Source organism: Oncorhynchus keta, chromosome 34 (genome assembly GCF_023373465.1).
Source record: "Oncorhynchus keta strain PuntledgeMale-10-30-2019 chromosome 34, Oket_V2, whole genome shotgun sequence".
Classification (NCBI taxonomy): Eukaryota; Metazoa; Chordata; class Actinopteri; order Salmoniformes; family Salmonidae; genus Oncorhynchus; species Oncorhynchus keta.
The window spans coordinates 36,717,263-37,005,620 of NC_068454.1; the positions used below are offsets into that span (position 1 = coordinate 36,717,263).

General features: G+C 42.5%; 15 protein-coding genes and 2 long non-coding RNA genes across 43 annotated transcripts in view; 10 read left to right on the top strand and 7 right to left on the bottom strand.

Moving 5' to 3' along the window:
• Positions 1–5,952, top strand: part of LOC118367029 (dedicator of cytokinesis protein 9-like) — a 120,656-nt gene extending 114,704 nt beyond the window's left edge. For all 9 annotated transcript variants that reach the window (XM_035749987.2, XM_035749985.2, XM_052493773.1 and 6 more), the window contains exons 46-53: positions 345–467; positions 597–710; positions 2,249–2,395; positions 2,514–2,724; positions 3,541–3,731; positions 3,907–4,007; positions 4,130–4,268; positions 4,661–5,952. In XM_035749987.2, coding sequence (XP_035605880.1) covers positions 345–467; positions 597–710; positions 2,249–2,395; positions 2,514–2,724; positions 3,541–3,731; positions 3,907–4,007; positions 4,130–4,268; positions 4,661–4,786 — 1,152 coding nt within the window. In that variant the 3' untranslated portion in view covers positions 4,787–5,952. The remainder of the gene's footprint in view (positions 1–344; positions 468–596; positions 711–2,248; positions 2,396–2,513; positions 2,725–3,540; positions 3,732–3,906; positions 4,008–4,129; positions 4,269–4,660) is intronic.
• A 188-nt stretch (positions 5,953–6,140) lies between these two features.
• Positions 6,141–31,675, top strand: slc15a1a (solute carrier family 15 member 1a). Of its 2 annotated transcripts, XM_035749988.2 has the most exons (23): positions 6,141–6,274; positions 6,479–6,510; positions 8,280–8,361; positions 8,536–8,677; positions 8,775–8,894; positions 9,049–9,148; positions 10,777–10,867; positions 11,006–11,089; positions 11,400–11,482; positions 11,627–11,713; positions 11,821–11,910; positions 12,016–12,060; positions 12,153–12,185; positions 12,271–12,359; positions 12,476–12,557; positions 14,288–14,407; positions 14,832–14,978; positions 15,074–15,120; positions 15,263–15,358; positions 15,469–15,580; positions 15,679–15,816; positions 15,994–16,101; positions 16,330–17,038. In XM_035749988.2, the coding sequence occupies exons 3-23, from the start codon at positions 8,355–8,357 to the stop codon at positions 16,549–16,551; spliced, it is 2,043 nt and encodes a 680-aa protein (XP_035605881.1). In that variant the 5' UTR covers positions 6,141–6,274; positions 6,479–6,510; positions 8,280–8,354; the 3' UTR covers positions 16,552–17,038. The 2 variants fall into 2 exon arrangements, with proteins under 2 accessions (XP_035605881.1, XP_052349735.1); XM_052493775.1 differs by lacking the exons at positions 6,141–6,274; positions 6,479–6,510; positions 16,330–17,038 and adding an exon at positions 31,514–31,675 and having other exon boundaries at positions 8,340–8,361.
• Positions 31,676–34,405: 2,730 nt separating this feature from the next.
• Positions 34,406–51,659, top strand: LOC118367032 (serine/threonine-protein kinase 24-like). The gene is made up of 11 exons (XM_035749989.2): positions 34,406–34,927; positions 42,199–42,429; positions 44,843–44,899; positions 45,311–45,419; positions 45,535–45,692; positions 46,344–46,529; positions 46,680–46,825; positions 47,033–47,165; positions 47,507–47,575; positions 48,739–48,878; positions 49,048–51,659. The coding sequence occupies exons 1-11, from the start codon at positions 34,886–34,888 to the stop codon at positions 49,079–49,081; spliced, it is 1,305 nt and encodes a 434-aa protein (XP_035605882.1). The 5' UTR covers positions 34,406–34,885; the 3' UTR covers positions 49,082–51,659.
• A 507-nt stretch (positions 51,660–52,166) lies between these two features.
• LOC118367033 (INO80 complex subunit D) lies at positions 52,167–65,563 on the bottom strand. The gene is given in 11 exon segments (XM_035749995.2): positions 52,167–55,371; positions 55,374–56,065; positions 56,387–56,544; positions 60,941–61,167; positions 61,273–61,406; positions 61,610–61,713; positions 62,004–62,228; positions 62,321–62,426; positions 62,862–63,673; positions 63,789–64,035; positions 65,479–65,563. Coding segments are annotated over 10 exon segments (2,982 nt in total). The 5' UTR covers positions 64,007–64,035; positions 65,479–65,563; the 3' UTR covers positions 52,167–55,065.
• Positions 65,564–66,608: 1,045 nt separating this feature from the next.
• Positions 66,609–72,728, bottom strand: LOC118367034 (NADH-ubiquinone oxidoreductase 75 kDa subunit, mitochondrial-like). Its single transcript, XM_035749996.2, has 19 exons — positions 72,535–72,728; positions 71,908–71,984; positions 71,435–71,529; positions 71,201–71,308; positions 71,014–71,090; positions 70,827–70,908; positions 70,534–70,664; positions 70,231–70,416; positions 69,981–70,115; positions 69,776–69,890; positions 69,269–69,414; positions 69,042–69,170; positions 68,722–68,851; positions 68,464–68,624; positions 68,202–68,356; positions 67,893–68,068; positions 67,671–67,805; positions 67,368–67,440; positions 66,609–67,288 (listed from the first exon to the last, which is right to left on the bottom strand). Exons 1-19 carry the CDS (start codon positions 72,546–72,548, stop codon positions 67,197–67,199), a joined length of 2,217 nt encoding a protein of 738 aa, XP_035605889.1. The 5' UTR covers positions 72,549–72,728; the 3' UTR covers positions 66,609–67,196.
• A 1,360-nt stretch (positions 72,729–74,088) lies between these two features.
• cmklr2 (chemerin chemokine-like receptor 2) lies at positions 74,089–79,444 on the bottom strand. Its single transcript, XM_035749997.2, has 3 exons — positions 79,219–79,444; positions 78,497–78,617; positions 74,089–78,256 (listed from the first exon to the last, which is right to left on the bottom strand). Exon 3 carries the CDS (start codon positions 78,220–78,222, stop codon positions 77,140–77,142), a length of 1,083 nt encoding a protein of 360 aa, XP_035605890.1. The 5' UTR covers positions 78,223–78,256; positions 78,497–78,617; positions 79,219–79,444; the 3' UTR covers positions 74,089–77,139.
• Positions 79,445–82,628: 3,184 nt separating this feature from the next.
• Positions 82,629–121,217, top strand: LOC118367036 (disintegrin and metalloproteinase domain-containing protein 23-like). 7 transcript variants are annotated; one of them, XM_035750000.2, is made up of 26 exons: positions 82,629–82,912; positions 83,774–84,000; positions 84,765–84,841; positions 90,256–90,319; positions 92,455–92,537; positions 92,682–92,745; positions 96,426–96,498; positions 98,165–98,232; positions 98,536–98,601; positions 98,989–99,057; positions 99,860–100,026; positions 100,298–100,382; positions 100,468–100,555; positions 101,894–101,945; positions 103,138–103,237; positions 103,360–103,431; positions 103,520–103,606; positions 112,459–112,539; positions 112,631–112,681; positions 112,815–112,878; positions 113,058–113,163; positions 113,323–113,442; positions 113,825–113,993; positions 114,172–114,388; positions 115,193–115,283; positions 119,313–121,217. In XM_035750000.2, exons 1-26 carry the CDS (start codon positions 82,837–82,839, stop codon positions 119,356–119,358), a joined length of 2,463 nt encoding a protein of 820 aa, XP_035605893.2. In that variant the 5' UTR covers positions 82,629–82,836; the 3' UTR covers positions 119,359–121,217. The 7 variants fall into 7 exon arrangements, 6 of the variants coding, with proteins under 6 accessions (XP_035605893.2, XP_035605892.2, XP_035605896.2 ...); XM_035749999.2 differs by lacking the exon at positions 115,193–115,283 and adding an exon at positions 116,284–116,374 and having other exon boundaries at positions 82,632–82,912; XM_035750002.2 differs by having other exon boundaries at positions 82,638–82,912; positions 114,277–114,388.
• A 2,140-nt stretch (positions 121,218–123,357) lies between these two features.
• On the top strand, positions 123,358–124,916 carry LOC118366668 (protein FAM237A-like). Its single transcript, XM_035749261.2, has 3 exons — positions 123,358–123,407; positions 123,937–124,321; positions 124,686–124,916. Exons 2-3 carry the CDS (start codon positions 123,937–123,939, stop codon positions 124,832–124,834), a joined length of 534 nt encoding a protein of 177 aa, XP_035605154.2. The 5' UTR covers positions 123,358–123,407; the 3' UTR covers positions 124,835–124,916.
• A 152-nt stretch (positions 124,917–125,068) lies between these two features.
• Positions 125,069–132,961, top strand: casp10 (caspase 10, apoptosis-related cysteine peptidase). 2 transcript variants are annotated; one of them, XM_035750006.1, is made up of 13 exons: positions 125,069–125,237; positions 126,600–126,883; positions 127,130–127,235; positions 127,372–127,516; positions 127,609–127,682; positions 127,836–127,881; positions 129,373–129,431; positions 129,597–129,630; positions 129,744–129,839; positions 129,986–130,074; positions 131,309–131,429; positions 131,538–132,051; positions 132,195–132,961. In XM_035750006.1, exons 2-13 carry the CDS (start codon positions 126,603–126,605, stop codon positions 132,364–132,366), a joined length of 1,737 nt encoding a protein of 578 aa, XP_035605899.1. In that variant the 5' UTR covers positions 125,069–125,237; positions 126,600–126,602; the 3' UTR covers positions 132,367–132,961. The 2 variants fall into 2 exon arrangements, with proteins under 2 accessions (XP_035605899.1, XP_035605900.1); XM_035750007.1 differs by lacking the exon at positions 129,744–129,839.
• LOC118367040 (flagellum-associated coiled-coil domain-containing protein 1-like) lies at positions 132,927–141,642 on the bottom strand. Of its 3 annotated transcripts, none has more exons than XM_035750011.2 (9): positions 141,267–141,642; positions 134,339–134,428; positions 134,191–134,252; positions 133,970–134,067; positions 133,812–133,864; positions 133,573–133,669; positions 133,373–133,476; positions 133,175–133,264; positions 132,927–133,074 (listed from the first exon to the last, which is right to left on the bottom strand). In XM_035750011.2, the coding sequence occupies exons 2-9, from the start codon at positions 134,411–134,413 to the stop codon at positions 132,985–132,987; spliced, it is 669 nt and encodes a 222-aa protein (XP_035605904.1). In that variant the 5' UTR covers positions 134,414–134,428; positions 141,267–141,642; the 3' UTR covers positions 132,927–132,984. The 3 variants fall into 3 exon arrangements, with proteins under 3 accessions (XP_035605904.1, XP_035605903.1, XP_035605902.1); XM_035750010.2 differs by having other exon boundaries at positions 134,339–134,432; positions 141,172–141,642; XM_035750009.2 differs by having other exon boundaries at positions 134,339–134,432; positions 141,267–141,641.
• Positions 141,643–143,595: 1,953 nt separating this feature from the next.
• prkra (protein kinase, interferon-inducible double stranded RNA dependent activator) lies at positions 143,596–148,605 on the top strand. The gene is made up of 8 exons (XM_035750021.2): positions 143,596–143,803; positions 144,096–144,271; positions 144,430–144,511; positions 144,629–144,704; positions 146,066–146,183; positions 146,344–146,438; positions 146,537–146,699; positions 146,818–148,605. Exons 1-8 carry the CDS (start codon positions 143,745–143,747, stop codon positions 146,973–146,975), a joined length of 927 nt encoding a protein of 308 aa, XP_035605914.1. The 5' UTR covers positions 143,596–143,744; the 3' UTR covers positions 146,976–148,605.
• A 386-nt stretch (positions 148,606–148,991) lies between these two features.
• Positions 148,992–208,677, bottom strand: osbpl6 (oxysterol binding protein-like 6). 8 transcript variants are annotated; one of them, XM_035750017.2, is made up of 23 exons: positions 208,422–208,677; positions 179,175–179,477; positions 169,910–170,032; positions 169,684–169,737; positions 169,079–169,192; positions 167,305–167,502; positions 166,450–166,588; positions 165,320–165,423; positions 164,094–164,186; positions 161,993–162,173; positions 160,234–160,376; positions 159,126–159,233; positions 158,468–158,599; positions 157,323–157,410; positions 156,650–156,903; positions 155,710–155,847; positions 154,438–154,501; positions 154,262–154,340; positions 153,485–153,629; positions 153,112–153,256; positions 152,768–152,894; positions 152,280–152,402; positions 148,992–152,052 (listed from the first exon to the last, which is right to left on the bottom strand). In XM_035750017.2, the coding sequence occupies exons 2-23, from the start codon at positions 179,328–179,330 to the stop codon at positions 151,944–151,946; spliced, it is 2,817 nt and encodes a 938-aa protein (XP_035605910.2). In that variant the 5' UTR covers positions 179,331–179,477; positions 208,422–208,677; the 3' UTR covers positions 148,992–151,943. The 8 variants fall into 8 exon arrangements, with proteins under 8 accessions (XP_035605910.2, XP_035605909.2, XP_035605907.2 ...); XM_035750016.2 differs by having other exon boundaries at positions 166,450–166,591; XM_035750014.2 differs by having other exon boundaries at positions 167,254–167,502.
• On the top strand, positions 175,622–176,239 carry LOC127915106 (uncharacterized). The gene is made up of 3 exons (XR_008090209.1): positions 175,622–175,686; positions 175,730–175,987; positions 176,099–176,239. It is a non-coding gene; the product is annotated as an uncharacterized LOC127915106 (long non-coding RNA).
• On the bottom strand, positions 176,387–176,912 carry LOC127915107 (uncharacterized). Its single transcript, XR_008090210.1, has 4 exons — positions 176,894–176,912; positions 176,808–176,850; positions 176,550–176,721; positions 176,387–176,463 (listed from the first exon to the last, which is right to left on the bottom strand). It is a non-coding gene; the product is annotated as an uncharacterized LOC127915107 (long non-coding RNA).
• Positions 208,678–219,465: 10,788 nt separating the features above from the next.
• On the top strand, positions 219,466–222,236 carry LOC118367043 (cytochrome c). Its single transcript, XM_035750022.2, has 3 exons — positions 219,466–219,658; positions 221,281–221,454; positions 221,550–222,236. Exons 2-3 carry the CDS (start codon positions 221,286–221,288, stop codon positions 221,693–221,695), a joined length of 315 nt encoding a protein of 104 aa, XP_035605915.1. The 5' UTR covers positions 219,466–219,658; positions 221,281–221,285; the 3' UTR covers positions 221,696–222,236.
• Positions 222,237–224,921: 2,685 nt separating this feature from the next.
• On the top strand, positions 224,922–282,560 carry pde11a (phosphodiesterase 11a). Its single transcript, XM_035750023.2, has 20 exons — positions 224,922–226,073; positions 226,873–227,031; positions 236,685–236,774; positions 237,476–237,616; positions 237,833–237,897; positions 239,784–239,916; positions 245,186–245,261; positions 247,560–247,627; positions 247,776–247,868; positions 258,088–258,138; positions 259,913–260,059; positions 260,924–261,031; positions 261,527–261,636; positions 264,348–264,438; positions 266,032–266,132; positions 266,442–266,519; positions 266,615–266,678; positions 266,810–266,884; positions 275,697–275,780; positions 280,066–282,560. Exons 1-20 carry the CDS (start codon positions 225,273–225,275, stop codon positions 280,288–280,290), a joined length of 2,760 nt encoding a protein of 919 aa, XP_035605916.1. The 5' UTR covers positions 224,922–225,272; the 3' UTR covers positions 280,291–282,560.
• Positions 282,561–283,869: 1,309 nt separating this feature from the next.
• Positions 283,870–288,358, bottom strand: part of agps (alkylglycerone phosphate synthase) — a 52,186-nt gene continuing 47,697 nt past the window's right edge. For both annotated transcript variants that reach the window (XM_052493782.1, XM_052493781.1), the window contains one exon: positions 283,870–286,069. In XM_052493782.1, coding sequence (XP_052349742.1) covers positions 285,976–286,069 — 94 coding nt within the window. In that variant the 3' untranslated portion in view covers positions 283,870–285,975. The remainder of the gene's footprint in view (positions 286,070–288,358) is intronic.

Here is a 288,358-nt window from a genome sequence, read left to right on the forward strand (position 1 = left end):
TGTTCTCTAATAAGGCACAGTGTAGCTTATCAGTGTGGCATATGATAGCCGTCCAATAGCCATTTAGAGTTGATGCGGAACAAATGTGCATTTAAATCCCATTTTCGTATCCTGTTCACCACATCCTCGTTATACAGGATGTCATTGGAGTTATACAACCGTTTAGGTTGTTGCATCAAGGACAATAGGCTTCTAGTACTTTCTCTTTGCACTAACCTTCATAAAGCTTTCTAAATGTTCATAAAGCTTAGAAATGAAGCCCTCGTGTTGTCTGTAGCCAGATCACCTTTTGTGTGGACACCATATGAAAAGTGTTGTTTTCTCTCATCCTTTCTCCAAAACAGGATGTACTGATGGAGCTGTTGGAGGAGTGTGCTGATGGCCTGTGGAAGGCCGAGCGCTATGAGCTCATCTCAGACGTCTACAAGCTCATCATCCCCATCTATGAGAAGCGTAGGGACTTTGAGGTACAGCAGCAGACCTGCACCCTCTGTTGCTTCCACTCTCAAGGTCACGGGGCTCAACAGTGAAGGATAAAGGCCCAGACATTGATTCAAATATGCTGGTTCTTATCGGTGTGTTTCTCAATTCCACAGAAACTGGCTCACCTGTACGACACGCTCCATCGTGCCTACAGCAAAGTGACAGAGGTCATGCACACGGGCAAGAGGTTGCTGGGCACATATTTCAGAGTGGCTTTCTTTGGTCAGGTGAGCTAGCGATTGAAATCTGACCGTGGGCTGTTGTATCACAGAACAATGCAATGGAGATCACACAAATTGTTTCACTTTACTATTGCTTTGCTCTTCCAATTACAGTATGCAGGTATTTAGATTTTGAACGACTTATATTTTCAATGTATTGCTTAAGATTAATTCAAATTCAAGGTGCAAATGGCTAAATAAATGAATAAGTGCCCTTTATCCCCCCCAAAAAATAATCTTGATTTGAGCATGGGAGCTGCTGGAAGCGTTTTGATTGATAAAAGCATGACCACGTCACGTGGCCTTTTATTATCTATTCTAATACTTTTTTCCCCCCTGCTTCTTATCCTCTTTAAAGGCAGCGGTAAGTTCTGCAGTAGGATCTGCTCCTGAACAGCCCAAATCTGTGTGTGGTGTGCTGTTGCTGTAATCCATGCCATTTCTTTCAGACAAAGTGTGCTGCTTAAAGCTCTTAGCAGTTACATTAACTCACTAACCTTCCGCCAACTTCTTTTGTGTTTGGTTGTTGCAACAGCATTGCATGTTGCTGATTCAATGGAGTAATAGACTGTCTTCTTAGCTTCCATTTTCCAATGTTATTTTCTAAGTCTTCTTACACCTGGTTCTTCCTCATCTTTCACTGTGTTAACTCTTGTGTTTTGCAGTTGTTGCTTTTGACAGTTTGCTTTGTTGGCGTGGATAACCTTCATAGAACCATGTTCCTCGGTGTTACTTCTGTATGTGGTGTTATAGTGTGAACACTTACATGCTATAGTTGTAGTCTGGGTAGTGTTGGAATAACTATGATTTTTTTTTTTTTTTTTCTGTTGCTCTACCTACAACTCCGTAGCAGTACCAGTTTACTGACTCTGAGGCTGAGGTAAATGAATGAGAAAGTGAATAACGTGGTTGGCACTCTGCATTAGAGCTTAAGGCTTGTGATGTGCCCCTGTTAGTGCAGTCAGTGGTATTAACCGCCGCCTAGCTTATCCATCTCGACCCTCTACTACTCTCTGGCTTAGTGTTGCCCTGACAACAAGCATATTATTCAAGGTTCAATGGGAAGATTCCATGTTTTGTCTCTGTATCCATTCATCCAGGTGATAGCTACTTCCCCATTCAGCTACAGTGCTGAGGGAGTTTTGTATTATTTGTTTTTTGGGTATAAATACTGTGCACCCTTTGGAGTGAAATCCAAACCCCTGCGTCCGTCCTTTTATTTGTCCAGTAGCACTGATCCTAGATTAGTTTTGTTGTTTGTTTCTGTGCTCTGACTGCGACACAGATCCAGGGATATGTATTTTGGGAATATTTCTTGCTCTTAGGGTCGGGATATGAAATTGTTGCCTTCACTCATCCCATTTCCACAGACAATTAGTCGACACGGCGTAGTGCCTTGCTCATTTGTCTTTTATACTCTTGTTTTTAAGTCTTCATACTGCTTTTGACGTCGTTGTTACATGAACACCTTGACATTTGGGTTTTCGTTGGTTTCCTTTTCTCTAGTACTGTAACCATAGTGTGTGTTTTTGGCTTCCTCCTAGGGATTCTTTGAGGATGAAGATGGTAAAGAGTACATCTACAAAGAACCCAAATTCACCCCACTGTCAGAGATATCTCAGCGGCTACTCAAGCTCTACTCTGACAAGTTTGGCCCAGAGAATGTTAAGATCATTCAGGACTCTGGGAGGGTAAGTGTCAAATCTTTACTCTTGGTATTTGACCCTGGAGTTGTGATTGGTCATTCCTCTTATTGGTCATTTATGTTATGTGTTCTGATTGGTCTTTTGTGTTATGTGTCCTATCCAGATCAACCCTAAAGATCTCGACTCGAAGTATGCCTACATCCAGGTGACCCATGTCACCCCGTTCCTGGAAGAGAAGGAGCTGGTGGACAGGAAGACCGACTTTGAGAAGAGCCACAACATCCGGCGCTTTGTCTTCGAGATGCCCTTCACCGTGTCGGGGAAGAAGCAGGGTGGGGTGGAGGAGCAGTGCAAACGCAGGACCATCCTGACCAGTAGGTGTTCCACTTCATCTAGACCGTTAAGGCTAATGAAGGGACACTGAGATCGACATCTTATTCCAAATGTATGTTCGTGGACGTGCAGATTTGTAAAAGATTTTCCTATTGCTTACACAGTGAGACAAACCTATAGAGGACTCTCACGGAAAGTAATGCGACGCAAATATCAGACGCATTCCTTATCGCTCAAACGTGATCCGTGCATAACTGCTGAGAACACTCCCTGCGTGTAGCTGGGAAAGGGGAGGTTATCCAGGTAATCTACAGATATGTGTAGTCCATGGGATCATGCTGCTGAGCAGACAACCGTAATAAAACACATTGGTCAACACAGTTCCAGTCACAGAGGAGTATTGATGTTAAATATGTCGTAGTATCTTTAGTATTTACTTTGACAAGTACCTTATACCCATAGAAACCTTTGCTAGCATCCGGCATGTACCTGTGTCTCTACCTGGTATAATATTGCTGTATGAAGTGTCCTGTGCAATAATGGAAATATCTGATTAGGTTCTGAGTATGTCAGCTCTTTGTTAATAATATTTCTTCATCTTAATTGGTTGTGTTTTTATTGTTGTACAGTGTAAAACACTCCAATGTACAAACTTCATCTTGTATCTTCATTATCTGATAAGGCTGCCTTGCCTCAAAGGTCTTTAGTGAGTGAATGGGCAAGTCTCACGCCATCAAACCGCTTAGGACACATATCTGTCTGAACCCCTAATAAACGTATGTGTAGGTGAGGATGTTTTACGCACCTAATAGGTTGAGCAACCATGTTCACATCCATTTTCTCTCTTTCTCTCATAGCAACACACTGTTTCCCCTATGTGAAGAAGCGTATTGCGGTGATGTACCAGCATCACACAGACCTGAACCCTATAGAGGTGGCTATAGACGAGATGAGCAAGAAGGTGGCCGAGCTGAGACAGCTGGTTTCCACCAGTGATGTGGACATGATTCGCCTGCAGCTCAAACTACAGGGCAGCATCAGTGTCCAGGTGCAGGCCTATGCCCTCATAAACCACAATTCCTGTCCTCACTAACCACATCCCCTGTCCTCACAGAGCACAGAAACACAACTTCCTCATTTTTTACCCAGTCACCTCTTCTATATGACAAAGACATCCCTCAACTTTCCAATCTGAAATAAATGTTCTTCTTCTCTCCTTTTAGGTAAATGCTGGTCCCCTCGCATATGCCAGAGCTTTCCTGGATGATGCCAGCACCAAGAAGTATCCTGACAACAAGGTCAAACAACTTAAAGAAGTCTTTAGGTGAGTTCTTAGAGAATACACATTCCCATGCCGCACAACATATCTATCCACTAAGTAGTTACAGAAGACCATGAATTACATACACTATGTATTTTGTATGACACTGGCCTGTTGTGGAGCAGGCAGTTTGTGGAGGCGTGTGGCCATGGTCTGGGCATCAACGAGCGGCTAATCAAAGAGGACCAGCAGGAGTACCATGACGAGATGAAGGCCAACTACAGAGACCTGGCCAGAGAGCTGTCCGCCATCATGCACGAGCCAGTAAGGAGGATCTACCTGCTAGCATAACAAACATTGGGACACAATATTGTTTGTGCATCAGTCATTGTTAATGATTTGTACATTTTGGAAGAATCTGTTGCATTTGTTCTGATTGCGATGCTGGTGAAACAGTTTAGTTTGCGGATTGTTATGAACGTAACTGTTATTATAAGGCATTAGAATTTCATAGTCTAATATCTGATCTTTGATATCCCCCTTTTCCCTCTGTTTTTCTTTTGTGCTGACATGAGCAGATTGGATGGTAAAACATATTTGGCATGGACTTCATTATGTGTGATTGATTTAATTCTAATGAAATTGTCTGAAATAGACCATTTATCATTTAGCATCACCTTGAACTCTCTCCCTCGCTCCCTTTTCCTGCCTTCCAGATCAGTCCAGTGGAGGATGGCATGAAGAGCGTTCTTCCAGACTCGCTGCACATCTTCAATGCCATCAGCGGTACCCCCAGCGGTGCCACCATCGCGGGCATGCCCAACTCCTCCTCTGTGGTGTGAGATCCACTGGGATTGGCTCACTCCTGACCTCAACGCTCCGCATGCACGCGCCAACCAGTGTGCCAGTGCTGCCATGAGCTCCCATTCCTGCTTCACTGCTCTCCTACTAATGTTCTTTTAACCTTCACTCACCCCTCCTTTGGCTTGTCCCGTGGGCCAGGACAAAGGACCATGTCGTTTTCTGTTTTCACTATCGTATACAGTACAGCCACTCTGTGGAGTATGGGACCAGGGACATTGATCCATGAGGAACGACTGAACTAAAGGAGTTCCACATGAACAGAGGGAGGTGGGGGGGATGGTAGGGTTGTCTATCTGTGGAGCAGACATACAGAATGAGGGGGGGGACTGGTGTATCCTCCACCCTGCGTGTGAGTCTGACTGGGGTTCCTGTCTGTGTGTAGTGCTGGGGTTCCATGATATATATTGTATATGACATCACTGGTAGTGTTTCCTGTGGAGACGTTCCTGTAGGGATCCTTAAAGCAACACAAATGTGCATGTGATGTCACTAGCTCCCCATCAGCCTCCTGTCGTCTCATTTTCATCTTTTTGCTTTGATCATTTGTCTTCTGCTCTGAACTCTTCAGGTGATATTGTATGTACATTATTCCACTTTGGTAAATCTCATATTGATGTCTTGGCAAACTATATTTGCTGCATACATTGGCATTCATCTCTCTGTACATGAGGACTCGTTATGTTTTTACAAAGCTGCAACTTAATGGAAAAAGAGCCTCCTATGAAAACATTAGTGTTCAACCTTAATCACTGAAATGTCTTAGAATGGGATTTTTTTATTATTATTTTTTTTTTTACAGCCATTGCATATAAGTATATTCCAAGCTGTTAATTCTTGTATATAAAAAAGGAGTGCAATATTTGTCTTTTGCAAGGTGTCTTGCTGTGTTGGGTTCAATACACTGTAAAGATGTTTGTCCTTCTTGCCAAAGCAATGAGGTGTGGATCCAGAGACGAGGCCTACTGTGGTAGTTTATATGAAGCTTTGACCATTTTAGTGTTCATTCAAATGTTAATGAAATCATTTTTATATTTGGGAAGCATTGGGTTTTTTATTTTTATTTAACAGAAAGTCACTGTTCTGCTGTATACAGAAATGTTCCCTAATGCTTTTCTTTTAAATAAAATGCCCTTATTTCTCTGCACTTCTACTTGATTTCCTTATGAACCTTTCTCACAACAACATCAATGGAAGTAGTCTAGTAGTTTATTGACTGTAACGTTGTTTTGTATGATACAGTATTATCTAATTATTAGCTAATTCGAAGTATTGACTCACTCTCACCTTCCTGCCTCTGGTGTTCTCGCACAAGATAAAACCATAAAACAGCACTCTGGGATACCATTCCAGGGTCGTGCCTCCTAGTCTTAGAGGCAGGAATCACTGTGTTAGCCTGGAAGGGATCACCCAAGGATACTAAACATTACAGGACGAAGAGCAGTCTCTATACACTGCCATCATGACAGGTCAGGCAACAAAATGCTATTAAAATTGCATCTGTTAAATGCTATTATGGATCTATGCTATTCAGATATCTGGCATTTTCTGATAGGCTTATGTTATTGGTGAAACAAAATGCATCTATTTAATTGTTACATCAGTACCCTGCTTAGATATCTCTAATATTTGATATATTTAACCTAATGGTTTTATTTCTCACACACAAAAAGATGAAGAGGATGTTAAGAAGAGCAGGTCAAAGGTAAGACTTCTAGTGCACTGTACATTGTCTGGATTCATTTATTTTACAAGTGATGCTCTGAAACATAACTTAATCTCTGAAGCATTTATTTAACTAGCACCAATTGATAGAACACTATGCAACGCAATTCAAGCTTGCGTGTTCAGCTACACTACATGACCGAAAGTATTTGGACACCTGCTTGTCGAACATCTCATTCCAAAATCATGAGCATTAATATGGAGTTGGTGCCCTTGCTGTTGGGAAGGCTTTCGACTAGATGTTGGAATTTTGCTGCGGGGACTTGCTTTCCATTCAGCCACGAGCATTAGTGAGGTCCGGCACTGGTGTTGGGCGATTAGGCGATTTTCGCAGTCGACGTTCCAATTCATTCCAAAGGTGGGGTTGAGGGCAGGGCTCTGTGCAGGCCAGTCAAGTTCTTCCACACCGATTGACAAATTATTTCTGGATAGTCTTTACTTTGAGCATGGTGGCATTGTTATGCTGAAACAGGAAAGGGCCTAACCCAAACTGTTGAAAGCACAGAATCGTCTAGAATGGAAATGCCAACTGACATTTACTCATGAGGTGCTGATCTGTTGCAGCCTCTGCAACCACCGTGATTATTGTTATTATTATTTGACCCTGATGGTCATCTATGAACTTTTGAACATCTTGGCCATGTACTGTTATAATCTCAACCCAACACAGCCAGAAGAGGACTGGCCACCCCTCAGAGCCTGGTTCCTCTCTAGGTTTCTGCATTGCTTGCTGTTCGGGGTTTTAAGTTGGGTTTCTGTATAGCACTTTGTGACATCGGCTGATGGATAAAGGGCTTTATAAATACATGTGATTGATTGATAGCATTAAGATTTCCCTTCACAGGATCTAAGGGGCCAAGCCCGAACCATGGAAAAACAGCCGCAGACCATTATTCCTCCTCCACCAAACTTTACAGTTGGCACTATGCATTCAGGCAGGTAGTTTTCTCCTGGAATCCGCCAAACCAAGATTTGTCTGTCGGACTGCAAGTTGGTGAAGCATGATTCATCATTCCAGTGAATACGTTAACACTGCTACAGTGTCCAATGGCAGCCAGCTTTACACCACTTCAGCCGACGTTTGGCGTTGCACATGGGGATCTTAGGCTTGTGTGCTGCTGCTCGGCCATGGAAACCCTTTTCGTGAAGCTCCCAACGAACAGTTCTTGTGCTGATGTTAATTCCAGAAACAGTTTGGAACTCGTTAGTGAGTGTTATGACCGACTATTTAAACGCTACGTGCTTCAGCACTCGGTGGTTCCGTTCTGTGAGCTTGTGTGTCCTACCACTTCGCAGCTGAGCCATTGTTGCTCCAAAACGTTTCCACTTCACCATAACAGGATTTACAGTTGACTGGGGGCAGCTCAAGCAGGGCAGAAATTTGACAAACTGACTTGTTGGAAAGGTGGCATCCTATGCCGGTGCCACGTTGAAAGTCACTGAGCTCTTCAGTAAGGCCATTCTACTGCCAATGTGTGTCTATTGAGATTGCATGGCTGTGTGCTCGATTTTATACACCTATCAGCAATGGGTGTGGCTGAAATAGCTGAATCCACTAATTTGAAGGGGTGTCCATATACTTTTGTATGTATAGTGTATTTCATTCAATATCATAGCTGTAAGGAATCCTTATTTTTTTAACTGCACTCTGCAATTTTAAAGTAAATAGGCTTTTATTCAGATATAGTATAGATGAAGTTCTAAAGATACCAGAGTAATATGGCCCTTATTTTGTGTCTGTATGAACAGGAGGTATGTGGCTATCCCCTAAGCATATTCTTCATTGTTGTAAATTAGTTCTGCGAGAGATTCTCCTACTATGGCATGCGAGGTAAGAATATGACACAGTACCTACTACATGGGAGTAATCAACAGTTCTAACCCAGTGAGCAAAACTAGTTGAAAATATCTCATTTCAACGAGTTTTGCCCACTGGGAATAACTACAGTGTCTTTGTGTAGTGCCCATCCTGAGGAGCTTCCCCTTCTCTCTCTCCTGTCCACAGCTGTGCTGGTGCTGTACTTCAGGTACTTCCTTCGGTTTGATGATGACCTGGCCACCTCCATCTACCACACCTTCGTGGCTCTGTGCTACCTGACTCCCATCCTAGGAGCCATTGTAGCAGACTCCTGGTTGGGCAAGTTTAAGTGAGTGACTGTTCGGAGTCCTAGAACTAGGGTGTATTACAGAACAGGAATTCGTTCTTGCACTGGTAGCTAACACCTCGATTTCCCCTTCCTGTAGGACTATCATCTACTTGTCCATTGTCTATGCAATTGGCCAGGTTGTGATGGCAGTCAGCGCCATTCATGACATCACGGACACAGACAGAGATGGCACGCCAGACAACTTGACCTTGCATATGTGAGTCGTCCTCATTAAAGTCAAGTTCATAGATTCGCTTCCGAAAAACACAAGTCACATACGAAGGCTTGCCGGAGTATGTCCTGACTCCACGGACTTTGTGAGGTGCTACTGAATCCATGGCCTAACAATATTGCTCTGCCTCCACTCTCAGTGTGCTGTCCATGGTGGGCCTGCTCCTCATTGCGCTGGGTACAGGTGGTATCAAACCATGTGTAGCTGCTTTTGGAGGAGACCAGTTTCAGGACCACCAGGTTAGCAGAATAACTCAGTGTTTGGAGAATAACACCACCACTGTGTCTGTCTGTATCTTTGTCAGTAGGCAGAGATTTCCTCACTACAGCTGCCAAGTCATTTTAATACCCACGAACCCTGATGTTAACTTTGAAATGAAGAACATGTAGGAGAGCCTTTGCTCCTTTGATAAGTGTAATGTACATATATCTCCTATGAGTGGCACATAATATACAGTACCAGTCAAAAGCTTGGACACCCACTGATTCATTTTGACTAGTTTCTACATTGCAGAATAATAGTGAAGACATCAACACTATGAAATAACACATATGGAATCATGTGGTAACAAAATAACTGTGAAACAAATCAAAATATATTTTATATTCTTCAAAGTAGCCACCCTTTGTCTTGATGACAGCTTTGCATACTTGGCATTCTCTCAACCAGCTTCATGAGGTAGTCACCTGGAATGCATTTCAATTAATAAGTGTGCCTTGTTAAACGTTCATTCGTGGAATTTCTTTCCTTCGGTATTGTTGGGACAGGGTAGGTGTGGTATACAGAAGATAGCCCTATTTGGTAAAAGACCAAGTCCATATTATGGCAAGAACAGCTCAAATAAGCAAAGAGAAACGACAGTCCATCATTACTTCAAGACATGAAGGCAGTCAATCTGGAACATTTCAAGAACTTTGAAAGTTTCTTTAATTAAATGCAGTCGCAAACACCATCAAGCGCTATGATGAAACTGGCTCTCATGAGGACCACAACAGGAAAGGAAGACCCAGAGTTACATCTGCTGCAGAGGTTAAGTTCATTAGTTATCAGTCTCAGAAATCGGCAGTTAACTGCACCTCATTTTGCAGCCCAAATAAATACTTCACGGAGTTCAGGTAACAGACACATCTCAACATCAACTGTTCAGAGGAGACTGCGTGAATCAGCCCTTCATGGTCTTTGTAAGACACAGAGTAGGTGAACGGGTGATCTCCGCATGTGTGGTTCCAACCATGAAGCTTGGAGGAAGAGGTGTGATGGTGTGGGTGTGCTTTGCTGATTTATTTAGAATTCAAGGCACACTTAACCAGCATGGCTACCGCAGTATTCTGCTGCGGTACACCATCCCATCTGGTTTGCTCATTTGTTTTTCAACAGGACAATGAACAAAAACACACCTCCAGGCTGTGTAAGGGCTGTTTGACCAAGAAGGAGAGTGAAGGAGTGCTGCATCAGATGACCTCCACAATAACCCAATTGAGATGGTTTGGAATGAGTTGGACCGCAGAGTGAAGGAAAAGCAGCCAACAAGTGCTCTGCATATGTGGGAACTCCTTCAAGATTGTTGTAAAAGCATTCCAGGTGAAGCTGGTTGAGAGAATGCCAACTGTGTGCAAAGGTATCATCAAGGCAAAGGGTGGCTACTTTGAATAATGTCCAAAAACAAATCAAAATATATTTTATGTAACACTTTTTTGGTTACTACATGATTCCAGATGTGTTATTTCATAGTTTTGATGTCTTCACTATTATTCTACAATGTAAAAATAAACAAAAACCCTTGAATGAGTACGTGTGTCCAAACTTTTGACTGGTACAGTACAAACTTTACACACGATACAAATCTAGGTCCTTTTTATTTTTGCAGGCAAAACAGAGGAGCACTTTCTTCTCGGTTTTCTACCTGTGTATCAATGGTGGGAGTCTCCTGTCTACTATCATTACACCAATCCTCAGAGGTAGGGGAAATGTATAATAACTCCCGCAATGTCGTCTGAAGATATTACCACAAATCTGCATAAATAACTATTTAATACACAACACAACTGCAGCTAGTGTATGGATGAGTGATGTCTGTGCTGTGTCCCTGTGTTTAGGCCAGGAGTGTGGCATCCACAGCCAGCAGAAGTGTTACCCTCTGGCCTTCGGTGTCCCTGCTGCGCTCATGGTGGTCGCCCTTGGTTAGTGTCTCTACCATCTTCTTTATTCTACCTACAGATGTAGGATCTTATTTTGACCTATATTGTCAAAGCAAATTAAATCCAAGTTCAATACTGTTAATATAACCATGTGTTAGTGTGGGTTTTCAGTGAATTGATGTAAATCACGAAGCTCGTCTGCATTTCCTGCGGTGAAGGAAATTTCTCAGCAACAAAAGAGTGATCAAATTAAGATCCTACCTTGTCCCATGGTTTTGCTGTAATATTTATTCCGATAAAGAGTATAAAAAATGTAGTTTTGACGGTGCTGTTTTGCTGTTTGTCCCTACAGTCGTGTTCATAATTGGAAGTGGTATGTACCATAAGACTGAACCGCAGGGAAACATAATGCTGGATGTGTGTAAATGTATTGGGGTAAGTCGAAACATTATCTAGTACCAGCATTCAGCATAATTGCATCAACTTTCACAACAATGTGTAAAATGACTGGTGGAATCTTCCCTGCAGCCACTCTGGTGTTTCTGAAAGGATAATTTCTGTGTCTGCTCATCTTTACAGTTTGCAATAAAGAACCGCTTCAGGCACAGGAGTAGCTCCTACCCGAAGAGAACGCACTGGATGGACTGGGCCGAAGAGAAACACGAGGTAGGTTATCTACACTGCAAACTATACAGTACTATCTAAATGGCATGTTCGGTCTCAAATACATGAACAACACCTCAAATCGTCTTTCTCTCTTTTTGTGCTTGTAGAAACTCCTCATTGCTCAGATAAAGATGGTGCTGAAGGTCCTATTTCTGTACATTCCCCTTCCAATGTTTTGGACCCTATTTGACCAAAAGGTATCCGAGATACGTTGGTAGATAATCTAGTTTGTCCTGCAATATGTGATGTACCTTGTAATATCCATATGGTATAATCAAGTAAAACGTTCTGCTCCCTCACAGGGCTCTAGGTGGACTCTTCAGGCCACCACCATGGATGGAAACTTTGTACGTTTTCAAAAACATCCCACTGTAAAAAGTCAACCAAAGCTACAATTTGCAAGTTGTTCATGTCCGTAATGACCTTGCTCTCTTTCCAGGGATCCCTCATTCTGCAGCCTGATCAAATGCAGGTAAGTTAGAGGTACTTTATGGTTCCTGGTTGTTTTCGTCCATGGCTAAATGCACTTCTTACCATAGAAACCATCTTTTTGACAGACTGTCAACCCTATCTTGATCCTGACTCTGGTACCGATCATGGACAGTGTGGTGTACCCACTGATAAAGAAATGTGGCCTGAACTTCACGTAAGTTCTACTTAAAGACAAATGATAAAAACAAATGCCTGTACAGTATCTACAAAACAGTGAAGAGGCAGGTGTAAGCATGCTGAGGAATCTGACCATGAACCTTTCCTCAACAGTCCTTTGAGGAGAATGACAGTGGGGATGTTTTTGGCAGCCATGGCCTTTGTTGCCGCAGCTTTGGTACAGATCCAGATTGATGTAAGTGTGTACAATACATACATTGTGTGGCAGTTTGTTTCTGGTTTAGGAAAGTATTATTTGATGCTATAATGGCCTTGTATGGCTAGGAATAGAGGTAGCATTGTTGAAAGCAGAAACAGTCTAGAACCCGGGCTACAGGAAATCTGTATTATGACAAAGTCCAAATTGAGAGTATCCCATTTTGACCCTCTTCATGGCAATACTTTCACTGTCTATAGAATTGGAACGCATAACAAAGAGATTATATTATTTGCTAAATCCTTACTTGTACCCAGAGCCATATACTAACATATATCTATCTACAGTTGAGGTAGGAAGTTTACATACACTTACAGTTGAAGTCGGGCGTTTACATACACATATTTTGGAGTCATTAAAACTCGTTTTTCAACCACTCTACAAATTTCTTGTTAACAAACTATAGTTTTGGCAAGTCGGTTAGGACATCTACTTTGTGCATGACACAAGTCATTTTTCCAACAACTGTTTACAGACAGATTATTTCACTTATAATTCACTGTATCACAATTCCAGTGGGTCAGAAGTTTACGTACACTAAGTTGACTGTGCCTTTAAACAGCTTGGAAAATTCCAGAAAATGTCATGGCTTTAGAAGCTTCTGATATGCTAATTGACATCATTTAAGTCAATTTGAGGTGTACCTGTGGATGTATTTCAAGGCCTACCTTCAAACTCAGTGCCTCTTTCATCCTTGGGAGCAATTTCCAAATGCCTGAAGGTACCATGTTCATCTGTACAAACAATAGTATGCAAGTATAAACACCATGTGACCACGCAGCCGTCATATCGCTCAGGAAGGAGACACATTCTGTCTTCAAGAGATGAATGTACTTTGGTGCAAAAAGTGCAAATCAATCCCATGGGGATAAAGATCATACTTTTTGGAGAAATGTACTCTGGTCTGATGAAACAAAAATAGAACTGTTTGGCCATAATTACCATCGTTATGTTTGGCGGAAAAAGGGGGAGGCTTGCAAGCCGAAGAACAACATCCCAACTGTGAAGTACGAGGGTGGCAGCATCATATTGTGGGGGTGCTTTGCTGCAGGAGGGACTGGTGCACTTCACAAAATAGATGGCATCATGAGGATGGAAATGATGTGGATATATTGAAGCAACATCTCAAGACATCAGTCAGGAAGTGAAAGCTTGGTTGCAAATGGGTCTTCCAAATGGACAATGACCCCAAACATACTTCCAAAGTTCTGGCAAAATGGTTTAAGGACAATAAAGTCAAGGTACTGGAGTGGCCATCACAAAACCCTGACCTCAATCCAATAGAAAAGTTGTGGGCAGAACTGAAAAAGCGTGTGCGTGCAAAGAGGCCTACAAACCTGACTCAGTTACACCACCTCTGTCAGGAGGAACGGGCCAAAATTCACCCAACTGATTGTGGGAAGTTTGTGGAAGGCTACCTAAAACGTTTGACCCAAGTTAAACAATTTAAAGGCAATGCTACCAAATACTGACCCACTGGGAATGTGATGAAAGCTGAAATAAATAATTATCTCTACTATTATTCTTACATTTCACATTTTTAAAATAAAGTGGTGATCCTAACTGAGCGAAGACAGGGAATTTTTACTGGGATGAAATGTCAGGATTTGTGAAAAAAACTGAGTTTAAATGTATTTGGCCAAGGTGTATGTAAACGTCCGACTTCAACTGTATATATAAATATATGACTCTGCTTGTATCTATTTCAGAAAACCTTGCCAACCTTCCCATCATCCTCCCAGAGCCAATTAAAATTACTCAACATGGGCAGTATCCCCCTGACAGTTACCTTACCCAATAACGATCCATTCGTCATTGAAGCAGCTACGGTAAACCATCTTGAGGAGGTTCTCTTAGGCATTCATATCACAAAACCTGACTGTATTGGCAGAAATCTTACACAGATGTTGATGTCTACTAGAATAATATCTTTGACATGTTTTATTTAACCTTTATTTGATCAGGGGGTCATACTGAGAGAAAGGTCTCTTTTACAGATGAGCCCTGAATTACATAAATTACAGAACATACACACATCAAAATGCAAACAGAAAGAACAACACAAAGCCATTCATCAGTAATACGGTCCTCAAGTGATGGTTTAAGTAGAATGGTGAAGTTATGATCAGCCAAAACATTACATTAAGACATGTATCATTTGTAGTAACTTTTCTAATTGAACCAAGTGCTTCACTGTAACTGTCAAGTGTTTATACCTTGTTGTAGAACTGACTCCACTCATATGTTTTACAGGCTAGTGCAAATTACCTTACATTTGAGGAAGAAAGCATCCAAGTTTCATTTCAGAGTCCTGCAATATCTAGGACTATTTCCTTAGCAAAGAACAAACGGCAAACACTTCTAATTCCCTCAAACCTCAGTGCCCCAATGTGGGAGTTGGTAAGTACATACCTACTATTGCACCTTTGTAAAAGTACAGTATTAACATCATGAGCATTAAGTCAATATACATTTTCTCTGATCCTCTGTTGCAGACTGATGATGTGATGGTAAAGCCAGAGCAAGGGGCCAATGCAATCAGGTCAATTTGGATGCATTTCCCAATATTGTTTGCAGAGATGACCGAAATGAACATACATTTCCAGATAATCTATAGCCATTCATGGTTAACTTGGATGTGTTTTTTTATGCTCTTTCTCAACTCTGTGTGTGTTAATTTCCAGATTTGTTAATGGTATGGCTGGAGTGGTGAATGTGTCAACCTTTGGAAGCATTGACTACTCCTCTGCTTCCAACTACTCTCTCATATCAAATGGAAAGTAAGGAATGAATTATTGATTATACTTGCAAATATGCAGTATAATAAAGAGGATGACATAAAGAATATGCAACACAGATTTCCAAAGCATCTCTTCTTACTCCTTTCCAGAGCCACCTTCACCATAACCAATGGTGCGAACACATGTGAATACTCCAGAGAATTTGGATTCGGGAGTTCTTACACTCTGCTTATCCCCAGTCATTTTGTATGGGGCCCGACTGTAAGTTTCACTCCTTCTACGTGTCACTTAATAATACAGTGATATATCCCATAATCAGCTTCAGTAAATTACAGTTTTTATTTTCCCTTTTTATATAGTGCTCGGAATCCATTTCTGGGGTTGAGGATATCCAGCCCAACTCCTTCCATATGGGCTGGCAGATCCCACAGTACTTCCTCATTACCTGTGGAGAGGTGGTGTTCTCTGTTACTGGCCTGGAGTTCTCTTATTCACAGGTGAAGCACCCTTATTAGTCGACATTTAGTCATATGTTAGACCTGAACTTGAATAATTCTGATCTGCCCAACAACAGGGGAAGGTATAAAGTATTCTCTTGAATTTTCAGTTATAAAATAATGGGTGGCTGTACAATTCACAGCATAATTTACCAAGCGATATATCTTTCTTCAAAGGCACCGAGCAACATGAAGGCAGTGCTACAAGCAGGCTGGCTGTTCACTGTAGCTATTGGCAACTTTATTGTCCTTATTGTGGCTGAGATTGCACAGATCGAAGAACAGGTACAGTGCCACTACACTACACTCTAAAGATAAATCTCTCATTCTATGTCCTCTGAGGACACACTCATAGCTCTCTTGCGGCACGTTGTCTGCGTATTGGGAAAGCCAGCCCCGACTCTATGGGTGAAAGAGTTGAAGTCTTCAGTGCCCATGAATCATACCTCAAAGGCCAGATCTGATGATGTAAATATGTGTCGTGTCAAATCTTTGTGTTTTTTCCTCCTGCAGTGGGCAGAGTTTGTCCTCTTCGCCTCCCTCCTAGTGGCAGTATGTGTCATCTTCTCCATCATGGCCTATTTCTATACCTACATGGACCCTGCGGAGATCGAGGCCCAGTTCAGGGACAAAGATGGTACGGAAGAATCAGACAAAGAGGAGCTTCAAATGCAGAAGAAAGATTTCGTAGACCATCACAATGAAGATGATGAAGCCAAACAATCAAAAATGTAAATTTCTGTCAATTTGCATAATTGTGTGTGTGTGTGTGTGTGTGTGTGTGTGAGCGTGTGTGTGAGCGAGAGAAAGAGACTGAGTGAAAGAGAGAAGGGGCAAGAGAAAGAAAGAACATGAATACCAATTGTATTATATTATAGTTTTGATATGCACAAAATAACTGCTCCAAGTATGGTGCAGAGAGGGAAAATGACATTTTTACTACATTTAAAATACACTTAAATTCCAGACTTGTTTTAAGCTTTCGGCTGTGAGAGGAAACAACAAAACATTACAAATGGAACAATCTGTTTTTGAAAAAAAACTGTAAAACATCCCAATGTCCATCGATCAGGATTAATTTTGCATGATTATACTGTATAGGTTGCATTGTTATTAATATAGAAGTTAGTGTGTATTAATAAAAAGCAAGATTTTCTAAAGATTTAATTATATAACTGGAAAACAAATCTGTCATTGCTTAAATAAACATGAAGAAGACACATTTTTATCGTGGCTCTCATTTAGGCTCACTTATATTCATCTGTGGCTTAGGCATAATACAATTTATAGTCCATGTGATTTGCCTTAGACTATAACACATTTTTTAAAAATGTTTTAAAGAGGACTGGGTATGCACAGGCCAATCATTTATAATTAAGCTACTTTTTGGGACATAATGAGACAATATGTGTCAGATAACATACATTAGGCCAAATCATATTCTGCTTTTCTTAAATACATTTGATTCATATCATAATGTTTCTTTAGACATTACTGAAATACAGTTAAGTCGGTAGTTTACATACACTTAGATTGGAGTCATTAAAACTCGTTTTTCAACCACTCAACAAATGTCTTGTTAACAAACTATAGTTTTGGCAAGTCGGTTAGGACATCTACTTTGTGCATGACACAAGTTATTTTTTCCAACAATTGTTTACAGATTATTTCACTTATAATTCACTGTATCACAGTTCCAGTGGGTCAGAAGTTTACATACACTAAGTTGACTGTGCCTTTAAACAGCTTGGAAAATTCCAGAAAATTATGTCATGGCTTTAGATGCTTCTGATAGGCTAATTTACATAATTTGAGTCTATTGGAGGTGTACCTGTGGATGTATTTCAAGGCCTACCTTCAAACTCAGTGCCTCTTTGCTTGGCATCATGGGAAAATCAAAATAAATCAGCCAAGACCTCAGAAAAAAAACAGTGCCCCTCCACAAGTCTGGTTCATCCTTGAGAGCAATTTCCAAACGCCTGAAGGTACCATGTTCATCTGTACAAACAATAGTACGCAACTATAAACACCATGGGACCACACAGCCGTGGAAGGAGATACGTTCTTTGGTGCAAAAAGTGCAAATCAATCCCAGGAAACCAGCAAAGGACCTTGTGAAGATGCTGTATATAGCCTCATACCTGTTATGTAATTTTCTTGTGTTACTTTTTGATTGGATTTTTTTACTTTAGTTTATTTAGAAAACATTTTACTGTATTGTTGGTTAAGGGCTTGTAAGTAAGCATTTCACGGTAAGGTCTACCTAAGCCTGCCGTGACCCTTAATTAACAAACACGTTTAGCATCTCCAGGGGCCTCTTTTATCAACCGTGCAAAGGCACAAGTCTGCGTAAACCATGCGTGGGATCATTTCCATGCAAAGTGTGAGATATATCAATATAAATGTTTGCTTGTGAGTGTGAGTACATTTAAGCACAGCCACGACCATGTGTAGGCACAGTGCCAAGTGGTGGAATAAGGGAACTGCTTGTCAAGAATGGGAAGAATATGTTGAAAATGTGGGAAATTGTTAGAGTAATATATTTTTTTTGTTGATTTACTTGTATTTCCATTGTGAATTCATGTAACAGCTGTTGACAAGATACATATTTAAGTTGACATCAGTGCTTTTGTTATAATAATAATCCAGATAAAGTAGCCTACAGTCATTTGTTGAATTAGAGGCACACGTTAAAGTGAAACCATTGTAGAAATACTATAAAATACTGTGACAATGGAAATGAAATGAGAGATGCCTGATCTTGCTCTGTTGGGAGATTTGGCACACGCTGCATTTTTCAGTGTGTGTGAGCCTGAGAACAATTGGTATTTATCAACGTTATCTCCTACCAGTGTGCATAAGGTCGTAGGATTGTTTGAAATATCAGACTTTTTCTATGCCTATGAACATTCTAAATTCCATTCATAAGTAGTATTTTAGAATAGTTTCTACGCAATTATGATTGCACACAAGCAGCTTGGACCATTTACATTTAAAAACATTTTTAAAAAGTATAATAAATCAATTTAATATACATTATCACAATAAATTCAAGAAATACAGTTGAAGGCGGAAGTTTACATACACCTTAGCCAAATACATTTAAACTCCGTTTTTCAAAATTCCTGACATTTAATCCGAGTAAAAATTCGGTCAGTTAGGATCACCACTTTATTTTAAGAATGTGAAATGTCAGAATAATAGTAGAGAGAATGATTTATTTCAGCTTTTATTTCTTTCATCACATTCCCAGTGGGTCAGAAGTTTACATGCACTCAATTAGTATTTGGTAGCATTCCCTTAAAATTGTTTAACTTGGGTCAAACGTTTCAGGTAGCCTTCCACAAGCTTCCCACAATCAGTTGGGTGAATTTTGGCAGATTCCTCCTGACAGAGCTTGAGTAACTGAGTCAGGTTTGTAGGCCTCCTTGCTCACACACGCTTTTTCAGTTCTGCCCACAAATGTTCAATAGGGCTGAGGTCAGGTCTTTGTGATGGCCACTCCAAATCCTTGACTTTGTTGTCCTTAAGCCATTTTGACACAACTTTGGAAGTATGCTTGGGGTCATTGTCCATTTGGAAGACCCATTTGCGGCCAAGCTTTAACTTCCTGACTGATGTCTTGAGATGTTGCTTCAATATATCCACATCATTTTCCTACCTTGTGATGCCATCTATTTTGTGAAGTGCACCAGTCCCTCCTGCAGCAAAGCACCCCCACAATATGATGCTGCCACCCCCGTACTTCACGGTTGGGATGGTGTTCTTCGTCTTGCAAGCATCCCCCTTTTTCCTCCAAACATAACAATAGACATTATGGCCAAACAGTCGTATTTTTGTTTCATCAGACCAGAGAAATGTATGATCTTTGTCCCCATGTGCAGTTGCAAACCGTAGTCTGGCTTTTTTATGGTGGGTTTGGAGCAGTGGCTTCTTCCTTGTTGAGCGGCCTTTCAGGTTATGTCGATATAGGACTCGTTTTACTGTGGATATAGATACATTTCTACCGGTTTCCTCCAGCATCTTCACAAGGTCCTTTGCTGTTTTTCTGGGATTGATTTGCAGTTTTTGCACCAAAGAACGCATCTTCTTCCTGAGCGGAGGTTCCAAGTCAATGTGTGGGGTACAGGTTAGTCAAGGTCATTTGTAAAGTGACGATGCATAGATAATATACAGCGAGTAGCATGTAAATAGTTCGGGTGGCCATTTGATTAGTTTAGTTGTTCAGCAGTCTTATGGCATGAAGCTGTTAAGGAGCATTTTGGACCTAGACTTGGCGCTCCAGTACTGCTTGCTGTGCGGTAGCAGAGGGAACAGTCTAACAGACTTGGGTGACTGGAGTCTTTGACCATTTTTAGGCCTTCCTCTAGTATACAGGTCCTGGACGGCAGGAAGCATGTCGCCAGTGATGTACTGGGCCGTACACACTACCCTCGGTAGCGCCTTAAGGTCAGATGCCAAGCATTTGCCAGACCAGGCGGTGATGCAATCGGGACACTCTCGATGGTGTAGCTGTAGAACTTTCTGAGGGTCTGGGGACCCATGCCTAATCTTTTCAGTCTCCTAAGGGGAAAAGGTGTTGTCGTGCCCTCTTCACAACTGTCTTTGTGTGTTTGGACCATGATAGTTTGTTGGTAATGTGGAAACCAAGGAACTTGAAACTCTCGACCCGCTCCACTTCAGTTCTGTCAATGTTAATGGGGGCCTGTTCAGCCCTCCTTTTCGTATAGTCCACAATCAGCTCATTTGTCTTGCTCACATTGAGAGAGAGGTTGTTGTCCTGGCACCACACTCCCAGTTCTCTGACCTCCTCCCTATAGGCTGTCTCATCGTTGACAGTGATCAGGTCTACTACTGTTGTGTCGTCAGCCAACTTAATGATGGTGTTGGAGTTGTGCTTGGCCACGCAGTCGTGGGTGAACAGGGAGTACAGGAGGGGACTAAGCACGCACCCCTGAAGGACCCCAGGGTTGAGGATCAGTGTGGCAGATGTTGTTGCCTAACCTTACCACCTGGGGGCAGCCCGTCACGAAGTCCAGGATCCAGTTGCAGAGGGCGGTGTTTAGTCCCAATGTCCTTAGCTTCGTGATGAGCTTTGTTGGCACTATGGTGTTGAACGCTGAGCTGTAGTCAATGAAAAGCATTCTCACATAGGTGTTCCTTTAGTCCAGGTGTGAAAGGGCATCTGTTGGGGCGGTATGGGAATTTGAGTGGGTCTAGGTTTCTGGAATGATGGTGTTGATGTGACCCATGACCAGCCTTTCAAAGCACATCATTGCTACCGACGTGAGTGCTACAAGGCGGTAATCATTTAGCCAGGTTACCTTCGCTTTCTTGGCCACAGGGACTATGGTGTCTGTTTGAAACATGTAGGTATTACAGACTTTGCCAGGAAGAGGTTGAAAATGTCAGTGAGGACACTTGCCAGTTGGTCTGCACATGCTTTGAGTACACATCCTGGTAATCCATCTGGCCCCATGGCTTTGTGAATGTTGACCTGTTTAAAGGTTTTGCTCACATCGGCTACGGAGAGCGTGATCCCATAGTCGTCCAGAACAGCTGGTGCTCTCATGCATGCTTCAGTGTTGCTTGCCTCAAAGCGAGCATAATTTAATAAAAAATACAATGTATGCTTGATCCGAAAATGTGGTCGGAGGCTTTGTATGGAGGTTGTGATGCAATTGCAGAGCCTCCGGAGGCAAACTGAGCTCCGTACCTCATCGCCGTGCGCTTCTCAAATTTTGTAACAACGAGGAAGGCTCTGTCTAGCTCCGCATTGACATGATTGGTTGATGGTAGGTGAGGGCGGGAGGTCTTGTATAAACAAAAACTCACTTCCTTGACAACTTCCTTGAAGCTCAAGTATGATTGCCCTGACTTCTGCAGAGGTCATTTTACCGTAAATGCTGCATGGCCAATGCAGATGTCAGATTGACCATTCACTTTTGTATGACAATAACTGGCTGACAAAATTTCATGACTGCCACAGCCTTAGCCACGATACGTCTGGAAATCGCAGGATAGGTGAGGGGCCGAGCAGACAGGTTGCAATGTGAGAAAACTCATGTAATCTGAGCATGCAGATCACAGACTTCAGGATGACAAGATTATGCAGACAATTTGCATATTATTGCTCCCAAAATGTCAACATTTTTGTCATAGTCTAATGTATGCCTAGGAGCTCTTTCAAATCGGGGCCGAGGAAGTTCAGCGTTACTGTGATTGAAATTTAAAGACAATGATCCCGTGTTGGAGAAGACTGGATTCATTGTAAACGTGGCATATGTTGGCGCAATCATAAATTAATTTAACATTTATTATCAGGTATCAAGGTAAGACCCAGATGCAGACCGTTTTGAAGTAACAATGTTTATTACAGCGACAGGGGCAACGGTACAGGACGGCAGGCAGGCTCAGGGTCAGGTCAGGCAGAAGTCGGTAGTACAGAGGTGGGGCAAAGGTACAGGACGGCAGTCAGGGTCAGGGGCAGGCAGAGTGGTCAGGCAGGTGGGTACAGGGTCAGGACAGGCAAGGGTCAAAAACCAGGAGCACGAGAAAAGAGAGACTGGGGAAAAGCAGGAGCTGACAAAAACGTTGGTTGGCTTGACAAACAAGACGAACTGGCAACAGACAAACAGAGCACACAGAATGACCTTCTTGATCCAAATCAGTCAGGTTTCAAGACTAGTCATTCAACTGAGACTGCTCTTCTCTGTATCACGGAGGCGCTCCGCACTGCTAAAGCTAACTCTCTCTCCTCTGCTCTCATCCTTCTAGACCTATCGGCTGCCTTCGATACTGTGAACCATCAGATCCTCCTCTCCACCCTCTCCGAGTTGGGCATCTCCGGCGCGGCCCACGCTTGGATTGCGTCCTACCTGACAGGTCGCTCCTACCAGGTGGCGTGGCGAGAATCTGTCTCCTCACCACGCGCTCTCACCACTGGTGTCCCCCAGGGCTCTGTTCTAGGCCCTCTCTTATTCTCGCTATACACCAAGTCACTTGGCTCTGTCATAACCTCACATGGTCTACATGGTCACATGGTCTGGCAGACATATCAGTGTGGATGACGGATCACCACCTCAAGCTGAACCTCAGCAAGACGGAGCTCCTCTTCCTCCCGGGGAAGGACTGCCCGTTCCATGATCTCGCCATCACGGTTGACAACTCCATTGTGTCCTCCTCCCAGAGCGCTAAGAACCTTGGCGTGATCCTGGACAACACCCTGTCGTTCTCAACTAACATCAAGGCGGTGTCCCGTTCCTGTAGGTTCATGCTCTACAACATCCGCAGAGTACGACCCTGCCTCACACAGGAAGCGGCGCAGGTCCTAATCCAGGCACTTGTCATCTCCCGTCTTGATTACTGCAACTCGCTGTTGGCTGGGCTCCCTGCCTGTGCCATTAAACCCCTACAACTCATCCAGAACGCCGCAGCCCGTCTGGTGTTCAACCTTCCCAAGTTCTCACACGTCACCCCGCTCCTCCGCTCTCTCCACTGGCTTCCAGTTGAAGCTCGCATCCGCTACAAGACCATGGTGCTTGCCTACGGAGCTGTGAGGGGAACGGCACCTCAGTACCTCCAGGCTCTGATCAGGCCCTACACCCAAACAAGGGCACTGCGTTCATCCACCTCTGGCCTGCTCGCCTCCCTACCACTGAGGAAGTACAGTTCCCGCTCAGCCCAGTCAAAACTGTTCGCTGCTCTGGCCCCCAATGGTGGAACAAACTCCCTCACGACGCCAGGACAGCGGAGTCAATCACCACCTTCCGGAGACACCTGAAACCCCACCTCTTCAAGGAATACCTAGGATAGGGTAAGTAATCCTTCTCACCCCCCCTAAAAGATTTAGATGCACTATTGTAAGTGGCTGCTCCACTGGATGTCATAAGGTGTATGCACCAATTTGTAAGTCGCTCTGGATAAGAGCGTCTGCTAAATGACTTAAATGTAAATGTAAATGTATAAATACACTGGGGAAGATGGGTGACACCTGACACATGGAGGGGGGTGGAGACAGTCACAAAGGCATGTAAAACAGATTACGGTGTGACAATTTATATTGCGCAATCTATAACGTTTCAGAGATACAGATTGAATAGAGCCCTACTAAGAGATTTCACTGTCTTTCAGTTCATCAAGTGGTGGGTCTCCTTCAATTTCTTTGCAATACTTAAGCCAACCTGCTAGCTACTGTAACCTTGCATACTGACTCAAGGAAGTCAACGCACATCCACACTAACTAGCGGTGTTAACTAGTTTATTAAATTACTAGCTATCCAACTATGGGAAGACATAAGGTATTGAATCATTTGCACCAGAAAGAGGCCCGCTGATAAGGCCAATCTATTGAGCCATACACTGAGTGTACACAACATTAAATGAAGGACACCTGCTCTTTCCATAACATAGACTGACCAGGTGAATCCAATAATCCCTTATTGATGTCGCTTGTTAAATCCACTTCAATCAGTGTAGATGAAGGGGAGGAGCCCGGGTTAAATAATGATTTTTAAACCTTGAAACAATTGAGACATGGATCGTGTATGTGTGCCATTCAGGGTGAATGGGCAAGATTAAAGATTTCAGTGTCTTTGAACTGGGTGTGGTAGTAGGTGCAAGGTGCATTGGTTTGAGTGTGTCAAAAACTGCAGTGCTGCTAGGTTTTTCACGCTCAACAGTTTCCCCTGTGTATCAAGAATAGTCTACCACACAAAGGACATCCAGCCAACTTGACACAACTGTGGGAATTATTGGCGTCAACATGGGCCAGCATTTTTGTGGAATGCTTTCAACACCTTGTAGAGTCCATGTCGCGACGGACTGAGGCTGTTCTGAGGGCAAAAGGGGGAGAAACTCAAGATTAGGATGGTGTTCCTAATGTTTTCTACACAGTGTAGATGTGCAAAGAAGGCAGTGTCTGGTATGCTGATGTTTCAAACATGTAGTCTTGTAGATTGCATTATTCTTGTCAAGCGGTGCTTCACTCATATCTCTGCCTTTTTATCTAGATATCTAGACTGCAGAACAGCAGTGGCATGCATTCATGGGGGCCAAGGGAAGCCAGGCTTCCCCCAAAAGAATGTACAAGGAAAAAAAGACAAAAACATAGAAAATAGTGTATCTTTAGTCTCTCTGTGTTTCATAAATGTCTTTCAATTGGCTGACTGTATCTCACCAGATAAAGCCTCGAGCAAACGAAACAGCGCCCATTTGTCTCAGTATGTGTGTCTACCTGATGCTGTCTGATCAAAAAGAGTACGACATTGTTGCCGCCCGTAGCATTGAATGCAAGGGAAGCCAGCAAGTAATTTGGCCTCCCTTGATAAAAATAATAATAATAATAGCCAATCACCGTTGAGCTAAACTGAGTGAGGTCAGCTGTGAATTGTACTGGTGTACCCAAAAAAGTGTCAAGGGAAGGGCTTCACACCAATCACAACACATCAGAATCCAAACTTCATTGACAGAACAAAATTGAATTGTTGCATCATCTCGTTGTGTTGTTGTCCTCTGGTGGCTAGCTAGCTAGCTAAAATTGTCCCTTTCCTAAATTAGCCATGGATGGAGATTTGGACTTGTGGTTTAATTAATTCTCCATGCTGGCCAAGGATTATAATGCCGATTCTGATCAAACCATAAATTCATACATTGTGCCCCTGGCCTGAGAGAGTTGAAGTTCAACAGGAAGCTAGATGTAGTAGGCTAATGTTAATTAGAAGATCCTGCACATCGCTGCCCATGAAATAAAGTTAGGCTAGCGAGCAAAAATCAGTACATATGGACAGCCATATTTAGTTTACGTTGATTGGACTAAATCATTTGTGGTATATTTTAGTTGTCACTATTAGACTAAGCATAGGTGATTAGATGATGTTGAAGTTGAAATGGTGCTGGAATAGAGACGGTAGCGCCTGTTTTCTTTGCTACTTGCGGTAACTCTCCGTGGCTCTAAATCAGTAGTTGATTAGTAGTCAGAAATGTTGAAAACATGAACTTGCATGATCATGCTGTAGGTCATGTAACTGTTTGTTACATGCAATTTGTTTTGTGGACTTCACTGGACAGATGTTGCTCTCCTGTTTTGTGATGAAACAAAGGTGTGGTGGAATTGATTCTGCCACTGTCTCCTTATTGTCTCGGCCTTAGCCCTATATATCACGGTGTCAAGACATTTGAACTTTCAAGATATTATAAACCAAACAGCGCAATTATCACAACACAGGTTGTAATATGGATTTTTCCCCCCCCTGGCTTGGCTTCACTGGTGATTTTACTCATGCACCGCTACTGTAGGACAGATGGCCATTATCACTGCCCCCAGTGTGAAACAATCAGGAGAGATAACATGACAATTCACCTGCTGTCGTCTCAAGGGGCTTCTCTTGTTGCGTCATCTACACTGACCTCCATGCCTGCTTGGTTGTCAATGACAAACAGAAAGTGTTTTTTTGAATGATTTTAGATTAATGGCTATAAATCAACCTCTGAATGTGCTACCATGATGAAACCACTCTCTCCTGGTGCGCTACGATGTAAGGATTGCAGGCATATGCTTTGTGGCTGTGACTTAGGGTTCAGCCAGGAGTTGATGGACAGTCGGAAGAGCGAATGAAAGTGTAGGAGGGACATCCTAGCTTCAGGTGACTTCAGATTTCACATCCTACGTTACAAAGGCTCAGAAAATATACTCTGTGTCTATGGGAATCAATGCAAGCCATTTCGATCTATGGTGTCCACAGATCTAATTGTAAATGAAAATGTTGGTTGGAACTGATACCAGAACCACTCAGGTCCCCTAAACAGGGGACTTTACAACTAAGAGGTTTTAAAAATAATTTTGCCACCCACATAACCCGAAAACAGACAGACACTTCCAAAGATTGTAACAGTCACAAGCCATCTAAAAAGCATCTGTGTAGATGCTACAAATAGGATATTAGCATTTTTTTTTAACTAAAAGGATTTTCAGCACGTACAGTAGAAAACCTGGAGCAAAAGTCATTCCATCAGGTGCGAGTGAAAGGAGTGTCGACAGTATCGTTTCTTTGCAGAAAGGAGTAATCTACCCTTCAGTCAGTGTGAACATGTCCGTTCACAGACTGTGTGAAGACACGCAGTCTGAAGAATTTCTTGAAACAACAGTTTTCAAATAATCGGTTGCATGCACATTTGTGGGAGAAACTAAAAAGGCGACATACCAAAAGAGGCAAAAAGCTGCCCCAGAAAGCTCTTGTACCATTTTCTGTTTTGGTCCAATTTGGTGAATCCCCAAAACAGATCGGTCTGTCAATACATGAGCCCATAATAAAGCATTTTAGTCAGCTTGGCAGAGGAAATGTGACCTACACAAACAAAAACACTTGGCATTGCCCCTTGTGATGGAGCAGCAGAACTCTTCCAATACCCCCCACCCACCACCACCAACCAACTGAAGGCCTGTCATCAGGGTCCCAGTTCTCCCAGTGGGTTCTGATGCCAGCTGTCCAGGGCTACCTGTCATCAGCATCTGGCTCTGAGGAGTATTCCTCTGAGACGAGGCCTACCCCAAACTAAGTGCAAACCAGATGGGATGGCGTATCGCTCCATGCTGGTTAAGTGTGCTTTGAATTCGAAATAAATCACAGACCGTGTCACCAGCAAAGCACCCCCACACCATCACACCACCTACTCCATGCTTCATGGTGGAAACCACACATCCGGAGATCATCCTTTCACCTACTCTGCGTCTCACAAATGCACAGAGTAGGTTGGAACCAAAAATGTCAAATTTGGACTTGTCAGTCCAAAGGACAGTTTTCCACCAGTCTAATGTCCATTGCTCGTGTTTCTTGGCCCAAGCAAGTCTCTTCTTCTTATTGGTGTCCTTTGGTAGTGGTTTCTTTGCTGCAATTCGCCCATGATGGTTTTTGCGACTGCACTTAAAGTTCTTGAAATTTTCCGTATTGAATGACCTTAAAGTAATGATGGACTGTCGTTTCTCTTTGCTTATTTGAGCTGTTCTGGACTTGGTCTTTTACCAAATGGGGCTATCTTCTGTATACCACCACTACCTTGTCACAACACAACTGATTGGCTCAAATGCATTAAGAAGGAAAGAAATTCCACAAATTAACATTTAACAAGGCACACCTGTTAATTGAAATGCATTCCAGCTGTCTACCTCATGAAGCTGGATGAGAGAATGCCAAGATGGTGCAAAGCTGTCATGAAGGCAACGGGTGGCTACTTTGATATTTCTCAAATATAAAATACACTTTTTTTGGTTACCACATGATTTCATAAGTGTTATTTCATAGTTTTGATGTCTTCACTGTTATTCTACAATTTAGAAAATATTACAAATAAAGAAAAACCTTTAAATGAGTAGGTGTGTCCCAACTGGTCCTGTATACCTCTCATAATATTTTTCCCCAGTGTTATTAGGCTGCCTCCTCTGTCTCGCTCCATCTTTACTTCATTCCTTCCTGGCTTTCAACAGTTAAATGAAATACGTTTCGATGTCCTTATCTTCATCTTTCTAATGACATCCTTGAATAATATAGGACTAGAATTAGATGCGGAAGGGCTTCTCTTTACGAAGATTGAATGGTTATGAGTCTGAATGAATAACTGCCATAGCCTACGAGCACGCCGTCGTGCGTTCGGTCTTCTTTCAAATGATCCTGTGAGTTATATTATCTGCTGTATTTAACATTCAGCAAAAAAAGGGCATGCCTCCCTCTTTGAATAGTCTATTGGTATAAGAAATGCAAAAAAATTAATAATGTCCAGAAAGCTATTCTAGTCAAGCTTTTCCTGTATGGGACTCATAGAGCTAAGGAGCGTTTTTAAGGAGAGAGGCCAGCAGAGCACAGGTGTGTGCATATTGCACAAGAGACATCTATAAATTAGAAGCTTATTATGCATAACCCATCATTAATTAGATAAATATAAGGTGAATAGTGCATTGACTAGTGCACTACATGAAAGAGGTAGGCTAGGACATCTATATATATATATATAGGCCTATATATCAATCTAGAACAGGATGATCTATTTTGGATGCAATTTGAATCATGGAGAGAAAGAGTTGATGGAGAGAAACTGTGAGAGAGTGCTCGCGCGTGCACTGATTTAAAGCAACGATATTCAAGTGATAGGCTGTTTTAAAACTCTTTACAATAAAACAAATAAGGTTACCCCTAAAGCGAGATGGAGATGGATACATTTGAAGGGCATTCAGTCTTTATATTACTGTAGCATAGCTGCAGCAAATGCAAACCTACCTGTCACAAGAATAAAGGTTACCATAATGAGATAGATGATAGGTCTATATGCATTGTGAACTGCACTCCATACTGAGATGGGCTGTCTGTCCTCACCATGAGCATTGATGATTCATCATGCAGAGGCCGTAGAAGCCAGATTTAGACATCACATATAATTGAACAGTTCCATTTCACTCCATGCTGTTCATATGAATAATTTATCGTAATTTACCGGTTTCTAGCAGTTATCACGGAAAAGGGACTGGTTTTGGGCAGTAAATCCCAGTAAATCTCAGCAACCGGTTTCCCTCGATTCAATTCTAGTCTACATTTAGTCATCTGTTAGGCCCTGTGCTGAATTTGAATCATTCTGATCTGCCCAACAACAGGGGAAAGTACAGTTCCTTGCGAAAGTATTCGGCCCCCTTGAACTTTGCGACCTTTTGCCACATTTCAGGCTTCAAACATAAAGATATAAAACTGTGTTTTTTTTGTGAAGAATCAACAACAAGTGGGACACAATCATGAAGTGGAACGACATTTATTGGATATTTCAAACTTTTTTAACAAATCAAAAACTGAAAAATTGGGCGTGCAAAATTATTCAGCCCCTTTACTTTCAGTGCAGCAAACTCTCTCCAGAAGTTCAGTGAGGATCTCTGAATGATCCAATGTTGACCTAAATGACTAATGATGATAAATACAATCCACCTGTGTGTAATCAAGTCTCCGTATAAATGCACCTGCACTGTGATAGTCTTAGAGGTCCGTTAAAAGCGCAGAGAGCATAATGAAGAACAAGGAACACACCAGGCAGGTCCAAGATACTGTTGTGAAGAAGTTGAAAGCCGGATTTGGATACAAAAAGATTTCCCAAGCTTTAAACATCCCAAGGAGCACTGTGCAAGCGATAATATTGAAATGGAAGGAGTATCAGACCACTGCAAATCTACCAAGACCTGGCCGTCCCTCTAAACTTTCAGCTCATACAAGGAGAAGACTGATCAGAGATGCAGCCAAGAGGCCCATGATCACTCTGGATGAACTGCAGAGATCTACAGCTGAGGTGGGACACTCTGTCCATAGGACAACAATCAGTCGTATATTGCACAAATCTGGCCTTTATGGAAGAGTGGCAAGAAGAAATCCATTTCTTAAAGATATCCATAAAAAGTGTTGTTTAAAGTTTGCCACAAGCCACCTGGGAGACACACCAAACATGTGGAAGAAGGTGCTCTGGTCAGATGAAACCAAAATTGAACTTTTTGGCAACAATGCAAAATGTTATGTTTGGCGTAAAAGCAACACAGCCCAACACCCTGAACACACCATCCCCACTGTCAAACATGGTGGTGGCAGCATCATGGTTTGGGCCTGCTTTTCTTCAGCAGGGACAGGGGAGATGGTTAAAATTGATGGGAAGATGGATGGAGCCAAATACAGGACCATTCTGGAAGAAAACCTGATGGAGTCTGCAAAAGACCTGAGACTGGGACGGAGATTTGTCTTCCAACAAGACAATGATCCAAAACATAAAGCAAAATCTACAATGGAATGGTTCAAAAATAAACATATCCAGGTGTTAGAATGGCCAAGTCAAAGTCCAGACCTGAATCCAATCGAGAATCTGTGGAAAGAACTGAAAACTGCTGTTCACAAATGCTCTCCATCCAGCCTCCCTGAGCTTGAGCTGTTTTGCAAGGAGGAATTTTGCAAGGAAAAAATGTCAGTCTCTCGATGTGCAAAACTGATAGAGACATACCCCAAGCGACTTACAGCTGTAATCGCAGCAAAAGGTGGCGCTACAAAGTATTAACTTAAGGGGGCTGAATAATTTTGCACGCCCAATTTTTCAGTTTTTGATTTGTTAAAAAAGTTTGAAATATCCAATAAATGTCGTTCCACTTCATGATTGTGTCCCACTTGTTGTTGATTCTTCACAAAAAAATACAGTTTTATATCTTTATGTTTGAAGCCTGAAATGTGGCAAAAAGGTCGCAAAGTTCAAGGGGGCCGAATACTTTCGCAAGGCACTGTATAAAGTCATCTCTTGAATTTTCAGTTGTAAAATAATGGGTGGCTGTACTCCAATTCACAGCATAATTTACCAAGCGATATATCTTTCTTTAAAGGCACCGAGCAACATGAAGGCAGTGCTACAAGCAGGCTGGCTGTTCACTGTAGCTATTGGCAACTTTATTGTCCTTATTGTGGCTGAGATTGCACAGATTGAAGAACAGGTACAGTGCCACTACACTACACTCTCCTGATAACTCTCTCATAACACTCATAGCACTCCTGCAGCATGTGGTCCGTGTATAGGGCGAGCCAGCCCTCTATGGGTGAAATTTGACCTCTATGGGTGAAAGAGCTGAAGTATTCAGTGCCCATGAAGCATACCTCAAGGGCCAGATCTGTTCAAATCTTTGTGTTTTTTCCTCCTGCAGTGGGCAGAGTTTGTCCTCTTCGCCTCCCTCCTAGTGGCAGTATGTGTTATCTTCTCCATCATGGCCTATTTCTATACCTACATGGACCCTGCAGAGATCGAGGCCCAGTTCAGGGACAAAGATGGTACGGAAGAATCAGACAAATAGGAGCTTCAAATGCAGAAAAAAGATTCCGTAGCCCATCACAATGAAGATGATGAAGCCTAACAAACTAAACTCTCAATTCATCTGTCAATTTGCATAAGTGTGTGTGCGTGCGAGAGGGGATTAGAGAAAGCGGGAATTATACGAATTAGAGAAAATACACACATCAAATGCAAGCAGAAAGAAAAACATGGTCATAAAAAAACACATTAGTAATAAGTTCCTCAAACAGCTTTCTGAATTGCCAAAGGCACCAAAACATTTTGAAGATTGTTCCACAAATAAGGTGCAAGAACTAAAATTGTATTTATCTAACTCAGTAGAGACCAAAGGAATTTCCAGAGTTATCCATCCCTGACACCCTGTGTGGTAACTTGCACTGTATGTCTAAAGTTTAGTATTGATCTTAGGTACAGTAGGACTTTTTGTAAAAGGGCTTTATAAAACATAGCAATGATCAACCATCAAAGAGGTCCAACCAACTTTCTGGTAGAGAATGCAGTGAGTACAAAAATTGTTGTCTGTAATAAAGAGGTGGTGAGTACTGTGAAAAACTGCATCTAAAGGCGTTAATGAAGTGGCAGCTGCATTCATATAGATGATGTCATTATCGTCTAGGACCAATAAGAATGACAACTGAATAATCCGATTTCTACTATTAGCGAGAGGATAGAAGAAGCCCATTTTTATTCTCAGCTTCTTAAATAACTCCAATATACTTTGTACAGGACAGCTTTTCATCTATCCAGATGCCCAGATATTTGTAAGCAGGGACACAATCAATATGGACACCATCCAAAGTACACATGCTTAAATCATTGAGAACAACAGATACAGTACTTAGTTTAACCTGCATTCAATACTAATTTCAGGTCAATAAAGTTTTTCTGTAATACAATGAAGGCAGACTGTCATTCAGATAGAGCATGGTCAACCATAGGGGCAATAGCATACACAACAGTATCATCGGAATTAAATTGCAGGTTACAATTGTTTTTACAGACTTGTTCAAGTAAACAGGGATTCATTTTAAGGGTCACCACCTTTGTGAAGGGGGAGTACATGGGCAGTCTTCCAAACCTTGGGGATAGTATGAGATATAATCATCAGGTAACGAAATATGGGTTAATTATTCAGCAATCAGGGGGCAGAAAAAAGGGATCAAACATATCAGCCCCAGTGGATTTCTTTTACATCAATCTTTAACAAGGCATTTAGTACATCACAAAGTAAATTGTTGAATACCAATGCTATTATATTATAGTCTTGATATGCACAAAATAACTGCTCCGATTATGGTGCAGAGAGGGAAAAGGGCATTGGTATTATATTTAAGATATATTTAAATTCCAGACTTTTTTAAGCTTTCAACTGTGAAAGAAAATAACAAAACATTACAAATGGAACCATATGTTATTTCTTAAAAGTCTAAGCTATTGGGGGAGGGGATCCCTTTAGGTATAAAATAAATATATATATATAAAAATGAATAGTCTCCATTTTGATAGCCTCCCCTTTCGGACGCTACAGACGTTTTCGTGAGAAGACCGATTTTCGGGATGGGGTCACCTTTCACCGCAAATGTGGAAGTTCGACATCGGCAGATGGGTGGATTGAGACACATCCAATGCAAAAAAACATATCTCTAGCTTAACCTGATGGATTTTGATGAGGATTTTTTTATTATGTTACTTACATTGTACTTGAGTAAAAGTAAAGATACCTAATGGAAAATTACTCAAGTAAAAGTGAAAATTACCCAGTAAAATACTACTTGAGTAAAAGTCTAAAAGTATTTGGTTTTAAATATACTTAAGTATCAAAAGTAAAAGTATAAATAATTTCAAAGTAGTACTTTAAAGTATTTTTTACTTAAGTACTTTACACCACTGCCCACCCGTGCATCAATCAGCTCTAAGGGGTTATTAAAACAACTGTAAAACATCCCAATGTCCCAATGTATCTAGATCAGGATTCATTTTGTACACTTGTATATGTTGCATTCTTTTTACATAGAAGTTAGTGTGTATTAAAAAACACATTTTTCTTGATTTGATTAAATATCTGGAACAATTCTTTTCCTTGTCATTGCTTTAAAAAACATGGAGAGACCATTTTTGTCATGGCTGTTATTTAAACTCACTTACATTAATCTAATCTGTCTGGGGATAATTGGGCATAATAACATCCTGTCTTTGTGATTGGCCTTAGACTATAACATACATGTTGAAAGGAGGGCTGGGTATGCATAAGCCAGTAAATTATAACAGTGATATTTAGGGACATAATTAGACAATATTGACCTCCCCACCTGTTCAAGTTGATACATTTCCATTTGTCCCATGTGTTGGACCAGTGTGCTTGCTCCCAGAAAGCTCCAATGTAACTACTTCCCAAATAGGGTTACTGGCTTCTGATATTTGAAGAAAAATATGTATAAATGTATACATTTTACTGAAGGGATACAGGGCATACCTGGTTGTCAGTAGTTACCACATCCACAAAGTCAATAAATGTAATCAAACATTTGCTTTTTCGTCTTAATGTAAGGTTAGACATAAGGTTAGCAATGTGGTTAAGATTATGGTTATGTTTAAAATCAGATTTTAAGAAGATACATTTTTAAATATGCATGGTTTAGCCATAAATATGACTCTGTGGATGTGGTAACTAGTGACGACCGTCATCCCTTCGTTCTATGACGTTATAGCACAGCTGTAGTTTTTCCTGAAGTGTGATTGGTTCCCCTTATATGTGAATGACAGCAGTCAAGATGGCGGACGGCAATAGAGAAAAGTGATGAGGACAGGACAACAAATGATACAACTAGCCTAAATTTAGACATTCAATATCTTATAATTATACTCACTGTTTACCGGATATTTGCGAAAACGTTGCGAATTAATCAGACTTGTGTGGAAGGAGCGCAGAACCTAGTTTGCGCATATGTTAAAGATTTAGGTAGCTAGCCAGCTGCTAACGTTATCTGCGGAAGAAGAGGCACGTTGCAGCCAAAAAACAAGCACTGTTTTTGAGCTGATTGCGTGGTAGACTTTTGTAAATTCGGTCACCGATTATAATACCTATAACGCAAGGTAACGTTAGCTTGGCATAAACAGCGTTGCGTTCTCCGATTTGGGCTTGCTAGATAAAAAAAAAAATAGCTAATCGAGTTCGCTATCTAGCTAGCGTCAACTGAGTGAGGATTTTTTTTTTTTTACTGACGACATGGCTCACTCCCCGGTTCAGAGTGGCATTCCGGGGATGCAGGTAAGTTATTTCACCGTCCTTTCAGCTCATCAAGTGGTTGGTCTCCTTACATTTCGTTGCAATACTTTAAGCGTTTAGCATACTCCCTAGCTACTGTAACGTCGTTACTGACTCAAGGAAGTCGACTTTATTATTGATATTGTCACACCCACACTAGCTAGTTTTAACTCGTTTCTTTATTTACCAGCTAGTCCACTATGGCAAGACATAAGGTATTAATGAGGCCGCTCTATTTAGTCATATGAATGTTGAGCAGAGATGTGGCTATATTTGCCCCATGTTGCAGCATGTCTCTGCCAGTGCTGCTGTTAAGTCCTTCAGAATCCAAGAGTAGAATACTTAAATATCCCTTTAATACTAAGACATTTTACCAAACCGCCAACTCCTTTTCTTTATATCTGAACGGTATTATCAAATATCAAATTCAAAACTTTTCTGCCAAACCACCTAGTAATTATTTCAGCGAAGTTCTACCTACACGCTTTAGTATTCCCGAACTGACAAGTTAAACATCTGTCGTTCTGCCCCTGTCCCTAGGCCGTAATTGAAAATAATAATTTGTTCTTAATTAACTGACTTGCCTAGTTAAATAACGGTAAAGTAAGAAACGTAGCAGCAATGCTGAGGTGGCATACACTAAAGTCTTGGTTGCTAGGCAGCGCCTCGTTACCATACTCCTGGCAGTTCTAAACTTTGCGAGGCATGTCACTTCGCCCATCACTAAGCAGTGGTGTTAAAATACTTTAAAGTACTACTTCAGTCGTTTTTTTGTGATATCTGTACTTTACTATTTCAATTTGACAACATTTACTTCACTACATTCCTAAATAAAATGTACTTTTTACGCCATACATTTTTCCTGACAAACAAAAGTACATTTACTCACTTATCAAGAGAACATCCCTGGTCATCCCTATTGCCTCTGATCTGGCGTACTCACTAAACACAAATGCTTTGTTTGTAAATTATGTCAGTGTTGGAGTGTGCCCCTGGCTATCTGTAAATAAATAAAAAAACAAGGAAATGGCGCAATCTACTTAATATAAAGAATTTGAAATTATTTTTACTTTTGATACTTAAGGATATTTTAAACCAAATGCGTTTATACTTACGTAGTATTTTACTGGGTGACTTTTACATTAATAGAAAATGACTTGAGTATCTTTACTTTGAATCAAGTTTGACAATTGGGTACTTGTTCCACCATTGCTACTACACGTGCACTGTTTTCTTAACTTCAACTGGATGGCTCCATAAAGAATTACTGTGGGAAAAATATAACTGAATAAGGTAAAGATTGGGGAAAAACGAGGCTAATGCCATTAATATAAGGCATGTATCAAATAGTTTCTTACTGAAACTCCCAAACTCAATCAATCCTTGTAATACGTTTGAAACAATAGGCTATATACCCATATGTGGTCAGTTAGATGATCATTTCAGAACTGTTTTGATTGGGACAGCTCCATCACACTGCGTAAGACAAGCGTGGGGACTCACCTTGATAAATCAATCCATGTCAGATTGTTTTCAATTAATTTCCGTTTGGATATTGGTTAGGCTCAAATTCAAATCAAATGTCACGTCCACTACAGCCCCTTACTGTGAAATGCTTACTTACAAGCCCTTAACCAACGATGCAGTTTTAAGAAAAATATTTACTAAATAAACTAAAGTGAAAAATGAAAGAGCAACAATAAAATAACAATAAGGATGCAATATACAGGGGTGGCAGGTAGCCTAGTGAAAGAGCTTTGGGCCAGTAACTGAAAGGTTGCTTGGATCGAATCCCTGAGCTGACAAGGTAAAAATATGTTGTTCTTCCCCTGAACAAGGCAGTTAACCCACCGTTCCTGAGCCGTCATTGTAAATACGAAGTCGCGTAATTAAATAAAAAAATACAGGGGGTGCTGGTACCGAGTCAATGTGCGGGGGTACAGGTTAGTCAAGGTAATATGTAGGTAGGGGTAAAATGACTATGCATAGATAATAAACAGCGAGTAGTAGAAGCAGCAGTATAGTCCAGGTAGCCATTTGATTAGCTGTTAAGCAGTCTTATGGCTTGGTGGTAGAAGCCTTGTGGACCTAGACATGGCTCCCCGGTACCGCTTGCCGTTCGGGTGCAGAGAGAAGTCTATGGCTAGGGTGGCTGGAGTATATGGCAATTTTTTTAGGGCCTTCCTCTGACACGCCGGGTATAGAGGTCCTGGGTGGCAGGAAACTTGGCCCCAGTAGATGTACTGGGCCGTAGGCACTACCGTCTGTAGGGCCTTGCGGTCGGAGGCTGAGCAGTTGCCATACCAGGCGGTGATGAAACCAGTCAGGTTGCTCTCGATGGTGCAGCTGTAGAAATTTGAGGATCTGAGGGGGAATTGGTGATGTCGTGTCCTTCACAACTGTCTTGGAGTGTTTGGATCATGATAGTTTGTTGATGTGGACACCAAGGAACTTGAAGCTCTCAACCTGCTCCACTACAGCCCCGTCGATGAATGCGGGTGTGCGGTGCCCTCTTTTTCCTGTAGTCCACGATCATCTCCTTTGTCTTGATCACATTGAGGGAGAGGTTGTATTCCTGGCACCACACTTCCAGGTATCTGAGCTCCTCCCTATAGGCTGTCTCATCGTTGTTGGTGATCAGGCCTACCGCTGTTGTCATCGGCAAACTTAATGATGGTGTTGGACTCGTGTCTGGCCGTGCAGTAATGAGTGAACAGGGAGTACAGGAGGGGACTGAGCACTTACCCCTGAGGGGCCCCTGTGTTGAGCATCAGCGTGGCGGATGTGGTGTTACCTACCCTTACCATCAGGAAGTGCAGGACCCAGTTGCAGAGGGAGGGGTTTAGTCCCAGGGTCTTTAGCTTAGTGATGAGCTTTGTGGGCACTATGGTGTTTTTCACTAAATGTAATCCATAGAAGGGTCCTTCTAGAGGAAGGATTGTTGATTTATATTTTACATTTGTATCTTAACTTTAAAAGCAGAAATCCCACTGGAACTTTGCTAGGCCCCTAGAGAATATTATGTTCAAGAATATATTTACAAATTTGCCAAATCAAAAATGGTATTTTATCGGAATCGTCCGATATTAGTTAAAAATGCCAGCATCGGCCCGATGTCAAGTTAAATGCCGACGACGTCGGTTTTGCACAAAGCTGACGTGCATACCTATAATAACGTAGGTAGATGACGTCATGACGCCACAAAAAATACAGTGCTACACAGAACAAAAGTAGAAAAATACTAAGTGCACTTCCAACAACTGAACAAGTTCAAGTCGAGCAGTCATTTGAAAGAGTAAGAACATTTCAGCAAGACAACTCAAAGGTGAAATCCATTAACGCCAAACTCATGGAGTTCATTGCCCTTGACAAGCAACCATTCTCTGTCATGCATGATGATGGCTTTTGCCGACTGGTCGAGCACCGGTACACACTACCAAGTAGGCGCTAGTTTTCAGATGTAGCCCTACCGGAGTTACACAGTATTGTTGAAACGCACATCCGTGAGCTATGGGCGTCGCTGCTATTAGCTTCTCGACTGACATTTGGACCAGCGGCGTCTGCCCCATGAGCATGCTGAGTCTGACAGCACAATGGGTCGACGAGGATTTCCTACTGAGGAAAGCCGTATTGCCGTATTGCATGCTCAAAAATGTGTTTGTTCTTGTTCTCATACTGCCGCAGCCATTTCAATGGCATTTGAGAACATGTTTGAAACTTGGAAACATGAACACACTCCTAGCTCCGTTCGAACAACTGACTTGAGAAATAAGCTAATCGTCTGCGGCAGACGTGATACTATCTGTCATGGCATTGAAATGCCTGCTCAAAAAAACTACCGACAGACCATGGGGTTAAAACGTACAAAAGTACTCGAGGCTGTAAACAATCGATTCGGTGGCATTCTCTCTGAGCCTCTCTACTGTGTTGCCATCATGCACGATGCTGGGTACAAAGGCCGCTACTTCGATGCAGACCAGAAACAGGGTTTACGTGAACTGTTACATACGCAGCTGGACCAGATGGAAACAGACAGTGACCATGCGCACAGAGGGAGCTGAAACTTCACTGCTTGACATGTATGATGAAATCCTGGTTGAGAAGGAAATGACTGATCAAATGAACAATGAAACAGCACAGCAAGTAAGTGACATAAATGGATTTGGATTGTTTTACTGGTAATGGGGACATGTGTAAATGCCAACAACTTTTTGTAGTGTGTGTATTCTTTAACTAGGCAAGTAAGTTAAGAACAAATTCTTATTTACAATGACTGCCTACCCCCGCCAAACCCGGACCACGCTGGGCCAATTGTGCGTTGCCCTATGGGATTCCCAATCACGACCGGATGTGATACAGCCTGGATTCGAACCAGGGAATGCAATAACGCCTCTTGCACTGCGATGCACTTCCTTAGAATGCTGCGTCTGTGTTTTTATTAACTATTTAACTGGACTAGAATGCTTAAAATCTAGCAACAAAAAAAAATGTAATATCGGATATCTATATCGGGTTTTTTTGGCAAGGAAAATATCGGAATAGGCCAAAAATGTAATCGGTGCATCTCTAATATTTTCCAATCTTCATACATTAACCATTTGCTGATATTAATTTAAATACTACTCATTACAGAGCAAGTGGTAAAGCTTCATGACACCAGTTCTTGCTTTGTAGCACTTACAGATGAAATATTACGGTGTCTTAAAGGAGGCCTGGGTAGAGCCATAAAGGTCACACATGCTCCAACGTCAATGAATGATTTCTCCATTATGCTTTAATGTCAACAATACTCCAAAGGATCTTCCGTTGATTACGTTTTGTGAAATTCCCCAATATCATGGTCTTGTTCTAGTTTCGTGAGGAATCACCCGCATGATATTGAGGTGTCTGCCATTTTATGAGGCAGTGGAAAGTAAGTCTTTACTTTTTAACAACAACTGCCAGGATATGACTTATCTCGTAAAAGCTAGGTCACTTGGTCTTTCCCCATTCAGACAATGGACATAAGACTGACATTCTCATGGGGGCATCTTGGCATAGCCTTGAGTAGGGCTGTGACAGTCCATGCAATTTTGGATGACTATTATTGGTTAGGCAAATGACCATTGTCATATGTAATTTTACATTTTTGAGGCACATTTTCTCTTCGTCGATGCTCTTGACTTCATGTGCTGCTGCTGCAGGAGGGAGGACATTGTCTGGGAAACCAAACACTCGTTGGCTTGTTTCAGCAAGGACCAAAAGTTTTGTCATGTTGTAAAGGGTCCAGGTAACTGCGGAAAAGGGCTCAATTGCGCAAATGCCTGGCTGCCCAGTTGTCAGTCAGCTGTTCGTTTCACCCATGTTTTTAATTCTAACGATTGCCAGTTATTTAAGTTTCATGACTGTCTTCGTCCATAATTGTTGGTTACACAATTATACGCTAATTGTGCCAGCCCTAGCCTTGCTGCATGAATAGAGTCATGTTTCACCTCCACACTGTCCTCTCCTGAATAGTGGCAACCTGGTTCATGCTGTGTCCATCATGGGCTTGGAGAGCAGGTCCAGAGAGGGTGATATGGGGTTGGGGGCGATGAGCTTCAGCCCTCAGGGTGCGGACTGACTGCAGTGGACCACACAATCGGGTGGTGCAGCTGGTAGAGGATCAAACGCATGCTTTTAGAGGGAGGTTTCGGGCAGCTTTAGCAGTCGTGATAAACCTGCTGACTGTGGGAACAGCAAGTGTTTTTCCAGCATGTGGAATCTGTAGTAACAGTGCCCAGTGTTGTTTTTCCCCATTGTGACCACAAGTCAGACTCAACAGGATGATTTTCACCTGGATGACCACTGCTGTTTTGGGCTTTTGTTTGCCTTGCTTCGTTTTTCTTCACCCCCGCCCCTTTCAGTCTCTTGACTTAAGGCTCTCTTGGAAAGTCAAGTTAATGAGTCCTCTTCCCCTTCTTTGTGGCAGATTTACAACATTCTCTAGGGGGATGTATTGAGCAATGGCTGCACAGGCATTGTTTATCTGGTAAATTAAACTATAATTCTGGTGCAAGCAAATCAAGTCAATCTTCAGAATGTCTCTTAATGGGTATCAAAATGGTATTAGTGTTTAGGAATATGAAATCTTTATGCCTCTATTGAAATTAATTGCACATCGTCCGTCGATTTGTAAAGCGGTATTGTGACTGGGAAATGTTCCTTCACACTATTTTATGCTGCAACAAAAGTGCTTCTGCTTCAGGCAGTTAATCATTGCACTGCATGAAGTATAAAGATGTTATTGGTTCCAACTTTTGGGACTGCAAAACTGACTTCTCCAGATTAACTTGTATTATAGCATTTCATGATCGGCCTAATGAAGCATGAAGAACTGAACGCAGGCTACGCAGCCCTAATACATTTATATTCTAGTCATGTATTAGCAGAGTACGTTGTGCAAAGCCTATATAGTTATTATGTGTCCTTGCACTCACGCGCTACAGGTTCATAAATGCAACTCATAGCTTTAGCGCCTTGAATGAAATCATTATCTTGAAGAGCGAGGCACCTTTGCAACCCGCTAGTGTTGGACAGGCACGCTTTGCATTGAATAGTCAGCCTGGGTAATATTTGGTAACACTTTATTTCACCCCCCCTGTCATAAGGCCTAATGTCATAAAATGAACATAGCAGATCATAAATAGACATGACCGCACTAGGCTAATTTAAATGTACCACGGCGTGCTCCTCTGCAGTGTCAATGTTTATGTTAAGTTTTGTTTCACGTCTACAGTCTGCGTGTTGCCATTTGCTCTAAAAGGGCCTAGCTGGTTTGAAATGCACCATACACATTTTGTTGACCTTGTTAACCCAGATATGAAACTTTATTTGTATTTTTTATTTATTTTTATAAATAGGTAGGGCTGAGACCTGCCAGGGACCTCATGACAGACACATAGGTGCCGATGTGATATGGGACAAGAAAAGAGGGAGCCATGAGAAAACAAGTTTTGATGAGTCATGGAAAAAAGTCCTGAAAAAATTACATGAAATTTAAAAAATGTTGAAGGTTAAAAATAATATTGCAATATTGTCAAAAGGTTATGATATATTGGCAAATATCTATTGTTTTTCCACAGCACAATTTTTTTTTTTTTAGGCCTATGATCTAAACCCAAACAGGCTACAACCAGAAACTTAAAAACCTTTGCTAAATCTCTTGATTGCATGGTCCTTATTTACCTGGGATTGAACCATGCCTGCTCTGCTGTTTTTACTCCAACCCACTTTTGTTTCTTTCCTTCCCTCAGAACTTTAAAGCTGATCCGGAGGAGCTGTTCACCAAGCTGGAGAGAATAGGGAAAGGTTCTTTTGGAGAGGTGTTCAAAGGCATTGACAATCGGACTCAGAAAGTAGTGGCCATTAAGATAATTGACCTTGAGGAGGCAGAGGATGAAATCGAAGACATCCAACAGGAAATTACAGTCCTCAGCCAGTGTGACAGTCCCTTCGTTACCAAGTATTATGGCTCATATCTGAAGGTAACTTGACTCAACCAAATGTAATATCAGAATGCTGTGAGAAAGGATTTAGGCTAGACACAAATTGTCCTTAAAATAATTTGGTGTAGTTTTTTTAAGTATAGTTGTCAGTGGTGGGATGTGTAACAATTGCAGACAACTGTATGTGGGTCAATAAATCATTCATACGGGCAATGGGACAAGGCTCCCATGAATTGTGCCTGAGCATTAGGCCTATGGCATGGATTGGCTCTGGTGCTGACGAACAGAACACACAAGCATACATCACACTTCCCTTCACATTGGTCTATATTACCTTCAATGCATGTCATGCAAAGAAAGGAACACTATGAAAAAGCAAGAGACATTGAGCATCCTGTGTTGACTTGATTGTGAGAGATTGCATCATTTCCTGGCCTCGGTTGCTGTCAACCATAAGTTTGAAGTGAATGTGGAGTAGATCCGAGTACTAGTATACTTACATGTGATGGGGCTTAAGTGGCTCTCACAGAGCATGTTGTGTGTTAGTGGTTTACTTAAGGCCAGTGGGGAGAGTGCCAGTGGGCTGTCGGGTCCAGTTGTGCTGATGGATGGATGAAGAGGGAGGGAGGCTAGCGTTGCGTGACTAACAGTGGGGCAGGCAGCAGGTGCTACTCCAGCCCTCGGCGCGCTGGATCACACGGCTCAGACCCCAACATCTGCTCAGAGAGAGCGAGAGAGCCGCCTGACAGCCTTCCAGCTCTGCTCTGGAGAAGCCAGCCAGCTAGCAACAGCCGGGCTCATTCTGCCCATACCCTGTTCAGACAGACAATTAGCCTGTAGCCTAAAGCACTATCAGGCCTTCCAAGGGCGTCCATGCACACTGATCTTATGCCATCTCTGATAAGGTAGGCCAATCATGTAGAACAGGGGTGTCAAACATACGGTCTGTCCCGTGAGGGGATCCAATCTAGCTTGAGGGTGGTTTTGACTTGTGGAAATGATAATGGACCTACGTTTCTTTACTGTGTCCAGCTCGCTAATAATCGCCACATTTTGACAACTAGGAAGTATAACCACAAGGCCTACATTACCTGTCTATAAGGGGGAAATCACTTCCGCAGCATGCACGGCCATTTAGAAACAAAAATGGCCACTCGGGCAGAATGCCCTTCATGACATAGAAGTTATATTATAAATAAACCATATTGCAACCTGTCAACAGAGGTTTCAATTTGGTTCATTGATCTATTATTCAGATATTTCCCCCCTGACTTTCAACCTTTTGGTATAGACGTTTTCTTCTGCGGAGTTGGTCATGTAGTATTTTATATTTGTGCCGGATCATTGCTCTTCCTTATGGGCCGTATGAGTGCATAGGCTACTTCCTAATCTCTCGGGTGTTGTTAGCTGTGAGGGTTTGGGTCAGTGCATGGCTGTATATCTAGTATTGTGTAAGGATCAGCCACCAGCATCTAAAACATAAACTCTTCCACATTGCTACTAGTGAGGAGACACTTCTCAAGACCCCAGGTGACGTGCTCTGTCTGATGGAGGCTATTGAGTGTGTGTAACTCTCATGTCTGCTCTCAGCGTAGGCTTGCTCCCTCCCTAAGACGAAGGGGTTCTTCTCCCATGTGATTGGCTCAGTGCAGGGCTCAGTGCAGGGCCCATTACTTCACCTACTGTTTGATTTGGTTATGGTTTACATATGAAATGCTCTGTCTGCTCCCATACTGAGGATACTTTCTGGTTAGTTAGTATGTCAAGGTGCTGCTGATACACTCTCAAAACAGGCTACATCTCAGACTGGAGTGGTTCCTGCCAGGGAGACTGACTGATTTATGGATCATAAAGTCTGAATGGTCTTGCATTTTGACATTTTGGCCTAACCACTGGACTGGTATGTCTAGAACCTCAGTTAGTATTTATTTGACTTAAGGCTAGCCTCCCTTTTAGAAATGGTGTATAATGCTCTCTCAAGGTTATCGAGTCTGCTATAATAACGTATAGGCCTAAACTGTCCTATTGGATGCCAGGCTTTAGGTCACTACACCTAAGGAAAGCAAAGGGGCTTCAGCCGTACTTCATTTCCTCCTCCAAAGCACATTGTTAATGTGCTGCTTTATTGAACTGCACTTGGTCCAGGCGTCAGTAGGCTGTTATGGCTTCATACCTTAAATGACCTAATTGTCCATTATCTAATATGATCCCTGATGCGGCCAGACTCACTGGGGGAAGGGATGGCTGAAGTGCTTAGCTTAAGCTGCCTTTTAATATGTATGAAAATGGTTGAATTTTTATGAAAGTGGAGGGAGGAGATTAGCGCTGTCTTGATTTTGAGATTTAATTTCCCCTTCCACTCTATTCCAGTATGATGCTAAATTATAACTGTACAGGTTGATCTGTTTTAATGGAGACTCTGTGTAATTTCTAAAACCATTCTCATTTTCAGGATGCAAAATTATGGATTATTATGGAATATTTAGGAGGAGGATCAGCTCTGGATTTGGTAAGTTTCCCTAAGATTGAGGTGATGTAGGCCTACACAATCCAAAGGCTATAATTAAGCAATCCGGCACGAGGAGGTGTGGTATATTGGCCATATAACTGCTGTTCTTATGCACGACGCATCGCGGAGTGCCTGGATACAACCATTAGCAGTGGTTAATTAGCCATAAACCACAAATCCCCGATGTACCTTATTGCTGTTATAAACTGGTTACCAATGTCATTTAAAGCGGTAAAAATAAATGTTTTGTCATACCCATGGTATACGGTCTCATTCCACGGCTGACAGCCAATCAGCATTCAGGGCTGGAACCACCCAGTTTATAATCACATTTCATTCACTGTGCATGCAAGTATCTAACCAAATATTGGTTCAGGAAGACCCTTGACACAAGCCTTCTTTCTGTTTCAGTTGGAGCCGGGTGCCTTGGACGAAACCCAAATTGCCACAATTGTCAGAGAGATCCTGAAGGGGCTTGAGTACCTGCACTCTGAAAAGAAAATCCACCGAGATATTAAAGGTACTGTTAAGAACACTTAGTTTCATCCCTTTAGCAACATATTACATCTTAACATAGTATTGTCTCAGTTTAGATGTCTGGACAACTGTCTAACTTAACTGTGTTTTCCCCCCAGCCGCCAACGTGTTGCTGTCGGAGCAAGGAGACGTGAAGCTGGCAGACTTTGGAGTGGCGGGGCAGTTAACGGACACTCAGATAAAGAGGAACACGTTCGTGGGCACTCCGTTCTGGATGGCACCTGAAGTCATAAAACAGTCTGCGTACGACTCAAAGGTCCGAAATACCACAAGCTCTCTCTCAGGTTCCAGGTTAAGATGAAATGGCAGTTCATAGGTTCATCCACGTGTTATGGAATGTCAACACAGTTTTGAATACTAACTCTGTTTTCCATAATTATCCAATGAGGACGTCCCCCCCCGGTACTGAAATGTGTTGTGTAGAGACATTGCAGGTGTAGCTTCAGCTCTGTGACCTGCTTTGATCACACTGGAAGTCCGTGCACAGTGCAGCACACAGATGGAAATATCACCAGGCACATTAGGAAACGGCCACAACTCGGCACCTTGCGGATTACTAGAAACACCACACTGTCTCATCCCGGGTTGACTATAGTTCCTTAAATGGGCTATTACAGCCTTAGTTGATATAGGCCCACTAAATCGGGCCTTTCTAGTGTGTGTGTGAATGTTGTGTTAATGTGTGAATATAAAATGCCACCCTCCATCTTTTGAGTAAAAATCTGTAGTCGCATCTCAAGAAGTGTTATTTATTACTTATCATCCAGTGACTCGTGCCGTCTGGAGATCAGTTGCATCACCAAACGAGCCCTGTTGGTATTTCCTGTTACGTTTTTGAAGTGTGTAGTGGGAGGAGTGTGACGAATTTGTACTCAAAACGTTCTCCCTTTTTATTGTTGTGTCTCAGGCGGATATCTGGTCGCTAGGCATAACGGCCATAGAGCTAGCCAAAGGAGAGCCGCCCCACTCAGAGCTCCACCCTATGAAGGTCTTATTCCTCATCCCAAAGAACAACCCGCCCACGCTGGAAGGAAACTACTGCAAACCCCTCAAAGAATTCATTGAAGCCTGTTTGAACAAAGAGCCCAGCTTTGTAAGTGGTGTTTGGGGAGAAATTGAGCTCAAATTGCCATTCTGATAATGGTCTTCTTTCTAGAAAGTCGACCCTTTGTACATTATGCAAAGATGCTAATGTAGAGCACATCCAATATTTACACTTGCTTGACACTCTGCGCCTCCTCAGAGGCCAACTGCCAAAGAGCTGCTGAAACACAAGCTGATCGTCCGGCACGCCAAGAAGACATCCTACCTTTCAGAGCTGGTGGACAAGTACAAGAGGTGGAAAGCAGAGCAGTCTCGGGAGGAATCCAGCGACGATGAGTCGGACTCGTAAGTCATTCTCATTTGGTCCCTTCGTCTGTCCTCTAGTGTTGTTCATCAGATCGTGGTCACTCTTTTCTCTGCAATTCACACAGAAGGGGTGGTTTACCAGATTGTGTTTTGGAACAGTTTACTGATACGCTCTTTTTAAAGGTGCGTGCTTCAGACTGTCTCTCCATGTGAGGTTGTCTAAAGGTTGTTGCCGTGTCTTGTCAGGGAGCAGGATGGCCAGGCGTCTGGAGGGAACGACTCTGGGAACGATGACTGGATCTTCAACACCATCAGGGAGAAGGACCCCAAGAAGTTCCAGAACGGAGCCGCCCAGCCTGATGAGCTGGAGAGGAACAAGGTAAGATGACACCTGGTTGAAATAGCAATATAACAAGTCATATGAAAGAGGATTCAAGAGAAAAATGCAACTTAGTTTGGGAGTTTGATTCTCATGGTTATTCTCACCCCAAATGCTGATTTTAAGCATAGTGTATACATAACATCAAGGTTTCTTTATTTATTTTTATTTTTTTTAATATACATCATGTTCTAACTAAAGTAGTTCAGGAAGTGGTTTCTGGGCGTTTTCAATCTCATGTGGTGTCTCTGTTCAGTCTGCTGACCTTACTCTTCTGCTTTTTCTTATTTAACTCTTTCTCTTTGCCATTGTTGTAAAATGAGTGATACTTCCTTTTTCAGGTGCAAGAAAGTCCAAAGAGGTCTTTGTCACAGAGCTTGTCCACTATAATTTCCCCTTTGTTTTCTGAGGTAAGAATGTATTTATGCAAATTTAGGGTATCTTCTGACCTCTTGTGGTGATCCCATTTCTATTTTTATTATTTCACTGAAAGGTATGAGAGAATCTGTCAAGTTAAATTATTCAGTGTCAAACTGTTCTGAGATCTGTGTTGAAGCTTTTGAGGCTACAGCTGCACACCATGCACATATATAGAGCCCCACCGTGGAGGTGTCATAATAACCATAAAACCTAGTGGTCAAACAAGGAAATGGTTCCAATTGTTTTTACACCATTTTTCCCATAGGAGATTTTAGAAACACTTCAAAAACTTCAAATGTTTTGTGTAGGCGTACCCTGGCGTGACGTTTTAATAACCATGTCAATCTCTCTCGGACAAGGTGACCTTTATCAATATATTGGGCTCTATTTACTCTCAGATTTGAAAATGCTAATTACCATCGAAGTAGACTCAATGCAAAATGACAAATCCTTGCAAGCTCCTGCACGTCATCTCAACCTGAAACCTTCGCTGACAGTTATTGTCAATTTTAAACTTGCACAAGACAGTTCACAGATTTGTAAATTTTTAAAGAAATGTTGTCAATTTATTCATTACTACATTTAGCTAACATAAGATCGTTAATCCAGAGATTCCTACCTTTGCCTCGATTCTGCCGTCTTGTCCACATAATCATGCCATTTGTAGTTCTTTATGATGGCCACATTAGCAGCTAATTAGCTTTTCATTTTTGGGGTTTAAATACATGTGAATATATTGATAAAAGTCAGCTTGTCCTAGAGAGATTTACATGGTTATAAAAATGTCACGCCAGGATGAGCGTACACGTAAAACGCCATTTATTTGAAGTGTTTTGAAAATCCCGTATGGTGGAAATACAATTGGAACAATTTCCCTATTTAACCCCTAGGTTTTATGGGTATTATGACTTATACTGTGGTTCTCTATTAGGATGATCCAGTAAACCATGTGTCAAACTCATTCCACAGAGGGCCAAGTGTCTTAGGGTTTTTGCTCCTCACTCGTACTTGATTGAAGAGCACTAATTAGTAAACTCCCCTCACCTGCTTGTCTAGGTGTTAATTGAAAGAAAAAAACAAACCCGCAGACACTAGGCCCTACATGGAATGAGTTTGACAACCCTGCAGTAAACGGTCTCTCCTTCCCGTGCAGTTAAAAGAGAAGCAGGTTGAGGCGACCAATGGCAAGCCAGAGGCTGTAGATGAGTTGAGGGAGGCCATTTTCCTGGCAGAAGAGTCATATCCTGGCATCTCTGACTCCCTGGTGTCTGAACTAGTGCAGAGACTACAGAGGTAATGGCAATACCATCATTGCCACCATTATTGGATTTAGGTTATAGCTTCAAGTTTTCTGCTCATACATTTTCATTTTATTCCAGCATTCGGGTGCAGACCTGTTGTTTCTCACACCTCCATTCCAAGCTACGTCTTCCCATTTTTAATTCCCCCTTTGCTTCTGCAGGTTCTCTCTACCCGGGGCCGCCGCCTCTCAGTAAGACCTGCTGTGTCCAGCAACCATCCACCTCCCACCCATAGCAGCAGTCAGTCCATGGCCTCTGACATCAATAGCCAAGATGAAGTCTCCCAGGAAGTTCTCATCACTCATTCACCTAAAGCAAAACCTCGACCCACTTTATCTCTACTTGTCCACGCCAACATATTGTCACATTGGGGACAGTCAGTGGCTAGTTGATAAGCTGTCACCTTAACTTCCACCTGCTGTAAGACATCTTAGTCTCATTAACTCCAACATGAGTGCAGTTTATTTTAAGGGGGTCATTCACAATTCTTCTAAAAGAACCATTGATTAAAAGAAGTTGGTGTGGATTATTCCGAAATGTCTATCTGCAGCCTTGGGAGTATGTAACTTTCTTTAGTTGTGCGAGTCAGTGTGTGCGAGCGCATGTGAGCATCTCCCTTGATATCCTGTGAAATGTGCGGTGGAGATTTGAAGCATTCGTTTTGAAAACTCAGGTGTCCTGCTTTAAGTGGATGGGGTCCTCTGGGAGATGGAGAGAGCTCTGTTGGGTGGCTGTACAAACTTGTAAATAGGCACATTTTTACAGATATTGAGAAATAATGGCGTGTACGCAAAGGAATCACTGTGTACAAATGGCCAAATGCTTCTGTAGATACATTCTGTTAGAAAAGGTAAATATTTAAAAGACATAAATGGCCATAACTGAGATTGCCTTGCCTTTATTACTTGTTCTTTTGTATTTCAATCTTTGATTCCCTCTTGTTTTAATACATTTTTCGAGGACACCCATCCATTCAATGGCTGCCCCCCCTGTCCTGTTTTTATGTTGATTGGGTACCGATGTTACCTAAATGCTCTTTGACCTTTTTGAATTCACTATGTTATGGCTGTCATTGCAATGCGGTGGAGACCATAGAAACACAACCTGTCTAGCTGGATCACATCTAATCCTCTCCAGTCGACACACTGGATGCTGTGTTCCCAGCTTCATCTTCATGAGGCCACATGGATTTATGATGAGATGATGGTTGGATTGTTCCTCTGTCCATCACTTGTGTTAGATAAGCGCTTTTAGTTTAGCTCTATGGAAGGTTCCCCTGCCCTCTCCTTTTAACATAGCAGTAACTTCAACTACTTAATCCTCAACAGACAAGTCTTCCTGGGAGCTGCAGTGGTACAATCGATTCCCTCTGTACCAACCGCTTGAATTGCACTTGGAAAATAAATGCCTTTTTATTGTAGACAAAGTAGCCATAGACGGTAGCATGAGAATTCTTGTATAGGTTATGTGTCATGCTACATAAGGTCTGTCTACCTGAAGCAGCACAGCTTTGAGAACAGCAGAACCGATATGATCTCCTGTAAATTGGATTTACACACACACAGGGTTTAGTTGAAACGGATTGCAGAAGTGCGTTTAGTATATTCATACTAGTTGACGTCGCTGCTCATAGATCTAAAAAAGTAGCAGAAAGCCAGCAGCCATTAGGAAACATACTGCACTTCCCTGCTGCTACAGACTCAGTGTAGTTTGAAATGAATGTGCATGAAAAAATAGCTCCTGTGAATTGAACCGCACAGTATGCGTTGTAGCATACGACAGGACTTTGAACATGATGTCCTGGACCTTGAGTGTTAAAAGCCTTAGCATCTTTGGCGAGAGTGGAGTGCAGAGTCACAGCTTTAAAAAGATTTGAGCCAAGCCTCTTTTTTTTGGTAAATTTTGGCCTTTTTGTAATTGGTAGAAATATCAATACATGTATGCAGCAGTGCTTCAAATAAACAAATCGTGGCAAGGTGTTTAACTTTGAATCCCATTCTATCGCAGCATGGACAAATTAACGATTGACCTGCATTTAAATTAAAAAATATATAATAGTTTTAGTTGCATATTTTACATGGTGTTAAATCCTATAAAGCACACCAATTCAGAAGTATGTACAGTGGGGGCTCCTATGGGATTTCAACAGCTACTGGGAACCTTTTATATTAGTGTTCAGACCAATTTTAGCTGTCCACTTTCCCTCTGAGTTTGGGCATTTGGGTTTGGAATTATCTTGCTTTATTAGTCCAAATTTAACTTGCAATCACATCCATCTAAGTTGTAAGTAGCCTATTATAAAAATTATTTAATGTAAACCACCCCCCCCCTTCATTATCAAATCTTTCCTCTGACTTCTGTCTCCTGCTAGTAGGATTTGTAGGAATGGACTAGACCGCATGTTGTAGTTAATAAAGGAGGTACATCATGCATTTTCATTTTGGACTATACAAAATATTCCCACATTAACATATTCCAAATAGTTGCCATTTACCCCATTTATTCTATTGAACTGTTTGCCAACATTTGACTGGACCCCTGAATCTATTTCAATTTTCCCCCTTTTGTCACATGTATGTAGACACACCTTTTTTGTTGTAATTTGCACCTTGTGGAGACTGTCCAGTTTATCTGTTGCACTTTGTAAGCGTTTCTTCAGGATTCAAGAAAACAATTGGTACTTGAGGCTGTAGTTCTTTTTTCGTTGTCATTTGTTAATTGATTACTACTGTACCTTTTTGAGTATGGCAATAAAGCAGAGGTCATCAGGTCACATTTCTCAGCGCAGGTATATTCTATGGAACAAGAATATTTTTCTAACTAAAGAGCAGTATTATAGTATAGAATAAAACCATTATTGTCCTGTTATTAATGATAGTTATCACAAAGTTGACATTTCATTTTCTGTAACATTGCTGACCGTTTATAGTCCTGTTTATAATCCTTGCTTATGTCACTCAAACACCAAGGTATTGGACTCTTTATAAGCTTTCAAGTGATTAAGAAAAATAAAAATCTAATGCAAATATAAATGGATGTCTTTGTGTGGAGCAGTATTGTTTTCTTAGCAACAATAGGACACAGGTTGTTAGGGCACTATGGCACATTCCGTTCTCTTCTAATTCCGTTAGTTCCTTGGCCCGTATAACATCAAACAGGTGTGTAAATGCAGCCCGTGACAATGTGTAGGACAAAAGGCCCTGAAGTTTGATGGCTATAATCTAAGGCAGCGAGACATGTCCGAATTGTCCATATAGAAATAAAAACACTGCACAACCCCTCAGCGAATACCTCACAGCAAGTTTTATTTATACATCCAAAAAACAGATCAAATTATCACACTATATACAGATATTACATACAGTGTTTATACACATATTACATCATTTGTACACAAGAAAAATATACATAAAAATGTAAACCTTTGTATACAAAAAAATACCTTAGACAAATTAAACAAGGACCAATAAAAGGTGACTAGATTATTATTAGCTCATCCTATCTTGTTTAAAAACAGTAATACAGTACATTCAATGAGTATAGGAATTTGTCAGCCAATCTCTCAGATTTCAAGCGCCCTGTGGAGTTGGATCTATATCGTTGGTGGGGAGTCTAGCTGTGCAATGTCTCTCATCTCATGCTTTGTGAATACAGCAGTATCGCCTTGCTTGCGCAAATTCAAGACCACTTTCCAGCCCACCTAATTCCTAGGGGCTGTACATCTAGGAACAACAATGGGGTGGTCAAGCAAAAGAAACAAAGTTGAGTCTGCTCTGGTAATGTGTCTCTTTGGAACTGGGAGAAAGAACTAGGCCTTCAGTTGGAATTGGGGCCTGCTCAGGTCTTAAAAATATGTGTGTGCAGTTGACAGCTGTTAGTAATCCGTATCCTGACAAAATACAAGATGCCTACTAGTTGGATCTCTGGCCTCTCAGTCCTGTTTAGAGCAGGTCATCGATGTCCTCCAAATCCAAACTGATTACAGGTGCTGTTATGTATATCCCTAGTACTTGCAAAGAAATTTAAAAAAAGGTTCAAATGGTATGCAACGCTATGGTTGGATTTACTGCTCTCTAGAGTGATCCAGTAGTAAATGAGGGAGAAATGTTGTGGCTTTGCACTCAGCTGTCAGGTTGTCTCTCCATGCAATCCCAGTCTTTCAGCAGCAAATGCTTGCCAGAATGTAATAGCTATCAAAATGACTGTCTTACATAATTATAGACATTGTCTTATAATTGACAGTGTACAGAAACATCGATCATTCCACTTCAGATAAATGAAGAGTTCTGCTAGCCATTAAAACAAGAGAAAGGTTTCCATCAAGCACTTTGCAAATGGCAAGATTGTTTTTATTTTTTGTTTTACTTCATTTTCAATCCATTGCAACTCGTTAACTCACCAATAAAACCCACTGTAGAGATTTCTACCCTACAAATATATCTAATACTTAACACTGAGTATCTTTCAGTTAAAAAAAATATATACCGAACCTCATGGTTTACTGCTGTAATAATAATTATTAAAAGCAGATGGGACAGAGTTGTCAGGTAGAGTCCATCCTCATTCCCTAACCAAACAGTTAACAGAGACCCATGCTTCATTGACCTTAACTCACCTGATAATAACTTTGTATTACAACAGACAGTGCTATACCTCAAATGCTCATTGCACCAGTTTACATCAATGGTGTCACTACCACAGACAGCTAACAGAGGGTTAAACAAGGGGGCCATAATTTCACATCCATATACACATCCACTGTATCCATATACACTGCTAGACTAGTGAAAGACAACATTCTGGTCCTTTACTGAATGAGTTCTGATATTGAAGAGAACCATTTCCCCCCCACTGGGTTCCTGAAGTAGAGAGTTTCTCTCTTAGGAGGGACCACATGCATGCATGTCCCAATAAAAACGCCATCATTTAGCAAGACCAGAGAGCACCATGGAGAGCTGCGGACAATAAAGCCCCTAGATATGGCCATTACCCTCGCAATAACAGTGACCCTTTTTCCCTTCGCTATGTGAAACTAAGTATGACCCAAGAGAAGCTTCCTGACTTGGGCCCGGTTTCCCAAAAGCATCTTTAAGGCTAAGTTCATCGTTAGAACTATAGGATCCTAACAATTAACTTATAGCCAGCCTTAAGATGCTTTTGGCAAGATGGCTCCTGTTCAGTTACAGACAGTCTATATCTCTACTCAAACAGTTTAGCCTTGATTTAGAACAAACTGTTTATGACACAAGAGTTATACAGGCCCCAAAATATTTCTGGTCCACATTGGTATGGATTACATAATGAAGATACATAAAGTGAAGACTAATACAATACATTACACGACTGTGACTGAGTATGGCAATGTGTTTATTGCTTAAAGTAACAAGATTTACCTTCAAGTGTCTAATAGGCCACCCGTAAGGAGTTCCCCAAAGAATGGTGAGGTCAAAAGACCTTTTACATTTGAGTAAACCGATAAAATACCAAATATATACACAATATTAAAAAAAAGCTGTTTAAAAGTGGTTCGGCCAAATTCTGTGTCTGTTAAGTCGTGGGAGGAGATAAGTCTACTTCATGATATTCGACAGAGCAATTTGCTCTGTTGCTTCATAATGGGTCACACACAGATGCCTACAAAGGATCTACCCTAGAATCTCTTTCAAAGGTGAATGGAATGAGGAACAGATGAGGCGATGCAATGATCATAGCAAGGCAGGTTATAGTTGAAGACTTAAGACAGGACTAAACTGGCGATACAAAAAAAAAAACAGACCACTGATTGAGGCTTTGTCATAGAATTCTCTAGCACTGTTGCGGTCACTATGATAGGAATAATCGCTCCTAAAAAGGTACTTCCTCCAATGTTCCTCCAAGTGAGTCCATGTTTCAACTGAGGGACCTCCCTCCCTCCCTCCACACAAACGCTGCCCAACATCTCCCCCTGCTGGTGAAACCCTCGAGCGGCATTCACATCAAACCACTGGACTCTTGCATACCCTTTCAGATGGCCAAATGGCTATAACATCACCAAATCGTTACAGTTAAGGAATATCTGAGGTTGTGGAAATTCAGATAGTATAGTGCACCGTTACCACATTTCACACTTCAAGTAGATGGAAAATGCATCGACTGTGGGTGAATGAGTGTCTAGAGTCCATGGTTTGACCGGCTCGCTCTTAGTCACTGTGTGGAAAAGGAGGTGTTGCACTGTTGGCACTTGCAGTGGTGGCACCAGCTATGGAAAAGCCAGTGGGGGGCGCCGTGGAGCTGTGACTGGGCTGCACGTCCTTGGGGATGCCACTGTGGGAGGCCAGCTGGTGGCCAAAGGCAGCGCTGAACTGAGGGAGCTGCTGCTTGGACTGGGTGGAGGTCAGGAGGTCGCGTGGTGAGGGGTTGGGGGGAGCAGTCAAGCCCGTCAGGCCGCTCTGGGGGATCGCTGAGAGGGCAGCCATGGGCTGCAGGGTCACAGAGTGGGAGGTGGAGGAGGGGGAGTGGAAAGAGAGGTGGATATGAGGTGGCCCTCAGGTCTGATGAGGTTGCCAAACTGTGTGGGGTCAGTGAGGGGCAGGTGGAGGTTGTTCCAGGAGGACTGCGGGGGGCCTGGTACCCCGCTCAGAGGGACCTCCACAAGGAGAGGAGTCTCTGTCTGGAAGGAGGTGGCATGGGGGGAGGACATGTGGTCACTATAGGGGGATGGCACATGCTCACTACTGTAATGGCTGCCCTGTGGAGACGAGGTGGACACTTCAGGCTTGGCCAGGATGTTGGGCTGGTGTGTCCGGGGGAACGTTCGCTCTGATAGGGGGCTCTGTGCGACTGTGGGGGTGGTGAGGCTAGGCCCAGGGGGGGGGGCCTGGCCCTGGGGCTGCTGAGGTGACACCGAAGAGGAGAAGTGGCCTCCAGCAGAGTGCAGCAGGTTGTCCTCCAGCTCCAGGCTAGAGAAGTTCTCTGGGGGGATGCGGCCGTTGAGCAGGTCCCCAATCCCACCCGGCTGGACCCCTGGCCCAGGAAACACTGCTGCCATGACCCGATGGTCCACTCCATCTGCCTGCGCCATCTCTGCCATGGAGGTCAGGCACACCAGGGAGTCTGGGTAGGAGCCCATCAGCCCAGCCTGCAGTGCTCGCACCAGCTCTTCAGCCTCCTCCGTGGTGGGTAGCAGCTCCCCATTTTTACCTGAGGATATACACAACTTTCTTACCCACACCCTAGGAATCTACCAACAATCTCCCTTTCTCAAGAGATCAAAAAGAAATGGGAGTAAAATAGTTGAGACTCCAGTTTATTCAGCAGACAAACCGGATCAAATACAACAATTTTTGAAAAATATAAAAACAATAAAAAGGCTGACATCACACACATGCTAAAAATACTCCCATTGGGAAAGTCTTAATCTAACTGAGGTTATATTGCAGGTCAAATCTAAAAGTATAAACTAACATTCATAAATAGGACCTCGAGCAGTGAAATCCATGACAATAAGCAAACGAAGTGTACCTTCAAACAAGTCAAAGTCCTGCAGGTCATCGGGGAGCCTGGGTAACACGTCCGAGAAGTCTTCCTGGTTCAGCTCGAGGTCGTTTGGAATGTCTGCCATGTCATTGGTGATGTCATCAGGAAGCTCATCAGTGCTCAGTTCGGGCGTCGAAGGACTCCTGCCACCAAGACAGCTTCATAAAATACAATTCTCAGTGCACACTGATAGGACTGTGCAGTCGTTTGTGAGTATATATTGATACTACTTATGTACATCTTTCCCTTTCAAGACGATTCGATACGCATCTAGATATAGGCTCCCATTTAGAGCCCTACCTTTGGGGCCCTATCTTAAGAGTTAATGTCCTGTAATTCTACACATTTTGCCATGGGCCGCAGAACACTTTTAACAGTTTTAAAGAAGGTTTGTGGCAAATCTACACATTTTGCCATTGGGCAGAGAGAATATTTTCCAATTTTGTAACTAATTTCCAGAGATTTTACTCATTTTGCCATGGGGCAGTGAGAAATTAGCAATTTTACAGTTAATTTCCTGCAAGTTTGCACATTATGCCATAGGGTGGAGAGAAATGTTAGCATTTTTTACAAGATATCTGAGTGAGAGCTACTAACAAAATCATTGGGGGCCCCACGGTTGGTAATTTAACCATGATTACAAGTTTATCCCCAAAAAGTCTAAGCCTTTGAGGTGAAGAGGGGTTCTACTAAGCTAACATATGGAATTGTTTTAAGATGATCATACCATGGATCATTTAGCTAGTCGATGATGAATTTTAGGACCACTGTCGGTATCAAAAAAGTATTTAATAAAATATTGAATTTGGCCTTTACTACTATAGACATCAAAAACTAAGTGAATAACATTCATAAATGGCAAAAGTCAAAAAATAAATCACAAGGAATATGTTTTTGAAGTGTCAGTCCTATATCGAGGAGATATAAGAAAGCTCAGGAATTATTATATATAAATATACATTTTTTAACACATATTTAATCCCTTTCTGGGGGGGAGGGGGGAACAAAACAAAAACATTTAACCGGTACCAGGTTACCATCATACGAGTCCCATGAGGGTCGTAGAACAAGGCGGAGAACATAAGAGCCTCATCTTTACACACAGACATGTTAGTTTGTAGGCCAAACAGTTCGCATGCTACAGACGTTTTTGTGAAAAGACTGTTTTTCAGGATGTCTCCTGGTTGGATAAATAGCACTGTAGCTCTGCCACTTTACATCGCAGAGGACACGCTGGACTGAGATGAAGCCCATGCAAAAAACAGATCTCTACCTTTTTATGCATCACTAGTCACGTTAATAATGCCACTTTAATAATGTTCACATATCTTGCATTACTCATCTCATATGTATATACTGTATTCTATACCATCTTTGCATCTTGCCTATGCCGCTCAGTCATCACTCATCAATATATTTATATCTACAGTCGTGGCCAAAAGTTGAGTATGACACAAATATTCATTGTCACAAAGTCTGTTGCCTCAGTTTGTATGATGGCAATTTGCATATACTCCAGAATATTATGAAGAGTGATCAGATGAATTGCAATTATTTGCAAAGTCCCTCTTTGCCATGCAAATTAACCGAATCCCCCCAAAAACATTTCCACTGCATTTCAGCCCTGCCACAAAAGGACCAGCTGACATCATGTCAGTGATTCTCTCGTTAACACAGGTGTGAGTGTTGACTAGGACAAGGCTGGAGATCACTCTGTCGTGCTGATTGAGTTCAAATAACAGACTGGAAGCTTCAAAAGGAGACTTGTGTTTGTAATCATTGATCTTCCTCTGTCACCCATGGTTACCTGCAAGGAAACACGTGCCGTCATCATTGCTTTGCACAAAAAGGGCTTCGCAGTCAAGGATATCGCTGCCAGTAAGACTGCACCGAAATCAACCATTTATAGGATCATCAAGAACTTCAAGGAGAGCGGTTCAATTGTTGTGAAGAAGGCTTCAAGGCACCCAAGAAAGTCCAGCAAGCGCCAGGACCGTCTCCTAAAGTTGATTCAGCTGCGGGATCGGGGCACCACCAGTACAGAGCTTGCTCAGGAATGGCAGCAGGCAGGTGTGAGTGCATCTGCATACACAGCGAGGCAAAGACTTTTGGAGGATGGCCTGGTGTCAAGAAGGGCAGCTGAGAAGACACTTCTCTCCAGGAAAAACATTGGGACAGACTGATATTCTGCAAAAGTTACAGGGATTGGACTGCTGAGGACTGGGGTAAAGTAATTTTCTCGGATGAATCCCCTTTCCGATTGTTTGGGGCATCCGTAAAAACGTTTGTCCGGAAAAGACAAGGTGAGACCTACCATCAGTCCTGTGTCATGCCAACAGTAAAGCATCCAGTGACCATTCATGTGTGGGGTTGCTTATCAGCCAAGGGAGTGGGCTCACTCACAATTTTGCCTAAGAACACAGCCATGAATAAAGAATGGTACCAACACATCCTCCGAGAGCAACTTCTCCCAACCATCCAGGAACAGTTTGGTGACGAACAATGCCTTTTCCAGCATGATTAAGCACCTTGCCATAAGGCAAAAGTGATAACTAAGTGGCTTGGGGAACAAAACATCGATATTTTGTGTCCATGGCCAGGAAACTCCCCAGACCTTAATCCCATTGAGAACTTGTGGTCAATCCTCAAGAGGCGGGTAAGACAAACAAAAACCCACAAATTCTGACAAACTACAAGCATTGATTATGCAAGAATGGGCTGCCATCAGTCAGGATGTGGCCCAGAAGTTAATTGACAGCATGCCAGGGCAGATTGCAGAGCTCTTGAAAAAGAAGGGTCAACACTTCAAATAATGACTCGTTGCATCAACTTCATGTAATTGTCAATAAAAGCTTTTGACACTGATTAAATGCTTTGTAATTATACTTCAGTATTCCATGGTAACATCTGATAAAAAAATATCTAAAGACACTGAAGCAGCAAACTTTGTGGAAATTAACATGTGTCATTCTTAAAACTTTTGGTCAGAACTGTACATATTCTTATTCCGGCCCTTAGATTTGAGTGTATTAGGTAGTTGTGGAATTGTTAGATTACTTGTTAGACTAGCTGTGACACTAGAGTTTCTGGGTTCGAGTCCAGGCTCGGTCACAACTAGCCGCGACCGGGAGACCCATGGGGTGGCGAAAAATTGGCCCAGTGTCGTCCGGATTAGGGGAGGGTTGTTCTTTTCCCATCCCGCACTAGCGACTCCTGTGACGGGCTGGGCGCAATGCACACTGACACAGTCGCCAGGTGTACGGTGTTTCTTCCGACACATCGTCGTCCCCACACTTTGGTTCTGACATCCCCATCACCCACTAATTTACATGTCATTTTTGCAGATTAAGTGTTTGATAGTAATGTATCAATATTTATCGTTTACAAATCAAAATCAATGGTTTTGACTGTTTTTAAGTTTAGTGAGCTTCTTTTCTCCTCACGCTTTGGCCATGCAGTGCGCCTCGCAAAAGTGATTCCTCATTATGAAATTATCAACGTTACCCTATAGATCTAAAAATGACCATATACACCAGGGCTGCACAACCCTCTTCCTGGAGATCTACCGTCCTGTGGGTTTTCAGTACAACCCTGATTTAAGACACCCGATTCTACTTATTAGCTGCTCAACAAGACCTTAACTAGCTGAATCAGATATGTTAAATTGGGGTTGGACTGAAAACCTACAGGACAGTAGATCTCTAGGAAGAGCGTTGGGTAGACCTGACATACACGGATTGTTTAAAGCTGCAATATGTCACTTTTGGGCGACCCGACCAAATTCACATAGAAATGTGAGTTATCGATATGTCATTCTCATTGAATGCAAGTCTAAGAAGTTGTGGGTAGATATGTTCTATTTCTATGCTTCCTGTTCTTAAGTTTTGTTTTTGCATCTTTTACTTTCAGTTTTGTACAGCATGCTTCAAACAGCTGAAAATATAATATTTTTGGTTATTGAAAAGATATTTCACAGCGGTTTAGATGGCACAATGATCCTCTACACTTGTTTTGTCACAAACTGCAATTAGGAAAACTATTAGAATTTTAGCAACCAGGAAATGGCGGAGTGATTTATGCATATTGTACCTTTAAAGCAAAACTATTGCTGATCGAAAACCTGAACAATCAAAATAAAATATATTGTAAGCCCAGTTCAGCAGGTATAGCCAGATGAGAGCTGGTCAGCGTGCAAAGCTTGGCACAGTGAGCGAAGCTTGGCACAGTGCGCAGTTTTACTAGGCTACTGATATGCCTGTTAATAGTTACATGCTTAGTTTGACAATGAAGGAGAGGACGCGTCAGTTGTCACAAATGACTACGTAGAAGAAAGTAATATGAGCAACAACAAAAAGATTAATCGGAGATTCGTAACATTTGAATCCATTTTTTGACGATCCATGGATTGGTGTCCGTGGACCGAGGCAGTCGTACATTATCTTAAAACATTTGAATCGGGGACAGATGCGTATCGTTACATTCCTAGTTAATACTAGAGCTGAGAGAGGACGAGAGAGAGATTAAGTGAGTGGGACAGACCTGATGCTAGCCTGGGTGGGCATGGTCAGGCTGGAGGAGGAAGGCATTCCCAAGTTCCCCTGGGGCAGAGCCGGCGGGATGGGCTTTTGGGGCCGCCATGGCCCTCTCCTCCTCTTCTTTTTGTGTTTCTTGGTGAGCGCCGGCGGTTTGCTTTTCTTCCGCGGCTTCCGCTGCTGCTGTTGCTGGTGCTGCACTCTTCTGTTACCATCCCCACGCAGGAAATTGTCCTATAGGAAAAACACATGTCCACAAGTATAGTAATACAGAGCAGATACTGTGCCATAGGTATTACAATGGCAACGCTCTAATTTACTGACTGAAGGGGAACTCACCATCTTTTTGGCATGCTCCTCACAGAGCGGTGTCTGATGCGTGATGTCAAACACAGGGATGGAGCATTGTTGTCCATCTGCAAATTTGGCTGTGCAACTGGAGAAGAGCTGCTGGGAGCGATTCAACAGAACGTCTGCAGAGAAACCGTGAAGGAAACACTCCAATGGAAAAGAGAGCACACACAGTCACGTGTCAAAAACAGGACACATCATTTGAATCTGTTCGCTAAGTTGCAATAAGACAAGTTAAAAAGCCATATTCCCCAATAAATCACAGTTTAGGTATAAGAGTTCCGTGTGCCATGTAACTGATGTAAGGGGTTGGTGAAAAGGATACGCTGGAAGCAGTGTCGGGTGAAGGGTAGAGCTTGGCTAGTGCAGGCCCGGCCCTTGGTGCTTCCAGTGCAGATTCCCGCCTCTGTCTCCTGCTGCCCCAGCGCACTGAGCAGAGAGACAGACCCACGCTCAGGACACAACCACATCAACACTTCCTCAGCTATTCACAACACAACTAGCATATCAACGCTCTTCAGAACACAATTATCATTACTGGGGACAGGTGCTTCTCCGGATCACGTGACCAACTGACCAGGAAAGACTTGAGTATCTAGGGCCTGGGCACTAATTATAACTTACCTCACAAATTTTGGGACATTATCCATTGACAGATGGTATTGAAGGAGACTAACCAGGCCCTAGGGAGTTTTAAGTCCAGTGTTGAGTGTGGGTACCTTGACGAGGTCTGGGAGACCGTGCGCAGCTCCTGGATCAACTGGCCAGCACAGTCAGGGTCTTTACTGGCGGCATGCAGCAGGGCTTTGCGGAAGGCATAGCGGTATCTCTTCTGGCGCATGGTTGCCCTCTCCTGCCTGCACAAGTGCTTGTATTTATCCTGGAGGTACGAGCACAGCCGCGCCAGACGTGTTCTCCGAGAGCTACCGGCATCTTCATCAGAGCTGTGATGGGAACAAAATAAACAACAGTCATAGCCTATTCATGTCTGAATAAAATGAGAGCCTAACTATGAGCATGTGAGAAAGCAACATACACGTCCTGTGTGTGTCCTTCCTGTAGTCTCCAGGCGTTGTGATATGGTGGAACTCTCTCGGCCTCCACGTCATCATCCTCTGCACTGTCTTCAGACCAGTCCAACCCTGGAAGAAGATAGCCTGTTAGACCAGCTGGCCTCAGCAGAATAGTCAGATCATCTATATTACAGAGCCCATGTCCCCATATTTTTTTATAGTAATAAATGCCTTTTGTAAACTAACACTTAGACTTGTCTTTTCCTACTTAGCACTGACTATGCTGATACCTACTTTGAGGTAAAAAATGTACTTACTATGACTGAGAAAAGCAGTTGTTCCACCTAGATATCTTAAGATGAATGCACCAACTGCAAGTTGCTCTGGATAAGAGCATCTTCTTAATTACTCAAATTGATCCCCCCCCCACTAACTGGTCTACTGACCAATCAAATCAGATATCTTCACATCAGATCAAAAGAACAATTACATAGTGAAAAAAAAACCATTTGAATTGTGCTGCCTGTGTAAACTCTATTTAACATGGATAGGAAGAAGAGGTACCTAGATGAGGGAAAAGGTCTCCGTGCTCCTGATGTCTTTGGGCGCAGAGCTGTACCAGATGCTGTAACCTGGCCAGGCAGGCAGGGGGAGGTGAGAAGGCAGCTGGGCGCATGGCCACCATATGCCGCTGAGTGCTGTCCCAGCTACTGGATGGCAAGGGCGTGGCAGTGAACAGAGCTTTCCTGCTGAGGGGGGGACCAGAGGACTGCACCTGACTGGGAGCCGTGTTGGGGGGCAGCCCGACAGGCAGAAAGGCGGGAGTCTGAGGTGGAACTGGCTTGCATAAAAAACCCTGCTGCTGTCCTGGGAGGACAAACGAGGGCATGGTGGAGTGCTGGGGGGGCTGGAGGAGTCCTGTCTGCTGTTTACGGGGGAGGTGAGGGTGGAGGGGTGAGGAGGGGTGCACACGGGGAAGAGGAGAGGGGCTAAAGTGCTCTAAAGGTGGTTGGAAAAAGTCAGTGTCGTGATGGTGGAGCTGGAGTTTCTGGCTGAGCACCAGCCGACTGTGTAGTTTCTTCCTGACAGCGGAGCCCTTCCGAGCAGCGCACTCTTCCCCGTTTGTGTCGTCCTCATAAAAGGCAAAAGGGTCCAGGATCTCCCCGTCTGGGAGGGGTAAGAGACGGGTGCAGGGTGGAGAGGGTGGCAGCTCGTCCAGGCCGTTGGAGGCCTTTAGGGCCAGCGAGGGCACAGTTATGTTAAGAGCCACTGACTCCAGGTGAGGTCGTGAGCGCATCTCCTCCAATGTATCATGCTTCTTCTTCCGCTCCTTCTTGGGGATAAACCCAAGAACTTGGAGGTGGCTGTTACAGTATCTGTGGAACACACACACGTTTAACAAGCTGTTCACAACTATGACAGATGGGTCAATGACAAAGACCTACCGTCCTCAGTGCAGAGGACAACTTTCTATTGTATCATCACACCCACCTGCGGTCCTCAGACTTGGGGATGGGGTTGGTGCACTGTTGGCTGTTGTACTTGGCCACATATTCACATTGCTTGAAGGGGGCAGTCTTATCCTCCAGGACATGACGGATACAGAAGGCATAGCCATTGAGCCTGCGCTGCTTGCAGAGCTTTGGGCTGTATGAGCACAATGGCTTATTGTCCACCTCCGAGAAGTGGATGTGTTTGCCCTCATACATCACGTGACTCTTGTCCTTGAGAACATCAGCTGATGGGAGAGGAAGATGCCAGGGAAAACCATAAGTCTTACATCATACACAGTAATGCAGAGAATGCCCTGAATATGCAAACAAGACAAACACAAACAGACTGGGGGGTACAGAAATAAACATTTACAGCTCCCCTGACTCTATAGTTTGACTTGTTAGCAACATCACCATGCACAATTCAAGAATCTAATCAATAATATGTTCATGAGGTACGTAAAACATGCACACATGACCGAAATAATCGGAGGATCTGTGGCATATGGACTTCATGTTTGTTTAATTCGTTTTTTAACCAATGCTGTAAATTGACATTTTTGGCTTAGGGCAATCAGTTGTAGAACGTACTGTAATGCTTCCCCATACCTGTGGCCACAGTACATTCATGCGCACGAGGATGCAGTCAGACTGAAGTTGCCCGTTACATGCAAATAAATACAGGATGTGGAAACGCTGTCCTGTAATGTCACAATGTCATTTTCAGAATGTCACCAGTTATTCCATTAGCTAGTTAACGTTAGATAACCTTGAATTAAACGAGGCTCTCATAAAAATATAACTATTACCTAACTAACGTTATGATTAAAACTGAAGGAATAGCTCGCTAGCTAATACATGCACACTTCTTGAGCACATTGAATTAAATAACGTTGTGTAAACTACGTGTCTAATTATCTACTACACAGCCCGACAAAATACTAGTTAGTTATCAAAACAAATAGTTAGCTACCATATTGACTTACTTGCTACCTATCGTACGTTAGCTAGCAACTTAGGTAACGTTAGCGAACCGAGCTAGATAGCTAACGTTTGCTATCTAGCTAGCTACATTTCTTGGGCAGCGAGCTTGCTAACGTTAGTAGATAGTTAACTAGCTACATCTTGGTTCATTTGCACACCTCCGAAAAGTATTGACATTGGACAACAATTACAAATGTATATGTTAACGACATACATTAACATCATACATAACTAGCTAACTAGTTATCTTATACAATTGCCACTGTAGCCTACGGTCTAGCGATATGTTGTTCGCTAACGTTAGCACATTAGCCAACTACGCTAAAAACACAAAAGTTGCGGTAGCCAGGAAACGGAAACATCAATATACACCAGAAGATGTGTATGAAATATTATGCTCCATTTTCAGCAAACTGAAATATATTTGATAATATAAAAATATCTTCAGACTGGGATTTCACGAGAACCAAACATACGGCAAGGGGAGGCACAGGGGCCCGTTCAAAAAGGCCTTCGAAACAAAACATTGCATGCAAGTCATCTGATCATCTTCTGTTTAGAAAAATACATTTAGGTGATTAATGAAACGTTGTGAACGTGTGTATATTATATTACAGCTCATTAACCAGCTATAATTAGCATATGTTGTGTGATACAGATAACAAATCAAACGTTTCAACATTAAACAATAAGGCCTACAAGACCTAATAATCCTAGGGCCTCGAGTAGCAAAGTCGTCCTTCTAGTCCTGAGCCATAACCGGGCTCCCCAAAAATCGAAGTCGAGGCTGTGAAGAGGCTTCGCTTACCTTCAATTGGTATAGGCTATGTAGGGTATTCACTCCGGAAAGACTGTAGAAGTGCCAGAAGAATCAGCTTGCCTATTTGTGCATCGATAATCTATATTTTAGGATACTAATAATGCTCCTATTCGAATACAATATAATTGAAAATACTGATGCATGTAAATGAGGTTTATCCACAGCAAATATTAGCAGTTGGGAGCTGCTGAGGATTTTAGTTCAGTCCACAGTAGACTCCTCACAGCACCACTACAGGCACTGCGGAGACATGACAACAGTCCACTGTACAACAACAACCTCTCTACCATATTGGAAATTCAACTTTGTATTAGCTACAGCAGTGAAGAAATGCAATTTTATGTATTGCCGAGTACATGAATGGCAATGCTAATTGGAGTGTAGAGTAGCTAGAGTTATGCGCTTGGAAACAAGTTACATTTCCCTACTTATATCAACCTTATTATAACACGTCACGGTTCTATCTGGCAACGGCTGATATCACAGCATTCTTTATGAATGAGTTCTCTCTACCCTGGCTGCAACACTGTTGCCCAATGCTGATGCAGCTAGTACCCATCACGTCTATTCCTACTAACAGCTTGTAACTATACAAAGTTATAGGGGAACACAGCTTTAGTGTAATACTCCACATTAACGTATTCTTCTTTCCTTAGGAAAATAAGTCAAAGTTAGATTTTTGGTTAATTTCTCTGCTGTAGAAATCAACATTTCTGATAAGCCTGCCTTATTGGTTCGCAATGAACTTGTGGCATTCTCACCAGCTCAATTTAGCCATTACAATACATGCATTTGTGGGTTTGTGATTATAAATAAGTATTTCATGTAGGTTACAATTAAGTACATTTAATCTATTTCAACAGTGTAATAAAAATATTTGTGATCACCGATATAAACTGTGCTACAGTGGTACATAAGACATTCCAATGTGATAGATTGTGCTGACCGATGGATCTATGCAGGCTCCATCTCCAAAAATGAAGAAGAGTTTGTGCTTTACCATTGACTACTAAATGAAGAAAAATAGATTTATTACACATACTCTTGTATACATTATCTACAAAGCAGCGTATTCTCAGTCATTGGGGAAAATACAATCTATACACAATTCACAGTGGTAAGGTAATATACATATAGGAAATAAATGATCTATGCCATTGTCAGCTGGAAGACTGAAAGGTGCTTGCACTGCATTTGGTCATTAAGGGTATGAGGAAGTTGTGTGTATACAATAGCATAGGAAGTTGTGCGTGTAGGAAGTTGTGTGTATAGTTAGGAATGGAATAGCCATCTATTACAATAACTTTACTGCATAATAAATATGTTTCTATGGATGTGCCACAGCTGTTGTTAAAGTGAGAATTGTATGAGGTACTGCATCTATTGCATTGACTTCATGACATACATTCGTATATTTTTGTAGGTGTGCAATGATTTCTATAGGTGTGTGAGAGTTGAACAGGCATCTATTACAATGACACTGTACGGCACATCTATGGATATGTCTATGGATATATGTAAGCCTAATGGTTATTTCTGCAAGTATGTGAGAGTTGGATAGACATGTTACATTTAGAGAGGAATGACCCTGAAAACAGAGCTTCAGCATATGGATGGTTCCTCTATAGCTTGGGCTCCTTCTGTTACAGCCTTCACACACTTAGCCATTGTCTGGGAGGCTCTGCTGATAGGATCTGTGGAGAAGTGAGAGATTTTAACACAACATTCACATACAGTAGTAAAGAAAAGACAGAGTCAGTAGGCCTGTCTCACCTGTCATGTAAAAGTCTCGAACAGTGAGCTGTGGAGGAACCAGAGGCTCTGTGAGGATGGTCTGATTCACAGCCTGAGGGAGAAGACAGAGACCATTAGTTTACAACCTAATTAACCATAGGGAGCAGACACGAGGCACGAGTGTGTTTAAAAATGTAAAAATAACATGTTCATAGGAGAGGTTTTCCTCAGGCCAACTATTTTTCCTACTTCCTAAGAAGAACACTAACAATATTCTTTAGTGAGTTCCAGGGAAGACAGAGGCATTTGTGTGGGTGTACTATATATAGTGTTACAACTGACCTTGGCCAGTTCATTTGCCTGCTTAAAATAGTTAGCCTCCTCCACGTCATCATAGCGCACCAGGTTGGGTGAAACCTCCGCCAATCTGTCACGCACCTCATCCATGGTCTCATAGGGCAGTGTCAATCCAGCAAGCTATAGAAAAACGGCAACACAGTTAAGTCATGAAATTGCTACTGAACACATTCACTGACTGATAAGTGCGGTGAACCAGTAGTTTACCTCAGATATGGCGCGGATGATCTTCCAGTCCTCCCTGGCCATGCCTGGAGCAGTCACAGCCAGCCTAGTCTGTTGGGCGCGCCCCTCAGTGTTCACATAGGTGCTACATTTCTCTGTGTACGCTGATCCAGGGAGAATGATGTCAGCCATCGTCGCCCCAGCGTCTCCATGGTGCCCTGTGTAGAGTTATGGAACAAAAACGACATTCAGTCTGGCGCAAGACTCACTTAAAGATCATGGATATTATTGTTGAAATTCTTTCCACCAAAGATTGGTGTTATGTCTCTGTTGTGGAGGAGCTTTGCTGACCCTGATAAATGATGAAGCTGTCCTTTGCCAGGTCTTGGCGGGTGATGCAGCCAGCATCGGCCCCAAGGAGGAACAGGACTTTGGGCGGATTCTTCCTGATGGCCTCCACGCCTGGCTTGTACCCAAGATCCAATGCAGCTACTTGACTGGCCACCCTGTAGTAAGAAACAGTCAAAAAAAATATGGAATTTGCTGTGAAAACTAATAAAAACAAATTCTACATCAATCTAAATGTGAGATCAAGTACAGTAGTAGTTATTACCTGTGAAGCACATTGAGAACCTTCCAGCTTTCCTCCACTCCACTGCTAACACGGGCATTCTGAGCAATGGTAGACACTGCTGCGTGTATTGCGCCCCCATCCTCTCTCTGCAGGGAACCACTGCCCAACACCACGACAGGACGCTTTGCCTTGGCAAGAACCTGGGAACGAGATTTTAAATAACTGTTGATGTAGCAAATTCTCAATGACAGCACTTAGTGGCCGACCATGAGAGACCTGTAAATAATACATGACTACCTTAGAGAAGGGGTGGGTCCCAGCAGCTATTTCCTGCAGGACCTTAGCAGACTCCCCAAGGTGATCGTATGTGTAGGTCAAGTCCACCTCCTGCCCCACCAAGGCTACCTGCAGCTCGTTATGAAGCCAACTACCCAGGGTACAACATGAAACATGCATACCAGTCACCTCAATGGTGTAAACATGTTTCAGATTTATAGTTTCCACTTAAAGAGAGTGCGTAAATCAGGAGCTGGATTCTGCACACAGCTCTGACAGTTTACATGCTAATTGAGATGCCAGTGATTTTTGTCAGCACTTAAATCCCATCCCAGCTATACCTCTTCCTGATGCGTGCGTTGAAAAGTGGTGCCTCATAGCGTGGGTTGGTGCCAACTAGGAGCAGCAAATCAGCCTCTTCAATGCCAGCGATGCGGGAATTCAGTAGGTAGTTTGAGCGCAGGTCAGAACTATAGTAAATAGAACCCAAATCAGGAATGTTCCACTGAGGTCTTATCTTAACTAGCTCTGTACCACTGTATTCCCCTCAGGCTCAGCCTTGTCTTACCCAGCCCCAGCCATGGGGAAGATCTCCTCGGTACATAGGCGGTCACTATTCAAGCGGTTCAGCATGTCTTTCAGGGCGATTAGAGCCTCTGCATCCACCATCCCTCCTACAATGGCCGCTACACTGGTGCCTTGGGCTCCTTGCAACTGCAAAAGTAAATACTGATGTAATAGGCTACTCGTGTCTACACACCATTTAAAAGACTTGCACACAAACACAAGAACATCAACATGGAAATGCATGAACCACAACAGATCATGCTACATCTCAGGTCATGAAACACTGTGGATAAACTGTTCTCTCGTTGTTTATAAACATTTAAAACATGGTTTTTAATTGAACTTTTATTTATCTAGGCATGTCAGTTAAGAACAAATTCTTATTTACAATGACGGCCTACACCGGCCAAACCCAGACGACGCCGGGACAATTGTGCGCCACCCACATAACATGGAGGAAGGTCCTACTGTAAACAGAAATGTTCAATATGCCACAAATATCACATACCACCCCAGCCACTCTAGTCAGCACATCCTCCCAGGAAGTGGCAACCAGCTGTCCAGACGCATCCTTCACCATGGGCTGAGTGAGGCGCTGCCGCTTCAGCCCATCGTAGGCAAACCTGCCATCGAGGAAGAGAATGAGTTCACTGTTAATTCAGACAGACAAGGCAAAGCAGTGTGGATTTGACATGAGCTGGTCCTCAGCTTACCTGGTCTTATCTGAGATCCACTCCTCATTGATGTCCTCATGGAGACGGGGCAGAATCCTCATGACCTCACCACCCCGGGTGCTCACTATGATGTTGCTGCCCACCGCATCCAGCACGTCAATGGATTCAGTCTTCCTGTGAGGAGAGAAAGGTTTGTTGATAACCAACAAGGTCTATGTACCACTACTTGTATTCCATTTCAAGAGCTGGCTTGTATTGTATTCAAAACAACATACTGTAATGCACATACCTGGTCTCCCAGGGTCGGGAAGTGAAGGCATACGGCTTGGAAGTCAGTGCTCCCACAGGGCATATGTCAATTACATTCCCAGACAGCTCTGACATGAACATCTTCTCCACATAAGTGCCAATTTGCAAGTCATTGCCCCTTCCAGTGGTTCCCAGATCCTCCACACCTGCAATCTCACTGGCAAAGCTGCAAAGATGGAAAACATGATTTAGCACATAGATAGCGGTCCCCTTTTGAAATTATTAGTAATTATTAGTATAATTAATCCTTCCAAGGTGGACCGTGATTACTAGTCTGACTCACCGGACACATCGGGTGCACTGGATACAGCGGGTCATGATGGTCTTGATGAGGGGACCAATGTTCTTGTCCTCCACAGCTCTCTTGCTCTCCAAGAAGCGGCTCCGGTCACTGCCAAACTGCATGGACTGGTCCTGCAGTCAGCACACAATGGCAAAAACATGTTACTTTTACAAGTCCAAAAGTCCAACAACCTCATTACCAGTTCCTTCCACTTGTTGAATCATCATCATTACTATCCTCTTCAAGAGGAGATTTAGAAGTTCTAGGAAACAATGATGACATATTTTTTTTACCTGAAGGTCACATTCTCCCCCCTGGTCACAGATTGGGCAGTCTAAAGGGTGATTGGCCAACAGGAACTCCATCACACCCTCTCTACCAGAAGAGGGTAAAACAAAAAAAATGCTATAGTACTGGTGATGATTACCAAATAAGAAGATAATGCAAAGGGATGATGTGTTTGCAGGTGATTCTTCCTACCTAGCTTTCCTTGTTTTGTCAGAGTCCGTTAAAATGTTCCAACCCTTCATGACTGGCATGGCACATGCTGCCACTGGCTGTAAAGAGATATGCTTGTGTTGATATTAGAATAAGAGTGTACACCATAAACAAGGGTACAAGTACACGCCAGCCAATTTAAAAGCTTCAATCACCCATAAGAACATACCTTTGGAGCTTTCTCAATCTCCACGAGACACATCCGACAGTTCCCTGCAACTGACAGGCGCTCATGGTAACAGAAGCGAGGAATCTGCACTCCCACCTTTTCACATGCCTAAAACAAGATATCAATCAAGTCTAAAGTAATTGCCAAAGCAGTTACTCTGTATAAACATCTGACAAGACATTATATTCTAGAGTCAAGTATTTGTCAAATATCAGTGATTAGAGCCCCCACTACCTGCAGCACTGTGGTTCCTGGTTCCACCATAAGTGGCTTCCCATCCACAAATACCTCCAGCAGGTTACTGGCTGCTGCTGTAGCTGCGTTGTGAACTATAAACACATTTTTGTATTTTATTAAACAGTCTACATCCTTGTATCAAAAAACACCCTCCATCTTACTCTTTGTATTTCACACAATGGCATAGACTTTATTATCCCAATTTCAAATTGAACTAATGAATTATGTAGTGCACCATCACAATAAAAGGCCATTTTAACAAACCACCTGCACTAAACTGAGCAGATCGGATATCACCATTCCAGCCAAGCCCTGACAATTCTGTTATCCTGCAGATAATCCGTGAGCAGAATAAAGTAACCAGGACAACATGGGCACCTGTGCCATACGAATTGTTCACCTCTTATTCCTTCATGTATAATAACATATCATGATATTATTAATACTGTTGGTAAATTTATGAGGCCTACCATTTTTTGTGATTGCCACGCTCCCTGTAGAGTGAGCGACTCCGAGAGCGCGACTCACCGCAGGTAGACGCAACATGCTGAAAACGAAAATATGGACAGGTAAAATAGCCAACTAAAAATGTCATTTCATCAACTTTACTTGCCATTTAGAAAGTGCAATCACTTCCATATTGGCAAGCAGCATCACCTGATATTTGTGTATAAAGATTGCTTGTGTGTTCAGACATACGCTAAATACGCAAGTGATGCATTTGGCATTAACCCGTATCTCCTTAGATTAGACAGGAATAAAAAGATTAACGTTAGCTGTGTAAATGGCTAGCTAACATTAGCTATAAGGTAATCAGTCGTATATTTATTTGTAAACTACATAGCAGTTGCATATTCATGATAAGAAAACAACAGCTTGCAAATGCATAACTGCTATCCCTGACAGCACTGATCCTTTATTTTGGCCATGAACCATCTATACTAAACGCTAACGTTAGCTATCTGATTTTACAACCGTCGCACTTCATGGTGCTTTGACCTAAACTAGACATGATGGATTTCAAAACACCTTCACATATCACACTCCTTTTATACATTTAAAATGTAAACACGAGAGCAGTTATTGCAAGTCCTTACCTTGCCACTAGCATCGGCAGTACCCCAATGGACACCACTGACTGCGCACTTTCTCTATTCAAATGCGACACGATTAGGTAATTCCCGTAATATATGCCGCGTTCAAAACAACTTGGAACTCGGTATTCTCTGACTTCAGTTCGTTCAAGAAAACTGGGAACTCGGAAAAAGTGTTCCGACTGGGAAAAATCGTTTTGAACGGTCATCCAACAAGAAATTCCAAGGTGGAAACTCGGGCATATTTCAAGAGCCCCGACTTTCCAACCTGAAAAAAACCGACGTCATGCTTTGACCTCGTTCTTTTCCAAATTCCCAGTTGTCTTGAAAGCATCATCCTAATGTAGCCTAATAATGTTGCAACTGGTCATACATTACCATATCTCTATGGGGATGCATTCAGTACCTAAAAAGTGAAGACAGCCTCTCAACAATAAACATTGTTGCTACCATGTTGTTGTCATGTTGTGTTGCTACGTGTTGTGTGTTGTGTTGCCATGTGTTGCTACCATGCTATGTTGTTGTATTAGGTCTCTCATTATGTAGTGTTGTCTCTCTTGTCCTGATGTGTGTTTTGTCCTATATTTTAATTACATTTATTTTTAATCCCAGCCCACGTCCACACAGGAGGCCTTTTGCTTTGTGGCAGGCCATCATTGTAAATAAGAATTTGTTCTTAACTGACTTGCAGAATTAAATAAAGGTTCAATAAAAATAAATAAATACAAATCAATTATATGAGTATTTTCAAATCTGTAAATTAGTAGTAGCTACTAGTCTTTTATAAATCTGTAATTAGTAGTAAACTAGTCTACTGATTTCTTGCATGTGATGTGATAACTTCAGACATTCTCCCTGGCTGAGCAATTCATTTCCATCCATGACATGCACCTGGATTTGCTTCCCTGAGATGCAATTGACTATAAAATGGATTTGCATTCCTATCTCTATTCAGTTTAAATCCCCAATTAGGTGTCCAAAAATCCCAATCTGGTTTCATTCATTCCAGATTATTTTTCAACAACACCCCTCATTTGCCTAATCAATTCATCTGAATCAAATGTCAATAGCCCACTATTCCAAGTGTTGTGTCAAGATATTGGCAGAAGACATGAGGTGATTAATACAACAATGATACAGTTGATGTTTCCTCAGGCCATGGTTCCAGATGTGGACCACATTACCCAACCAATCTCAACTCATCTGGGTTTGTTTACCAATAACATTTACATTGAAAACAACAGGACTGAACTTCAGGAAGACAGCAGTTAGGATGAAATGATATATTGGAAATCCACATATTTGAGAGTGGAGAGTGGCAACACACTCTCTAGCTATAAATTGAATGTGTATTAGATGTTCACGTCTTCTTGTGTATTCTTCTTTGATCAACTATGCATGTGGTATGTTTATTCCATCCTCAGTGTACTCTAACCTTAATGAGGTTACAGGGTATATCCTGTTAGTTCCCTGGAGATTGAGCACCACTCTATATAGCAGCACTCCTGGCACTGCTTCCTTATAACAGATGCAATAAATATTTAAGCACACTACCAATAAAGATAAGGGATTGGATTTATTGTGTATTCCTTTGACTCAAATATATAATTAACAAATAAATTGCATTTCAAATAGATTATAGATTTCAAATTCCCACACAGTGAAAGCAATGTGAATACTATTTGAAAATGTAATGTAAACATAGGTGATTCATTTATAGACTTATTATAATTGGAGAAGGAAATAAAGGCCAAATAGAATTTGGCTCTTGTGTACACCAGCCATACACTCGAAAAAATGCTGGGTTAAAAACCGAGTCAGATCAGAAAACTGGAGGCGTGGCTTAGTAGGGGCGTGGATTTTATATAGCTATTTTTGGCCACCCACGAGAGTATATGTTGTAAATGAGAACTTGATCTCAACTAGCCTACCTGGTTAAATAAAGGTTAAATAAAATTAAAATACAAAAAAAATGTAATTCTGGTTAATCTGTTCTGTTGTATTGTATATCTTCAGGTTGAGTAGTGACACTTGTAGCTTAATAAATTAAGTTGTTCAAGTGCTGATGCATATCCCAATGTTGGGATAGTTAAATACTGTTATTAATTTCATATTCAAAAAATATTAAAGGAATGTCTATATTATAAGTTTACCAAATATAACATGATGAACAGGAATGACATTTACTCTCATGAAAGCCATGCCTCTTGAAAATAACCTACGGATTACATTAAAAACACATCTGCTGAGTCAACCCAGCATGGAAGTGAATAGTCCCTGTATCCAAGAAAGCGAAGGTAACCTGCCTAATTGACTACCGCCCCGTAGCACTCACGTTGGTAGTCATGAAGTGATTTGAAAGGCCGGTCATGGCTCACATCAACCACATCATCCCAGAAATCCTAGACCCACTTCAATTCACATACCGCCCCAACAGATCCACAGATTGTGCAATCTCAATTGCACTCCACACTGCCCTTTCCCACCTGGACAAAAGGAAAACCTATGTGAGAATGCTGTTCAATGACTACATCTCAGCGTTCAACACCATAGTGCCCACAAAGCTCATCACTAAACTAAGGACTCTGGGACTAAACACCTCCCTATGCAGATGGATCCTGGATGTCCTGACAGGCCACCCCCAGATGATAAGGGTAGGCAACAACACATCTGCCACTCTGATCCTCAATACTTTGGCCCCTCAGGAGTGCATGACTCTAACACCATCATTAAGTTTGCTGACGACACAACAGTAGGCCTGATCACCGACAATGATGAGACAGCCTATAGGGAGGATGTCAGAGACCTGGCAGTGTGGTGCAAGGACAACAACCTCTCCCTCAACGTGAGCAAGACAAAGGAGCTGATCGTGGACTACAGGAAAAGGAGGGCAGAACTCGCCCACATTCACATATATGTGGCTGTAGTGGAGCGAGTCGAGAGTTTCAAGTTTCTTGGGGTCCACATCACCAGCAAACTATCACGGTCCAAACACACCAAGACAGTCGTGAAGATGGCACGACAACACCTTTCCCCCTCAGGAGACTGAAAAGATTAGGCATGGGTCCCCAGATCCTCAGAACTTTCGACAGCTGTACCATCGAGAGCATCTTGACCGGTTGCATCACCGGCTGGTATGGTAACTGTTCGGCATCCAACCGTAAGGTGCTAAAGAGGGTAGTGCGTATGGCCCTATACATGACTGGGGCAAAGCTTCCTGCCATCCTGAACCTATATACTGGGAGGTGTCAGAGGAAGGCCCAAAAAATTGTTAAAGACTCCAGTCACCCAAGTCATAGACTGTTCTCTCTGTTACCGCTTGGCAAGTGGTACCGTGTGCCCAGTCTAGGTCCAAAAGGCTCCTTAACAGCTTCTACCTCCAAGCCATAAGACTGCTGAACTATTAATCAAATGGCCACCCGGACTATTTACATTGACCCCCCTTTGTTTAACACTGCTACTACTCTCTGTTTATTATCTATGCATAGCCACTATACCTACTTGTACAAATGACCTCAACTAAACTGTACCCCTGCACATTGACTCGGTACCGGTACCCCCTGTATATAGCCTTTTTATTTTAATTTTATGGTATTACTTTTAATTGTTTTATTTTATTTAGTAAATATTTTCTCAACTCTATTTCTTGAACTGCACTGTCAGTTAAGGGCTTGTAAGTAAGCCTTTGACAGTAAGGTCTACAACTGTTGTATTCTGTGCATGTGACTCGTAAAATTGGATTTGATTTGAAAAGTGTCAGTGCTCAACCTTAACAGGTGATGACAAGAAAACAGAACAGATTAATCGGAATGACATTTGCCCTCACAGGTGGCCAAAAATAACTATCTAAAAACCACACCCCTACTAAGTCACGCCTCCAGTCTTCTGGTCTGACGCGGTGGATCATAGCATCAACAACCCAACCTTTCTCTTTTAAAGAAAACAATGGGTTGTTTGTTACCCAACTGGCTGGGTCAAAATAACCCAACATGTGTTCTGTCCAATATTTACCCACATTGGGATGTTTTTAACCCAGCATTTTTTTAATAGTGTATAATAACAGAGAACACTGTAACAGGAAATTAGCTTAGAAAGGAAAACATACCTTTTCAATGTAATATATTCCTAAGGGAAAGAAAAGGCCTACGGAGATTTGCAAATTCCCAACTTGGATTTGTTTAAAGATCGAAATCTAAATACAAAGTGTTTATGAAAATGGTAGATCTGCTTCTAATAAATCCTGTTCCAGAGGCTGTGGGGATGGTTGGCCCCCTTTCCTGTTTGTTTTTGGGGTAATTAGGATCAGATTATTTTTTCAAATCATTAAAGTTACCTCTTTTTTCCTGTGCAAGTTATACTTTTAGTGCAAGACTTTACTCAGGTTTTCCACTGAGGGCAATTTACAGTCAACAGAAGTTGGCACTTTGAGTAATTGCTGCTTGGAAATAGCCAACTGAAACAACAAGCAGAAATGTTACACTGAAGTAGAATATAAAATAAGTCACATCTGGTAAAATAATGGTCAGGCTGGCTCTCAAAGGTAAAATAGCAGCTCTTGTTGATTTCTGTTTACAGGTAACTGTGAGTTTAGGATGTACTGCATTATAATCATACAGTTGATGATTCTGTGGGCTCCTCTGGTGGAGGGATGTCTGAAGGACCGACGTCTGCCACAGTCACCGACTCAGTTGCAGAGATGGACTGGCTGATCTCCCGCAGATAACTCTTTGTGATGTCCAGACACGAGCGCTTCAGGAGCTGGCGAACCTTCTTGCCCACCAACATGTAGAGGAGAGGGTTGACACAGCTGTTGAAAAAGGCTAAGCTAGTAGCAAGAGGAAAACCTGTCTTCAGAACAGTATGTAGAAACATTGAAGAGTGCATGGACAGCTCCATTAAACTAAAAGTATGGAACGGTGCCCAGCAAAAAAAGAAGGCCAGAATGACAGCGGAAACTGTTTTAGAGAAGCTGGATAGGCGCACAGAATCTTCAGACTGGTGGACTTTGATTGCCAGGAGAATTCCAGTCACGCAGATGGCACTGAAGGGCAGTAAGAAGCCCACTGCTGTACGCACTGCCACCAGCGTGATATGTCTCACAGCAGCTGTATGTCCATCATGGACATTGAAGTTGTTGAAGCACACCACCCTGCCATATATGCGCATAGTGTCACGGAATATCAGAGTAGGGTGGCTCAGTAGAGCAGACACCCCCCACACACAGCCACACACGATCCAGGCTCGCCGTATAGTGCGACACCTCTGAGACCAGCTAAGGTGGACCAATGAGACATACCTGTCGAGACTGAGAATCATGAGGAAGAGCACACTGGCGTACATGTTCATCACAGACACAAACGAGTTGAGTTTACACATGACCAGCCCAAAGGACCAGTGGAAGTCTCGAAGAACGTAGTCGATGGAGAAGGGCAAAAAGAGCACAAAGACAAAATCTGCGATAGCCATGTTCAGCAGCCATATACTGTTCACTGTCCGTTTGCTTTTAAATGCCGTGACCCATATGACTATTCCATTTCCAGTGACACCGAGCACGAAGGAAATACTATATATGATAACTGATAGGATGTGCATAGCCTCCTTCTGAGAGTATCCACCTTTTTCTTTTTCCAAGTCTCCATACTCCAGATAATCATAGGTGTAATTGTCATAGTCTTCCGAGGATTCTTCCATAACTGCAGCGCTACTACCTTTGTAAGCAGAGGTCCTGTAAGAAAGAAAAAGAAATAAGATGCACTCCTTCAACATGTGTTATTTGTTTTGTCCGTTAAAATGTAAGTTACATTAAATTGCTCTTGTACTTCTGTAGTCGCGCTGTAATTACTCACGTTGATAACATGTTAACGCAATGTTTTTAATTATCGAGGTACAATACAACATGCAGATGTGCAAAAGAGATATTGTTGTCATTAGTAGCCCATTATGTTTTTACATCGTGGCTTCTCACCTGGTACTGCAAATGTCCCTGCACTTGTTTTTTTTACCCAAAATGTGCTTTTGTTAGTGTCCTGGTCACAGTTCTTCCAGTTGTTTGAAAAGTGAGATTTAATTACAGCTGGGTCCTTATCCTGGAAGAGTGTCATCATTAGTGAGCCGACATGAAAAAGAGGGTAGGTGGAGTGCCCACACCCTTCACACACACAAACGCGCGCGCGCGCACACACACGCACACACACACACACACACGGTGTTAAATTGTTAAATCATGACTAGATCCTGCTTATCTGTTTCTTCCGGGCCTCAAAGTAAACTTACGTGACCCTTAAACACAATATTTTCTTCAGTACAAACGGACCTCCAACCCACAAAATTGCAGACAACACAGTCTCTTCAGTCTAACTTTGGCCTTAAAGGTCTATGGTCAGATAAACTGAAGGCAACAGTAGTAAAACTCAAAAGCTCAAACACAATGACAACAGAATTGAACTGTAGGCATAATTAAAATGTGTTTTGTTTTAAAATAATTTGCCACATGATACAATACTTGAGTTATGAAACTACTATTAACATATACGTTCGTGATGTATGTTCTATATACATATAACTATTTAATAAGTAGTGTTAAGGTCAGTCTGAATGATCAGAAAAAAATTCATCTGATATTTTGCGATTGCTATCCATTTTCTTATACGTTATCCAACACCCATGAAAGCCTTCTAGTCGACATACCTCCCAGTCGCTACTCTATGTCCCGCCAACAGTCTCGGAGTCGAAATCACCCAAACGAAAACTTTCAGAGTTAAAGCAGCATAAAAGAGTTAGGCTACCTCTATGGTAACCCTCACTATTTTACAAATGTCTCACTGAGTGATACGTTTTCATGAAATTCCAAACTCCATCCCGATGTTATTACTGGGGTTGGAGTATCGTTTATGTTCGAGTATCCTCGTTAGAGTCTGTGCGTAAACCCGTTACACCTTAATAAATACTGGAGAGTTGGGTCGGTGTCCAAGTGGGCGCGTCCACTGACGCATCACTTGCACTGTATAGGAATGAGGAAAACTTGGGGTCCTGGCATGGGGAGGAAAGGAATGCCTTGTTTAAGAGAATAATCGCTAAATTACTTATATTAAACATACCATTACTTATAGAATAGGTCAGGACAGATTTCTGACTGCCTGACCACTGGCAATTCAATCTCAGAAGTTCCAAGCGCCAGTAAGCCTATAGTAAGCATGATTTACTGCAGTGTATGATATTTAAAAATAACATCTGAAAAATATACAGAGCAAGTCTAAATCAGTAACACAAAATGTCATTTTTAGAGTAACCCTGGTCTTCAGGAATCCATTATATTGCATTAATCTATTGTTTTTACAATCTCTGCGCATATATGATTATCATATTGTGCAGATATTAGATTTGATGTCAAGTATAAGTTAGAAAATGTAAATCCTCAGCATACCAAAAAAACCTGCAAATGAAATCCCTCAAAGAAGTAATTCATGTGAAAAACTGCTTACTTTTACCACTCTTTGCCTCTTAAAATAACAAAACAGGCTCTGCCAAGCGACCCTAGCTGACCATCCCACCCATTTAACCCAGAGGGAGGAGCTGTCAGATCCTGCAGGACCGATAGGGGGACAGTGTGTGTGTGTGTGTGTGTGTGTGTGTGTGTGTGTGTGTGTGTGTGTGTGTGTGTGTGTGTGTGTGTGTGTGTGTGTGTGTGTGTGTGTGTGTGTGTGTGTGTGTAAAATACTGAGAGTGTGTCTGTTTTTGTGTGTTTGCGTACGCTTGCGCAACAATCATAGATTTGATCAAGAGGCCTGCCAGTCGTTGCCAGGCACACATGAGTAGGCCTGACAAACAATCCTCCTGGAGATTACTAAATGCTAAGGAGGGTCTTACTGGAAGGATGGACAGCAATAGCCTACGGCAGCAAAATGCAGAGATGGTGCCCTCTAAAATGCCTACATTTAAGGGTATTTGTAAAAAGAGGGTAGGGCTTATCTTCATACACTAGTTGTAAGAGCAACCCCTCATAAGGATAAAGTAAAGCAATGAATGTGACCATGTGTAATACCCTATGGAATTACACACGGTTGGATACTTTATTTGAACTGGACATACTGGGCACTACCTTAAAATCATGATTGAAGTGCAGCTCTCTGTGTGGATTTTATTGACTGCTTAAAAGAGTGTGATGGCCATGAAATCTGGAGGTGCCATGTGTTATGCAAAGGATACGCAAAGCTTTATCAAATATTTAAAACACAGCAACACAGCCTTAGTGAAGCAGACATACTCTCCCACTAACTCCGATAGTAACTAGGATCTGTCTTGGACAATTTTGTGTGATCTTTATGTGATATAGATCCTATCTGTATCACACAGAATTGCCCAAGACAGATCCTACCGCTGTAAAAAGTGGGATGGCACTTTCTCATCTGAAGTAATTTGTCTGATTGGTATGATCCAAAATTAAGCTTTGCTCAGTTCAACCTATTTTATTATATTTGTCTGAAATCAAATAAAGAATTTGAAAGATCAATGTGATTTTTTAAATTGAATGAAACGCCTCATCTGCATTCGCATTGCATATGGTGGGTGCAATTTAGCGATGGCAGCCTATCATTAGAGTTGGAGGTGTGATCTATGGGGTGGGGGCGTGGCTTTACGTTAGTTATTTTTGGTCACCCGTGAAAGTGAATGTCATTCCAGAAAATGTGTTCAGTTTTTCTTGATTATAAATTCAGTATATATTTGTGTATTGTAATACTAAAGATCATGGAAAGGTGTCTATTGATGAGATGGTCACCATTTGGTTACAGTATTGTAACAAGTTAATGTGGAAGTCTTATGTAATGAAAGTGTTTGGAATCAATATTTCATGTTATGGAACCAACATAATATCTTGATTAACAGGAAATGTATTTAATTACTTGTAGCCTAATTTAAGAAATGTGGATGGGTAATTCTGAAGTGTAAAAGTAAATACGGTATAACTGATTGTATACAGTATATTGTATGTATGCTATTTATTAGGTTTAACCAAAGTAAGTTGACATAGGTTGCAACTTGAAATATAGGTTAGTTAATAATCAAATATAACAGTTGAACAGGCATTGAATCACATATCTAGTTTCAACTAATGTCATTTAAAAAAATTGAGAACGCCTAACTCATTTACTTGCAACCAGTTGATGTAGTTATTTTTAGGTTGATCCAAAGAGTAATTTATTACAGTGTACCCCATTTAGGTTAGTCTATAGCAGGGTTTCCAAAACTAGGCCCGAAGGACCCCAATGGATGGACATTTTGTTTTTTGCCCGATCACTACACAGCTGATTCAAATAATCAACTAATCATCAAGCTTTGATCATTTGAACCAGCTGTGTAATGTTAGGGCAAAATACAAAGCGGGCACCCCTTGGAGTCCAGAGGACCGAGTTTGGGAAATGCTGGTCTATAGACTTCGGTCAAGCAGGTAGCCTATTGGGCCAGTTACCAAAAGGTCGCTGGTTTGAATTGCCGAGCCGACTAGGTGAAAAATCTGTTGATGTGCCCTTGAGCAAGGCATTTAACCCCAATTGCTCCTGTAAGTTGCTCTGGAGAGCATCTGCTAAATTACGAAAATATTAATGTCAACAACACTCCCACTCATTTTGCTGCGTTCTAATAGACTAACATTTTTTAAGGGAAAGCCAAGATGATTAACAAAACAATTAAATCATTCTCATCAAAATAGCTCTCCAACTGTTATGATGCTTACCAATTTGAGTTTAGACAGAGATAAAGACTGTGGTGCAGAATACAGTAAAATAATAATCAGCCTTCTAAATACATAGACCACCACATCACAAAACGTTCTCACCATTTACTTTGGACCATGTAAAATAGAGTGTAGAGTAAAATAGAGTGTGAATCAGAATAGGTATGACCTCATACACTATAGACAGAGTACATAATTGCAGCACGGATGTGATGCAGTTTAAAACAGATGACCCGGGCTCTCTATCACCTGCATGTAGGCTACTTTAAGGCTCATGCACGAGCCTGTGCTATGTGCGCGCGGGCAAAGGGTGGACTTGTGTTGAATTGTGGCAGACTCGGCACTTGCGCGGATGCAGAATCAGGAGGAGTCTGCTCGTTGAATTCGAGTGGCTGGCCACCGCCTTCCATTCGCCCCCCTCCCCCTCCGCCCGTTGCTGCAGGAGTCCTCTCCCCCTCTGACTGGATACATGAAGAATTACCCGTAAACGACATCTTCCCTGCAATAATGGGCCGCCAGCTAATTACTGCGTTGACGTGTTGATATAAAAATATTTCAGATATCAAATATGAATCATGCATTTGATATTTCTGGCAAATTTGCTCTTGAGCATTCTTGCGTCCTGGCTCCATCCATCCATAGCGGCAATTGGTATGTACTGCATATTCTTAGCCCAATCCTGTCCCTTCATAACGGTATCAGTTACATTTAATAACTCGCATGCTTCTTTGTGTCATTATCTGATATTTATGATAGATATGTTGGATTTTCTCGCTATGCCGTTTCTATTTTGGGACGGATCTGTCTGTGTCCGGAGGACAATTTAATATGCCGAGCCCTTTTAAGTGACGGTGAGAGAGGGGGCAGACGAAAGCACCTCGGCATCTTTTGTTCAGGTTTATGAACATGAAATATAGCTAAGTTAACCCGAGACAAATGTTTAAGATGAACTCGTTTTAGCTGTACAATTGTGTCTAATTATTAGTACCTCAAAGATCAAAACACCTTTATAAACTGCTGTTGCAGTTTACCTTAATGTTGACCTTAACAAGGCACTCCTTTATTATATTAAGCGCTAATTTAATTATGAATTGAACTGTTCTATTTTCATTAGTATAATAATATTCAGCATAACAACATGAAGAAGCCTACCCAGTCTGTCATATTCAATTTATATTTCAAATATAGGTTTTTGTAGTGCAATTTAACACTATTTTGAGTTTATGTACATTTGTATTTAATTGTTTATGGGAATCCCCATATAATTATTTTTAGGTAGACCTTGAAAAAGGAATGTCATAGTTTACTGCCATACTCTAATGGTACTAATACACAACATTATACACTTAACTCTCTCAATTGTGTCCTGGAGGAATGGTGAAGTCATAATCACTTCCTGCAGTAGCAGCAATTGTTTACATGATTAGATTATGATTGACAGGCTTCCTTATGTTGGGGCTATGCAGAGTATAGACTGACTGTCATGCTCGTATGGTATCTCCTCTTCTGCAGTTTCTCAAGGAGGAGAGAATGAGGTGGTGGAGAGGGACGCAGTGTCATTATTGTCGGAGCGAGAGGCAACTGCAGCAGCGGCCACAGGCAACACAAGTCACCGTGCGGCTGAGCATGTGATCACCTACCCCTCTCGGCTCATCTACTACCTGAACGAGGACTCAGAGAGCACCTACCATGACCTGGACACCCGGGCTAGGAGCCAGGTCACAGAGGGTCATGACCAGGTACGACTTCTGGTCAGAACTTGGGATTGTTATCCTATTGGGGAAAGGGGGATACCTAGTCAGTTGTGGAACTGAATGTGTCTTCCACATTTAACCACTCTGAATCAGAGAGGGCTGCCATAATCAACATCCATGTCTTCAGCACCCGGGGAACAGTGGGTTAACTGCCGTGCTCAGGGGCAGAACAACCTATTTTTACCTTGTCAGCTCAGGGATTTTAACCCAGCAACCTTTCGGTTAGTGGCTCAACGCTCTAACCGCTAGGCTACCTGCCGCCCCTGAACCTATTGGAGTGCAGTGGTGGTTATGCTTGCCAATGGCAGTACACTTGTCCATGTTGGCACACTGGATAAAGTAAACGGATGAATGGGTATAGTTTGATTTAAATGATAGAAGGAATCATCAATGAGAGCATTGTCTCGCTCTATCCTCCCCTCCTCTCTCATGTTATGAGGGTGATGCCCTATTTTACTTGATATGCAGGGGAGTTACTTAACTTGGCTCGGCAGTGAAGTTGGCATGGCATTCCTTACAGGTCATTACAGTTACAATTTCTCAATTAAATAACCATAGAAATAAGATTCTAATTATATAACTATTAATAATAATAATACATTTAATTTTTATAGTGGTATAACTAGTCTTACCATTACCCTTACCAATGGCATCCATTCTCCCAATAAACCTACAATTAGAAAATAAATCAACCTGATAAACACTAAAAACAAGGACCTGTGATGTGCTTAACGTTCTCTCTCCCACAGGCGGTCCACCTTGCTCAAGCCAGTTTCCAGTTAGAGGCCTTTGGCTCCAGATTTGTACTGGACCTAACGTTAAACAAGTAAGTGTTTTTGTCTACTTCATACCTTGCTTCTCTTACTCAATACGGTTTGGTTAGCAGGCGGATCTTGTAGCTTTTGAAATAGGCATGGGTATTAGCTAACAGTGATGGATATAGGCATTTGGGTGTTGCCCAGCTGTTGTTATTTCATGGTTTACAGCAGAGAGGTCATTTTATATAAACATAAGGAGTCATTTTCTGAAGAGTCTTCCATTTTGATCCAGATCCAGTGTGTGGAACACATCCAACTACAATTTCTGTTATCAAGGTCATGGTCACAACAGTAGCCACATTCTGCAGGGCCGCCGTGCTAGACTCATTGATACGGAGAGCACCATGTTGGGCTGGATGGGTCATCTTTAAATCAAAGTGACAGGTCCCCATGATTCCAAGGGAGTTGTAAGTGATTTTCCTCACTAGTAATGAGGTGTACTATCGGTCAGGTTAATGCAGGGCCTCATGAGTCTTTGCTATGGTGATTGAACAGGACCTCTTGACAGAGACTGCCTGTGTGTCTCATCAATGGTAGACCTCATGTTGTGTCCACCATCAGTCTTCTCAGAGCTGTCACATGAAGAACATTAGCTCCTATGACCATGAACATACATTATGTTGTGGGCTGATTATAATATCCTAGAGCTAAATGAGCACTCATATAAGAGCCTGGCAAATGCATTGTCTTTGAATATAGGTATGGGGAAGCATGGAGACTCTTGGCAGCCCTTTGAAGGTAGTGTGGTTTGGTGACCATGTGTAGGAAGGTAGGGGGTGGGGGAAGTGGTCATGGTGACCAATGCTGTCAGAGGAGGTGGGATGATACACACACACACACACACACACACACACACACACACACACACACACACACACACACACACACACACACACACACAATAAACTACAGCAGGAAGCATGTCGAGACATGAGGGGTCGGTGCCCTGTCCCTGACCTGATAACTTCTCCTGGCCTCACAACACAAACTAGTTTTCCTGTTACTCTCAGTCCCAACAGTCAGGCTTTGAACAATAGCATTTAATCAAGAGAAAATGTGTTTTTGGATCAGACAATAATTACACAATAAGTAACCTTGCGGAAGTGAAGAGAAGCTGTTCTTTGTGACCAGATCCTATGTTGTTTTCATTGATTGTGAGTATTATGTGAGTGTGATTTTTTGGTGCAGGTCTTTTTAGTCTGTGTCTATGGGTAGGATGAATTCTGCTCACTGTTGTAGCTGTGAGAATGCTGATCTAAATATAGATAGGTCTGCAACCTGCCAATGGGTGCAACTTGTACTGCTCGCTGTTCATCTTACTTCTGCACCTGGAGAACATATTTTCAGCATAATAGAGTTAACTATTCTTAAAGGGATACTTCAGGATTTTTCTACTTCCCCAGAGTCAGATGAACTTGTGGATACCATTTTATGTATCTCTGTCCAGTATGAAGGACGTTAAAGGTAGTTTTGCGAGCCAATGCTAACTACCATTAGCGCAATGACTGGAAGTCTATGGGTATCTGCTAGCCACTAGCGCAATGACTGGAAGTCTATGGGTATCTGCTAGCCGTTAGCACAATAATTGGAAGTCTAAGGGTATCTGCTAGCAGCACTAACACTATTTAGCAATTGCGCTAGCGCTAGTTAGCAACTTCCTTCAAACTGCACGCAGAGTAGCCTAGTGGTTAGAGCGTTGGACTAGTAACCGGAAGGTTGCAAGTTCAAGCCGCCGAGCTGACAAGGTACACATCTGTCGTTCTGCCCCTGAACAGGCAGTTAACCCACTAGGCCGTCATTGTAAATAAGAATTTGTTCTTAACTGACTTGCCTGGTTAAATAAAGGTTTAAAAAAAATATATATATATATATATATATATAAATGGTATTGATAAGTTCATCTGACTCTGAGGCAGTAGATAAAGGATCTTATTTAACAGTGAACTGTGTTTTATTGTCATTTCAATGTCAAAACCTATATAGTTTTCATGGAAAACCTATATGCAGATGGTTTAATGTAGGTTTAGATTGGGTATCTACTAGTCTCATAATATCTCTGTGTTTTAATTAGCATTGATCTGGGGCTGATTCAGTCATGCAGTGGTCTGGGCTGCAGTACAGTATGTCTTGTCCTCCCTTTCCCTGAGCATCACTATTCAATTAGGAGCAGACTGATTATTTCCATGTGCCAGGGCGAAAGCAATGACAGCATCATGTGTCAATGGGGGATTTGGGCTGGAGCTGGTCTTTCGCCAGGCCCCAGAACCTCCTGCAGTTTCTGGTCTTTCCCCTCTCCTCTACCACTGCATTGTGTAACTCAGTCTCCTGTGGACTCAAATACCTCAGGGTAGGACTCCTTGGCCCCAAACACATAAACACTCTCATACACACTGGCTGCACATTACACATTGCGACATGTACTTCTCTGGCCTCCCTTCTATACACACACACATACACACACTTCGGTACACTCACGTTCCACTGCTCCAGCCCTCCACACTCTGCAATGCCGCACTCTCCCCTCTCTCCCCTCCACGCTCTTTCTCTCTCTCTCTCTCTTCCCCACTCACACACACACACACACACACACACACACACACACACACACACACACACACACACACACACACACACACACACACACACACACACACACACACACACACACACACACACACACACACACACACACACACACACACACACACACACACTCTCTGTCTCTGTCTCACACATACATGCATGTACGCACACATACACACATTTTCTCTCATGTACACAGACATTCACACACACACTCACAGTGCTGTGGCACACTCTCCTCTCCCTGCCTCATACGTCAAGCTAAAAATAGCCCCTCACTCAGGAATCTCTCACAGACACTGCACTGGTGCTTTGACTCTCTCTCTCTCTCTCTCTCTCTCTCTCTCTCTCTCTCTCTCTCTCTCTCTCTCTCTCTCTCTCTCTCTCTCTCTCTCTCTCTCTCTCTACACTCAACTGTGCACAGCACTTCCAGCCCACTCGCTGAGCAATGCTCCAAAATGTCACACACGTACAGCACATTTCCAAAGACACTTCTTTTGTATCTTTTTTTCTACTTTTCTGCAGCAAAAGGTGCTGTATGTCCAGGGGTGCGAGGGTGTTTTGAATGAGATCTACAAGGTTGCCCCGAAAAGCGCCATTGTGGCAGAAATGTCAATCTCTTGAAGTCAGTCGTCAGCTAACATTGAGTGTGTGTAACGGTGTGGTGTGACATGGCTCGCTGAGTCAGATGGTGGGAACAGCCTGGAGGACAGTGGTGCTCAAGGTGAAGCAAAAGCCTCACACAATCATTTATCATGTCTTGCTTCATTGACACCATTTTGAAAAGGGATATGATATTCTTAGTTACTTGTATCAATGCCATACCTGTCATGGCTGTTTTTCTATGTTCTTTGCCTGTCATAGTTGCTTTTCTATATTCTTTGTCTGTCATGGTTGATTTTCTATGTTATTTGCCTGTCATGGCTGTTTTTCTATGTTCTTTGCCTGTCATGGCTGCTTTTCTACATTCTTTGCCTGTCATGGCTGATTTTCTATGTTCTTTGCCTGTCATGGCTGTTTTTCTATGTTCTTTGCCTGTCATGACTGTTTTTCTATGTTCTTTGCCTGTCATGGCTGCTTTTCTATGTTCTTTGCCTGTCATGACTGCTTTTCTATGTTCTTTGCCTGTCATGGATGTTCTTTCTATGTTCTTTGCCTGTCATGGCTGCTTTTCTATGTTCTTTGCCTGTCATGGCTATTTTTCTATGTTATTTGCCTGTCATGGCTGCTTTTCTATGTTATTTGCCTGTCATGGCTATTTTTCTATGTTATTTGCCTGTCATGGCTGCTTTTCTATGTTATTTGCCTGTCATGGATGTTCTTTCTATGTTATTTGCCTGTCATGGCTGCTTTTCTATGTTCTTTGCCTGTCATGGCTATTTTTCTATGTTATTTGCCTGTCATGGATGTTCTTTCTATGTTATTTGCCTGTCATGGATGTTCTTTTTATGTTCTTTGCCTGTCATGGCTATTTTTCTATGTTATTTGCCTGTCATGGCTGTTTTTCTATGTTATTTGCCTGTCATGGATGTTCTTTCTATGTTCTTTCTATGTTCTTTGCCTGTCATGGATGTTCTTTCTATGTTCTTTCTATGTTCTTTGCCTGTCATGGATGTTCTTTCTATGTTCTTTCTATTTTCTTTGCCTGTCATGGATGTTCTTTCTATGTTCTTTCTATGTTCTTTGCCTGTCATGGATGTTCTTTCTATGTTCTTTCTATTTTCTTTGCCTGTCATGGATGTTCTTTCTATGTGCTTTGCCTGTCATGAATGTTCTTTCTATGTTCTTTCTATGTTCTTTGTCTGTCATGGATGTTCTTTCTATGTTCTTTCTATGTTCTTTGCCTGTCATGGATGTTCTTTCTATGTGCTTTCTATGTTCTTTGCCTGTCATGGATGTTCTTTCTATGTTCTTTCTATGTTCTTTGCCTGTCATGAATGTTCTTTCTATGTTCTTTCTATGTTCTTTGCCTGTCATGGATGTTCTTTCTATGTGCTTTCTATGTTCTTTGCCTGTCATGGATGTTCTTTCTATGTTCTTTCTATGTTCTTTGCCTGTCATGGATGTTCTTTCTATGTTCTTTCTATTTTCTTTGCCTGTCATGGATGTTCTTTCTATGTGCTTTGCCTGTTATGGATGTTCTTTCTAATCAATGTACTTACTCATTTTAGAAAAAATAAAAAATAAATAAATAATGATACAATTTTGAATTATGAGTTGTTTTAGATGTTCTCTTGCTCTAGATGTTGTTCAAAGGTTAGAACAGATTTTACATTGGTTTGAACTACAAAAGAGCATTTCTCCTGGTTTGTTCACTAAATGCCAGCTTTGTGATGGATTCTGTATCCCTTTTTGGAAGCAGTCTGTCACAATTGTGTGTTGACTGTCTTTCATAATCTTGCAGAGTATGCAGCTTGGTGTATTTATGCTGTATTATACTGTATCTATCTTATACATATTCTTGTACTGTCTCAACCACCTGGCAGCCTAACAAAAAGAATGTTTCCCTCCCTCCCTCTCCTCATTCGAACTGAAGCATCTTACCTACTCTTTTTATAGCTGCACAGTATTCAGTGTTTAAGCTACCTTTTTAACTGTGAGATGGTGTGGGTGTATTTTAAGTTCATGTGGGTGTACTTGACGTTGGGGCTTTTGAAGAGGATTACCGAAGGTTTGTGGTGATTGTTGAATGTAGCTGTTTAACAGGGTGCACTCCTCTAAACCGCCATGTAAGTCACAGTACCAGGGCCAGACCACAGCCAGACGGTTAGGGCTGCAGGTCATCACAACCGACACACAACATGTCACTAACCCACGCCCTTCTCCTTTTACTTCCTAGTGACTTGTTGTCGGCGGATTATGTGGAGATCCACTATGAGGAGGGTAAACCTGTTCTATCAAAGGTAACATCTCCAGCCAGAACACCCACTCTGTTTGGGTACCTGTTTTTCGTTTTCTCTTTTTTCAGAGGAGCCTAATTGGTTCCCTGTGGAAGGTACAGGGCCTGCAGCTGTTACAGGGTGTATTGTTTTGTTTAACTGTGGCTAGTTAGGGGCAATCAAAGAACAAGTGGAGAGTTAAAGCAAAATGCAGCAAAATGCTTAAAGACATCCAAACTATTCACCCTACTATGTTGACAGGACCACTGGGGTTCACAGACATGAAAACAAATCAAATGTCCTTGAATGGTACAGAGGTACTTTGACACATCTACTTTGATGTTATTTATCCACTTGGTCTTGATGTATCCTAACATTGCTGTTATTGATTACCATTAGCTAACCTCGTCATGTCAATGGTGCTCCATCATCAGTATAACTACACTTTATCTTATCCACCCTGATGCTGTTTGCACCTGTTTTAGTGATGTAAGAGAAAGACCGAGGGAAGGAGGGAGGGATAGACTGCAAGCAAGAGAGAGGTAAAAGAGGCTAGAGATGTGATAGTTGGCTGCTGTGTGCCCGTGTTAGTTACTGTACCGCTGCTGCTGGTGTTGCTGAATCAGGTTGAGGTAGAGGGGTTGGGCACAGTGGAGCTAGCTGACTCAGCACAGCTCCACTCCGCTCCCCTGCAGCCTCCTGTCTCTCCTGCCTGCCTGCCTGCCTGGCTGCCTGGAACCCAGGTCACGTGACAGGGGAGCTAGAGACGCTGGTGCTCTGCAGTAGCTATGCAGTGTGGGATGGTAGGAGTGAAAGAGAGAGTGTCCTCTGCTCACCCTGGGCCTAGTTGATAACTGAGTCACAGATGAGGGAGAGGGAAAGTGATGTGGACCAATGAGGTCTGAAGAAGAACAGCCATTAGTTTGAGGCCCACCACCACAACCCACACTGCAGAAAGATATTATTTATAAATGTGAGCTGAATGCGTAAACCAGGCTGCAGATGACATATTGCACACCTTTATAGTCTCTCCAACTGAATAAACAGTCAAATGTCGACAAAGTTGCAATAATCCAGCGAATACACCCTGGGCTGAGTAGAAAGTAGGCTACTCCATCTGAGTTATGTTGCATTGCTATATATTGACTCATATGGTACAGCTGTGAATGTGATAAGTACGCCGTGTATGTATTTGTTTGCTGAATATTTTGTAGGAAGCTCCACTCCAAACCCATCGAGTAATGTTGGTATGTACACTCAGTGGCCAGTTTATTAGGTACACCACCCCGTTCACGAAAATGGTTCGCTCCTACTGACAGTGAGTCACGTGGCCATGGCTTGCTATATAAAGTGGGCAGACAGCCATAAAGGCATTCAGTTACTGTTCGATTGAATGCTAGAATGGGCAAAACAAGTGACATTTACATTTAAGTCATTTAGCAGACGCTCTTATCCAGAGCGACTTACAAATTGGTGCATTCACCTTATGACATCCAGTGGAACAGCCACCTAAGCGACTGAGCATGGCGATGATTGTCGGTAGCAGGCACGCCAGTTCCAGTATGTCAGAAACGGCCGGCCTCCTTGGCTTTTCACGGATGACAGTGAAAATAACGGCAAATAACGGCGCAGTACAACAGTGGTGTGCAGAACGGCATCTCAGAACGCACAACTCGTTGGTCCTTGTCACAGATGGGCTATTGCAGCAGACGACCACACCGGGTTCCACTCCTATCAGCTAAAAACAAGAAGAAGCGGCTCCAGTGGGCACATGATCACCAACACTGGACAATTGAGGAGTGGTTCCTGTTGCTTCATGCTGAGTGGCAGAGTCAGGAATTGGCATAAGCAGAATAAGTTCATCGCCCCGTCCTTCCTAGTGTCAACAGTACAGGCTGGTGGCAGTGGGGTAATGGTGTAGGGAATGTTTTCCTGGCACACGTTAGGTCCCTTGATACCAATTGAGTAATGTTTCCATGCCCCAAACAATTCAGGCTGTTCTGGAGGTTTTTCTGGAGGCAACCCGGTGCTAGATGTATGTACCTAATAAACTGGCCACTGAGTGTACAGTATATGTCTCAGATTTGCCCTCTGCTCTACAGTAGGTATATGTGATGTTGTATAAGTATTGTATAAATGTTGTTTCTGTGTATCCTCAGGGTGGTGAGCACTGTTACTACCATGGCCAGGTGAGGGGGGAAGATGACTCTAATGTGGCCTTGTCTACCTGCAATGGGCTGCAGTAAGTGAACACCAGCAGTTTTACATAAAAGTCTGTGCACAGAATACTTGTAGATATCGGTGCTTTCTACAGCTGCTATTGACTTAGTATTGACTGTCTTCTCTCTTCATTTTTCCTCTCGCTCCCTCTCTCTTTACCTGACAGCGGAATGTTTGATGATGGACTCTATGTGTATCTAATTGAGCCTTTGCAACAGACTCACTCAATTGTAAGTTATTCCTCATATTTAGGCTTTTCAAAATCTTTGCTACACAAGTACTATTTGTTCTACCTCTACTTGTGCTACTGCTAGGATCTCTTCTGCCACTTTTACTGTTACTAAAGCCTCCCTTTTCCTGTAAAGCACATTAGGTTATCTCGTAAAAATGGTATGTTTGCCATTGACAAGGGTGTTCTTGTTTTTGAAGGAAGTCCATGGTTTACAATAGTGAAGGACACAATGATAACAAAGTGCTGCACGTGTGGAAATGGTTATACCTCACTAATCTGTATTGAGCTTTTCCAAAAGTTATATAAGCATAGAATGTACAGTGCCTTCAGGAAGTATTTATACCCCTTGACTTATTCCACATTTTGTTGTGTTACAGCCTGAATTCAAAATGGATTCAATAAAAAACAAGTATCACCCATTTACACACAATACCCCATTATGACAAAGTGAAAACATGTTTTTAGAAATTCTTGCAAAAAAAATAAAATAATGAAATACAGAAATATCTCATTTACATAAGTATTCACACCCCTGAGTCAAGACATGTTAGAATCCCCGTTGGCGGTGATTACAGCTGTGAGTCTTTCTGGGTAAGTCTAGAGCGTCTGCTAAATGACTTAAATGTAAATGTAAATGTAGAAGTTCTTTGCACACCTGGATTGTACATTTGCCCATTATTCTTTTCAAAATACTTAAAGTTCTCTCAAGTTGGTTGTTGACAATTGTTTTATCATTTAAAAAATATACTTTTACATTTTTTAAATAATTGTTTTTTATTATTATCCCATCCACCATCCCCTCTCTTCGGTGCTTACAGGTTCGCATACATAAACATACATTTTACACATACATTTGACATATATTTTACATATACGGTACTTTTATATACAGCAATCACATAACAATAATACGTTACCGACATAATCTCTTTAATCCCTCCCTTCAGCCACTTTCAGCCCATCCCACCTATCACCATAGACCTCAGCTCTTTAATCCCTCCCTTCAGCCACTTTCAGCCCATCCCACCTATCACCATAGACCTCAGCTCTTTAATCCCTCCCTTCAGCCACTTTCAACCCATCCCACCTATCACCATAGACCTCAGCTCTTTAATCCCTCCCTTCAGCCACTTTCAACCCATCCCACCTATCACCATAGACCTCAGCTCTTTAATCCCTCCATTCAGCCACTTTCAGCCCATCCCACCTATCACCATAGACCTCAGCTCTTTAATCCCTCCCTTCAGCCACTTTCAGCCCATCCCACCTATCACCATAGACCTCAGCTCTTTAATCCCTCCCTTCAGCCACTTTCAGCCCATCCCACCTATCACCATAGACCTCAGCTCTTTAATCCCTCCCTTCAGCCACTTTCAGCCCATCCCACCTATCACCATAGACCTCAGCTCTTTAATCCCTCCCTTCAGCCACTTTCAGCCCATCCCACCTATCACCATAGACCTCAGCTCTTTAATCCCTCCCTTCAGCCACTTTCAGCCCATCCCACCTATCACCATAGACCTCAGCTCTTTAATCCCTCCCCTCAGCCACTCTCAGCCCATCCCACCTATCACCATAGACCTCAGCTCTTTAATCCCTCCCCTCAGCCACTCTCAGCCCATCCCACCTATCACCATAGACCTCATCTCTTTAATCCCTCCCCTCAGCCACTCTCAGCCCATCCCACCTATCACCATAGACCTCAGCTCTTTAATCCCTCCCCTCAGCCACTCTCAGCCCATCCCACCTATCACCATAGACCTCAGCTCTTTAATCCCTCCCCTCAGCCACTCTCAGCCCATCCCACCTATCACCATAGACCTCAGCTCTTTAATCCCACCCCTCAGCCACTCTCAGCCCATCCCACCTATCACCATAGACCACCCTGGTTTGGTTTCCATGTGCCATATATTTTTCAATTGGGCTGCGATATTGTTGACCATACATGTTGAACCTTTCTAATTTCATAGTATCCACAGATACTATGAGCTAAAGATGAAAACCTTTCCAACAAGTATTATTATATTATTTATTGACTGACTATGGCTTTCCAAATCGCCCAACAATGCTATTTGTAAGGTTCATTTTAAGTGAATGTTGTGATTTTTTAAGTGAATGATGTGAGCAGATACAAGCTACATAGGGGCAATACCAGAATAAATTATCTAGTGATTATGTCTCTTCGCAGCAAAATCTACAGAGCTGAGATTTTTGTATGCCTGATATTGTTGACCATTGCTAGACAGCCATTTTCATGTCTTGACATAGATTTTCAAGTCGATTTAAGTAAAAACTGTAACTAGGCCTCAAAGGAACATTCAATATTGTCTTGGTAGGCAACTCCCAGTGTATATTTGGCCTTGTGTTTTAGGTAAATGCCCTGCTAAAAGGTGAATTTGTCTCCCAGTGTCTGTTGGAAAGCAGACTGAACCAGGTTTTCCTCTAGGATTTTGCCTCTGCTTAGCTCTATTCTGTTTCTTTTTATCATACCCATAACATGATTCAGCCACCACCATCCTTGAAAATATGAAGTGGTACTCAGTGATTGTTGTGTTGGATTTACCCCAAACATAACGCTTTGTATTTAGGACATAAAGTTCCTTTCTTTGCCACATTTGTTGCAGTATTACTTTAGTGCCTTGTTCAAAACAGGATGCATGTTTTTTACTATTTTTTTTCTGTACAGGCTTCCTTCTTTTCACTGTGTCATTTAGGTTAGTATTGTGGGGTAACTACAACGTTGTTGATCCATCCCCAGTTTTCTCCTATCACAGGCATTACATTTTGTAACTGTTTTAAAGCTACCACTGGCCTGAAATCACTGAGCAGTTTCCTTCCTCTCCAGCAACTGAGTTAGGAAGGACACCTTTATCTTTGTAGTAAATGGGTGTATTGATACACCATTTGAAGTGTAATGAATAACTTCACCATGCTCAAAGAAATATTCAATGTCTGCTTTTTTTCAAGGAATTGGAAAACCTCTGTGGTCTTAGTGGTTGAATCTGTGTATGAAATTCACTGTTCGACTGAGGGACCTTACAGATAACAGTATTTGTGGGGAACAGAGATGAGGTAGTCATTAAAAAACATGTTAAACACTATTATTGCACACATAGTGAGTCCATACAATTTATTATGTGACTTGTTAAGCACATGTGTATTCCTGAACTTGGGGGGTTGAATACTCATTGACTCAATACATTTCATTTTTTCATTTTTTATTCATTCGTAAACATTTCTAAAAACATAATTCCACTTTTGCATTATGGGGTATTGTGTGTAGGCCATTTATACATTATCTCAATTTAATTAATTTTAAATTCAGGCTGGAACACAACAAAATGTGGAAAAAATAAATGGCTGTGATACTTTCTGAAGGCAATGTATATCAGGCAAGGTCCATGATGCAAATGGAAAGAATAATGGTAATGTAATGATAATGTAGTAAGCTTAATAAAGTATTGCGTTTTACATGTCTACCTTAAATATTGATTGATGTTGACTAGTTGTGACAATGTGATCATGTTTCTTGTTACGCAGACCAATGTCAATGCCCTCCGAGCCAGCCAATCCCTACCCCGTTATGACCTATCTTTTGTAACTTGACCCACGTTCCCTGTTCCCTGTATCCACCACATTTATCACACCCTTGCTGACAGTTAATGGTTTCCCTCACAGGATACAGCTGCACGACCCCACTCTCTGCGCAGGAGGCCCACCCTCCAGAGGAACAATGACCAAGAGGAACTGGGTAATGAGTTATGCATCTTTCTGCCATCGTGGATCTTGCATAACCTCCAAGAGGCCTCTACCACTTTACATCAACACTCTCACGGCCTGTCTGCCTGACATTCCAAAAACGATCGTATACTCTCCTACTAACGCTAACATTAGGTTCCCCATATGACAGCTCTAGACCTGGAACCAATGGAGGGAAAGGGAAAGGGGGATACCTAGTCAGCTGTACAACTCAATGCCTTTAACTGAAATGTGTCTTCCGCATTTAACCCAAACCCCTCTGAATCAGATGTATTTAACCTATGTATTTGACCTATGCATACTTCAATGTATTTAACCTATGTATTTGACCTATGCATACTTCAATGTATTTAACCTATGTATATGACCTATGCATACTTCAATGTATTTAACCTATGTATATGACCTATGCATACTTCAATGTATTTAACCTATGTATTTGACCTATGCATACTTCAATGTATTTGACCCAGATCTGGACTGTGTCACAGGACACAGCAGGTTTCCCTCCTATGGCGTCTGTATCTTGCCCTATACCTTGGTGTGTTTCTCTTCCCGGGTAAAGGTCCAATGCAGATGTTTTTATCTCAATATCAAATCATTTCTGGGTAACAATAAAAGTACCTTGCTAGCTAGGTTTCCACCCAATTGGCCACAGATTTTCATACAAACTGACTCGTCGGAGATAGAAATCACTGCATAATGACGTAGTGCACCCAAAATGTACTTTTTAGTTGAAGTTGAACATCTAAAGTTCAATGTGATTCCATCGCATTTTCAACTCTAACCGATAATTGTCACAAAAACTGTTGTGTTAAATAGAAAATATGCCTACTCTGGTCTTGGCACCTGCGCTCTAGCCAACAGCTCGCAGATACAGTGCGGTTAGGCTGTGAGGGTAGGCTAGTCTTCATGATGAGATTATTATGGATAAGAGCGAAAATATTTGTATTTGTCAAACGGGCAGTCAAGCATCGATCATCATTTCACCCGAATAAGACCGTTGATATTTATTGGAAAGGAGCATCAAGCTCATCACCTTGCACTTTCACCACCCTGTGAAGTTCATCATAACTTCTATCATCTGTGGCCTAATAAACTGCATGGTTTCCTGAGGACTACACACTATATCATCGTGTGATCCAAGTTTACTTCTATACGATGGTTATTATATCAATATTTGCGCAAAAAGGCGTTCCAACCGTCATTTCTCACAATTGTACCAACACAAAAAGATCCCACCATATCGAACACACTAATTATCTTTCCTTATATATTCAGTTGTGTCGAAGCTTCCTGTTTCCATCACAACTGTCATGAATTTTTTATACAGTGTGACTGTTTTCAATTAAACTTGTCAAAAAGAGAGCAAAGAGACATTTTTCAAGAAATAATTTTCCTAGGATTGTCTGGGAGTGGTCTGAGTGGGACGAGAGGTTTGGAACTCTCCTTCTTATTGGTCTATTAACTAATTTACTGCCTGGTGGCCAAAACTCCATCCCGACAAAACAGGCTGAAATTTCACTTCAATAACATTATCGTCCTTTTCACAATTTCACAGTATTATTCCAACCTCATAGCGTGGAAATATATATAAAATACAGGCAAATCACATTTCTGACTGCACTGGGCCTTTAATGTGCTCTATGTCTCTCTAGTGGAGGAGGAGCAGCTGCTTTCAGAGCTGGAGGACATGTCCTGGCTGAAGCGCAGGAAAAAGCGGGCTGTAAGTCTGTGACCTCATCAGTCCCTTAAAAGGATTTTGTAACACACTCCACCTACTGTAAGTTCATTCACTCCTGCTGTATTATGTAGTCTGTTAAGTTATTGTGTCATGTAGCCTTGTGTTACAATGTAGCCTCCCAGTATAGGTCCATCATTTAAAGTGACCTCTTTTAATTATCTCTCACAACATAATTTGCAACTCAACTCAGCACCACACAACACGTCATCTTTTGTTGTCTTCCTCTATCCATCTTTCATGTCTGTGTGTTATGATAGTGAACTGATCCGTGGTTTTTTTTTTCAGATGCCTCGGAATGTCTTTGAGGAAATGAAGTATTTGGAGATTATGATTGTCAGTGACCACAATATGGTATGTGCCCTCAAAAAAACCCAACCAGTCAACACATAGACACAAGACAGGAAATATGAGTGAGCTGGTGTGAAATATTTCAGCAATGTGTCATTTTACTGTAAAGAATGACTCAACATAGTATTCAACTAACTATGCCCACAAGAGGGTGCAACACGATTGAATGTGGTGGACGCATGGTTCATATCCTATCTAACATAACCATCGTCCAGATTTGAAAACACCAGTCTTATTCTATTGTTGGACCGTCATAAAAACAACATGCATATTTTATGCATTTTTAAAATGGTGTCGGAGAAACTTGGTATATTTAAGTATTTATTCAAATTGCACTTATCAATCCTTTTTAACCAAAGCTATGTGCCATTGTTTTTGTGTGGGGTGCAGTATAAGCGACACAAGGCCAAGCAGCACACCAGGAACTTTGCCAAGTCGGTGGTGAACTTTGTGGATGCTGTGAGTAACCTCTTCAGTTGGCTCTGAGAACTGATTATTTACTTAGTACCACTTTTAAACTCTACAAATATTCAGTCCTCTATTTCCTTTTTCTGGTATATGTATCAGGGTGCCCACCAGAACATCCAGAATAAGGCTAAACTCTGATACTTTACTGGCTGTTGATATGTTTGTGTACCTTGAGGTATATTTTCAGTGCAATCATAGTTGAATCAATTATTGTGTTTTGCAAAGTATAGGAATACCTAAACGTTTATGTGGCACCTTAATTGGGGAGGACGGGCTTGTGGTAATGACTGGAGCGGAATCAGTGGAATGGTTTAAAATACATCAAAGACATGGTTTGATGCCATTCCATTTGCTCCGTTCCAGCCATTATTATGAGCCGTCCTCCCCTCAGCAGCCCCCAGTGGTGTATATCACGTTATGTGTATGTCTATTGAGAAAAGCTGTTCAACATGTATATTAGAGAGCCCCCAGAGGTAGAACCCAGTAATGATCACTTCCTCATGTATCACACTGTACATCTCCTGTACCCTAAGTCGGCCCCATACTATTCAGATTTTGTACTGTATCACTATGGTGTTTGTTGTTGCTCTGTGTAGCCGTGATTTGCAATAACAGTCCCTTGTCTCTCCCTGCTCCCAGTGTGCTTTGTCCCCTGTCCCATGTCTGTCCTCAGACAGTACAGATGATCATTCACACCCAGTGTTCTTCTCCTGTCCCTGTGTTGTCATTTCTCTCTCTCTCTCTTTTTCTCTTTCTCTGTGTCCTCCCACTACCCATCATGCGCCGATGACAGATCTTTAAGGAGCACCTGCACACACGGGTAGTTCTGGTTGCCGTGGAGATATGGACGGACAAGGACCACATTCCCATCAGTGTGAAGCCACTGGACATGCTGAAAGATTTCTCTAAGTACCGGGCGCAGAGCATCAAGCAGCATGCTGACTCTGTGCACCTCTTCACGTAAGTGCCCTCTCCTCTCTGTCCCTCGGGCCCAACCCATGCTGCTACTCGCCATATACTGAGACTGCCATTAGTATATCTTACACACTGAGTCCTTATGGCTTCCCAGAATATTAGAGCATGTCAGAGGACTAGGCCCTAATACTTTGGCTTTAGCAATAAAGCAAAACATGTCCATCTAATTCCATTTGTCTTCCAAGGGCAGCTGAATACCTCTCACTTGTCCGTCTACCCGTCTGTTCGATAGTTACTCTGTCTCTTTGATGCACAGCAATGTGACCTTCCACTACCGCCGGAGCAGCGCAGCGTACTTCGGGGGCATGTGCTCTGTGAGCCGTGGAGTAGGGGTAAACGAGGTAAGATGTGCTGACTAATGTACATGATCGTATTGTTTGATTACAGCAGAGCAGACGAGTAACTGCTGGTTTGTTGTACCTGCAGTATGGCACCACGTGGACCATGGCTTCGTCACTCTCCCAGAGCTTGGCACAGAACCTCGGCATCCAGTGGGATCCAGCCGCCAAGAGAAGTACAGAGACTGGCTCCCATTCATCACTGCACATTAATTTCTGCCTTATAGACAGACACTATTTAAGGAACAGTTTAAAACATTTTAGGCACATATACTACCGTTCAAAAGTTTGGGGTCACTTAGAAATGTCCTTGTTTTTGAAAGAAAAGCACATTTGTTGTCCATTAAAATAACATCAAATTGATCAGAAATACAGTGTAGACATTGTTAATGTTGTAAATGACTATTATAGCTGGAAACGGCTGATGAAAAAAAAATGCAATATCTACATGGGCGTACAGGGGCCCATTATCAGCAACCATCACTCCTGTGTTCCAATGGCATGTTGTGTTAACTAATCCAAGTTTATCATTCTAAAAGGCTAATTGATCATTAGAAAACCCTTTTGCAATTATGTTAGCACAGCTGAAAACTGTTGTCCTGATTAAAGAAGCAATACAACTGGCCTTCTTTAGACTAGTTGAGTATCTGGAGCATCAGCATTTGTGGGTTTGATTACAGGCTCAAAATGGTCAGAAACGAAGTACTTTCTTCTGAAACTCATCAGTCTATTCTTGTTCTGAGAAATGAAGAGAAATGAAGATAAATGCGAGAAATAGCCAAGAAACTGAAGATCTTGTACAACGCTGTATACTACTCGCTTCACAGAACAGCGCAAACGGGCTCTAACCAGAATAGAAAGAGGAATGGGAGGCCGCGGTGAACAACTGAGCAAGAGGACAAGTACATTAGAATGTCTAGTTTGGGAAACAGACGCCTGACAAGTCCTCAACTGGCAGCTTCATTAAATAGTACCTGCAAAACACCAGTCTCAACATCAACAGTGAAGGGGCGACTCCGGGATGCTGGGCTTCCAGGCAGAGTTGCAAAGAAAAATACATATCTCAGACTGGCCAATAAAAAGAAATGATTAAGATGGGCAAAAAAACACAGACACTGGACAGAGGAACTCTGCCTAGAAGGACAGCATCCCGGAGTCGCCTCTTCACTGTTGAGGTTGAGACTGATCAATTAGCCTTTTAAAATGATAAACTTGGATTAGCTAACACAACGTGCCATTGGAACACAGGAGTGATGGTTGCTGATAATGGGCATCTGTACGCATTTGTAGATATTTCATAAAAAATCTGTCTTTTCCAGCTACATTAGTCAGTTACAACATGAACATTGTCTACACTGTATTTCTGATCAATTTGATGTGATTTTAATGGGCAAAAAATGTGCTTTCTTTCAAAAACAACGACATTTCTAAGTGACCCCAAACTTTTGGACAATAGTGTATGTTTGTACCAATATCTTTGTAAGATAGCCATGTTGTGTGTTGTTCTTTCACAGAGGAATGTGGCTGTGCCGACTCCTGGGTGGGCTGCATCATGGAGGATACTGGGTAACGTTCTACTGCTCAGCTGTTATTCTCACTTTCTCTCTCTGTCTCCATGTCTGTCTCTATGTCTTTCTCTCTCAAAACACACACACACACACACACACACACACACACACACACACACACACACACACACACACACACACACACACACACACACACACACACACACACACACGTACACACACACACAGAGACAGAGTATAACACCATGAAGCAGATGTTATAATTAAAGGTTCGATTAGGTGAGAGAATAGATTCTTTCCGTGGATTTGTGTGACAGAAATGTGCAATAACGAGCTGCTAACCCCCCAATCCCCCAGCCCCTCTCTATGATATAATAATATATGCCATTTAGCTGACGCTTTTATCCAAAGCGACTTACAGTCATGTGTGCATACATTCTACGTATGGGTGGTCCCGGGAATCGAACCCACTACCCTGGCGTTACAAGCGCCATGCTCTACCAACTGAGCCACAGAAGGACCACGATGATAGCAGGGTATGGCTCTCCCTTCGCCGTAATGACAGGGTGTGCAGAGCTGCAGCTCAGCTGAGTCTCTCCTGGGTCATGACCAGCATTAGCATGTGAAAGGTGCCCTGGCGTCATGCTTGTGTTGTTGACAGTGGCTCTTTAGGCACACTGGCTCAGAGTGCGTCGCCTGACGTGACTGACTGCTCATACAGCCTCTTGCTCTAAGCTGACTTATGGAATTGTTTTGAAGTCATGTCATGGGTCATGTACAGGAACATATCGTTGATACTGAATGTAATCAGATCTTCAACCAAAACCTAATATTAGATCAAGGGAAACTGAGTGAACAAATAACATAACAATTACTGTACATACTTACTTAATTTATTTCATAAACAAAGTTATGCAACACCCAATGAACATGTGTGGAAAAGTAATTGCCGTTTTACACTCAGTAACTGGTTGGGCCACCTTTAACTGCAGTGACTACAACCAAATGCTTCCTGTAGTTGTTGATCAGTCTCTGACATCGCTGGGGATGAATTTTGGCCCACTGTTGCATGCAGAACTGCTTTAACTCGGCGACATTTGCGGGTTTTCAAGCATGAACTGATCGTTTCAAGTCCTGCCACAACATCTCAGTTGGGAACCGCTGCATCGATAGACTCTAAGGGGTTTAAAAGCTGGTTGTTAAAGGTGGATGTATCCCTTAACCCACAGGGTCCAGCATCCCCGGATGTTCTCCAAATGCAGCATCTCAGACTATAAGGAATTCCTGCTGAAAGGTGGTGGATCCTGTCTTTTTAACAGGCCAAACAAGGTGAGTCAGACGAGAATAGTTCATGTTGTGGTTGTCATACAGCAGAATATCAAAGACAGATACGGTATATAACCAGTAATAAAAATACCATAATAACCCTCTGATTGTTTTTTCTTTGGCAGCTGTTTGAATCCACAGAGTGTGGGAATGGATACATTGAGGTGGGAGAGGAGTGTGACTGCGGCGCTAGATCTGTGAGTTACGATGCAATATTATTCTATTTACATCACATTTATATTACTCGAATACAGTGTCAGACTGGTGGTGTCGTCTGTGATGTAGGAGTGCTACAAGGAGTGCTGCAAGAAGTGTTCCCTAGCTAATGGTGCACATTGTGCTGATGGACCTTGCTGCAACAACACTTGTCTGGTAAGGGTTTTTAAATCACTGTGTAAGTCTGCTCACTAAGAACCAGAGTGGCTTTTTTCTTAGTGTACAACAGCTGAAGAACATAGGCACATCCAGGTCATTTCTTGCAGGTGCTGGAGTAATAGGTGAACTCGTGAAAGATAAAAATAAAATGCGGCACACTGCTGTTCATGCTCCCAGGAGATTTTATTGATACAACGTTTCAGGTCTTCATTAGGCATCAACATCCCAGGTGGGGTGAAAGGACCTATATATATATCGGCAGTGCTCAGTGACATCACTTCCTGAAACAAGAGGTACAAATATATAATATAGGTTCACAATATCAACAGTCAATATATATATTAAAAAAAAGAAACGTCCTCTCACTGTCAACTGCGTTTATTTTCAGCAAACTTAACATGCCTAAATATTTGTATGAACATAACAATATTCAACAACTGAGACATAAACTGAACAATTTCCATAGACATGTGACTAACATAAATAAAATAACAGTAGTAGCTGGTGTGGCCACCAGCTGCATTAAGTACTGCAATGCATCTCCTCCTCATGGACTGCACCAGATTTGCCAGTTCTTGCTGTGAGATGTTACCCCACTTTTCCACCAAGGCACCTGCAAGTTCTTGGACATTTCTGGGGTGAATGGCCCTAGTCCTCACCCTTCGATCCAACAGGGACCAGACGTGCTCAATGGAATTGATATCCGGGCTCTTTGCTGGCCATGGCAGAACACTGACATTCCTGTCTTGCAGGAAATCACGCACAGAACAATCTGTATGGCTGGTGGCATTATCATGCTGGAGGGTCATTTCAGGATGAGCCTGCAGGAAGGGTACCACATGAGGGAGGAGGATGTCTTCCCTGTAAAGCACAGCGTTGAGACTGCCTGCAATGACAGAAAGCTCAGTCCGATGCTGCTGTGACACATAACCATACTCTTTTTTTAGTATGCTGCTATAGGCAAACTATCAGTATCTGTAGAATACAGTGGGGCAAACAAAGTATTTAGTCAGCCAACAATTGTGCAAGTTCTCCCACTTAAAAAGATGAGAGAGGCCTGTCATTTTCATCATAGGTACACTTCAACTATGACAGACAAAATTAGGAAAAATAATCCAGAAAATCACATTGTATGATTTTTTATGAATTTATTTGCCAATTATGGTGGAAAATACGTATTTGGTCAATAACAAAAGTTTATCTCAATACTTTGTTATATACCCTTTGTTGGCAATGACAGAGGTCAAACGTTTTCTGTAAGTCTTCACAAGGTTTTCACACATTGTTGCTGGTATTTTGGCTCATTCCTCCATGCAGATCTCCTCTAGAGCAGTGATGTTTTGGGGCTGTTGCTAGGCAACACAGACTTTCAACTCCCTCCAAAGATTTTCTATGGGGTTGAGATCTGGAGACTGGCTAGGACACTCCAGGACCTTGAAATTATTATTTTTACGAAGCCACTCCTTCGTTGCCCGGGCGGTGTGTTTGGGATCATTGTCATGCTGAAAGACCCAGCCACGTTTCATCTTCAATGACCTTGCTGATGGAAGGAGGTTTTCACTCAAAATCTCACGATACATAGCCCCATTCATTCTTTCCTTTACATGGATCAGTCGTCCTGGTCCCTTTGCAGAAAAACAGTCCCAAAGCATGATGTTTCCACCCCCATGCTTCACAATAGGTATGGTGTTCTTTGGATGCAACTCATAATTCTTTGTCCTCCAAACATGACGAGTTGAGTTTTTACCAAAAAGTTATATTTTGGTTTCATCTGACCATATGACATTCTCCCAATCTTATTCTGGATCATCCAAATGCTCTCTAGCAAACTTCATGGGGTGAGATCACCCCATGGGGTGAGATCTTGCGTGGAGCCCCAGATCGAGGGAGATTATCAGTGGTCTTGTATATCTTCCGTTTCCTAATAATTGCTCCCACAGTTGATTTCTTCAAACCAAGCTGCTTACCTATTGCAGATTCAGTCTTCCCAGCCTGGTGCAGGTCTACAATTTTGTTTCTGGTGTCCTTTGACAGCTCTTTGGTCTTGGCCATAGTAGAGTTTGGAGTGTGACTGTTTGAGGTTGTGTACAGGTGTCTTTTATACTGATAACAAGTTCAAACAGGTGCCATTAATACAGGTAACGAGTGGAGGACAGAGGAGCATCTTAAAGAAGAAGTTACAGGTATGTGAGAGCCAGAAATCTTGCTTGTTTGTAGGTGACCAAATACTTATTTTCCACCATAATTTGCAAATAAATTCATTAAAAATCCTACAATGTGATTTTCTGAATTTTTCCCCCTCATTTTGTCTGTCATAGTTGAAGTGTACCTATGATGAAAATTACAGGCCTCTCTCATCTTTTTAAGTGGGAGAACTTGCACAATTGGTGGCTGCCTAAATACTTTTTTTGCCCCACTGTATGTGTGTGATGTTAGATAAGGTCTCTAATGCTAACAAATATATTTATTTTCTTGGTAACCTGAACATTGTCTGGTTATCATCTAGTTCTCCTCTCAAGAGGAACCTTCTTACTGTGACTAATGCCTGTGATATTACCCAGGTTATCACTCAACCAACTGCAGTGTATACCAATAGTGTTGGATCTGTGACATCTACTTGTATTGATCCTATCTTCACTAATTCTGCAGAGCGTTGCTCCAAAGCAATATCAGTTCCCATTGGCTGTAGTGACCATAACATTGTGGCAATGACAGGGAAAGCCAAAGTACCAAAGGCAGGTCCTAAAGTTATGTATAAGATATCATACAAGATGTTTTCTCGAGACTGTTTTGTTGAAGATGTAAAAAAATGTATGTTGTTCTGAAGTGTATAAGGATGAGGATCCAGATGCAGCACTTGGAGTATTTGTACACTTATTCTTGCCAATTGATGACAAACACCTGTTAAGAAACTGACTGTGAGAACTGTTTGAGCCCCCTGGATCGATGATGAATTGACAAATTGTATGGTTCAAATAAATTATGCAAAAAAGGCGGCAGACAAGTCACACTGTTCAGCTGATTGGTTCACATACTGCCAATTGAGAAATTGTGTGACTGAAGTACATGAAAACAATGGAAAAAGACTTTGGAGCACCTTTAATCGATTTTTTTTTTGCCCAAAATATAATTTATCTCCATCGTTCATTGAGGTTGATGGGTCATTTATAACAAAACCTTTTTCATATAGCCAATCATAAAAATGACTATTTCACTGGCAAAGTGGACAAACTGAGAAGTGGAATGATAACATTGAACAGTAAACCATCATATTTTTTGTATTGAAAATAATGAATAATAAGTCAAAGAAGGATTGCTGTTTTGAGTTTGGTCAAGTTAGTGTGGAAGAGGGGGAAAACATATTGTTATCCATCAATAATGATAAGCTACCAGGTAGATGGGAAACTATTGAGAATGGTAGCAGATTGTATTGCCAGGCCTATTTGCCATGTCTTTAACCAAAGCCTAAAGGAGTGTGTGTGTCCACAGGTGTGGAAGGAAGCTACAGTAATTCCACTACCTAAAAATAGTAAAGCACTCTTTGCTGGCTCTAACAGCCGACTAATCCGTTTGGTGCCTCTTCTTAGTAAACTGATGGAGAAAATTGTGTTTGTAACAAATGCAATGCTATTTTTCAAAGAACAAGTTAACTACTGATTTTCGGCATGTGAAAAAAAAAAACATTTATTTATCTAGGCAAGTCAGTTAAGAACAAATTCTTATTTTCAATGACTGTTCACAGGTAGAATGACAGATTTGTACCTTGTCAGCTCAGGGGTTTGAACTTGCAACCTTTCGGTTACTAGTCCAACACTCTAACCACTAGGCTTCCCTCCTACCCCGTATAGTGAAGGGCACTCAACTTGTACTGCACTGACTCAGATGACTGATGATTGGCTAAAATAAACTGATAATAAGATCATAGTTAGAGCTGTATTGTTAGATTTCATCACCAGCCATCACATGGTTGGAGAGTTACTTATCTAATAGGACCCATAGTGTTCTTCAATCGAAGCTTCTCTAACATCAGATATGTACAGTGCGGTATCCCTCAGGGCAGTTGCCTTGGGCCGTTACTCTTCTCTATTTTTACGAATGATTTGCAACTTGTCCGACAAGAAGGTAAAATTACTATGTATGCTGATGATTGCACACTCTACACATAAGCACCTACAGCCAGTGAGCTCACTGAGACTCTTAGCAAGGAGTTACAGTCAGTGTCGGGTATTTAACAATAAACTGGTCTTAAATACATCTATAACCAAAAGCATTGTATTTGGTTCAACGGATTCTCTTAGACCTAAACCTCAACTGGAGTTGTGCATAAAGGGTGTGACCATTGAACTTGTTGAAGAAGCTGAACACCTTCGAGTAACATTGGATGGTCAGTCATCATGGTCAAGTCATATTGACAAAGTTGTTGTGAAGATGGGGAGAGATAATGTATGTCTGTTATAAAAAAAAGATGATCTGCGTTTTTAAGACAAAAATCAACTGTACTAGTTGTTCAGGCTCTGATCTTGCCCCATCGTGATTACTGTCTGGTAATATGGTCAGGTGCAGCAAAGAAAGACATAGCAAGCTGCAGCTGGCTCAAAATAAAGCAACTTGCCTGCACACACAGATGTTACTCGTAGGAGTTCAGCTTCTTCAACTTGTTCAATGGTCACAACAACAGGCCTGATAGTCTTTCATGGTTGTGGCTTCTCTTTTAGTCTTTTTAAGAAACATTTGTGTGTTGAAAATGCCTAACCACTTGTATAATCTATTTGCATACACTTCAAACAGACACAAATACCAGACATGCCACTATGAGTTTCTTCACTGTACCCAAACCAAAAACAGATTTAATGTGTCACTCAGTTATGTATAGAGCCATGTCATCGTGGAATGTTCTGCCACCAGAGATTACTCAAACAAAAAGCAAGTTTAGCTATAAAAAACATATTGTATCACAGCTCCTCTTTCTAAAGATCTTTATTTAACTAGGCAAGTCAGTTAAGAACAACTTCTTATTTTCAATGACCACCTAGAAACAGTGGGTTAATTGCCTTGTTCAGGGGCAGAACAACAGATTTTTACCTCGTCAGCTCAGGGATTTGATCTTGCAACCTTCCTGTTACTAGTCCAACACTCTAACCACTATGTTAGGTTACCTGCCACCCCATCTAATTGAACTGTAATGTATATAAGAATATGAATAGGTACAGTGCCTTCAGAAAGTATTCACACCCCTTGACTTTTTCTATGTTGTGTTGTGTTACAGTCTGAATTGAAAATGGATTAAGTGTCGATGTTTTGTCACTGGTCTCCACACCATACCCCATTATGTCAAATGTTTTTGAATCGTTTTTACAAATTATGAAAAGCTGAAATGTCTTGAGTCAATAAGTATTCAACCCCTTTTTTAGGGAAAGCCTAAATACATTCAGAAGTAAACATTTTCTAAACAAATCACATAATAAGTTGCATGGACTCTGGGTGCAATAATAGAGTTTAACATGATTTTTGAATGACTACCTCATCTCTGTACCCCACACATACAATTATCTGTAAGGTCCCTCAGTCAAGCAGTGAATTTCAAACACAGATTCAACCACAAAGACCAAGGGAGGTTGTCCAATGCCTCGCAAAGAAGGGAACCTATTGGTAGATGGGTACAAATACAAAAATCAGAAAATTGAAAATCCCCTTCACTTTGGATGGTGTATAAGTCACTACAAAGATACAGGCGTCCTTCCTAAGTGGCAGGCGTCCTTCCTAACTCAGTTGCTGATGAGGAACGAAACCTCTCAGAGATTTCACCATGATGCCAATGTTGACATTAAAACAGTGACAGAGTTTAATGGCTGTGATAGGAGAAAACTGAGGATGGTAGTTACTCCAACATGGTAGTTACTCCACAATACTAACCTCATTGACAGAGTGAAAAGAAGGAAACTTGTACAGAATAAAAAATATTCCAAAATATGAATTCTGTTTTGCAACAAGGCACTAAACTAATCCAGCAAAAAATGTGGCAAAGTTATTCACCTTTTGTCCTGTATAAAAAGTGTAGCTCAGTTGGTAGAGCATGGCGCTTTCAACGCCAGGGTTGTGGGTTTGATTCCCATGGGGGATCAGTCTGAAAATGTATGTGCTCATTACTGTAAATTGCTCTGGATAAGAGTGTCTGCTAAATGTAGAACATGGAAGGTGCTATGTTTGGGCTGAGTACCACTCTCCATATGTTCAAGCATAGTGGTTGCTACATCATGTTATGGGTATGCTTGTAGTCATAAAGGACAGAAGAGTTTTTCAGGATAAAAAAGAAAAGCAATGGTGCTAAACACAGGTGAAAACCTAGTTCAGTCTGCTTTCCACCAGACACTAACCTAAAATGCATTGCCAAATCTACACTGGAGTTGCTTACCATGAAGACAGTGAATGTTCCTGAGTGGCGAAGTTACAGTTTTGACATAAATCTGCTTCAAAATCTATGGATCTGAAAATGGTTGTCTAGCAGTGATCAACAACTAATTTGACAGAGCTCGAAGAATTATGAAATTAATAATGGGCAAATACTGTCCAATCCACGTGTGCAAGGCTCTTAGAGACTTACCCAGAAATACTCACAGCTGTAATCGCTGCCAAAGATGATTCTAACATGTATTGACTCAGGGGTGTGAATACTTATGTAAATGAGATATTTCTGTATTTAATTTGCATAATATTTCCAACATTTTCTATAAACCTGTTTTCACTTTGTCATTATGGGGTATTGTGTGTAGATGAGCAAAAAAATATTGAAATACATTTGAAATACAGAATTCAGGCTGTAACACAACAAAATGTGGAATAAGTCAAGGGGTATGAATATTTTTGTTGTATACCCCCCCTTTTCCCCTCAGAACAGCCTCAATTCGTCATGGCATGGACACTACAAGGTGTGGAAAGCGTTCCACAGGAATGCTGGCCCATGTTGACTCCAATGCTTCCGACAGATGTGTCAAGTTGGCCTGATGTTCATTGGGTGGTGGACCGTTGCAGTTCTTGACACAAACTACCATACCCCGTTCAAAGGCACTTAAATCTTTTCTCTTGCCCATTCACCCTCTGAATGGCACACATACACAATCCATGTCTCAATTGTCTCAAGGCTTAGAAATCCTTGTTTAACCTGTCTCCTCCCCTTCATCTACACTGATTGAGGTGGATTTGAAGTAGATTGAATCAATAAGCAATCATAGATTTCAGCTGGATGCACCTGGTCAGTCTATGTCATGAAAAGAGCAGGTGTTCATAATGTTTTGTACACTCAGTGTATAAGTGTATATACACTATTCAATTGGGGTAAAAAGCTGTTTGGTTTTTATTGTCAGGAATTTTGCCATAGAGGCAGCTCTGCAGAGTGGTCACTTGTTGGCACAGCCACAAAGTCATTAAATCTGATTTTAAACATGCAGATAATCAGGCCTTGACCTGTACGGGGGTGGGTGAAATAGCCACGTTTGTATGTGAAACTGAATTTGGCACATTGGCCACATTTTTAATTCCGGGTGGGTACCCTCTGGGCACACGATGGTTGAATCAACGTTGTTTCCACGACGTTGAACCAATGTGGAACAGATGTTGAATTGACATATGTGCCCAGTGGGTAGTCAGATTTGGCCACAGTCTTGCAGGTTTGGGGGTCTTTTGAAGACCATACATGGGGGATGTTTAAAGATGGGTTTCAGTTGTGGGTCAATGTCAACAATGTACCAGTGCTTCCTGATAATGTCATTGAATGCCTTCCCCAAGGCGTGAAGCATGAGGGGACATGTTCTGCTTTTTCATTTACTTTTGGTTGAAGGCTTTCTAATTATGTTAGACTTTCAAAATGATCATCGGCATGTTTGACCCAATTATCTTTGTACCCCCTTTCCTTAAACCTGTGTGTGAGGTCCGTGGTCTGTTATTGGTAAGAAGCATCAGAGCTACACATGAGACATTTAATGAGTGGAGGCGGATGGAAACAGTCACCTCTAAGGACAGTGTTCCTTTCCGTAGGTTTCCTGTAAAGATCGGTAGAGAGGGACATTTTGTCCTTAATAACCATCACATCAAGAAAACTGATTTTGATTAATGGTTAAAAAGAGGTGCTCATTCATAGAGTTTAGATAAGCATGGAGTTCCTAGAGTTCTTCCTGAGTCCCTGTATAGATCAGGAAAATATCTAAATATCTAAATGTTAGTTGGAGTAAATGTCAGTTGGCTTTTCATAGCCGATAATTAAGAGTATCTCTACCACTCCTGCTGTCTTTAGAGAGTTGAAAACAGCAGGTCTGGGACAGGTAGCACGTCTGGTGAACAGGTCATGATTCCATAGCCGCAGGCAGAACAGTTGAAACTGGAGCAGCAGCACGGCCAGGTGGACTGGGGACAGCAAGGAGTCATCATTCCAGGTATTCCTGAGGCATGGTCCTAGGGCTCAGGTCCTCAGAGAGAGAGAAAGAGAGAATTAGAGAGAGCATACTTAAATTCACACAGGACACCGGATAAGACAGGAGAAGTACTCCAGATATAACAAACTGTCCCTAGCCCCCCGACACATAAACTACTGCAGCATAAATACTAGAGGCTGAGACAGGAGGGGTCAGGAGACACTGTGGCCCCATCCGATGATACATATAGGACCTTCCACCCCCACCTGGGATATGGATGCCTAATGAAGACCTAAGGGTTGAAATGTTTTATCAATAAAATTATCTTGAGAGCATGAACAGCAGTGGGCAGCGTTTTCCTTTAGTTTTTTTTCTTAGTGTTGCGTGAGATACCAAAGTGGTACAGGAAATTCCACTCTTTTGTTTTTTCTCCCTCTATATCAGTTCTACCCGCGAGGTTATAGTTGTCGCTATGCGGTGAATGACTGTGACATCTCAGAGACATGCTCAGGAGACTCTGGCCAGGTGAGTTGGGCTCTAACCATTATACATCTCTAAGAAAGGATGAAACCTTCAGCTCTGTTTAAAGGAAATATCTGTATATCGTTCTTTGTAGTGCCCTCCTAACCTTCACAAACAAGATGGCTACCACTGTCAAGTCGACCAGGTGAGCAGCATGATCACTGAGGCAAAACGACATGCTCATATCTATTCAGATTGTACGATTTAGAGAATGGTCGTCACCATAAGCTTGCTTGAACAGATAGGGAATGAATGATTGTGCCCTTTTGTCTCTTTAGGGACGCTGCTATGGTGGAGAGTGCAAGACCAGGGGGAACCAGTGCAAATACCTCTGGGGTTCAAGTGAGTTCAAAATCCCCTTTGCTTAAGCTGCTTTGCTCACTGCAAGATATGCAAAAATATGTGGTCGAAAAGGCATTGAGACAGAATCTGAAACGGCTGTCTGCGCTCCAGTTATGTTGGCTTGTTGTGAGATGTGCTCATCCTCCCTTTCTCCTCCCTTATGTTGCGTCTTCCTGCAGAGGCGGGAGGCTCCGAGAAGTTCTGCTATGAGAAGCTCAATACAGAGGGAACAGAGAAGGGAAACTGTGGGAAGGATGGAGAGAAATGGCTCCAGTGCAGCAAGCAGTGAGTTGAACATGATACCAAATATACACTGTACACTGTAGTTGTGCACTATGCCAGAACAAACATTCATGTGTCGCTGTATCTGTTCTACATCAATGTAGTACTCACAAAGTATCAGTGTTCCCTTAGCTCTAACTCTCTCGGACTCTCTGCCTGCAGCGATGTGTTCTGTGGGTCCCTGCTGTGCAGCAACATAGGACGCAACCCCCGCATCGGGATGATGAAGGGAGACATCACCCCCACCTCCTTCAACCATCAGGGCAGGCTGGTGGACTGCAGGTGAAGACAACCGTCTCACCTCACATGTCAACACACAGAGACAACAGCCACGGATACTCTCTGACCTCTCTCCTACGGCACTCTCTCTCTATCTCTCGCTCTCTGTCGCTCTGTCTCTCTCTCTCTCTCTCTCTCTCTCTCTCTCTCTATATCTCTCTCTCTATCTCTCGCTCTCTCTCTCTCTCTCTCTCTCTCTCTCTCTCTGTCTCTCTCTGTCTCCCTCTCTCTCTCTCTCTCTCTCTCTCTCTCTCTCTCTCTCTCTCTCTCTCTCTCTCTCTCTCTCTCTCTCTTTCTCTATCTCTCTCTCTCTATCTCTGTCTCTCTCTCTCTCTATCTCTATCTCTGTCTCTCTCTCTCTTTCTCTCTCTCTCTCCCTCCACAGTGGTGGCCATGTTCTTTTGGACGATGAGACTGATTTAGGCTATGTGGAGGACGGGACGCCCTGTGGGCCGTCCATGATGTGCCTTGACCGCAAGTGTCTGCCCATCCAGTCCCTCAACATGAGCGCCTGCCCAAGCGGGCCCAACAGCCAGGTGTGCTCAGCCCACGGGGTAAGTCCAGGGGAGCTGCTTAACCCTCTAGGTGTACCCATACGAGCCCAGAAGATTACCGCAACCTTGAATGCTCTATTATTAGCCATAAGTGTCCACAATGGTGTCTCCAGTGACAATGTCAATTAAGTGACATATTCACTACAATGTCAACAAGCGTGTAAAATCTCATCCCCAGCATGCGGTAACCATTGAACCTGGGACCTATTCACTTGTTATGGAGCATAGGTTAATGAAGTCCTCCCTGCCCGCCTCTCTTGCTCCCTCTATCATACCTGGCCAGGTGTGTAACAATGAGGCGACGTGCACCTGTGACACGACATGGGCGGGGACAGACTGCAGCATGCCCGACCCCCCCAAGGAGCCTGCACCCGCAGAAGATGAAGGACCAAAGGGTTTGTTTCCATCTAGTTTTCAGAGCGTCCCTATCTCCTCTCCGTGATAGACTAAATATAACGTCCTTTCTTGAGTACGGTCAGTCCATTGTGTTTTGTATCACATTGAAAGTAGATTTGTTAATATGTCAGTTATTATCAAGTAACCTCTTCAATGTCTAAAGATCAACGCTACATGTCACAGAACATTTGCACATGTCAATGTGATTGAAAGGTCATTCAAGATGGAGCTGGCTTTTAACTACTGTGCCTTTTAGTTCCTGTTTTGTCTGTTTTTTAATTTGTAATTGTTTTTAAATTGTTGTTTTTTATTGCTGTTGTTATTGGTTTACTTTTATTGCTCTTATTGTTTTACTACCATGTTTTATTGTGTTATTTTATTGTTGTTTTTTTTAAAGTGCTAATTGTAACAGCACTTTAAGCTGCTATTGCTTGTATGAAAGGTGCTAAACAAATCAAGTTTATTATTACCATTAATATTGTTATAATAACATGGAACAGGTACACAGATACGTCTAATGATTCCCAGGAGAATAGAGAAAGATGTTCTAGCTGAGGCCTCTCGCTGCTAATATCACCATGCATCACAGATATAGAGAGCCTGTTGAACATAAACACATTTCTATTGGCTGTTATAAGTCAGTGGATTTCCTAGGGCTTTCGACAGCAGGTGGAGGGGAGGCGGAATGGACAGTTGCCAAGGGAACCGCATCACTCTACCCATGTTACTGAAGCAGAACAGAAGCCTGCTGTTTGTTGTGACCAGGTGGTAATAATGATAATGCTCCTTTTCCCTCTGCGCAGTGAGCGTGGCAACTAACAGGCTGATAGGGGCAGTAGCAGGGACCATTCTGGCCCTGGGGGTGATTTTTGGAGGCACGGGGTGGGGAGTAGAGTAAGCATCTTTATCCGTTTCCACAGCTCTTCCTCTCATTGTGGTGCCTCAGTGTGCTGGCTGAGGGTCTCGTGACCCGGCCTGAGCCCGTGTGTACGTCCTGGTGGCTTTGTCTCGTGTTGGTGGTGACCATATAAATGTCATGTGATTGGATGTTTCAGTGTCATGTGATTGATCGATGGATTCCCCTTATCCCGCCATTTCCTGTTGTTCCCCCATTATTATTAGTCTCCCTCTTCCTCTTTTTTTCCTCTTCTTCTTCTTCCTCTTCTTCTTCTTCTTCCTCTTCTTCCTATTACTCGTCATGTGGCTCCTCTTCTGATCCTCTCCTTTCTGGGGCATGTGGGGCATGGAGATAGACCCCAGTCAAGGGAAGCGATTCGCAGTGAGATAGCCTGTCTTTCAGTGGTGGGCTGTGTGGTGACTGGGACTGCCAAATAGTGCCATGTGGTCATTTTCCACGATTCAAATCCTCATATAGATCACCTAAGACAGAACCTTTACGTAACCTGTCATCGGAAGCTAATGTAGGTTAGGGTGAGACTGTAGCTAGGTACATGCCACCATAAAGGAGTAAAACAACTCAGTTTAAGATGATACAGTAAGAGAGAGAGGTCTATGGTCTCCTGTGGTTTGCTGTGTGCTTAACCACCATGTTTATCGGGACCATTGCTCTGCCCAACTTTTCAACTTAGTGGTCTGTCTTTTCAGAACCTCCGCCCGTAGACAATAGACAATAGGGTCCCTGAAATGTAGACTTGACCTTTGAATTTACAAGCAAAGTGCTACATCACATTCACGATCACTACTACCATGGTAACATTATTGTAGGAGGGCCTGATGAGCATGCAAAAAATAAACCACAGAAGTAATCAGTCAGTTCAATGGGTATTCTCATGCTATGTGTTCTTGTTCTTAACATCTGTGTAAGATCATCCATGTGTAGAGAAATGCCATACGTGAGGCGCTCATTGTCTTTCTCCCCCATAACCCTTCGCAGGTCCTAGTGCCACCAATCTTATAATAGGCTCCATCGCCGGAGCCATCCTGGTAGCTGCCATAGTGCTGGGGGGGACTGGATGGGGCTTTAAGTAAGCAACACGCCGCATGTCTCTCCTACCGTGACTCTGGCATCCCTGCTGCTGCTTATAGACACCAGGGTTTGAGCTCCTGCTACAGAATATAGACCCAAGGGGACACACAAACATACCTGATACGTACGTCAGGTCAACCACACATAGACTTACATAGTAAGCCGTGAACACACACTTAACATAGACATATTTAAAGTAATCTTGCCTGTGCTCATGATACTTAACATTGTCTTAAAGTAACTGTCCAAGTGAAAATCTCACTTTTAAAAGTTAATATTCTGCTGACTCATGCCCAAATAATGTTGTTGACTCATTTTATACTCGTATTTTTGGCCAAAGCATAAATTGGAGGGGAAAAAAACACTTAAAAACCCCACTTCAAAAAATGCTTGCTATTTCCTCATAGAGGATGATGCCATCCTCCTGAGGAGGCTCAGCTGGCCAATCAATAGTCTACTCGCATTAATATTTTTAATGACCAGTATACGCCCACACTATTCGAACACAGAAAATGTTTTTTTAACAGTACAATTGGAAGGAAAACTATTTAACACATATTTCATAGAAATCTGGAAACATTGGACAGTTACTTTAATAAAGGTCCACATTCAGTAATATAGGGTGATTATCATAGAGATTATGTTGGAGAGGTGGTGGGCATCTGTGCGTCTGTGGCAGAACCTCAAACTGATAAGACGGGCACAGCTCAAAGCTTGACGTGCATGTTCAATACAGTTACTAAACCTGCTGGTTAGGGCGGAAGGTAGCCTAGCGGTTAGAGTGTTGGGCCAGTAACAGAAAGGTTGCTGGTTTGAATACCTGAGCCGTTAAGGTGAAACATCTGTTGATGTGTCCTTGAGCAAGGCACTTAAACCTTATTTGCTCCAGGGGTGCCGTACTACTATGGCTGACCCTGTAAAACAACACATTTCACTGCACCTATCTGGCGTATGTGACAATATAACATATATTAGTTTTTTTGGGGGGGGTAGCAGAAAAATAATTTCAGCAGTTTTATAAGAGCACTTGTAGACCAAACTGTTCTTATTACTAATTTAGTCTATGGATTAAGAATATACCTCCTTTACACATACTCTTCCAGATTGTACATGTCTACACTGAGCATACCAAACATTAGGAACGCCTTCCTAATATTGAGTTGCATCCTCCCAAGCTGTTGAGTGTGAAAAACCCAGCAGCATTGCAGTTCTTGACACAAACCGGCACCTACTACCATACCCCCTTCAAAGGCACTTAAATATTTTGTCTTGCCCATTCACCCTCTGAATGGCACACACACACAATCCATGTCTCAATTGTCTCAAGGCTTAATTATCCTTGTTTAACCTGTCTCCTCCCCTTCATCTACACTGATTGAAGTGGATTCGAAGTGGAACGAATCAAAAAGCAATCATAGATTTCACCTGGATGCACCTGGTCAGTCTATGTCATGAAAAGAGCAGGGGTTCATAATGTTTTGTACACTCAGTGTATATACACAATATTCAATTAGGGTAAAAACACTGTTTGGCTTTTATTGTCATTAATCTTGTCATGGAGGCAGCTCTGCAGAGTGGTCACTAGCGTGACATCAATAAGGGATCATAGCTTTCACCGGGATTCACCTGGTCAGTCTATGTTATGGAAAGAGCAGGTGTTCTTAAATGTAGCCAGCTCGTTTACTGTGTGATGCAGTATGCTATGTTCCCTAATCTGAGGAATCAAGTGCCAATCGCTCGCTAGTAAGCCTGCTGTCTCAAGCAACAGGAGTGTTACACACCCTAAATCTAAAGTAGGAGAAATAAGGAGTTGATAAGTGTTATACTGCAGCCACCAAAGCATGCCAGTTAGCAACGCATCATGTTTCTCACCCCAAAAAATATTTCTGCATGTAGACTTGGTTGACTTGGAGAAGGTCAGTTCATTGCACAAAGGCTGAGCCCAACTCAGGATGACATGCTCCTGGGTTACCATACTCTTATCACTACCATAATCTTTTTCTCAATCTGGTACGAGGGTTCAAGGGTGAGAGTTTAAGCGGAAGTGGTGAGAGAGAAGCCAGGGCCATATTGTTGGCCGCAGCCTTTGTGCCATGGCTGGCCACACCCACCTGGATGGCCAGGCTCCGCCCTAGAGCAGAGCAGGACTCCTGGACCCGCCCACACCAGCTGCCATTGCTGCCTGCTTCACAGACCTGGTACAGACACGGCGCATTGAGCTGCATGACCCACCACGCACATCAATAGTGCCACCTCCCACTGGCCTACTATTGAAACAGGTGCATGACAGACTGCTAGAAGCCCCACATCAAGCCACATTACGGGGAGGTTATGCATAACTCTCCTGTTGGTGTTATCTTGTTGTTGGTGTTGTTGTCGTTGTTGTTGTTGTTGATGTGCTGTTGTTGTCTCCTCTTTCCCCCTTTTATAGAGTACATTTTTGTTGGCTCTCTCTCTCCCCCCAGATGGTAATGTTTTGAATGGAACTAATATATTTTCCTGTCAGAGATGGTAATGAGAGATTTGTGTCCTATCCTTGTCCTTGTGTTTTGGAAAGCTAACTGTATGCCACATGGACTAGCACAGCCTCTTCTCATTGCCTCCAGCACCATATTTTGGTTGCACATTTGAAACACAAAATGGATGTCATTACAATGCAGAAGAATTGACTCATAGGTCAATCGGAAAGACTTAACGACAGCATTACACATACCAATAGTGAACATGTCAAATCAATCTAGGGGGGGATCTAGTGACCTCACTGAAGCGCGTAGCTGCAGGGATTGGTCTAGTGTGAAAGGAACAGATATGGCTCCTGTTGTCTAAGAGATGAGTGTGGCTGCTTCTCCACGGTGCACTGACTGTACCACCATCATCAGTAATATACCATGTATTGATCCCTGTCTTCTTTCCCCAACTCTCCCCTGAACGCGAAGAAATGTGAAGAAGCGACGGTACGACCCCAACGCCAGTGCCATATAAGGCCGGAGGAGAGGTCGAAGGGCACAGAGGGATCTTCTGGACTGCACTTACAGCTGCTGATTTTTGGCATTAGATTTACTTGAAAAAGAAATAGAGGACAATTTAACAAATTCCATCTTAGTCATGTAGAAATGCAGCCTTCTTCAACCCCACCCACCTAACAACCCCATCCTGATCTCTAGAGCCACAGAACTCCTCTCCTTTTCCTTTCATCGTTAGTGCCAGTGCACAGGCGTTCAGGCGGAACTCACACCATTATATTCTCTCACCAGGCATGATTTCCCGCACAGAGCGTGCAGCTCGCTGGCTCTGGCATGAGGGGCCCTCGCTAAAGGACTTTGCATGGCTACCAAAGCTATGAACGACACACAGCAAATCAACAAACAAAACAAAAAAAGAAGAGAGAAATCACGACTGAATCGTCAAATGGAGGAGAATAGCCTCATTAAAAAAACAAACCCGGTGGTAGCCTGAACAGGCTCCTCCTCCTTAGGTCACCACAATGAGAGGAAGAGGACTGCATGCTAGAACCCAAATGGGAAATGCAGACCACATTCAATAAATTGAAGCATATATCGGGCAACATTGTACATAAAAGAGGAGAACGAGTTCAGATTCTGAATTATAACATATCATTTTACACTGACACACTCTGCTTCTGTTTTATCTTTAAGCATGTTGTATAGCGGGTGTTTTTGGCAATGTTAATGAAAAACAGTAACGCAATTATGATTTGGGCCAAAATGCTATGGATAACCAGACAATGTCATAGTCTGTCTATTAGGTGTTACCACACGCTACATTCTGTATTTATCCAATATAGAGGTCATGGGTCAGGTTCAGTATACACAGTACAGATGAGAGGTCAGATTTAGGGGTCTACATGTGTCTTCTCTAGAGGTCAGGGGCACAGCGATGGTGACAGAAAGAATGATCGCGGATTATCCAGTCTATGACTGACGTCATGGGGTTCCTTAAGTACTTCCAGTAGTGACTCAAAAGCCAAAGAATCAATCACGTGGAATGTTTGGATGTTGTCGCACACAGAGCACTTTCCCCTTTGTCTGCAGTCTGTGTGCCTCTCTCTCCCAGTGCTGCAGACAGGCATGCAGTGTGTCCCTGCAGATTAGTCCCAACTGTGTTACCAGGTGGTGTCACTATTTAACAGTCCTCATCAACACCCACTATACTGGCTAGCTTGGCGCTCTCCATAAACTCTTGCTAGAAATCAAGTTCAGCTCTACTGGTACGCTGCATGCATTCACACTATAGTGGGCTTATAATTCTATAAGGGAGTCCCAAAAATCCGCAAGCTAAAATACGCTACAAAAGATAGGTGCATGTCAACAAACAAAACATTTAACTTTTATTTCTATGCAAAGAAAGATATTGCACAAACTTATGGGTTATTAAATGTAATAATGATATCAGTATAAACATGGAACAAAAACCTTTGCGAATCAGACAACCTTTTGTATTCGGCCACTCCCACATCTCGTTTCATTTAGCTTCAAAGTACTGAACTAAAGAATGGAAAAGCATAATTAAATTCATACGTCCAAGTGAAAAGAACATCCTTTTACGTTTGTGGAATCAAAGGCAAATGTTATTTTTGTGTGTTTTTCCACCAATCTAAGATGACATTTCTAATCTGACATACTGTATGTGCCGAGGCCTCAACAGGTTACTTTTCCAGGACTTTAGTTTCCAGCCCAGCTGACAGACAGACAGTTGGTGTGTTCCAGGTGCTGCCATAGCACTGGCATTGTGTAAACCTCCATATTAGTCATCATCTCGTGTCCCTATCAACACTGCATCATGTACAGTTGGACCGACGAATAAACTACTGAAGTATTTTATCCAAGAGCCTCTGTCTTTCTTTTGAGCCTTAGAACTGTAGAACTGTGCTTAAAGGTCCAGTGCAGTCAAAATGTGATTTTTTCCTGTGCTTTACATATATTTACACACTATGAGGTTGGGAATAAAAAGGTTCAATTGTGAAAATTATGATAATGTTGTTTTAGTGTAAGAGCTGTTTGAAAAGACCGGCAGAAATGTAAGCCTGATTTGGTGGGATGGAGTTTTGGCCTGCCTGGCGACATCACCAGGCGGTATAATTTATTAGATCAATAACAAAGAGAGTTTCAAACCTCTCTGCTAACAACAACTAGTTTTTAGGTTACATATCCCCCCCATTAAGCTTGTCCAATTAGGCCCCTCATCCAGACCACTCCCAGACAGTCCCAGCACAATTATTGCTTGAGAAATTGCTCTTTGCTAAGAAACAATTATTTTTCATTTTGACCATTTCAATTTTTTAAATAACAGTAAGGTACTTAATTGTTACCCAGAAATGATTTGATATTGGGATAAAAACAGCTGCATTGGGCCTTTAAATAATGCAGTCAAGCTATAAAAGTGCAGTAGAGAATGAATACGAGGTTAGAGCATGTTGTACTGTGCTTAAGTCGGTATATAAATCCATCATGTGATACTGACCACCTCCTGTTCTCAGACGTGTGTGATATGAACTTTGAGCGTACTATAAACATGTAGGTGGGCCCTGTGTCACGAAGAGATCGAGTCATCAGCCAGGAAGTGCAGCTCAATCTCAAACGAAATAAAGTCCTCCAAAGTGTTGAAGCTTTTGTCACATATGTACAGTGTAACAAAACCTTTCCAAATGTTTACACCATCTAATGAATAATGATTCCTAAACTTCCTGCCTATAATCACTCTAACATTATGATTTGAACTTTAATATTCCCAATTTTGCTGAGGTGATTGCTTCCTTTAATTGAAAGACAATTCTAGTGTCTTATCCCGTCAAAACACCAGAGAGAGAAAATGTGGAACTTCCATCATAAAACCTCTCTTAAGGTGTCATTAGAAGGATGAATAACTTGGTGGTAGCCCACCGCAGCCCACTTATCTATGGCTTCTCACTAAGGCTCCAATTAACTCCCAGATCACGCATGCATGTGGCATTTCACTAAAAGCATTGGCACACGGCTTACGTAGCACGCCAGTACTCCCGTGTGTTTTGTTTGCACTGCAACCGGAAATAAGGACTTTCCAAGTTGACCCAGAGTCAGATCTCCTGCTGTCTTCCTTTCCGTGACTCTTCAGCTTGAATGAAGCTGGGCTGTACTCATGGCTGTGCAGCAGTCTGACTCATTCACTCAGGAATATGGTTATACCCAAACTGCTTGAAATAGGATTGTAGTTATCCCTGAGATGTGAGTTAGGATATGCAAATTCTCCTAGAAGTTCTGTAAGAAATTCTGATATCTGAATAAAGTAAAGGTTCTTTGCACAAGGTTGAAAATAGAGGAGATTCCCCAAAATTTTGGGGGGGTTTAAACAACCAATTGTTTCATTATGAATAGGGTCCGTTTTTACTAACCTATGACCTACTCAGTAAACATTTATCATGCAACAGAAAAGAATCAACCAAATAGCCTGTTTCTTGAACATGTGTTTACTTGCTTACTCCTGGACTTGCTTTCTTACCAAGAAATATGTCTGATAATATCTCTGAAAGGTTTATAGTCACAGTTCCTGTTGTTTTGTTAATACCAGCTTTAACCACAGACCAGAGGCCTAATCCAAGGTTGTTCATAAAACCACCTTTTCAGTTCTTGACAAAGTTTATTCAGATGGATTATTAATATATTAATGAAATATTGTTGTTTTTATTTATTATGTTTTTGTATAGGGGATTTTTAAAAAAGGAACAGATTGATGCACTGCCAAAGAGGAAGTTCTAGGTTATAGCCTCTGTGGACATGAAAGAACCCTCCCTCCAGTGTAAAATTCCTGAAGAATGATGTGTAACAATGTACATTTCAATTCACATTTTATGCAAATGATGAATCTGTCCAATAGAAATCAGCATGTGACAGTCAGACAGTGTTCAATCACTTCCATTGGAACGCTAATAAACTATTTGGCCGTCCCCCTTAGATAAACTGACGTACTGTGTTTGAGAGCAAACAGATGCGCATCTAAACATCGAGGGCTGCACAAACTACATCACTCTACAAAAGGTAAGTCCCTGTTTTACACCTGTTGTATTTTACAAGCTTTTTCGTGTAGATTTAATAAAAACCTGAAATTTGAATGTTTTGTTTGAGAAATATTTGTTGCCAGGTTAATCTTGCAAAATGTACTTTATTCGAAATAAAGCAGTTTAAAATAAAAGCTTAGGAGGCCTTTCACTTTTATGATATTTCCTCACACAACAGTTATATGCCTACTTTTCATCAATATTTGGCATGTTATTTATAAAAAAAATCACACTTCAAAATAGAGTGACTGATATTTGTTCGGAACATATTACTTTATTTGTATTTTATGGAAGAATAACTATGTTTTAATCTTTACCATTTCAAGGGAATAGTTTATTCTGAGAACATGTAAATTCCTATGGGCTATCTTTAACAATAGCCTAATTCAAATATCCATTCTGAAAATAGAATGCAGGGATAACATTATGTTTGATTAGAGACAAAGTCGTTTTGGTGAATATTGGCGTTGTTCATGTTTTACCAACATTTACATTCTGTCTCAACACAGATGGATACTACAATCCTCAACATGTTTCTGGCTACAGTGCTGCTCATGGGCTGTGTATGTGTAGTACCTCTCCAAGGTCAGAAGCCAGGACAGGTGGACCCCCTGACTCTGAGCCGGGCATCACAGTGCTGGACCTCCTCCTCAGAGCTCCTGCTGGAGATGCGCTCCCCGAGGATCGCTGACACCGTGCCTGCCTTCTGGGACCTGATGGTGTTCCTCAAGTCGTCAGACAACAGGAAGCACAGTGCTCTATTCTGGGACCTGGCCCAGGTCTTCTGGGACATCTATGTGGATTGTGTCCTGTCCCGGACCCATGGACTGGGGAGGCGGCAGCTAACTTGGCCCCATGAGCAGATCACTGCAACGCGCTCACTCGTCACTGACAGTAAGTACCTGTCTCTGACACTTTTCTCTCCAGTTTACAGTTTGGGCGTGGATACTTTTTAAGGAGCCGAGTTAGGCTCTGACTGTGTGTACAGGATACATTTTCTATTGCAACTGATATCAAGGCTGATCTGGTGCCATGATTAGAACACAGAAGTAGCCTATAAACCTGTGTTGTGAGATAATGACTGCTACGTTGTGTGTTGCTGTACATATCATTGATTTAGTCAATTGCAAGTCACTGTTAAAAGATCATTATGATGAGATGATGGGATCTGATCTGTACACATAACCATGCTTAAATCTCAGAATGAAACATATTCATCACTAGTAATGAATCGTTTTTTTCTGACTTTATCTTGCAGAATCTTTTGTTCAGGACTCACAGACTAACGTCTCCAAACTGAAGGAGTCATCTCAGGGATGGCTAAAGATCCAGGTTCAGCACTTTGGACCAGGCATTTTAAATCACATCACTCGCACCAGGGGGATCAAGAGTAGATCTATTCTTTAACCACACATTATAATTCAACCAAGTCCATATGTCCTATTGACTTTTTCTACCTTTGATGTGTTGAATAAAAAATATTACCATCGGTGTATGTCGTGTGTATGACAATGCATGGACGCCACTGTACGTTTGTGAGGATTAGGGTGACTCATCTATATTAATTACAGCTACATTGCAACATTTCGAAAGGGTGAGACCATTGGTTGGAAATATTGAAACGGGGCGTATCCTATGAAATTGGCGTGAAGAAAGCTCGAAGTACTGTACTGACTTCACGCCACTTGTAACGAAACCTCCCGGTACTTTCAAGGAAATAAAATGACTTGTAGTTGTTATCGGGAAGAAGACAGGATCTTTGGAAAAAATTGATATTCCTGTTGTTTATGTTACCTCACCAAAAGTACAGGTAGGCCTGTTTGGACTTGAAATATCAGGACGCACGTTTACACTTCGAACGCACTATTATTCCTAGCCGAGGAACGCTCAACTCCGTCCTTCAGCTATACTTTCACCAAACTTGTTCTTGGGTGGGGCATTTGTTCTAATTAAACAGTAAAACAATGGTATTATACCCTGTATAGCCTTTTTGGACAGTGTGCTATTTTTTATTGGACAGAGTGTATGGCTTGTTATGGGTGAATTAATGTAGATTTGTCATGGTTTCTCATTCTCAACTTTACGTCTATAATAGTCTAATGAAACAGGGTCGATTTCCGTGCTTATAAACCCAGGGTCCTTACAATAGTGTGGGCTAAAGGTGTACAGGTGTACACACTATATGACTTTCAGAATCCTAACATCGCCCAGCCTATCACATTAGACGCATTTCATGTCACTAAACGATGTGGCACAGACGGCGGTCACACACTGCAAGATATTTTACTTGGTCGTGCGGATTGTTGATACCACGCTATCTCGCAAAAAAACATTGTTTGTGCACTTCAGAGCTGTAACGAATCGACGCGTTGGTTAATTAAAGGCAAGTACAAAGTGCAGACGCATACTAGATAGTAGTCATCGCTCCGGTTTGTGAGTCTACACCTTCTTGGTGATGCGAAACAACGTCATCATCTCACTGGTTTCTTCTCTGGCGAGCTCGCATTGGCTGTCGCTGATCACCGTTCTCAAAACTTGTCAGGGCACATCTCACATCACAAGAACATTGCAGATTGTGTGCTGTTAAAATCAAACGTTTGAAAATATCGGGAAGTCTGGGATTCCTGAAAGACGAGATCCGTACGCCTCGGACTGCGTCTCTGAGCCGCTCACATTAAACCAGCTTCGGTGACGGCCGCGCGCCCAGATTAGGCAATGACATGGGGGGTTTTGTCTCCGATTTTAAAAACTTATCTGGGACAGCTAAATCGGGGCCAAAAACGCGTAGTGTACACCCGGTTTAAGAGACGTATTACTGTTTTACATAATTATGTGAGCATAATCTTCTAGTGTGTTAAGTGTGAGCTCTTCTATAGAATATACATGTTTTGCCCCCCATGGTTTCCTCTTTGATTTTTATGCGGGTGGAAATTGAAAATTAGACAATTCTAAAAAAGAATTATGCTTGGACAAACTAGAAAATTCACTGAGGCCCCTAGGGGTCCCCATCCCCCTGAAAGTTGCTGCACTAGAGGGCTAATCCAATTGATTACTCACCTGGGCCAATTGATATTTTCAACTGACATTATATTAATACCATGTACAGAGATTGTAAATTCACAATATGTATTCATAGATATCAAACATAGCAATCATATTGGTATTTCGACAGGAGATGGATTTCCAAAGGCTGCTGTTGCAGGTGGAACAAGCCCTGAGCAGTGAAGAAGTACAAGCACTTGCATTTCTTTGTACAGATTTACTGGGTAAAGACCTGAACTCAGTGACCACAGCTAGTAAACTCTTCTCTCTTCTGACGGACCAAGAACTGTTATCCCCTGATCAACCTTGCTTGCTTGCTGACCTACTACTCACCATCCAGCGGCACAGCTTGATGCGAGGCCTTGGCCTCAACAACCAGCTACCAACAACCAGTAGACACATCTCTCCTTATAGGTGAATATATAGGCCACATTTACTATAACCTCATCCCCAGGCTTAGTGTTGTCGGAAGTGGCTGGGAATTAAATGATTACTACATCTGAATCCATACATCTCTCCCCACGATTGAATACAGACAAAGACAACTACCCACTCATGACACGAATATAAACCCATGTTGTGTTACAGTTGATCACTCCATATACTGTATTGTGATGTTCTCTGAAAAGGGAATGACACATTGTATCTAACCATCTGCAGAAAGATGCTGTATGACCTGTCAGAGAACATCACTCGAGATGAGTTGCGGGAGATCAAGTTCTTGTTGAGTAATGAACTCTCTCGTAGAAAACTGGAGGACAACCTGGTGAGTATGTCAGAACAGTCTAAAATGTCATATGTGTTGTCCAGAGTAGGGCAGTAACCTTTTACAGTATTTTGTGCAATTTAGTGCTTATCTTGATGGACCAACTGACGTTACACATTTTGCTTTATTCTTTCAGACGACCTTGCAATTATTCCTGGAAATGGAGAAAATGGATATTTTGAGCATCGTAAAACTAAACACTCTTGAAAGCATTATTGAAAGTGTCTGCCCCGTGTTGAAAAAAACGATCAAAAAGTATAAGACACAGAATTCCTTATCTGGTAAATCACTTATATGCTGAACAATCCAATCCCTTGCCTGTCAATGATTTAGAACGGGGATATGACTGAGATGTTTTATGCTATTCAATCAGGGCCAGGAACTCAAGAGACAGGGATGGGACAGTTAAGACCAAGATCTGTGTCTGAAGCTCATGCAGGAATCCAGGTAACATACAATGCTCGTCAGCACTCCTTTTTTTTATTTCTTACATTATCTTGATATACAGTTCTCATGGACATATTTCAGTTCATATCTTGATAAGCTACTACAGTATAATCCTCACAGACTCTCATGCCTGTTTTATTTGCTTTCCTTCAGGCTGCCTCCATGCTTCCAAAGCGGCCTGTCTCTTGTGAACTATCAGGTAGATAGGAGCTGTCACTATCCACTGGGCCCAAATTGGTTGAATCAACGTTGAATCACCTCCTACTAGAGAGTTGATCTTCAGCTGTTCATTTGGTCTCCCATCCAGGGTTTTAACCAAGCCCTGCTTTTATATTTGTTACTGACTACTATTAATGTGCTATCGTGAGAATGATTTTCAGTGACCTCTTAAAAACTAAATATATTCACTTTTGCTCTCAAAGTCATTCCAAAAGGTAGGTTTAACAGAGCAAATGAAATGGGACCATACTTTATCAGACATATATCATCAATGATGCTATTCAGGACTATATAGCATTAACAAAGTCATCAACAGCTATTGTTTCAATTCAACCCAGAATTCAACAACAAAAATAGACAATACATATGTTGGATTCACGTCTCAATCTCAACCGAAAATCAAAATGAAAGAGTAGGTCTAAGTCAAACTTTAAATGCACTGTAAATAAAGTAAATTTCATTTGATTTAGTTCTATTCTTTAACTTTGATTATAGGTTGAGATGGAGACGCGAATCTAACATATACATTATTGATTTGTAGACCAGATGGAATTTGTTGACCATCAAACAAAATTCAATATCACTTTTGCAATACAGTCAATAGCCTATTAACTTGTCGACAAGTTAACAAATTATGTTGGATCTCCAACTAAACCAAAAAAAGTTAAAGAATGGGATTAAGCCAATGGCTCTAATGAAACTATCCAAGCATTAAATGTTGATATTTGGTTGCGTGGTCAACCAAACACAATTCAATATTAATTTTGTAATACAGTAAATTGCCGAAAGTAAAAAATATCTTACAAACTAATGTAACAGTATTTATTCAACCTTAAAATGAGTAACACATCCATGGACACATTTTGAGGTTACTGTAACTATAAATGTCTTCTTATGTAATCATATAAAGCATGCATGTTCAAGATAGCATGAATAGGTCGTCGCAGGTCTGTGGAGATCTTCACAATTGCTGTAATAATCTGTGCAGATTCATGAACAACATCGATCACTTGCACTATGTACGTTTAATGTTATCTCAATTACAATCCAATTCATGTGTTTGTGCTATTAGATAAAGCACAGTGATAACATATCAAGTTGTATAAATACAAAATATGTGACATTGTATTCCCATTTGAACTTTGTTTAGCTTTTTAATGGTTGAAAGCATGGTGATAACACATTTAGATGACAACTAAACCATAAATCAGATGTTGTTTTCCCATTGGAATTTGGTTGTGCTTTTAGCTTTGGGAATTTAACACATTTCTGGCAGTCTTTTTGACTGGGCGAATAAAGGTTGAAATCTCATTGATCAAGGTCTCAACCAAATATTACCAAAATGTCCACGTTGAAATGACACGATCTGCCCAGTGGGTACTGTCAATGTCAAATCTTCTTCACTATGTTATAACATGCTCACCTTCCATTTCCTGTTTGTCTTACACATTCCCTTTTATTTTTGTCTTAGTTGAACAGTATGACCATTCTCCCCCCACTTACTTCTCGTGTTCACAGCTTTCAACCAAGGTAAGTGTCTAATGTTCAGTCCAGGTTTTGGGGCCACACTTATTTGCTGCATTGGAGCATACAGCATACATCAACAGGAACACCCCGCCAGTCTTTACATCAGAGGCCATGGCCATCCCTCATGTCTGTGTAGTAACTTGTCATTACCTCTTCTTCCATTTACAGGTATCCTCTCTGAATCGATCTGACACCTCTCTGGGTAAGTCCCACACTGAACATGCTGTGCCACCCTCTACCTTTGTTCTCTGTTTTGGAGTACAGTACAGAACTCACATGACATTTTTGTGTCATCTTGGTCTATCCACACAACAGATGTTCGGAGAGTCTCATATTCGATGGATGCAGGACCTTCACACGGGCTGAGTCTCCGAAGTACCAATGGGGACAACTGTGCTGCTCCCATTAAAGGTCAATTGAGAATCTATAATGCCAATCTGCAAAAGGGGCCTGCTGACTCTTCCCTTTTCCACACACTCTGTTGGCTCATTGGCCTCACTGTTTGTTAGCTGTATCATTGATGCATTCTTACCTGATCCATGTCTTCTCTCATATAGAGTATCATCAAGTTTCATCCACATCCTCATGTGGAGACAATAAGAACTTTGGCCCAGCAGATCCTCAGAGAGGAAACACCAAAAGAGAGGTTTCTCTTATAATGATCTTTTTAAAGGAGCGTTGACTAAGTCATGTCAGTGCCTGTTTTTACTGAAAGCGGATTGTAATGTATGGATTATTTTAGGTACACGAGTTGTTTCTGGGATTATGGATTTGTATATGACGAAAGTATTCAGACCCCTTGACTTTTTCCAGATTTTGTTATGTTACAGCCTTATTCTAAAATTGATGAAATTGTGTTTTTCCCCTCATCAATCTACACACAATACCCCATAATGACAAAGCAAAAACTGTATTTTCAATTTTTTTTGCAAATATATATATAAAAAAGCTGAAGAATCACATTTTGTAGTACTTTGTTGAAGCACCTTTGGAAGCGATTACAGCCTCAAGTCTTCTTGGGTTTGACGCTACAAGCTTGGCACACCTGTATTTGGGGAGTTTCTCCCACTCTTCTCTACAGATCCCCTCAAGCTCTGTCAGGTTGGATGGGGAGTGTCGCTGCACAGCTATTTTCAGGTCTCTCCAGAGATGTTTGATCCGGTTCAAGTCCAGGCTCTGGCTGGGCCACTGAAGGACATTCAGAGACTTGGAAGGTGAACCTTCGCCCCAGTCGGAGTTCTTGGTCACCTCCCTGACCAAGGCCCTTCTCCCCCGATTGCTCAATTTGGCCGGGCGGCCAGCTGTAGGAAGAATCTTGGTGGTTCCAAACTTCTTCCATTTAAGAACGATGGAGGCCACTGTGTTCTAGGGGACGTTCAATGTTACAGACATTTTTTGGTACCCTACCCCAGATCTGTGCCTCGACACCATCCTGTCTCGGAGCTCTACGGACAATTCCTTCGACCTCATGGCTTTGTTTTTGCTCTGACATGCACTGTCAACTGTGGGACCTTTAATAGACAGGTGTGTGCCTTTCCAAATAATGTCCAGTCAATTGAATTCACCACAGGTGGACTCCAATCAAGTTGTAGAAACATCTCAAGGATAATAAATGGAAACAGGATGGACCTGAGCTCAATTTCGAGTCTCATAGCAAAGGGTCTGAATACTTATGGGAACATGGTATTTCTGTTTTTATGTTTAATACATTTGCAAACATTTCTAAAACCCTGTTTTTGCTTCATCATTATGGGGTATTGTGTGTAGATTGATGAGAAAACTGTTTTATTTAATATACCGGCTGTAACGTAACAAAATGTGGAAAAAGTCAAGGGGTCTGAAGATTTTCCTAATGCTCTACATGTGTTTTCTTTCTGTAGGAACTGGGAGAATATTCTATGACAGGAAAAAAGAGAGGTTTCTGTCTGATCATTAACAACTACGACTTTAGAAATTCCCCTCTACCGTTAAAAGAAAGAGCGGGAACACACATTGACAAAAGTAAGATCATCTTTACTTGTAATACTTACTATACTGAAATACTTCCAATACCTGTATGTGGGTTGCTTTTGAAGAACCAGGGCTCAACCACAACCACTTGTGTTTTAGAGAGTTTGGTGAGTGTGTTCAAGTGGCTGGGCTTTGAGACACAGACTGAGCCAGACTGCAGTCGGGAGAAGATACTGTCTCTACTTACGGAGCTGCGCAACCGGGATCACAGCCAGATGGACTGCCTGGTGTGCTGCGTTCTGAGCCACGGCCTAGAGGGAGGTGTTTACGGGGTGGACGGGCTGGAGGTCAGTGTCAGGGAGCTCACAGAGCCCTTCTCAGGACTGGAGTGCAGCTCACTGAGGGACAAGCCCAAGCTGTTCTTCATCCAGGCCTGTCAGGGCAACAAGGACCAAAAGCAAGTGTTCATCCAGTCTGATGGCCCAGCACCAAGCTCTACTACCTCCAGCTCTATCTGCACCGATGCAGTGGTACACAGAGACTCCATTCCCACTGATGCTGACTTCCTTCTGGGCATGGCCACTGTCCCTCACTTTGCCTCTTTTAGAGACAAGAGGCAGGGCACTTGGTTCATCCAGTCGTTGTGCCAGAACCTCATCAACTTGGTGCCCAGGTTAGTGCTCAGAAATATGCTTGGTCTCTCTGTTGTTAGATTCTGCCATCAGTACACAGTGAAATATGACGTACAGATGTGAGCGTATTGTTGGTAAATTAATATTATGTTTGATTTCCTCTCATTGTTCTCTCTCTGTCCAGTGGGTATGACTTGCTGTCCATCCTGACCAAGGTGAATGATGATGTCAGCAGGAAGACAAATGGCATTAAGAAGCAGATGCCCCAGCCTGCATACTCGCTCAGAAAGAGGGTGGTCTTTCCCATTCCCAAAGAACCACCTCCCAGACTATGTGAGCCACAAGCATTGGCTTGAGAACACTAGAGCAGATTTCTTTAATGGTCGTCACCTTTCCCATCTATTCAGGGTACTGATTCAGAAACTAGTTGAGTGGACTCTCACCGACGATATTAATCCATGGGGAAAAGACTAGTACTTGAATAGCACTGCCCTAGACTGAGAGACTGTCTCCACACTCCTGTCTACACTGCACACCTCAGGGATCCCTCAAGTATAAACTGCTGTGTTTTTCCAAAACTGAATGTTAACTGTTTTTTAGACCTTATATAAAAAATGAAATTCAGTATAAATATATCCAAAGAACTGTAAATAGAACATTTCAGGAATTTTTTAAAAGGGTGTTTTTAAATGTTGTAGAGAAAAAGCAAGAACAACCGAAGAGCACTTAATATGCAACGTTTTCCACGTGTTTTTTTTTCTAAATGGTCAATTTCTTACTCCTTTGCACATTGACTTCCTAAATGAATACAAAATAACATTTTCAATCAATATAGATCATTTTGTTGTTGCTGCTGTTTCAATACATCAGTGTACTCCTTGACACCACATGTCATACAACACATTTAAGACACATTCTATGACAGAAGAATAAAAAATATGGTCAAACATGTATTGGTGTGGTCATGAGTTGCACTACGGCTCTGTTGGTTCTTGCGTGATGCATGACATGCGTCTTGGTCCAAGCTGGCTTGGGTTTTTCCCGCAGTCTGACATACGACAGGTCTGTCACAACAACAAGATAGCCATCACTAGCAGGTTTGAACAGAAACTTCAGTGACAGTTTCTCTGAATGAAGAGGATACATAGAGTATCAGTAGCTTACCACAATATCCAGTTGCTCTTGTGTCTGGTGATAAGCTGTTCTCAACAAACTGATGGTTACATCCTTCTCTGTCAGCTCACCAGCTAGTACCTAGAAAGCCACACACGCTCAGTGACTTCAGAGGTAAACTATCCCATTGTCCGAACCACCTATAAGTCAAATTCAGGTTAACATTGGTAGCAACAATCCTCCTCTGACCTGTATCTCCTCCTCAAACCTGGCCTGGAGTTCTGCCATTTCTGCCTCAAAGGCCTTTCTTTGGTTATCCTTTTCCCGCTCACTTTTGTTCAGCTGCTCACGTGCTGTCAGTGATGAGAAATATACAATTTCTAAATGTCAACACTGAAACTGAGAAGCTGTATAATCACTCCACTTTCTCCAATTGTTAATAACCTCACAATGCATCAGTTGGTCCATGAGATGCCTTTCCTGCTCCTCTTTCCAGCTGTTCTCCTTCCTTAGCCAGCTGCTACGCATCTCCTCAAATATACTGTCCTAGAGCAGTAGGGAAAAAAACACTATTTTAATTTTCAATAAATAAATCAACCTTTTTTTTTGCAGTGCATTTCACTGAAAAAATGTGAAACACTAAGTTCTGACTGGTGCCATCTGGCAACAGGTGGCAAGGCTAATTCACCTTGTATGTGCGGAAGGAGCTTTTGAGGAAGTCATACTCTTTCTCCAGCAGGGCTGTGAGGGTTGACAAGCAAAGAAAGGGTGAGAGTGACAGGGACAGGGACAGGTTGAAGAGACAGTGTTAGTTAAACTGTTAGGCTGCCACAAGTAATTTAATACCACATCTCTCCTCTGCACAGCCCTTCTCCCCCTCCAGAGTCTTGGTATGGAGGGTCACTAAAGCACTGATCTCTGATCTGTGGGCCTGCATTAGCTGCCTGTAAGTCAGAGGGAAGTGGTGACTGGGAATCACCTCTTTGTCAAAGGACCTTATTCCAATTTGACAGTTTAGCATGAAAGGACGCCACCTCTGCTAGCTGTGTGGGGCATAAAGTACCTACTCTATCTCCTGTTGTTGCTGCTGCCTAACTCTCTCAGCTCTCCGCTCTGCTTCGTCCAACAGCTGTGAAACAGAGACATGATGAAGTTAGAAGGAGTCAGATGTCCCCTTTAGATGACCATGTTGGAGAAACTATCTAGATATCTCACCGCACGGCAGCTGTGCTGGTGGGACCGCCGTTCATCCTTTAGGAGGTCTGTCAGTTTCCCCATCTGCTCCTGCATGTCCTGCAAAAAACCCTGCCTAGCGAACACAAAGGCAATAAGCCAAGCATGTAAAGGCCAATAACTCTGTAATCCAGAAGAGCAGATTTCATGCACAGAATGTTACGATCCATGTGAAACTACCCAAATCAACTATATCAGTGGTGTTTGAATGAGTTCTGTGCTTTGAGTGACATATCATGCTGACAACTGACTAAATATAGGGAAAATTAAAAACTCACATGTTCATAGTTTGGGAAACCCAGTAGCCCACTAGGCCTGAGGACTACACTGTGCAAGTTCTCAGGTTTTTGCTGGGATTCTAATATGAGGTCATAGTTAACTTCTAGGTTCTCACAAACTTTACTCTTCCAGTAATCTCTGTTAATCCAGAAGTCAAATATTTCTCCGTCTATACACAGAATCTGCCCATTGGAGATTACTGTTCCAGAATTTGAGAAAAAAAATCATTTCTGGGAATGAATCAAGCTTTACGCATCCCTAAAGTCACTAGACACATAAGCATGTTGCAGACCGACCAAGTGGGAAAGAAATCATAGGGCGCGCACGGGCACATGTTTAATATATACTGTAATACTACTAGCCACCTAGCAATTTTATGAAGTTGGCTTTAGCTAGCCAAGATTGGTTCCCAATCTCACAACTAGATACACTACAAAAGTATGTGGGCACATGCTTGTCGAACATCTCCAAAATCATGGGCATTAATACAGAGTTGGTTCCTTCTTTAATGCTATAACAGCCTCCACTCTTCTGGGAAGGCTTTCCACTAGATGTTGGAACATTGCTGTGGAGACTTGCTTCCATTCAGCCACAAGAGCATTATTGAGGTCGGATACTGATGTTGGGCGATTAGGCCTGGCTCAAAGTCGGCATTCCAAATCATCCCAAATGTGTTCGATGAGGTTGAGGTCAGGGCTCTGTGCAGGCCAGTAAAGTTCTTCCACACCGATCTCGACAAACCATTTCTGTATGGACCTCACTTTTTCTGCACTGGGGCATTGTCATGCTGAAACAAGAAAGGGCCTTCCCCAAACTGTTGCCACAAAGTTGGAAGCACAGAATCATCTAGAATGTCATTGTATGCTATAGCATTAAGATTTCCCTTCACTGGAACTAAGGGGCCTAGCCCGAACAATGACAAACAGCCCCAGACCATTATTCCTCCTCCATCAAACTTTACAGTTGGCACGATGCATTCGGGCAGTAAGCATCCTCCTGGCTTCCGCCAAACACAGATCCGTCAGTCGGACTGCCAGATGGTGAAGCGTGATTCATCACTCCAGAGAAGGCGTTTCCACTGCTCTAGAGTCCAATGGTGGCAAGCTTTACACCACTCCAGCCGACACTTGGCATTGTGCATGGTGATCTTAGCCTTGTGTGCAGCTGCTTGGCCACGGAAACCAATTTCCTGAAGCTTCATGAAACAGTTATTGTGCTGACGTTGCTTCCAGAGGCAGTTTGGTACTTGTGAGTGTTGCAACCGAGGACAGGAGATTTGTACACGCTTCAGCACTCTACGGTCCCATTCTGTGAGCTTGTGTGGCCTACCACTTTGCGGCTGAGCCATTGTTTCTCCTAGACAATTCCACTTCACAATAACAGCCCTTACAGTCGACTGGGGCACGAAATGACTTGTTGGAAAGGTTGCATCCTATGACGATGCCACGTTGAAAGTCACTGAGCTCTTCAGTAAGGCCAATGTTTGTCTATGGAGATTGCTTGGCTGTGTGCTCGACTTTATGCACTTGTCAGCAACAGCGGTTGCTGAAATAGTCGAATCCACTAATTTGAAGGGGTGTCCACATACTTTTGTATATATAGTGTACCAAGAAGCCATTTCAGGCCATCAACGAAGAGTAGCTAGCTTGTCTAACTATCTTAGCTGGCATGCCTGCTGGCAAGGTTGGTAGACTTTAGAGAAGCAAGTCATTTCTAAATGTACTGAATAAAGCGCAAATCATTATCCACAGATGACCTCGATAGTCCAGCGTCCCATTGTGACATAGCTAAGACCACCATTCACGGGAGACACACAGCCCGAATGAGCGCCATCCCACAATTCCCAACCAACTGGTCTCTTGGTTAATTTAAATGTGTTGACAATTGGAGAAATTGCTTGAGCTGTGCTGAAATTTCAAAAAGTATGAAAGCCAACGGTCAAATACTCTAGAACACTGCTGTGCGTACACGTACACCTTTGGTACTCTGATAGACCCTTAAGACTCACATCCCTTTCAATCTTTTACCCAGATTTTAGGAGATGTAGAGAAGCATATTTAGTTCCTTTAAAAAAATAACCACCAGTCAGGAGGATACAGACAGCGCTAGAGGTATGCTTAGATATGCAGAAAAATGTACTTACAGTATTAAGCATAACAATTATGGCTCTAGATTGCAAGAAAAATGTGTTTCAGGAGTGTTAGAAATGTAAAATTCTCCAACAATTAACCACCCCCCAGCCATTGCCATCCAAACAAATTTTGGGGGCGCATGACGCTCCTGAAAGAAATCCTATGAACCTGTTTAATCAGCACAACAACACTAAATTAAAACAATGATACTGTAGGACTCCATATATATATTTTTTAAAATAAATAACCCACTGGGCACACCACGTTATTTCATTGATAACCGAGCAAAATATGGTTGAAACATTGATCAATGAGATTGCAACTTATATTCACCCACTCAAACAGACAGCCAAATGTTAGTTGCATTTCCATTTTATCACTATGATTTCAACCGTCTAAATGCATAACCATATTCCAATGGAAAAACAATGTCTCATTTTTGGTTTAGTTGTCACCCAAATGTCTATCCCAGCACTTTCAACCATTTAGGGCTCCCGAGTGGCACAGCGGTCTCAGTGCTAGAGGCGTCACTACAAACCCTGGTTCGATCCCGGGCTGTATCACAACGGGCCGTGATTGGGAGTCCCATATGGCAGCACACAATAGGCCCAGTGTTGTCTGGGATAGGGGAGGGTTTGGCCGGGGTAGGCCGTCATTGTAAAATAAGAATTTGTTCTTAAATAAAACATGTTTTTAAAAGCAAATCAAATCAAAAATGTATTTGTCACATGCTTCATGAACAACATGTTTAGACTAACAGTGAAATTCGTATGTTCCCTTCCCAACAATGCAGAAATATATATATACATTTTTCAAAGCAAAAGAAAAAAGCACAGCAAAGTAAAAATGGGATACAATGTCAGATATTTTGTTTATTTATAAAACAGATGAATGTGTTACTTCATCGACACAGGACCTCCCGAGTGGTGCAGCGGTCTAAGGCACTGCATCTCAGTGCTAGAGGTGTCACCACAGACCCAGGATCGATCCCAGGCTGTGTCGCAGCAGGCCACGACCAGTAGACCCATGAGGCGGCACACAATTGGCCCATTGTCGTCAGGGTTAAGTGCGTTTAGCCGGATGGGATGTCCATGTCCCACCGTGCTCTAGCGACTCATAGTGGCGGGCCGGGGGCATGCACGCTGACGACGGCTGCCAGTTGTATGGTGTTTCCTCTGACACATTGGTGCGGCGGGCTTCTGCGTTAAGCGAGCAGTGCGGCTCGACAAGGCCATGTTTTGAAGGACGCATGGCTCTCGAACTTTGCCTCTCCCGAGTCCGTATGGGACAAGATGGTAACTACCAATAGGATATTGGGGAGAAAAATGTGTAAAAAAGAGATTACAATAAAAGTACATAGTGCAATTGATCAATGTTGTTCATGATTCTGCACAGATTATTACAGCAATTGTGAAGATCTCCACAGACCTGCGATGACCTATTCATGCTATCTTGAACATGCCCGCTTTATATGACTATATAAGAAAAAATGTATAGCTACAGTAACGTCAAAATATGTCCATTGCTGTATTACTCATTTTAAGGTTTAATATTACAAATAGTCTTAGCCTAAAGTTATCTACTATATTACAAAAGTAGTAATGAATTGTATTTGGTTGTTGCAACTAAATATTAACATTTAAAGAAGATGTACAAGTATATTAGGAAAGTATTCAGACCCGTTGACTTTTTCCACATTTTGTTACGTTACAGGCTTACTCAAAAATGGATTAAATAAAAATCCTCATCAATCTACACACAATACCCCATAATGATAAAGCAAAAGGTTTTTCAAAATGTTTGCAAATGTATTCAAATAAAAAAACAGAAATACCTTATTTACATAAGCATTCAGACCTTTTGTTTATGAGACTCGAAATTGAGCTCAGGTGCATCCTGTTTCCATTGACCATCCTTGAGATGTTTCTACAACTTGATTGGAGTCCACCTGTAAATTCAATTGATTAGACATGATTTGTAAAGGCACATACCTGTCTAAATAAGATCCCACAGTTAACAGTGCATGTCAGAGCAAAAACCAAGCCATGAGGTCGAGGGAATTGTCCGCAGAGCTCCGAGACAGGATTTTGACGAGGCACAGATCTGGGGAAGGGTTCCAAAATATTTATGTAGCATTGAAGGTCCCCAAGAACACAGTGGCCTCCATCATTCTTAAATAAAAGATGTTTGGAACCACCAAGACTCTTCCTAAAGATGGCCGCCTGGCCAAACTGAGCAATTGGGGGAGAAGGGCCTTGATATGGGAGGTGACAAAGCACCCGATGGTCACTCGGACAGAGTTCGAGTTCTTCTGTGGAGATGAGAGAACATTCCAGAAGGACAACCATCTCTGCAGCACTCCACCAATCAGGCCTTTATGGTAGAGTGGCCAGATGGAGCCACTCCTCAGTAAAAGGCACATGACAGCCCGCTTGGAGTTTGCCAAAAGGCACCTGAATGCCAAGCGTCACGTCTGGAGGAAATCTGGCACCATTCCTACGGTGAAGCCTGGTGGTGGTAGCATCATGCTGTGGGGATGTATGGCAGTCCTTGTTTGGCAGTCTCCCAATCCTTGCAGTGGCAAGGACTGGGAGACAAGTCAGGATTGAGGGAAAGATGAACGGAGCAAAGTACAGACAGATCCTTGATGAAAACCTTCTCCAGAGCGCTCAGGACCTCAGACTGGGGCGACGGTTCACCTTCCATCAAGACAACGACCCTAAGCACACAGCCAAGACAACGCAGGAGTGGATTTGGGTGAAGTCTCTGAATGTCTTCGAGTAGCCCAGCCAGAGCCTGGAACTGAACCCGATCTAAAATCTCTGGAGAGACCCGAAAATAGCTGTGCAGCGACACTCTCCATCCAACCCGACAGAGCTTGAGAGGATCTGCAGAGAAGAATGGGAGAAACTCCCAAAGTACAGGTGTGCCAAGCTCGTTGTGTCATACCCAAGAAGCCTTGAGGCTGTAATCGCTTCCAAAGGTGCTTCAACAAATACTGAGTAAAGGGTCTGAATACTTATGTAAATGTGATACATTTAATACATTTGCAAAAATACCTGTTTTTGCTTTGTCATCATGGGTTATTGTGTGTGTGTAGAACAATTTCATCCATTTTAGAATAAGGCTGTAACGTAACAAAATGTGGAAAAAGTCAAGTGGTCTGAAAACTTTCCTAATGCGCTGTATCTACTGCTTGGATATTTCCATCTGAGACACTGGCTTAATCACATTTTTTAAACTTTTATTTTTGGTAGAGTTGGAGACATTAATCCAACATATCAATTGTTGACTTGTCAACAAGTTTCATAGGCTATTTATTGTATTTAAATTGTATTTCAAAAGTTACTGAATTATGTTTGGTTGTCAACACAACCAAATATCAACATTTGAAGGAGATGTTTCTGTCATTTGGATCTGTGCCACTGACTTAGTCTGGCTTCATTCCAGTTTGGCGACAAATTGATAATTGATATGTTGGATTAACGTCTTCATCTCAACCAAAAATCCAAGTTAAAGGACACGACTAAATCAAATCAAGCTTTAAATGCACTTTAAATAAAGTTTTATTTGACTTAGTCCTATCCTTTAACTTTGATTTTTTATTTGAGATGAAGACGTGAATCCAACATGTCAATCATTAATTTGAAGACAAACTGGAATTAAAGCCAGACTAAGTCGGTGGCACAGATGAAACTCTCCAGGCAGAAAATACATCTCCTTGCATTGACCACCAAACACAATTCAATATCACTAAATATCAACAACCAGAGCTTGAAACCCTAGGCCTATTGTATTGTCTATTTATTTTGTTGAATTGAAACAATAGCTGTTGATGACTTTGTTAATGCTATATAGTCCTGAATAGCATCATTGATGATATATGTCTGATAAAGTATGGTCCCATTTGATTTGCTCTGTTAAACCTAACTTTTTGGAATGACTTTGATAGCAACAGTGAATCTATTTAGTTTTTAAGTGGAGATCTGTCAACAATCATTGATAATATTCAGTGACAAATATCATAGCTAGGCTTAGTTAAAACCCTGGATAGGAGACCGAATGGTAGCTGTAGATAGATCAACTCTCCAGTCGGATGGTGCTGCCCAACCTATTGTTTTTTCTTCTGATAGTGGATATAAGGTTGAATATCTGGCCTTGTTTCAAAGGTACAAATTCAACATAGAGGTTTATGTTGAAATTTGGTTACCACGATGACATCATGCTGTTGACATTTCACCCTTAAAACAAGTTTTGATCAAACAGTTTTTCAAATCCAATGTATTTTCCATATAGATTCCATATCACAACACTTTGACATACTACGTTGGGAAAGCTGAATTCTCTTGCTAGAAAATGTCATTTCTAACTCTCCTCATTAAACCAGTAGATGCCAGTATTCACCTATTTTCTGACGTCTAAACGGGTTCCGTGGGACGTCCCAATGCTGAAGTCACCCCAATGACGTTGACATTTCAAACGGTTAAGGTAACACTTACGAGAAAAGGTTGCAGTATACCTGCAGTATGCTTCAAATACTGCGTCCAAAATACCAGTCGACTGCAGTTTCAAACTTCAATGTTTTTTTAAAGGGAACGGTACGGGGTTAGGTTTGGAGCAGCATTTCCCAAATTCGGTCCTGGGGACCCTAAGGGTTGCACATTTTGTTTTTTGACCTAGCACTACACAGTTGATTCAAATAATCAAAGCTTGATAATGAGTTCATTATTTAAATCAGCTGTGTAGTGCTAAACTAAAAGGTACACCACTTGGGGTCCCAAGGACTGAGTTAGGGAAGCGCTGGGTTAGGGTTTACGGTAGGGACGTCCGAAGGATTCCGTAAAGCACTAACTATTATCTGAAATCCAACTCATATATTCACAATATCCCATTTTCAATATACAACAACTGCGGAAAATAATATTTATTTGACCTGGTGAACCGGATGTTGTTGATCAGTTGTCAAATGATCAAATCGGATTAGTGTCATGGGAGGACCCAACACTAGCTGGTTCCTATCCACATTAAGGCTTCCGGTTTCCGGTTTTTGCCTTCAATATAAAAGTTTGCGGTAAAACGTGTATGATAAGAAAAATAGTTTTTTTTCCCAGCTTTGCATAGTGCATAATTTCAAAAGTATGTGAAAAAAATTAAAAACATTGTATAACGACAGGGTGTAAAAATCTAAACTAAAGAGAATTACTACTTTATATACAATAAAGATTATAGTGGAGCTTAAGTAAATTAATGTCAAGAACATAATAGGTAATAAGTAAACTTTTTTTTTTTAAATAAATCATTATTTTGATTGTATGATTCTTGTTTATTTACTGGTGCTAATTGTTCAAGGATGCAATTTTGAAATGTAATGTTTAAGAAAAGTATTTTTGTTGTATTGCACAAACAAATTGCACCGTACAGGAAAAGAAAATGATCATGTGTCCATAAAACCAGGGTTCAGTCTACTCACTATAGTCCCTAGAATACAAATCAGATGAGTTTTAACAAAAAGCTAGGTCATGGGAAGTGTTGGACTTTTACGGAGTGTTGCTGATCTTTTACGCCGTCCATCACATTGGCCACAATGCAAATCACTGTATATGGAATACATAGACTTTATAGAGCAAAATCTTAAATCAAATGTTATTTGTCACATGCGCCGAATACAGCAGAGAGAACAGGCTGGAGTCTTTGACAATTTTTAGGGCCGTCCTCTGAAACGCCTGCTATAGAGGTCCTTGATGGCAGGAAGCTTGGCCCCAGTGATGTACTGGACCGTATGCACTACCCTCTGTAGTGCCTTGAGGTCGGAGGCCGAGCAGTTGCCATACCAGGCAGTAATGCAACCAGTCAGGATGCTCTCAATGGTGCAGCTGTAGAACCCACGCCAAATATTTTCAGTCTCCTGAGGGGGAATAGGCTTTGTCGTGCCCTCTTCACGACTGTTTTGGTGTGTTTGGACCATAACCATCTCTGACCTCCTCCCTATAGGCTGTCTCATCGTTGTCGGTGATCAGGCCTACCACTGTTGTATCATCGGCAAACTTAATGGTGTTGGGAGTCGTGTCTGGCCATGCAGTCTTGAGTAAACATGAAGTACAGGGGGGGGGGGCTGAGCACGCACCCCTGAGGGGCTCCCGTGTTGAGGATCAGTATGGCGGATGTGCTGTTATCTACCCTTACAGGAGTGGAGTAACAGGCCAGCAACACCCCGTATTATTCATAACACCATGAAATGACACCATACATACATTCTACTGCCCCTACTGAGTATTTCCGTACAATACTTTTACTGCGGCACCTAGAATAATTTTTGCTCTATAACGCTTCAAACACAGACAGCGTTGTGGCGCAAAATAGTATGCAGCATAATCTGGATGTGTATGCAACACAAATTCAACATTCACCTTCTGCTACCATTTCTGTCAGGCCGTCTACACATACAGTTTGATGCATACGTTCGATAAATCCAATTCATGCACCACACCAAACGCACTACAACGCAATGCTGCAAGGCAAACAGAGTGTTTCATTCTGGTGTACCAAAATACAATTACACTGTCCGGTGTGTTCGAAGCAAAAGCCAATATGTATTTCATATACAATGATTTGCATTGGGCACATTTTAATTATTTTATTTTTACCTTGGAACATATTTTAAAACCAATATTTAATGCAAATATCACTTAAATATGAACAAATATGAATAATTGTTAATGTGTAGATAATTATTTATCAGATATCATGAATAAATACAGGTTATTGACATGTTTATACTATTACGTGAGGGACTTTTATTTGGAACATTTCCCGAAATTCCGTAACCCGAAGGTACTTGTTTAATGTTGCTGACGAGACGCTGATTCAAATCGGCAACCCCCCCATCCAGCTAATTTCGCCGGTTTCTGCAGGAGATAAATTACATTTGTACAACAATATATTAACGTTACACACGAAATTGTTTACTAACGTTAGCCATGTCTCAAGACGGATTTCAACCTACACTAATAAGGACCACGCACAATAACAACACGAGGTCTGTCATGCTACTAGCTAGCTCTAGCTAGCCAACGTTACATTCGATTTGTTTCCATCCAAGCATTTGATGCTCGTTAACTAACCAGCCAATTAGCTAGTTAGTGAGAATATTGCTATCAAATATATTTATAACTAACCCCTTTAGCAGGCTAGCAACATTTTTGCAAAAAATATTGAGGGCTTCATTCAGGACCATCATTTGTCAGTCAAAAATACCAACAAAAAAACTTATATTTCTATTGAATCAAATGCAGTGACACTAATGACTGTTAATCATGCTTTCTACGCAGCATGAGTATTCAACAAACTCAGGCACCGTGCCCTGGTAAAACGCCAATACAAATTCTGCATGAATACGGAACCAAAATTGGTAACCTTCCCGTGTATGTGATGGAAAAGGCTGAAGGGGAGGCACACCAACCCAGCTTCATCTTTAACGTGACAATAGGCGATGTGTCCTGCACAGGTGAGCCATCTTGTGAAGTATGTAAATTAGGCTCTATTTACCTAGAGGATTATGGGGGATTGATATTAACAACATGGTCTTCAAAGTTATATCCCCATGTTCGCCTCATCCTCAGTACTTTCTATGATACCGTGAGTAATCATTCTGTTATGTCCCAGGTCAAGGATCCAGTAAAAAAGCTGCCAAACACCAGGCTGCTGAGTCTGCCCTGAACCTTCTGGAAATAGATGCTGGGACACCGTGAGTGAACATGTACAATTTCTAAAATGAGCATTTATGACAACAAGTTGCGTTTGCAAACATTCTAGTCAGATAACCTCATTATTAACTTCTTACATCTGATATCCCCTCCTGCAGCCTTCACATAAAGACGGAGAGTAACGGCATCCCAGCAGAGCCCAACGATCAACCCAACTCAGTGGGGATTCTGCAGGTGTCTTTGTTATTTTCCTTCAATGACCTTCAATTGTGTTTTTGTAAAACAATAGGGAGGTGTACTGTTGCAGGGCTGTAATCATAGTAACACATTTATGTTGGCATTGAGCATCTTCAAGGTGACATCAGAAAAGTCCATATGATTATGAATAGATGGGTTGTTTTCATGTCTTTCCTAATATGTACACAATATATACAAAAGTATGTGGACATCCCTTCAAATTTGTGGATTTAGCTGTTTCAGCCATCCGTTGCTGACAGGTGTATAAAATCAAGCACACAGCCATGCAATCTCCATAGAGATACATTTGCAGTAGAATGGCCTTACTGAAAAGCTCAGGGACTTTCAACGTGGCACCTTCATAAGATGCCATCTTTTCAACAAGTCAGTTCGTCAAATTTCTGCCAAGCGAGAGCTGCAAAGGTCAAATGTAAGTGCTGTTATTGTGAAGTGGACACATCTAGGAGAAACAGCGGTTCAGCTGCGAAGTGGTAAGCTACACAAGCTCACAGAATGGGACCGCTAAAGTGGGTAGCGTGTTAAAATTGTCTGTCCTCGGTTGCAAACTGCCTCTGGAAGCAACATCAGCAGAAAAACTGTTCACTGGGAGCTTCATGAAATGAATTTCCATGGCCGAACAGCCGCTCACAAGCCTAAGTTCACCATGCGCAGTGCCAAGCGTCGGCTGGAGTGGTGTATTGCTCACTGCCATTGGACTCTGGAGCAGTGGAAACACGTTCTCTGGAGTGATGAATCACACTTCACCATCTGGCAGTCCGACTGACAAATCTGGGTTTGGCGGATGCCAGGAGAATGCTACCTGCCCCAATTTACAGTGCCAACTGTAAAGTTTGGTGGAGGAGGAATAGTGGTCTGGGGCTGTTACGGATCTTAACACTACAGCATACAATGACATTCTAGGTGATTATGTGCTTCCAACATTTTGGCAACTGTTTCAGGAAGGCCCTTTCCTGTTTCATCCTGACAATGCCCCCGTGCACAAAGTGAAGTCCATACACGAATGGTTTGTCGAGATCAGTGTGGAAAAACTTGACTGGCCTGCACAGAGCCCTGACCTCCTTTGGGATAAATTGGAACCCCGACTGTGAGCCAGGCCTAATCGCTCAACATCAGTGCTCGACCACTAATGCTCTTGTGGCTGAATGGAAGGAAGTCTCTACAGCAATGTTCCAACATCTAGTGGAAAGCCTTCCCAGAAGAGTGGAGGCTGTTATAGCAGCAAAGGGAGGACTAACTCCATATTAATGCCCACGATTTTGGAATGAAATGTTCGACGAGCAGTAGTCCACATACTTTTGGTCATGTAGTGTATGTTTCCTATGTATTCCTCCCAAAAGGAGCTGGCACTGCAGCGGGGATGGCGCCTCCCTGAATACACTGTTCTCATGGAGGCGGGCCCACCTCACAAGAGAGAGTTCACTGTTACCTGCAGAATGGAGTCACTGACAGAGACTGGTATGGTGGCTCCACGGTTGTTCTTTCTGAATGCTTTATAATTTTAAAAGTAGAAAGTGTTTAAATACTTTACCAATGCAAAAACACAATGCTTATGTTCTTTCAAATGCAAAGTGTTCAGTTGTCAATTATAAGTATGTCATCCACGTGTATCCGATAGCAATGGGAAATTCCAAGAAGGTGGCCAAAAAGGCAGCTGCGGAGAAGATGGTGGCTAAACTTCAGAATCTGTCTGGCTGTCCTGAAATCACATGGGTATGTTGAATGTTTCCTCTCATTTGGCCTCCTTGGTAAAACATATTTAGGGTGTTTAGAATGAATGTAATGAGTGATCTTTGACCAACTCTTTCCAGACCCCGAAGCCCAGTGTCCGTCTGGAGAACTTGCGTAACTCCTCTGCAGAGAAGATGTCTCTCCTGAGAAGGAACCCACTCAGCATTCCCAACACCGACTATATCCAGATGATGCTGGAGCTGTCCAATGAGCAAGGCTTCGAAGTCACATACTTTGACATTGGTAAGGAGCTATTTCTTCCTTTTGCTGATCATAGATGTTAACTTTGTGTTTTCAAGAATAGCTCAACGGGGGCATATTCCAAGTGTATTGTAGAGTGTGTTTGTGATGTGTTTGATAGATGAGCTGACTGTGAACGGGCAGTACCAGTGCCTGGCAGAGCTGTCCACCTCACCTGTTACCGTATGCCACGGCACGGGCATCTCCTGCGGCAACGCACACAATGACGCCGCACACAGCGCACTTCAGTACATCAAGATCATGGCTTCTATCAAATGAACGACCGTAGTAAACGTCACAACTGTTTCACCTGCAGAACATATTTAAGAAATTGAGGAGGAAAAACCCCATTTAATCACGACTGAAACGTGTAGCTATCTTCCATCTACCATTATGTTTTCACTCTTTACCCGTGTTTACTCCGTATGAAATTGGTGGATATTGAAGGCAGTATCAATAGGAATCATGCGATTCAGACAAAACATTCCAGTTGTTGTTTTTCTAACAGTGACAGTCAACACTGTTCATCACCTATGGTTTCGGTCAGATATTGAAGTTACTTTGAGAAGATCAGTGCAAAAAAACTAATCTAATCCCATGGGGGTTATGTACAGTAGAAAAACAAGGACAAGGGAATAGAATGGACACTAGTCTTGGAACGGCTTTGCTGCCAAAATGTCGACATATCGAAAATAGTCTCCAATTTATCCCAATCATTTATCGAATGATACACAATTTAAAACTGTATTGCACTGAACATAATTAGTGATGGAAACTGGTTGAATTTAACGTAATGTTATAGGTTCCCAAAATAATGAAGCCGATTGAGGGCCTATTGGATAAACTATGTAGGAACAAACACAATATATTCACAATACATTAATTTCACATTTTGTATTTGGTTTGATCTTCTAAACGATCTCTGCTTTATTTAATTGGTTATTTCTCTGCCCAGATTCAATTACGTGACTGAAATAATTTTCCATAGCAATATTAACCCCTATTTTCCAATCGGCTCATTAAAAAAGAGTCCATTATAACTTTGTTTGATTTTAGAGTAAAGGTTTTGAGCTTTGGTTGGTTTAAGACCATATTACTGTTTTTGTTTTTTTGTATTCGGTTTTATTCAGTCATAGGGAGAAGGACTGGTGTTTTTCGACTACCACCACATGTATTTACAAAGAACACTAATATTAAGCAGGTTTTTGTTTACAGTGACTTTATCTCCCAACAATTATCATTATGAACATCTGCTCAACTAGAAAGTTACATTTAGCTTGTTTAGGTGAAATTGTGCTGGATATAAAACCACATGTCTTTATGAACACATTTCTTTTTGTAAAATGTATCTTTTTTAAGTTAATGGTAGCAAGATGGCATTCTCGGAAACATCTGGACAACTCCTGACTTAGACTTCAAGACCAAGACTGCCATTATCGTCTCTTCATGCTACAAATGAGCAAGAGCCAATAATTGCAATCTTGGTAGCTTTGATGTTGATGACTAAGCAGGTAGTTGCCCTGTTGTGTATGGTGATGTCATCTTGCTCAGTCTGCCTGTAATGTTGTAGCTAGCCTAGTTATGTCAGCTGTATATGAAAGTCATGCTGCTGTGTGTGTTTTGAAGATTTTGAGTTTGTGTCGGCCTTCACACCAAGTCTTGCGAAATGTTTGCTGCCGATTACGGAGGATTTTTACATCCAAATTCCACCCTGTCCTGAGTTACTGTCACAGAGCCGAGACTGGGCGGTTTAATCACACATTCGTTTCCTTTTATCAAGGTGTATTGTAAATCGTCTCAATGTTTTGGCGGACTCATCCCAAGCGCGTGCTGTGTACCTGACCATATTAATACATATTTATTACATGTGAAGTGTGACAGACATGTTAAATAAATCTACCTGACATTGGCCTCATCCTACATTTATTTGACCTTTGACCCTCCCCCCATTTTAAACCAGTGCTGTAGAATGACCTATATAAACATGATTGCAGGGGAGATGGTAATAATTCAGTCCTCTAGTCTCTTGGTCTGGGTCAACATGGTAGCGGCAGAGCTGACAGGAAAAACAACTAAATAATCAAGGGAGTCCCAAAATATTATCTCAACCCGGTGCAAGAATTCCTTCACTTGTCTTTGATTCACTGGCAAAGGCCCACACAGGCCTTTACTGCCATCTACTGTGCAGGAGTACGATGGTGTTAATACACTTAGATACTTACCATGACACTACTATACCTAATGCATGGCTGGATTTGGTAAACAGTGATAAGCAGTTTGTGTCACAGACGCCACTGAGTTTTATGTATTTTTATTAGAACAAGCACTATGTAGCAGCAGTGTACAGTGGTCATGGAAAGATATGTACTTTGACAATTGCACTTTAGAAGGTACCCATTAGAAAATAGATAGAATTCAGCTGACACAGTGCGTAGTGGTACAAGTCAGTCCAAAATTCAAAAGAAAAAGCCCAATTGAGAAAATAAAATATTTCGTAAGGCATTTGCAACATTCATTGGCAGGCTATGTCATTTAAACATGCAGATATAAACATTGTAACTGATGAATTACTCAGGTCTAGCTGTTCTACTCTGATGAAACAAGTCTCTTATTTTTTCCTGGTCTCTCTGAAAACAATGTATTTATCTAGAACTAAAACTTTACAAAGTACATTATCCTCAAATGTCCTTATGAACAAAGTACTGGTGTTAGAGTGGTTGTAGCCTTTGCATAAGTCTAATCCAAAAGAGATAGGAATATTCCGCTGTTTACATGTAGTGCACTGCCAATAACAGTGATCACAAATGAGTGGGGCTGACTGCACAGAAAATAAGGAATTTGTAGATTATGTATGGGTAATGTCAATTGAGTGTGACCACAGTCTTCCATTCTCCCTCCCTCTTAACAAGATCTGACTACTACATTCCCTCCTTGGTGGAATGTAACACATTCAGAACATTTTCATTCCCTGACTGTCGTTATTTAGTACATAATACTCTGTGGGGAAAGTAGTTTATTGGATTTTAAATGGGTTTCTTATCAGTATTGTGTGAGAGGCGTTAATAAAAATGTATTAAGGCACAGCAAGTGGAATTGACACTGACAAACAATTGATTTCTGAATACATATCTATAATTTTTTGGATCTCATCTGCAGTACTGCACAGGATAGTGCACACAAAATAATTGTTTTCTTTACAATTGAACATTTAAATTCTACATATTTCTAACATAAAACCACTTTTCCTGTTTCGATTTCAGGCTTCATTCTGGACAAAACAATTCAAAGAACAAATAAATATAATCTCAATGTAAAAATGTGGTTCACTACAGATTCTGTGGTAATGTAACAAACGTCACCATTGTGTATTGACTTCAACACACAGTGACAGAGGGAGGGGAACATCAAATATACATTAAAGCTGAAATGTTTGGCAGTAAAAGATCTAAACGGTTTCAATTGTATTTGTGTAAAGGATAAACTCTCTAGGAACTGGACACATGTTTAAAGGATATTCAAATATAATAGCATTAGCTGTGTCGTAACTACCTAATTAAAACCACAGAACTTGAACAAGTTTATTTTTATTTATTAAAATGTTGGTCTTTGGCTTTAACATCCACATTCTGCCATTTGCAAAAGCAGAAAGTTCTGAACATTCTAAAACAACGTAATAAAAGTTGTTTTACTTACTCAAGCCCTTGGCCTCTACATAACAGATTTCCACATACATACGAATTCATGTCAAGTGTTTTCAAAGAACTGACAGTAGGTGGCTCTAGTGTTTCATAAAACACTAATTGTATAAGTGGGGGTAGTCAGTCTGGTGTAGTTGTGACGGTCGAATGGTCATGAGTCATGTGGTTCCCAGTAGAGGACACATTGACCTCTATACTGCCACAGGAGGACTCCACTTTCACTATGACATTTCAGCTAGTGGCTTGGTCGGGAAAGTAATGCGAGACCGGACTTGAGTGAAACGGAAATACATTTGACGAGCCCACTGGCTCCCTCACTATATATGGACAGAATCAAAGATGATTTGTGTAACCATGTATCCAGATAAGTGACCAGGTTTTAAATTGATTCCTCAGAAGGTTATGGCACAAGGCCAACCGTTCTGGGTAAGAATCTCTTCAGATCATCATGAGACGTCCTGAGTGTTAATATTACACATGTCCTTTCAGTTATACTATAGGGTAAACTGCAAACAGCAAAAAACACAGAAATTGTAGTACAGGAAATTAAAGAACATTACAATGATATTTATAATGACTTTTTAAAACTTGTATTTTTTAACTTAAACTATTAAAACTAGTTTGAATGTGAGCTGTATAAGGGAAAGAAGTAGAGTCTATACATGTGGTTTGCAATAACAGTTGTGGTGAGTGACATGAAGGGTCAAAAAGGAAGTTGTTTCTCAGGTCAGTGCTTACGTATCAGCAGTTGGGCTTGTAATGATGCTCCTCTTCCAGGCAAACTGGGACTAAAAGTCTCCGCTCAAGGGGTTTGTCTTTTGGAGTTGCTGAGGAAACCTCTCAGGATACAGCAACGTCCATCAATACCAGTGACTAAAACAAATTAACTGCAAAAACAAAAATGTGTCCCAAGAGAGAATACAGCTATGATACAGATTCAACTAATACAAAAAGGCCGATCCAAAAATAAGAGCAATCTTGCCAATATTGTATAATAGTTACATTTTCACTAAATTCTATGAGTTGACAATATTTTTGCAAAAATATCAGACTCTTTTCAATTTTATTTTTGTTATAGTCTATATAGCATATGCCAATGAAAGCTGCACTCTAAACATGCATGATACATACATAGGTCATCAAAAGCCTAATCCAAACTAGTCTAAATCAAACTGCTTTCAGAACTCAAGTGGGTTTCACTAAAAGCTTTAAAATGTGTGGTGTGGGATAGGTGACTTTTTAAGGCAAGGACATCCTCTGAAGTCAAAACAGCTTAGGATGGATCTACGTGGTAAGATTGTTGCCCTGACAACCCAGCCTCTGCAGCAAGCTCAATGGGGGGGATCCAAGAGGATACTTGGATGGGTGACTGGTTGGCTGCAGTGCCAAACAGGGTGACGGATGGTCCAACTCATCTCTCAGCTCTGAAGTCTTTTGTATTCTTCCACACTGTCATCTTGTCAATGAGAGGTTCATTTGAAAACCGTATTGTGCATAGGAAAAAGCCTCTGTCAGCGGTGATGATATGGTCTGTATAGCGATCCATATGCTACCATAGATTAGGGTTTTCCATGTTGATGAAGCCGGGGGATTTGCGAAGCTCCCAGTAGGTGTTGTTAGTGACCCAGCGCTCCCTATGATTGGCATCAACCACTTTCCTGGGAGTAAAGAGACGGGCAATCAATGAAATCGTCAGGGAGTTAAATGTCATGAGTGGAATAGATAACGACAACTCGGCCACACAAGTGTAGGAGGAACAGCCAGAATGTATTGCTGTCAATCTTGGCGATCCATTCCCCAATCTACCCCTCGTTCTTCCCCCATTGAGCTAGCCTGGCTTATACTTTACATCATTGTTAAATGACCCTCTAGCCTCTGTACTTACTTGAAGAAGCGTGGCTCGTGCTTTATGTCATTCTCCTCTTGCCACTTCCTTCTGGTGCGTTGCAGGTCTTCGATACGCTGCTTCTCTGAGGCAGCCATTTCCACATTGCCCTCCTCCAGGTGCCTAATGTAGAGAAACAACATCACTTTGACTCAAATACACTGTCAAGTGTCAATCAGCAGAGAAATACACAAAGCTTATCGACATATTTACCCGTACAAATACTATTTGACCGATGTCTTACTTCTGATTTCAAAACTCGTTTTTAAACCCTTTTTATAGCTTCACAAATCAATTCTGAAAATGTAGATCAGAGTAAAGCTGCAATGGTTCACTCGTCCAGTACAGTCAGATCTGCACGATAATGCTACTGTACCACGTTCTCTCAGCAGGTGGCAGCAGTAGCACACAGTGCATTTCTCATTCCGTCTGGGCATTTACAACAACCTTCACAGTAGCTGGAAGTGTGACGGCTGTCTTGACTCTACCTCTGATCGGGTCTGAAGCGGGCATCTGTGGGTGGTAGCAGATCTTGCATCTCAGGGCAAAGCTCATTGAGCTCAATGGCAAACCTGGTGAAGCCATAATACAGCTCGTAATCGGTGGGCATGGAGCCTGAGGGAAGAACACAAGAATCAAGAATCTGTTTCAAGTCCTTTTTTTGTTGTTGAATTGTCAACACTTTCTTTGCTCCCATATTATGGTCTCATGTACTAATAGCATATGTTCTAATATAATGCTGTATCTTCTTAATGAAAGGAGATATCCATAAAAATTTAAAAAAAGCAGTTCAAAGCATTCTGTTTAGCAACAGTATGATTAACATGGTTACCTGTCCTCCAGATGCATTTGGCAGAGGGCGGGACTCCACAGTAAAGGCCCTCATGCCATTTTCCGAACAGGCGATGCACTACCTTCCCCTCTTGGTCCATCACGATCCCTTGAACCTCATTGACATTAGAACTCCAGTAATTTCCCTGCAAATAAAATGGTAACAGTAACATTGTGACCGCAAGATAAATAGCATTCATCCCCCACCTGAAAGGTAACAAGTAGACAAGAATTACAATTCCAAATAAAAGAGACAGCCATGGTAATGGGATAAACGCTTTCACAGGGATGGTCGTTTCTCAGCACATAATTGCCTTTGGACTTCATAGTGTTTGTACTGGTCATATACACAGCTGAGTTCACCGGTGTCTTACCTTGACGAAAGTGAGTTTGCAGATACAGGCACTGCTTTTGGTGTTCCTAATGGTGATCTCCCCGTAGTGTTCGATCCACCTTCTGCCGCTTAGGATGTTGTGCACGCAGGTGGTGACCTTGTTCCACTCATAGTGGTCCCCAAAGCTGAACGACACAATAGCGATTAGCGTGAAAAGCTTGAAACACTCCCAGGATATCTACAGTAATCACAGACAAGGATAGTTATTAAGTCGGTCTGTGTCTTTGAGATGCTTACTGGGCAACATAATCACAAGTCTCACGAACAAAGCAGCGGGGGCTTGTGGGTACCTGTGCAATCTCATTTTCGGTCGAGGCAGAGGCGCTTGCAATCTCCTATAATCTATGTGCTTATTCAGCAGCACCCTCCCTTCCTGCTCCTCTGCCTTTCTGATTCCTTTCTCACAGGATATCTCACTCCTCCCTAACCCAGTCAGGGGAACTTCAGTAGGGAGTACAGTAGGTCCTTAAAGCTTCCCAGGACCCAGCATAGAGCCCACTCCACAGGGTGAAGTGATGGCTGTGGCAAGGGGAGGCTGGCAGAGGCCTGATGGCTCTAAGTAGGTAAGGCCACTGTTATGGAGTTATTTAGGTGGCTCCTATAGCGAATGACAGTGGGGACCAAACTGGGCCCGCGGAGACATTTAGTTTGGCCCGCCAGAAGGTCCATCCCAAAGAAACATCTAAAGGATGTTAAACAGAGAGGGACTGTGTGTGTGTGTGTGTTTAGCTGAAGAATAGGGCCAAAGATGGATTACCTTGGTAGCATAACATTGACTGTGCCAATGGGGAGGATTTCCATGGATTTCCCCCAGAATTTGTTTTTCCATCTGACATCTGAGAAGAAAATTGGCAGAATTAGAAAAAAGGAAACAATGACCCCATTGAGGAAGTGCACAACGTGTGTGACACTGTAATTCAACAGATAACCTACCTTGCCAGAAGGTGAACTTGTTGGAATCAGCGTGACAAGCTGAGATTGGTGGATGGTGGCTCACCTTCAAGAGATAATCAAACGTCACACGGCTTATCAGTGGCAATATTGCTAGATTGTTGCCTCGTAGACGAATTTATTTTAGGTCAAGATACAAGAAGGTGAGTCCTTATATTGTGACTATCATGCAGACTGGGTACCTGGTAACAGCTGACACCAGCACTTAGGCTAAGTGCAGACTAGGTTCAGTCAGACCACGGGGAAACAAATAGAGTTACCGTCATACCTTCAAAGGCACTGTTAGCCGACTGGGGGACAGTCTTTGTTTAAGCACGCCGAAAGCCACCAAACATGACAGGTCTGTCAGTCTGCAGCACAGTTCAATACAATACTGCAGCTCATGTTACTATTAAATTGATCTTACAGACATGAGAGAACTGGCACATTTGACCTAGTCTTGGAAAACCCAGACCTAGGGAACATTGTGGGACCCGTCTTGTCTTTCTAGTGTGTGTGTGGGGGGGTTAAAACAAATATTTAAACCAAGTGCACAAAACATTAAGAACACCTGCTCTTTCCATGACATAGACTGACCAGGTGAATCCAGGTGAAAGCTAGGATCCCTTGTTGATGTCACTTGTTAAATCCACTTCAATCAGTGTAGGTGAAGGGGAGGAGACAGGTTAAAGAAGGATTTTTAAGCCTTGAGACAATTGATACATGGATTGTGTATGTGTGCCATTCAGAGGATGAGCGGGCTAGACAAAATATTTAAGTGCCTTTGAACTGGGTCTGGTAGTAGGTACAAGGCGCACTGGTTTGTGTCAAGAACTGCAATGCTGCTGGGTTTTTCACACTCAACACTTTCCTTTGTGTATCAAGAATGGTCCACCACCTAAAGGACATGCAGCTAACTTGATACAACTTTGGAAGCATTGGCGTCAACATGGGCCAGCATCCCTGTGGAACGCTTTCGACAACTTGTAGAGTCCATGCCCCGATGAATTGAGGCTGATCTGATGGCAAAAAGGGGTACAACTCAATATTATATATATTATATATTATTATATATATATATTTTTTTTTTCTCAATAAGTAGGCCGTATAGTAGGGTGTACAGTACGCGATAGATTAAAAAAATATATTTTAAAAAGCTAGACAAAATTACCGACACATTATGTAAAAGGCTAAACAGATCCCATATCTACTACTGAGACGCTTGATACATACGGCCCCGCGCAACTCTGTAATGAATGTGTTCTGAGTGCCTACCTGCTCAGCGATAAAACACATGCCCTTGTCCTCACGGATACATTCATACGTCTCTCCCAGTAAAGGGTTGAATGGCTTGCTTCCCGCTCGGTAGTACGTGGAGGAGTATCCTGAGATGACGAACGCTGCCATAATGGCCTGTAGCAGAGAAACGGCAACACAATCAACGCTAACAACGCAAAACATACGCTTTCCATCAATACTGCCAGTGGCGTTACACTGAAACAGAAGTTCTATTTGTTTGATAAAAGTGACAAACTAATCATTTGTGCCTAAAATAATACATTAATAAATGATCTAAATGCCATTTAAACCCCTGGTACATACTGGTTTACAACCTCCCAGTAAAATATCATTATTGTCATACTTGTCTTGCAAGTGCAACGTTAGTATTCACACACCGTCCTGTTATGGTAACAAAGACAGGAGAATGACAGATGTGAGATTGAACAAGGTCGACAGCTGCAGCGGAGCGTGATGTCTCTGGAAGAGGCCAGGGCTGTTGTTCAGACTGTTTACTCTGGGCATGGCACTGCCAACGCCACGCCAGCGCACATGCCATGGACTGGACTCACCCAGTATGGGCTAGTGATGGTAGAGACCGGGAATGTATATAGTTGCTTGTGCTGATGAACTCCCATCTTAACCTGAAGAGGTTTTCCGTCATCTAATGAGCCTCTCCGGTATGTCTTCTGGGGTCTGTTAGCTGGTTTAGTGGGTCACATCATCACTAAGAGTTCCAGTAATGTAAGATTAGGTCATACCTTGTGGTGGTAGAGAATGCAGAGTTATACTTGTGGCTTTTCTAAGTGCATCCATACAGTTCTAGGACTCAGAGAGGTGAGCATTTGGGCCGTACCATGCACTGGTTCTCAGAGGGGTGAGCATTTCAGTTGTACCACGCGTTGGTACTCAGAGGGGTGGGTGTTTGGGGCCGTACCATGCGTTCGTAGGGGTCCTCCGTATCGGCAGCTCTGTCCAATAGCTCAGTGTACTCCAGCTCCTCACACATGTGCTGCAGGGTGTTGAGGGGCTCGTTGAGTTCCACGGGCATGGACACCTTGGACAGGTCCTTCCCTATGTTGTTCCTCAGGATGTTCCACAGGTTGATGTTGCTGCAGTCCGGCGAGGGGGCGGGGAGGGACGGGCGCCGCCCGTTACGGAAGGCACTTCCAGCCAGGTCTCCGTTCAGCACTGAAAAAAAAAATAGGAAAGTACAATACTGTCACGAAGCATCCTGGAGGACTCACGACCGTCTGAACCAGGCGTCGTCAAATCCTAGTCCTTGCATTTCATAATAGCCACAGGTAGTTCATGACTGAAACATAGTCAAAGGATGAATGGCTAGAATAGAAGATAGAGTGCCTGTGCAGAGGAGAGGGAGGCCCTGCTTCACTTTCCCCTGACAGCTTTCATAAACCCTGAGTGCCGCTCTTGGCAGACTGTGAGCCCTGCAAGGTCAATCCCTGCCTCACTGATAAATGACCTGGCCATCGCAGTGGGAGAGGGGGGAGGTGATGGTGGTGGTGGGGGCAGGGGGTTCACCACCACCTCTATTACATTAGCCCCCCTGCTCTAATGGAAGGAGAGGCCGCCGCAGAGGGGGGACCTACTTTGTCTGGAGACGTTATCGGTCACACTGGCATTGTCCTCTGAAATGTTATCGCTCACATCGCTGACGTATGACTCATCGTCCGAGGCCTAGAGGGAGCGGGGGACAAAAGAGCCACTGAGTCAGTACAGTACACACACCCAGAGAGCCTAGTCAATAACACACACACACACACACACACACACACACACACACACACACACACACACACACACACACACACACACACACACACACACACACACACACACACACACATACACACACACACAGAGAGTGACATGGACACACACACTACAGTTTGCCAGTGGCTAGCAAACTGCAGTCAGCGCTGGCTTTCTCTCTCTCGCTCTGCAGTAATCAAAAGATGAGACACTGCAGCATTTCCATGCACTTTATATATAGTAACATACAATGAACTCATTGACGGTGCCAGAGAACAGCAGATTGTGGCTGGCAGTAATGGTCTCTATTGCAGTACAGTCAGCTGCTGGAAGAGCTTTTTTGGCCAACAGCACTCTGCTGGTTTGAAAAGGGCCTGGCACCTGAGGCAGAGGATTTGGCCTTAGACTAGTGATGGGATATCCTTGGTGAGTAATCCTTCAGTGGGACACTAGCTAGCAGCACTGGATTTGCATACCTGGGGAGCAGCAAGCCAGTCCTGCTGGCTTTTATGAGGCCATATTGACTGGGGCTTGGTATTCATGGCAGTGAATGAGAAAGGCCATCTTTGTGGCTTAGGAACGGACACAAACCATCAGTCTAGAGGATGAACCATGTCAAATCCATAAAGAAGGGCTTATCATTGAAAACCTGGAGGTGGGAAATCACAGGGGACAGTGGCATGAGAAATGCCGCCGCGCTTTAGGACATGACTGGACCCAGTTGAAGGATTTAAGCAGCAGGATAATTAAATGGAGACTGGAGAGCCCCCCTCCAGTGTGGCTTTGTTTTGACTTTCCGTTGTGTTATCTCTGTCCCTCACACTCTTCTCGTGAATCGCTGATGAACTCCAGCTCCACTCGGCCATCGGCCATGCTTTATCTGAGCTCCCAGCCCTTTGACATGTTTTCACCCTCCCCCTTCCTCTTCAATCTGCTCCCCGTGGTCCTGCTGCCATCCCCCCTCCCAACGCCCCACTCTCACCTCGTTCTCCGACGAGCTGGCAGACAGAAGCACTTCCTGGGCGTCGAAGAACTCGGACACAGACTCGGACATGGACAGCCTGCTCTCATTGGACGTCTGTTGTGTCAGAGGGATTCCCATCTGCTCACCAGCCTGCAAGAAAACACAGTGAAACACAACTAACTTATTTGAAGTTAATTGGGAGAGGGAAATGACAGAACTGCAATGTGTAACGGGGGTCTTTATTCATCCTATATTTTCTGAAAGGACTGAGGTCACAATGATTTCTGATTAGTCATTTTCCCATTTACCTTGACGTCAGGGTCAGCATAACTTAATGATCAGTAAGCTCACCTGCCAAGATATACTGGAAGCACCATCCTTCTTTAAGGACAGGAATCAATAGTGTAATTGGCAAATGCAGTAAGCAGAGATTCCACAATGTTTTCCAGTTAACTAAGGCTACATGGCCAGCTCTATAATGCCTGTGTATCACCACAGAGGTGGAAGAACAGCATACAAGATCACGCTATTCTCCCTGACCTCACCTGGCAGCTATCGGATGGCTGCTGTAAGCACATTCAGCACTGCCATGGCAGGTTTTCTGCAAGTCGGGGGACATTGGTTTTGGGGAATAGAAAAACTTCAGACAAGTTTATCTAGTTGAAGATGTAGCTACCTCGTCAGAACTGGGAATGATGTTCACACTGACTGTTTGTTCAGACAGGACCGACTCAGAGTGGATGCGGCCCAGTCGGGTTTTAAGCTCTGCGTTTTGGGACAGGGCCTGAAAGAAATAATGATCCATCACTAATCTGTCAGCTAGATGAGAAAATACAGAGTGGAATAGAGAACTAAAAAGATAAGCATTAAAACTGGATCTATGTCATGCAGCTCTACATTCATTAACACAGAAAAATCGGAGGCTTATACTGTATGTACTGGCACACTATGGTCATATTTTGTGACAATGATTATAATGTCATGTTATACAGTTATAATGTCACCTATAGTTCGACAGATTTTTACTGCTGCAGTTATTTTCTGTATTGGTCTAAACTGTAATATCTCCAATCAAACCTACGTAACAGGTCCCTAAGGAGAGTATAGTACATCAGCTACCCTGACAACCCTTAGCTGCAAAGGGCATGTTAAGTTGACATCCCGACAACCCTCTCTGTAGCCATACCATTACTCTACACACACGCCATGGCCTGATACCCTTGACCTGCACTATTACGAAAACTCCCAATTAAGAACCAAAACAGTAGATAAACGGTTGACACATTTCGCAAAAAAAAAAACATTTGACATGTCAACACAGAGCGCACTCCAATGAAATCATTGGCAAACCCAAAGGAGTCAACTTAATGGACTTGAGACGCACAGTTAATATTACTTTCCAATGATTTGGAAGAAAAGATAACAGCAGTTGTTTAACTAAGCTGTCCTCTTTTTCCACGTCTCACCTCTCAGAAAGAGATGAAAGCGATTGCAATGAATCAACAACAGCTGCTCTGCTTTCCACGATGAGTTATTAGCTCAGTCTCACTATGTGACAATGTAAAAATGGATCCATTCTCATAGAAACAGAAAACAAAAGCCATATCATTCTTTCAAAACACCTCATCTCTCCATCCATTGCATGAACAAAATATGTGCTGCACTGAATATTTGAAGTGACGCAGTGAATTCTGACAAAAACAACAATATTAACAATTTATAATGACAGTTCCCAGTGCAGGGGAATTCTGGGTACTGTAGTACATTTCTTATAGAACACCTACATGTCTCACCTGTGACAGAGACTTCCTGAGGGTGATGAGCTGGACAGACTGCCCTGATGACTGACCCTGGTCTGATAAAACCGTTTTGATCTTCTCCTTCTCTATGGCCACTGTGTTGAACGCAGACTTTAGCAGAGAGTGGACTGCAAAGAAAAGAACCAGAAATCCCTTTTAAACACACCCTCTAGTTACAACTCTTCAGTATCACTTTCTCTTTATTTTAGTGCTATGGTCTAGTGTAAAGCCACGTGAAGTGTAAATACATCTGTTGATTGGTGTCAAATGTATTCCAATAGTCTAAAACAGGGTTTCTTAAACTGTTTCAGTCTATGACCCAAATTAAGATTTCTGTGTTTTCCTGGGACCCAAGCTTATGAAAACATGCAACTATTTGTAAATATGGGTACATTCCATTGCCCTTATGCCTAAAACAAATGCAATATAGAAAAAAAAAAAAAAAAAATTAAATACCCATATGAATATGAATGTTTATTGTTCCCCATTAAAAACACACTGCTTCCTGCTGTAGATGAGCAACCCAGACCCTTGAGTGTTTGCCAAAAAAAGCATCTTGCTTCAATCAGTTTATTCCAGTTCAGAATAAAAATGATGACTTACATTTTAACTGCAACAGTTCCAATCTAGACTTGTTTTCAACAATTTCTACAGTAATATGTACAGTAGGCCCGATCATTTTTAGGGTTGCACTATCAGTAGCTAGCCGGCTTGCTTTGGCTAACGGCAACTAACTAGCCATTAGCTGTGTAGAAGATGATTGTTTAAAAGAAACTCACATCGGCTACTGTGAGATATTATTTCTGCTTATCATCAACACCTGTAATAAAATGACAACAATGCGTTGCGAGCTGACGTCCACTGCCCTGTCTTTCTAAGGAGCCCCTGGGTTTACCGTCATTCTGTTTGGTCAGGACGTGTTGTTTTTAAAATTTGTTCGTTTTGAGACACTCATAACCAAGCACTTCCCCGCACAAAAAAAACATGGTGGGCGCTCCTAGTTATTTCTCAAAGTTTGTATCAAACCAAGAGAGAGAAACTCATCGCTGTATTCGCGTTTCATGACGACTGAGTTCAGTCCGAACTTGTGGCTAGCGTGAGAGTCCATTGGATGACAGAGGTGCGTCGGAATGCGGAGCCAGTGGCTCACAGCGCATCGTCTGCTGCTGAACGACAGCGCCGCAGTGTGTGGGTCGCCGAGGGATCGTCACGAAAACTGCAGAAAAAAAAGAACCACGAAGCACATCTCCCTCCCACTCGCGCAGTGGCCAAACTGTGCAGACACAGCTGCTAAGCAGAGAGCGCAGTTGCACTTGGCCAAATCAATGAGTCACTCATGAAATAATGATACATTTACTCTGACACGTTGAGACCCACCATTAACAGGTCCAAAGTGGGTCGCGACCCATACATTAACAGGTCCAAAGTGGGTCGCGACCCATACATTAACAGGTCCAAAGTGGGTCGCAACCCATACATTAACAGGTCCAAAGTGGGTCGCGACCCATACATTAACAGGTCCAAAGTGGGTCGCGACCCATACATTAACTGGTCCAAAGTGGGTCGCAACCCATACATTAACAGGTCCAAAGTGGGTCGTGACCCATACATTAACTGGTCCAAAGTGGGTCGCGACCCATACTTATAGACAGTCTGGTCTAACATGACCTTTCTATTCAGTGCAGCAGCCTGTATGTGTGTCTGCGTCTGTCTGTCTGTCGGTGTATGTGTGTGTGTGTGTCACCTTTCTGAGCGATGAGGCAGAAGTCCTCCTGCAGTTTGATGTAGTCGCCTCCACACTCTATGTTGTCAGGGGCCAGGCGAGAGGCAGGGGTCTGGATGTCCACCAGCTCAGCACTCAGGTTGGGGTTTGAGGAGTGGAGGCGAACTGGAGACATGCTGGCACTCACAGGGAGAGACGGGACCTGAAAGGGAGGAGGGAAGTGGGGCACTGTAAGTACCACCTGGAAGACTTACAGTGCCCTCAGAAAGTATTCAGACCCCTTTACTTTCCCCACATTTTGTTGTGTTACAGTCGGAATAAAAAATGGATTACACTGAGATTGTGTCACTCATCTATACACAATACCACATAATGTCCAAGTGGTTTGTAGATTTTTTTTTTTTAATTAATAAAAGATTAAAAGATGAAATATCTCGAGTCAATAAGTATTCAACCCCTTTGTTATTCAAGCCTAAATACGTTCAGGAGTAACAATGTGCTTAATAAGTTACATGGACCCGTTTCGTGTTCAATAATAGTGGTTAACGTGATTCTAGAATAACTACCCCCATCTCTGTACCCCACACATACAATTATCTGTAAGGTCCCTCAACCAAGTAGTGCATTTCAAGCACAGATTCAACCACAAAGACCAGGGAAGTTTTTCAATGCCTGGCAAAGACAGGCACTGATTGGCAGATCAAAAAGCAGATGATTAATATCCCTTTTGAGCATAGTGAAGTTATTATGGTGAAGTTGGATGGTGTGTCAATACACCCTGTCAATACAAATATACAGGCGTCCTTCCTAACTCAGTTGCCAGAGAGGAAGGAAACTGCTCATGGATTTCACCATGAGGCCAATGGTGATATTAAAAACAGTTACAAAGGTTAATGGTTGTGATATGAGAAAACTGATCAACAACATTGTAGTTACTCCACAATATTAACCTAAATGACAGAGTGAAAAGAAGCCTGTACAGAATAACAAATATTCCAAAACATGCATCCTGTTTGGAACAAGTCCTGAAAACAAAGCGTTATGTTTGGGGCAAATCCAACACAACACATCACTGAGTACCACTCTTCATATTTTTAACCATGGTGGTGGCTACATCAAGTTATGTGTAATGCTTGTCATTGGCAAGGACTAGGGAGTCTTTTAGGATAAAAAGAAATGGAATACAGCTACAAGCATAGGGAGAATCCCAGAGGAAAACCTGGTTGTCTGCTTTCCAACAGACACTGTAAGACAAATGCACCTTTCAGCAGGACAACAACCTAAAACACAAGGCCAGATTGGTGAGAATTGTTTTTATTTCATCCATTTTGAATTCAGGCTGTAACACAACAAAATGTGGAATAAGTCAACGGGTATGAATACTTTCTGAAGGCCCTGTAGGTGGTGGGAATGTGGGCCAAGTTATGTGTCTACAGAAAGGACTGAATGGGTCCAGATTAAGCTCAAGTTCTGGCTCGTTATATAACACCCTTCTGCTGTCTCTTCAGCTAAATATTTGAGCACACAGACTGATAGTAAATAATAGATAGATACGCACACTTGTATGTTTGTTTACATCCCTCTATAAATCACACCAAGTCTGCCAAGTCATTGGAGACAGTGAAGCACAGTTGAATCAGAGGCTTTGTTCCAACCAATGTTCTTTTCATGTTCCTCAGCTATAAATAAACCATAAAACAAGGAAAAAACCTTTCCCCTTGTTTCTCCTGGACTGATGACTCACTCGTTCATCAACACTACGTATCCCAGAGGGCCGCTGGTGAGGAAACGGTTGGTTCTGGGCTACATAATCTACCAGAACACCCGTAGTGATAAGAACTCAGTATCATGAAGGAAAAGGCTTTTAAACGGCCTGTTGTTGCAAATCAGCCATTGGAACCGTTTTAAAAAACGGAGCGTTATATAAATTCAAAGCATGACTAGCCTTTTCCCAAAGCAGTAGAGAGTGTTAAAAGTAAATAGGGGAATTTAGTCAATATAAGAAAAAAGCAGACGGCTGCACAATGAGGGCGTTCGGACACAGAAAGACAATTCCAAAGAGCTATGTGTGTGCGTGAGACAGAAAAAGAGAGAGACTGGATATCTAAGAAATGAGAGGTACCTGAAGCTGCAATTTTGCATCTTTGCCGACACTTTTTGTTCTCCATCTTCTGTTCATGCGCTTGTCTTTCTTTGACATGTCTACACAATTGCTCTACATAACAAACACGGATCAGAATATGTGAGAGGTGGTTAATAAGACAAGCAAAGGTTGCATCATCACTAAGAGAGAAGCAATGATGCCAGATAACATAGGAGCAATGATGCCAGATAACATAGGAGCAATGATGCCAGATAACATAGGAGCAATGATGCCAGATAACATAGGGGCAATGATGCCAGATAACATAGGAGCAATGATGCCGGATAACATAGGAGCAATGATGCCGGATAACATAGGAGCAATGATGCCAGATAACATGATGCCAGAAAGCGTAGCAGCAATGACAGTTAACCCACACATTGTTTTTTTGTTGTTGTTGCTTTTTTTACCCCCTTTTTCTCCCCAATTTCATGGTGTCCAATTGTTTTGTCTCATCGCTACAACTCCCGTACGGGCTTGGGAGAGACGAGGGTTAAAAGTCATGCGTCCTCCGATACACAACCCAACCAAGCCGCCATGCTTCTTAACACAGCGCGCATCCAACCCGGAAGCCAGCCGCACCAATGTGTCGGAGGAAACACTGTGCACCTGGCAACCTTGGTTAGCGCTCACTGCGCCCGGCCCGCTACAGGAATCGCTGGTACGCGATGAGACAAGGATTTCCCTACCGGCCAAGCCCTCCCTAACCCGGATGACGCTAGGCCAATTGTGTGTCGGTTACGACAGAGCCTGGGCGCGAATCCAGAGTCTCTGGTGGCGCAGCTGGCGCTGCAGTACAGCGCCCTTAACCACTGCGCCACCCGGTAGGCAACCCACATATTGTTAGCTATGAAATTGAGGATGGGATCATCTCCACACAATTGAATAAAAAAAAAACTTTATCTTAATGAAAAATAATTTCTCTTAATGAAATGTAACGATTCAAAGCAAATGGCAAACATTCAAACGTTGATGTATGCTCTTAATCAAATGCAATTTGTTATACATCGAATGGAAAGCAACAATGAATTATGTGAGACTAAACGGATTGGGCCTGACCATGAGGCCCAGAGATACACACCTCCATCCATTAGAGTAACAGCCCCCCACTCAGACACTGCTGTGCTAAGATTAAACTCTCCCTACTTCTTGCTATGTGCGTGTGTGTCTGTGTGTGTGTGTGTGTCTGTCTGTGTGTGTGTTACCTGCATGTCAGTGAAATTAGGAGCCGACTGGGTCCTCTGTAAGATCTCCAGGCTCTGCAGTAACTTGCTCAGCTCTATCAGGCTGGACTGACAGCGGGCGAGCTCTGGGAAGAAGCAACACAAGTCAATGTGTCACACACTGGAAGACCACGTCTGACACAACGTGACTCATCGTTTTTTCCACCACTACTGTGTTTAACAAATGAGAGAACCATTGTGGAAAAACAAATATCCTCATTAGTTTAAGTAACAAAGTGGAATAATATGACAGGCAGTTGCTACTAGGGTTGCAAAAGGTACCGGTAATTTACGGGAATCTTCAGTCATTTTGGTAATTAACAGCAAGTCTATGGCAATCTATCGTAACTTTTGTCATTTATACTTGAATAACTTTTTTTTTTTCAATGAATATACAATATTAGTATTGTCTGAGTTTCTAGTCGATCGACCATATGGTTCAAGAGAAAACAGACAAATAATCTATTCAACAATGGCATTATTTTCAATTACTTCGTCAACTCGTCCAATTATTGACTTTTTATACAACATAGACAACAAATACATATTGACATAGTAAAATAAATAATGTGAATAGTGTATAGTAGTAAAAATAGTGTAAAAGACAAATAAGGATATTTAACGCTGAAACCCTTATATGAAACACTAAATGGTGTTCATTAAGTTGATGGTTAATATTTTTACAGTTTTACAGCTTTGATATTCTCTTTTTTTATTTGAAAATCTGAATTCTTTCATACATTTGACATGTTTGTAAAGCCAGAGAGGGGGCCAGAGATAATTAGACGCCTGTGATAATCTGAACTACCCAAAAGGGCCACTAGACGTATTGTGATAGATTACATAAAATCCTTGAAAGATTCAAAAATTCTGGTAGTTTACTGGTAAACTTTGAAAGTTTCCAGTAATATACCCTCTTTTTGCAACCCTAGTTGCTACTATCAGGAGCCATTGTACATCAGACATGGGCATGAGGAGAATATCCCATCATATGAATAATACAGTAAATCTTTCAATGTTGGCAGGGAAAGGGAAATATATTGCTGATCCTTATCATCCCGATATAATAGATGTATGTTTCACAGCAGTGATGGTGGGAAGAGAGCACTTACCCTCTGTACACTTGTCCATCTCCTCCGACTCCTGAAGCCATGCGGCCACTTTGCTCTGTCCGTTACTGTAGGAGGCCGGCAGGCTGCTGCTGCTAGGGACTGGGGGGGACTGCCATGATGGAAGGGTGGTGGGTTTGGGCTGCTGGAGGGACAGGGATAGAGACACATGGGGGTTGGGTTAGTAAACACACCTCAGACATACAGTATGTATACCTTCTGAATAACACACACCAGATGTGAGAGAAACATGAGCGTTTCCTGCTTTCCGAGTCACATTCTAACAGAATTCATGCTTTCTAAAAGAAATTCTAAAGATAAATCATTCTTTCTAAGAGAAATGAGAATAGAATTCTTGCTTTCTAAGAGAAATTAGTATAGTAACTGTGAAACAAAGGACAGGAGATATAGCATGTGCAAATCACCAAAGATTTCCTACTCAGAACAGTAAAGATTTTCTGCATCCTCACCACTTCAAAGCCACAGATCTTTATTGACTCACGTCCTGTGAGAGTGCTGATCAGTAAGAGCCTGTAGCGCGCAGGCCGAGACCCAGACCCAGCTGCTCTGAATACAGGTTTGTTTGATGAGTCCTAATAACCTGAGTCTGCCAGAGACTCTCCCTCCCTGGGGGATTCAGTGCCATTAGTCTTCTAATTAGCTCGGTAACCGAGCAGGGTTGTTAGAACCCCGTCACAAATGAAAATGTTGAGTGGCTGTATATTGAAACGCTAACAGCATTGTATGAGGGCCACTACCACCACGTAAACCCAACCTGAGTCAGACAGACGTAAAAGTTCAGCTTACCACAGCAGAGAACAACTGTGCCGAGGTAACCGCCAGGGAAGAGAGGCCCACCTTTACGTCATGTTGTCCCGCAATGGGGGTGGGGGCTGGCTGAGGGTGGGGGTGTGGGATGGGGGACTCGGTGGTGGCAGGGGGAGGGAACGTCCTTATGGTGGCGTCTCGGGGGGAGCGGACGATCTCGTTCTGCCGGTAGAGACGGTGGTGGCGCAGCTTGACCACCCAGGAGTCAAAGATGTCTGGAGACTTGACCTGGGAAGAGAGAAGAGAAGAGGGGAAAGGAATAGAAGAGACGTGAGAACGAGAGGAAAGGGCATAGTCTTTGAATAATGCAAATGTAGAGTGATGCCACAGTAAATCCAATCTAATGTTATTTGTCACATGCTTCGTAAACAACAGGTGTTGACCAACAGTGAAATGTTATGTAGGCTACTCTACCTAGACTACATGACCAAAAGTATGTGGACACCCACTCGTTGAAGATTTCATTCCAGAATCATGGTCATTAATATGGAGTTGGTCCCCCCCCCTTTGCTGCTATAACAGCCTACACTCTTCTGGGAAGGCTTTCCACTAGATGTTGGAACTTTGCTGCAGGGAATTGCTTCCATTCAGTCACAAGAGCATTAGTGAGGACGGGCACTGATGTTGGGCGATTAGGCCTGGCTCGCAGTCTGCGTTTCAATTCATCCCCAAGGAGTTCGATGGGGTTGAGGTCAGGGCTCTGTGCAGTCAAGTTCTTCCACACCGATCTCGACAAACCATTTGTGTATGAACCTCACTTTGTGTACGTACGGGGGGCATTGTCATGCTGAAACAAGAAAGGGCCTTTCCCAAACTGCTGGATGCACAGAATCGTCTAGAATGTCATTGTATGGTGTAGCGTTAACATTTCCCTTCACTGGAACTAAGGGGCCTAGCCCGAACCATGAAAAACAGTCCCAGACCATTATTTCTCCTCCACCAAACTTTACCGCTGGCACTCTGCATTTGGACAGGTAGCGTTCTTCTGGCCTCCGCCAAAACCAGATTCATCCGTCAGACTGCCAGATGGGGAAGAGTGATTCATCACTCCAGAGAAGGCGTTTCCACTGCTCCAGGGTCCAATGGCGGTGAGCTTTACACCACTCCAGCCGGCGCTTGGCATTGCGCATGGTGATCTTAGGCTTGTGTGCAATTACATAGTGCAGAAATTTGACACACCTTGGAAAGGTGGCATCCGATGACGGTGTCACATTGAAAATCACTGAGCTCTTCAGTAAGGCCATTCTACTGTCAATGTTTGTCTATGGAGATTGCATGGCTGTGTGCTCGATTTTATACACTTGTCTGCAACGGGTGTGGCTGAAATAGCCGAATCCACTAATTTGAAGAGGTGTCCATATCTTTTACATATATTGATCAAAAATATAAACGCAACATGTAAAGTGTTGGTATCATGTTTCATGAGCTGAAATAAAATATCCCAGAAATGTTCCATATGGACAAAAAGCTTACTTTTCTCAGATGTTGTGCATCCCTGTTAGTGAGCATTTTATCCTTTGTCAAGATAAAGTCCTTTTGTGGGGAAAACTCTCTCTGATTGGCTGGGCCTGGTTCCCCAGTAGGTGGGCCTGGTTCCCCAGTAGGTGGGCCTGGCTCCCAAGTGGGTGGCCCCTGCCCAGTCATGTGAAATCCATAGATTGAACTTATTTCAATCGACTGATTTCCTTATATGAACTGTAACACAGCAAAATCTTTGAAATTGTTACATTTTTGCTCAGTGTAGAAATTGTCCTCTTCCTAACTTAGAAATGATATAGGCTATCTCGGTCGCAATGAAGCTTACTTTGAGGTGGTAGATATGCTCCTCTGTGTCCAAGTCAATGCGGCGGGCCCTCTTCTTGATGGACATGACTGACAGACCCACATCAATGCAGCCATGCAGTTTGGCTTTCTGAATCTTAGAAAAGAGAGTTTAACAGAAGTCAACGTATGTCATGTAAGCAGGTGTGATCACTCATTGTTGCTGTGTAAATAAATGGAATCTTAAGGTGAAGAAAAAAGAAAAGAGCATCACGATGGAAAGCTACAGACCTACTTGTCTCTAAAGTCTTATTCAAAAGTAATCATCATGTGATTCAGCACTATTACGCAACATCATGCATTAAGGCTAGTTTGCCAGTTCGGTTCAAAGAGATCAAGGCTGACAAGAACATGGCTGCTTCCAGGAAGCCCTGTGAAAGGAAGGGCCCTTTGTACACATCTGATTAGTGTGGACGCAGCAGTTTAGCCAGTAAATTGGAGATTTCCTGCAGCATGACTTGGGCAGCTGAAACACAATGGGCAGAGTGACCCTGGGGGTGTTTCTGCTGAGTCACCATGGTGCCACAGCCATGCCAAGCGAGGTTGCCCTCGGTCTCTGCCCCGTGACTACTAGTTAGGGTTACTCACATCAATGGGCGACTTGGAGTACTTCAGCATCCCATTGTCCAGGACAAAAAAACGCTTTGGAAAAACAACAACAAAACATTGAGTTGGTGACAAGCAGCACTTGTCTCTAGAAATATATGTCCTTTTGAGAATTGTGTTTGGTGACTTTTCTGAAGGGTTTCGCAAACAAGGAAATCGATGAAAACAAGTAAACAGTTTTGTGTCCCACTCGGTCGTTAAGCCCTACCTTGTGCCAGCCTTTCAGCGGCCATTTCCGCTTCTTCAGCATGAAGCCCTCGTGTTTATCTGGCCTCTGGACGTTGCTCTGACCGATTCTCAGTCCCTCAATGATTTCCCAGCTGTCTGCCTCCTAGGGATGGAGAGAGAAACAGAGCCGTGTCTGAACTCATCTGTTCACTTCTCCAGGGTCAGGGAACACAGCAACAGTCAAGAAACGCCCCCGGCCTTGGCCGCATCGCATTCTACCTGTAAACAGTATGAATAATAGATACTACCAGCTATAACAGAAATACTACTAGTATACTACAGTATATTACATCGAACTGGGCATTTTGTCTAACTATTTACAGAAATACTGCCCGATTGAGTATCTTGTAGCCCTCTCAGCATTTCCACTCCATTAGCTTTCCCTTAGTCTGCTCTCCTGTTTCTGTTGGCTCTGCAAATCACAGGCCTCCTCTGGAGTGGAGGGAGGGATGGGGTCAGGTAAGGATACGTATGACAGGGCAGAAGTGTCCCACTATAAGACAGAGACCCGGGAGAATCCCCACTGGGCTGTGTGGGCCGGGCGATGGTCAGGTGAGGTTACAGCTGAATACGGAAACATTATTATCTGCCTAATAAGAGTCCCCTGCAGCGTTGACAGCCCAGTGTGTGTGTGTGTGTCTGCGTGTGTCTGCGTGTGTGCATGACAGGATGAGGCATCACTCACCACCCAGGGATTACTATAGGCCATGAAGGGTCATGTGGCTATAACCACACACACAACACCCAGGGCAAAACAAACTGTTGGCTGCTGCACTGTTGTGGACAAAAATACACCTCTCTCCTTGCAACAACCTCCTCACGCTCTCTGTGTCTGTTTCTATGTGTGGGTCTCTGTGTGTGTGTGTGTGTGTGTGTGTGTGTGTGTGTGTGTGTGTGTGTGTGTGTGTGTGTGTGTGTGTGTGTGTGTGTGTGTGTGTGTGTGTGTGTGTGTGTGTGTGTGTGTGTGTGTGTGTGTGTGTGTGTGTGTGTGTGTGTGTGTGAGAGAGAGAACAACATTGGACGGCCTAATAAATATGGAAAGTAGACTTGACTTCAGTGTGTAACAACCAGCTTTTTAACCAGCCCAGTGCAGAAAGCCAGAGACTACAGCTGGTATTCTGTTCTGGTCTGCCCCAGTTCAGTCACCATAGCAGCCTGGGAGGAGAAGTAGGCCATTCCAAGCCCTCTATTTAAAAAGTTCAACTCACCTTCCAAAGAAATTAATTCAAAAAACGAGATGCTTCCAAAGAAGTTAATTCAGAAACGTTTGCATACTTGCCCCCATTACGCTTGAATACGAAGAGGAATGAATGTATCATAACCACTAAATCTGTATCCTCACAATGTTGGAGGATAGATGGATTGAGGTGGCTCCAATAATATACAACTTTGTTGTCCCAATACACAGTAATCAGGCTTCCAGCTCCCTGATTGTGCTTGATAGACAAAGAACAAGAGCAAAGCCTCAGTTCACTAAAACAACTTCCCTGTGTAGTTTATTATTATTATTAAAATAATGGTCATGAGTCATTCTCTCACTTCTAAAGAAATAAATCTACACTACATTAAATAAAAGCTTGCTCATACTGCAACAGAGGACAGCAGATTTATTTACTTCAACATCTTCTCAAGATTCGAACAACCCAAAGATCAAAGTATATACAGTACCAGTCAAAGGTTTGGACACACCTACTCATTCAAGGGGTTTTCTTTATTTTTTATATTTTCTACATTGTAGAATAATAGAGAAGGCATCAAAACTATGAAATAACACATGGAATCATGAAGTAACCAAAAATGTAGCCATCCTTTGCCTTGATGACAGCTTTGCACACTCTTGGCATTCTCCCAACCAGCTTCACCTGGAATGCTTTTCCAACAGTCTTTTCCAACATATGCTGAGCACTTGCTGGCTGCTTTTCCCTCCATCTGCGGTCCAACTCATCCGAAACCATCTCAATTGGGTTGTCGGGCGATTGTGAAAGCCAGGTCATCTGATGCAGCACTACATCACTCTCCTTCCCACTAAGCCCAAACCAGATGGGATGTAGCATCGCTGCCGATTGCTGTGGTAGCCATGCTGGATAAGTGTGCCTTGAATTCTAAATAAATCACAGACAGTGTCAACAACAAAGCACCCCCACACCGTCACACCTCCTCCTCCATGCTTCACGGTGGGAACCACACATGCAGAGATCATCTGTTCACCTACTCTGTGTCTCACAAAGACACGGCGGTCTGAACCAAAAATCTCAAATTTGGCCATCAGAACAAAGGGCAGATTTCCACTGCTCTAATGTCCATAGTTCGTATTTCTTGGCCCAAGCAAGTCTCTTCTTCTTATTGGTGTCCTTTAGTAGTGGTTTCTTTGCAGCAATTCGACCATAAAGACCTGATTCACACAGTCTGCTTTGAACAGTTGATGTTGAGATGTGTCTGTTAGTTGAACTATGTGAAGCATTTATTTGAGCTGTAATTTCTGAGGCTGGTAACTCTAATGAACTTATCCTCTGCAGCAGAGGTAACTCTGGGTCTTCCTTTCCTGTGGCGGTCCTCATGAGAGACAGTTTCATCATAGTGCTTCATGGTTTTTGCAACTGCACTTTCAAAGTTCTTGAAATTTTCCGGATTGACTGACCTTCATGTCTTAAAGTAATGATGGACTGTTGTTTCTCTTTGCTTATTTGAGCTGTTCTTGCCATAATATGGACTTGGTCTTTTATTATCAAATTGGGCTATCTTCTGTATACCATCCCTACCTTGTCACAACACAACAGATTGGCTCAAATGCATTAAGAAGGAAACAAATTCCACAAATGAACTTTAACCAGGCACACCTGTTAATTGAAATGCATTCCAGGTGACGACCTCATGAAGCTGGTCGAGAGAATGCAATGCTGTCATCAAGGCAAAGGGTGGCTACTTTGAAGAATATAAAATATATTTTGATTTGTTTAACACTTTTTTGGTTACTACATGATTCCATGTGTTATTTCATAGTTTTAATGTCTTCACTATTATTGAACAACGTAGAATATAGTAAAAAATTAAGAATAACCCTGGAATGAGTAGATGTGTCCAAACTTTTGACTGGGGACTGTGTATATTTATTTGTATGAAGTCGGCTATCTTATGAAGACCTAGGCCTAATAAAGCATTATTAAAAAGGACCCTGGCTTCCTAAAATGTTTCATTTCCGCTTTAACGTAGTCTAAATCGTTTTACTGCCTGGGATTGTTATTTTAATAGCCATGATATCCACTGGATCCAACGTGTGACTGATTATTCCACGGCTTTAAAGCTTGCAATGCATTATGCATCCACCAGCATGGAAAGAGTATAAACCTATCAAATGTCCAGGCTATTGATATCTTTCAATGGTAACTAACTACCAGCTCATGGGACCAACCTCCATTGGTACACAGTGGTGTAGTAGGCTACATTCATCTCCAATACTGCAATGAATCAAACCTGTTACTACAGGTAAGGTCTTTAGGAGCAGGGAAAAGGACCAACTGTCCTTTGGGACAAACTAGGGTAAATCTGGACTATAACTATCTAGAACTACACGGCACGGCAGAAGCAGAATTCCTATGGCAGCTTCATCTGACACATCTGTTTTGCCAGGGACTCCCAGAGTAACAACAGCGCATTGACGGCATACTACTGCTGCTTGAGCATTAGGCAACATCCCGCCTTGTTTGGTATGTTCACTGTGTATTGAAGCACACCTAACAAACTCAAATCCGGCAATGCTGACACCACAACACTTGAGACCATGTTGATTTTGTGTCGCGAATCTCTCTTGCTTTCGCAACTAAGCACGGCAACTCACCTGCAACCTAAACAACAACAAGTAGCAGGCTGAGATTTGCCAGAGGAACATCCACACCGTAGTGACTAATCCCCCATCACGATGGATGTTAATTCAAGTACCACATTAAGTACCCATTGGACCCTAGCGCTGATCAGAAGCAGACAACCTAAGTGCCAGGCATTGGTAATCACTGCCAATGTGATTGTAACGAGACGAGAGTCATTTGCTGCAGTCTTGGGTTTTGCTTTGCCATAAATCTGAGTGTGAGAGGGGCTGGGCTGTTGTTGCGCTACTGATGAGATGTAACGCCGTGTGAGGTAATATAAACACTGCCTGCGTTCCAAATGGCACCCTATTCCCTGAATAGTGCAATACTTTTGACCAGGGCCCATAGGGAATATAGAGAATTGTACACTGAGTGTACAAAACATTAAATCAAATCAAATTGATTTGTCACATACACATGGTTAGCAGATGTTAATGCGAGTGTAGCGAAATGCTTGTGCATTAGGAACACCTTCTGAATATTAAGTTGCACACTCTCAATTCGTCGGGGCATGGACTACCAAGGTGTCAAAAGTGTTCCACAGGGATGCTGGTCCATGTTGACTCCCATGCTTCGCACAGCTGTGTTAAGTTAGCTGGATGTCCTTTGGGTGGTGGACTATTCTTGACACACACGGGAAACTGTTGAGCGGGAAAAACCCAGCAGCATTGCAGTTCTTGACACAAACCTTGCGTGCCTAGCGCCTACTACCAGACCCTGTTTAAAGGCACTTTTATCTTTCGTCTTGCCCATTCAGCCTCTGAATGGCACACATACACAATCCATGTCTCAATTGTCTCGAGGCTTAACAATCCCTCTAACCAGTCTCCACCCCGTCATCTACACTGATTGAAGTGGATTTAACAAGTGGCATCAATAAGGTGTTAGGTTCCAAATATCAGAGTAAGAACTCCACGGACAATATGAAAGCTTAAACCAAGTTTATTCATCCCAGGGGTCGAATAGCTGAATAGACAAAGACATATTTACACAAGCACTGATATTTAACCCTTTCTCCTATGAAGAGTCTCCTCCTACACATCTGAACAGCCAATACATCTCTGTTGCTAGACAGAACTTTAGTGATACCTGTTCTTCATCTGACCTGACCTCTGACCCAAAGTGCTCACACCTACATTTACATTTACATTTAAGTCATTTAGCAGACGCTCTTATCCAGAGCGACTTACAAATTGGTGCATTCACCTTATGACACCTCCCCAACTCACGGCTGTCATGGTGTTTGGTACCAGGCTGTGTCTCCCTCCCATAGGATCCGTGGTGGCAAACACTAACATATCCTGACATAATGTAAACATTTCACATTATCCTCTCTCCCTCAGTGACATGAATAAGTATATTTCATATTATCAAAACCCAACAAAGGGATCATAGCTTTCACCTGGATTCACCTGGTCAGGCTGTCATGGAAAGAGCATGTGTCCCTAATGTTTTGTACAATTCAAGTGTGTAGGGAATAGGGTGCCATTTGGGCCTTTTCCACTGCCTCACTGTAGTAAACATGATTGACTCAGAGCTGCAGGAAGGGCGAGGGGAAGAAAGCACTGAGTTAAACCTTTAGGTGCCAGATGGCAGGTTTACCCCCCAACACAGATTGCCCATGGATTGTCCATTAAGAGGAGGATCTATGGGTCAACCCTTGCAAAGAACGTATAGTGCAGGGGTCTCCAACCCTGTTCCTGGAGAGCTACCCTCCTCTAGGCTTTCATCCCAACCCTGTTTCTGGGGAGCTACCCTCCTGTAGGTTTTCATCCTAACCCTGTTTCTGGAGAGCTACCATCCTGTAGGTTTTCATCCCAACCCTGTTTCTGGAGAGCTACCCTCCTGTAGGTTTTCACTCCAACCCTGTTCCTGGAGAGCTACCCTCCTGTAGGTTTTCACTCCAACACTGTTCCTGGAGAGCTACTCTCCTGTAGGTTTTCACTCCAACCCTGTTCCTGGAGAGCTACCCTCCTGTAGGTTTTCACTCCAACCCTGTTCCTGGAGAGCTACCCTCCTGTAGGTTTTCACTCCAACCCTGTTCCTGGAGAGCTACCCTCCTGTAGGTTTTCACTCCAACCCTGTTCCTGGAGAGCTACCCTCCTGTAGGTTTTCACTCCAACCCTGTTCCTGGAGAGCTACCCTCCTGTAGGTTTTCACTCCAACCCTGTTCCTGGAGAGCTACCCTCCTGTAGGTTTTCACTCCAACCCTGTTCCTGGAGAGCTACCCTTTTCACTCCAACCCTGTTCCTGGAGAGCTACCCTTTTCACTCCAACCCTGTTCCTGGAGAGCTACCCTCCTGTAGGTTTTCACTCCAACCCTGTTCCTGGAGAGCTACCCTCCTGTAGGTTTTCACTCCAACCCTGTTCCTGGAGAGCTACCCTCCTGTAGGTTTTCACTCCAACCCTGTTCCTGGAGAGCTACCCTTTTCACTCCAACCCTGTTCCTGGAGAGCTACCCTCCTGTAGGTTTTCACTCCAACCCTGTTCCTGGAGAGCTACTGTCCTGTAGGTTTTCACTCCAACTAACCTGGTTCAGCTTATCAAACAGCTAATTATTAGAATCAGGTGCTAGATTCGCGTCCCTACAGGACGGTATCTCTCCAGGAACAGGGTTGGAGTGAAAACCTACAGGAGGGTAGCTCTCCAGGAACAGGGTTGGAGTGAAAACCTACAGGACGGTATCTCTCCAGGAACAGGGTTGGAGTGAAAACCTACAGTACAGTATCTCTCCAGGAACAGGGTTGGAGTGAAAACCTACAGGAGGGTAGCTCTCCAGGAACAGGGTTGGAGTGAAAACCTACAGGAGGGTAGCTCTCCAGGAACAGGGTTGGAGTGAAAACCTACAGGAGGGTAGCTCTCCAGGAACAGGGTTGGAGTGAAAACCTACAGGACGGTATCTCTCCAGGAACAGGGTTGGAGTGAAAACCTACAGTACAGTATCTCTCCAGGAACAGGGTTGGAGTGAAAACCTACAGGAGGGTAGCTCTCCAGGAACAGGGTTGGAGTGAAAACCTACAGGACGGTATCTCTCCAGGAACAGGGTTGGAGTGAAAACCTACAGTACAGTATCTCTCCGGGAACAGGGTTGGAGTGAAAACCTACAAGACGGTATCTCTCCAGGAACAGGGTTGGAGTGAAAACCTACAGGATGGTATCTCTCCAGGAACAGGGTTGTAGAGCCCTGGTAAGGTGTGTGTCATCTCTCTGCCAATGTAAAGTCATTATATTGGGCAGGTCTTCCCCTGAGATATTGCGCTTTTGACCTCTATGAGATAACCCAGTTAAACAAAATGATTTTTTAAAGGGACTTAATGTCTGGACACCCAAAACAAGGGCTTCATTGGATATACTTTTGCCACGGTGACAATGGCAGAGATGTATTATATTGTCAGCGCTTCGTCATCCTTTCATCTTCCATCAATGTGTTCTGACCATTACCATGAACACAGCCTCTATCTGCTGCTGCAGCTGCTGTTCATAATCACGTCATTGATTTCTCCACAGCCAGAAATCCACTAGTCATCTGCTATCAAAAGACTTTCCCTGCTCCCCCACAGAAGCATAAAGGGAAGCAAACGTTTCAGACTCATCATGTTCCTTATCTCCATGCCTCAGAACCATCTTATCACACCAAGAGACGGCAGACGGTTGTTATAGCATAGAGAAAAAGGTTTGGGTGATTATCTAGACCCACAGAGGGATGACTGTGTAGGATGTGTCGGTACTATACACTGCAGTTGGTGTCTCTAATTGCACTTGTGAGAGTCTCCAGTCCAGAGTGCCTAACGGTAGTCAGCAGCACAAGAGAAAGTGACATGCACTGATCCCCTAGGGACTGGATCTCATTAAGGCTTCCCCCACAAATAGCCACTGCACTCACTTTCCCCTCGCACACTGAAACACACTGCAGCCAGCCAAGCCTACCAAGGTCTTTTCCCTGGGTCTGTGGTCTGCACCACTTCCCCAGGAATCTCTAGGGAGGATGTGACCCTTATACAGCAGTAAACACGCATACAGACACTGATACACACATACTCTTTCTACACCCCCTAACCACATAAACAACGAGGCAACAGAGTAATAAAAGATTACTCCTGGTGCTCGAGTTAATGCATCGCTACGGTGATGGCGATACTGAGCTGGGTTGAACCTGGTCGCGCCTTTCAACTCGGGAGCCAATGAGGACACAGGAGCAGCCTGTATTAACAATTCCCACCACATGGCCCCACCTCCAGCCTCAACACAACAATAGCTGTGTACTATAGTAGACAATCCTCTGGTGCTTCCCTGGATCTACAGCATCTACCCAGTAAATTTCTACAGTAATGAAATACAACAGCAGTCACTATCGGCCAATAACCTTTCTAGGCATCGCAGTCTCACAAAGAACGAGTAAGGTGAATCAATTGGACAAGTGCCTAATTTCTTGCATGCCTCTTACCTGCCTTGCTCGCTACTTTAATTAAACTCATTCAATTAGCGGAGTAGGAATGGGACATCAATATGCTGTTTAGATTAGAGTGAATTCAGGGAACAGGCTAGAAGACCGCAGAGCTCACAAGGTCTCTTTGTACACCATGTACAGCACGACAGGGAACAGAGTAGGAGGCACAGGAAGGGTTAAATCTCTCATTCAGCAGCAAGCCCGACTGCTACTGTACAGGCCGCAATTCCTCCACCAACTCCCCAAAGCACTCCTCTTCAGAAAGCAATCTCCCATGGTTACGGGAAAGCAGAAGTAGCTCCCACACAGCACAGAATACCAGAGCGTGCCACATGTTCACTGGTCCAATCGAGCCTTGGCTTTCTAACTCATAAATAATTTACGACCCCCCATCGGAAAAGCCGTGATGTCAGAGATTCCAGATTAGTGTCCTGCTTCTCCATGGCTACGGTGGTATGGCAGTTCAGTTCACAGCCCGAAACAGTAGAAAGGCTTCCTCTTCACACGCTTACAAAAGGGGCTAACATTTAAGCCCCTGTAAGCTGACCCTTAAAATAAAGAATGTTTCTAATTCACTGTTTACAATACCTCCCACTTAGGACATGGTGAACAGTGGACACAGATAAGCCACAATGCCAGGTATTGGCACCAGTACTCTACAACATAATACAGTGCACAACATAAAACGCCTAGAATGATAATAGCTAGTTACATACAGTGCATAGTCATCACCTCCTCATAATAGCACAGCTCACAGGGATCACCCTTACAGACTGCGCTCAGGGAGCTGTTACTTCCAGTCAGTCCCACTCTGTCTGTCTGCTGCTCCAGAGACAGTCTCAGGGGAACCCGATTGAGTGAATCACACCACTACACTGTTCCCAGAGCAGCGGACTGTGTCTCGATCTGTCTGTCTGGAGGCGGGCGCCGCTTACCTGGCGGGTGTCGCGCTGGTACGAGGAGGAGGACGAGGCGCTTTTGTGTGTGGGCGTGGACGCCTTGTGGTGGTGGACGGGCGTGGAGCACCTCTCCTCGGCGCTCATGGTGCGGTGGCTGCTCTGGCTGGGGTTCCTGTGGTGGTGGTAGGACATGGCTTCCCTCCCTGTAGCACCCCTCTCTGTGGCTTTCTGACTGGACTCGGCTGTTCCTCCCTCAGCAGCGGCTCCAGGACATGTGGGTAAACAGCATTATCTGATGCAGCTCTGCAGCACGCTTTCCCCGGCTCACGCTCCTCTCATCTGCGGCACAGACAGAGACAGACATGACACACAGACGTTAGGTTACGTTATGTTAACCCCTCCTCCTCCTCCCATCACTGTTTCCGGTTGTGCATCCATCCAGCCCAGAGCCTAAACGACACTACACACCCTAGCAATTTGAGTTCTAGCCAATTGAGCTTCAGCACCCCACCATTTAAGTGACAGCTAGCAAGATGCACAAACAGCAGAGAGAGAGAGAGCACGTTACAGAGGGTCAAAGATCATGCCCCCAAGACATGCTAACCTCTCACCATTACCAATAACAGGAGAGGTTATAGCATGTCTCGGCGGTATGATCTTTGACCCTCTAACTTTCTCACGTCATCTTTGACGATTCATTATGGATTATCCTTAATCATGGTAGCATCTAGAGCTGGGTGAAATGCTGAGTGATTCATCTTATCTATTATTATAGTTAAGGGATCTACACTGACATGTTTTACAAGGAGTACATACACTACCGGTCAATATGGCACGACTGCCATATTGCATCTCCATACCAAAGCCCTTGCTTGGAAGTGTACTCCGTCAGACTGCCAAGAACCTTGCCCTCATCCAGGCCAAGGTGGTGAAACACGGTAGTGATGACACCATAGGCCTAGTTGATCTCTACACCAGACAGGATGCTCTTGCCAGCATACTTGGGGTCAAACATGTACGCTGTGGCTTGTATGGGCTTCAGGCAGAAGTCTTCATGCTTTTTTTATGTATTTCAGAACTGCAGTTTCCTCTGCTTTGGAGCAACAGTGAAGTGGGCAGGACAGTATGCATTTCTTCTCTTACATCTGCAAGCAGAGTCTGAACATCAGATAGGATGGCATTGTCTCCATCAATCCGTGCAATGACTACTGCTATAGGTTTCAGGAGTTTCAGGCTGCTTACCACTCTCTTCCAAAATGCATCCTCCAGGAGGATCCTCTTGATGGGGCTGTCCATATCGGCAGACTGTGATATGGCAATTTTCTTGGAGACTCCCCACCCAACGGGTGTTGCTGGGCAGCTTCAATGTGGTGCTCTTACTCTTCTCACTTTGCTTGGTGAGGTAGATTGCTGCGATAACTTGATGACCCTTCACATACCTAACCATTTCCTTGGCTCTCTTGTAGAGTGTATCCATTGTTTCAGTGAAATGATGTTCTTGAGGAGCAGATTCAATGCATGAGCAGCACAGCCAATGGGTGTGATGTGAGGGTAGGACTCCTCCACTTCAGACCAAATAGCCTTAATGTTCGCAGCATTGTCTGTCACCAGTGCAAATACCCACTGTGGTTCAAGCTCATTGATGACTGCCTTCAGCTCATCTGCAATGTAGAGACTGGTATGTCTGTTGTCCTTTGTCTGTTCTCTTGTAGAATACTGATTGAGAGGTGGAGATGGTGTAGTTAATGAATCCTTGCCCACGAACATTCAACCACCCATCAGAGATGATTGCAATACAGTCTGCTTTCTCTATGATTTGCTTGTCTTTCACTTGAACTCAACTCTGCAGCCAGCAAATGATTAGATAAAGTATGTCTGGTTGGAGGGGTGTATGCTGGGCGAAGAACATTCAGAAATCTCTTCCAATACACATTGCCTGTGAGCATCAGAGGTGAACCAGTTGCATACACAGCTCGAGAAACACATTCCTCAGCATTTCTCTGACTACGCTCCTCCATTGAGTCAAAAAAACCTTCTAATTCCAGAAGGAACATGAGCTGTTGCTATCGATAAGGTGTATGATTCATAATTTTCACCTCAAATAGAAGTAGAGGGACTTTTGTCAGGTTGCTTGTTGTGAGTGCTGGGGGAACTTTATGCACTTGGCCAGATGATTCTGCATCTTTGTTGCATTCTTCACAAATTACACTGCTCAAAAGATAAAGGGAATACTTAAACAACACAATGTAACTTCAAGTCAATCACACTTCTGTGAAATCAAACTGTCCACTTAGGAAGCAACACTGATTGACAATACATTTCACATGCTGTTGTGCAAATGGAATAGACAACAGGTGGAAATTATAGGCAATTAGCAAGACACCCCCAATAAAGGAGTGGTTCTGCAGGTGGTGACCACAGACCACTTCTCAGTTCCTATGCTTCCTGGCTGATGTTTTGGTCACTTTTGAATGCTGGCAGTGCTTTCACTCTAGTGGTAGCATGAGACGGAGTTTACAACCCACACAAGTGGCTCAGGTAGTGCATCTCATCCAGGATGGCACATCAATGCGAGCTGTGGCAAGAAGGTTTGCTGTGTTTGTCAGCGTAGTGTCCAGAGCACGGAGGCGCTACCAGGAGACAGGTCAGTACATCAGGAGACGTGGAGGAGGCCGTAGGAGGGCAACAACCCAGCAGCAGGACCGCTACCTCCGCCTTTGTGTAAGGAGGAGCAGGAGGAGCACTGCCAGAGCCCTGCAAAATGACCTCCAGCAGGCCACAAATGTGCATGTGTCTGCTCAAATGGTCAGAAACTGACTCCATGAGGGTGGTATGAGGGCCCGACATCCACAGGTGGGGGTTGTGCTTACAGCCCAACACCGTGCAGGACGTTTGGCATTTGCCAGAGAACACCAAGATTGGCAAATTCGCCACTGGCGCCCTGTGCTCTTCACAGATGAAAGCAGGTTCACACTGAGCACAGGTGACAGACGTGACAGTCTGGAGACGCCGTGGAGAATGTTCTACTGACTGCAATATCCTCCAGCATGACCGGTTTGGCGGTGGGTCAGTCATGGTGTGGGGTGGCATTTCTTTGGGGGGGGCCGCACAGCCCTCCATGTGCTCGCCAGACTGCCATTAGGTACCGAGATTTTTTTTAAATATTTTTTTATTTTACCTTTATTTAACCAGGCAAGTCAGTTAAGAACAAATTCTTATTTTCAATGACGGCCTAGGAACAGCGGGTTAACTGCCTGTTCAGGGGCAGAACGACAGATTTGTACCTTGTCAACTCGGGGGTTTGAACTTGCAACCTTCCGGTTACTAGTCCAACACTCTAACCACTAGGCTACCCTCAGACCCCTTGTGAGACCATATGCTGGTGCGGTTGGCCCTGGGTTCCTCCTAATGAAAGACTTCATGTGGCTGGAGTGTGTCAGCAGTTCCTGCACGAGGAAGGCATTGATGCTATGGACTGGCCCGCCCGTTCCCCAGAACTGAATCCAATTGAGCACATCATGTCTCGCTCCATCCACCAACGCCACGTTGTACCACAGACTGTCCAGGAGTTGGCGGATGCTTTAGTCCAGGTCTGGGAGGAGATCCCTCAGGAGACCATCCGCCACGTCATCAGGAGCATGCCCAGGCATTGTAGGGAGGTCATACAGGCACGTGGAGGCCACACACACTAGTGATTTGTAACACTACTGGAGGACACCAATAAGAAGAAGAGATGTGCTTGGGGCAAGAAACACGAGCAATGGACATTAGATCGGTGGAAATTTGGAGTCCCAATTGGAGATTTTTGGTTCCAACCATCGTGTCTTTGTGAGACGTGGTGTGGGTGAACAGATGATCTCTACATGTGTATTTTCCACCGTAAATCATGGAGGAGAAGGTGTTATGGTGTGAGGGTGCTTTGCTGGTGACACTGTTTGTGATTTATTTTGAATTCAAGGCACACTTATCCAGCATGGCTACCACAGCATTCTGCAGTGATACGCCATCCCATCTGGTTTGGGCTTAGCGGGACTATCATTTGTTTTTCAACAGTACAATGACAAACATTTCTAAAAACCTGTTTTTACTTTGTCATTATGGGGTATTGTGTGCATATTTTTATTTATTTAATACATTTTAGAATAAGGCTGTAACGTAACAAATTGTGGAAAAAGTTAAGGGGTCTGAATACTTTCCGAAGGCACTTTGTAACGAGTTTCCTCCTCTTCTTCCGAAGAGGAGAGGCGAAACGGATCAGAGGACCAATACGCGGCGTGGTAATTTTCCATGGTACTTCTTTAATGCTTTAAGGTACACATGAACAAACTAACAAAACAAGAAAACGTCAAAACTCAAATTACAGTCCTATCTGGTGCATACACAGAGACAGGAAACAATCACCCACAAACACACAGTGAAACCCAGGCCACCTAAGTATGATTCTCAATCAGAGACAACTAATGACACCTGCCTCTGATTGAGAACCATACTAGGCCGAAACATAGAAATTCCCAAAACCTAGACAAACAAACATAGACTGCCCACCCAACTCACGCCCTGACCATACTAACTAAACACAAAACACAGAAAATAAAGGTCAGAACGTGACACACTTTGTATATATTCCGGAGTCTGACATTGCTCGTTCTGATATTTATGAATTTCTTTTTGACTTTTTGAATCATGTGTGTATTGTTCTGTATTGCTAGGTAATACCGCACTGTTGGAGCTAGAAACACAAGTATTTCTCTGCACCTGCGATAACTGCAAATCTGTGGAAGCGACCAATAAACTTTCATTAGATTTATTGTTGAACGCAATGTTCCATTTTATAATGGCTGCTGTGGCTACTGCTAGCTAGCATGAGGAAGAAAACAGCAGTTTCCTCAAAAACAAGCAGTCGTTTAAGCTCTGGGATAATTGGACAATTCGGAGTACAACACATTCCTTATCCCTGGATTGAGGTCAAATGTTCAAGACATAGCTCGTGCCGGCTCTGCGGTGTCTTAATTTACACAGGAAGTCGAGTTCGACCGTAGTTCAGCTGTAAGCAAGCGGGTCAGATCTGGCTACAAATGGAGTATAAACTATAAAATTGGACATTACAAGTCGGAGTTGTGTATCACATTTAACAAACCAAACATTTAAATACAGCTATAGAAGGTAAAGTAAAAACCCAAACCGGTCTGTGCATCAATACCGGTATATAGTCAAACATGGCATACCGTCCAGCAATATTCCCTCAAAAATGTTGAGACACATTTTCACAATTTGAACATTGTGAAAATTCTGTGCAAATTCCTGCGTGCGTTTACAACACTGAAGCTGTACCCGCTTTAAGTTCCAGTTTTAACAGCGGCCAAGTAGGCTACTCTGGTTATTTGATCATAACGTAGGCCTACCAGAGTGGCCTACCATCAAAAACAATGGAGAAAATGCATCCAATTTTAACATGGAAATAGCTGTTTTATCATTCAGCCTACAGTAGCAAAAAATGTGTGGTGTTCATTGTGGTGTTCATTGTGGTGTTCATTGTAGGCCTACATTGCATGAGACTTTTGAAAAAAAACATGCAGGGTTTGACATTATTAACCTGTTTATCCACTTGTCCTTCAGAGAAGGAGATGACTGTAAATGTTGTGTGTTGTTTTATGCAAGAAGCCACTTTACAAAATACAATTAATTATTATTACAGAGAATCAGGCAAATTATGCTAACCTCTGCCTATTGGCTACTTAACTTATTCAAGACCATCTCAAAATACAACACTGCCCCTTTAAGATTAAAAAAAGCTCTTTACCTGACGAGCTTTTCAAAGATGGCTAGAAACGCACACATTTTGTGCTCTTGTAGGAAGCAACCACTCACACATTGCTGACTAGAAATTAGCTGTAACTGGGCTAATAACTCACTAACTAGCAAAGAATATGAACAAATGTACACAGGTGGCTACAGGTAGCTCTCGCTTTGATCTCAAAACAAGCACATCTACTCACGGCCGCTCATGCTGTAAACACAGTCCAGTTCAAATTGAATGGCACAGATACATGGCCATGGCTATTTGCAAATAGGCCTACTGCAGCTCTAATTGGTTATGGCACAACGGTCTGTGTAGAGTACGGGCTCGAGTCGTGCCTGTCAATGCAGTTAAATAAATAAAAAACAGTTAGTTTTGCATAGTTTGTTTTGTTTCGGTATGTTACATTGGAAGTGACTAATATTGAGTTGATTCGAGCACTATTCCCACAGTAGGGCAAAACTTTGATAGTGTTAACTAAAGAGGAAAACTCAGATATTTCATCTGCGCGGTAGTGCAAAAGTATCTGCGCAACATTGCCACCCAGCCCTAGTACAACATTAATGTATTAGTGTTTAGAAACATATTATATTCTTATTTATAATAAAAGGTACTCCAAAATGACACAATACATTACTTCCCATTTCTATTGGGCACAAAATGATCTGGAACACAACCAAAACAAACTGCAAATGCATCCAACAAGTTTGTAGAGTCAGAAGCTTGATGTATTCATTGCGTGCTAGGAATATGGGAACAAATACTAAACTTTTGACTACTTTATTTATAATAATCTTTAGGGGTGTCAATAATTATGACCCCTACCCTTAAAAAATTATTTTACTGGCTAAAAAGTACACAAACGTACCGGAGAATCTCTTTAATTATTATGTTTGTTATGGCGAGAAAGGTGACATCTCAATTCTGCTCGGCTCTGTATTTCACTCATATTCCACCCAGCAGTGCAGTGGTGTCTGGCCTCCTATCCCTACTCTGCATATCTCGGTCTCTCACCCAGCCGAAGAGCAAACTCACCCAGTATAATTGGCTCAGTGATGCATGCCTGAGGTTTTTCCCATCGCCCTTGTCTCACAGACAGAGATGAGAAGAGACACAGGACACCCAATTAACATTTCTTGTCCACTCCACCTTGTATATACGATTCAGTTCTGTTGTGTGGCAGATCGCTGTGTGTTCAGTTCATTCATGACAGTAATCAGCGTCTCGATTGCAGCGGGGAAAACTAGCCATCCCAGATCCCACAGGCAACATAAATCCCTCTGCTTCCATTCTAATTACCATTATGATACATTCGTTAATGACGCCAAATCGGGCGGGGTTACCAAATCAATGCAAGACACAGTGTATATGCAGGGTCAGGAACGCAAACTAGTCTAGGATGTAACCTAGCTCTTAGAATAGATGTTTTGAATGGATATGGAATGAACAGTCAGTATAATCATCTGACATGCAATGGTTACATCACCTAAGTCACCATACATACTGTAAGAGATTCCATACAAACATGGCTGATCCATCTTCAGCTGACCAGACAAAAAAAAAAAAAGCTCTCATCAGTCTGTCCATAGTTCCAGGCAGGCTGACACCTAAGTATTGTGTAAGTGCAGAGTCATTGTGTGAGATAGCTGTCACCCTGCCTCAGTATTGATCTAGCGTAGGCTGAGGGAGAGGGACACACGGTTCAGGTTAATTGCACCCTGAGGACTAGAGCGGAATTTCTGGGTTTCATTTTCTCTCACAGCAGGCAGCGTAAGACATAATAGGTGTCTTCTACTCTGAAGTGGCTGAAACCAAAAGACAGAAACAGTTGACTGGTAGGACTACATCTGATATAGAAGTACAGTAGATAATAACTGGTGGGTGCTGCTTACATTTGTCCTATTTCACACATGCACAAGTGTGGATTATACGAATGTGCGAATTGGAAAAAAATGTCTTTGGCATATCCCAGACATATCCTGAGACACCCGACATATTTTTCACCTAGTCAGCACTGAGATTCAAACCAGCGACCTTTCAGTTACCAGCCCAACACTCCTAACCGCTAGGCTACCTGCCGAATAACTGGCTGTGTAAAAAGACACGCTGGCAGGGTAGAATCAGTGGACTTGTTTCCAAACTGCTCCCACACACAGGGTATGATTATCAGTACGTCTGGCCTGATTACCACTTTCTCTCTGTGTAACCTTACTCCATAGTTACAGTAGTGAGTGTAGGCCTAGTTCTTACAGGAAAGAGCTGATTCAGGAGGAGTCCTTATTTCAACAACAGGATACATCTGTAGCCTGGTCTCACCCCCCCCACACACTCTCTGTCATGAACATACTGTACTACACACACAGTCTGAGCTATGTTACCAGCCCCTGTCTTTAACCAACTAGGAACTAAGCCCAGACACAACCTGAGCCTATTCAGAAAAGTATGTCTCTCTAACGGATCCCTTTCTCCTCATCAGTCTAGGAAGAAGACATGGAGACTATTGGACTACTGTAGATAAATGCATTTCATGGTAAAACACCACCAGTGCAGTGCATGCACAGAATGAGTAGCATACAGGTGATGTGCAGTCTATCCCTGTCTAGATGGCGTGGCAACAGACAGCTACAAAAAGCAGCATTGGATGTCACAACAGTGCTTCCTAGACTTGATTAGTAATGAGTTTAATCTCTTAAATCTTGTTACTGTGACTATCGTCTCTGGGCACAGATAGGACATGGAACATCGCTGTTGTACAACAATATGTAAGAAATATACACTGAACAAAAATATAAATGCCACAACATGCAACAATTTCAAAGATTTTACTGAGTTAAAGTTCATATAAGGAAATATGTCAAGTGAAAAAAATGTATTAGGCCTTAATTTATCGATTTCACATAACTGGGAATACAGAAAAGCACAATGAAGGTAGGGGAATGGATCAGAAAACCAGTTAGTATGCTGATTGCAGGAATGTCCACATACTAATTGCATTCTCCTTCTAAACTTGAGACATCTGTGGCATTGTGTTGTGTGACAAAACTGCACTTTTATTGTCCCCAGCACAAGGTACACCTGTGTAATGATCATGCTGTTTAATCAGTTTCTTGATATGCTACAGCTGTCAGGTGGATGGATTATCTTGGCAAATGAGAAATGCTCACTAACAGGGACGTTATCACATTTTTACACAAAATGTCAGCGAAATAAACTTTTGTGCGTATGGGAAATTTCTGGGATCTTTTACTTCAGCTCATGAAACATGGGACTTTTACATGTTGCGTTTATATTTTTGTTCAGTATATAATATACATTGTCTTCAGAAAGTATTCACACCACTTTCCCTTTTCCACATTTTGTTGTGTTACAGCCTGGATTTAATGGAATAAATTGTGATTTTTGTCATTACTGGCACACACAATACCCCTTAATGTCAAAGTGGAATTATGTTTATTTTTATTTGTTACATTTTTATTACAAATGGAAAGCTGAAAAGTCTTGAGTCAATAAGTACTAAACCCCTTTGTTATGTTAAGCCTAAATAAGTCCAGGAGTAAAAAATGTCTTCACAAGTCACATAAACACTATTATTGCAGTCCATGCAAATGACTAACATGATTTCTGAATGACAACCTCATCGCTGTATCCCACACACATACAAATTATCTGTAAGGTCCATCAGTCGAGCAGTGAATTTCAAACACAGATTCAACCACGAAGACCAGAGAGGTTTTCCAGTGCCACGCAAAGAATGGCACTTATTGGAAAAAATAAGAATATCCCTCTGAGCATGGTGAAGTTATTAATTACACTTTGGATGGTGTGTCAACACACCCAGTCAATACAAAGATACAGGTGTCCTTCCTAACTCAGTTGCCAGAGAGGAAGGAAACCGCTCAAGGATTTCACCATGAGGCCAATGGTGGCTTTGAAATAGTTACAGAGTTTAATGGTTGTGATAGGAGATAACTGAGGAGGAGATAACTGAGGATGAATCAACAACAACAAAGTGTTATATTTGGGGCAAATCCAAGATAACACATTACAGAGTACAACTCTCCATATTCTCAAGCATAGTGGTAGGTGCATCAAGTTATGGGTATGCTTGTAATCGTTAAGGATTGCGGAATGGAGCTAAGCACCGGCAAAATCCTAGAGGAAAACCTGGTTCAGTCTGCTTTCCACCAGACACTGGGAGATTAATTCTCCTTTCAGCAGGAGAATTACCTAAAGCACAAGGCCAAATCTACATTGGAGCTTCTTACCAAGAAGACAGTGAATGTTCCTGAGCGGCCAAGTGATTTTTGACTTAAATCTACTTGAAAATCTATGGCAAGACCTGAAAATGGTTGACTAGCAATGATCAAAAGAGCTCAAAGATTTTTTATAAGAATAACGGGCAAATGTTACACAATCCAGGCATGGAAAGCTCTTAGAGACTTACACAGAAAGACTCGCTGCCAAAGGTGCTTCTACAAAGTATTGACTCAGGGGTGTGAATACTGATGTAAATGAGATATTTTTGTATTTATCAATAAATGTGCGAAAATGTATTGTAAATTCTAAAAACATATTTACTACCACTTAGTACCACTCAAAAATATGGCCGCCCTACACTACAAAAGACAACACACACCCAGAAATGTTGTTACAAAATTCACTGCTAAAACACTGTGAAGATGTGACATTTTGAGTTCAGAAATTATAATAATTTGGTAGCTTCTCTTTTTTAAGTTGGTATGCAATGTACTCAGTAGACATATGACCATTTGATTGATGATACATTTGGCCACTATTTGGAAGCTAGTCTGGAGACAGAAGTTCTGAGCTGATTGAATAGGCTAATGTTTCTGCAACAACAGAGGTCAGCACATCCTCTGCACTGAAAACTGTTGAACATCACATCAGGCGCTTAGCTTGTGCATACAGAAAGCTAGCTATGTTATATTTAGCTTGAAGAGGAAGTTGCCCTGACATTGAGTCAGCCCTATCCTTGTAGCTCAACTTCTCAACAAATTCTAGGTATTAGCCTGATTCAGGGAAAAACACACAATGATTACATTTCAAATAGCTGGTTCCTGTTTGAGGTTGTGTACTTCTGTAGTGTGGCCTGTGTTTGATTTACATTGTCACTTTTGTACAGTGTGTACCACTGGTCAAGAGAATGCCTTCAGCTCTAAGCAGGGATAATGAATGATACTTGTGTCTAGCATATTGTTAACAGACTCTAGTCAAACATCAGTTTCCCAGCAGGGCTTAGCTCTGGGTTATTTTGACACGAGGAGAAATGTCACCAAACAATGTCCATTGATAACACAGCATGCTAAAAATCCCAAGAATCCCTTTGCATGCAAGTCTCTCATTGGCTGCGTTTACACAGGCGGTCCGATTCTGATCTTTTGCCAGTAATTGGTATTTTGACCAATCAGATCAGATCTTTTGCCAAGAATAAAGCAGCCTTACTGCTTTCTTTGGAGGCATTTACACTGACAAAGAAGAAACAGACTGAGAAACACATCATTGAAGTCATGGCTAGTCCTCTCCACCAATAGTGGGAGTTAAGTCATGGCTAGTCCTCTCCACCAATAGTGGGAGTTAAGTCATGGCTAGTCCTCTCCACCAATAGTGGGAGTTAAGTCATGGCTAGTCCTCTCCACCAATAGTGGGAGTTAAGTCATGGCTAGTCCTCTCCACCAATAGTGGGAGTTTGTCCTCACATAGTTCCAGGGTTTTTATCTGGATTAAAATGGGGCTTACGTGGTGGGCTTGGCGGGGCGTGGAGATAATTGTTTGCTGTATTAAAGCAAATGTCCTGCAACTCTACACATTTTGTCATGGATCTAAGAAAAACTCATTCAGTTTTAAATCACATTTCCTGCAATTCGACACATTTTTGACATGGGGCTGAGAGAATTGCAAGTTTTAAAGCTAATTTCCTGCAATTCTACACATTTTGCAATGGCTTATGCCAGTGTTCTTATGCTATCTGAGTGACTTAAACATTATAACACAATCACTAGGGGCCCAATTCCATTACAAAAATACTCCTGGAATTTTAAATTCTCCCTGACTGTCTAGTTTTTATTTTGGTGATCGTTAGTTCTCAAAGATGATCTTATTTAGAAATACATAGATCCATTATCTTTTTTTGTTTTACATACTTTGTATCTGGTTATAGTCATTTTAAGTTTCATCATCCCAAAATCTTTTTTTGAATATTTGTATTAGAATTTTTATTAAAAACACCATGCAGAAAAAACTGGATGTCTTTACGACAGTCTCAACTCAGGAAAGAAGTGGAGGGCGCTCAACCAACGTGAGTCGAGGTTCAACCAAAAACCAATGTCATAGAATCTATACATTTTCTATGACCATCTTAACTTGTCAGAATTTTGAATGTCCAAAACATTGTATTCCCTCAGTTTAAAACCCAATCAAATGGCCAGAAAAGACAACATCAGCTAAAATAACAAAGAGAAATGCTGCAGAAGCGATTACACTCTACGGAGCTACAATAAATCATACCTTTCAAAAAGATCTTATTCGTCAAACCGTCATCTCTTTCCTGTGTCATGGATTGACCGTAATACATATGTGTAAATACTGTCTCTCCTCTCTCCAGCTGTTGAAAAGGTGTTGACTATTTACTGAACGCTGCCTGCTCCCAAGGACGTCAAATCCAATAGGTCCATTATAAAAAGTGATCGTTAAATCCCCTTAATGGGACAGACCATATTAGCCAAACCAGACAACAAAGGACAACATAAACAAATAAAAAGTGAACAACGCAGTGATTTACCATTGATGTTACTCGTGTATTTGCATTTCCTTCACCAGAGCTGCACAAAGACATATGCAAAAATAGGCCTAGTCTTAATGTTGAGACTGTCGGCTATCCGGGAGAAAAAAAACATCCCAGTTTTCATTCATGGTAGTAGCAGCCAAAATCCCTGTCATGGGCAGATGATGATGGGGAAGTCAGGTGGACTGCTGCTTGCTGTGATGCTGTTGATTATGGCACTGGAACAAGCACAGACAGCCGTGAGTCTCCCTGGGCCTGTTGATTCATCCAGCAAAAGCCCCCCTCCCCCCCACACACGCGCACACACACACACACACAATTCCACAGTAACGGAATTACACTTTGACTCAGTTTTTTTTTCACTTTAAAATGTATGCCAAACAAAAAAAGTTGAGCCTGTTTTTCTGTTAGACAAAGTGCATAGTTGAGTGCCAGACTGATCCTTGGTCATGAACGGATACTTGGACCTACCAGAAGGAGCAAGGGTGGGTATCATAACATGTCCAGCAATGTGAATGCAATGTTTTAGCGATTTCCAAAAATGATTTAATTTACTGTTCACTTGCTATATTCACAGCTTGTCAGGCAAGACCTCAGGATAAAAGTGCTGTGCAACAAGTACCCTTGTGACACCTACGTTGTTTCCAGTCTCCCTCGACTACTATGAAAAGGACACGCCATCATGAGGCCTCTGATAGTGACCTGAGTTACTGCCCTGATGACACAGATGGGTTCATCAACAACGACAGGTAATGTGTGTTATGTGAAATGCAAAAATACCCATCTCCATAGGCTAATTCTGACCTATGGAGTCCCTTGGGAAACCCAACCATCCAACGATGGGATTTATAAATACATTTTCTAGGCTCCCAAAAGGACTCTAATATAAAAACTACTTTTGGAATGCTCATATTCTGAGCTCGCCATTAAAAAAAGTATTAATTGAATCTGAACAACCCTTGAACTGGAACAGAATATGGAAAAAATATGACCTTGGCATCCCGTAATCCGAACAATCATTTTATACATTTTAAGTTTGTTCGGACTGTATTTAACACCAAGGAAAAGTTTTACGATGAAATTGGCCCCAACTGTTCACACTGTCCCCTAAATCAGGTAGACACATTCCTTCATATGATGTGGGACTACACTGGAGATAAAAAGCTTCTGTGACTAAGCAAAAATATTTTTGAAGTGCATGAACGTAATTATTCAATGCGTTGCATCTGCTATGTTACTTAACAATGATAGCTCCTTCAATCTCTCAATCAGAGACGATTACTACTGGCAGGCAGCACTGCCTCAACAAAACAAAGAAACAGTATCAATCACCCCACTCTCTCCCAATTAACCTGTGGATACAGTTAATAATAGGAAGTTATAACGTTGGAATTAATGACAGCGAGAATGAATGGTGCTAGTCAAGGAACAACTGAGGCCTGGACAAATAACCTTGACTGTGTAAAGAATAATCTCAGCTAAAGCACAGTACATACATTATCAGTCAACGTTTGGGCACCTGCTCATTCCAGGATTTTTCTCTATTTTTACTATTTTCTACATTGTAGAAAAATAGTGAAGACATAAACGATGACCGCCACATATACAGTTGAAGTCGGAAGTTCACATACACCTTAGCCAAATACATTTAAACTCAGTTTTTCACCATTTCCCTGTCTTGGGTCAGTTAGGATCACCACTTTATTTTAAGAATGTGAAATGTCAGAATAATAGTAGTGAGAATGATTTATTTCAGCTTTTTGTTCTTTCATCACATACCCTGTGGGTCAGAAGTTTACATACACTCAATTAGTATTTGGTAGAATTGCCTTGAAATTGTTTAACTTGGGTCAAACGTTCTGGGTAGCCTTCCACAAGCTTCCCACAACAATTTGGGTGAATTTTGGCCCATTCCTCCTGACAGCTGGAGTAACTGAGTCATGTTTGTAGGTCTCCTTGCTCACACACACTTTTTCAGTTATGCCCACAAATAGAATTGAAGTCAGGGCTTTGTGATGGCCACTCCAATACCTTGACTTTGTTGTCCTTAAGCCATTTTGCCACAACTTTGGAAGTATGCTTGGGGTCATTGTCCATTTGGAAGAATAATTTGCGACCAAGCTTTAACCTCTTGACTGATGTCTTGAGATGTTGCTTCAATATATCCACATAATCTTCCTTCTCATGATGCCATCTATTTTGTGAAGTGCTCCAGTCCCTCCTGCAGCAAAGCACCCCCACAACATATGCTGCCACCTCTGTGCTTCACGGTTGGGATGGTGTTCTTCGGCTTGCAAGCCTCCCCCTTTTTCCTCCAAACATAACAATGGTCATTATGGCCAAACAGTTATATTTTTGTTTCATCAGACCAGAGGACATTTCTCCAAAAAGTACAATCTTTGTCCCAAAGTGCAGTTGCAAACCGTAGTGTGGCTTTTTTATGGCGGTTTTGGAGCAGTGGCTTCTTCCTTGCTGAGCGGCCTTTCCGGTTATGTCGATATAGGACTCGTTTTACTGTGGATATAGATACATTTCTACCTGTTTCCTTCAGCATCTTCACAAGGTCCTTTGCTGTTGTTCTGGAATTGATTTGCACTTTTCGAACCAAAGTAGATTAATCTCTAGCAGATAGAACGCGTCTCCTTCTTGAGCGGTAAGACAGCTGCGTGGTCACATGGTGTTTATACTTGCATACTATTGTTTGTACAGATGAACGTGGTACCTTCAGGCATTTGGAAATTGCTCCCAAGGATGAACCAGACTTGTGGAGGTCTACAATTGTTTTTCTGAGGTCTTGGCTGATTTCTTTTGATTTTCCCATGAAGCCAGGCAAAGAGGCACTGAGTTTGAAGGTAGGCCTTGAAATACATCCACAGGTACACAACCAATTGACTCAAATCAGAATCTTCTAAATCCGTAACATAATTTTCTGGGATTTTCCAAGCTGTTTAAAGGCACAGTCAACTTAGTGTATGTAAACTTCTGACCCACTGTAATTGTGCTACAGTGAATTATAAGTGAAATAATCTGTCTGTAAACAATTGTTGGAAAAATTACTTGTGACATGCACACAGTAAATGTCCTAACCGACTTGCCAAAACTATAGTTTGTTGACAAGAAATTTGTGGAGTGGTTGAAAGACGAGGTTAAATGACTCCAACCTAAGTGTATGTAAACTTCCGAAAGAAAGACCCAGAGTTACCTCTGCTGCAGAGGATAAGTTCATTAGAGTTGCCAGATAAATGTCTCACAGAGCTCAAGTAACAGACACATCTTAACATCAACTGTTCAGAGGAGACTGCGTGAATCAGGTCTTCATGATTGAATTGCTGAAACGAAACCACTACTAAAGGACACCAATAAGATTAGATTTGCATGCGCCAAGAAACATGAGCAATGGACATTAGACCGGTGAAAATCTGTCTTTTCCCACTGATTTGTTGAACAATTCTTTGGTTAATACATGATTCCATTAGTGTTACTTCCTCGTTTTTATAATGTAGAAAATAGTAAAAATTAAGAAAACCCCTTGAATGAGTAGGTCTCCAAACGTTTGAGTGGTACTGTACCTTATATACATAAGTATTCAGACCCTTTGCTATGAGACTCGAAATTGAGCTCAGGTGCATCCTGTTTCCATTGACCATCCTTGAGATGTTCCTACTACTTGAATGGAATCCACCTGTGGTAAATTCAATTGATGGGACATGATTTAGAAAGGCACACTCCTGTCTATATCAGGTCGCACAGTTGAAAGTGAATGTCAGAGCAAAAACCAAGCCATGAGGTCGAAGGAATTGTCCGTAGAGCTCCAAGACAGTTCTGGGGAATGCTACCAAAAAATGTCTGCAGCATTGAAGGTCTGCAAGAACCCAGTTGGATCCATCATTCATAAATGGAAGACGTTTGGAACCACCAGGACTCTTCCTAGAGCTGGCCACCCAGCCAAACTGATTAATCGGGGGAGAAGAGCCTTGGGTAGTGGGTTTGATTCCCAGGAGCACCCATACGTAAAATCTATGCACACATTACAGTAAGTCGCTTTTGATAAAAACGTCTGCTAAATGGCATGTATTATACACTGAGTACACAAATAATTAAGAACACCTGCTCTTTCATTGAGACTGACCAGGTGAATCCAGGTGAAAGCTATGACCCCTTATTGATGTCACTTGTTAAATCCACTTCAACCAGTGTAGATGAAGGGGAGGAGACCGGTTAAAGATGGATTCTTAACCCTAGAGATAATTGAGACATGGATTGTGTATTTGTGCCATTCCGAGGGTGAATGGGAAAGACAAAAGACTGAAGTGCCTTTGAACAGGGGTATGGTAGTAGGTGCCAGGTGCACTGGTTTGTGTCAAGAACTGCAACTTTGCTGGGTTTTTCACACTCAACAGTTTCCTGTGTGTATCAAGAATGGTCCACCACTCAAAGGATATCCAGCCAACTTGACACAGCTGTGGGAAGCGATAGAGTCAACATGGGCCAACATCCCTGTGGAACACCTTTGACACCTTGTAGAGTCCATGCCCGGATGAATTGAGGCTGTTCTGAAGGCAAAAGGGGTTGGGGTGCAACTCAAATATTAGGAAGGTGTTCCTAATGGTTAGTATACTCAGTGTATACATGTACAGAACAAAAAATGAATGCAACAGGAAAAGTGTTGGTCCCATGCTTCATGAGCTGAAATAAAATGTATTTATTCATTACAAGCACCATGCTCTACCAACTGAGCTGCAAAGGACGACACGTTTCATGTGTGCAATTTTCACATTTGTGCATCAGCAGTTTCTCTTGTTATGCCAGTCACTCACTTAGTCATGTCAGCTAACTGGTGTCAGTCTGGACTCGAACTCAATTTGCTCCGGTCTTGGTATTTAATACCGGTCTTGGCATGACATTTTTCTTAATAAACTATGTGTCCTTTTCATGACATTTTATTTTTTATGAATAAAATAAATTAAATAGTAGGCCAATTCCACAGCCCAGTAGATACAACTAATCATTTTGGTTGTGAAGTGCATTAGCAAAACGCTTTGTCCTTTCTTTAGAACAAAATGCAATTTACCACTTGGCTGTCTATTATATCACCCTGTCACAGGCCCTCCCAGTCAACCCCACCTCATAATATTGCCTGCTACAGTTGTTCGAGAGATGTCCAGATTCCAGCCAAACATGCAGCATAGAGAAGACCAGCAATGGGGCCCTCGTCAACATCATGCAGACATGCCTTCGCAGTGAGCCTTCTTTTGAATGGAACAGTCAGCCACTTGTTGGCAAGTATCCGGCCAGACCCCTACAAATGCAGAAGCTAATCCAATTCACTATTTTGATACATTTGATAACCTAATTGTGAAACACAAGACATTATTTGTTGCTCATGTTCTACTTCTAAAATGCATATCATGTCCAGGGCATAACCTAGCCTGGTGGAACCAACCTGATCGCTGTGTTCACCATTCTATTTCACTTTATGATATCTGAAGTGAAATGCAAAGGTGAATGCAGCAATCAAGTTGCTTCCACCAACGCTAATCATAACCACCACCGATAATGTAATCAGTGCTCTGTGTTTGTATGTGACCGACCAATATCTTTGACGAGGGGCCAGGAGCTGATATGAGCTGCTATGCGGGGGCGTTGGCAACGGCCTCACCCCAGCCTGTTCATGCTCACCAACGGTTGTCGATTGGGAGAACAAGAATTAGGTGGGTTTAGTCTGACTTGTTCAAACTTCAACATAGGTGATATCTGACACACAAACGCATACTATTACTAACTGCCATTGGTAATTGAACAGTGGCTGTGTATGTGTTCACAGGAAGATGTATGGTGACTTGCGAGATGATGTGATGAAGTCCAGACTGACAGATGGGCTTGATACTGATGTCTCTAAATGGAGAGAGACCTGGCACAACATTTTTACTAGACAACTTTTACTTGTATTGTCTTTTTCTATTATTGAATTGAATAGTACACTATCAGTCAAAATGGGGAGGTTATTGTAGTTATTGAACTCAACCTGCAGTATGTTTGTTTGTTGTGATTGAGTGGGCAAGATTCTGACAGATGGGTGTGTCATGGTGGTGGCAAGGACACACGCAAATCAAACCACACCCCCAAGCCAACTCACGTTTGGCTTTTGTCTTGGCTGCCAGCATTTCTTGAGGAGCAAGACAAAACACAAAGCCAAATCAGCGGGTGCAGTTCCCCTTAAGACTTTTCCAAGACCCCTTTTTCCATCCAGAAATCAAAGCCTTTACTTATGCCAAATGTTTAAGATGGAAAATGGTAGAAAAAAATGTATATATGCCTTCATTTCCCAGAAATACAGACTCTTAGCTTTCATTTGACGCCCAATTTGATGTGCTCCTATGTTGGTGCTCATGGGACCTTTTACATGGAAATGCCCACATATACACACAGAATGGGGTCCTGCCGGTTCTGTTCATCTGTCCATTACAATGATCTGTTCATCTACAGTCTTTGTTACGGCACCTAGAGAAATGTGTGAACAATGCCATCTGATCTGGGTTCAAGAACACAGAACAGTCTGTGCTTTTCTCTACTAGTACATTGTAGGCCTATACAAAGTAAACAAGAGTCAGACTGACAGAGGGAGGCAAAACAGAGAAACTACCGTCCCATCCAAACACAGACACCTGCCTTCTTTTGTAGATCAAAGGCTAGTAGGAAATCCTCATTTCCTCTCAACTGCCCACTTCAAAGAGTGTTCACCATATTATCTGTGGTGCAGCAAGTTAGGACCTTGACCGTGGCTTCAATCTGTCCTCAACACAAGGCCACAGTTTCACAGTATCTCACTCCACTATATACCCCTATAGAACAACTATAATTTAGTCCCTAAACTTTTTGGACCCTTTGAAAGTACCGCAGTGCTGTTCTGGGAGTGAATAATAATAAGAGGTTAAAAACATGTTGCTAACACTGTCAGCTGTCGCTGGCCATCAGAGTTGGGATTTGCAGAGGAAATGAGTAAGCAACCTATGAGCAACATTTGCACAATCGTAGGACTGCAGAAATGTCTGATGGAATTGAAATCACTCGATACACTTACTGCACTAAATGTTCATCTCTTTACTAAAACAAGGAAAAACATATCACATGATCTTTTATTAGCCATGCGACTGTCTAAGGTATCCTTTTGTATTTGTATGGATTATGGATCCCCATTAGATGCTGCCAAGACAGCAGCTACTCTTCATGAGGACCAGCAAAATGAAGGCAGTTAAACAATTTTTTTTAAACATTACAATGCATTCAACAAATACAAGTAGTGATGAAGTCAATCTCTCCTCCACTTCGAGACAGGAGAGATTGACATGCATATTACTAATGTTAGCTCTCTGTGTACATCCAAGGGCCAGCCGTGCTCCCCTGTTCTAAGCCAATTGACATTTTCTTGACAAGTCCCTCTTTGTGGTACCTGACCACACGACTGAACAGTAGTGCAGGTCTGACAAAACTAGGGCCTGTAGGACCTGCCTTGTTGATAGTGTTGTTAAGAATGCAGAGCAGCACTTTATTATGGACAGACTTCTCCCCCATCTTACCTACTGTTGTATCAATATGTTTTGACCATGACCGTTTACAATCCAGGTTACTCCAAGCAGTTTAGCCACCTCAACTTGCTCAATTTCCACATTATTTATAACAAGGTTTTGTTGAGGTTTAGGGTTTAGTGAATGATTTGTCCCAAATATAATGCTTTAATTTTGTAAATATTTAGGACTAACTTAGTCCTTGCCAATCATTCTGAAACTAAATGTAGCTCTTGGTTAAGTGTTGCAGTCATTTCACTCGCTGTTCTCTCTTTCTTGCTCTCTCTCGGAGGACCTGAGCCCTAGGACCGTGCCCCAGGACTACCTGGCATGACTCCTTGCTGTCCCCGGTCCACCTGACTGTGCTGCTGCTCCAGTTTCAACTGTTCTGCCTTGTTATTATTCGACCATGCTGGTCATTTATGAACATTTGAACATCTTGGCCATGTTCTGTTATAATCTCCACCCGGCACAGCCAGAAGAGGACTGGCCACCCCACATAGCCTGGTTCCTCTCTAGGTTTCTTCCTAGGTTTTGGCCTTTCTAGGGAGTTTTTCCTAGCCACCGTGCTTCTACACCTGCATTGCTTGCTGTTTGGGGTTTTAGGCTGGGTTTCTGTACAGCACTTTGAGATATCAGCTGATGTACGAAGGGCTATATAAATCAATTTGATTTGATTTGATTTTTGATTTGTAGTAGCTGACGTGTATAGTGTTGAGTCAACCGCATACATAGACATACTGGCTTTACTCAAGGCCATTGGCATGTCATTAGTAAAGATTGAAAAAATTTAAGGGGCATAGATAACTGCCCTGGGGAATACCAGATTATGTCAGAGAGGCTTCCATTAAAGAAAACCCTCTGTGTTATGTTAGACAGGTAACACTTTATCCACAATATAGCAGGGGGTGTAAACCCATAACACATGATTTTCCAGCAGCAGACTATGATCGATAATGTCAAAAGTCGCACTGAAGTCTAACAAAACAGCCCCTACAATCTTTTGGACATCAAGTTCTCTCAGCAAAATCAGTCATTTGTGTAAGTGCTGCACTTGTTGATTTTGCCTTATGGATGGAGCTTCATATAAACATACAGACTTTGTGGAGAACACTAAGCAGATAACAATCATGCTTCCTTATGATTCTTCCCAAATAGGCACCTGTACTATCAAATGTTCCCTGTTATATAACTATAACCCCCCCACCACCTTCATGACAAGTCAAGAAAACAGGGTTTTCCTCCGACCTACACCTCCTCCGAACCAAAATGCCTTCTCAGCCTAATCACCCACATGAAACCACAACTGAGTCCCATCCCATCTAACCACGATTTCACCCTCCAGCTAATCTGAAGAATGTCAGGTGGGCTACAGTGCTTTCCTTACAGAATCTGGTTCTGATCTAAATCATCCACTTGGAGACTTGTCAATAACGGCCTCTGTGATTGGCTATGGCAGGGAATCTAGGAAAATCCAGGATACTGTAGGATTGTTTTCTATTAGAGTGGATGGCTACAACAGTGTGATGTTTCAGACTGCTATACTCCAAAGGATAGAATTCCTTGTACAATTAAAATAATCTAATTAGAGCCATCTGTGCAGACATCCGTTTCTTGACTGATCAAGGTTCATTAAATTGAACTCGGGAGACAGTCCAACCAGCCTGCAAATAGTAAAGAAGGAACTGAGTAAACAACCCTAATTATTAGACACATGGCTGATAGAAAGACTTATGCAATATTGGTCACATCTTGTTATTTGTGTTCAATTCAGTGGAATACTAAATCATAGTCCTTGCCAGGCATTTATCTTTACCAAAGGATGGGAAAATGACTGGCTGGACAGCTTGTTCGCTTCATTTGCAACTAATCAAAAGTACAAATTGGTTACCAAGGACTGCAAAACATGTCATTATAAGAGTCCATCCATTACGGAGCTGTATCAGAATATGCTGAGATGTGTAGATGAGGGATGTCAATGGCTCATACAAGCACACAGGGCAAAATGTGGCTAATATTAGCAGAGCAGTAAAGTCAATGTTTAGGAAGTAGTTAACGACACATTCATGTGTCGAGTCATTTATTTCCCTCTTTCGGGCGTCATAACCACCACTGAGTGTTTTCCAAAAGGCCTCTATGGCAGGAATGTTAGCCAGCCAGCCTGGCAATTCTCCACAGTACTAAACTGCCATAGAGAGAGAAGGAAAAGGCATTCATACCAGAGACCTCGGGGAGGTTTAGCCAAAAGGCTGTCGGCCATCCAGTCGGCCATGAGTTAAATGTCCTTCCTTGGCAAAGGAAATGTGACAACAGCAGATCCACTGGCCTAGGTCAAGTGCCCTAGCTAAGTATCCACAACACTAAGATAGTAGTAGGACAGTCGTGGCTCCTGCTGTCTCCAGCACAGTTGAAATCCTTGGATTAAACTTTACTTTTCCCGCCTGCCCCCATTAGATTTGGGAGGGGCTGAGGAGGAGGAAGAGGAGGAAGCTCACTTAGAATAGCCAAGTGCCCCTGAGTGCTTCCAGCATGTTAAGCAGCTTACAGCCATAGCCCAATGAAGCAGGGATTTTCTATTGATACGTGAGGACAAGTCTGTTGTCTTGTCTATTTTGGATACGTCGTTGTTGTCTAGTGGTCCACATGTAGACGCAAAAGCATACGCATGTTCTGGAAAAGGAATGACAAGCACAACGACTTCACGCCGCAGGACAAATCACCACTCTACAGTGGGAGCCATATATTTCACACCACTTAAAATCACACGCCAGTAACAAATCCAATTTACATATTGACTTTACCTATGCAGGGGAAGGGGGTACTAATGTTTTCCTTGTTTCGATGAGAGGTATATCAGGCACATGTACAGTACCACCTAGTTAGTCATCGTTATCACACTGGTATTGACGGGACTGTCTGCTGCCCTGAGGATGCCGCTGATCACCCTTTCTGTTGCACAATTAAGCAGGCCCGACAACCGACTCATGCAGATCATATTACAGGAAGAGAACACAGGGGGCTTTGTTCCCATTGGAGCACAACTATTGTCTGAGATTATTAACAGGTAATAATGAATATTGAGATGATGATGAGATGAGATGAGTGGGAGGGGTGAGCAGCAGGGTTTAGATGAACTGAACTGCTAACAATAGGAGGTTAAAAGAGTTGCGAGTGCATTTCGTATGGTGTCACCTTCGAATGTGATGATTAATGTTGCAACTGCTTCAACTTGAATTAGTGCATAGTAACACCACATATAGAACAACGAGACAGATATTTCACTGGATGTATACATGTGAAGCATCCGCTTGGCGTTTCCACTCACTACCAAATATGTGACCGACCGCCTCGATTCGGTCTTATGTCGCAAAATTTGAAACTGTGTTTTTTTACATTGGATAAAAGCAGATACACAGAGCTACAAAATAGTATATCATACAGTGCATTTGACGAACAATGGGAAAGTAATTCAGCTACTGAAAAACTTGTAACTTCACTTTTGAGAAAATGGTCTTTGAATGTTTTGGTTCCTACTGGAGAGCTCTTCTTTGTCTACACCCATTCAGCATCGTTCACACCCTCTTAAAAATTTGCCCCCATCCAAACTCTGGCCATTTTACTCGCCCTATCAGAGCTAGTTAGGCTGTTTTTATCCAGAGCATTGATAACTGTAACTGTGCTGCTGGCAACAATTTAACTATGCTTTCTTTGCCAACGTTTACTGACACCGGCCATATATTCAACGGGTGTTGAGAGTTCGTAAATTCATCAGTTATTCTGCGCTCTGGCACACTCAGACGAGAGTGCTCTGAAATCGGAGTAGATGGCCAGACTAAATTTACGAACGCACCCGAAATGGTTACTTGCATAGTGGAGTCTTTTGTTAAGACATGTAGCTAGCTAGCTAAACAATGAACTATCATCGCAACTCATGACGTTACTACCCTGCATGAATCTGCAGGTAGCTAATCAACCAGATTCAATGTTAGATAGCCAAGGAAATGGCTCTGATATACAAATAATAATATCATACACGCAGTGGTAACCTGTCATTCAGGGCAGAGCCCCACCTGTTTTGAGCCACACATTTTTTGCAAAAAATTAATAATATTTATTCTCTCAAAACAACTATTAACTCTGAACTACGAAAACTTGACTTCGGTGAGTTCAAGACAACTGGGAAGTCGGGAATAAACAAGCTCCGACTGGGAAAATACGTTTTGAAGGGTCATCCAGCTCGGAATTGTAAATCCGGCCTCTTTCTATAGCTACGACCTGAAAATCAATGACATCACCATGATTCAACATTGTTTACTCCAAGTTCCCAGTTGTTTTGAAAGAACCATAAATCCAGAGAATGCCAAACATTGATGACAAAATTTGCCCACGAAGAACCGCCGTGCCACCTTCCTGTTCAAGTGAGCACAGCACAACAAGTTGAGTCCAAAAAGGTATTGTATGCTGCTGCATAAATTATGTAATATGCCAGGGAGATATGTATACTGTAGCTAAGAAACTAATACTAAGTGTATGTTGTGTAGTAAGATGTTGGTAGCCCATGTGCCTCACCCTAATCATTTGGTCTATTTACCCCTCTTAAATTTTGCCTACTGTTCTGACTTTATGGTGCACGTAGCCGATAAACTGTTTTAGAGAAATGCAATCATTGAATATTGTAAGAGCTTTTTTTGTCTGCTTATATGCCCCCGTTATTTATCCTACGGTTCTGACTTGGTGTACAGGGAGAACACTGTAAGAATGGCCTATGTTCGGAATTCTGACGCTGTACATTTTAAAAGTGCTAGGGAAATAGTTATGACTACGTCTGTCCTAGCTCGCTCATTAATGATTTAATGGAAATTACAGATTGCCCCTTTGTCACCGTTATAGTGCAATGCTGGCATGCATCCCACTTTTATGAATTTTTTGCCCCACCAAGATTTACATGCTAAAATCACCACTGCATACACATAACGTTAGCTAGCGAGGCAGCCAGCTAGCATTAGCTAACTAACAGTACACTTCGGCCTCGCGAGTGGTGCAGTCGTCTAAGGAATTGCATCACAGTGCTAGCTGTGCCACTGGAGATCCTGGTTTGAGTCCAGGCTCTGTCGCAGCCGGCCGCGAATGGGAGACCCATGGGGCGGTGCACAATTGGCCCAGCGTCGTCTGGGTTAGGGGAGGGTTTGGCCGGCAGGGATGTTCTTGTCCCATCGCGCACTAGCGACTCCTGTGGCCGGGCGCAATGCACTCTGACACGGTCGCCAGGTGTACAGTGTTTCCTCCAACACATTGGTGCGGCTTGCTTCCGGGTTAAGCGGGCGCTGTGTCAAGAAGCAGTGCGGCTTGGCTGGGTTGTGTTTGAGGACGCATGGCTCTCGATCTTCGCCTCTCCAGAGTCTGTACGGGAGTTGCAGCAATGGGACAAGACTAACAATTGCATACCACGAAATTTTGGAGAAAATAAAAAAATACAGTACATGTCCAGCCCACTCATTATCTCAGCCAATCATGGCTAGTGGGAAGGTTGCTTACTTTTTCTGTGGCTAAACCAACTAGGCTTGTAATTTAACATTTTTATTTGTATTTACAGATGGCATACAAGTTTGTTATTAAGGCATATGAAAGTTCACATGTTCAAGAAGGCATTTCCGCCAAAAAACGCATTCCGATTTTTTTTTAAAGTGTTTACTAGTAGGCTGTCATTGTAAATGAGAATGTGACTTGCAAAGTTGACTTGCAAAGTTAAATAAAAGTTTTAGATGTTTTATTATTATCATTATGACTTTTTTAAACCTTTATTTAACTAGGCAAGTCAGTTAAGAACAAATTGATTTGTAAGTCGCTCTGGATAAGAGCGTCTGCTAAATGACTTAAATGTAAATGTAAATGTATTTACAATGACGGCCTACCAAAAGGCCTCCTGCGGGGGTGGGGGCAAACTGTAAAGACGAGCGACCCAGGGATGTGTGTGCTTTAGGGACCTTTAACAGAATGTGACTGGCAGAACGGGTGTTGTATGTGGAGGATGAGGGCTGCAGTAGATATCTCAGATAGGGGGGAGTGAGACATAAAAGGGTTTTATAAATAAGCGTCAACCAGTGGGTCTTGCGACGGGTATACAGAGATGATCAGTTTACAGAGGAGTATAGAGTGCAGTGATGTGTCCTATAAGGAGCATTGGTGGCAAATCTGATTGCCGAATGGTAAAGAACATTTAGCCGCCTGAGAGCAACCTTACCTGCCAATCTATAAATTATGTCTCCGTATTCTAGCATGGGCAGGATGGTCATCTGAATTAGGGTTAGTTTGGCAGCTGGGGTGAAAGAGGAGCGATTTAGTCTAGATTTAACTTTAGCCTGTAGCTTTGATATCTGCTGAAAGAAGGACAGTGTACCGTCTAGCCATACTCCCAAGTACTTGTATGAGGTGACTACCTCAAGCTCTAAACCCTCAGAGGTAGTAATCACACCTGTGGGGAGAGGGGCATTCTTCTTAACAAAACCACATGACTTTTGTTTTGGAGGTGTTCAGAACAAGGTTAAGGGCAGAGAAAGCTTGTTGGACACTAAGAAAGCTTTGTTGTAGAGCGTTTAACACTAAATCCGGGGAGGTGCCACTTGAGTATAAGACTGTTTCATCTGCATATAAATGAATGAGAGAGCTTCCTACCTGAGCTATGTTGTTGATGTAAATTGAGAACAGCGTGGGGCCTAGGATCGAGCCTTGGGGTACACCCTTGGTGACAGTCAGTAGCTGAGACAGCAGATGTTCTGACTTTATACACACAGGTAGCTAGCAAACCAGGCCAAAGACCCCTTAGAGACACAAATACTCCTTAGCCGGCCCACAAGAATGGAATGGTCTTCCGTATCAAAAGCTTTTGCCAAGTCAGTAAAAACAGCAGCACAACACTGCTTAGAATCAAGGGCAATGGTGACATCATTGAGGACCTTTAAGGTTGCAGTGACACATCCATAACCTGAGCAGAAAACCAGATTTCATACCAGAGAGAATACTATAGACATCAAGAAAACCAGTCAGTTGATTATTGACAAGTTTTTCCAACACTTTTGATAAACAGGGCAAAATAGAAATAGGCCGATAACAGTTTGGATCAGCTTGATCTCCCCCTTTAAATAAAGGACTAACTGTGGCTGCCTTCTAAGCAATGAGAACCTCCCCTGAGAGGAGAGACAGGTTAAAAAGGTCAGGGATGGGCTTGGCGATTATACTGTAGGGGCAGCGAACTTAAAGATAACAGGGTCTAAACCACCAAGATGTTTTTGGGGGGTCTAGTTTAAGGAGCTCCTTTAGCACCTCTGACTCAGTGACTGCATGCAGGGAGAAACCTAAATAAAAAATATATAACATATGTTCAAACGGCTCTTCTGTGAAGTAGTGACCCTCGACATACACCTAGTTTCCTGAAACGGGTCACATGTGGTAGTGAGAAGATGGGACGAGATGATTTGTGGCAGATTTTCTGCAAATTTTCGCATCGATTAAACATTTGATCTCAATACAGTTCTGTTCCCAAAACCAAAGTATGTTATGAACAGAGTGGACTAAGGTTTGTAGACTTGACCCTTTTTTTAAAATCACGTTGTTTACAGTAAGTGCAAAGGCGAATTGAGTTATTGCACATGTGCAATTCACAGAGTAGGCGTTGCCTTACGGAAATATGCAAATTATGCTAGAACGTGCCAATAGGATCTCGCTAGCTAGTGCTTGGCTCTGCCCCCCTCTTTGCTTGTTCTGCTCACTATGGCTTATTTGTTTCCAACAGGGCAAAATGTGGCTAATATAAGCAGAGCAGTGCAGTAACGTCAATGTTTAGTAAATGATTAACAACACATTAATGTGTTAAGTCATTTGTTTCCCTCTTTCGGCCTCAGAACCACCACTAAGCATTTTCCAAAAGGAATCCCATTAAACCTGATGTTAATGACTGGGTCCTTCAGGTCCACAGGCTCTTCAGCTAACTACTGTTATTGACTAATTAAAGCACAGCTCATGGGTTCCAATTGTGAGTCACAATTTTCAATAAAACCAGTCATCAGAAAGACGAAAAGGTTTAATGGTGAAACTAGTCTCAATGTGGCTTTAATAAGAGTGCTGGTCTAGGATCAGTTGTGCCTTCTAAATCACACAAATAAGAAGATCAGCACTACTACACCGAGCCACTTTCTGAATATGGGACCTGGTTCTGCCTGGGGATTCGATATGAACTCTATGAACTGATGTGAAAGAATGATACTTTGAGGTCTCCTCTCCTTGGTCCTAAATCAATTACTAGTCCTAAATAAACAGAAACAGAAACAGGCAGATAATTACAACATTCCTCTTGTAAATCCCTTCCTCAAGGCTTTGTCCTTTTGGATATTTTTAAACCTCACTGCAATGTCACTTCCTGACCTTCATTTCAGCAAATTCCCTGATGGGATGGATGCTCATCCAAAATATCATTGTAGGCTACTGGCAGAGGAGTTGGAAAAGGTCTTGATACAAGGTGCATGATAATCACACGTTAAAGATTATTCCAGATTGTCTGTGCCTGACTTGGGCAGGAGCACACATGAGCTGAGTACCACCACCTAAAATGTTCCACTGCTTCAACTCCTGCACCCCTTATAGAATATTAGTTCAAAAAGTATTGTGGAGCTCCTGTACCTAAGTACCGGCTGCCAAAAAAATGAGTACGGGCTGCTTTTCAGTCCAAGTCGTGCACTGCAGATAGTGACAGCGTGATGATGCAACTTGTATGTACGTCACTCACCAATCAATTTTCGCATCATTAAAGGATAAACTGACACTGTACCACTAAATATGACTTAAAATATGAATTAAGTGTAGGCCCCTTTGCAGACAGTTACGTTTCAAGTCAGAAGTCGGCCATTCAAACGCAGCAAAAGTAGACTGTCATCCATTTCTCAGGTAGTCATTGGTTAGATGGGGTTATAAACACAAGTAGCCTTCCACTGTGTCTGAGGATGCCGAGTTATCACTTGAAAGGATAGCATTTTCTAGATGTTTATTTTTTAACTTCAATGTCAAAGCGTAGGGAAACAATTCACATAAAATAGTTAGATCAAGTATGGAAAACATTGCTGGCTTACCGATGTTTCGTTGTATTGACCATGTCTGCAATTTTTTGCGCAGGAAATAAATGATACGACTTCCCTATGCAACAGAAAACCCCGCGTTCCTATTGAGACAGATGATGTTAGCCTAGGATGCTCCGCGTTGAAACCCCTTGCTAATACAGTAGATGAGATCGAGGTTTAGAACATAAGCAATGGAAAGTCAAAAAAGTGCTGTGTATGCCCGTTCTCTTCTTGAATGCAGTCACTCAGACGGATGCTCAACGCTCCTCCCTGCAGCAAGAATGAGTTTTGGAGGGAAGAAATGACCGTACTGGATCAGAGCGCAAATGGGCCAATTGTGTTTCGCAAAACCAGGCACTGGATTATTTTATGTCAGCACAGTGAACAAGTTCCCTGATAGACTGACGTCCCGAGACAGACCGCTACAGAGGAATTATAATTATAACACGTTTCGGGGTTAGAAGGATTGTGCTAAGCATAATTTAGAAATTCAAGAATCAGTGGAAAGCCTTCTTGAACTGCAGGGAATCTTACTGATTGTGCCTATAAAAAGACCAAAAGAACATACTAAAACACAGACACACACTGTTCTATGCAACATACTTTTCTTTTATATTTTAGTGTGATGGCCTACAACACCAGGACAAATGGTGTTCGTTTTTATAGGTCCTTGTGTGTGATGGTACTATAAGGTCTATCTAGCACAGTTGGTAGAGCATGGCGCTTGTAACGCCAGGGTAGTGGGTTCGATTCCCGGGACCACCCATACGTAGAATGTATGCACACATGACTGTAAGTCGCTTTGGATGAAAGCGTCTGCTAAATGGCATATATTACATGTAGAAGAAGTGTGCTCGCTCCGTAACTGCAAATTGATGTCAGTGTGGGATAACCAACCTGTGGTCTCTTACCTGTTAGAAGTGTTCCCATGTCACATTGTGGTTTATGCCTGGGGTCTTAGTCCTGGATCTGTATGTGTGCATACTACGGCCTCTTCCAAAAGGTCGGGATCTGTATGTGTGCATACTACGGCTTCATCCAGAAGGTCTGGATCTGTATGTGTGCATACTATGGCCTCATCCAGAAGGTCTGGATCTGTATGTGTGCATACTATGGCCTCATCCAGAAGGTCTGGATCTGTATGTGCCTCATCCAGAAGGTCTGGATCTGTATGTGTGCATATGGCCTCATCCAGAAGGTCTGGATCTGTACTACGGCCTCATCCAGAAGGTCATCTGTATGTGTGCATACAGCCTCATCCAGAAGGTCTGGATCTGTATGTGTGCATACTATGGCCTCATCCAGAAGGTCTGGATCTGTATGTGTGCATACTACGGCCTCATCCAGAAGGTCTGGATCTGTATGTGTGCATACTATGGCCTCATCCAGAAGGTCTGGATCTGTATGTGTCCATACTACAGCCTCAGCCAAAAGGTCTGGATCTGTATGTGTGCATACTATGGCCTCATCCAGAAGGTCTGGATCTGTATGTGTGCATACTATGGCCTCATCCAGAAGGTCTGGATCTGTATGTGTGCATACTATGGCCTCATCCAGAAGGTCTGGATCTGTATGTGTGCATACTACGGCCTCATCCAGAAGGTCTGGATCTGTATGTGTGCATACTACAGCCTCATCCAGAAGGTCTGGATCTGTATGTGTGCATACTACGGCCTCATCCAGAAGGTCTGGATCTGTATGTGTGCATACTATGGCCTCATCCAGAAGGTCTGGATCTGTATGTGTGCATACTACAGCCTCATCCAGAAGGTCTGGATCTGTATGTGTGCATACTACGGCCTCATCCAGAAGGTCTGGATCTGTATGTGTGCATACTATGGCCTCATCCAGAAGGTCTGAATCTGTATGTGTGCATACTACGGCCTCAGCCAAAAGGTCTGGATCTTCATGACACAGGTGGTACTGTTTACAACACTGTGGTTTCTGGTTTGAGCCCAACTCTCTGCATTCCCCCTTAATTACTACTAATAAAGATTGAGATCAGGTTAGAATCTTTGTTATTTTTATCTGTGGGGTATAAAACTCCCAGTTGGTAAAAGTTTAAACCAGCAAATTCGTCCAGGATGAATTTGAGTCATCTCATGCCCCCTCTCTTGGAGTATAAAGCAATGCAAAATTGGATTATCAAGCAATGCAAGTTTCTCCCAAGAATTAGACTGCCATCTAGTGGTTGTAATTTAACCAAAACCATCAACTCCGAGACAATATGGTGTAAATTTAGTGGCAAGCAAGATAGGTATTGTTGAGTGATGTAAATGAGTTGTGTATATTTACTACCAGTGCTGTACCAGTAGCAATTATTATATGTTGTATCTGTCATTAGAGGGTTACACTGTCTGCAGTCTCAAAGTTCTTAGCCACTCCCCATGGCTCACATTACATCAGGTGCATTCCATTGAAGGCTGAACACACCCACAGCTGAAAATGTTGGTACTTCGCCAATATTCAGCGCTTTCTCGATTACAGTACGTGACACTGTAGTATTGGCTATTTGCACCATGAGTCAGACATAAATAGTTGTTGTCAGTGTGCTATCTCAGCTCTATATATTTGACTCTGGCATGGTACATACAGAGCTTTCACACCTCACCATCACAGTTTACTTGAAGTCCTACAAAGGATATCCACTCTAGTCTCACCCTTGCTTTACTTATCCTATTTTACATCCCACCTAACCCTCGCTGGCCCGTAATTTATTCTTAGCTTCCTTCTTCAACCTGGCACATGCCTTTGCTCCAACCATAACTCTTTCCAAATGTCGGACTACCCCACCCTCAACACAGCTATAGACTACACTACGGAGTCCTTCAAAATCTCTCCACGCATTTAAAGGCTGCGTTGAAATAATGACTTATCAATGACCCAAGACCAGTTCAGTTAATCTCTACCATTGTGACAATGAGTCGTCATAATGCTGCAACAAATGTGCATTATCCTAGGGGCGTTGGCAGACACAATGCAAGTAACTTAATTTATTTCCCAGTGTGTCTTATGTATGCGGATGACTCAACACTATAACACGTCAGCTACTACAGCAACTGGAATGACTGCAACACTTAACAAAGAGCTGCAGTTAGTTTCAGAATGGGTAGCAAAGAATAAGTTAGTCCTAAATATTTCCAAAACTAAAAGCATTGTATTTGGGACAAATTTTTCGCTAAACCCTAAACCTCAACTACATCTCGTCATGAATAATGTGGAAATTGAGCAAGTTGAGGTGACTAAACTGCTTGGTGTAACCCTGGATTGTAAACGGTCATGGTCAAAACATATTGATACAACTGTAGCTAAAATGGGGAGCTGTCTGTCCATAATAAAGCGCTGCTCTGCCTTAACAACACTGTCAACAAGGCAGGTCCCACAGGCACCTAGTTTTGACACACCTAAAGTACTGTTCAGTAGTGTGGTCAGGTGCCACAAAGAGGGACTTTTCGGAAAATTGCAGTTGGCTCAGAACAGGGCAGCACGGCTGGCCCTTACAAAAACAAGTAGTGATGAAGTCAATCTCTCTTCCACTTTTAGCCATGAGAGATTAACATGAATATCATTAATGTTAGCTCTCCGTGTACTTTTAAGACGTGTTGACTTGCTGAATGTACCGAGCTGTCTGTTTAAAATAGTTGCACACATCTCGGACACCCATACATACCCCACAAGCCATGCCACCAGAGGTCTCTTCACAGTCCCCAAGTCCAGAACAGACTATGGGAGGTGCATATTACTACATAGAGCCATGACTACATGGAACTCTATTCCACATCAGGTAACTGACACAAGCAGTATAATCACATTTTAAAAAACAGGTAAAAATACGCCTTATGGAACAACACACAAGGTACAGACACATACATATGCATACATTGTGATATTGTTGTATGGTGTTATTATACATGTTGTATTGTAATTATGTAGTGGTGTAATAATGTTATATGATGTACTGTTTTATCATTTGTTTTATATGTAATGTAAGTGCTTTAATATGTGTGGACCCCAGGAAGAGTGCTTGCTTTCCTTGGCATTTAAGCATCTTTGAACTGGGTATAGTAGTAGGCCAGGTTCCCTAAAAAAGAAAATTAGGCACTGAGCAAATTTCAGGTCTTCTGAGCGCAAACTTAAACATTGTGAAAAATCTGTGCAACTTCCGTGTTTACTGTGAACACTGAGGCTGTAAGTTCATCCTTAGGCATTTGTCATCACTTTCAGTGTTAGTAAAATTTTAAAAACATCAAAGTAAGGTACAGAGGTCACTACTGTCCATTGCTTTATCACAGTTATTTTCACAGAGTCACAGAGTTATTTTCAACATAAACACAAGTTGGCAACTATTCCTCCAGCCCAAAGTTAAAAAGTGAATCACATTACAAAACATTAAGGAAAACTTTAGACTATAAAGTGTTTTTTTGTATAAACTGTTGATTATCAGTGGCGTAAAGTACTAAAGTAAAAATACTTTAAAGTACTACTTAACTCAGCATGGTACTAGGAAAAGGGCTTTCAACAGCAGTACTTACATTAGAACAATTGCAGATGTGCTCCGATTAACTGCCACTCAAAATGTAGCGCAGAGATCATGATGTTGTGAGATCTGATGACTCTCACAACAAGGGTAATTTTTTGACAATCTTAGAAGCAATAGCAAAACATGACCCTCTCATAGAGAAAAGGATGAATGCATGTGGCAATGCTAAGTACACAAGCCACCAAATCCAGAACGAAGTTCTTGAGGGCTTAGCTGAGATGGTACAAAGTGAAATAATAAGAGAAGTAAAAGAAAGTGATGTTTTTAGTGTAATTCTAGATGAAACCAAAGATTTTCAGTCAGCTGAAAGCTTAGATGCAGCAGGTCTCACAAAAATGATAATTGATTGCTTGAAAAACATGGTCTGGACTACAGAAATAATCTTGTGGGGCATCCGTCATGAGCGGAAAGAATTCTGGTGTGTCTGCATGGATTAAAAAGATTAGCATTTTAAGTGCACTGTAATGCACATTGTTTTAATTTGGTTCTTGACAATGCTGTAAAATCAGTGCCTGAGGCAGTTCATTTTTTTGCTCTCCTGCAGAAGCTTTATAACTTTGTATCTGGCTTGTACGTTCATCTCAAGTGGCTTGCAGTTCAGAAAGAGTTGTATCCAGAGCAGCAGCCCAGGGAACTACAGAGACGTACGGATGTGAGGTGGGCCTGCAGATACATGGCATGCCATAATCTGAGGGACAGGATTCCAGCAGTTCTGAGAGTGCTACTACAGGATATCACGCTTGAAAGTAGTGGTGATAGATCAGTGGAGGCAAGGGGCCTTCTTTCTCAGATAGATTTACATTTCATAGGGCTTTGGTTACCTTTTGTAAAGTGCGTGGTGATGCCAAATGTCTTTCTGACATGCTCCAATCAAGCTCTCTTGACCTAGCAAGGGCTGTGGATCTAGTAGGTGCCCTTACAGACACATTACAGGACTACAGAAGTGAGGGTTACTTTGGTGAACTATGGAAAGAGGTTGAAGAGATTGCAGATCACTGCAAAATAAGTGTGTAAAGGACAGCCTAAAACAAACTTAAGATTTCATGACTCATTGATGATGAGCACTGTACAACAGGAAAATAGTGACCAAAGTGATGGTGAGAGCTTCCAAAGAGCTATCAGATGCTTGACAGTCTCACAGCTGAGCTGCAAAGGCGTTTTTCAAAGAAGAATTGTGAAATAATGTATGGGGTCCAGTCTCTCAACCCAAAGAGTACAACATTCTTGAATGAGGAGCCTCTGTTTGCCTCATGATTAAAACCTGCACTGTGTACTAGCTAGTACACTGACATTCTAAAATGATAAATCCAAAGGGTATCATGTCACACAGATTTAATGTGGTCTTGATTAGGCCAATTCCAAAACGTTTCTTTGCTATTAGTTAACATAATACATATGAGCATAAATATGATAGTGTAAGTTTGTAATATTGATGGGGACCATCTGTAAGTGCACTCTGGAACTCCAGAGTGAAATTACAAACACACCCATAAATTCAGTGCATTTAGCTTGCGGCGTGTTCAGAGTGTACACTGGACACACTGGCCGAGAAGTAGGGTTTATCTGAGCATTCTGACCCCACAAAGGCAGTCAAGCACCCAAGCTATCTGGCCACTCTACCATAAAGGCCTGACTGGTGGAGTGCTGCAGAGATGGTTGTCCTTCTGGAAAGTTCTCCCATCTCCACAGAGGAACTCTGGAGCTCTGTCAGAGTGAACATCGGTTCTTGGCCACCAAGGCCCTTCTCCCCCAATTTCTCAGTTTGGCCAGGCAGCCAGCTCTAGGACGAGTCTTGGTGCTTCCAAACTTCTTCAATTTAAGAAAGATGGAGGCCACTGTGTTCTTGGGGACCTACAATGCTGCAGACATTTTCTGAGTATCCCTTCCCCAGATCTGTGCCTCACAATCTTGTCTCGGAGCTCTACGGACAATTCCTTCGACCTCATGGCTTGGTTTTTGCTCTGACATGCACTTCTTCTTCTTCTTCTTCTTCTTCTTCTTCTTCTTCTTCTTCTTCTATGATATCATGGCAATCCACAAACAAATGTTTAAAGTGCATGCCGCCACCTACTGTTCTGGAATGTACGATCAGTCATGATCTGCCCAATTCTGTACTACCATGAAAATACAATTCAAAACCAAATACATCCCTACTAACGCCTACCACACGCTCCATTCTCCCCCCCAAAAACCCTCTCCAACCCCATCAAACTTTATATCATGCTGACACACTCCACCCTTAAGATTGTTCAGCATGTCAAAACTATTTCTACAGTAACCTATGTTACCCCCAATATTTCCTTTGCTGTCTCCACAATAACCTTCAACCTGGCATTTCTGCTTTCCACAACCTGAGTCGTATTGATAACCTTACCAATAAAAGCTATGAAGTCCATGCTAGGACCATCAGAAGCACCAGCCCTGACAGTAGGTCCACAGCCTCTGCATATGATACATCATGACTGATCCTATCTCTCTGAGCTTGTCTAGCCACTCTCTGCACCTGGCATCTACCAAATGCTGTACTGTGTCCTCCCCCACAATTACAACACTTAACCTTCACATTACTTCCACATTCACTGTAATCACATTCCCCTCCACACTTGGCACATCTTTTCTTTCCTTTCCTTTACACTGAACAGCTACATGTCTCATTCTTAGGCATTTAAAACACAGTAGTACATATGAGACAAATTCTCAAACATTGAAACTAAGGAATCCTATCTGTACTTTCCTGGCAAGACTTTCTCAAACCTCAGCTTTCACTCATTTGACCCTCTTTCCTACTGATCAACCCTTTGGCCTCAATCACTTTGCCTCCCTTCACATTTTCTTCAATATCATCTGTAGACATAGATATTGGGACCACAGTGAGGACTCCCCTCAACCTAGCATAAGCACCAGGCTTTTAATCTTCTTCCCATTAAGATTTTCCATTTGCAGAATCTTCCCTTGCTGAGCCTGGCTACCACAAAATATTACAAATCTACCATTTCCAATTAACCCGGGATAGTTTAACTTCACCTATCTCTTTCTTTACGGCATTAGCTACTTGGATAGAGTGTAAATGAGGCCCTATGGTCTCAAACGCCATGACATCTTTCCACTCAGACACATTATTGCTCTTGCTTCCTACCTTGAATCTCTATTTGCTTTATACACTAGACGCTCCACTACTTACAGTATCACAATCTCTCTTCTTCCTATGTCTTTACACTACAGACCACTCAGATCCTTGAACCTCATCCTCCCGCTCCATATCATCAGAGCGATCACCCATATTGGTCGCACTCCAGCACAGCTGTTGCTTCTCTCTTTTCGTCCACACTATTCGCCACCATCTCTCTCTGACGTGCACTGTCAACTGTGGGACCTTCCAGTGCCTTGTGAAAGTATTCGGCCCCCTTGAACTTTGTGAACTTTTGCCACATTTCAGGCTTCAAACATAAAGATATAAAACTGTATGTTTTTGTGAAGAATCAACAACAAGTGGGACACAATCATGAAGTGGAACGACATTTATTGGATATTTCAAACTTTTTTAACAAATCAAAAACTGAAAAATTGGGCGTGCAAAATTATTCAGCCCCTTTACTTTCAGTGCAGCAAACTCTCTCCAGAAGTTCAGTGAGGATCTCTGAATGATCCAATGTTGACCAAAATGACTAATGATGATAGATACAATCCACCTGTGTGTAATCAAGTCTCCGTATAAATGCACCTGCACTGTGATAGTCTCAGAGGTCCGTTAAAGCGCAGAGAGCACCATGAAGAACAAGGAACACACCAGGCAGGTCCGAGATACTGTTGTGAAGAAGTTTAAAGCCGGATTTGGATACAAAAACATTTCCCAAGCTTTAAACATCCCAAGGAGCACTGTGCAAGCGATAATATTGAAATGGAAGGAGTATCAGACCACTGCAAATCTACCAAGACCTGGCCGTCCCTCTAAACTTTCAGCTCATACAAGGAGAAGACTGATCAGAGATGCAGCCAAGAGGCCCATGATCACTCTGGATGAACTGCAGAGATCTACAGCTGAGGTGGGAGACTCTGTCCATAGGACAACAATCAGTCGTATATTGCACAAATCTGGCCTTTATGGAAGAGTGGCAAGAAAGCCATTTCTTAAAGATATCCATAAAAAGTGTTGTTTAAAGTTTGCCACAAGCCACCTGGGAGACACACCAAATATGTGGAAGAAGGTGCTCTGGTCAGATGAAACCAAAATTGAACTTTTTGGCAACAATGCAAAACGTTATGTTTGGCGTAAAAGCAACACAGCACATCACCCTGAACACACCATCCCCACTGTCAAACATGGTGGTGGCAGCATCATCGTTTGGGCCTGCTTTTCTTCAGCAGGGACAGGGAAGATGGTTAAAATTGATGGGAAGATGGATGGAGCCAAATACAGGACCATTCTGGAAGAAGTCTGCAAAAGACCTGAGACTGGGACGGAGATTTGTCTTCCAACAAGACAATGATCCAAAACATAAAGCAAAATCTACAATGGAATGGTTCAAAAATAAACATATCCAGGTGTTAGAATGGCCAAGTCAAAGTCCAGACCTGAATCCAATCGAGAATCTGTGGAAAGAACTGAAAACTGCTGTTCACAAATGCTCTCCATCCAACCTCGCTGAGCTCGAGCTGTTTTGCAAGGAGGAATGGGAAAAAATTCAGTCTCTCGATGTGCAAAACTGATAGAGACATACCCCAAGCGACTTACAGCTGTAATCGCAGCAAAAGGTGGCGCTACAAAGTATTAACTCAAGGGGGCTGAATAATTTTGCACGCCCAATTTTTCAGTTTTTGATTTGTTAAAAAAGTGTGAAATATCCAATAAATGTCATTCCACTTCATGATTGTGTCCCACTTGTTGTTGATTCTTCACAAAAAAATACAGTTTTATATCTTTATGTTTGATGCCTGAAATGTGGCAAAAGGTCGCAAAGTTCAAGGGGGCCGAATACTTTCGCAAGGCACTGTATATAGACAGGTGTGTGCCTTTCCAAATCATGTCCAATCAACTGAATTTACCATAGGTGGACTCCAATCAAGTTGCAGAAACATCTCAAGGATGATCAATGGAAACAGGATGCACCTGAGCTAAATTTCGAGTTTCGTAGCAAAGGGTCTGAATACTTATGTAAATAAGGTATTTATGTTTTACATTTTTAATACATTTGCAAAAAAAATCTGAAAAGCTTTTTTCGCTTTGTCATTATGGGGTATGGTGTGTAGATTCATAAGGAGAAACATTAATTTGATCAATTTTAGAATGAGGCTGTAACGTAACAAAATGTGGAAAAAGGGAAGGGGTCTGAATACTTTCTGAATGCACTGTATACACTGACTTTGAGAAGGAATTGTGTGATGATTAGCTTAGCAATCGCGTGATGCAGCATGACAACGTGAACGCGATTGGTCGACAGTCTTCTTGGTGGGGCGTTATACAGCACGTTCCTTCATTCATTGGATTCCTATCTGCTTTCTATCATATCTCTGGCAATGGTAACATGCAATGCTCCTTGGACTAAAGAGGCAGACAAATAGTAAAAATGTGCTAGATTCTCCGTTAAAATTACATATTTCTCAAGGTAGGAATATCACAAAAATATTGTCAACGTCTCATTCGAGAGAAGACATCCTCCCAATATCACGTTTAGGGAAGAATCAGATGCAGAAAGTGTCAAGGTAACTAAAGTTTATTACTTAGAACTGGGGTGCAGGCAAAATGACAGGTCAAGGGCAGGCAGTGGTCAATAATCCAGTGTGGTGTGGCAAGGTACAGGACGGCAGGCAGACTCAGGGTCAGAGCAGGCAGAATGGTCAAAACCTGGAAAACTAGAAAACAGGAACTAGAAACAGACAGGAGCAAGAGGAAAAATGCTGGTAGGCTTGACGAACAAACAATCTGGCAACAGACAAACTGAGAACACAGGTATAAATACACTGGGGATAATGGGGAATATGAGATAATATCAGTCAGTTAGAGGAGGCTGGTCGGAGGAACTATAGGAGGAATGGCTCATTATAATGTCTGGAATGGAATGAATGGAATGGTATCAAACACATTAAACATACGGAAACCACATGTTTGACTCCATTCCATGGATTTCATTCCAGACTTTACAATGAGTCCGTTCTATAGTTCCTCCCAACAGCATCCTCTGCAGTCATGTTAGTATGACCCTCATGAATTATGAAGTATTCATGTGCTTCTAAAAATTACATTGTTTAAAAATTCACAAAAATTACGTTAGTTGATGAAGATGATCTCATAGAATAAAACGTATAATATATCCTAAGCCGGTGTTTACCATAGACCTTATTTTCAGGCGTGTAACCAAAAACCCTATAAAAACGTCATTAATTTCCACATAGGCTTTGTCCAAAAAAACATGGCTGAGTTAGTGCCTACAAAAAGACGCCATTACTATTTATTTCTATTGGAATCTTGCCATTGTGTTGTACATTATGTCACTTCTTCCTCAACTCCATCTAGGGCTTGAACGCAAAACAGCGGTGTTCGTCATGATAATAGTGATGACGCAGATGTGTGACTGACCAATAAGGGACCTTTTAAGCTACATATTTTTTCAGGGAAGGAAAGAGTCTTGCTTGCATTTGTTACATTAGGCTACCGGCGTGGAGACAGCTCAAGGTGAACGAAACTTTTAAGGAATATAGATACATTGAACAGGTAAGAAGGAGTAAATACATTTTACTAGTTACTGTCGTCAGTATTTCTTTTATTGTGAACATTTCTTCCGAAGTAAAAAAAAAGAAGCAAAGTTTGTCTGATTTCTGATTGTAACGTTAGTTATCCGCTGATTAAACGTGCGGCGGTAACGTTACAAGCTTGTTCGCGAGTTAACGCGTCTAAAGTCAACACAACGGAATATCTTAGAACAACTGAAACAAGCCATGGCTGTGAAGAAACATATCAGCCAACATGTGTAGTCCGTGTTCGTCTTTTGAGTGAACAAGTTAGTTAACGTAGCTTGCTAGGTAAGTTACGTTAGCCGTTTTGTAACTTGGCTAGTTAGTTAGCTAACGTTAACTAATAGTAGCAAGAGAAGCTAACGTGTCCATCTCAACGACCTATCGTTAATAATGACGCCCTCTTATTTGGCTAAATAGCTAGTTATAACCTAGCTAAGTTACACAACGTTACACCCAAATGCCGGCACGTTGTCACTCCACTACTCCCAGCTAGTATTACATAGTACTGCATTGGTTGTGCAACTGTCTAACGCCTCTAGTGGCGAGTTAATATTCTGCAGGGAAAATTATGAAACGTTATTACAATGTGGGATCCTTACGACGTACTCAGGCTAAACCCCAACCTTTACATTTTAGTGATTTAGTAGACGCTCTTATCCAGAGCGATTTACAGGACTGTTTAGTGCCTTGCTCAAGGGCACATCGACATTTTCACCTATTCGGCTCTGAGATTCTAATCAGCAACCTTCCTCTTACTGGCCCAAAGCTCTTTACAGCTTTGCCGAAACATCAATCACTCTTACCATGGTTACACTTTGGTTTTTCAGTCTGAAAGAAGTCTGCCTAAAAAAGATACAGGAGTCTCTACAAGCCACAATGTTGAATAAAGTGATGTGTGCTCTTTACCGATTGTCTGCTTTTGGCGGTAGGAGGTGGGGATTGGGTATTCCCAGTGATTACCGGAATTTTATATGTAATTTTTTTATTTTGGTGTGACGTCGGAAGAGTCTTATCACTTAAATCCCGAGGCCCGCTGACTGCGTGGGACAATGTTCAGTTAGGTTTGGCCATATTGTGCCAAGTGTTGCGTGCGTAAAACCGATATACAGGCCATCGTACTATAGGTTGGGTTGACAGAGCTTCCCTGTAGATATTTTGTTTTAGATGACCTCTGACAGGGCCAAACTCAGCGGACAACAGGTAAAGCAACTTGAAATGAAACCTGTTCGGGAATTCTGAGCCTACATCATGTTAGATGAGACTTAAGTATTTCACTCGGATTCTGAAAGTTTCTTAACCGTTAGGCTACTATACCTGCCGCCCCACCTTAATCCCTACCTGTACCTAACCCTTAACCAGGCTAGAATATCAACTTCAATAGGGTGACGTCAGAGTTGGGAAGTCCCAGGCATACCCTTTAGACTTTTCTAGTTATAAAATTCCAGTCAGCACGTTGAACCACCTGAACAAATAATCTTCCCTTGTCAGCAACGTGTCATGGGAAATGGTGGAGACCTCCCTCCATTTCTGTATTTTTGGGTACTGCTACAGAGATGGTCTTCTGTTTTTATAGTTACCTCTTTGTATTTTGTCCAATAGGAAGCATGGGTGATATTGCTAAGGGAAAGAAGGCATTTGTCCAGAAGTGTGCCCAGTGTCATACTGTTGAAAATGGAGGCAAGCACAAGGTTGGTCCAAACCTCTGGGGTCTGTTTGGACGCAAGACTGGACAAGCTGAAGGCTATTCCTACACCGATGCCAACAAATCCAAAGGTCTGAGATTCTCTCACCATTTTACAGGAAATTAAATGGTGAATTTGACATATTGCATTCTCATTCTAACTTGTGCTTTTCACATGTGATTTCAGGCATTGTCTGGGAAACCGATACCCTCATGACGTACTTGGAGAACCCCAAGAAATACATTCCTGGAACAAAGATGATATTTGCTGGTATCAAGAAGAAGGGCGAGCGTACAGATCTTATAGCATATTTGAAGTCGGCAACTTCGTAGACCACTGTCTACGCTTTGTTCAATGTATAGACTTCCCTTTCTGTATCTTATATAAATATCATCAACTGTTCAGCGGAGAAGGGGGTGGCTCTTTCAAGAAGCTAAGTCTAATTCTTAGCATTTTAACAATTTATTTGAATACCCTGCTTGACATACCTGCTGGGACTCAGTGGTGTTTGCATGATCAGTTGCCATATTTCACAGCTGTACCTCCATTTAGATGGTGTAATTTATATTCCTTGGTCTAACAGGCTCTAGTATGTATACATAAATTATTGATCCATAGACTGTAAGTATTCCATAATTTATTGGGTCAAAGCAGTGTAATATTTGTTTCACAAAAAAAATTAACTAATTGTATCGGTAGTGGTTTTAATACTTGCTAATGCAAACGCTCAATCAGATTTGGAATAGTCTCTAATTTCAAAGCGTTGTCTTGAAAGTAACGTCTACTACAGACCATGGTAATGTCTTATGTAGCCAACACCTCATGATCTGGTTCTATTTGAGTTAATTGAATAAATTACATGCCAAACAATTATCCCAATTTTTTTATTTATTTTATCTGTTCTGGTTCAAGTATCAGGAAGGCAACACTACCTCCCTCTCCAACCAAGGTGCATGAATTGAGCAAAAACCCTGATTTAAGGCCCGAAATGCAATTTGAGTTCAGTGACCTAAAGTTGCAGGTGTAAAAGACACTTGAGCGGAGTTCCCAAATTAGGTTTTCAGGGAATTGGCCCCACAGCCTGAGATCCGGTACAAGTAGTAGAGCGGTTTTATTCATCAGTTGTGATTAACGGCTGGAGCAAACAATATAAGGCCCCTTTAAGTTTATTTTTGTATTTATCAAAATGGCAGAGTTTAAAGGACACTTCAATAAACTTGTCTCACCATTACGGTATGTGAGACTAAGACCTGAAAATATGGTCGCAGGCTCCTTATGGAGGGTGTGATGCAGTAGTGGTGACTCCGGAGGGACGCAGATATCAAATTGAGCTACGTACTGCATCGCTGTGCGCCTCCCAAATTTTGTAACAATGCGGAGGGCTCTGTATGGCTCCACATTGACATGATTGGTTGACGGGAGGTCCTGTATAAACACAAGCTCACTTCCTTGACAATGGCTTTACTCAAAAGTATGAATGCCCTGACTTCTGAGGAGGCCATATCACCCTAAATGCTGCACTGACAAATCAGATGTCAGATTGACCATGCAGCACCTTTAGTGCCCATTAGCGTTTCTCAATCCTCTGTGGGTTGTTACATGGGAGGTCAACCCTGAATTTAATTGTGAAACCTACTCCTGGAGTACAGCATTTTGTTCCACTCCTGCACTAACACCTGATTCTACTAATCAACTGTGTTATTTGACCTTAACATTAACACAGAAGTGTGAATAGGATGAATGAGGGCTAATGGTGCTTTCAAGACAACTGGGAACTTGAGGAAAAAACTAGGTCAAATGTCAGTGAACTTCAAGTTGGAAAGTCAGCTCTAGGAAGTTTCCGACTTGGAATTTCGAGTTGGATGACTGCGTTTTCCCAATCGGAGATGTTTTTTTTCAAGATCCCAGTTGTTGTGATGCTCGGAAGTCAGAGATTTCCAAGTTCCCTGTTGTTTTGAACACAGAATAAAGGAGACCTCTAGTGGCCAAAAGGCATTTTTAGCATTGGCAGCACCATTGAGGGCTTACCAAGGGGCCAGGGGTCATTAGAAGCACTTTTTAAATTGCTCCTACAGTTTTCTTTGGTACTGCAGTTTAACTGTCGCCCGGCCCAGAAAGAACATTTCCATACAAGTCAGATTTGAAAATTCCCAGTACGACACTTTAGTCATAACCTTTGCACACAAAACATTTTTTTTTACATCACTTACAGCCAAAGATATTAACATTTTATGTTTATCCAGTGTCTGCCATGTTGTTGGAGGAGGTGATGACATCGTCGATGCACCCTGTGTGGACTGAGTGCTAGTGTGCATGTGATGTTGGTCTGTATAAACTAGATGCAACCTGGATATATAGACGGTCCATGAATCGACAGTTTAAAACAACTGTCGGACATCTTGGACGAAGTCGGCAGTTCTTTTTTGGAAATTATTTTTTACCCATCAATATTTGTAATGAAATATAAACAATTGTAAAACTAACAGTGAAATACAACTCAGACTCATCCTCTGGCCAAACTCTTCCACCATTGGTTGATCCCTCCTGGTGACCCTGTTGGAGTCATGTCCAACCGGGTCATCAGGAGCAATCAGCCAATTGTGAAGAAGACTACTTCAGGATTGGAGATAGCCTCAATGGTGCTGCCCATGCTGTCACAGATGCTATAATGGCACATATACAAAGATGAGTCCTTTATCTATTTCTATGGTGCAAACGTGAAAGACCATTGGTCGTATTCCACAGTGTGGAGTACAGCTCCCTCTAGAGGAGAATGCAGTTACACATCACAGAAATGTTGTAACAGGTGAAACAAGAGATATGGTCCTGGATGGAAACATAATGAGATCAAGGAATTGGTGTTGTGGCCATAAACACAATTGTAAAGTGAACATTTGTGCACTGCACAGCTTAATTATAGTAAAAGAACAACAACAAGAAAAGTGCGTGTGTGTATGCATGAGTGGGTGTGTTCTGGAACGTGACAGCGTACATTTCCACTAGAGGCCACTGTTATCACACTTCCGACATGATGCGATTAAGGCTCTTGTTTAACATTTATTTTTGCATATTCAGAAATAAATATATGTTTTATTGTCACATACACCTAGACACGTGCTATATTAAGGCCTAACTAAATTCAATAATTAATAGTTTATTTTAAACAATCATGTAATTACTCATTATAAACTCTAAAATGAAATAGAATTGGAAAAAGTTGGAAACACTGCTCTAAATATTTCTGTACATAATAGATTTGGTAGAGCTCCGAAGTTGAGCTTCGGTAGCAGCTCCACATTGTCCTTTCAAGACAACTGGGGGGAAAACGAGGTCAAATCATGACGTTAGCGATCTTCAAGTCGGAAAGTCCGCGCTCTAGAAAGATGCCTGAGTTTCCGAATTGAATGAATGTTCGAAACAATTTTTCTCAATCGGAGCTCGTTGACAGTTATCTTGAATCCACGGAAATCAGAGATTTCCGAGTTCCCAGTTGTTTTGAACGCGGCAATAGCCAACGTCATTTGCGCACTCTCCACTCCGGTGATGCACGGCCAGTGCGCGGCAGCAGTTGCTCTCTGAATAAAGAACAGTCGAAGTCCGTGAGTCTTTTTGCATCCTGTCTTTCATCCATGAGAGGTGGCTTTTATTAATTGCAATTGAGAGTTAATATGTTATTGGAGGTGAGGTGGTATATTCCTCATAATTTCGCCATCATATTTTGTACAGAAAGCAACAAGATATGTAGACTAGACCTCAAAGATAGTTTCGTTATGAATGGATTAAGGGAAGTCGTGTTACAGAAGTGTCTAGGTTTCTTTATTTTTTGATACTCTTGTAAAATATTATAAATGAACATTTATTGTGCAATTTTATGGATTTGGTTCAGCCAGGACCATCAACACAACCGACATGGCAGTGTCCAATATGGTATTCTCTGACGTGGAAAGTTTTCTGGATACGCATCCTGAATTGTTTGAGGACTATCTAAACAGAAAAGGGAAACATAGTATGGTGGAGAAATGGCTCAAAAATCACCAGGCAAGCAAAACTTCAGTAAGTACAACCGCAGTCGCCGAGTCGGAGAAAACAAGCGTCAGCGCCTGTAAAGACAGTTGGGCGAGCTGCAAAGGTGATGGGGGCCCGCATAGACGAGCATCGCAGAAGGAACTGCGGAAAACTTTCGCCAGGTCCAAAGCAATGAATTGCAACAGGACATATGATGAGCAAGTCAACTACAGGGCTCAGGAGCCACTGACAAGTATGAGGAGGAGAGCTCTGCTGAGAAAAGCCAGCTCGTTGCCTCCAACCACTGCCCACATCCTGAGCGCGCTCTTGGAGTCGCGAGTGAACATACCTCAGTATCCATCCACAGCTGTCGATTTCAAATATTACCTTAAAGAACACAACGAACGAGAGTTTTTCCTGGAATTGGTAAAAGACATATCTAACGACTTGGATTTAACTAGCCTCAGCTACAAAATCCTGGTGTTTGTGTGTATAATGGTCGATGCAGACCGCTGTTCCTTATTCTTAGTGGAAGGCTCAGCAAATAAGAAGACATTGGTATCCAAATTCTTTGATGTTCATGCAGGTATCACAGTTTTACCCTCCATGAGCAACTCGGATGAAGTTCAGGTTCCTTGGGGAAAGGGAATCATTGGATATGTTGCTGAGCATGGAGAGACAGTCAATATCCCAGATGCCTATCAGGTGTGTGTGAGTTTGTGTGGTTGTGTGTGTGTGTGTATGCCTGTGTGTGTGTGTGTGTGTGTGTGAGAGAGAGAGAGAGAGCACTCCCACCTTTGTGTTTGTTTGTCTGTGTGCAACAGATGAGATCATGTGGCACATCAACACACAGTTTTGCATTTGCACCAGAATAATAATTGATTAATTTGCATCCTTCCCTCATCTATCACCATACACACAAGCCTCTGATGACCGATGACTCTTGAATAATCAACAGAAAAATTGATCTCACCACATGAAGTAAAGAAAGCCTACTGAAATGAAATGGAATTGAGAAGTGCATGTTTATACTTCAGTGGTGATGTGATGTTTCACCAGCCACCAGGGATGATGTGGACTATTGCCAAGCTGACTCCCCAGTGGCCCCAGGACCTAACGCTGATCTTATTTGAAGTAGTCTTGATCAATTGAGTTACAATCCGGTCTGCAGGCATTGAATGCACAACTCATGCATATACATTCCTGAAGTTAGTGTGGTAGTGCCAAGCCAAACTATGTTGCTTTCCATCGCACTTGAAGATTTGCTAATCAAACACAAAACCATATTAATGGTATAGTCAGGCAGGGTGCTTAGGTTGACATATCCATTCATGGTTGAAGACCATTTTTTCCCACAGTATTTTTGCATGCAACACAATGTCATCACTCCACAATGAGTTAGGGCCTGATCACGGGATCTCACAGGAAGTGATCTGCCTTATAACACTAATTTACTAATACTTGTCATGTGGGCTTATGTCCTTCCATCTTCCATGGATTGTAGGACCGTCGTTTCAGTGATGAGATTGACAAGCTGTCAGGATACAAGACCAAGTCCCTCCTCTGTATGCCCATTCACAACAGTGATGGGGAGATCATTGGAGTAGCCCAGGCCATCAACAAGAGTCCAGGAGGTGCTCTCTTCACTGAAGACGATGAGAAGGTAACTGCAATTTGACTGTTGTTATTTCATTTAATTTTCCAATCAAGAACAACATTCAAAACAGAAATGAAAATACATTAGATAACAATATAACAAAGTGACAATAGCCTCCTTACAAGACAACTAACAGACAAAAAATAAATAAAATAAAAAATGATTAAGAAACATTATAAACTGGGTGGTTCAAGCCCTGAATGCTGATTGGTTGAAAGCCATTGTATATCAGACCGTATACCAGGGAATGGGCTCCAGAGTGGCGCAGTGGTCTAAGGCACTGCATCTCAGTGCAAGAGGCGTCACTAGACAAAAACTGGTCTGGTTCGAATCCAGGCTGTATCACAACTGGCCCAGTGTCGTCCGGGTTTGGCCAGGGTAGGCCTTCATTGTAAATAAGAATTTGTTCTTAACTGACTTGCCTAGTTAAATAATAAATAAATATGACAAAACATTTATTTTTACTGTTCTAGTTACATTGGTAACCAGTTTATAACAGCAATTAGGTACCTCAGGTGTTTGTGGTATATGGCCAATATACCACGGCTGGAGTTCTGTATCCAGGCACGTTGTGTTGCGTTGTGTTGAAGAACAGCCCTTAGCCATGGTATATTGACCATATACCACACCTCCTCGGGTCTTAATGCTTAATTAGATCATATGGTTACTTGAAGTAGGCTACATATTGTACATTGAGTGTGCAAAATGACCTGTGGATTAGATGGAAACAATGTGATGTTAGGGGAGATTCTCCACAAAATCAATAAAGGGTTGCCAAATTCTGTAAAATGTCTCTGACTTCCTCAACCAGTAAGTCATTTTCTCCAGTGGGATACAACTACTTCAGATTTCCATTTCTTTGCAGTTTGATTGTTTGATAGGTAATTCTTTATAACATGTAATACCTCTGTAGTGACACTGTTATTACACTAGTAACAACACTCAACTATTTCATTACCATCGAAACAACTCAAAATATTATGTTTTGAGCGACGTTAACAGGAGTGTTAGACGAATGCCAATTGCTTGTGCTGAATTTCTCAGCGTTGGTCTCTGTTTCTCCCCTTTCATCTGTCGCACGTTCCAGCCTTCAATTGTCCCCTCGTTCTGAGAGAGTCCACACATGTAATGGTCCCGACATGTCAGATATAGACGTCTGTTTTACCTCATGTGTAAAAAGGCATGCCTCCATCGTCTCTGGAACAGCCCACATCCTTTTTTTTAATAGGATCCCAGAAACAATGAAGTCACTGAGGCAGAACACAGAGTGATATGTGGACCGTATTATGAAGGCCACTTATAGAGACCATTGACGATTTCCCGTCTGAGAATCACATGAAATGGATAGAAAGAAATACACAAAATCCATCTAAGTCATTCTTAATTAAGCTGCTCTCATTCCGTTGGTAACGACTAAATGAGAGATAAAGCCAGAGGGAAGATATACCATTATTATGCGTTTACAAAATACTGACCTGTGCATTTCAGGCAAAGATAAGAGTGTTGTAGTCCAAACCGAGGGTTCACATCGGTTAGGTAACATTATCATTGTCCTGTATTAGAGCACAAGTGGCAAATGTTTTTCAGGGATACGGTCTATAGCTGTGGGGTTTGCAAGGCGTGCAAAGGTGCAGGGGAAGTGGTGTCTCTCTTATGGCTGTCTGTCCACGTTGTAAAGCAGTGGAGACTGATCGGTCGTGTACTTTATAATTACCTAAGCATTAATGTCTGCGAGCAAAACTAATTGGCTTTCCCCATCATTTATCTTTCTAACAACGAAACCCCAGCAACGGGGGCTGAACCTGCCATGCTTCTACTCAAAGGTAGAAACACTGTCTTTCATCATCTTGGACCGCCGTAAGACACATTTATGGAAGTTGTTTATAAATAGAAGACACCCAGTTTGTAGTGTTTATTGACTCTGTCACAGTGAAGTAATCCAAAATACCAATTACATTCCGTGTAGAATTGAAACGTTCACAGAGGCGCTTGCAACTACCCTGTCTTCTAGTACTAGATGACATTTACAATGGAATTATAAGAAACTTTGACTCCTTGCCACCACATTAATAGGTATGTATTAGCCAAAGTGACTAAGCACTGGGGTTGTACAGTAAGCAGTAAGCTGTTAGTGGATACACACAAGGGTTAGTGAGTTTTACTGACATGTCTTCCATTCTGAATTGACTCCCGCTGTACGCAGATGAGCTGAGTTGACATTTGCACCCAAGACAAAGACACAATCGTCTCTGCGCGAAGGGGAAACGTAATAAGGTAGATCCAGTGAGGTAGGAAGGATGCTGACGTTTCACATTGATCTTCCTGATGGGATCTGTGGATTTCTAATGAGCTGTTATTTGGCACAGTTATTCATTTAGCTCGCTAGCCAGTCTCAGCTAGAGGCATAACGAGTCTGCACTGGCGCTCGGTACTTACGCACTTCAAACCCTTCCACGGCCAGGCAGAGGCAGGCAGCCCTGTGACGTGGCTCACAGTTGTGCAGGGTAGATTTCCAAGGCACATGTTGTCTTCCTTCATCTGTGCATCTCTTAGCCTTGCATTCTTCCGAAAAACAACAACTGCATAAAGCTAAACGCAGAGGACTCTTTGAAAATAAAAATGAAACCCTTTCGGATATGTTATGGTAGGTAGAATGCACTTATTAAAGGTTTAGAGTTGTCCCACTGTGTATAATGGGCGGAGGGACTAACACAGGGACTAACACAGTCTCTTCACTGTGTTTTCAGCACGTTTCACATTGCATTAGCATCACACCAATGCACGGGATGGTTACAACTGAATTAGTAATGAAATCCTATGTTGGCATTTGAGGACGGCAGAAGCTGCATGCTACAATGCAGTAATGCTTTAATTGAAAGACCTTGTAGAATTACATTTATGAAGTGCACCCTTTCAAACAGACTATCCATTTTTGCTGCAAATGTTTAATTTTGTGTAGACCCCACCCCCCCTCCCAATCTGTTGTTGTAAATAAGTGCTTATCACCAACACACTGCACTGCACGCTCATTTAATATATTACCGTAGCTAAACATATTTTATGTCTTTGTTCTCAAATGCCACGCTCTGTAAATTGTGTTATGTTGATACCCTACAGGATTAGAGTACTTTGGGAAGCTTGGATAATTTATGCATAATTGTATTTCCTCATTATCTTTATTGGATAAATACACCGATAGACTTTCTCAGACGCAAATAACTTGACCCCATGGTGCAGTATCTGGTCCTTGAATTATTGTTTAGTTTTGCATGATACTATAGTATAATATTACTGTTTTAAAGATAATTTCAAATGTTATTGTGTAAAATGAGCTAATTGAACACCGCTAGATTGCGCTCCCCTGTCTGTCGAAAAGTGTGTTGTCTGTATACCTGTTTATACACCTGCCAGGTGACTGAGCTGCAACAACTGAAATGGTATTGGCAGCCAAACAACGCCTGTTCCCACATTCTCAAGTTTTTGGCATGGCTCTGCCACATTCCCTGTCCAATTGAGTTACTGTAATACTGTAACATCCACTTTCGCTCAATTTCACCACTGTACATTTGTAGAGAAGGATGAGGGAACACCATGTCTCATTGGAGCCAAGTTCCTGTCTGAAATGTTCCAAAATGAAGATTTGAAAAACGGAAATAAATACAATCCTGGACTGAGGTTACCAGCATAGTCTCTTTCGCTCTTTCTGGAGGGAAAGACCAATATGTATGGCCGATGATTAGACATTTTCAATTTGGTATTCAAGTACAATTAACTATAATCACACCTCACACATTGCTGTAATAGACTCCCGGACGGTATGATAACTGAGATTAAGTGAGGCGATAATAAGATAGTAAATCAGACAATAAAGTCCTATATCGCTGACCAATACAGCTGATAGTTTACCATGGGTTCAATGCTGATCACGTTGGAGTGGCAGCCTTATTATGTCTATGTACCACAGTGGGGAGGGTGTACATTGTTGGGGTCTGGGCTGCATGCCTGTACGGTCACCACACAACTTCTCTTCTCCTGTCCCCTGCCCCCTGCCCTGGCTAAAGGAAATGTAAATGAAAGACCCCAATGAAATGATTGAGGCTGTCTGGTAATCGTGGCATCAGTCTTACCAGGATATTGCTAGTTTTTGGGCGTTGAGACATGGCCTACTAGAATGATGCTGAGATATTTGTTTATTTCTTTACCTGTATCCCCATTAGCTTTTCTAGAAGCAGTAGCTACTCTTCCTGGGGTCCACAAAAAAACACAAAACACAACAAGTAACGAAACACTGATACACAAGGACAGACACACAAATTGAAAAATTGGAGATGGAAGGGAGTTCCATGAGATCATGGCTCTGTATAAAACTGTGCGTCGCCGTGAATTTGTTTTGAACTTGGGGACTGTGAAGAGACCCCTGGTGGCATGTCATGTACTGTATGTATGGGCGTCTGAGATTAATGTTATTTGATTATGCAGACAATCTGGATTTTTCGTCACAGTATTATTTCTCATAGAGACTTGGAGAAGCAGTTACTCTCTCGTCAACCCTCAACCAGGAAAGACTGGCAGGCATGTTGTTGATGTTAGTTCTGTATATGCAGTTAAGGGCTGCTCTGTTCTGAGCCAGACACTAATCAAGATGGGACAAGACCAGAGCCCGAACAACTAGTACATTTGGTTTTTGTGACAAAAACACAGGACATCCTTTTCTAACAGACATACCCCTCCCCATCTTCACAACAACTTTGTCAATATGACTTGCCCATGATAATTGACCATCCAATGTCATACGTAGGAGTTTATCTTCCTCAACTTGCACATTCAGCATGATGTGGCGGAGGTCCCTGATGATCTTCTTGGCCTGCCAGCGACACCTGGTGTTGTAGGTGTCCTGGAGGCCTGGCAGTGTGCACATAATGGTACGTTGGGAGGAGGTGATGTGGTTTATGAATAGCCTCTGAAAGCATTTCATGATGACGGAAATGAGTGCTACAGGTCAAGTAGTCATTCAGTTCAGTTACTTTCCCTTTCTTGGGCACAGGATATCTTGAAGCAAATGGGGATAACAGTATGAGCTAGAGAGAGATTGAACATGGGCTAACATCATGTGAGGCTCGCAGTGCTGACTCGTTCCCCTGGCTGACAGCTGTCAAGAGGGCTGGGCGGTGAAGCTCGACCATAGAGATAGATAGAAGACTCATCTTTCTATCTTCACTATTATAATGTCAGTGACAGCATGGGCATCGCCAGTGAGGCTACCACCCATAGGAATCCCCCCAGTTGTCTACTTTGACTCATTTAAAATGTCGGAGGCATGGTGGAAACTCTTAATGGCGCTTCCCGTGCTAAAATGGCCCTTTGGCCACGAGAGGCCTCTATCATTCTTTATGAGCTCGACCGAACATGCTTCGTTGGACAGCCCTCAGTGACACAGAGCAGGAAATGGTGCTTGGCTCTTTTGATTGGCTGCACTCATGTCGAACTGATGTTGAAATTATGTAGTGTAGCTCGCTCCCGATAAGGCCAGACCCTTGGAGCAAATCAGAGTAATTAGTGCCAATTTGGGCTTGAAGTGATGATCATTATGGAGGACTGGGCCTGTAACCTTTCATCAAATGCCCTCTTCCTCTGCTGTTGATTCACCCTGTTACCCATGGGGGGATTTTCCTTGATTCAGGGATCACTGCAGTGTGATCTTCAAGGTTAGCTGTTTGGCATGAGGTTTGTAAAAACTCTACAAATGTTGAAGGTCTCATTAACATCTCAAATGTGAATTTGGGAGAAATATTTTTAGTGGTAATACTGTAGTAACACAGTGTGTTGAATATTGATCAAGAGATGGATGACACAGGGCATACATTACAATGACTCGCAGTTATTAATGTGACAAAATATGTCTGTGTATTTGATCATGTCAAGTCACACTACATGTCGTACCATTGAGAAAGCTGTGTTTGGAGTCCACATACCCCTGTCCTCCAATTTTGTTCTAGTCCGCACCATTTCTCAGCTTGCAGATGGAACTGTAGTCTGCAGAACACAAGGACACCATAATAGTCACCCCGATTTAAAGGCTCTCAATCCTCTACTGGAATTAAGCTCCATAAAGAACCAGAGCACTTTATAGCCAAAGCACTTCTGGAGAATATGTCGCAGGGGTAATATATTGTAGTTCAAAGTCTTTTCACACATAACCTAACTTGACATTATTGCGCTGATGCAACACTTACTGTTGTTTCAATGCAATGTGTTTTTTTTAAATGCCTTTTTCTTTTTTTATGTACTCTCTACAACATTGGTTAATCTTGATTTGTTTACAATCATGTAAGTAGTAGAACTTCATTATATTTCTAAATGAGTCATTAGTTACTAGTCAATATAAAAGATCTTCATACTTTAAACATAATTCAAACATATTTGTCTTGCCAGTACATGTTAACTAAGTTGGGGAAAGCTGAGAGAGGAAGAGGTGAAGCGAGAGCGTCCACTCCCACCAAAATTTGAATACAGCGCTAAGCAGATCGGCTGCCTTCCAGCCTTTGCGACAACAACTCCCATTATTAGGCCTGAGACTAGACCATCTTGTCATTATACACAGTATCTCTGGCTTTCCCCAACTTAGGTCCTGCTTTGTTCACGCTCCCTCGCCAATGGTCGCAATGCCCAATGGTCCCCCGCCCATTTCGCTTATCTTCCATTGAAAAGGAATGGCTTCAGTTGTTTCATCGCCCTACATCGTCTTCAGTTAATCAGCACCGTTCGACATCATGTGGTGGCATTAGAAGGCTTGTTTTACCCAATCAGTAGTGGTCTGCATGAAGTTAGAGCCACTCAGTGCTGTTAAAGTGTTCTGTGAAAACGTAGCTCCGCAGTCAATAAAGGCATATAAAGGGTTGTGAACCCGCCCTGATAGCTTCCAGAGCCACGCACAAGGCCCACAGGAAACTAGATCATTCATCTTCACCTGATCTGTGAATTGTCTGGAATTATTCATGGTCAAATTGAATAATAAGAGCCAGCTGCATGGTGAGAATTTGTCTCAGTGTGGATTCCTCTTACATCAATAATTGATGCCACCTCCATAAAGAGCAATCACAGCTAAATGCATTTGGAAAGTGCTACATGCACTGCTGACGCAAGTTAGAGAGAACCCTAGTGACATCAGAGGGAAACAGGAGACTTACTGCTGTACGCAGGGGGAGAATAGACGCAACACGGCAAGACTCTTGGCACAGCAACAATGGGCTGAATGGCATAACATCTCTGAATAGATTGAATACAATCCTTAGCTAGCTCAACTAGCTCCTGTAAACAGCTTGTGTAGCTAACAAAATAATTAAGAGCCAGGCTTAGGTGTACAGCAGCCTACTGCAACGCCGTCACGTCCTCTTGGCTTCCCCTACATTAGTAGTGGGTCCCCAAGGCCTTAGTCAGTTTCATTATTAAACCACACCTTTACTGGTCAGCCCTCTGGCCTCTATGGGCTGAAGCCTCTTATTTGTAATGCAGCCTTTGTAGTATAATGGACCTGCTGCAACCTATGCTTTACTTGAGCGTGTGTGTCCCTCTCCTCTTCCCGTTACTTATACAGGCAGATCCATAGCGGGGTCCCCAAAGTCTTGTCTGTAATTAATGTGATCTTGCTGGACGCTGGACAGCCGCTCTGGAAAATCATTATTAAATCATTCAATAGCTTTAGTGGATGTACAGGTGTATATGCTGTATATAGGGTTGCTGTCTTTCCGCTTATGCTCGGAATGTGAACGTGCTCTATGCGTTATGACGTGTACGTGTGTGTATAGTGAATGCGGTGTAGGCTGCAGAGTCACCCTAGGAAGCATGAGAGTGAATGTATGTGGTAAGGTAGTGACCGGTGGGAGATGCAGAGGCGAGGTGATTGATAGAGATGGTAAGCTGCTTAGTCCTAAAGGGAAATGTGTAGAATAAAACCATTGCCAGCATCATAGATGGACACAGTTGTGCGTCTGGCGCAAATAAAGTCCCAAACTTGGAAATTGGTTGTCTGTCTTAGGATGTAGTTGTCGGTAGTGAGAAGAGCCACGATTTCTCCCTCTGACATGCCCACGGATCTCACGATGGTCCGTGCTCCTTGGGACATTGAAATTGACATTTACAATGGTTAAGGTTAGGGTTTAGGTAAGGATTATGGGTAAGGGTAGGGTTTAAGGTTAGGGTTTAGGTAAGGATTATGGGTAAGGGTAGGGTTTAAGGTTAGGGTTTAGGGGTAGGGACGTCCCAAGCATCCCGGCCATTTCCGACAGTGAAACATCAGCTTTCCTCAGTGTAAGAGAGCTGGTGGACAAGATGATCTGTGTAACAGTATCTGACGTATCACCGGTAACAGCTGAGTAACTCCCCATTGTTCTTAAGGGTCTGAAACCTAAAGTGCATTCGTTGGACGTTGTTGGTTGACGCGGTATAAAGCAGCAGTCAAAAACAGAGGTGATTTGACTAAACAATGTGAAGCAAAGGACTCTAAATGCTCTTGATCCTTCGTCACAGGGCAGTGGTGTAAGTGTCTCTCAGGTAAGGCCCCATGTGAGATAGACCGGCCCGTACTCTGTCCCAGATACCGTAGGTCTGATTAGTACGGCGATCTCCACAGCACACTGTAAAGTACCACACACCCCTTCTCAGTCCCTTGGCTATGCGTGCGTGCATGTGCCTCAGAGCATTGTCGAGAATATTGGATTGGCAGCAACAGAAGGAATGCCGTTCGATTTCTGCCAGCGAAGCGTTGATTAGATTTTCATAACACGCTAATGAACCCCCAGCCATCAAGAGTCATACATCATCTAGCCTGCCCTGTAAGCAGGTGGACCCATGTTTTGTGATACAGAAAGAAAGAAGAGGTGGAGTGGAACATGAAATCTGTTATGCAATTCATGTTATCACCTTGAGGCAAAGGGTCAAACCATTCAGTCAAACGGGGGAAATGTAAACTGGATTGATTTATTTGTCTTGGCAATTAAATGACACTGATGAATGGCCATTCTTTATTAGGTCCATTTTAAAGGTGTGTTTCCCCCCCGGGCATGGTATGAGAATATAACCGTGCACACAGCTATGTCATATTTTCATTCCCCTATAGAGTAAAACTGGCCTCAATATTAATAAAGGCAATATTTTTGGGGTCAGAAAATGACAGATTAAGCCAATTGTTTTTCAATGGTAGTCATATGTTGACGGATAAAGGACAACAGAGATGATTGTCTGTCCATAAATGTACAATATGTCCGCCTTTTTACATTTGAAGCTCATCCGAAAATCGATGAGTTGAACTTTTGACGGCCAATATGGACAATAGCTGAATAAATATACAATTCCATTCATGTTCATGCATCTCTGTGTGGCCATAGCCTTACAGGGCAGCTGGCAATCATTATTCTGACTTGGAAGACTTTGAACTCCTCAACCATATGGCTTATTGCTCTCACATTGACTGTCCTATCTTCAACTAACCTTTCCCCCTGACCTTGGTGTATTGAACAGTAACGATTCCTCTGAATCTATTGGCTGGTCACTGAGTGTCAGGCCGGGAATCCTTTGAACAGTGAACCCTTTTTTTCCTGTGTTGAGCTCAGCGTCTGTATGTCCAACCTATTGACTGTCTGTCTGATGTGATGTCTCCACAGGTGCTGCAGATGTACCTGCCCTTTTGTGGGATCGCCATCTCCAACGCACAGCTCTTCGCTGCCTCTAGAAAAGAGTATGACAGGAGTCGGGTAAGGGAAGCAGGCAGGGACAAGCCAAGGCAGGGTTGGGGGTTGGAGAGTGCACTACTATCCAAGTATGGTGTCTCTACATCCCCATAGAGCTGCCCACCTCCTCCCCATTGCTGACACTAGTGAGGCTGGGTATTGATCTTTATGAGCCCACTTGCTGCCACTGCAGTAGGGATCAGGGAGCCATGTACAGCCCTGCCTGGATCTCTCTGTTGGAGGAGGGGGCGGGAGGAGGTGGAAGGGACCAGCGGTGTGCCGAGAGGGTCCAGGGTGTAAATCTCACAGGAGGCGTCTAGAGACGCTCTAATGCTTGTCCCACATTGATCTCTGATGGGGGAGAACATAATGAGAACAGAGACCCGCGAGAAGAGGGGAGAGAGATACAGAGATCCTCCACCGTTACTCACTGGTTTATGCTCTCTGCTGTGTCTTATTGAGTTGGTAGTGCTTTAGATAAAGTGCCTGATCTACTTTATTGTGGAACGGTGGCATATGATATTATCCTGTCCCCTTACGTATTAGAAACCATCATAATTCTAGCTCTGTGAGGTGAAACATCTCCATTGAAATGGCTTTGAGTATTTATTAGTTGCGTCTGAAAAGTGATCTTATGTCTTGTGCAGTGTCTAGTTGACCAGACATGCATTGACTAATAGCAGCAGTAATGTTCGTGTGTCTGTGCTGTGACCTTTGACCTGCAGTCGCTCCTGGAGGTGGTCAACGACCTGTTTGAGGAGCAGACAGACCTGGAGAAGATTGTGAGGAAGATCATGTACCGCGCCCAGACTCTGCTCAAGTGTGAGCGCTGCTCTGTCCAACTGCTGGAGGACATTGAGTCACCGGTAGGCTCTTATTCTCTCTCTCTCTCTCTCCCTCTGTCTCTCTCTATCTTTCCTCACTGACTAAGGTTAGATTTCTATACAGAATTAATATCTATCTGATGTATTGTGCTTTGTACTTGACAAATTGTTTGTTACTTCAGTACCTGAGGAAATACTGTAGGGACATTTCCATTTGAAAGAATTCTACCAGTGGTGTTTTCTCTTTTCATCCCACAGGTGGTGAAATTCACCAAGTCGTTCGAACTGCTGTCCCCCAAATGCAGTGCAGACATAGAAAGCAGGTAAAGTTGGTGCACAGTTGTCCATCCTAACAGTCCACTCGTTCCCATGGAGAAATCCACTGTCCAGTCTGGATTTACTGATTAACATATGAACACTTCACCACCTCATACTGTATACGGAATCTCCTCTGTAAAAAAATCTCTTCATATCTATCAGAGTCATCAAAAGACCCGTGGCCTAATTGGCCAACTTAAATGCACATTTGACAAATGAGTTTGTGTGACATTTACGGATTTAAAGATTCAAATCTGTCCAGTTGACAGCCCTTTGAAAGCAGGAGTTCTTTCCACATGAGCTGCGTGTGTGCTTCTGCGTAGTGAGTGCAGCTCATATTCTGTCACACAAATATTCCCATTTCCCTCTGCTCCTGATGTCAAGGCTCTCGCCAAAGAATCACAGCTCCGCCTTTGCAGACATACACCGCCGGCGGACCTGCGAAGTCTGCGCAAAACCTCATCTGACTAGTTCTAAGCTCAAACAGTGAAAACTGTTTGTTAATTTTCTCTGTGGAACTTCTTCGAAAAGGGAAAGAAAATGTGGAGATTAAATATGGCGGAAGTAATATTGGGGATTGTAAATGCGGAAGGCCATGTTGTAGGAGTCCTCCTTAATTGGGGTTTGGAGCTTCTCTCCCCCGCGAGGCAGGGGAAGGGCTGGAAGTGGAGGGGCTGGAGACAATGTGGGTTGTTTATGGATGGAAAAACCTCACCAAAAGGATGACAAATTATCCTCCAGTCCGGTGCAGGCTACAACAGACATGCCCACTTCAAGGCTGCAATGATAACTACTGCAGTAATTAAAAAAAGCATCTTAGCATAATGATATAGTAATCAGTGAAATGTCAGGCTGCATGGCTGGCCAGTTCAGCCTTTTCTGACAGGAGACGCATAACCTTTGATTTGTGTTGCTCTTATCATGTGAAGTGCACACTGCTCTCCCATAATGGCAGACAAATGACCATAGCCTGATTCCAAGTTATAAAGTAAACAGAAATGATCACCAAGTTCAAAGGAATATGTGTTTATGATGCTATTCCAAAAGGTTATTTTTGCGTAGGGGATTGTGCAAGATTTATGTGTTTAATTAAGTGAATAAATCTGACGTCAAAGGCGTAGGCTTTTTAAAGCACCTGGGAAATTCTATACCCTCGGGGAGAATAATTTTGAGGTACTGTGTGCTTCCATTGCTGGTTCTCTGGCTGCACCTAACGGGAGGGAGAAGAAGCTAGAGAAGTGATCACACTACTGAGGTTTAGTCCCTGCTGCGTGTGTGTGGGTTTTACATCTACATGGGGGAGATATCCGAGAGATTTCAAAGGACACAGTGTCTCTATGTGTATCTTTAAAGTTCCTTGTCAATAAACAAGTATGCACAGTATGGTGTCGTTAGGGGAAAGGCACAGGAGGCGCTAGCTGAGAAATATGCTATGGATGCACCCTAACCTGAATGCGAAGCCTGTGTCGAGGAAGGAGTCAATTCTCCCGCAGTGTGGGCGTCTACTGGGGAGGAAGACAATCCCACAATTAACTTTTCATTACTTCAGAAGGTGCTGGAGAGCCTTATTGATATCCATGAGACATTCATTAAATACAAATCATGGCAAAAAGGGAAACAACAACAGCGGACGTGCATGTGCCTGAGTTTGAGATGTTAAAAAGAATCCCTTTTCTAAGAGGATAATGATGACGGTTATTGATGGTCAAAGGTCAAACCAACCAAACAAACGGTTGAACAACATGATCCGAGCCACAATGGAAGATTCGTCCTCTCAGTGAACAAGCATGTGACTATGGTCCTTCTCCTCCTCTTCTCCACTGCATGTCAATAATTACAACGACCCAAATATTTCACTTTCTCTTCCCTCCACGCCCGGGTGTCCCTGTAGTTTTAAAGACAGCATGGAGAAGTCCTCCTACTCTGATTGGCTCATCAACAACAGTATAGCAGAGTTGGTAGCGTCCACTGGTCTGCCCGTCAACATCAGTGATGCCTACCAGGATCCCCGGTTTGACGCAGAGGTAAAATCATCTCCTCTGGAGCTACATTACAATATACAGTTGAGGTCAGAAATTTACATACACTTAGGTTGGAGTCATTTTAAACTCGTTTTTTCAACCACTCCACAAATTTCTTGTTAACAAACTATAGTTTTGGCAAGTCGGTTAGGACATCTACTTTGTGCATGACACAAGTCATTTTTCCAACAATTGTTTACAGACAGATTATTTCACTTATAATTCACTGTATCACAATTCCAGTGGGTCAGAAGTTTACATACACTAAGTTGACTGTGTCTTTAAACAGCTTGGGAAATTCCAGAAAATGATGTCATGGCTTTAGAAGCTTCTCATAGGCTAATTGACGTAATTTGCGTCAATTGGAGGTGTACCTGTGGATGTATTTCAAGGACTACCTTCAAACTCAGTGCCTATTTGCTTGACATCAAGGGAAAATAAAAATAAAACAGCCAAGACTTCAGAAAAAAAATTGTAGACCTCCACAAGTCTGGTTCATCCTTGGGAGCAATTTCCAAACGCCTGAAGGTACCACATTCATCTGTATAAACAATAGTACGCAAGTATAAACACCATGGGACCACGCAGCCGTCATACCGCTCAGGAAGGAGACGTGTTCTGTCTCCTAGAGATGAATGTACCTTGGTGCAAAAAGTGCACATCAATCCCAGAACAACAGCAAAGGACCTTGTGAAGATGCTGGAGGAAAGGAACAAAAGTATCTATATCCACAGTAAAACGGGTTCTATATCGACATAACCTGAAAGGCCGCTCAGCAAGGAAGAAGCCACTGCTCCAGAACTGCCATAAAAAAGCCAGACTATGGTTTGCAACTGCACATGGGGACAAAGATCGTACTTTTTGGAGAAATGTCCTCTGGTCTGATGAAACAAAAATAGAACTGTTTGGCCATAATGACCATTGTTAGGTTTGGAGGAAAAAGAGGGAGGCTTGCAAGCCGAAGAACACCATCCCAACCGTGAAGCACGGTGGTGGCAGCATCATGTTGTGGGGGTGCTTTGCTGCAGGAGGGACTGGTGCACTTCACAAAATAGATGGCATCATGAGGATGGAAAATTATGTGGATTTATTGAAGCAACACCTCAAGACATCAGTTAAAGCTTGGTCGCAAATGGGTCTTCCAAGTGGACAATGAGCACAAGCATACTTCCAAAGTTTGGGGTCATGGCTTAAAGACAACAAAGTCAAGGTATTGGAGTGGCCATCGCAAAGCCCTGACCTCAATCCTATAGAAAATTTGTGGGCAGAACTGAAAAAGCGTGTGTGAGCAAGGAGGTCTACAAACCTGACTCAGTTACATCAGCTCTGTCAGGAGGAATGGGCCAAAATTCACCTAACCTATTGTGGGAAGCTTGTGGAAGGCTACCCAGAAAGTTTGACCCAAGTTAAACAATTTAAAGGCAATGCTACCAAATGCTAATCGAGTGTATGTAAACCTCTGACACACTGGGAATGTGATGAAAGGAATAAAAGCTGAAATAAATAATTCTCTCTACTATTATTCTGACATTTTACATTCTTAAAATGAAGTGGTGATCCTAACTGACCAAAGACAGGGAATTGTTACTAGGATTAAATGTCAGGAATTGTGAAAACTGAGTTTAAATGTATTTGGCAAAGGTGTATGTAAACTTCCGACTTCAACTGTACTGTATACAGTGCCTTCAGAAAGTATTCAGACCCTTTGACTTTTTCCACATTTTGTTAAGTTAAAGCCTCATTCTAATATTGATTATTGTTTTTTCCCCTCATCAATCTACACACAACATAATGACAAAGCAAAAATAGTTTTGTAGAAATGTTTTGCAAATGTATATATATACATCAAATCTATATATCACATTACATAAGTATTCAGACCCTTTACTCAGTCCTGTATTGAAGGACCTTTGGCAGCGATTACAGCCTTGAGGTATTCTCAGGTATGATGCTACAAGCTTGGCACACCTGTATTTGGGGAGTTTCTCCCATTCTTCTCTACAGATCCTCTCAAGGTCTGTCAGGTTGGATGGGGAGCGTTGCTGCATAGCTATTTTCAGGTCTCTCCAGAGATGTTCGATCGAGTTCAAGTCCAGACTCTGGCTGGGCCACTCAAGGACATTCAGAGACTTGTCCTGAAGCCACTCCTGTGTTGTCTTGGCTGTGTGCTTAGGGTCTATTGGAAAATGAACCTTCGCCTCAGTCTGAGGTCCTGAGCACTCTGGAGCAGGTTATCATCAAGGATCTCTCTGTACTTTGCTCCGTTCATCTTTGCCTCGATCCTAACTAGTCTCCCAGTCCCTGCCGCTGAAAACATCCCCACAGCATTGTGCTTCCACCACCTTGCTTCACCGTAGGGATTGTGCCAGGTTTCCTCCAGATGTGACGCTTGGCATTCAAAGAATGTTGTTTCTTGTCGTCTGAGAGTGCTTTAGGTGCCTTTTGGCAAACTCCAAGCGGGCTATCATGTGCCTTTTACTGAGGAGTGGCTTCTGTCTGGCGGAGTGCTGCAGAGATGGTTGTCCTTCTGGAAGGTTCTCCCATCTTCACAGACAAACTCTAGAGCTCTGTCAGAGTGACCATCGGGTTCTTGGTCACCTCCCTTACCAAGGCCCTTCTCCCCTGATTGCTAAGTTTGGCCTGGCAGCCAGCTCTAGGAAGGGTCTTGGTGAATCCCAACTTCTTCCATTTAAGAATGATGGAGGCCACTGTGTTCTTGGGGACCTTCAATGCTGCAAAAATGTTTTGGTACTCCCCAGATCTGTGCCTCGACACAATCCTGTCTTGGATTGCTCTACGGACAATTCCTTCTACCTCATGCCATGGTTTTTGCTCTGACATGCACTGTCAACTGTGGGACCTTATATAGACAGGTGTGGCCTTTCCAATTTAATTTACCACAGGTGGACTCCAATCAAGTTATAGAAACATCTCAAGGATGATCAATGGAAACAGTATGCACCTGAGCTCAATTTCTAGTCTCATAGCAAAGGGTCTGAATACCTATGTAAATAAGGTATTTCTGTTTTTTATATTTAATAAATGTGCAAAAAAAATGTAAACCTGTTTTTGCTTTATCATTATTGGGTATTTGTGTGTGGATTGCTGAGGATTTTTTCTCTCCATTTAATACATTTTAGAATAAGGCTGTAACGTAAAAAAATGTGGAATACGTGAAGGGGTCTGAATACTTTCCGAAGGCACTGTATGTACCATGTTTAGGTGCTTACTGTACAATATACATTTACTGTATGTATTTGAATGGTAACCGAAACCATTCAGCAGCTATTTTTATTGGTTAAAATCGGAGAAGCAAGCCTCATAAAATACCCAAACAATACTACAGCTTTGATCGCTGTCACATGATTATGAATTATATATGATAATATCCGTTTGATATGGCTCCGAGGCTTTTCTGTCTGATGTTTGAGTTCCGATCTCAACGGTTGATCTTCACGTGATAATAATGGTAGATAAAATGCAACCAACGGTGCCCCTGTTTTTGTGATTGTATTGAAAATGATTATGTCCGATCCATAGTGAACCTTGTACCTATGCAGAGTTGAAATACTGCTGAAAGAATGCATGCGTTACATTCTCTACAGTGCCTTCAGAAAGTATTCACACCCCTTGACTTTTTCCACTTTGTGTGTATGCTGTGTTACAGCATACACACAATACCACGTGGTATTGAATCAACAACATTGTAGTTACTCCACAATTCTAACCTAACTGACACACAATACCGCATAATGTGAAAGTGTAATTATGTTTTTCAACATTTTTGCAAGTTAATACAACATTTAAAGCTGAAATATCTTGAGTCAAGTATTCAAGCCCTTTGCTATGGCAAGCCTAAATAGGTTTAGGAGTAAATATATGCTTAACAAGTCTCATAATAAGTTGCATGGACTCACTCCGTGTACAATAATAGTGTTTAACATGATTTTTGAATGACTACCTCATCTCTTTACCCCACACATACAATTATCGGTAAGGTCTCTCAGTCCAACAGTGAATTTTAAACACAGATGCAAACACCAGGGATGTTTTCTAATACCTTGCAAAGAAGGGGTACCTATTGGTAGATCAAAAATAAGATGGTGTATCAATACACCCAGTCAATACAAAGATAAAGACGTCCTTCCTAACTCAGTTGCCGGAGAGGAAGGAAACCACTCATGGATTTCACCATGAGGCCAATGGTGACTTTAATCCAGTTACAGAGCTCAATGGCTGTGATAGGAGAAAACTGAGGATGAATCAACAACATTGCAGTTACTCCACAATTCTAATCTAACTGACAGAGTGAAAAGAAGGAAGCTTGTACAGAATACAAATATTCCAAAGCATGCTTTCTGTTTGCACTATAGTAATACCACAAAACATGTGGCGAAGCAATTCACTTTTTGTCCTCAATACAAAGTATTATGTTTGTGGCAAATCCATTACAACACAATGCTGAGTACCACTCCAGATATTTTCAAGCATAGTGATGGCTGCATCATTTTATGGCTATGCTTGTCATCTTTAAGGACTGGGAAGTTTTTCAGGGTAAAAAAAAGAGAAACGGAATGGCACTAAGCACAGGCAAAGAACCTAGAGGGAAACCAGGTTCAGTCTGTTTTCTACCAAACACTGGGAGATTAATTCACCTTCCAGCAGGAAAATAACCTAAAACACAATGCCAAATCTACACTGGAGTTGCTTACCAAGAAGACAGTGAATGAACATGAGTGGCCGAGTTACAGTTTAGACTTAAATCGGCTTGAATATCTAGGGCAAGACCTGAAAATGGTTGCATCGCTATGATCAACAACCAATTTGACAGAGCTTGAAGAATTTTGAGAAGAATAATGGGCAGATGTTGCTCAATCCAGGTGTGGAAAGCTCTCAGAGCTCTTAGAGATGACTCACAGCTGTAATCGCTGCCAAAGGTGCTTCTAAAATGTATTGACTCAGCGGTGTGAATACTTATATGTATGTTAGATAGTTCTGTTAGATAGTTAGATAGAAATGAGATAGTTCTGTTTTTCATAAATTTGCAAACATTTCTAAAAACATGTTCTCACTTTGTCATGATGAGGTATTGTGTGTAGATGGGTGAAATTTAAAAAATATATATATAATAAATTTGGAACAAAACCAAATGTAGATGAAGGGGTATGAATACTTTCTGAAGGCACCGTATGTCTCTCAAGGATACAGTTTACATGTCTAATAAATCCTAACAGCCCAGTTTCAGCTCCAGTCTCTTTTCTCTTTCATTTAGGCAGATCAGTTCTCCGGCTTCCACATTCGTTCAGTGCTTTGTGTACCTATTTGGAACAGCAACCATCAAATCATTGGTAAATTTTCAAATTGTCTTTTTTTTCACAGACTTCTTTTGATAGTCAGTTGTGCCGTTACATGTCCGTTGATAAATCTGTGTTGACAGATGTCAAAACTAAGACATAATCCAGCATTCAAGCTTAAAGTGATTTTAATAATGAGAGAGGAACATCAACATACCAACGTACATGATGTCCCAAACCTCCGATAACCTCAGATTGTCACTGTGTCTTGTTTGGAGAATCCAGAGAGGATACTCCGCCTGTAGCATTTAGATGCTAAATTAAAGGGGCGTTCTGGGATTGATACATCCATTTCTGGACTTTTAAATTAATGATATATAGCCATTGATTATTGAAGAATATAATGCATTAATGTCTATTACCCTTAGTTCAACTGTTTAAATCCATTGCAACCCTAAGCTTGTTTTACTCCATTGCTTGTGAACACTGTAATTGCAAACAAACACTTTATAGCTTCAAAACATGGTTAAAACTGTCATTTTAATTCCACGGATGATCAGTCCTTGCATCCATAGCTCCATCTTATGAATTTGACTGTGGTTACATTTCTCCTGCCCCGTCTTTTAGCTGTTTACCGAAAAAGTGGAAAGGTGATGTTTTGTGATTCACAGATTGCCCTTTTAAAGCAGTGTAGCCTGATTAAAGCCAAGCCTTCATATCAGTCAGTTCTCACAGAGGAGGAGTCCCCTCCCTAGTCCTGGCTGCTCCACCATGCAGTGTTCTGTGCTCCTCAACCACCCCAAGGTCCTCACCACTCTGTGATACATCATTGATCTACAGTCTGGTGTTGGTGCTGGATATTGCAAGGAGAGACAATGCTAGCAGCTAGACTCAGGCCCACAGAGATCTGACTTGGGAAGTCATTAGTTTTGTTTCTGAGCAAAGTGATCAGCAGCATGGCTGCCAGGGAAAGCACTGCTACAGACGGTCAGTCGCGACCACAGATCATTGTGGGTGGGTATGTGTGCGTGTGTGTGCGTGCAAGCAAGCATTGTGTGTGTGTGTATGCATGTACATGTGTGTACATGCATGTCTGTGTGCTTGTGGAGGTTGGGAGGGGGATGGAAGAATGAGAGACAGAGGGAGCAGGAGAGAGGGGTGGGTGGGTGGGCGGGCATGTGCGTGCGTGCGTGCAAGCATTGTATGTGTGTGCATGGAGTTTGGGAGGGGAAGAGGGAGCAGGAGAGAGGGGTGGGTGGGTGTGTGTGTGCGTGCAAGCATTGTGTGTGTGTGTGTGCGTGCGTGCGTGCGTGCGTGCGTGCGTGCGTGCGTGCGTATGGAGGTTGGGAGGGGGATAAGAGAGAGAGTGAGCAGGAGAGAGAATAATGTGTGTGTGGGAGGAAACTATCAGGATCTGGACTGAAAGCCATTATAAAACCATTATAAAGTACAACAGCAGCAGAGAAATGATCAAGTCAAAGATCTGTTTATTCAGAAGGTAGATATCCTCCTGCCACGTACCGAGGTTATGATATAACAGTATAGAGGAAAAAGGCCTTGGGCTAGATTGTTACATCACTGTTATCTCAATGCTCTTCTAAATAGGTTGTAAAAATATGATTCCATCTTCAGTGATATTGACAGCACCCCAGTAACCTACCGTACAACCCATAGAGACACATTGTAGAACGTACAATGACCTCTCCAGAGACTCAATGCTAACTTGAATATCTGCTTGTTAGCATAATTTCTCTCGGGTGATAGAAGACGATTCTCTATCAACTAACAATTAGCCTTATCAGCAAAGTCCTGGGTTTTTTAATTAGTAGATAAACGGAGGAGAGCAGCCTGTCTTTGCTTGCTGGCGTGCCTCCAAACGAGGGGACTTGTATTTGAAATAAAAGATCAAAGGATACACAGTGTTCCATTGTTGCCATCGACATGACCTCCAACCTTACATTACAACAGGCTTAGACACTTTAATTACTCAGGTCAACAACACTACTGTTTCCTGTTTCTTACCCCTTCTTCTAGGAAATACAGTGACATGAGTCCATGCAAAAACAACAGTGTAGAAGCATTGCATATTGCACTGAAAAGTGATAGCAGAAAATGCCTTGTTTTATCAATGACTTTAATGAATGTGTGGGTGTGATTTCCTCCTGCTAATTGGGGTTGTGGGAGCGGAACTAGTGTGTGTATGACAGCCCAGTCAATGGTAGCCCAGCCCTAATGAACTAGTGTCAGATAAAATGATGGCTCTCAGGAATGGCCGTTGTCTCAGAAAGAGGAGGGCTTTAGCCTGGTCTGCGTCTGTGGTAGTGTCAGTGATCCTGATGTCTGTTGTTGCAGGTGTGGCTCAGGTGCTCAACAGGCTGGATGGTAACCAGTTTGATGATGCAGACCAGAGACTGTTCGAGGTAGGACTTTTGTTTTGCGTGGTGTGCGTAGGTGCTGCATGTGTGTGTGTGTGTGAACAAGTTGTTTGTCTGTTATGACGTCAAACATGTCTCCCTGTTTCGGTGTGCCGTGACCTTGGGAGTGTAACAGCAGTGTGGTGTGTTTCAGGCCTTTGTGATCTTCTGTGGCCTTGGCATCAACAACACCATCATGTACGACCAGGTGAAGAAGTCCTGGGCCAAACAGTCCGTGGCTCTCGATGTAAGCACCAATGTTCATTCCTTTTTATAGCACTTAAAGGGGGTCTGAACGCACCAATTCTGCATGTGTTTTTCTGCTGCTCCTTAAGAAAAATAAGATTTGTATCTTGGGGGTGTGGTTTGATGTGCCTGTGTTATATTCGCTTATCGTACCCTGGAAGTTACTGTTGGTTGTCACTCTTGAGACACCATAGCAACCACACAGCCACCACCACTTCCTCAAAATAGTCAGAACTAATTGAAGATAAATAAAAAAAATCTGTTATTAATTTTTAGGTTTTTGCAGAGGATGTCTTAGTCATCCAATTGTACATCTAGCTAAGGTGTTTGGTGCAGTATTTCTCAAGTTAAAACATTTGCATGAAAAACAAGTCAGTGCACTTTACAGAGTAAATCGAGCCAGCCGCTGCTGGTTGCGCTCAGGACTGATTTCTGAGAACATGTCTACTACTTCATCAGCAGCAATCTGTCAAACTATTTTAAATAAAGCACAAGCTAGACACTGTTTATCAGTCCCGAAAATCACTAGCTAGCTAGCTGATTTCCATCTCTGTGTTTGTCAATGAAGCTAGCTAGTAGTAGCTTGCAGGCACATTAGGCAGGCAGGCCAGTTTAGCTAAATCATAATTTTTTTTTCGCATGGAATAGCTTTCATTTCTCAGAACAAGAATAGACTGATGAGTTTCAGAAGAAAGGTCTTTGTTTCTGGCCATTTCATGCCTGTGATCGAACCCACAAATGCTGATGCTCCAGATACTCATCTAGTCTAAAGAAGGCCAGTTTTATTGCTTCTTTAATCAGAACAACAGTTTTCAGCTGTGCTAACATAATTGCAAAAGGTTTTTCTAATCAATTTGCCTTTTAAAATGATAAACTTGGATTAGCTAACACAATTTGCCATTGGAACACAGGAGTGATGGTTGCTCATAATGGGCCTCTGTACGCCTATGTAGATATTCCATTAAAAACCAGCCATTTGCAGCTACAATAGTCATTTACAACATTAACAATGTCTACACTGTATTTCTGATCAATTTTATGTTATTTTAATGGACAAAAAATGTGCTTCTTTCAAAAACATTTCTAAGTGACTCCAAACTTTGGAACGGTAGTGTATGTCACGCCTGCTCCCACTCCTCCTCTCTGGCACTCGAGGGCGTCAGGCTGCCATTCGTTACGCACACCTGTCACCATCATTACACACATTGGCGTGTTATTGGACTCACCTGGACCCCTTCACTTTCTTGATTGCCCCCTCTATATCTGTCTGTTCCTCAGTTTGATCCATGAGTCAGCATTAATGTCGCTTTGTTTCCCCTATCCAGACGCTGTCTGTGTTTTGTTTCTTGTCCGTTATTTATTAAATGTTCACTCCCTGTACTTGCTTCTCGTCTCCCAGTGTCTGTCCTGACCGTATGTTGATATCAATGTTGGGAGTTTTTTTCGTTTTTTGTTTTGGTTGGTGATGTTGAGTGCAGCTGCCGAAGGAACCGGGGATGCCTCAGCTGGCTCGTCGAGCTTCCATGCCTTAGCTGGCTCGAGAGGTTTTCTTTGCCCTGGTTGGCTCGGCAGGCTCCCATCCCACGTCATGCTTCAGCCGGCTCGTCAGGCTCCCATGCCTCAGCCGGCTCGGCAGGCTCCCACGCCTCAGCAGGCTCGGCAGGCTCCCATCCCACGTCATGCCTCAGCCGGCTCGTCGGGCTCTGGCCCATCAGGCTCGCCCAGGTGGGATGCCTGGGGGTACTACTGTCACGCCGGGGCTGCCCATCATTACGTACACCTGTCACCATCATTATGTGCATCAGCACTTCATTGGACTCACCTGGACTCCTTCACTTTGTTGATTGCCCCTTCTATATCTGTCTGTTGCCTCAGAGTCATCCCGTGTCAGCATTAATGTTGTTATGTTTCCCCTGTCCAGACGCTATCCGTGTTTTGTTTCTTGTCTGTTATTGATTAAATGTTCACTCCCTGTATTTGCTTCTCCCAGCGTCTGTCCTTACAACATAGGCTGTTTTCAACCAGAGTTGTTTTTTTGCGTTCAGTTGCTCTTTAAACAAAATATATTGTGGCAGTGGTATCCTGAATGGTTTCTCGTCAAATCATATTTTATTGTGTATAATGACCAAAATTACAGCAGGATTGATATTTGAATGAATGAATTTGGTCTACGTTTAGTCTATCCAATTTGGTTCCAGTGGTAGATGTCCAGTATGGATATTGGGATACTGTGCTGTTGTTTTAGTGTGGCAACACATTTGGGTGGGCAGTTGGCCTACTAAAATGGACTGTACTGCCAGGCTCTGGTGTATGGTGCTCTCACTGTGGCTGAGAGTGGGGTCTGACTCAGACAGTCCACTGACACCATCAGGAAAGCTCTCCCATGCTGGCTACAGTGCCACTCTCATTTAGTCTTTTCTCCCCTTCTTCTCTTTCCTGTCTGTCCTGGTTTCCTCTCTCCCACTCTCCCTTTCTCTTCTCTTCCCGTCTTCTCTTTCCTGGTTTCCTCTCTCCCACTCTCCCTTTCTCTTCTACTCTTTCCTCTCTGTCCTGGTTTCCTCTCTCCCACTCTCCCTTTCTCTTCTACTCTTTCCTCTCTGTCCTGGTTTCCTCTCTCCCACTCTCCCTTTCTCTTCTCTTCCCGTCTTCTCTTTCCTGGTTTCCTCTCTCCCACTCTCCCTTTCTCTTCTACTCTTTCCTCTCTGTCCTGGTTTCCTCTCTCCCACTCTCCCTTTCTCTTCTACTCTTTCCTCTCTGTCCTGGTTTCCTCTCTCCCACTCTCCCTTTCTCTTCTCTTCCCATCTTCTCTTTTCTGGTTTCCTCTCTCCCACTCTCCCTTTCCTCTCTGTCCTGGTTTCCTCTCTCCCACTCTCCCTTTCTCTTCTCTTTCCTCTCTGTCCTGGTTTCCTCTCTCCCACTCTCCTTTTCTCTTCTCTTTCCTCTCTGTCCTGGTTTCCTCTCTCCCACTCTCCTTTTCTCTTCTCTTTCCTCTGTCCTGGTTTCCTCTCTCCCACTCTCCTTTTCTCTTCTCTTTCCACTCTGTCTTGGTTTCCTCTCTCCCACTCTCCTTTTCTCTTCTCTTTCCTCTCTGTCCTGGTTTCCTCTCTCCCACTCTCCTTTTCTCTTCTCTTCCCTTCTTCTCTTTCCTCTCTGTTCTGGTTTCCTCTCTCCCACTCTCCTTTTCTCTTCTCTTTCCTCTCTGTCCTGGTTTCCTCTCTCCCACTCTCCTTTTCTCTTCTCTTCCCTTCTTCTCTTTCCTCTGTCCTGGTTTCCTCTCTCCCACTCTCCTTTTCTCTTCTCTTTCCACTCTGTCTTGGTTTCCTCTCTCCCACTCTCCTTTTCTCTTCTCTTTCCTCTCTGTCCTGGTTTCCTCTCTCCCACTCTCCTTTTCTCTTCTCTTCCCTTCTTCTCTTTCCTCTCTGTTCTGGTTTCCTCTCTCCCACTCTCCTTTTCTCTTCTCTTTCCTCTCTGTCCTGGTTTCCTCTCTCCCACTCTCCTTTTCTCTTCTCTTCCCTTCTTCTCTTTCCTCTCTGTTCTGGTTTCCTCTCTCCCACTCTCCTTTTCTCTTCTCTTTCCTCTCTGTCCTGGTTTCCTCTCTCCCACTCTCCTTTTCTCTTCTCTTTCTCCTCTGTCCTGGTTTCCTCTCTCCCACACTCCTTTTCTCTTCTCTTTCGTCTCTGTCCTGGTTTCCTCTCTCCCACTCTCATTTTCTCTTCTCTTTCCTCTCTGTCCTGGTTTCCTCTCTCCCACTCTCCTTTTCTCTTCTCTTTCCTCTCTGTCCTGGTTTCCTCTCTCCCACTCTCATTTTCTCTTCTCTTTCCTCTCTGTCCTGGTTTCCTCTCTCCCACTCTCCTTTTCTCTTCTCTTTCCACTCTGTCCTGGTTTCCTCTCTCCCACTCTCCTTTTCTCTTCTCTTTCCTCTCTGTCCTGGTTTCCTCTCTCCCACTCTCCTTTTCTCTTCTCTTCCCTTCTTCTCTTTCCTCTCTGCTCTGGTTTCCTCTCTCCCACTCTCCTTTTCTCCTCTCTTTCCTCTCTGTCCTGGTTTCCTCTCTCCCACTCTCCTTTTCTCTTCTCTTTCCTCTCTGTCCTGGTTTCCTCTCTCCCACTCTCATTTTCTCTTCTCTTTCCTCTCTGTCCTGGTTTCCTCTCTCCCACTCTCCTTTTCTCTTCTCTTTCCACTCTGTCCTGGTTTCCTCTCTCCCACTCTCCTTTTCTCTTCTCTTTCCTCTCTGTCCTGGTTTCCTCTCTCCCACTCTCCCTTTCTCTTCTCTTCCCTTCTACTCTTTCCTCTCTGTCCTGGTTTCCTCTCTCCTACTCTCATTTTCTCTGTCCTGGTTTCTTCTCTCCCACTCTCCCTTTCTCTTCTCTTCTCTTCCCTTCTACTCTTTCCTCTCTGTCCTGGTTTCCTCTCTCCCACTCTCATTTTCTCTGTCCTGGTTTCCTCTCTCCCACTCTCCCTTTCTCTTCTCTTCTCTTCCCTTCTACTCTTTCCTCTCTGTCCTGGTTTCCTCTCTCCCACTCTCATTTTCTCTGTCCTGGTTTCCTCTCTCCCACTCTCCCTTTCTCTTCTACTCTTTCCTCTCTGTCCTGGTTTCCTCTCTCACTCTCATTTTCTCTGTCCTGGTTTCCTCTCTCCCACTCTCATTTTCTCTTCTCTTTCCTCTCTGTCCTGGTTTCCTCTCTCCCACTCTCCTTTTATCTTCTCTTTCTCCTCTGTCCTGGTTTCCTCTCTCCCACTCTCCTTTTCTCTTCTCTTTCGTCTCTGTCCTGGTTTCCTCTCTCCCACTCTCATTTTCTCTGTCCTGGTTTCCTCTCTCCCACTCTCCTTTTCTCTTCTCTTTCCTCTCTGTCCTGGTTTCCTCTCTCCCACTCTCCTTTTCTCTTCTCTTTCCTCTCTGTCCTGGTTTCCTCTCTCCCACTCTCCTTTTCTCTCTGTCCTGGTTTCCTCTCTCCCACTCTCACTTTCTCTTCTCTTTCCTCTCTGTCCTGGTTTCCTCTCTCCCACTCTCCTTTTCTCTTCTCTTTCCTCTCTGTCCTGGTTTCCTCTCTCCCACTCTCCTTTTCTCTTCTCTTTCCTCTCTGTCCTGGTTTCCTCTCTCCCACTCTCATTTTCTCTTTTCTTTCCTCTCTGTCCTGGTTTCCTCTCTCCCACTCTCCTTTTCTCTTCTCTTTCCACTCTGTCCTGGTTTCCTCTCTCCCACTCTCCTTTTCTCTTCTCTTTCCTCTCTGTCCTGGTTTCCTCTCTCCCACTCTCCCTTTCTCTTCTCTTCCCTTCTACTCTTTCCTCTCTGTCCTGGTTTCCTCTCTCCCACTCTCATTTTCTCTGTCCTGGTTTCTTCTCTCCCACTCTCCCTGTCTCTTCTCTTCTCTTCCCTTCTACTCTTTCCTCTCTGTCCTGGTTTCCTCTCTCCCACTCTCATTTTCTCTGTCCTGGTTTCCTCTCTCCCACTCTCCCTTTCTCTTCTCTTCCCTTCTACTCTTTCCTCTCTGTCCTGGTTTCCTCTCTCCCACTCTCCATTTCTCTTCTACTCGTTCCTCTCTGTCCTGGTTTCCTCTCTCACTCTCATTTTCTCTGTCCTGGTTTCCTCTCTCCCACTCTCATTTTCTCTTCTCTTTCCTCTCTGTCCTGGTTTCCTCTCTCCCACTCTCATTTTCTCTTCTCTTTCTCCTCTGTCCTGGTTTCCTCTCTCCCACTCTCCTTTTCTCTTCTCTTTCGTCTCTGTCCTGGTTTCCTCTCTCCCACTCTCATTTTCTCTTCTCTTTCCTCTCTGTCCTAGTTTCCTCTCTCCCACTCTCATTTTCTCTGTCCTGGTTTCCTCTCTCCCACTCTCCTTTTCTCTTCTCTTTCCTCTCTGTCCTGGTTTCCTCTCTCCCACTCTCCTTTTCTCTTCTCTTTCCGCTCTGTCCTGGTTTCCTCTCTCCCACTCTCCTTTTCTCTCTGTCCTGGTTTCCTCTCTTCCACTCTCCTTTTCTCTTCTCTTTCCTCTCTGTCCTGGTTTCCTCTCTCCCACTCTCCTTTTCTCTTCTCTTTCCTCTCTGTCCTGGTTTCCTCTCTCCCACTCTCCTTTTCTCTTCTCTTTCCTCTCTGTCCTGGTTTCCTCTCTCCCACTCTCATTTTCTCTTTTCTTTCCTCTCTGTTCTGGTTTCCTCTCTTCCACTCTCCTTTTCTCTGTCCTGGTTTCCTCTCTCACACTCTCTTTTTCTCTCTTCTGTTATAGTGGACTCCTTTTATTTAATTTATTTAAACCTTTATTTAACTAGGCAAGTCAGTTAATAACAACACATTCTTATTTTACAATGACGGCCTATCCCGGTCAAACCCTCCCCTAACCCGGACGACGCTGGGCCAATTGTGCACCGCCCTATGGGAATCCCGATCACGGGCCGGTTTTGATACAGCCCGGGATCGAACCAGGGACTATAGCGACGCCTCTAGCACTGTGATGCAGTGCCTTAGTCCGCTGCACCACTCAGGAGCTTTTAGTGTCATAGTTCTCCATCATATTTCTACATCAGTGAGCATCAATGGATCCCTGTTTGTAGTCTGCACTCCACAAAGGGCCATATTGATTATGAAAGAGAGATCGTGAAAAGCAATCCCTTATCTGATCAATAATAAGGCATGCAACACTGATCAGCTTCTTCTATGCTTTTTGTGAGAGAGAGAGGACAGTGCTCTCAAGTGGGCTGTGCAGGTCGCCTCGTTGTTGGGGACAAGGTGACAGGAAGGAAGTCTGGGATAGAGCATAGTGAAGAGCGGCATAGGAAGGAATGGCTATGGGGAAAATACGAGCGTGGAAATGCATTGCCTCTGGCAGCAATGAATAAACATGAGCTCTCTTGATCAAATAAGGAACTGCAAGGCTGCTGCGCAAGGTATTTCTCCTAGGAGATGGAGGGAGCACAGGGAATGACATCGGGGCTGACATCTCTGTTCCCCCAGCATTCCTCAGCATGGAGGGTTCAGAGCTTTAGGGTCAGATCACCATTTACTGTGGGGAGGATCTGAATAAATGGGTTGGATGGATGGCTTCGATAGTCCAACAATCGAATTACAAGTCATTCATATGCTAATAATCCAAATATTTTGCTTAAAAAGATCTTGCACTGCTACCCTCAGCATTCACTATTCTTATAGGAGGTCAGAACAAGAAATGGAACCCGAATTTATCCTTTCTGTGTGTGGAAAGAAATATTCTGATGCATGGATACACCTACAGGCGGGAACGATAGACTGCAAAATAAGTCCTCCTTCAAGTGCACTGAATATGATGTTTTCAAATGGGGAGGTCGCATAACCCTCACCGATGGGGTTATCTCCAAGTTATCTGAAGAACACAAGAAAGACAATGTTTCCCATAGGTATGTCTTGTTTGTTGTTTAACAAAGTAATGGCCGTCTTCTTCTTATGATTACAGCATGCCCAAGGCCAATAACATGGTTGCTAATCTTCTTCTATCTTTTTTTTCTTTCTTTCAGAATTATGGAAGTGCTATGATGCTGTCCTGCAAGACTTGGTGGAGACCAACAACAGAGTGGAGGGCTGGCATCGTAAAATGTAGGCAACTCTTGGCACATAGAGGCATTGCAACGACAGCAGCAAAGAGGTGAAATGAAAAAGGGAGCAGCAACCTGCTGGCGTTCCACCGGCATGGCAACGACCCCGCTACCGCAAGCAACAGAAGGGTCTGAAGTCTCCTGTTGAGGAGTATACGACTCAATAGCTGGAGTCTTCCCCGAACACAAAAATGAGCACCTAGCCTACTTGGACACTTGTTCGTGACACTTATCAATTTCAAACCTTTCAACAGCTCCAAAATCCTTATCAGACCAGAACACAAAGCACATTCTTGGACGATTTGTTCATGAACTTGTTTTTACGGAAGAGCATTGTTATGTAACCTACTCTTATTTTTGGATTTCTTGAAATAAATATTTTAGGCCCACTTGTTTTTGCCCATTCATTTTTTGTATTTTGCTAAGCCTTTTATAGTGAATGGTTGGTGCTAATGGATGGTGTAAAAACAAGATAAAACTAAATCCATACTTTGAAAACCAAATACATTGTAGAGACTAGATACAGGCCTTCAGGCTTTATGTAACAAATTTATATACAATATTCTGCCCATATGAACTAATGTATATAGGTCTAGCCTACAATATTCTGCCCATATGAACTAATGTATATAGGTCTAGCCTACAATATTCTGCCCATATGAACTAATGTATATAGGTCTAGCCTACAATATTCTGCCCATATGAACTAATGTATATAGGTCTAGCCTACAATATTCTGCCCTTATGAACTAATGTATATAGGTCTAGCCTACAATATTCTGCCCATATGAACTAATGTATATAGGTCTAGCCTACAATATTCTGCCCATATGAACTAATGTATATACAACATTTGTAGCCATATGTGACTTGATGAATAGCAGTAAACATGCAGTGCCTGCCCATATGAACGATGGTACCTTATAGGTTCTACAATATTTATAGCCATTCATAATTTAATGAAAAGCAGTAAACATTGTTTGGCATGATTTAATATCAGACTCATAAACAGAATCACGAAATAGGCTACAGCTCACTTCACAGCTTCCCCTGTGCTTCACAGCTTTCCCGGGAAACTCTATGTATTGTAGCCTCACCCGGGCAAAAGATCAACTTCTTCTGGCAGTGTTTCCGGTCAAATATTGTATGTTGCGGTGGTGCAACATGTAAGTGTATAACTGTCCGTTAAAGCTTACTTACTACAAGCGCTATGCAGACACAAGACAGAGTGTTGCAATGTCGTTTTTCGTCACACAAGGGGCTGAAATAGCTGAAAACCGAGACAGTCGTGGGGGCAGTGTTGTCACTTGGTTCCTGATCTGATATATAGGCTGTGTGAAATGGAGCCAACTAGCTAGCCATGTGCTTTTTCTTCTCCCTGACCAAAACATGAAGGCTTTTCTTTCCTCCTATCATACAGTACATTTGATTATTTCACATGGAGATGTCGGAAGCTAAAAAGGCTGGCTAGCAGGCGAAAGCCCACTAGCCAGGCTGCCAGCTAGCTACTATCTAATATTTTAAATAACTAACCCAAGATTGACCACAGCCTGTTGTTTCCAATGGGAGCAAATGAATTATAGTGGGCAGAGCCAAGCACGAGCTAGCGAGATCCTACTGGCGCGTTCTAGCATGTATTTGCACATTTCTGTTAGGGACTCCCTACTCTGTGAAGTCTACAAAACGCGAACTATGTTCGCAACTGATTCTAGTTTAGGGAACAGAAAACGATATTGCCAAGACCAAGATAGAGTGAGAGGAGATGCTGTTTACAATTCAAGGCTTAGCTCATCAGACAATAACATTTTACCTCACATAACCTTTAGAGCAGATTGAGGTGGTCAGTCATTGACACCAAAGGTTTTTCCTATTTGGTCCACAGGCATAGCTTAACAGAAGGGCCCCATAAATAACCTTTGTTAAAGTCCTTTTAAGACCTATTAAGTATTACTGACTTTGACTGTCCTAAGTGTAGTGAGCATGACTTGATATCTATAGCCAGTGTTATGAATATGAAACAATGTATGTAAAATATACTGTATGTGCTTCCAGTGGTGTAAAGTACTTAGGTAAAAATATTTTAAAGTACTACTTAAGTAGTTTTTTGTGGTATCTGTACTTTACTATGTCTTTTTTTTGGACAACTTTTACTTTTCTACAATCCTGAAGAAAATGATATACTTTTGACTCAATACATTTTCCCTGACACCCAAAAGTACTTACATTTTGAATGCTTAGTAGGACAGGAAAGTGGTCCAATTCATGCACGCATCAAGAGAACATCTCTGGGCATCCCTATTGCCTCTGATCTGGCGGACTCACTAAACACAAATGCTTCGTTCGTAAATTATGTCTGAGTGTTGGAGTGTCCCCCTGGCTATTAATAAATAAATACAAATAAGAAAATTGTGCCTTCTGGTTTGCTTAATTTAAGTAATTATAAATGATTAATACTTTTACTTTTGATACTTAAGTACAGTATATTAGCAATTACATTGACTTTTGATACTAATAATAAATACTTTTAGACTTTTACATAATTCATATTTTACTAGGTGACTTTCACTTTTACTTGAGTCATTTTCTATTGAGGTATCTTTACTTTTACTCAAGTGTGACAATCGGGTACTTTTTTCACCACTGTGTTCTCTATTCTTTTGCAGGTTCTGTCATACCATGCAACCTGTTCCAAGACTGAGGTCGACAAATTCAAGGTATTAGGTCTTATTCTTATATGAGAGAGAAAGTGTGTGTGTGTGTTGTTAGAAATGTCTGATACAACATACTTTGGTGATATCATCATAAACCTACTGCTTACCCCTTAAAAATGTAGTTTTTTTGTGTGCATGGTGTGCTATTAGCGTGCTAACACTCATTGAGACAGACTGGTAGAATAGCTAGCATCACTATAGCTATAGCATTCACTGGTTGAAGTTGAAGTAACTTTTGAGTGTAGTGGAGTTGACTGGTGACTTTGACATGAATATATATCATTCACAACAATGGTACTGGAGCTATAATACAGTTATAATTTAAAAAGAAACTCTGTGTGTTGTTATTACTTGAATTATTTTGCTATAATTGGGCAACTCAACAGGCTGGTTGAGATGTTTGTGATGCATTATCTATTAAAGCTTAAGTAAAGCAAACAAACAATCTTAATTTATGGCTTATACTGATGCTAAATACACATATTTTGCAGAATAATAATAATATTATATATACCGAACAAAAGACTGTGAATTGTGGGGAAAACCCCACTTGTAGTTCATCGCCCAGAGTAATATGTTTTTTTTTTTTCAATTAAGAAATAACTTTCGGAATGAAGCTTTGGCACGCATTACCTTCCAATGTAAAATGAGAAATCATTAATGGTGCTACATGATAGGAATAGATTGATGGCTTCTCCTCACGGACCTCATTTTCCAATTGCTTCGCTGGACTGCAGTGTGGTGCAAGGCAGCGTGCTGTATATACAGGCCGGGGCAGTACTCCTTCAAGTCCCACATGAAAACAACTAATTGTGGTATTTGGAATGAATTAGTCAATCAATAGCCAATCACTTTCATTGCATTATTTAGACAGTAATAGAGTGTGCCTCTGGAACCAATCCGAGAGAAGAAAAAAAAACATTCTCAGAACTGTGTGATGTGTTAAATGTCTTTCTTGCTCTTTGATATGGGGCTTGTCCCGGTGGCCATTAGCACTGAGCATCAGCCGTGCAATGTGACATCTGTCAGATCTCCAGCCCCCTCACCACATGCAGGCATAGCACAGTGCTCAGCAGCACCCACCCTGTCTTTCCCCCGTTTCATAACTGGCCTACATACAGAACCTCAGTAAACACACTCTACCCCAGATTCCAGAGAATTGTAAATGTCACCGGCGGGAAAGAAAAAACTTGGCTAGAATTCATAACCTAAGGCGCTGAATTAGCCCGACGCACCTGCTGACCTGAAAGACAAACGGTTCCTAGAAAAGGTGGGTTTTCCTGGCTGCTCTGCTGTGTTCTCTTGGTGGAAGTGAGCCTGGATGGTACTTCTGCTGTGTCCTCTACCCGCAGCCCCAGGGATTGGGGAAGGAGAACAGCAACACCTTCATATTCTGAGATGTTACCTTATCCCCCTTAGAAAGAAAGACCAATGGCACATGTAATCCAATAAGACAACAACTTCAATTCTCAGTCTTTCTGAACCATTATGCTTTGGTTTTCATTCATGTGGATTGAAGTCTTGGGATAATTAAATAGGTTTAGTGGTGTTTCTGTGTTAGTATTATAGGTTAAATATAGAATACTACCACAATCTGTTAATGAGCTCACAGGAAGTTAACAACAATGAATTCCACTGGTGATACTTTCTCATTAATTGTCAACCCTTTCTAAACACGAGCTCTCAGAGTCCTCATTAGCAACTCTCCATATGTTGAATTTTCAGTGTCTCAAAATCGCACGACCCCCCCCCCCTCTCTCTTCTTTCCATAATCCAGGCTGCTAACATCCCCCTTGTTTGCGAGCTTGGCATCGATAAGCTTTCCTTTGATGATTTCTCTCTGGATGTGGACGCCATGATAACCGCAGCCCTCAGGATGTTTATGGAGCTGGGCATGGTGCAGAAGTTCAAGATCGACTACGAGGTGAGAGCGGCTCTGACCCAATGCTCTTGACAGAGCCCGCTATTCAATCAATGCTTTTTCCACATGGTAAAATACAATTACTGAATGGTTTTCAACAGGAAATACCTACTACTACTACTGCTACTGCTGCCACACACAGGTAACTGCCAAAATAAAGGAAACAAATGCACCTTGGCATAAATTCTACAAGTGTCTGGAACTCTATTGGAGGAATGCGACACCATTCTTCCACGAGAAATTCCATAATTTGGTGTTTTGTTGATGGTGGAAAACGCTGTCTCAGGCAACGCCCCATAATCTGTTCAATTGGGTTGAGATCTGGTGACTGAGATGGCCATAGCATATGGTTTACATCGTTTTCATGCTCATCAAACCATTTAGTGACCATTAGTGCCCCGTGGAGGGGGGCATTGTCATCCTATGGGTGCATAGCCATGGTAGTCAAAATAATTGCGTGCCCAGCATTTTTATACATGACCCTAAGCATGATGGGAAACGTGGAAGCACCTGCTTTCAATACACTTTGTATCCCTCATTTACTCAAGTGTTTCCATTATTTTGGCAGTTACCTGTAGCTTCACGATAGGACGTTTGTGTTTGTTAACAACAGCAGTGGAAACACTGCTATGGCAGGTTAGATTGAGGCCGCGATTCAATACGATTGCGGATTTGTACAATGCGCCATTAAAGACATTTTCGATTGAGCCTACATATGCAGCGTAAATTATGTCTTTAAAACGTACATTGCCGACAAAGGGCGATCGGATTGAATCCCGGCCTGAATGTGAGAGCTGACGCACCAGCCTACTGTCTGCTGACGGACCCTGTTCTGTCCATCCCTCTTGTGCCCCTGACTTTCTACAGACTCTGTGCAGATGGCTGCTGACGGTCAGGAAGAACTACCGCATGGTGCTGTACCACAACTGGAGGCACGCCTTCAACGTCTGCCAGTGCATGTTCGCCATACTAACGGTGAATATGGAGAATGCACAGGGAGTCTAGCATTAGCCTATCATTAGCCTGAACAGAGACCGTACAAATACACCACACGTGCCCCAACACATGTGGACACTGACTAATGCGCACCAACTGCTTCATCTTCTGTCCATTGTTCTCCATCTTCCTCACGCTCCTTCTCAATCTTTTTGATGTAACCAAGCACAGCCTTATGCATGTCCCATCTGAATTGATTGTGCCAAGAGGGAGATTAAATAGTTGTGTGTAAGCCGTTTAGAGCCCAGGAGTGCTGTGTTTTAATAAGTAACCCAGACCTACAGTACACTACTACTAACTGTTGACCCCATAGCGACCTAACTCCAATTTACATATGTTGTTTACTTCATCGCCATGCTCATCCTACCTACAGTGTGTGTGTGTGTTTTAGTTTATGTTTGTGTGTGTGTGGGTTTATGTTTACTTGTGTGTGTGGCCCCTGAGTGACATCCTGTCCCTGCTGTGTCCCTATAGACGGCAGGCTTCCAAGAGACCCTGACGGAGATTGAGATCCTGGCTCTTATAGTTGGCTGTGTCTGTCACGACCTGGACCACAGAGGAACCAACAACGCCTTCCAGGCCAAGTGGGTGACCCTGTCCGTAGACACACGCACGCTTGCAGGCACACATGCACAAGCACTCTAGTGATGCGTGGGTCAGTTGTTTATTCACCCACACCCCGCCCGTAATTGCTAATAATCTATCCGCAACCGGCAAGCTATATATGATAAAGTGAACATCTGAGGCCGCACCCAACCCTAACCCGCAAAAATAGAAAATGCTCTGTGCAGTCAGAGATGCCAGAAATATTTTGTTACGGGGGCTGTAGGATTGATTTTTTTTTTCAGATTATTTACATCACCCTATATTTCTGCTTATAATTTCTGACATTTGGTAGTCAACTTGTCTATAATTAGATACATCTCTTCTGTCATTACTTGTTGCCCTAGAAGAAGACTACATTTCCAAATGACATCAGTTTGGCCTGTTTTAAGGGAATTACAAGCTGTGAAAACAGCCCAACATGTTTCTGAGACGATTTCAGTTCAGCTTGGATGCATATTTTATGTGGTGGAAATACTATCAGCTTTTATGACGCTGATAAAGATAGCACATTTACAGATGGTCCCTAACCACGTATTCATTATCTCAAGATGCTGAAATAAATAAATCACAAATCATTTCTCCACTCCTGTTCCCTAGTAAATATATTTGGTGTATAGTTTTAATGTAAAAACTGCTTAATTCACCAGGAGTTTGTATTATGTTAGGCTATGTGAGAGGTTATAGACCATTGGCAGTCAGTGCTGCTGCACACTCTTGCCTGCATCTAGCTGATCTAGGGTGTAATCATTAGTCCAACATTTGCAAACAAGAGTTTATATTGGACAAATTCAGGTATGTTTATCCCCGTTTCGTTCCGTTTGCTTCCGTTTAGGAAAAGTTTTTCAACAGAATTGGCGGAATGAATACATCCCTGATCACAAGCAAATGTTGTATTCCTTCTCTCATCTATGTGCTCTCCTCCTCTCACATTTTCCCCCTCGCTTGTGGACTTCAGTGCACAACGCAGCTGTCTGTGACCAGGCAAAAAAAAACTTTACACACAGCCTACATCGTTGTCACCATATTAGCTAAAGTAGCGTCATAGTCAACATAGCTAGTAGAACTAACACTTTAGTAAACCTTCTTCAATCATGCAGTACAGTATACAGCCAGTATGCAGTTACACCAGCGGGCTCCAGTGGCAATAAATTACCTTGACGGAAGAGTTCCAGTGTTGGATAGTCATAGTCAGCTAGCTAACATAGCATCTGTCTGTTTGAGACGTGTATTTGAGTAAGCTAAACTAGCTAGCTGCATTTGATAGCTTAGTTAGTGAAAGTGAAGAGAGAAAAATAAATCTCTCTCCACATGTTATGCACTGCAGTGCTAGCTAGCTGTAGCTTATGCTTTCATTCTCTGATGCTTTGATTGGGTGGACAACATCTCAGTTCATGCTGCAAGAGCTCTGATAGGTTGGAGGATGTCCCCTGGAAGTTGTCATAATTACAGTGTAAGCCTATGGAAGGGGGTGAGAACCATGAGCCTCATAGGTTTTGTATTGAAGTCAATGTACCCAGAGGAGGACAGAAGCTAGCTGTCCTCCAGCACTAGCATGGTGCTACCCTACAGAGTGCTGTTGAGGCTACTGTAGATCTTCATTACAGAACAGTGTGTTTTAATCAATTATTTGGTGGCGTGAATATATTTTGTATAGTTATTATCTAACTTTTTAAGCGTTTCACTATTAAAATGTTTATGAAATTCACTGAGGAGGATGATCCTCCACTGTTATAGACAGTACAGTTCCCTTGACGTGCCATATTTGAAGTCCCAGTTTTGTGACTGTCAAATTTGAACGGGGCCTCACAATCATCACACATAAGATCTTTCTCAAACATTAGGCTACTGTTCTGGCCCTCCCTTGTCTTTATCTTCAACTCTCCATTTCACAACTTTTCTCAAACTGAATTCACCTCCAACCTTTTTGCCTCAGTGGATCGGCGTTAACTTTTCTACCCAAGTTTCCAAAAGCATTTGGTAATTGTTGTGTATTTGGCTCGCGTACAGTTAGACCTTAAAGCTTAGGCTTACGCACTAACGCCAGATAAAAATAACGAAAGAAAAAAACTCAATGTAGTCTATCAGTATTAGTTGCACAATAATTATACATTCATGGATCGTTAATGCATTGTTTTCTCTCTATGAGTCAACCCACCCATCACTAACACACACTCTGTGCTCTGCTAGCCCACCTGCAACAATCTGTTGTAATCCAGCCCAGCTCAACTAGAGTGGAGAAACAAACTGCATAAGATGTACATAGGAGTCTGTTTGAGGGAGAGAGAGCGAGAGAGAGAGAGAGAGAGAGAGAGAGAGGATAGAGAGTTTAAACGCGGCTGGGGTGGAGAGCACAATTAGAGCCGCAGGAAAAACAACTGTTGAAGCTAGTGGATCTGCCCACACACCGCAGTCACCATCGGGAGCCCATGTGTCATTTTGACCCATTGGCCCAGAATGATTCCAGATGGTGAACACTGAAGGTTTTCCCTCCACAGAATCTGATATTAGCTTCACTTGCTGCAATATTGAGCTGTGAGAACATGTTGACAGTGGACTGTGGAGTGATTTAGTGAAGAGACTTAGAGAGGTCTCAATGGAGGATCCTCTCTCTTCCAGTGTTTCTGTTGTGTTTTGCCTGTTTAACTCTTTCTCTCGCTATGTATCCCCTTTCTCTCTTTGACTTTCTCAGGACAGGTTCAGCCTTGTCTCTGCTGTATGGAACCTCAGCTACTCTCGAGCATCACCACTTCAACCACGCCGTAATGATCCTGCAGAGTGAGGTGAGCTCCATCACTGTGTCGCTACTGTGTCGCGCTTCTCAGCGCGAGAAGCGATCAGAATAGACAAATATCACCCCCAAAAAAATCAATGTCATTACAAAAACAATGATTGGTTTAGAGAGACGTTTTAAGCAAGCGACTGATTTTAGTGTGGTCAGACAGACTGGTGGTAATTAGCTGTGTTTTCATGGTGTCTGCTGAAACAAGAGCTAGCCAGCAGGGCTCCAATAGACTCGTTATCACGAAGCTGACGACACAGTAAGCTGACAAATGTTTGCTGTGACTAGCATAATGGTTTCTGTTGATACAGTGTCTGAATTACTGCCATGGTCATTAGCATATCATTGAGCAGTGCGTCTAATTGAAGGGGAAAAGAACGAGCGCACGGATTCAGTCCACCAACCAGAGCAGGAACCATTAATTAAAACGGAACGTCTCGACGAACGAACGCCACTCTCTCCATTATCAGTCTTTCCCTCCCTCTCTCTCTCTGTCTCTCTCTCTCTCTCTCTCTCTCTCTCTCTCTCTCTCTCTCTCTCTCTCTCTCTCTCTCTCTCTCTCCCTCTCATTAAGATAGAGTGAAGAAAAAACAAGCTCTACATCTCTGACGTTACGGTATTCAATATTTCATGGGAACCAATGAACTGAGGATCGAGGCTGGTCTTGCAGTGCTGGAGAAAACCTGTCTCAGCTCGAGCGTGAACAGAGAGAATCAGGGGTCATCCGGTTCAAGAAGCCCCTCTCTCCTTCCCCATATCTCACCACCTCTCTCTTCTTGGGCATTCCCCTGGTGATGGGCACTCTAAGTGGGACTGGGATATATTATATATATATATATATGTATATATATATATGATGGAGAGAGATCTGTTGGAATGATATGAAAAGGAGAGAGAGTGAGAAGTGGCACTTACTTCTTAAGAGCTTTCCCTCTGATCCCTGATGGTTCGGTCTCCAGCCTCTGGCAGATTTGCCTTTGACTCCAGGCGCGCACGTGCACACACACACACACACACACACACACACACACACACACACACACACACACACACACACACACACACACACACACACACACACACACACACACACACACACACACACACACACACACACACACACACACACACACACACACACACACACACACACACACAGTGAGTGTCACGCTCACACTATCCCCTTTATCAGCACTACACATAAAGATGTGACACTTGAGGAATCCCTCTCAAGTCACAGACTGAATGTGCTGACAGCCACAAAGTCATGCTGGAGCTGCTAGTCAGATCATGACACCTTTATTTTGCTCATGTACAGATTGGACTAGATTTCGCCACAAAACACTGTTTCGCTTATTTATTCACCTGTAGCGGGTTAAGGAAATCTATTAAAAATATTGTGTTCCCGTGGAGGAAGTAAACAAAGCCTGGTACCAGATCTGTTTGTGCTCTTGCCGTCGTATATGCTGTCATTGTTGAGCCAAGAGTGACAGGGACTGACAGGGAGCATAATAGCACAAACAAACCGGCTCTCAGGCTGAATTAGACAGTGATTGATGAAATGTTTTCTGCGCCTCTTCTTCTGTGTGTGCAGGGACACAACATCTTCTCCAACCTGTCGTCTAGAGAATACGGTGACCTCATGCAGCTTTTGAAACAGTCCATCCTGGCCACAGACCTCACTCTATACTTTGAGTATGTACCTTATTGTATCCGGCTGATGGGATTTGATATAGACATATTTGACGATATCGTCTCATACAGCATAAAGCGTAGAGCAGTCAGTTATTTGTTTTGTCAATATTATAGCGGGTTTCATCTTCTTTCTTTCTTTTTTTACATACCAACGTGACGTACAGGTAAGAATGCATTGTTTATATTCTCATGGTCCCAGCTCTTGGTTAGATAACAAATATTCTAGTCTGTACTGCCTCCTTGTGGATTGTATATCACTCACACGAGAATGAACAAAATGGCCTAGAATTCATCCTTCCTCTCTTTTAGGAACAGGAACACGTTTTTTGAGCTGGTCAACAAAGGCGAATACAATTGGAACGTGAAAGGCCACAGAGACATGTGTAGGTAAGTAAATCATTGTGATGCAGAAAACGTGTTTCTTTTGAGGGCATTGTGTGTGTTTCAACTGAGATTACGAATGTCTGACTGAACTTTCACAGGTCCATGTTGATGACAGCATGTGACTTGGGGGCCGTCACCAAACCCTGGGAAATATCACGCAAGGTAAAAAGGGCAGGCTATTTCATTCACGCACACCGGAAAAGTGTACATTAGGATATTGTGAATACTCTCAGGTATTGTAGAAGTCCTTGTATTCTCTCATGCTAACAGTTGTTCTGATGTTCTCCTGTTAGGTGGCAGAACTGGTCACCAGCGAGTTTTTTGAGCAGGGGGACAGAGAGAGATCTGAACTGAAGCTCACCCCATCTGTGAGTTCATCATCATATGAGCAAATCTCACTGTTGTTTTTGGGCTATATAAAGCCTATGACATAGGCAGTGGTGAAAGTAAGGCTGTATGGTTCGGTACGGCGTCCCGGCAAAATTAATAGTGTGGGTACACTGTACAGGTAAAACATGTTTTATTTCACCTTTATTTAACCAGGTAGGCCAGTTGAGAACAAGTTCTCATTTACAACTGCGACCTGGCCAAGATAAAGCAAAGCAGTGCGACAAAAACAACAACACCGACTTACACGTGGATAAACAAATGTACAGTCAATAACACAATATAAAAATCTGTATACAGTGTGTGCAAATGAGGTAAGGCAATAAATAGGCCAATAGTGGCAAAGTGATGACAATTTAGCAATTTACACTGGAGTGATAGATGTGCAAGTAGAAATACTGGTGTGCAAAAGAGCAGGAAAACAAAAACAAATAAGGAGATGAGGTAGGTAGTTGGTTGGATGGGCTATTTACAGATGGGCTATTTACAGATGGACTGTGTACAGCTGCAGTGTAAGCTGCTCTGACAGCTGACGCTTAAAGTTAGTGAGGGAGATATAAGTCTCCAACTTCAGTGATTTTTTCAATTCGTTCCAGTCATTGGCAGCAGAGAACTGGAAGGAAAGGCGGCCAAAGTAGGTGTTGGCTTTGGGGATGACCAGGGAAATATACCTACCTGCTGGAGCGTGTGCTACGGGTGGATGTTGCTATGGTGACCAGTGAGCTGTGATAAGGCGGAGCTTTACCTAGCAAAGACTTATAGATGACCTGGAGCCAGTGGGTTTGACAACGGATATGTAGCGAGGACCAGCCAACGAGAGCATACGGGTCGCAGTGGTGGGTAGTATATGGGGCTTTGGTGACGAAATGGATGGCACTGTGATAGACTGCATCCAATTTACTGAGTAGAGTGTTGGAGGCTATTTTGTAAATGACATCGCCAAAGTCAAGGATTGGTAGGATAGTCAGTTTTACGAGGGTATGTTTGGCAGCATGAGTGAAGGAGGCTTTGTTGTGAAATAGGAAGCCGATTCTAGATTTAATTTAGGATTGGAGATGCTTAATATGAGTCTGGAAGGAGAGTTTACAGTCTAGCCAGACACCTAAATATTTATAGTTGTGCACATATTCTAAGTCAGAACCGTCCGGAGTAGTGATGCTAGTTGGGCGGGCGGGTGCCGGCAGCGATTGGTTGAAGAGCATGCATTTAGTTTTACTAGCATCTAAGAGCAATTGGAGGCCACGGAAGGAGTGTTGTATGGTGTTGAAGCTTGTTTGGTGGTTTGTTAACACAGTGTCCAAAGAAGGGCCAGATGTATACAGAATGGTGTCGTCTGCGTAGAGGTGGATCAAAGAATCACCCGCAGCAAGATCGACATCATTGATATATACAGAGAAAAGAGTCGGCCCGAGAATTGAACCCTGTGGCACCCTCATAGAGACTGCCAGAGGTCCGGACAACAGGCCCTCTGATTTGACACACTGAACTCTATCTCAGAAGTAGTTAGTGAACCAGGCGAGGCAGTCATTAGAGAAACCGAGGTTGTTGAGTCTTCCTATAAGAATGCTGTGATTGACAGAGTCGAAATCCTTGGCCAGGTTGATGAAGACGGCTGCACAGTACTGTCTTTTATTGATGGTTGTTATAATATCGTTTAGAACCTTGAGCGTGGCTGAGGTCCACCCGTGACCAACTCTGAAACCAGATTGCATAGCGGAGAAGGTATGGTGGGATTCGGAATGGTCGGTGATCTGTTTGTTCACTTGGCTTTCAAAGACTTTAGAAAGGCAGGGCATGATGGATATAATCTGTAACAGTTTGGGTCTAGAGTGTCTCCCCCTTTGAAGAGGGGGATGACCGCGGCCGCTTTCCAATCTTTAGGAATCTCAGACGATGCGAAAGAGAGGTTGAACAGGCTAGTAATAGGGGTTGCAACAATGAGAGATTGTTAGAAAGAGAGGGTCCAGATTGTCTAGCCCAGCTGATTTGTAGGGATCCAGATTTTGCAGCTCTTTCAGAACACCAGCTGTCTGGATTTGGGTGAAGGAGAAGCGGAGGGGGGCTATCACAATATATTTTTTTTTAAATCAAGAAAACTGTAGGCTTTTACACCATTATTTATCATTACTGCATGTCAGAGGCATGGAAAATGAAAACATGGCCTTGAAAACCGGTGGTATAGCCTTACGCTCCGAAAGGCGATGTGGTTCGACAAGAAGCTTGTGCACACATAAGAGGTTCTGCACCGGGAAAGAAATTCAATCTACTCTCACCCCCGGCCATAGGATTTATAGTCCAGACATGGTTCACTTGTTACATAGAGCTTGCATCACACTGTGTGAGAGAGGAGAGTTGTCAACTCCTACATAGTGTCCCTCTACAGTAGGGTTCCCTAACTGAAACCCAAGTTTTCAGAGCAAAATTGTTTAATTGTTGGACTGTCAAAAAAACACCAGCAAATCAGCTCCAAGTGATTTGAATACTGATCCAAAGTATTCCCACGCATAACAGAGAGATATACTGTATGTGATCGTATATACAAATGTAAGCAAGGTTTGAAATGATTATGTTTTAATCAAATATTATATCTGTTTGGGCTTCTTATGCTCTAAAATTGATTTGGAATTATATTCTGTCCCTCTGACCATCCGCTCAAGAAAAATAATCTCGTTGATGATCCCTGCTCTACAGTACCTTAAGCAGTATTTGGACTAGGTTTTTAATTAGGCGGCTCTGTATGTCCTAGAATAATGCTCCTGCACAAGCCTGTTACCAAACACGTACAACATCAATTAAACCTCTGCCCCTGTCTATAGTTTACAGAAAGAAGTGACAATGACACCTTCCTCTAATCCCATTGGCTGCCGTGTCCTTCTAACCTGTATACAACAGGGGCCATAAAATGTATCATAACTCTTCCATGAATGATTTTTTAAAATCCTGCAAGATAATCCTAGATAAATATAGATTCAGTGTCTTACTTTGGTCAGCCTTGACATGAGGCAACCCATCGTTCTACACTGAGTGTACAAAACATTAGGAACACCTTCCCAATATTGAGCTGCATCCCTTTTTGCCCTCAGAACAGCCTCAATGTTGACTCCAATGCTTCCCACAGTTGTGTCAAGTTTGATGGATGTCCTTTGGGTGGTGGACCATTCTTGATACACACAGGAAACTGTTGACAGTGAAAAACCCAGCAGCGTTGCAGTTCTTGACACACTCAAACCGGTGTGCCTGGCACCTACTACCATACCCTGTTCAAAGGCACTTAAATTTTGGCCCATTCACCCTCTGAATGGCACACCGACTCTTTTCTCTGTATATATCAATGATGTTGCTCTTGCTGCGGGCGATTCCCTGATCCACCTCTACGCAGACGACACCATTCTGTATACTTCCGGCCCGTCATTGGACACTGTGCTATCAAACCTCCAAATGAGCTTCAATGCCATACAGCACTCCTTCCGTGGCCTCCAACTGCTCTTAAACGCGAGTAAAACCAAATCATTTACATTTACATGCATGCTTTTCAACCGATCGCTGCCTGCACCCGCATGCCCGACTAGCATCACCACCCTGGATGGTTCCGACCTTGAATATGTACCTAGGTGTCTGGCTAGACTGCAAACTCTCCTTCCAGACTCACATCAAACATCTCCAATCGAAAATCAAATCAAGAGTCGGCTTTCTATTCCGCAACAAAGCCTCCTTCACTCACGCTGCCAAGCTTACCCTAGTAAAACTGACTATCCTACCGATCCTCGACTTCGGCGATGTCATCTACAAAATAGCTTCCAACACTCTACTCAGCAAACTGGATGCAGTCTATCACAGTGCCATCCGTTTTGTCACTAAAGCACCTTATACCACCCACCACTGCGACTTGTATGCTCTAGTCGGCTGGCCCTCACTACATATTCGTCGCCAGACCCACTGGCTCCAGGTCATCTACAAGTCCATGCTAGGTAAAGCTCCGCCTTATCTCAGTTCACTGGTCACGATGGCAACACCCATCCGTAGCACGCGCTCCAGCAGGTGTATCTCACTGATCATCCCTAAAGCCAACACCTCATTTGGCCGCCTTTCATTCCAGTACTCTGCTGCCTGTGACTGGAACGAATTGCAAAAATCGCTGAAGTTGGAGACTTTTATCTCCCTCACAAACTTCAAACATCAGCTATCCGAGCAGCTAACCGATCGCTGCAGCTGTACATAGTCTATAGGTAAATAGCCCACCCATTTTCACCTACCTCATTCCCATACTGTTTTTATACTGTTTTTATTTATTTACTTTTCTGCTCTTTTGCACACCAATATCTCTACCTGTACATGACCATCTGATCATTTATCACTCCAGTGTTAATCTGCAAAATTGTATTATTCGCCTACCTCCTCATGCCTTTTGCACACATTGTATATAGACTGCCCATTTTTTTCTACTGTGTTATTGACTTGCTAATTGTTTACTCCATGTGTAACTCTGTGTTGTCTGTTCACACTGCTATGCTTTATCTTGGCCAGGTCACAGTTGCAAATGAGAACTTGTTCTCAACTAGCCTACCTGGTTAAATAAAGGTGAAATAAAAAATAAATAAAAAATACACAATCCATGTCTCAATTGTCTCAAGGCTTAAAAACCCTTCATGTACACTGATTGAAGTGGATTTAACAGGTGGCACCAATAACAGATCATAGATTTCACCTGGATTCACCTGGTCAGTCAGTCTATGTCATGGAAAGAGCAGGTGTTCTTAATGTTTTGTGCACTCAGTGTATATTCTACATGTATAAGTCCTGTATTCAAAGCCAATGCACTAAAATAGAAGAGTTGCTGGTGTTTTATTTTGGAGCTTTGAAGTCCAAACAGTGCTGAAGGTTCTTAGGGAGGAGAGCAGAGTAGCGTCCGTCTGTAATTACTGCCAGTTGACTAATCATGCCCGGCCACATTGGTTCCCCTCTGAAGTAGCTAGCTAATGCACTTGCCTCAGGTTGCTTTGCAGCCTGTGTCAAACCCTTTAGCGCTGAGCGTGTGTGTGGGCGTTGTGAATTAAATATTCAACTCAATATTCAAGCGTAGCCCAGTAACTATCTGTGAAGCACAGCCTCTCTCTCTCTCTCTCTCTGTGTGTCTCTCTCTCTCTCTCTCTGTGTGTCTCTCTCTCTGTGTCTCTCTCTCTCTCTCTGTGTGTCTCTCTCCCTCTCTCGCTCTCTCTGGGGCCTCAGAAGTTCATGCAGCAAGAGAGGAGACTGAGGCAGAATGGAAAATAGGAACTGGAATGAACTTGTTTGGCATAATGGTAAAGGGTGCATTTTATGCATTCAGTTCTACAACAGTTCTATTGCAGTACTGAAGTGTACATTCATGTTCTAGGACTAGGAGCCACTCCCCCTTTTTCTCATACTCTTATTTGGCTGTTTTCACAACCACAATTATCGGCGCAGTTGTTGGCGTTGGCGTGAAAGGGCTGGGTTTTGATGAATTAACAAGTTGTGGGTGTGTCGAGGCTTGGCCCCTCACCGGCTAATCAGGATGTGGTCCATGGCTAAATAAGTTGTTGCTTCAAGTTGTGTATATTTACAGTCTTTTATGTATTGCCTTGGAATCAAATCCAATTCCAATGTTGACCTATCCCATCTATTCTAAATATGTTAACTTGAACCTGTTTGGAGTCCACATTGTTCTAAGAAATTGCATAGCTTCAATGTAGAAATATACTGATATAGAGGCTAGGCCTGCTGTGAATTACATTATGGCTGAGAATGGACATGCCAAAGGTTTTCAAAAAGTAAGATTCAATTAATTATTCATAAGACCTAAAAAAAGAGATTTGAATCAAATTCTTAACAAAACAAAACAACTTGTTTTAAATATGCTATATCTAAGTACACGTCCAGGCTCCATAATTGGTTCCCATGCCCATATAATATTAAAACAACACAGACTGTGGAGGATTTTACTCACATCTAAACTTTTCATAATGGCCGGACAAAGATCCAATATAAAGAGAAAGGGAGAATGTCCACTCACCGTTGTCCTGCTCCCAAATATAATGTTTTATAGACATAATGGAAACATCTTACAGATCGCGTTCACACTTCTCCAGAAGTGGCGTGCCACGGACGTTCTCACCATAAAACCAGGACAGTGAATCTTTGTAATAAATTTGGTTTTAATACAATTCGATGAAAAACAAGCAACCTGTTGTTGTTTTTTCAACAACAAATAAATACATTCTAAAATTGCTAGCATCAAAAAAGGAACAACGCATTACTGTTGAACCAGCCTTCGTTGTAGTAGGCCTATAGGGTACGGGTAGCCTACGGAGGGCTTGCGTTTAAAGAATAGGAAACGGAAAACAAACAATTGTTACAGGAAAAGAACTTCTAAATAGGAGGGTCACTGGTATTCACAGAGGGTTTCATCTCTCGTTTCGTGATGGGCATGGACACATGTAGCCTACATCACGGAGGGGGTTTTACACACGTCCAAAACATAACTCAAATAATGTAGGTCTGCCTACAATACATAGATAAACAGGGCATGTCAGCTCACTGTTTTACTCCTCACAAACGTCATATTTTAATAAAACTTTGGTGAATAAGATTTATTTCCAAGCGGCCTCACGAGCCAAACACTATATCAACAGTCTAGACTAGCCTACTTGATTAAATTGGGCAGGACAAAAACAAAACAGCCTTCGTTTAAAAAAAAAATATTGAACCTTAATTTAAACTAATCAAGTCAGTTAAGAACAAATTCTTGTTTACAATGACGGCCTACCCCGGCAAAACCCGGACGACGCTGGGCCTATTGTGCCCTGCCCAATGGGACTCCCAATCACGCCCGGATGTGATACAGGCTGGATTCGAACCACAGGTGTCCGAGCTGTGTGCTAGTATTTTAGTGCATAAGCCTAAACTTTAGGGCTTAATTGTACACATGTCAAATAGCCTACACAGCCAATCGCCAAATAATGCTTTTGGGAACGGGCAGAAAGCCAAATAATGCTTTTGGGAACGGGCAGAAAGCCAAATAATGCTTTTGGGAACGGGCAGAAAGCCAAATAATGCTTTTGGGAACGGGCAGAAAGCCAAATAATGCTTTTGGGAACGGGCAGAAAGCCAAATAATGCTTTTGGGAAAGGACAGAAAGCCAAATAATGCTTTTGGGAATGGGCAGAAAGCCAAATAATGCTTTTGGGAACGGGCAGAAAGCCAAATAATGCTTTTGGGAACGGGCAGAAAGCCAAATAATGCTTTTGGGAACGGGCAGAAAGCCAAATAATGCTTTTGGGAACGGGCAGAAAGCCAAATAATGCTTTTGGGAACGGGCAGAAAGCCAAATAATGCTTTTGGGAACGGGCAGAAAGCCAAATAATGCTTTTGGGAACGGGCAGAAAGCCAAATAATGCTTTTGGGAACAGGCAGAAAGCCAAATAATGCTTTTGGGAAAGGACAGAAAGCCAAATAATGCTTTTGGGAACGGGCAGAAAGCCAAATAATGCTTTTGGGAACGGGCAGAAAGCCAAATAATGCTTTTGGGAACGGGCAGAAAGCCAAATAATGCTTTTGGGAACAGGCAGAAAGCCAAATAATGCTTTTGGGAAAGGACAGAAAGCCAAATAATGCTTTTGGGAAAGGACAGAAAGCCAAATAATGCTTTTGGGAAAGGACAGAAAGCCAAATAATGCTTTTGGGAAAGGACAGAAAGCCAAATAATGCTTTTGGGAACAGGCAGAAAGCCAAATAATGCTTTTGGGAAAGGACAGAAAAAGTTAATACTGCAGTGACACCTCTTGCATTGAGATGCAGTATCTTAGACCACTGCGCCACTCGGGAGCCCCCTCTCATTAAGAGGAGGGAAGGGTATGCTTGGTTTTTAATAAAATATACAGTATCCAGGCACTAAAAGCACATCTTGTCCCATGTGCAGATGGGCTGTGTTTGTCACGGCTGGATAAGCTGCATTTCCGCTGTCAAAGTTCATGCCATAACCAACTGTGTTACCGCTAAAACCAGCTTTTGGTTGGTCTTAAACATCCTGACCAGCACTGCCTGAAATTAGAACTTTAAGGTGTGTGTTTAAGGATACACCTTAAATATATCCACCCCTCCCATCTGAGAGCAAGCATGCTGATGTTAGACAGATAAATTGCCGAACCTGGCGTTAGGGCTGGAAAATGCCAGTGTGACAGTTTTTAAATGACGAAATTGCAAACTAACGTGCGTTTGACACGAGAGCGCCGCCTTAACGCCAGAAATAGAGCCATATATGTTATTCTCAGAGGTAGACTGGCTCTGGCAGCCTAAACAGACAAAAACTAAGTCTAAACGTGAATCGATTCCCAATTGCAATACGGTTCTAGAAACATAAAGCTCTTTACTTTTATATCACATTAAAATGAATTCACAAATGCAAAATATACATTTACCGGAACATTGCTAGATAGCTAGTTAGCACAGGTGGTCCCTCGATCTTCTATCTCTCTTCCGGAAACACTTGCTGTAACATGAAGATGTGACCGTTTGGAAACACTAACCCTATAAAGGTGTATCAATTTAACCTTTTCTTTTTTGGAAATTATTTCTTGCTGATATGAAAGATAAAGTCCTTGTGATTCCAAAAGCGTACCGCAGGCGGTGTGTGTTAATGTTGAGACCGAGTATCTGGGCTCTTATGTGTAATGTAATGGAACTGAGAATCATGATCCAGGGCTAGTGTGTCTGTAGGAAGGAAGTGGAACAAACAGTGAAGGAATCATGAGGCTTAATCGTGTGTTTGTGTTCCAGGCCATTTTTGATCGAAACCGGAAGGACGAGTTGCCGGGGCTGCAGCTGGAGTGGATCGATGGGATCTGTACTCCGCTTTATGAGGTAATCCTCCGCAATGCCACCACAGCCTCCCCAAACCCTAAGGGACTCAATCTACTGCTCTCACTACCACCAAGCACCACTAGCCGCCAAATAGCCCCCTCTACAGAGGAGGCCGTCCTTCGCCTGTCATTGTCCCTAATGACGGCAGCAGTGGAAATGTCACTGCAGTAAACATTCTTTTCCTTTTAGAGACACCTCTTAGAAAAATAAGGTATTTTTTAAAATCTCTGAAATAACTCCAAGGACGTGTACTATCTATTTGAGAATACTGCACTAGAATGAGACCTCGTTTCCGGATCTTGAGAATGCCAAGGCAAACAAATGAATGAGGGAAGCATTGACGTTAGTGATGATGATACAGTATATTACATGCTTAACTCCCTTTAATGCAGGTATAGTGTGCCTCAACTGCACAGCACTGAAAGAGGGAATGAATAGGGAGAGTCAGCTCTGTGCTCTCATTGTGTGCATGCGTGCGTGGGTGGGTGGGTGCGGATGAGCCAGGTCATGACGTCTGCGGCAGTGAGTGTGTGTGGGAGACCGAGGAAGACTGGATGACTGACTTCCAGGGAAGATCAAGGCCACTGATAAAGACAAAGAGAGTTAGAGGCCAAGAGCACAAAGCAAACAAGTGAGAAATACAGGGAATGCCATACAGTATGCAGACAGTTACAGACATGATTTTTGCCAGATCAACGCTGCCAAAAAATAAAAAATAAACGAAATATGTTTTCACATATATTTTGATTGACAAACGTAGGCCTGCTGTATTGTAATATTAGGACAAATATGCTTTCAAACGTTTAATTCATGAGCAACTTGTGTTCAAAGTGATGGTAGACTGCCATTTTTTCCCCCTACTGCTTTGAAAGCTCTACATTATTAGAACAAAGGGATTTGCTTTCTGTGTGTCTTTAGATGCAGTCTCACACAGTGGCCTGCAAATGCTCATGTTTAGAGAATGCAGATATACAGCTCACAACCATACCGCCACCAATTAGAGGAGAGAGAGAGAGGGGAGCAGGAGGAAGTTCAGAGGCGCCAGGGGTTTGTGTCTGTGGGAGGAAGAGCATCTCACTGATCTCCTTCTCCTCGTGCTACTGTGTGGCATATTAATCCCGCGTTATGTAACCTCCCATCTTCAAAGCCTACCAGATAACCATGGCACTCCGTCTTTATCCCCACTCGTTCCGTCTACTGCACTGGAATACTGATGCTGGAACAAGATAGAGGGGTTTTTAGAATGAATGAGGAAAGAGAAGAGAGACATTGGCAGGATCCTAGTTGGAAATCCTCCTCTATTCTCCAGCTGTACTAGTCAAACTCAGAGAGATTAAGTTGATCACAGAGTGGGTTTGTCCATCCAAGGAACGTGGTGCTATTGCAGCACCACACACAAGGTGCAATGTCAACTCCCAGACAGGAGTCAGTCTTTACTGAACCCTCACCATCTGTGGATGTGGAGACTGAGTGCTCTAACAACAACCTGCCATGGCGACTAGAAGGGAGCTGGTCCTGTGTAGTGTACGGCCGAGTCCCAAATGGCATCCTATTCCATATGACTTTGGTTAAAAAAAAGTGCACTATATAGGGAATAAGGTACCATTTGGGACGTACCCTATGGTTCTGGTAATGGTAGAACTGTATGAATCAATGTGTCTGGAGCGCTTCAAAATTCGAAGTGGAAACACACCATTTGGAATATTTCATGTTCACTATGGAATGTTGTGGACATACGGTCACTAGGTTCTAGTTAGAAGTGCAAACTAAAAGCCGTCTCTGGAAATGATTATGCATAGCATATGAATGAGAGGCCATGTGGCACCTTTTGATCATGTAAATGTAGTCTTGACTGCTGAACTGCACCCAATTAGAAAGCATAACTTCAGTGTACCACTGCAACTGTTGTGTGAGTTTGTGAGTGCACCCTCTGAACACACGTGCTTTTCAAATCCCCCTAGCGGTTGTAACAGGTTTGACAGTTTCAGGCAACAAGCAGTTCCGTAGATCATTTTCTGTCATGAGATTGTACTGATTTGACTCATAAAACATGTATGGAGATGCGCCACGGTCCAGCGGTAACTGCACACTGGCGGGGATGATGAGATACTGAGCACATACCTCATAGACCATTCTTGTAGCGTTTTATAACATTGTGAGTTATTCCACTCATATATATGAGTGGAATAACTGTGTATTGCGTCCTATGTCGCTATGTGTCTTGCATGCCCCAGCCCATCACCACATATAAAGTTCCCTATCCGGATATAAAAGTTATGTGAATTGAATTGATAGCATAAATTAAATGATCCCCTGTTGTCGTGGCGATGTGTACAGTATCTCTTCCTAAATGGCGGCTTTATGTTTTGTGTCTGTTGTGGAAAGTGTTTGAAACATGGGTTAATTAGTGTGCAATGGGAAGCCAAGTGATTTAGATCATATTTAAAGGAGCCTAAATGCAGTGTAAAGAGAAGAGAACCCCCCACGTCTCTGAGGTAATTCATTAAAGGCTGTATGAAAGGCAATGTGTCACAGTGACTGAATTGTCGTTTACAATTCCACAGCAAGAATGACACTAGTAACTAATTACAGTCCAGTAAGTCATTTTTTCTTCATATTAACCCAGTGAGTACCGTCCAACGCTGACAACTATGGACGTTGAAAAGATGTTGAAATTTGGTCTGTCCACAGATGTCCGGTCGAGACCGGACTTGATTCAGCCTAAACATAGACGTCTATGATTGGTTGAGATTTGTTCCGGACCCGTTCTTGATTTAGCCCCAAAAAAGACATCTATGATTGGTTCAGATCAAATCAAATCAAATGTTATTAGTCACAGGCGCCGAATACAACCTTACAGTGAAATGCTAACTTACGACCCCCTAACCAACAATGAGGTTAAAAAATGTATATAAAAAATAAGAATAAGAAATAAAAGTAACAAGTAATGAAAGAGATATGGTCCAAGTTTTGACAGCACAGTACAGTAGAGCATGTATTCCCAAACAGGGGTACACGTAATACCGTCCGGGGTACGCCAAATAAAAATTATTCACATTTTCAAACTACATATATATTTTCCAACGGTGCTAAGGTGAGGTTTTTCTCTCTCCTGAGTAGCCACGTTTCACTGCCAAAAATAAAATTCACCCATCTAGTGTTCAGCGAAATAACAACACAATGTCAAATACAGGTATCCTAGTCAAATAATTAACATCCAATCACATTAACCGTTACTCTCTCACGGGAAACCTTCACTCGTGCGCAGACATTTAGAAACAAAACATGACAATTTGAAAAATAAGCCACTAAAGTTTTTTGAGCGAGAATAAAGACGACTTTTGAGTAGTAAGACATGTATAAAAGCAACAGATACCATACCTCTCAGAATGCCTGACAGCATGAAAGACGTTTTGGACACTACAGTGAGAATGGTTAACTTTCTTAAAGCAAGGCCCCTGAACTCTCATGTATTTTCTGCATTATGCAATGATATTGGCAGCGACCTTTTAGCGCTGTTACAACACACAGAAGTGAGCTGGTTATCAAGAGTTTGTATTGACACTTTTTTTTTTAATTGCGAGACGAGCTTAAAGTTTTCTTTACTGACCATAATTTTCCCTTGTCTGACCGCTTGCATGATGAAGAGTTTCTCACACGACTGGCCTATCTGGGTGATGATTTTTCTCGCCTGAATGATCTGAATCTAGGATTACAGTGTGACTCTCCGCAACTATATTCATTGTGCGGGACAAAATTGAGGCTATGATTAAGAAATTGGAGCTCTTTCCTGTGTGCATTAACAAGGACAACACACAGGTCTTTGCATCATTGTGTGATTTTTTTATGTGCAAATGAACTCAATCTTACGGACAATGTCAAGAGGGGGTACGCAGCTGTAGGTTTAATGTTTGAAGGGGTACGGGACTATAAAAAGTTTGGGAACAACTGCAGTAGAGGACAGCACAGTTACGTTTAGTAACAAGTAGAGTACAGTAGAGTACAGTGTAATGTTCTGTATGTTACTGTACTGTACCCTACTGTACTCTACTGCACTAAACTGTACTGCATGGCAATGTGCTCTACTGTAGCCTATTGTACATATCAGGGTGGCAGGTAACTTAGCAGTCAGATGCACATTTTTTGTATGGTGAATAATGTATTACGTGGAAGATGGTCTTCATTTATCTCACTTTATAACACCCTGCCTCTTCTCTCTCTCCCTTCTTGCTCTCTTCTCCCCCTCGCTCTCTTCTCCCTTTCGCTCTCTTCTCCCTCTCTCCAGACATTGGTGAAAATAAACCCCAAGCTCCAGCCAATGGTTGACTTGATCCAGGCTAACAGGGCCAAGTGGGGGGAGCTAAACAAAGAGAGACAACGCAGCCAGAGTGAGTCCAAACCCACAAGCCATTGCAGCAGTGACACCACAGAAACAAGAACTTGTTCTTTGGGCGACACACCTTGCAACACACCTTGCTGTGCAGGTGACCCTCCCAAACCGGCAAGCTAGCTCCTGCTGACCTCTCCAGGCAATATTTCCTCCGCCTCTTAGCTTCTTTACTCTTTAATGCAGCCTGCAGAATAGGCAGTGCAGTGCAGTGCAGTGCAGAGATTTCTTGGGCTCTGCTTGCTTTTGCCACTAGAGATGGGCTTTAGACTGTCGCCACGGTCAAGGTGTTTCCTGCTCCTTCCACAGCTACTTCCTGTGTGGGAAACAGAGAGAGCTGTGTCTGACATGTTAGTCAGAGCAGCGCAGCTAGTTATTCCTCTGACCATTGCAAGTGTGAGGAAACTTCAGACCTCTGTGTCAGAATGGCAAACAGTGATAAGGCAGATGTAGGAGAAAGCTGCAACCTCACTACAAGGTGCATGGAGTGTATGTAGAGAGGACCTAACTGTTGTTTTTCTGTACCGTCATTATGCCATCCCTTACGTTGCTTTCGATATCTGTTGCTAGAATATTGTTCTTGGGGGGGGTGGTTACTCTTTTTTTTTTTTTTTTTTGTACATATGACATTTGAAGAGATGGTACTTGCAAGTGCAGTTGTTGATTTGGATGCTTGGCTGATTTGGAGTCATGACGTTAGCTAGTGTTGAGGGTCAAGGTGTTGGGAACCAGCAGGGCCTGTGGCTACGCTTGCAATGCAAATCGTTCGCTCCACTCCACTCCTTGTGCCTTGTTTGAAAGCCCTTATGAAAAATGCATGGCGTCTTCACACACTGAGATTCTTCTATAGTTTTGAGAGATTCTATTTGACCATTCTGAGTTTGGTCTTGATCCCCTGTCTCAGTTAGAGAGTATTTAATATATGTAAGTTACGTTAGAAGTATTACTGACCCAGAAGAGTCGTTTTATAAGCCACATGATTGGGAAAGAGATCAATCACACACATAGACAATGTGCCTTTGCAAAATTGTTCTGATCATGTCATGTTTTATGAATAATTTGCCAATTTACAATTAGGCTCCCATCCCATTGGTTTACTAATTTCAACGATGTGCTTGTTTTTAGTCTATGGCCTTTAGATGGCCGCTGCAGGTTGATTCAACAGAGAATGGCTATATATTCTGCTGAAGCTATTTCAGCTGAGGGAAAGGTGCATCGGGAATGTCACACAAATAGTGTAATGGCAGCTCATTCCTTACTAGTGTACCTCAGAAAACCATGTCAGTACATAACACAACTAGGTATTCACACCAAAAATATCGAAACGTACAATTGTTCTAAACTATTAACACGTTTGGATCCCTTTAGAACAGAACGTGTCCGTGCTGTAGCCGCATTAGGTTCCATGTTGACGTTTTATTTGGGGTATGAATTGTTGTAGCTTTGTTCATTGGAGTTTAAACATGTAGCTGTGCGCATCGTGTGGCATGGATCTTTGTGCTGCTGTATTTGAGTTGAAACAACTTGACGATGGGAAATTGAATTGCATGAGGTGTGACTACAGTATTGAAATCAAACTGCTATGGTTGTAGCAAACAAAAACGTGAGCCAACAAATACCTCGTATTTTGAACATTATTATTAATATGCATTTGACTATTTCATTTAATTGCATGGATTATACAATTGCATCATGTTTGGTGAAGTATTAACATTGCTGTAATATTTTTATTACATTTGGTTTCAAATGTGGCCAATTTTTACTTGGTACTGTCTTCTTTAGCATTTGGAAACAGCTTATTGTATTTCTTCATATTTTCCCTCTGTTACCACCAATGGTTTATATATACACTAGACGACTGACAGGGAGCGCTGTTTTGAAGCCACCTCACCTCCATCTTGGCACTCCCCCACCGGCGTAAAAAATATTTTGGATTGTATGGAAATGCATTTATTAATGTTTACCTTTGATTTAGGCAAGTCTATTCTATTACAGACACCTTAATGCATACTTTTAAAGTATATTATGTCAGCTAAACATACACATTTTAAATAAATAACACAAATAAAAACATGTTCCTTAAAGTATCATTTTTAAGTTCAAAACAAATATTCAAATAAATGCAATTTTGTCCTTGAAACATTTGAATTGAAATACTGTCGAAATCCATTCATTCCTATGGAGGACTGCTCCCACTGGGGAGTGCTAATATGGCCGACCAGCTGCTTCAAGCCTCTCATTGGCCAATACATAGCATAGCAATTCAGGGTTTATATACATCATTGGTTACTACTCTTTTCTCATTAAGCTAGGTGAACTTGATGGACCTATACAGGCATGTTACTGGAAAATGTGCAATGTTTTTGTTAAGTTGAAATAAAAATGTGCTGCTAGTTGTCTGTGCCTTCATTATTTTGTAAGGCTGTGTAAGGGATTCCATTCTCTAATGAAGAGTACACATGCACAATTTTGTCCTGTTACCATACTGACCCCATGTGGACAAATGGGTATATAGGAATAAAGAGGATGGATGCAATCTGAACAGTCGCATTGGAGAATTCCAGCACTGTCTCCTTATCGAGTGTCTGATTACCTGCTGAGCAGTGATTCCAATCAGGACTAAGTTGGAAATGTGTCTGCACAAGACCTACTGTAGAAATAACGGAGAAATATTCACATCTGGTGGTATACATTCCAAAGTGTGTATTAGTAACACCTTCCTAATGTTGCACCCCGTTTGCCCTCAGGACAGCCTCAATTCAGCTGGACATGGACTCCACAAGGTGTTTTCCCACGTTGACTCCAATGCTTCCCACAGTGGGTCAAGTTGACTGGATGTCCTTTGTGTGGTGGACCAGTATTGATACACAGGGGAAACTGTTGAGTGTGAATAACCCAGCAGTGGTGCAGTTTTTGACACACTCAAACCGGTGCACCAGGCACTTACTACCACACCCTGTTCAAAGGCACTGAAATCTTTGTCTTGTTCATTCACCCTCAGAATGGCACACATACACAATCCATGTCTCAATATCTTAAAAATCCTTCTTCAACTAGTCTCCTCCCCTTGATGGGCAAGTACAATGATTGAAGAGGATTTAACAAGTTACATCAATGAGGGATCATAGGTTTCACCTGGTCAGCCTGTCTTGGAAAGGTGTACACTCAAGTGTAAAATCAGGGCGATGGTGGTGGCATAGAAATCAACATGGATTATCCTTTGTGATGAATCTCTCTCTGGAAGATTGGGATTGCTACATATCTGAACATAGCTGTTCCCCAGATAAGTGCTGTGTTCATGTTGACGTCAGCCACAGCAGCAGCAGTGGGTGGGTGGGTGGGTGGGTGGGTGGGTGAGTGGGTGAGTGGGAGGATGAATCTCAGGGGAGCTGCTCGAGATACCTTTGACTGGAAGCACAGAAAGGATGTGTGTTACAGCAACTCCTCCGTTCTGGATTACCTTGAGCTTGAAGAAGGTAGTCAATTGGCGTGTCTTAAGAGGACGAGTGGGCGGCCAAACAATGCCTGTATCTTTATGAGGACCGGGCCCTTTGCTCTGCTGACCGTCAAGCCCTCTCTCTCTGTGTGTGTGTGTGTGTGGGAGAGAAAATGTGTGTTCTGACATCACCTGTATGCGAGAGACAAGCAGTGACACTTCCTGTCAATTGGATACAGTATTTCCATTCAACTGATGTGTCAATCTACAAGACAACTGCTCATTTTTATTTCAATTTATTGCACAAACAGTATTAACAAAATGTACTTGAATGTTAATACTATCAAGTGGAAAATAACAAACATTCAAATTTCAAGCTCTCATTAAGTTCTCTTTCGATACCATCACAAGAAATAAAAGCATGAAACTGATCAGAAAATACTGTCTGGAACCCCACCATTTCCTTCATTGACGTTTCATCGAGGCAAAATGTTTATTGTAGCTGGAGATGAGAAACTTGGGTAGGAAGGTGGCATGGGGTGACACAATGCACTGTGGGAAAGCTGTGAGGCTAGCTTGGGAACAGGAGGAACAAAGTCATACAGTAGTAGTGACAGGAAAATGGTCGCAACAACATTTCATGTATCTTTCTCTAGCACCGCACAGTAGATTCCATGTCTGCGAGTTCAGGATTGGCCACAACATCAACACGTGCCTCCAAAAGAGAGGCCAAACTTAGCTACACAATCATCGTTAAGTGACAAAAGGTACAACTTTGTTTGACTCAAATGTATCCTTTCAAACAAAACCATAATACTGGGACACTCACCAGACTAGCGATGAATTCTGATGTATTTGTGTGTAAATACATCGAAATACAAGAAACTTATTTTGAAGTCGTGACAATTGTAATGACATTTTAATTAAGTTTTGTCTGATATGAACAGGAATAAGTACTGTACATGTAATTCTTACAGTAACAGTTATACATTTTTGGATATTTCTAGAGATGGTTTCTGGGTATTTGCATATATGAATAATAAAAAAAGTATCATCAGGATATATAAATGTTAATGCCATACTAAATGTATTTAACTATACAACATGTACAAACATATACATCCAGTATGTTTGCATGGTGAAAGGGTTGTGTGAAAAGTCTTTGGTACAAACATGGGCATTGGGATTCAGTTGTCTGTAACCTGTTAACACTAAAGTACACACTAAAGCATGTAAGATCCAAGTATATTGGCTTTGTCCACAAACTGAACTCTATATGACAAGCAAAGACCATGCAAGGTTAAAATGTAGTTCAGAAAAGACAAAAACAATAATTATATGTGTTGATAGATGCATCATCTAACCTTGTCATAGTTTCTTCAATGACAGTTTAACGTAATAGCTAAGGTTTTCGGGTCGGGACGTTTGAACCCTGAGGTCAATTTTCAGTAGGCACCACTCAAGCATAATGTAAGTACTCCTAGGGTAGGTAACATGTTCAGATCCAAACAAAATACACAGCTCCGGTGGCAATAATTCATCGTTCTAAGTCATAACTAAAAAGGCATGAGGGCTTGAGTTGAGAAACAAAGACCAATTGGAAACAGAGAAATCTCTAATGAAGGACACGGTCATTATTAGGGAAGAAACAGGATGCCATAAGAAAGACAAACCAGTCAAGCTTCCAGTCGGTAACCTTTGCACCTGGAGTATATGAGGAGGAAAGGGAGACGTCTTCAGAAAGGCACAGGGATTTAGAGTGCGTTCATCTCAGACTTACTGCTAAAGTAGTGCCAAACACAGGTGAATAAACAACGTGTACAAATACAAATTAAGTTAGTGAAGATGGCATAAATCGTAGGAAACAATTCATGAATTAATAAATGGCAACCATGGGATCACAAAAGTTAGCTCGCATCATGTACAGCATTGAAAGGCCATTCCTATAGCGTGCTGTACACGTGACTGAAACGAGCAACAGTACACAATCACCGTACTGTAGTTAGTATGATACACTCTGGAAAGGGCCGAGGCCTTTGAAACTATGATCGTCAAAAATGAATCATAGACGATTATTGTTACCCGCCTGCAACAGAATGTTGCGCGAGGAAAGTGAAAGGTGACCGGCTTATTGCTTTCCTCAAGAACCAGACAGACACTCTAGGAATGGAACCACGTCTGACGATGACAGCGCAACTCAAGTCATACAGAAGGAGGCGGGGGGGGGCGTTTATATTTCTTTTCGTGTCAATTTCACATTTTAGTAACTGTTAAAGCCAGTTGCACGAGAGGCTGTGAGAAAAGGTGTGAAGATAAAAAGGTGGAAAACAAAGCCAGAAGTAAATTAGAGGAGGTTCCGGTTGCCGAAAATGTTATCTGGGTCCACATAATCCTTGACGGACTGGAGCATCCCGACACCCAAGCTGGAGATGCTCTCCTTCATCCACTCCTTCCGAAGTTTCCCAACTGGGGGAGAGAGAGAGAGAGAGAGAGAGAGAGAGAGAAAAAAATAAACACAAAAGAAAGGAGAAATCAGCACGCCTGATTGCGCAGCAGGCTGCTTGGGAGCCAATCAATCTTGTGAGAGTGAGTGAATAAACAGAAGGTGATAAATGCTTTTATTCAGAGAGGAGAAATGTTTTGCATGGCATGATTTATGGAGCCCAGCAGCCTATCAAACTCATTAGGCCCTGTGTGTTCCCCGAGGAGGTGCCGGCTGGCCGCCGTATGCACGCCCCGCTCTGCCTCTCCCTCCCGCATTCCCTGAGCAGGCTTCCACTACCTTATCATCACCCCCCCACACAGACGCCACCACGGTGTGTGGGGTGCGTGTTCTCCTCAGGCTGACCAGCACAGCCCTACAGTCCCAGCGCGCCACGCTCACCCGCTCCACACACACACACCGCCATCCTTCTGACCCTGGCCACTGACTGTGCAGGTGACGCGGGGACACAATGGTCCTCTGTCATGGCTCTGGCCACAGGCCCACTGTGAGGAGGCTCCTGTTGAGGAGCTGGAGAGCCCAGACCAGCGCTCTGCCAGCTGGCCAGACAGACAGACAGACACACTCCAGAGTCCCCCCAGTCTTGCCAGGGCCGCAGCAGGGAGCCTGGAGCCTCTGGGAGAGGGACAGGTTCTCACTGGTCCCTGGCACACAGTCAACACCAGAGCATGGCTGGAAACCAGGAGCATTCATGGGACTGGCACCACATTGAAACTGCTACAGAATTGTTCAATCCACTATCAGTTTTAGAATGACAAACCCCCCACATGTTCCACAACAGGTCACAGCAACCTCACTCCTTTTGTCTGATAACACACAATTCATTCAGAAAGTAAATAACAAACAGAGAGAGTTGAGGAACCTGTGCTGAGATCAGAGTCAATCTGAAAGCGACATTGGATCTTTGAAGAGGGGAAACCAGGCAGTCTGTTTGTTCTGGGTAAACATCAAGCGTAAGGTCGCAATTTCTTGGAAAAGCACACACAGCTATCTTCTTTCCACTAGTCTAAAAACAGCCCTGAGAATGGAATGATCTTCAACAGGTGCCATTGAAATGAGTACATGCGTTGGAAGCTCCTGCAGGTAATGTGCAGATATAACCATCAGAGATTAGATAAGAGTAAGGCAACAAATTTAACAGCGCAAGATAGAAAAGGGGCGCTCACATACCATCCCTTCCCCCGTAACTGAACTGCCCCACCCTGTCTCTACGTCGCTGGCATTGAAGAGAGCCAGCCCAGCCTCCCATGTTAAATGGGGGGAGTTGAGAGAAAGGGGGTGGGCGGGGGGGTGACTGAGACCTGGAGCATGGGGGAGGCTTGGGCGCCATGCTATCAGCGACGCCGAGGCGGAGCAGCAAGGGGATACAGATGGAAATCAGCCATGGGGCCACAGAGGGCCGTCTCCTGACAAGACAGGACAAACAGGGGGGCCACGCCACGCACACCCAGATGGTGACAGTGGGACCAGTCAGTCACCCAATCCGCTGCTACCCAATAACTAACAAAGTGGCCTGCTCTCCTCCTCCTCCCTCCTTCTCCCCTCCCTCGTCCCACCTCCATCTCTCAGGAAGGAGAGAAAACAGAAGGTGCCGGGACTGCATCATTGCCTCCATCACAGTGATAATTTACACATCTATCTTGTCATTTTCCCTCCTTTTCGCCTGCTATTGCAATCAATCTACCCTGGGTTTGGCCATACAGCTGAGACATACAAAGAGGAGCAGGCAGGCACTTATTTTGGAAATGAATGAGAAACACCGAGGTCTAGAAACAGCGGATATTTCTGTGTACCTCTGGGAGACGGCCCAACAACGAGAGCTATGGCTAATGAACGGAAAATAAGCTAATTCAACTCATTTTTCTTGGTTTCCAGCTGCGCTTCTCGGTGACCTGTGTAGTAGTAGTGCAGTTGACCGGCGGCATTTAGGCCGACATTCTATAGAGTCACGCGGTCAGGAGGAGCTGCCTCCCTGCTCTTCTGGAGCACCCCCCCCCCGTGTGGAGTATAGCCTTGCCACTCAGTCTCTCTGTGTGCACTGGCCTGTTTAAACAACTGGAGACCGGGACATGAAAGAGAGGGTAGTGTAGTGGGCCTGTGTCTCTCTGATATGAACAGGGACAAGTCCAGTGGGGTGAGTGTCTGAAGAACCAGGGCTGTTTCTAAGTTTACACTGACGGATGACTCTCAACCTGACTGGTGTGTCAACAGCTCTGCTCCTGCTAAAACATGTTTCCTTTTACATTCTACTC

What these genes read in the sequence shown, in the direction of transcription:
- LOC118367043 (XM_035750022.2), top strand. Translation starts at nt 221,286, where the DNA reads ATGGGTGATATTGCTAAGGGAAAGAAGGCATTTGTCCAGAAGTGTGCC. An exon ending in CGATGCCAACAAATCCAAAG is followed by an intron (nt 221,455 to 221,549) that starts GTCTGAGATTCT and finishes ATGTGATTTCAG; the next exon opens with GCATTGTCTGGGAAACCGAT.
- prkra (XM_035750021.2), top strand. Translation starts at nt 143,745, where the DNA reads ATGTCTCAAGACGGATTTCAACCTACACTAATAAGGACCACGCACAAT. An exon ending in ACGCACAATAACAACACGAG is followed by an intron (nt 143,804 to 144,095) that starts GTCTGTCATGCT and finishes CTTTCTACGCAG; the next exon opens with CATGAGTATTCAACAAACTC. An exon ending in GAAATAGATGCTGGGACACC is followed by an intron (nt 144,512 to 144,628) that starts GTGAGTGAACAT and finishes CCCCTCCTGCAG; the next exon opens with CCTTCACATAAAGACGGAGA.
- slc15a1a (XM_035749988.2), top strand. An exon ending in CCACCATGGATGGAAACTTT is followed by an intron (nt 12,061 to 12,152) that starts GTACGTTTTCAA and finishes CTCTCTTTCCAG; the next exon opens with GGATCCCTCATTCTGCAGCC. An exon ending in TCTCTCATATCAAATGGAAA is followed by an intron (nt 15,359 to 15,468) that starts GTAAGGAATGAA and finishes ACTCCTTTCCAG; the next exon opens with AGCCACCTTCACCATAACCA.
- casp10 (XM_035750006.1), top strand. Translation starts at nt 126,603, where the DNA reads ATGGATTTCCAAAGGCTGCTGTTGCAGGTGGAACAAGCCCTGAGCAGT. An exon ending in GACACAGAATTCCTTATCTG is followed by an intron (nt 127,517 to 127,608) that starts GTAAATCACTTA and finishes CTATTCAATCAG; the next exon opens with GGCCAGGAACTCAAGAGACA. An exon ending in TCGATCTGACACCTCTCTGG is followed by an intron (nt 129,631 to 129,743) that starts GTAAGTCCCACA and finishes TCCACACAACAG; the next exon opens with ATGTTCGGAGAGTCTCATAT.
- LOC118366668 (XM_035749261.2), top strand. Translation starts at nt 123,937, where the DNA reads ATGGATACTACAATCCTCAACATGTTTCTGGCTACAGTGCTGCTCATG. An exon ending in GCGCTCACTCGTCACTGACA is followed by an intron (nt 124,322 to 124,685) that starts GTAAGTACCTGT and finishes TTTATCTTGCAG; the next exon opens with AATCTTTTGTTCAGGACTCA.
- LOC118367040 (XM_035750011.2), bottom strand. Translation starts at nt 134,413, where the DNA reads ATGCAGGAGCAGATGGGGAAACTGACAGACCTCCTAAAGGATGAACGG. An exon ending in CAGCAACAACAGGAGATAGA is followed by an intron (nt 134,068 to 134,190) that starts GTAGGTACTTTA and finishes TCTGACTTACAG; the next exon opens with GCAGCTAATGCAGGCCCACA. An exon ending in CTGTGCAGAGGAGAGATGTG is followed by an intron (nt 133,865 to 133,969) that starts GTATTAAATTAC and finishes CAACCCTCACAG; the next exon opens with CCCTGCTGGAGAAAGAGTAT.
- pde11a (XM_035750023.2), top strand. Translation starts at nt 225,273, where the DNA reads ATGGCAGTGTCCAATATGGTATTCTCTGACGTGGAAAGTTTTCTGGAT. An exon ending in AGTGCAGACATAGAAAGCAG is followed by an intron (nt 237,898 to 239,783) that starts GTAAAGTTGGTG and finishes GTGTCCCTGTAG; the next exon opens with TTTTAAAGACAGCATGGAGA. An exon ending in AGTTCAAGATCGACTACGAG is followed by an intron (nt 260,060 to 260,923) that starts GTGAGAGCGGCT and finishes GACTTTCTACAG; the next exon opens with ACTCTGTGCAGATGGCTGCT.
- LOC118367036 (XM_035750000.2), top strand. Translation starts at nt 82,837, where the DNA reads ATGCATTTGATATTTCTGGCAAATTTGCTCTTGAGCATTCTTGCGTCC. An exon ending in CAATGACCAAGAGGAACTGG is followed by an intron (nt 96,499 to 98,164) that starts GTAATGAGTTAT and finishes ATGTCTCTCTAG; the next exon opens with TGGAGGAGGAGCAGCTGCTT. An exon ending in GCTGCAACAACACTTGTCTG is followed by an intron (nt 103,607 to 112,458) that starts GTAAGGGTTTTT and finishes CCTCTATATCAG; the next exon opens with TTCTACCCGCGAGGTTATAG.
- LOC118367034 (XM_035749996.2), bottom strand. An exon ending in GGGGAGAATGTGACCTTCAG is followed by an intron (nt 70,665 to 70,826) that starts GTAAAAAAAATA and finishes TGCTGACTGCAG; the next exon opens with GACCAGTCCATGCAGTTTGG. An exon ending in TTCCCCATGGCTGGGGCTGG is followed by an intron (nt 69,171 to 69,268) that starts GTAAGACAAGGC and finishes TATTTACTATAG; the next exon opens with TTCTGACCTGCGCTCAAACT.
- osbpl6 (XM_035750012.2), bottom strand. Translation starts at nt 179,330, where the DNA reads ATGTCCTACCACCACCACAGGAACCCCAGCCAGAGCAGCCACCGCACC. An exon ending in ATGCAAAATTGCAGCTTCAG is followed by an intron (nt 162,174 to 164,093) that starts GTACCTCTCATT and finishes CCTCCCTTTCAG; the next exon opens with GTCCCGTCTCTCCCTGTGAG. An exon ending in CCAGCTCGTCGGAGAACGAG is followed by an intron (nt 157,411 to 158,467) that starts GTGAGAGTGGGG and finishes CGCTCCCTCTAG; the next exon opens with GCCTCGGACGATGAGTCATA.
- cmklr2 (XM_035749997.2), bottom strand. Translation starts at nt 78,222, where the DNA reads ATGGAAGAATCCTCGGAAGACTATGACAATTACACCTATGATTATCTG.
- LOC118367032 (XM_035749989.2), top strand. Translation starts at nt 34,886, where the DNA reads ATGGCTCACTCCCCGGTTCAGAGTGGCATTCCGGGGATGCAG. An exon ending in GTGGCATTCCGGGGATGCAG is followed by an intron (nt 34,928 to 42,198) that starts GTAAGTTATTTC and finishes TCCTTCCCTCAG; the next exon opens with AACTTTAAAGCTGATCCGGA. An exon ending in AATCCACCGAGATATTAAAG is followed by an intron (nt 45,420 to 45,534) that starts GTACTGTTAAGA and finishes TTTTCCCCCCAG; the next exon opens with CCGCCAACGTGTTGCTGTCG.